This window comes from Sceloporus occidentalis, unplaced genomic scaffold, assembly GCF_023333645.1.
Source record: "Sceloporus occidentalis isolate IW3139 unplaced genomic scaffold, rSceOcc1.0.p SCAF_39, whole genome shotgun sequence".
In the NCBI taxonomy this organism is placed as follows: Eukaryota; Metazoa; Chordata; class Lepidosauria; order Squamata; family Phrynosomatidae; genus Sceloporus; species Sceloporus occidentalis.
This window is the reverse complement of record NW_028317019.1, coordinates 815,619-1,103,976: the sequence shown is the minus strand read 5'-3', so window position 1 is coordinate 1,103,976 and position 288,358 is coordinate 815,619. Positions and strand designations below refer to the sequence as shown.

The 288,358-nt window shown below is 44.0% G+C and overlaps 4 protein-coding genes across 6 annotated transcripts; 2 read left to right on the top strand and 2 right to left on the bottom strand.

Moving 5' to 3' along the window:
• Positions 1–55,398: 55,398 nt before the first annotated feature.
• On the bottom strand, positions 55,399–277,959 carry LOC149290379 (uncharacterized). 3 transcript variants are annotated; one of them, XM_089489211.1, is made up of 4 exons: positions 277,482–277,959; positions 61,203–61,369; positions 58,348–58,468; positions 55,399–56,654 (listed from the first exon to the last, which is right to left on the bottom strand). In XM_089489211.1, the coding sequence occupies exons 2-4, from the start codon at positions 61,272–61,274 to the stop codon at positions 55,753–55,755; spliced, it is 1,095 nt and encodes a 364-aa protein (XP_089345337.1). In that variant the 5' UTR covers positions 61,275–61,369; positions 277,482–277,959; the 3' UTR covers positions 55,399–55,752. The 3 variants fall into 3 exon arrangements, with proteins under 3 accessions (XP_089345337.1, XP_089345338.1, XP_089345336.1); XM_089489212.1 differs by lacking the exon at positions 277,482–277,959 and adding an exon at positions 61,663–61,847; XM_089489210.1 differs by lacking the exon at positions 277,482–277,959 and having other exon boundaries at positions 61,203–61,648.
• On the bottom strand, positions 77,406–176,844 carry LOC149290382 (putative zinc finger protein 75C). The gene is made up of 5 exons (XM_089489317.1): positions 176,813–176,844; positions 93,483–93,651; positions 91,148–91,268; positions 86,639–86,730; positions 77,406–77,438 (listed from the first exon to the last, which is right to left on the bottom strand). Exons 2-5 carry the CDS (start codon positions 93,555–93,557, stop codon positions 77,406–77,408), a joined length of 321 nt encoding a protein of 106 aa, XP_089345443.1. The 5' UTR covers positions 93,558–93,651; positions 176,813–176,844.
• Positions 179,406–187,643, top strand: LOC149290381 (uncharacterized). Its single transcript, XM_089489316.1, has 3 exons — positions 179,406–179,414; positions 185,616–185,736; positions 186,385–187,643. The coding sequence occupies exons 1-3, from the start codon at positions 179,406–179,408 to the stop codon at positions 187,284–187,286; spliced, it is 1,032 nt and encodes a 343-aa protein (XP_089345442.1). The 3' UTR covers positions 187,287–187,643.
• LOC149290380 (uncharacterized) lies at positions 223,508–224,674 on the top strand. Its single transcript, XM_089489213.1, has one exon. The coding sequence runs from the start codon at positions 223,566–223,568 to the stop codon at positions 224,616–224,618; it is 1,053 nt and encodes a 350-aa protein (XP_089345339.1). The 5' UTR covers positions 223,508–223,565; the 3' UTR covers positions 224,619–224,674.
• Positions 277,960–288,358: the final 10,399 nt, after the last annotated feature.

Below are 288,358 nucleotides of genomic sequence, written 5' to 3'. Positions count from 1 at the left end.
AGCAGAAGTGAAGCTACATTCCACAGCAGACCAATTCGGAGTGGAATCGGAGTGAGCTTGGAAGCGATTTCTGTGCATTCGCTTGTCACCGATTTCGCCAAAATGAGGGGTCATTTTGGAATCACTGCGGAAGCCCCACGGAAGGAGCCCCCATAGAAAGGAATTGTGTGTGATAACACAAAACGTTATCGCCTGAATTCACATCGTTGGACCTGCAGTGACTTCGAATCTGAGCTGCGAAGAGCTGCAAAAACCTCCGTGTGATAAACACAGTCTTTGAGATTTCACAAAGTTCTGTGGTTTTGGGAACAAGAAGCTAATTACCATAATTGTTGTTAATAATAATAATAATAATAATAATAATATCCCCTTTTTCTCTCATTAAGGGACACAACTGGAATTACAAGTTTAAGACAATAAACTCTCTTTCCCTGGAGTTTGCACCCATTGCTCCGTCTCCCGGTCTCCTCCGCTGGGAGGAGGGAGAGCGTGGAATTCTGGGAAAGGCTGGCGGTTGGCTTGGAGCCTGAATAGGGTTCTAGAAGACTGGTGGCTTTGGCTGTTGGCTGCTTAGGAAGAAGAAGGGCTCCTTCTGGGTTTCCTTGGCAGGGAAGGGAACTTGGGGGCCTCGAGATGGCGATGGGGGACCCCCAAATTTGGTTCCTCTGTGAGAAGGATGGCTGAGGGAGAAGAGCCCCCATTTTGGAGCCAAGGATGGGGGTCTGGAGGGTCTTCTGTAGGGAGGCAGCTTTGGGGGCTGGAAGCAAGGAAGCCCCCCTCCTCCTCCCCTCTTCTCCGGCTGCCAGGCCTCCTCTCCTCTCTTGGGAGTCTCTGTGGGGCCATGAGATTTTGGAGAGGGATCCAAGAGAATCAAAGGGAGGCTGGGACCAAATAACCTCAGAATATGATCAAGATTGCAAGGTTATTTCTGAGGAAGGAGAGGCAAACTAGGAGAGGCTGCAGCTGTTTGCTTTTGCCTGAGCCTCTGAAGGGCCCCTCTTCTCCTTTCTCCTTGGCTGTCTTCATGGAGGGCAGACTCCTTTTGCCCTTTGGACACAGTTTGCAGCAATGGCAGTGAGCTCAAGAGAAGGGGAGAAATGGCAGGAGAAGAAGGAAACTGTGGCATTTGAAGAGCAGCTGAAAAGGTGGGGGGCAGAGGATGAACCAGGGGAGGGGTCCTGCCTAACTGGGAGAGTTGGAGGGTATGCAGAAGGACCTGGGCCTGGAAATGGAGGAGGAGAAGGGGGGCTTATAAAATGACCTCCATGGATGAGTAAGCTGCCCAAGTCCATGACATACAATGGCCCAGTGAAACAATGTCCATGTTGTAGGAGTCAGTGTGGCCTAGTGGTTTGAGCATAGTGGAACTATGACTCTGGAGATCAGGGTTTGAATCCCACCTCCAACATAGAAACTCACTGGGTGACTGGGCAAGTCACACTCTCTCAGCCTTAGGAGAAGGCAATGGGAAACATTAAATATAGACATATAATATTGCAGTTGCTATGGTTGTTGTTATTGGGTTGTTGTTATTATTGCTGTCTATCTATACATTATGATTTTATGTAGATTTTTGGAAGAAAAAAAATCAAAAATAGACCCATTAATATCAATCAGACACATGAGTCCTACCCAGCCCTCCTCCTATTGACATTTTTGGGAGTGATGAAGGCTGGGGCCAACCCTATGACTCCAATCTTAGCCCCATTTTCTAGAAATTAAGGGGATGTACAGGCCGCCCCTTTTAGCGTCAGATCAGGGCCACAGCAAACACACTGCTTTTTGCAGCTCCTTTTTGCACTATGATAAGGCTACACCGTGGCCTTTCTGTGGGGCAAAAAGGAGCTCCTTTCTGCACTGCAAAAAAAGTGCCATATCCGCCAACGGTGTGGCTTTTCTGCACTGCTTTGGCACTGCGTCATCTGGATGTAGCACCAGAGGAATGCCGTGGTGCGATGTGGTGCAGTGTGCAGCGTCACACCGGCATGTGGGAAGAATCAGGGAGTGCGCTGTGCAGACGCCATCTTCACCCTCATGCCGGCTAACGATGCTGGTCTCTACGCCCCAAAATGCCCAGTGAACTGTCTTAGTCTTTCAGCATTCACAAGATTCTCTCTGTGCGGGTTTGGAGGTGAGACTCCCTCTCTTTCTTGCCAAGATAGAGACTTGTTCAGGGAAGGCTTGCCATGGCCTTCCCCTGAGGCTGAGAGAGTGTGACTCTCCCAAAGTCACCCAGTTGATTTCCATGGTCCCATTTCTCTCCCCCCCCCCATAATTCCTTCCTCCTTCCCACACTTTGCCCTATTCTTCCCTATCCACCCACCTTTGCCTCCCTTCCCATCACTTGTTGTTGTGTGCCTTCAAGTCCTTTCTGCCCCCTGGCCACCCTCTTATGGGGTTTTCTTGGCAAGGTTTGTTCAGAGGAGGCTCACCATGGCCTTCCTCTGAGGCTGAGAGAGTGTGATGCCCCACCCAATGGATTTCCATGGCTGAGCTGGGATTTGAACCCAGAGTCATAGTCTAATCAATGCTCAAACAACGTCCACACTGGCTCCAACAATTCACTTTAAAAGCTTGGTCTTTTCCCCAGATGTCTTCACCGCAAAGGAAGGCCCCACAAAATGGAAGACATTCAAGAAAAAGGGAGGACAGGACTCAAGAAAAGCTCCAAACACCCCTAGAAATGTTAATGCATGCTTCTTAGTCATGCTCAAAATGAAGGATGCTTTAGAATACCTCCTGGACAGAAGGTTGGAATGGAGGACATGTCCTGGAAGAGGAGGAGGTCTGTCCTGCCCTGAGGTCAACCTTCCATGGGGTTTTCTTGGCAATATGAGTTCAGAGAAGGTTTGCCAGGGCCTTCCTTTGAGGCTGAGAGAGTGTGGCTTGCCACTCTTGGTGGCTGTGCCTACTATGTGTCTTTTCTTTCTCAACCTGGAGCCATTCCCATCCTTTTTTCATAGGCTGCATCTACACTGCAGAAGTAATGCAATTTGACACCGCTTTAACTGCTCTGGCACCATGCTATGGAATCCTGGGATTTAAATTTTTGGAGGAGAATTCGCCTTCTCAGTCAGAGAGCAGTGGAGCCACAACAAACTACAAATCCCAGGGCTCCATAGCATGGAACCCGCAGGATGACCAGATGTCCTCTTTTTCTGGGGTATACCTTACATTTCAGTCTTCTGTCCAGGAGGAATTCCAAAAATGTCCTCCCTTTTGAGCATCACTAAGAAGCATGAATTTATATTTATATGAGGGGTTTCAGCTTTTACTGGTCATGTCCTCCATTTTACTTGAAAGCCCTACATTTTGCAGTGCCTTGTCCTCCTTTGCGGTTAGTACAACTGGTCACCATGGAAGCCAAAGGAAGCTAAAGTGGTGTCAAACTGCAGCCCTGGTCCTCTCACCTGGTGACCCTACTGGTTTTCTTTCTTGTAACACTCTTTTCTGCCCCTTGGGTGAAGATGTTTAGTTTTCAGGGGTCATACATGGACCACTACTACCCCATAAATTCATGGGATGGGACCCAGATTTTCCCACATCATTAGAATGAATAATGCTTCCAGATTGCAAAAGGAATATGTGTGCATTAGTCGCCATTCCAAATATCACAGCAGTCAATTAACTTGTAAAAACCTAATTGGCTTTTTGACTAATTCTCAGTACTGTGATGAGAGATTGGAACCTACGTTTTATGTCATGTTTAGCTTTAACAAATGAAACAGAGGAAATCAGGGAGTGAAAATAATTATGAGGAGCGACAGGGGTGCCAAAATATTTCTCGCCTAGCGCCGCAAAATACCTAGAGCCGGCCCTGGGAACAACTGTCCCCAAGCATCTCCATCTGGAATCTGCTTGAGAGCTAGGACTAGAACCACCACAATGCATTGCCCCCTATCCTCAGTTTCCTCAGACCCTTCTGGATGCCATGGTCGATGGTATCAAAAGTCGCTGAGAGATCTAAAAGCACCAGCAGGGTCACACTTTCCCTGTTGATATTCAAGTGGAGATCATCTACTAAGGCGACCATAACAGTTTCGACTCTGTATCCCATCCTGAAGCCAATTTGAAATGGTCTAGATACTCTGCTTCATCCAAGACCACTTGGAGTTGAAGAGCAACTGCCCTCTTAAGCACCTTGTTTAGAAATGGAAGATGGGAGACCGATCTGTAATTGTTCATGTCCAAGGGATCTAGGCAGGGCTTTTCCATAAATGGCTGTACCACTGCTTCTTTTAAGCAAGATGGACAATAGCCCTCCTTAAGAGAAGCATATCTCAGGTGAGTCCTAAGTGCATCTCCAGCCATGAAGGGCAAGCGTCCAGAGGGCAAGTTCTCTTCTTCACACTTCCAAGGAGCTTGTTCGTGTCCTCGATATTCACAGGTTCAAATTCACCCAGCATGGACACCTCACCTATAGCCTCTGCAATAATGCCAGTGTCCAATTTGGCTCTTATCTGAGAGATGTTCTCTGTGAAATAGTAATTTAAATTGTCACAGTGAGCTGTGGAAGGCTCTAATAATGAGTTCTGGGGGGAAGGTGCCTGAGTCAGGTCCCAGATGTCCCCCCCCCCGACTTCAGCACTCCCTTTATGCTTTTCTTTCCTTGGCACTTTCACTCCATTCCTTCCTTCTTCTCCCTTAATATACATCCCTTCAAGGGAGTCCAAGGCCCTTTCAGCATGTTTCCAGAAACGGGGGGGGGGGGGGGGATACGTTCTGGGGCTGAGGGTCTCTCCGCTGGTCCTCCTCCACAGGCTTGTTTTGAAGGGAAAGGTATGTATGTTGGGGAGTGCCTAATCTGGAACCTGTGGGCCTTTAAGCCTAGTTCCCAGGTTGCTGGGGGGTGTCAGTCACCCCAGAAGGGGCTTTGGGATCCCTCCATCTCCCTCCTCTTGGCTTTGGCCTAGATTTGGGTCTTCTCTCCCCCCAGACAGAGCCCCATCTCCCCAGAGACAACTCCACCCCCCCGCCCCCCACCCCTGAATAATGTTGTTTCCAATGCTATTGAAGTACCTGGGCCCCAAGGCCATGCCTTTCTCCAAAGATCCCCCTGCCCTCTTTTCTCATAATAACCCCCCCCCCCAAGTACCTGGGCCCCAAGGAATCCCATAAGGAGGGGGCAGTGTTTTGTCCCAAGAGCAACGCTATGGACTTTGGGTGTAGTAAGGCCTCTGGCTCTCAGAAACACAGCCAGAACAAAAGGCTTGTCCACAAATTTCTTAAGTTTTCAAAGGCTTTACTGGTTATAAACACAAAAACATGAAACTGATCTCCTTTTTCTCAGTAGTCCTTCCTAAATACCTTGCTCTCTCTTTTTGGTGGACTCTTATCTTTCTTCTTCTGAGGACAATCTTTCTTCTTTTGTGGACTTATCTTTTTGTCAAAGGAAAATACTCTTTCCAGGTATGACTTGGCTGAAATCTTACTACACACTGAAACTAACTAGACAGCATAAGACCCTGGGATTTCCCAAAATCCTTGTCTTTCTTAAAGCTGTAGATTTCTGTTTCCCCTCCTAAACTGATACATAGAAAGCCTAATATAATCTCAACTAAATATATGTCTCAAGAGCATCAAAGATGCTCTGGAGGCATGACAATAATAATAATGTCTCTTGTCCACAAAACCACAGAGCCTTGTGAAAACTGAAAGACTAACAGAGATCCAAAACACACTATCCAGTTTGGGACTGTTTAACTGCTCTGGCTCAATGCTAGGGAGTTCTGGGATCTGTAGTTTTGTGAGACATTTAGCTTTCTCTGTCAAAGAGCTCTGGGGCCACAATAAACAACAATTCCCAGGATTCTCTAGTATTGAACAAAGGCAGTTAAAGCAATCTCAAAGTGGGTTATTTCCGCCGTGTGACTGGGACCTCTGTTAGTCTTTGAGCTTCCACAAGGCTTTGAGACCACTTTAGCTGCCCTGGCTCAGTTCTAGGGCATTCTGGGAAATGTTGTTTTGTGAGAAAGAGCTCTGGTGCCACAATAAACTACAATTCCCATGCATCTGAGGAAGTACGCTTAAGTCTAGGAAAGCTCAAACTGCCAACTTTTCTTTCAGTGAGTCTCAAAGGTGCTACAAGATCTATCTCTCTATTATCATCACAATTATTATTATTATCATTATTAAATCCAAATGCAGCTGAAGAAATGGATTTAAATTGGCAACACTGATATACTGTAGACTCTTTCTCTGGGGCTGTGATCTGGAACCTCAAACCAGGGAATCCTGGGAATTGTAGTTTGTTGTGACATATATATATATGTGTGTGTGTGTGTGTGTGTGTGTGTGTGTTTGACTGTATATATATATATGTGTGTGTGTGTGTGTGTGTATGTAATATATGTATATATTATGTGTGTGTATATGTGTGTGCGCATATATATAGATATAGATATATATAGAGATATAGATATATAGATATAGATATACCTTGAAGTCTGAAGAATAGCCAAGAAAATCCGACAAGAAAGAGGGCACGGTAGGGCCTGAGGAAGAGGAGGGAGGAGAAGAAGGCTTAGAGGAAGGGCCTGAGGAGGAGGAGGAGGAGGAAGAAGTCTTAGAGGAAGGGCTTGAGGAGGAGGAGGAGGAGGAAGAAGACGAAGTCTTAGAAGAAGGGCTTGAAGAGGAGGAGGAGGAAGAAGTCTTAGAGGAAGGGCCTGAGGAGGAAGAGGAGGAGGAGGAAGAAGGCTTAGAGGAAGGGCTTGAAGAGGAGGAGGAGGAAGAAGTCTTAGAGGAAGGGCCTAAGGAGGAGGAGGAGGAGGAGGAGGAGGAGGAGGAGGAGGAGGAGGAAGTCTTAGAGGAAGGGCCTGAGGAGGAAGAGGAGGAGGAGGAGGAAGAAGGCTTAGAGGAAGGGCCTGAGGAGGAGGAGGAAGAGGAAGAAGTCTTAGAGGAAGGGCCTGAGGAGGAGGAGGAGGAGGAAGTCTTAGACGAAGGGCCTGAGGGAGAGGAGGAGGAGGAGGAGGAGGAGGAGGAGGAGGAGGAGGAGGAAGAAGTCTTAGAGGAAGGGCTTGAAGAGGAGGAGGAGGAAGAAGTCTTAGAGGAAGGGCCTAAGGAGGAGGAGGAGGAGGAGGAGTAAGTCTTAGAGGAAGGGCCTGAGGAGGAAGAGGAGGAGGAGGAAGAAGGCTTAGAGGAAGGGCCTGAGGAGGAGGAGGAGGAGGAAGTCTTAGAAGAAGGGCCTGAGGAAGAGGAGGAGGAGGAAGAAGTCTTAGAGGAAGGGCTTGAAGAGGAGGAGGAGGAAGAAGTCTTAGAGGAAGGGCCTAAGGAGGAGGAGGAGGAGGAGGAGGAGGAGAGGAGGAGGAGGAGGAGGAGGAGGAGGAGGAAGTCTTAGAGGAAGGGCCTGAGGAGGAAGAGGAGGAGGAGGAAGAAGGCTTAGAGGAAGGGCCTGAGGAGGAGGAGTAAGAGGAAGACGTCTTAGAGGAAGGGCCTGATGAGGAGGAGGAGGAGGAAGTCTTAGACGAAGGGCCTGAGGGAGAGGAGGAGGAGGAGGAGGAGGAGGAGGAGGAAGAAGTCTTGGAGGAAGGGCTTGAAGAGGAGGAGGAGGAAGAAGTCGTAGAGGAAGGGCCTAAGGAGGAGGAGGAGGAGGAGGAGGAAGTCTTAGAGGAAGGGCCTCAGGAGGAAGAGGAGGAGGAGGAAGAAGTCTTAGAGGAAGGGCCTGAGGAGGAGGAGGAGGAGGAAGTCTTAGAAGAAGGGCCTGAGGAAGAGGAGGAGGAGGAAGAAGTCTTAGAGGAAGGGCTTGAAGAGGAGGAGGAGGAAGAAGTCTTAGAGGAAGGGCCTAAGGAGGAGGAGGAGGAGGAGGAGGAGGAGAGGAGGAGGAGGAGGAGGAGGAGGAGGAAGTCTTAGAGGAAGGGCCTGAGGAGGAAGAGGAGGAGGAGGAAGAAGGCTTAGAGGAAGGGCCTGAGGAGGAGGAGGAAGAGGAAGACGTCTTAGAGGAAGGGCCTGATGAGGAGGAGGAGGAGGAAGTCTTAGACGAAGGGCCTGAGGGAGAGGAGGAGGAGGAGGAGGAGGAGGAAGAAGTCTTGGAGGAAGGGCTTGAAGAGGAGGAGGAGGAAGAAGTCGTAGAGGAAGGGCCTAAGGAGGAGGAGGAGGAGGAGGAGGAGGAGGAAGTCTTAGAGGAAGGGCCTGAGGAGGAAGAGGAGGAGGAGGAAGAAGTCTTAGAGGAAGGGCCTAAGGAGGAGGAGGAGGAGGAGGAAGTCTTAGAGGAAGGGCCTGAGCAGGAAGAGGAGGAGGAGGAAGAAGGCTTAGAGGAAGGGCCTGAGGAGGAGGAGGAAGAGGAAGAAGTCTTAGAGGAAGGGCCTGAGGAGGAGGAGGAGGAGGAGGAAGTCTTAGAGGAAGGGCCTGAGGAAGAGGAGGAGGAAGAGGAAGAAGTCTTAGAGGAAGGGCCTGAGGAGGAGGAGGAGGAGGAGGAAGTCTTAGAGGAAGGGCCTGAGCAGGAAGAGGAGGAGGAGGAAGAAGGCTTAGAGGAAGGGCCTGAGGAGGAGGAGGAAGAGGAAGAAGTCTTAGAGGAAGGGCCTGAGGAGGAGGAGGAAGAGGAAGAAGTCTTAGAGAAAGGGCCTAAGGAGGAGGAGGAGGAGGAGGAAGTCTTAGAGGAAGGGCCTGAGCAGGAAGAGGAGGAGGAGGAAGAAGGCTTAGAGGAAGGGCCTGAGGAGGAGGAGGAAGAGGAAGAAGTCTTAGAGGAAGGGCCTGAGGAGGAGGAGGAGGAGGAGGAAGTCTTAGAGGAAGGGCCTGAGGAAGAGGAGGAGGAAGAGGAAGAAGTCTTAGAGGAAGGGCCTGAGGAGGAGGAGGAGGAGGAGGAAGTCTTAGAGGAAGGGCCTGAGCAGGAAGAGGAGGAGGAGGAAGAAGGCTTAGAGGAAGGGCCTGAGGAGGAGGAGGAAGAGGAAGAAGTCTTAGAGGAAGGGCCTGAGGAGGAGGAGGAGGAGGAGGAAGTCTTAGAGGAAGGGCCTGAGGAAGAGGAGGAGGAAGAGGAAGAAGTCTTAGAGGAAGGGCCTGAGGAGGAGGAGGAGGAGGAGGAGGAAGTCTTAGAGGAAGGGCCTGAGGAAGAGGAGGAGGAGGAGGAAGAAGTCTTAGAGGAAGGGCCTGAGCAGGAAGAGGAGGAGGAGGAAGAAGGCTTAGAGGAAGGGCCTGAGGAGGAGGAGGAAGAGGAAGAAGTCTTAGAGAAAGGGCCTGAGGAGGAGGAGGAGGAGGAGGAGGAAGTCTTAGAGGAAGGGCCTGAGGAGGAGGAGGAGGAGGAGGAAGAAGTCTTAGAGGAAGGGCCTCAGGAAGAGAAGGAGGAGGAGGAAGGTTGAAAGGAAGAAGGAGAAGAAGAAACAACTCCTGGGCAGAATACTTTTTGGTTGTTGCTTATTATTATTATTATTATTATTAAATTTAATTTATTTGTTTATAAAGACTTATTTATAAGGATAATCAGGGAGTTTCTATAGCATCACATTAGGAAAACATTTAGATGTTGTTAAGGCCTGGAAATGCTGTTTGGGGTCCCTTCCAACTTTCCAGCCCTTTCAGCCTCCATTTTCGGTTCGCTGAAGCCCTCAAACTGCCAAGTGATCAGGCAGAGGTGGCCATTTTGTGTCCTGGGGGCCATTTTGTGTCCTGGGGGCCATTTTGTGTCCTGGGGGCCATTTTGTGTTCTGGGGGCCATTTTCTGTGCTATTTGTGATAGTGGGGAATAATGTTCCGGAACCTTCTCTGAGCCTCAGTTGAACAGAGGCCTCTCTTTCTCTCCTGAGGCTCCAGAGTCAGAAGGAGGCCAGGCTCCTTGGGCCAAAAGGAAAGAAGTGTGTTCCTTTGTGTGTCTTTTGTGTCTCTTTTCTGAGAGGGTTTTCTTATTACAAAGCTTTGCTCCTTCTGGGGAACATGGGTTTTAAAACGGATCAGAAATGGGGAGCATAGTTTTAATACAAGCCTTATTATTATTATTATTATTATTATTATTATTCACAAACATTGGGCTTTGGCTTCTAAGAGGAGGCTAGTCCCCCAAACAAGGCCAAAAGTGGCTCCTTTGGGAGGTTTTAAAAGTCTCCCCAGTTTCCTTAATAATAGATTTTCAGGCAAGAAGGAAGCTGACATACCAGAATAACTCATATTACCAAGAATGATGTATACAATCATACAAACAAACAAGAACAACAAAAATAAGGTTTGGAGACTAAAAGAAATTACTTATTTTTTTTTAAAGGAAAACCATTATTAGGAGGGTAAAAGCAAGAATTGGGTGCTTCTACCCTTTACAACCAACTCAGGCTGTATCTGCACTGCAGAAATAATCCAGTTCTGAAGTGAGTTAACTCTTCTGTTTCCATCCTATGGAATCCTGGGATTTGAAGTTTGTTGTGGAATGACAGCTCTCTGGCAGAGAAAGCTAAGTGTCCAAAGGTAAAATCCCAGGATTCCATAGCACTGAGTGGTTAAAGCGGTGTCAAAGTGTCATATTTTTATAGTGTGGATGTAGCCTTCTTGGAAAAGGGGCTGATGATGGAGAAAAGCACTAAGGAACTCTGGAGGTTTCAGCAGATGATTTATTTATTTATGATGCACTCATTTCACATCTAGCTATGGGGACATAACCAGGGCCCTCTCCAATTCCCCACCACTCTAAGAAGGCATGGAATATCTGTTGTGAAGGGGAGCTGCAGTGAATCTATGCTAGGTCCAGGGGGCTTTGTTTGGTGCAGAGGGAGGAAGGGGAGGCCCACCTCTGCATCGGCCCAAAGGAGGCATATGTCACCTGCGTATGTCACCAGCAAGATGCTGTTCTCTGTGTCTTTGAGTGCTGCAGGGTTTCTTGCCAAGCCAATCCTAACCCTGGTCCCTTTTCTCAGGAGCGTCATCTCAGACTCCTTGTACACGTCTTTGGGGCCTGTCTTTCTGGAAGTGACCCAAGTGCAGGACCACTAGGACCTCTGCCCACCTGATGGCCAACACAGAGGCCAACCAGAAGGAGTTGGGCTCCAAGAGAAGGAGGCTGCCGAGGTACAACAACTCTTTGGTGAGTCACTATCCTATTAGCTTCATCTGTGTCTCTGCTGTCCCAGTTTATGAAAGGAAGCAAATAAAATACTGCCCGAGTTTGGCAGAGACAGTCCTGGTTAATCTTCTGTCACCCCATTATTTTGGGGGCTTTTAAAATGTCCTGGGTTCTTTTTCCTCCTCCCACTTTCCTTCTTCTTCAGCTCACTTCAATTTCTGCATAAGGAGTGCAAAGGGGTTTGCACCACATCAACTCAAAAGTGGGGAGAGAAGAGGAAAGAAGGAGGGTATGGCCCTTCCCAGGAGGCTGAAGCAAAAGCAAACTGCTGTGCACTTCCTAGCATGTGTGATCTTCCTCATAAACAACTTTGGCCATCTTGACCACCTTTTGGTGTTGCTTGTCCACCTGTGTCTTGCTTTTCCAATCTGTGAAACGTTGGGGGCTATGGGAGAACATCTCTGGATATAAATACGGGGTGGGCCCAGTGGCCCTCAAGCCCACAGTGCTCCCCAGAACAGTTATTAAAATGATGCTTGCCTCTCAAATGTGGCAAAAAATATCTAAATGCACCACAATTCTTTGGTGGCTAAATATACTGTATGTGTTGGGATAGTCAGTATCCTAATCCATCATCAGTATCCCAAACATGTTCTCAATTATATTGTGTATTATAGTGTATATTATATATTATATTGAAAAGCTTCGAGACAAACTGGATTTCAAAGGCAGTAACTTTTTTCTGGCTGACAGAATTTAAAGTTTATTTCCTGGACTGAATTCTAAAGTGATCAAATAATATTTGGATGAACCATGTGCTTTCCTCCCCTTTTGCTTAGTCACTCTGTGGATGAGGGCTATTTTCTGTTGCAGGTGACCTTTGCGGATGTGGCAGTATATTTCACTGAGGACGAATGGAAAATGTTGTCGAAGAAACAGAGACTTATGTACAATCATATAATGATGGAGAATTATGAGAACGTGGCCTCTGTGGGTAAGGAACCGGAATCCACTAGCATTATAGAATCATAGAGTTGGAATAGACCACAAGGGTCATCCTGTTCAACCCCCTTCTGCCATGCAGAAATACACATTCCAAGCACCATCCAGCCTCTGTTTAAAGACTCCAGAGAAGAGGACTCCACCAAACTCTAAGGGAGTATATTCCACTGTCAAAGAGCTCTTACTGTCCCAAAGTTCCCCCTAATGTTTAGGTGAAATCTCTTTTTCTGTGACTTGCATCCATTGTGGTGTCTCTTTTTCTCTGTAGCAGCAGAAAGCAAGCTTGTTCCATCCTCAATACGACCCTTTCCAATATTTAAACATGGATATCATATCCACTCTTAACTTTCTTTTCTCCATGGTAAACATACCCAGCTCTCTAAGCTGCTCCTCATAAGGCTTGATGGTTTCCAGATCCTTCACCATTTTGGTTGCCTTCCTCTGGGCATGTTCCAACTTGTCAACATCCTTTTTGAATTGTGGAGGCCAGAACTGGACACAGGATTATTCCAAGTGAGGCCTGACCAAAGCTGAATAGAGTGGCACTATTATTTCCCTTGATCTAGAAACTATACTCATATTGATGTAGCCTTTTTAGCCACCACATCACATTGTTGGCCTATGTTGAACTTGTGGTCTACTAGGAGTCCTAGATCCCTTTCAAGCGTAGTTTCATTGTGATAGAAACATCCTGTAGAATATTTGAAGTTGTAGGTCAGTGAGGCACTATTGCTCTCCACTTTATAAGGATTCTTAATACCGCATTGTAAACTGCCAATTGTCAGAACCAACTTCTGTGGTTCATCCAGAATGGTATTGGTGTTTAGGGGGGATTGTTAGTAGTTTAAATGCTAGTAGTTTTAAGTAGTTGGTAAGTATAATGGGGCCTAGAACGGCTTGGGGAAAGGAAGCAGTTGTGGAGGCTCTTAACTGACTGGTTTTCCTTAAGTTCTTTACAAGTGGGTAAGCCTGCCAGAAGAGATCCGTCTTAAGTGCTTTCTTGAAAGCATCCAAGGTGGTGATAAGACAGATCTCGTTCAGCAAGTTGTTCCATAACTTGGGGGCCATGGCTGTGTACGCTCTGTGAGAAGTTGTTAAAGGTAATAACCAAAACTTAGTATTGTGCCCGGAAGCTAATTGGCAGCCAATGTAGGGATACTGGTGTTATATGGTCTGACCTAGATGTTCTGGTGACCAATCTGGCTGCCACGTTTTGAACTAACTGAAGCTTCCGAACTTGGAACAAAGGTAGCCCCATGTAGAGCACTGAACCTAAGAACTGAACTCGAAATCAGGCCCTTGTTTTCATACATATTAAGGGTTCCATTTAGCAATTATGAGCAATGTCTATGAAGAGAGGAAAGGGTGACACAAAAGTTCCTTTTTCTCTAATGTCTCTTTTCCAACCTGAATTTGCTTAGCTCCGTGGTTGATTCCAGAGGCCCTTTGTCACTCGAATTGCTGGAGTCTGGGGAGGACAAACCCAAATGTTATGCTTTTAGGGGAATTTCATACTTAGCTCAAAGGAGAGATTGAGGCAACAGTGACCTCAGGATTCATCCCAACTATACCAGGCCTGAAAGAACACAGAAGTCCAGAGGCATTTCAAATAGGTTTTTGTGTTTTATTTAGGGGAAAAGCAAAATATATGCATACACACACATATACACATATAAGTGTTCACGCACACACATAAGAACTGGGTAACAAAGGTGGGAGTGGTAAATAGTGTAAAGCTTTGCTAATGGTAATACATTACCTAGATGGATCTTGATCCCAATTGCTGAGGGTCCAGGAAGGGGAGAGAAGTCAGTAACTCCAATGGCAACTGGGGCTGGCGAGTGTAGTGAGGTGTTTAGCAATGTACACCAATGGACTGTCTGTCTGCAACTGGACTTACGCTGAAGAACAGCCAGTTAGGGCTGATATTTATACTGAAATTGTTGCTTGGGGGCAGAAACAGAGCATTCGAAGAGGTTTAAAATGTTTTAGAATGATTCCTGGGTGGGGAAAGTACTGTCTGAAACTGAAATGAATGTAATGGGTGCTTGGTAGAAATACTTCAACCAAAAAAGATTGTCACACCCGCTCTTAGGTCCTTCATGGCTCTGAATTCTGGTCCCATTCACAAGCCAATGTATAGCACAGTCTGAAGGCAACACTCCCAGAGCTCAATAATAACAGAGTACAGAAGCAAATCTCCAGATATAGGTATTGGCAATGCACTAACCACTTTCCACACTTAAAAATAACTCAGAGACACAGTTGATTTCCTCCAAGTCCTTGGAGGTTCTTTATCTTGAGTTGCAATAGAAAACAAATATTTACCAGTTTTACTCTCTGACTTCCATCAACTTCACAATCTCTTGTGCACACAACTGCAACCCACATCAATCCGCATGTGAGCTGTATACTGTATTGGTTGTGAGTCATCTCCTGGTGCCACACAGCATGAAGCATCCTCTGCAGTTAGCTTGCATCATGCCATGTGCTCTGACTCAACACTCTATGGCAGTCTCACAGGAAATGATGCCACTTTTCAATTAAATAGTTTTACATATATTTAATGGTATATATTTCAACTGCCTGACTATCTGCTTCTACTGATTTCCTCATGGCAGTTCCCCTTCAATCTCTTCTTTGGTAGTTCCTATGTGTAAGGATACAATCATTATATGGATTTGGGGCATCCAGAACAGCGTCATGCTCAGGTCACTCTCACCAACTTTATTAAGTTAATCTCAAATAGGGAGGGGTGAACGTGGGGCTAAATCTTGGGACAAGACTTTCCTCTCTTAACGCTGAGATTCAGTCTTGTCTGTCATTGTCCTCCTTTACAGAAGAATTTGTCAGTCACGAGAGAATCCACACAAGAAAGAAGTCACATAAATGCCAGCATTGTGGGAAATATTTTGCTTACAAGTCAGTCCTTGTCAAGCATCTGAGAGTCCACACTGGAGAGAAGCCATACAGATGCCAGCATTGTGGGAAATGTTTTCCTCGGAGGTCACACCTAGTGAGACATCAGAGAGTCCACACAGGAGAGAAGCCATACAAATGCCAACGTTGTGGGAAATGTTTTTCTTCAAAGTCAGACCTAGTGAGACATCAGAGAGTCCACACAGGAGAGAAGACATACAAATGCCAGCGTTGTGGGAAATGTTTTTCTTTGAAGTCACACCTAGTGAGACATCAGAGAGTCCACACAGGAGAGAAGCCACACAAATGCCAGCATTGTGAGAAATGTTTCTCTCAGAAGTCAGACCTAGTGATACATAAAAGAGTCCACACAGGAGAGAAGCCATACAAATGTCAGCATTGTGGGAAATGTTTTTCTTCAATGTCATACCTAGTGAAACATCAGAGAGTCCACACCGGAGAGAAGCCATACAAATGCCAGCATTGTGAGAAATGTTTCTCTCAGAAGTCAGACCTAGTGACACATCAGAGAGTCCACACAGGAGAGAAGCCATACAAATGCCAGCGTTGTGGGAAATGTTTTTCTTCAACGTCAAACCTAGTGAAACATCAGAGAGTCTACACAGGAGAGAAGCCACACAAATCCCAGAATTGAACTAACATTATATTTGTAAAGAAGCATTACAAAGAATATATTTTTAATCCTGTGGTGATAAGGAAAGGCCCTTGTGATTTTGTGTGTTAGGTTTCTGTGTCCATATGTCTGTTTATGTTTTTCAGTTATATTTTGTTAAGTTGAGGTTTTAATTCTATTAGTATAGATTATTGCTTTAGTTCATAAACTTGACTGGGGATTATGGGTGGTGGAATAGGTTAGCTAGACAGAGGGGTGGGATTTGTTGCAGCTGATTAGAATAGTTTTGGAATGATAGCTTTTGTAATTTGTGGGATGTTGGCTGAAGAAAGTTGGGGGCAGGTATTAACAGAAAGGGCTAGTTTCTGCGAATGACAAAGGGGCCTTGTTACCTGTGGGGCATAGACTGTGGGAATTGGAGGTGGGGGCTAGGTTTGGAAGAGGGTGATGTTTTAGGTTTTGGGGTTTTAATGTATTGTTTAGCTTTGGGAGGGCAGTTCTGATTTAAATGCTGAATTTCTGATTATGTGTTCTGAATAAAGTTCTTTGCTGTTTCAACACATTGGACTCTTTGATGCACAGAAGTTCTGAATTTGCCCAAAACTGACCCTTTCTTCTCTCTTCAGTCCTCAGCTCCATTCCCAGCCATAAAACAGAGGCAAACACACACACACACACACACTCAAAAAGACAGAGCTATATGTACAAAGCAGAGCCTTCCCAGGCTTTCCCTCCTGAGTCCAGCTCCGCAGCTTGGGCTCCATTCCGGAAGGAGGAAAAAAAGGTAATAGTCGTTCCCTTCTTCCAAAGGCCTACAGTGGAATAAACAGCAGCAGCAGCAAGGGCCTTACAATCCCTGCACATACTCAGGAGCGGCCTTTGGGGCATCTGCGCATACACACTCTCAGCCCCTTAAGCTGCTGCCCTCGCAGCCTGCTGTGAGGGAGGGAAGTGGGGAGAGCCCTTGGTCATTTGGAGGAACCTCCCAGTTCGGGGACCATGCTGAAAGGGCCTTGGGCCCCCTTGAAGGGATCTACGTTAAAAGAGAAGAAGGAAGGAATAAAGGAGTGAACGTGTCAAGGGAAGAGAAGCATAAAGGGACTGCTGAAGCTTTCTGGGATCTGACCCAGGCACCTTCCCCTCAGAATCCACAGCTCACTATGATGGTTTAAATGACTATTTCACAGATAATATCTCTCAGATAAGAGCCAAATTGGACGTCAGCATTATTGCATAGGCTGTAAGTGAGGCGTCCAGTGACTGTGAGTAAGATCATAGTGGATCAAATTGAATCTGAGTACTGAGGACGTGGACAAGCTCCTTGGAAGTGTGAAGAGGAGAACTTGCCCTCTCGACCCTTTGCCCTTCATATATCGCCTGAGATATATCATAGATGCATCTCTTAGGAAGGTCTATTTTCCATCATGCTTAAAGGAAGCGGTGTTACGGCCGTTTATGGAAAAACGCTCCCTAGATCCTTTGGAGATGAACAATTACAGACCGGTCTCCCGTCTTCCATTTCTAACCAACATAATTTTGAGGGCAGTTGCTCTTCATCTCCAAGCGGTCTTGGATGAAACAGATTATCTGGACCCATTTCAAACTGGCCTCAGGATGGGATACGGAGTCGAAACTGTTATGGTTGCCTTAATAAATGATCTTTGCTTCAAGGGGGGATGTAACTTACCAAACTTTAAGCTGTATTATTATGCAGCTTGTCTCAAATGGTTAGAAGAATGGTTCAAATTAGAAAACAAGAATTTATTGAATATAGAAAAAGCTAACCTGAATCTTGGTATACATGCATATATGTGGTATACAAAACCATAAGATAATAATGCTTTTAACCATCATGTTATAAGAAGATCATTGCTTAAAGTATGGTATAAAATGAGTCATCAATTTTGGGTGTCATTGCAAGAAGCCTATTACAATAGAACAAAGGACAAAGATCCTCCATGGCTAAGATATGGAGATTTAATAAACAAAACACCAAAAGGAAAATACAATATGAAATCTATGGAAGAACTTAATGAAAAGGGAAACATGAAGGATTGGTTTTTATACAACAAATTAAACAATCGTTTTAAGGCAGACAATAAAGCTCCTGGGTTAACGAGGATAAATAGATAAAATTATGATGACAAAAAAGGTAAACACATATCCAAATATTATAAACTATTAAAAGAAAGCGATCTAGAAGATTAAATTATTAAACACAGCATGGTAAGATGGGCACGTGATATAAATAGAACTATAACTATAGAGGAATGGGAAAAATCATGGAAAGGAACAAATAAATTCACTCTGTGCCAAAACTATAAAGAAAATTACATCAAAATGTTATACAGGTGGTATCTGACCCCCCAAAATCCACCAGATATACAAAACTGGAAATGCTAAGTGCTGGAAATGCGGAGAACCTGAGGGAAGCTTCTTTCATATTGGTGGACATGCACTAAAGCTAAAGGATTCTGGCAAAGGATTCATGGAAGCATCCAAAACATTCTGGATATAAATATTCCCTTTGAACCACATTTATTTTTACTAAACATGACACACAACATAAAGTCAGTAAAATACAATATAATTGTTTTATATATGGTCTCATGTGCAAGGATCTTATTTGCTCAAGTTTGGAAATCTGCAATTAATCCTTCTATCGAAGATTGGTTGATTAAGATATATGAAGCTAGAAATATGGATATAGTATCTGCCTTACTAAGAGGGAAATCAAAAGGATATTTAGAAATGGAATGGAGTTGTCTTAAAACATTTGAAGAAAAGGGCGATAACATTCCGTTAAATTAATAGTTAATTAATTAATTAATTAATTAATAGTTAATATTTGGTCGATATTTGGTAATTTAAATGCTATCATGGGAATATCTCAGTGTAATAAAACATTTTGAAAATAAGAAAAGGAAGACCCACATCATTGTTGTGGGGAGCGCCACACACCGAGTTGTATAGCCACATTCTGTGCTGCTTCTGGCCTTGCTGCAGGTGAGCGATTGACAGTTTGAGGGTGGCGACATGCTCCAATGCTGCAATGGTAAAAGGAAGTGTTTAGACTTTGCTTGTTGTTTCTTGCTCCCTTCACCCTTAAATGTAGGGGCCATTCAGACTACATTTTACTCTGGTTCCCAAACCGGTTTAAAAGTTGGAAGTTCACACTCGCTTCGATTTTAACACAACTCGATCAGGGGCTTGCGCAAGAGATCCAGGGCAAATCCCCCTTAGCGCGGCTTTTCTGAAAGCAGACTATTGACCCTTTCTTTTTGGAAACAACCGGCTCTTCCCTGCTGCCGGCAAATATGAACTCAGCCCCGGTCATGATCAGATCAAGTTCAGGGGGTAGATTGCCCCGATTGAGGTCAAGGGTAGTAGGAACTTGTTTCCGGGGAGATTCCATATGGGGGCAGCCGGATCTGCCCAGTTCTATCCAGGGCAAATGAGGGAGTGGGAATGGGGCCTTTGTGAAGGTGGGGGAACTTCCCTTCCTGGTGCTGGCCCTCCTGGTGAGATATGCATTGGGCAAGGAGTCCCTCTCCTCATCGCCTGCAGCCTCTGGTTCCGCTGGAGGCAGGGCCTCTTCTCCAGCATCACCTGGAACACGGAACCAGAACAATGGACAACAACAGATGAAGAAATATGGGGGTACATATGAATGCACATGGATGCACCTGTGTGTGTGTGTGTGTGTGTGTATAACTTCAAGTGAATTCTTAAACAGGATAGCACTTTCATGCACAACCCACCCTCTTCCATGCTCTAAAGAGTTGTATTACACACTGGGACAGTGTGGTGTAGTGGTTTGAGAGTTCAAATCCTCTGGGTGACCTTGGGCAAGTGGCTCTCTCTGCCTCAGAGGATGGCAATGGCAGAAACTTGCCAAGGTTCACCTTAGGGTAGCCCAAAGTTAAAACAACTTGAAGGCCAGGGTGACCAGGCCTCCTCCTTTCACAGGACAGGTCCTACATTCCAACCTTCTTCTGTCCAGGAGGAATTTCAAAACATCCTCCATTTATAGCATGACTAAGAAGCACGAATTGACACATATATGAACGTTTTGAGCTTCTATTTGGTAATGCCCTTACATTTTTTCTTGAATGTCTTGCATTTTGCAGCACCTTGTCCTGTGAGGACATCTGGTCACCCTGCCTTTGGGTTGCCATAAGTAGCAGTATCTTGAAGACAAACAACAAGAAGACAAAAGTGAATCTGCATAGCCATAAATGAAACCAGGGAGGGTCAGTCCGGAACAAGGGGGAAATACCAGGTCCTTGGAAGTGATAACATGCACTTTATCTCAACTGCTGAAAGTAAGTGGTGAATGAGCACATGAAGGGCAGGGTGACCAGATGTCATAAAAGGAGGACAGGGCACCTCAGTATGGAGGACAGGACCAAATAAAAGCTCCTATAAATATAATTCAAAGACATAGCCATAATAGTCTGGATGTATACACCTCCCACGTTCTGGTCAACATCCGCATGTATATGTAATTACAATTGTGTATATGTTTACTTCCAGTCATAAGAGCATAACTGCCCTGAGATTACTGGAATTGGAATGTTTATACTCTGTGATGTTTTTATGATATGTATTTTACACTTGATCGCCTCCTGAGGACACTCTGAGGGCTGCCATTGGCTGGAATCCCAGTCCCTCCCACCATCCCTGGCCCTGATTGGCTGGAATCCCAGTCCCTCCCACCATCCCTGGCCCTGATTGGCTGGAATCCCAGTCCCTCCCACCATCCTAGCCCTGATTGGCTGGAATCCCAGTCCCCCCACCATCCCTGGCCCTGATTGTCTGGAATCCCAGTCCCTCCTACCATCCCTGGCCCTGATTGGCTGGAATCCCAGTCCCTCCCACCATCCCTAGCCCTGATTGTCTGGAATCCCAGTCCCCCCCACCATCCCTGGCTCTGATTGGCTGGAATCCCAGTCCCTCCCTCCATCCCTGGCTCTGATTGGCTGGAATCCCAGTCCCTCCCTCCATCCCTGGCTCTGATTGGCTGGAATCCCAGTCCCTCCCTCCATCCCTAGCCCTGATTGTCTGGAATCCCAGTCCCCCCCACCATCCCTGACTCTGATTGGCTGGAATCCCAGTCCCCCCCCCACCATCCCTGGCTCTGATTGGCTGGAATCCCAGTCCCCCCCCCACCATCCCTGGCTCTGATTGGCTGGAATCCCAGTCCCCCCCCCCCACCATCCCTGGCTCTGATTGGCTGGAATCCCAGTCCCCCCCCCCACCATCCCTGGCTCTGATTGGCTGGAATCCCAGTCCCCCCCCCCCACCATCCCTGGCTCTGATTGGCTGGAATCCCAGTTCCCCCCCCCCCACCATCCCTGGCTCTGATTGGCTGGAATCCCAGTCCCTGCCTCCTGTTCTGGCAGCCATTTTGTGCTGCTTGTGACTGTTGGGAATAACGTTCTGGAACCTTCTCTGAGCCTCAGTTGAACAGAGGCCTCTCTTTCTCTCCTGAGGCTCCAGAGTCAGAAGGAAGCCAGGCTCCTTGGGCTAAAAGGAAGGAAGTGTGTCTCTTTTCTGAGAGGGTTTTCTTATTTCAGAGCTCTTCTCCTTCTGGGGAACATGGGTCTTAAAAGGGGTCAGAAATGGGGAGCATAGTTTTAATACATGCATCATTATTATTATTCACAAACATTGGGCTTTGACTACTATCCCTGTTTTAATAACTGTTTCAATAACTGTCCAATACTTTAATGGCATTTTATTTTGGATGGGAGTGTTAGGAAGGGTTTGGGAGATCATGAAAGATGTTGTTATTTTATTGTATGGATATTTTTTATTGTAAGCTGCTAAAAGGTGGCCATTCTTGTGTAGTAATTGTCTTGTGATTAACTCCCACAACAACCTTGTAAGGAAGGCTTCATAGGCTCCTAGGGCTGGAAGGGAGCCCCAAGGGCCAAACAGTCAGCCCCATTCTGCCCTCCAAGTCCTCCGAAGAGATGGCCATCCAGACTCCTCCAATGCTCTTGGAGGCAGCGGATCCCATAGATTTGCTCAGAGGTCATGGGGGCCCACAGTCCCATGGGAACCGGTCCTTACCCCCCACTTTGGGAAAGGAGACCCCCTCAGCCCCCTGGACTCACTCCTGCCACTCATTCCTAGAATGGCTGGGACTCAGAGGAGTTTCCTAGGCATTGTCACCTTCTACCCTCCATGGCCATTGGCACTGACCTTTCCCCATTTCCTTCCCTCCCTCAGCCCTGTGGACCTCCTCCTCCTTCGCACTCAGAGCAACCCTTCTCTACGGCTGAGGAGACGGCCTCTGACCCTGGAAGCTCCGGCCATAAAGGACTGCAGAAGAGCCTTTTCTGGGGCTGCAGGAATCAGGGTCTTTGTATTGAAGGTAGGCCTTTATTCCTGGAGCTGAAAGAGGACCTTTCTTTAAATGTTTCAGTCCAGGATTGTGTGGAAGGGCTGTAGATGAGAGACTGAGCCCATGCTTTGCAGGCAGAAAGCCCCAAATTCATTCTCTGGCAGCATTGTCTTCCCAGAAGGTGGAAGTGAGATTTCCAGACCCCAGACACACAGTGCGCCAGTGAGTCCTTTGTGTGGGGACTGTGTGTGTATGTGTTGTTTACTACAGCTTTGTGAAGTTTTTATAAAATGAATTTACATAGCTCTTCACTTCCAAAAAATGAGCATAATCCAGGCTGCAGTCTTCACTCATAAACCTATACATTTATAGATTTTTGTTGTATAAGTGCAACATATTCAGCAGTGTGCATCTTTTTAAAAAATATACAAGGAAAAGTGAAGAAATTGTGATTTTGACAATAGATCCATTCAGAAACAATGCATACAAATGTACATGCCTCAATTTCTGTGTGGCTTTAGCAAGCAGAGGAAGGAGGTACATACCTCATGCTCCTGCTATGACTGACACACACAAACACACAAATCTTGTAATTGCACATTTGTAAACTGCTTTGATCTTTTTGGAAAGGTGGTATATACATAAATTTATTATTACTATTATATTATAAACACAGCAGTTAAGCTCAGAGATTTGTCTCATTTGGGAAAATGAAATGATTATTTTCACTAGTGTCTAAATGGGGAAGGGGGCGTAATGAGGGGAGGCCATTGATCAGATCATGGAAGAAATACAGGTCTTATCCAGCCCAGGGGCCAGAGTTTCTCCACCCGAAATATAAATCATAGAATCAAAGAATGATAGAGTTGGAAGAGACCTGAAGGGCCATCCAGTCCAACCCCATTCTACCATGCAGGAACTCTCAATCAAAGCATCCCTCACACATGGTTCCATCCAGCCTCTGCTTAAAGACCTCAAAGGAAGGAGACTCCACTGCACTCCAAGGAGGGAGTTTGTTCCACTGTTGAACAGCCCTTACTGTCAGGAAGTTCCTCCTAATGTTGAGCTGGAATCTCTTTTCCTGTAGATTGCATCCATTGTTCTGTGCCCTGTTCTCTGGAGCAGCAGAAAACAACCTTGCTCCCTCCTCAATATGACATCCCTTCAAATATTTAAACAGAGCTATCATATCACCTGTTAACTTTCTCTTCTCCAGGCTAAACATCCCCAGCTCTCTAAGTCATTCCTCATAGGTCATGGTTTCCAAATCCTGCACCACTTTAGTTTCCCTCCTTTGGACACACTCCAGTTTCTCAACATCCTTTTTGAATTGTGGTGCCCAGAACTGGACAAAATGTTCCAGGTAGGACCTGACCAGAGCAGAATAGAGTGGCACTATTACTTGATCTAGACATTATACTTCTATTGATGCAGCCCAAAATCGCTTGTTTGCCAGAATGACAAGGGGAAACTTGTCAAAGGCCTTATGGAAATCAAGATATACTGTATCCACAGCATTCCTTTCATCTACCAAGATCATCTATGGAGATTAAATTTGTTTGGCATGACTTGTTTTTCTGAAACCCATGTTGACTTTTTGTGATTATGGCATTGCTTTCTAGATGTTCACAAACTCTCTTTTTAATGATCTGCTATAGAAGCTTTCCATAAAGAAGGTCCTCCTTCTTCTTCTCCTCCTCTGCATTTAAGAGAAATCAAATTCTCATCAGTGATGATGACGCAGCATGGAAAAATTAACATTCTTGCATTTAAAGGCTTTTTAAAAAATATTTTGTATTGAAACTAAAGTCCATACATTGAATTTTATACAATACATAATTATGTATATATATTTTCTACATTCTATTGCAACTTATCTGAATATAAAGTCTGAGGCGCCCTGAATCCTGTTGGTTAACCCTAGAATAGACCCACTGAACCCATAATTGACTGGTGAGTCAATCTATAGGTAAATCCAAGAGACTGAGTGATTCTACTCTGATCAGGACTAAGTATAAGATAGGATACAGGCTAAGATTTAGTCCTGCATGTGGCTAGAACAGGACATTCCCAGGCCAAGATGGCCAGGCAACAGTGTGGAAAATAGGCACTCTCCACATGGGCAGAGACACTCTCAGAATTGTGACTTCTCTGCATGCAGAAGGCTGCCATGGGAATTGGGTGTTCCCTTCCCATCAGCTCAATCCTCTGGTGCCCCTCCCCCGATCCTGGGAGGAGGGCTGGATCCCATGGAAGGGCGGGCAACCAGAAAAGAGATAGCTCTTTTCCTGCCCTGCCTGACCGGGGGCCTCACTGGGGGGTGGAGGGCAACTGTTTTGGCCACTGGGAGAATGAGGAGCCACCAGGCCAGATAGCCCGATCCAGCAGTACCCTCTATCCTCCAGTGTTGCTCCATGTGGAATCAGGTTACAACTGCCCATTCACTGAACCAGGTACTACCATAGAGTTATGGAAGCCATCTCGCATGGCCATTCAATGCCTGGTGAGAGTGTTGGGTGCGAGGTATTGGAGAGGAATCCAGCTGTGTTTTTGTAGCCAGAAGCAAAATGAAGACATCTTCCTCTGTGGTCCACTGGGGAGGTCAGGAGGTTTCAGCAAATGATGCAATCATTTCACTTATAGCTACTGGGACATAGCCAGGGTCCTCTCCAATTTCCCATGCCCTAATCCCCCATCACTCTAATAAGGCATGGAGTATCTGTTGTGTAGGGGAGCTGCAGTGAATCTATGCTAGATCCAGGGGGCTTTGTTTGGTGCAGAGGGAGGAAGGGGATACCCACCTCTACATCAGCCCAAAGGAGGCATATGTCAACTGTGTATGTCACCAGCAGGATGCTGTTCTCTGTGTCTTGGAGTGCTGCAGGGCTTCTTGCCAAGCCAAGCCAATCCTAACCCTGTTCCCTTTTCTCAGGACCTACATCTTGGCCTCCTTGTACAAGGCTTTGTGGCCTGTCTTTCTGGAAGTGACCCAAGTGCAGGACCACCAGGACCCCTGCCCACCTGATGGCCAACACAGAGTCCAGGTGGAGAGAGAGAAAGAGGCTGCCTAGGTGCAAGATCTCTTGGGTGAGTCATTATTTCATTAGCTTCATCTGTGTCACTACTGGGCCAATTTATGAAAAGAAGCAAATAAAATATTATTATTAACCTTTATAAAGCACTGTAAATTTACACAGCGCTGTACATACAGTCTTTTAGTTAAACGGTTCCCTGCCCTCAGGCTTACAATCTAAGAAGACACGACACAAAAGGAGAAGGGAGTGGTGGAGAGGAATGGGATCAGGTCCAGCAGTTCTTCTCCACCTCCAAGGCCTGGACCAAGGCAGATGGACTGGAGGAAGGGCTTGGCTTCTTAATGTATGGTTAAAAGGAGGCTTCCTGGGTCAGAGAGGGGCTAGCAACTGGGAATGCTTCTCTAAATACTGTACGAGTTTGGCAGAGACAGTCCTGGTTAATATTTGTCACCCCATTATTTCGAGAGCTTTTCAAATGTCCTGGTTTCTCTCTCCTCCTCCCACTTTCCCCCTTCTTCAGCTCACTTCCATTTCAGCATAATGAGGGCCAAGCAATTTGCACCCCATCAAGTCAAACGTGGGGAGAGGAGAAGAAAGAAGGAGACAGGGTCTTGTCCTTGATAGGAGTCTGAGGCAAAGGCAAACTGCTGTGCCCTTCCCCACTTGTGTGATCTTCCTCATAAACAACTTTGACCATCTTCACCACTTTCTGGTGTTGCTTGTCCACATGTGTCTTGTTCTTCCCAGCTGTGAAATGTTGGGGGATATGGAAGAATGTCTCTGGATATAAATTGGGGGTGTCCCCATGGCCTTCAAGCCCACAGTGCTCCCCAAAACTGCTTTTTAAAAAAGACATTTGCCTCTGAAATTTGGCAACAAATGGCTAAATGCACTATACTTTGGAGGCTAAATGTACTATACGTGTCGGGATAGTCAGTATCCTAATCCATCCTCAATATCCCAGCCATGGCCTAAATTATATTGTTTATTATATTGAAAGAATTTGAGACAAACTGGATCTCAAAGGCAGTACTTTTTTCTTGCTAACAGAATTTAAAGTTTATTTGCTGGACTAAATTCTGAGGTGATCAAATAATTTTTGAGATGCATCATGTGCCCCCCCCCCCGCCCTTTTATTAATCATTACCTTGATGAGGGCTATTTTATATTGCAGGTGACCTTTGCGGATGTGGCAGTATATTTCACTGAGGGTGAATGGAAACTATTGACGAAGAAGCAGAGACTTATGTACAAGGATGTGATGATGGAGAATTACGAGAATGTGGCCTCTGTGGGTAAGGAAGCTGAATTCATATGAAGACTTAGGGCCCTTTCATTCTACATTATCATGGCACTATGATTCCACTTTAGAAATATAGAATCATAGAATTGGAATCACAAGGACCATCTGGTTTAACCCCATGCCATGCAGGAATACACACTGTTTAAAGCCTTCAAAGACCTTTAAAGACTTTCAAGAAGGAGTACTTTAGAGATTAATAATGATGATGATAATGATGATGATGATGATGATGAGACGCCACCATGCTCAGAGGGAGTATATTCCACTGTTGTATAGCTCTTAGTGGCAAGATGTTACTCCTAATGTTTAGGTGAAACCTCTTTTCCTGTGGCTTGTGTCCATTGTTCTGTGTCCTTTGCTCTAGAGCAGCAGAAAGCAAGCTTGCTCCATCCTCAGTATCTCTTCAAATATTTGAACAAGGCTATCATACCCACTCTGAACCTTCTCTTCTCCAGGCTAAACATTCCCAGCTCCCTAAACCACTCCTCATGGGGCTTGATGGTTTCCAGATCCTTCACCATTTTCATTGCTCTCCTTTGGATACACTCCAGCTTCTCAACATCCTTTTTGAATTATGGTGACCAGAAGTGGACACAGTATTCCAAGTGAGGGCCTGACCAAAGCAGAATAGAGTTGCACTATTACTTCCCTGAATCTATAACATAGAATCAAAGAGTTGAACAGAAGTAGAAGGGCCATCCAGTCCAACCCCCTGCCATAACACTATACTCGTACTGATGTAGCCTAGGATCACATTGGCCTTTTTAGCTGCTGACCCTCACCAAATTGGAGTCCAGATCCCCAACCCCCCCCCCCCCCCCGGTGCTTTGCCTTTCTTAATGAATTATTTGTATAGTTATTATCCTCACTTTCTCAACAAATGGGCCTGAAAGTGTCCCTTTTATGCATCAGGCACTTTGGGTATGTCTCTGTGATAGAGAGATGGAGAGAATGTGAAAAACAGAAAGGCAGGGAAGAGATGTTGTAGGTGAAATGCTGAAACAGTGCAGATGGGCAAGAGGGAAGCTTGGAGTGCGGAGGAAGCAAGGGAAGGGGATCAGGCATCTGGGAGCCAGGAGGGGAAGGCAGGAGCAAAGCCAGGATCGCCTAGCTCTGTGCGGATAGAAGGGACCCCTGGGAAGGGCCAGGAGAGGGGCCTTGAGGATTGGGAGGCAGCTACGAATCTGACAGAGTGAATTTCTGAGAACCAGCTGAAATCTTTGTTTTCAGACATATTTAGGGGTTCCATTTAGCAATTATGTGTAATATCTATGAAGGGAGGAAAGGGGGACACATGCCGAGAAGCACACAGAACTCCAAAAGCATTTCAAATAGGTTTTTGTGTTTTATTTAGGGGAAATCAAAATACAGACACACACGTAAGTATTCACACACATGCACAAGAACAAGAACAGGTTGGAATGGTAAAGAGATGCAAGACTTTCATAATGGTAATGCCTTACCTAGGCGGATCTTGATTCCAATTGCTGAGGGTTCGAAATGGGAAGAGAAGTCAGGACATCCTGTGACAAGTGGGTTTGGCGAGTGCATTGAGGTGCTTAGCCATGTAAACTGACAGACTGTCTGCAATTGGACTGACATCAAAGAACAGCCAGTCGGGGCAGATATTTATACTGGAATTGTTGCTTGGGGGCATAAACTGAGTGTTCAAAAAGGTTTTACTCACTTTAGAATGTTTCCTGGGGGGAAGAATGGTCAGAAACCAAATTGAATGCAATGGGTGCTTGGTGCAAATATCTCAGACAAAAAGGATTAGCACATAGCTCTTGGATCCTTCTTGGCTCTGAATTCCGCACAATCTGCAAGTGATGCTCCCAGATGCCGCTCAACAATAACATAGCAGAGTATGGAAGCAAATACCCAAATATAGATATTGGCAATGCACCGACCACTTTTCACACTTAAAAATAAGTCACAAACACAGTTGATTTCATCTAAATCCTTGGAGGTTCTCTATTTTGAATTGCAAATTAATACAAATATTTGCAAGCTCTCCTCTCCAACTTCCATCAAATTCACCATCTCTTGTACACACGCCTCCAATCCAATCCACACCAGTCCGCATGTGAGCTATATACTGTCTTGGTTGTGAGTCATCTCCTGGAGTCAAACATCACGAAGTGACCTCTGCAGTTAGCTTGCATCATACCTTGGGCTCTGACTCGGCACTGTCTGGCAGTCTCACAGGATATGATGCCGCCTGTCAATCAAAGTATATTTGCACATGTTTCATGGAATATTTTTTCAACAGTCCTTTGACTATCTGCTTCCACTGATTCCCTCAAGGCAGTCCCCATCCAGTCTCTTCTTTGCTAGCTGCTATGAGTAAGGATATAATCATTCCATGGATTTAGGGGCATAAGCAACAAGTTCATGCTTGGGTTACTCACAGCAACTTTATTAATTTAATCTCAAATAGGGAGGGTTCAAAAGGGGCTAAATCTTGGGGTAACACACTCCTCTCTTAAGTCGGATTTTCAGTCTTATGTGTCATTGTCCTTCTTTACAGAAGAACATTTGAGTCATGAGAGAGCCCACACAGGAAAAAAGTCATATAAATGCCAGCATTGTGGGAAATGTTTTGCCTACAAGTCAGTCCTTGTCATGCATCAAAGAGTCCACACAGGAGAGAAGCCATACAAATGCCAGCATTGTGGGAAATGTTTTTCTCGGAAGTCAGACCTAGTGACACATCAGAGAGTCCATACAGGAGAGAAGCCATACAAATGCCAGCGTTGTGGGAAATGTTTTTCTCAGCAGCCACACCTAGTGATACATCAAAGAGTCCACACAGGAGAGAAGCCATACAAATGCCAGCATTGTGGGAAATGTTTTTCTCGGAAGTCAGACCTAGTGACACATCAGAGAGTCCATACAGGAGAGAAGCCATACAAATGCCAGCGTTGTGGGAAATGTTTTTCTCAGCAGCCACACCTAGTGATACATCAAAGAGTCCACACAGGAGAGAAGCCATACAAATGCCAGCATTGTGGGAAATGTTTTTCTCGGAAGTCAGACCTAGTGACACATCAGAGAGTCCATACAGGAGAGAAGCCATACAAATGCCAGCGTTGTGGGAAATGTTTTTCTCAGCAGCCACACCTAGTGACACATCAGAGAGTCCATACAGGAGAGAAGCCATACAAATGCCAGCATTGTGGGAAATGTTTTTCTCGCAAGTCAGACCTAGTGACACATCAGAGAGTCCACACAGGAGAGAAGCCATACAAGTGCAAGCATTGTGGGAAACGTTTCTCTCAGAAGTCAGACCTAGTGAGACATCAGAGAATCCACACGGGAGAGAAGCCATACAAATGCCAGCATTGTGGGAAATGTTATTCTCGGAGGTCAAACCTAGTGACACATTGGAGAGACCACACAGGAGAGAAGCCATACAATTGCCAGCATTGTGGGAAATGTTTTTCTGACAAGTCAGCCCAAGTGAAACATCAAAGAAGCCACACAGGAGAGAAGTCACACAAATCCCAACAATGATATAACAAGAAGTCAGGAAGGAATACAAAAATATATATTTTCAGTTCAGTGATGATAAGAAATGACCCTTGTGATTTTTTGTGTTTGTCTGTCCATATGTCTGTTTTAAAGTTATATTTTATTAAGTTTAGGTTTTAATTGCTATTAGTATAGATAATTCCTTTGGGTTATAAATTTGGCTGGGGATAGGGGGTCGTGGTATAGGTTAGGTAGATGGGGGGCTGGGGTTTATTACAGCTGGCTAGAATAGTTATGGGAAGGATAGCTTTTGGAATGTGTGGGATATTGGCTGTAGAAAGTTGGGGTCTGGTAGTGCTAGAAAGAGGGCTAGTTTCTGGGAATTTTAAAGGGGGGGCTGGTTAACTGTGGGGCATAGACTGTGGGAACTGGAGGTGGGGTAAGAATAGTAAAGGGTGGAGTTTTGGTTTTGGTGTTTTAATGTATTGTTTGCTTTGGAGTGGGCAGTTCTGGCTTAAATACTGAATTTATGACTATGTGTTTTCAGTAAAGTTCTTTGTTGTTTCAACACACTGGACTCTTTGATGCATAGAAGTTCTGAATTTGCACAAAACTGATACTTTCTTCTTTCCTCAGTCCTCAGCTCCATTTGCAGCCGTAAGAAGCAAACACACAACACGCACACACACTCTTATATATATCCACACAGACAGACAGAGCTATATTCACAATGCAGAGCCTCCTTCCCTGCCTTTCCCTCCTGAGTCCAGCTCCTTACCTTGGGCTCCATTCCAGCCTCATCCAATTCTCATCAAAGGAAGGAAGGAAGGAAGGAAGGAAGGAAGGAAGGAAGGAAGGAAGGGGAGGTCACTGAATCCCCTCACACTCCTTCCCTTCCTGCAAAGGCAGCCAGCAGAATAATCAGCAGCAAGGCCCTACAGATTCCTGTGGATGCTCAGGGGGGCCTTTGGGGGCATGTGCGCATGCGCAGTCTCCGCATCTGAAGCCATTGCTGCCCTCACACTCTGAGGGAGGAAAGTGGGGGAGAGCCTCTTTCATTCGGACAAATGGCTAGAGAGTCTTCGGGGGGCTATAAGAAGGAAGGCAGCCCCATCTCCTCCCCCCAAACAAAGCTGGGGGAAAATATTTTTGTGCCAAATAAAGAGCATCACAGAGGATAGCATTGGAAATAACATTTTTTCAGTGGGGGGCTTCCCCTGGGGGGAGGGGGCTTTGTCTGAGGAGAGGAAAAACCTCCAATTTAGGCCACAGCCAAGAGGTCACAAACGGAGGGAACCCAAATCCCCTCCTGGGGAGAAGGACAACCCTCCTGGCAACCTGAGAACTAGACTTAGAGGCCTATAGGATCCAGAGTAGACACATGCACCCACATACATACCTTCACAACAACCCTGTGGAGGAGGCCCAGCAGAGAGACCAACCGCCCCAGAAATATCCCCCCTCCCCCAGTTCTGGGTACAGGTACCTTCCCCCAGGAACCCATTACTAGAGCCTTCCACAGCTCTCTGTGATGTTTTAAATTACCATTTTGCAGATAAAATCTCTCAGATAAGAGCTGACTTGGATGTCAACATTATTACAGAGGCTAAAGGTAAGGTGTCCAGTGACTCCATAAATAAGATCTTACTGGATCAATTTGAATCTGATTACCAAGGATGTGGACACGTTCCTTAGAAGTGCGAAGAAGACAACTTCCCCTCTGGACCCTTGCCCTTCATGGCTGGTCATCCATGGAGGAAATGCACTTAGGACTCACCTGAGATATATCATAGATACATCTCTTAGGGAGGGCTATTTTCCATCTTGCTGAAAAGAAGTGGTGGTACGCCCGCCCTAGATCCCTTGGACATGAACCATTGCAGATTGGTCTTACATCTTCCATTTCTAAGAAAGATGATTGAGAGGGCAGTTGCTCTTCAACTCCTAGTGGTCTTAGATGAAACAGATTATCTAGACCCATTTCAAACTAACCCGCTTTGATCTACTAAGGAAAAGTGGGATATAAATAAACAGTTTATTATTATTATTAAACTGGCTTCAGGATGGGATATGGAGACGAGACTGCCTTAGTAGATTATCTTTGTTTGAGCATCGACATGTGAAGTGTGACCCTGTTGATGCTTTTGGATCTCTCAGTGGCTTTCAATACCATTGACCATTGCATCCTTCTGGATCGCCTGAGGAAATTGGGGATCAGAGGCAATGCATTGAAGTGGTTCTGGTGCTATCTCTCAAGCAGATTCCAGATGGTGATGCTTGGGGACAGTTGTTCCTTTAAATAGGAGTTTAAATCTGGCGTTCCTCAGGCGTCATCCTGTCTCCAATGCTGTTTAACATCTACATGAAACTGGAGAGATCATCCGGAGGCATGGAGTGGGATGCTATCAGTACACTCATGACACCCAACTATACCTTTTCATCCCCCAAACCTCAGCGTCAACTAAGGAAGGAATCTCCCCTCTGAATAAATGTCTTGGGGCAGTAATGTGCTGGATGAGGAAAAACAGATTGAAACTGAATCCAGATAAGACGGAGGTGCTTGTTGTTGGAGGTCCTAACCCAGGTATGGAGATTTGTCAACTAGTCCTGTATGGGATCAAACTTCCCTTAAAGTCCTGTGTTCACAGTTTGGGGGTGCTCCTCGATCTGTCGCTCCAGATGTCAGATCAGATAGATGCGATGGCCAGGAGTGCCTATTATTAGCTTTGGTAGATACGACAACTGTGTCCTTCCTGGAACCTGAAGGCCGGAAAACTATGATACACTTGCTGGTAACTTCACGTCTTGACTTCTGCAATGCGGTCTACAAAGGGCTACCCTTGCACCAAGTCCGAAAACTTCAATACGGCAGGCAGAGTAGTCACTGGAAGATCTAGAGGTGATCATATTAAACCTATACTAAAGTCTCTTCACTGGCTGCCTATTACTTTCTGGGCACAGTACAAGGTGTTGGTTATAACCTTTAAAGCCCTTCAGGGCTTGGGTGTAGCTTTCTTACAGGATCTCCTTCTCCCATAAAATCTGCCCACACATTGAAGTCCTCTAGTAAAAACTTACTACAGCCAGCAAAAACTAGGCTGGCTGCATTTACCCAGAGGATCTTCTCTTCTGTTGCTCCCAGTTTATGGAATAGCCGGCCGGAAGAGATCCAATATTTCACAAGTCTTGAAAGGTTTAAAAAAGCAGTCAAGATGTATCTCTTCCGGCAGGCCTTTCCAGATTAACATTCCAGCAATCTCCAATTAATTTAATTAATCCTATTGATTTAGTCCAACAATTGCTCTAACTGCCTCTGCCCTATTTTTAATAATTGTTTTAATAATAATAACAAAGTACTTTTTTGACGGTATTTGAAACCTGAAAAAATACATGAAACATCTAAGAATAGTTTGGATAGGTGCTGGTTGTGCGGAAATGGAAAAGGCACATTTTTCCATCTCTGTTGGTCCTGTGTAAAAATGAAAGAATACTGGCATAAAGTACAGTGTATAATATTTAAAATGTTGCAAGTGAATCTAAAATTTGCTTGAGAAGTATTTTTATTAAATATTATCGAAAATGGAGTGGAAAAATTGCATGGTAGAGTATTGTTTTATCTTTTATCAACAGCAAGGATGACCCTAGCAAAAGAATGAAGACAAAGGAAAGATCCCGAAGGAGAAGAACGGCTGTTAAGACTATTTGATGCATTGGAAGCAGATAAACTCACCAAACTGGGATAAAGTGATGGATATATCAAAAAAGGATGGAAGACTGAAGGGAATACAATGGATAAAACATCCCAACTTTAAAGGAAGTTACATCAATGTTATTTAATTAAGTGATATTAATTTTAAACTATTATGGGTAAAGGCACCTCTTTTTATCAAAAAACTAAAACCAAAAAGGTGGATTAGTTAAAGAGGGGGGGGGAAAGGGGGAAAAATAAATTCTCTGACAACTAAACAAGTGATCAAGAGAAGTATGAAATGTAGAAAAGAAAAGAAAGACACAGCAAGAGAACATAAACTTGGGAAGTCTTTTGTTTGTTTGTTGTGGGATCTCAGGTTGGATATAGTATGAGTTTGGATTAAATTTAGTATGTTTTACAAGTTATGTTGCTTGTGATTATTTGTATTTGTCAAGTCTTTTAATTGTATCTGTGTTATTGTTGTTGGTCCTATATGGTATTTTCTTTAGTAATAAAGTTAAAAAACATACAGTATCCTGAAATCTAGAAAGCATATCCAGGAGAAGGTGTTTTTGGCCACACTGCAAACAATAACCTCCAAAATCCACAAAACTGTGATACCTTTCTCCTTTTAGCTGTTTAACACTTTTTCCCAATGAAGAAGCTAGTTGAGCTTCAAAAGTTTTTTCCTCCATCTTTTTTGTGCATTTTGGTTGGCCACTAAAGGTATCCTTGTTCTGTGGATTGTGGCTGTTATTGTGGTTTGCTGTATGGTCCGGCCAGCGTGGCAACCTCTGGATATGATCCCTAGAGTAGGAATCCCTCTTTGTCTCATGGCTCTTTGGGGCTTTTCTCCCTCCCTCCCTCTCTGCCCCATAGAAGTCAAGGGGGACTCACCTTTGTGAAGGTCTCTTCCAAGGGGCTAGGATTCAGACAGAGTTTTAATTTGCATTACAGAAATCATGCATTTCAACACTGCTTTAACTGCCATGGGTCAATTCTATGGAGATCTGGGATCTGTAGTTTTGTGAGCTCTGTAGCCTCTCTCGGGAGCTCTAGTGTGAAAACAGACTACAAATCCCAGAATCCCATAGCATTGAGAAATGGCAGTTAAAGCGATGTCAAAGTGCATGAATTCTGCTGTGCAGATTCAACCATAAGCCATGTTATTCAGGAATATCAGTATTTTAAGGGATCTTGTAGCACCTTTGAGACTGTGTGAAAAAAGTTGTAGCATACGCTTTTGTAGACTTGCGTCTGGAGTTTTGTGGAAGAGAGTCATGGCAACCCTAGTAGCCAGAACCTTCTTTTGTCCTCCATTTTGGGAGAGGAGAGAGGGAGGCCGAATGGAGAGCTCCCTGGAAAGAAGCTGTGTCTCTCCAGGCTGAGAGGCCAGAGACCTAGGAGCAGGGCCTCTGCGGTTGGGGAGGAGTCGCTGTCTGAAGCATTGGACCTTCTGGGACCTTCCTTTTGTGCCCATGGAATACAACTGCTTCTTCCCACCAAGAACGCAAAGTAGTCCTCTCCGAAATCCCTTTCTGGGAGCATTGGTGAACTGCCCTGGGCCCTACTACGTTGCAAGAAATAAAAATACACATTTGAAATGATGCAAAACAGCTCATGCTTAAATAATACATGCCTTAAAAGTGACACCAGATTCTCCCCATCCCACCCTGGGCTTCCCTTTCAGGTTACAATGTGGTGGGCAAAGCATGACCCACGGCTCCATGCATCAGGGACTTCTCTGTAACCCACAGCGGTCAAAAATGTCTGGGGTCTTTTCGTGATCTTGGGATGCGAGGGGCACTTCCGCCATGTTTTGTGGGACCCCTGGGTAAATTTAACACCATAAGATGAGGTGTCCTCTGCTTGCTTCCCAGAAGCATGGCGAAAACGTCCCTCATGTTGATGTTGATGCTTATTTTAACCAATTCTATTTTATATTATTGCCTATTGTTTTATACATATTTTGTAGATTGGCAGGTTTTATTTTTATTGACTTAACCATTTGTATGTACAGCACTGTGTACATTTACAGCGCTATAGAAATAAATGATGATGATTATGATGATGATGATGATAAAGTTGCACTCTCTCAGCCTCAGAGGATGGCCATGGGAAACCCACTCTGAAGGAACCTGCCAAGAAAACCCCTTCAGAGACTCCCATAAGGTCACCATAAGACCTGGAAACAACTGGGAGGCAGACACCAAGAACAACATTGGGAAATAGGTGCAAGCCTTGCCTTGGGTAAGTGTAATGACTGGGCTCCAGTCAATGGAGGTCTTCTTCAGGCAGAAAAGGGAGGTTTATGCAAACGCAGAGTGACATCACTGCTACGGAAGGCTCTCTTGACCAATCAGAGAGCAAGATGAAGGTTCTTCTGGAAGCTTCCGTGAGAAGGAGATATAAGGCCTGAGAGACCAAGAGACAGTTGGGGGAATTGTGTCGGTTGGAGATCGAGAGAGAGAGAGTTAAAGAGCGGATCTTGGAAGTTAGTCTCAGAATTGGAGGTTTAGGTCTATTTTTTATTTTAATAGCTTGTATGAATTGAATATTATATACTTACAAATATTGTACCTGCAAGATTCTTAATATCTTGTATGACTTACATTTTAGTTATATGTTGTTATTTATAGTAAAGATATCCTTGGAGTATCTACTACTCAGGCAGAGGCAGCCATTTTGTTTTCTGGCAGCCATTTTGTGTTCTGGTGGTCATTTTGTGTTTTGGCGGCCATTTTGTGTTCTGGCGGCCATTTTGTGCTGCTTGTGACTGTGGGGAATAATGTTCCGGAACCTTCTCTGAGGCTTCAGTTGAACAGAGGCTTCTCTTTCTCTCCTGAGGCTCCAGAGTCAGAAGGAGGCCAGGCTCCTTGGGCCAAAAGGAAGGAAGTGTGTCTCTTTGTGTGTCTTTTGTGTCTCTTTTCTGAGAGGGTTTTCTTACACAGCTCTGCTCCTTCTGGGGAACATGGGTTTTAAAAGGGACCAGAAATGGGAGGATAGTTTTAATACAAGCCTTATTCTTCTTCTTCACAAACATTGGGCTTTGGCTTCTAAGAGGAGGCTAGTCCCCCAAAAAAGTCCAAAAGGAGCTCCTTTGGGAGGTTTTAAAAGTCTCCCCAGTTTTCTCATTAATAGATTTTGAGGGAAGAAGGAAGGAGGCAGACCAGAACATCTCATATTATTACCAAATAAACATAGAAACAAACAAGAACAACAAAAATAAGGTTTAGACAGAAAAGCAAACTACTTATTTCTTTTAAAGGAAACCCATTATTAGGAAGGTAAAAGCAAGACTTGGGTGCTTCTGCCCTTTTACAACCGACTTAGGCTGTATCTGCACCGCAGAAATAATCCAGTTCGAAACCGCTTTGACTCTCCAGGCTCCATCCTGTGGAATCCTGGGATTTGTCGTTTGTTGTGGCACCAGAGCTCTCTGGCAGAGAAGGCTAAGTGTCCTAAAATCCCAGGATTCCATAGCACTGAGGGTTAAAGACAAACCTATTACTGGCATTTACCATCCGCTGCTTCCAAACTACCAGACTAACTTTTATTTCTATCTCATTCATTTTTAATTATCTGTTAATAAGTAAAAAGTAAATATATATTGTTCTACTTATCCTTATGAATCATTTATTTTCTCTTTCAGTCCTCATTTAAATTGTAAAACAGTTGATACAAAATCGCTCCAATTAGATTAAACTAAACATCATTGGGTTTTTAACCTCCCAACATACTTCTGTTTTACAGCTGTTATATTTCATTGAATAAATTAAAACACTTCAACTTAAATTAGTTCTGTCTCTAAAGTATCATTTTCCCTCCATGCTTCTGGAGATAGTCAATTATAATATTCCAGTCTCCTTTATATAAATTTGACGGTTAATTTCTAATTCCTCTTGAGAGTTTGTCCATTTCCATCATGTCCAGAAGCTTAAATATCCAATCTTCTTTTGAAGGTATTTCTTTAGTTTTCCATCTCTGAGCAAACACTATTCTTGCAGATGACAACGTATAAAATAATATTTTACCATGTTTTTTTCCTATGGATTGTTCTATTATATTAAGCAAAAAGTTTCAGCTGAGAATTTAAAAGATATAGTTACAACTTAATTTCAAAATAAATCAGCTTCCAAAACTGTATAGTTTTCCCACAAGTCCAAAACATTTGATAGATTGAGCCCTGCTCCTTTTCGCATTTCCAACACAAATTACTGCAATTCTTATACATCTTGCTTTTTCTCTCTTGTCTTAAATATAATGGAAATCTTTGATAATAACTCTCTTTGACAGTTTTGAGGCCATCTGATGATATTTTCTTTAATAACTTCCTCTTCTGTATAGATTTTTTAAAGAATACAATTATAAAGTCTTGCTAACAAAGCATCTTTATTCAACATTATTTCCTGTTCTAGATCAGAGTCTGATTTGCAAATACCGTAATGTTTTTTATCCATTAGGAAGAGCTCTCTAATTGTTTGTAAAAGAACCATGAAAGATCATTAGGATCTTCTCGTGTCTTTATTCTATAACCAATTCTATCTATTTGGATTAATTCTTTATAAGAGACCCAATTTGCGTCCTTTTTTGAATCTCTGGTCTCTTTTTTCAGGAACTTCATCTCGGCCCCTTGGACACAGGTTTTGGGCACCTTTTGCTGGAAGTGTCTCAAGTGCAAGACCACCAGGACCCCTGCCCACCTGATGGCCGACACAGAGGCCAAGCGGAGGGAGTTGGGCTCCCAGAGAAAGAGGATGCAGAGATGCAAGAACTCTTTGGTGAGTCGAGGTTCTTGACTATTAGTTTCATCTGTGTCACTGCTGGACCAGTTCATGAAAGCAAGCGGAGAACATACGCTCCCAATTTAGCAGAGACAGTCCTGGTTAATCCTCTGTCAACCCACTTTTTCAGGGGTTTTTAAAAATGTCTCACTTGCTCTCTCATCTTCCCACTTTCCCCCTTCTCAGTTCACTTCAGTTCCTGAGTGCCATTCAGTTTGAACCCCATCAACTCAAAAGTGGGGAGGGAAGAGGAATGAAGGAGGCAGGATATTGCCCTTTGCTTTTGCTTCAGCCTCCTGACTTGCCCTTCCTAGCTTTTGTGATCTTCCTCATAAACAACTTTGGCCATTATTATTATTATTATTATTATTATTATTATTATTATTGTTGTTATTATTATTATTATTAGCCATTATATATAAAGCGCTGTAAATTTACACAGCGCTGTACATACAATCATTTTAATTAGACGGTTCCCTGCCCTCAGGCTTACAATCTAAAAGACACAACAGAAAAGGAGAAAGGAGTGGTGGGGGGGAAGGGGATGAGGTCCAGCAGTTCTTCTCTACCTCCGCGGCCTGGACCAAGGCAGATGGACTGGACGGAGGATATGGCTTCTTGGAGCTAGCCTGCCTCTCCCTCCCTCAAGATGGTGGCTGAAGGGAGGGCTTGTCTTCTTCCAGGCAGACCTGTTGGAGCTAGCCTGCCTCTCTCTCCCTCAAGATGGTGGCTGAAGGGAGGGCTAGTCTTCTTTGAGGTAGGCCTGGTGGAGCTAGCTTGCCTCTCTCTCCCTCAAGATGGTGGATGAACGGAGGGCTTGTCTTCTTCCAGGCAGGCCTGGTGGAGCTAGTCTGCCTTTCTCTTCCTCAAGATGGTGGCTGAAGGGAAGGCCATCCTCACCACCATTTTGTGTTGCTTGTCCACATGTTTCTTGCTTTTCCTGTCTGTGAAATGTTGGGGGAAATGGGAGAAGGCCTCTGGATCTAAATTGGGGGTGGGTCCATTGGCCCTCAATTCCAGAGTACTCCCCAGAACTATTTTGTAAAAAAGACATTGCTAAATGCACCATAATTCTTTTGTGGCTAAAAGTACTGTATGTGTTGGGATACTCATTATCCTAATCCATCCTCAATACCCCAGCCATGGCCTAAATTATATTGTTTATTATATTGTCTACGATATTGGAAAAATTCGAGACAAACTGTTTCTCAAAGGCAGTAGCTTTTTTCTTGCTGACAGAATTTAAAGTTTATTTCCTGGACTGAATTGTGAAGTGATGAAATAATATTGGATGCACCATGAGCTTTCCTCCCCTTTTGCTTAGGCACTCTCTGGATGAGGGCTATTTTCTGTTGCAGGTGACCTTTGCGGATGTGGCAGTATATTTCACCGAGGATGAATGGAAACTGTTGACGAAGAAACAGAGAGTCATGTACAGTTATGTGATGATGGAGAATTATGAGAATGTGGCCTCTGTGGGTAAGGAACCGGGATCCATTGTCTTTTCTATGAAGACTAAGGTCCCTTTTTTGCTTAATTATCATGGTACTATGATTCCACTAGAATTATAGAATCATAGAGTTGAAATAGACCACAAGGGCCATCCAGTTCAACCCCCTTCTGCCATGCAGGAATATACATTCCAAGCACCATCCAGCCTCTGTTTAAAGACCTCCAAAGAAGAGGACTCCACCAAACTCTAAGGGAGTATATTCCACTGTCAAAGAGCTCTTACTGTCCCAAAGTTCCTCCTAATGTTTAGGTGGAACCTCTTTCCCTGTGGCTTGCATCCATTGTGGTGTCTCCTTTTTTCTGTAGCAGCAGAAAGAATGCTTGCTCCATCATCAATACTCTTTCCGATATTTAAACATGGATATCATATCCACCCTTAACCTTCTTTTCTCCAGGAAAAATTCCCAGCTTCCTAAGCCATTCCTCATAGAGCTTGATGGTTTCCAAATCCTTCACCACTTTGGTTGCCCTCCTCTGGGCATGTTCCAATTGTCAACATCCTATTTGAATTGTGGGGCCCAGAACAGGACACAGGATTATTCCAAGTGAGGCCTAATCAAAGCAGAATAGAGTGGCACTATTACTTCCCTTGATCTAGATACTTGTATTGATGCAGCCTAGAATCACATTGACCTTTTTAGCTGCCGCATCACACTGTTGGCCCATGTTGAACTAGTGGTCTACTAGGAGTCCTAGATCCCTTTCAAGCGTAGTTTAATTGTGATAGCAACATCCTGTAGAATATTTGAATTTGTAGTATAGTGAGGCACTATTGGAGAGACACTAAAGGAGAGGGGCCTTGGGGATTGGGAGGCAGCCATGAACCTGACAGATTTTAAGAACTGGTTTGAGAGAATATCTGAAAATCGGCTCAAATCTTTGTTTTCAGACATATTTAGGGGTTCCATTTAGCAATTATGAATAATATCTATGAAGGAAGGGGGACACAAAACCTGCTTTTTCTCTAATGTTTCTTTTCCTACCTGAGCTTGCTTAGCTCCATGGTTTATTCCAGAGGCCCTTTGTTACCCAAAATGCTGGAGTCTGGGGAGGACACTCCCAAGTGCTATGCTTTTAGAGGAATGTGGTACTTAGCTGAAAGCAGAAATATAGTTTGGTTGGAGGAAGAGCGATCTTGGGATTCAGCCCAACTATACCAGGCCTGGAAGCACAGAGAACTCCAAAGGCACTTGAAATAAGTTTTTATGTTTTATTTAGGGGAAAGGCAATATACACACATATACAGATATAGGTGTTCACACACACACACAAGAACTAGAACAAGAACCGGTGGCAGCGGAGCACTTAAAGCCAGCTAGCTTGGCCTCCTCCTTCGTCCCGCCCCCTTTTTTCCTCCAAGGACTGTGCGGTTGGGGCTGCTGCTACGGCCGGGCGGCTCTCTGGGCTCGGGTGTCTGCTTGCGCATCTGCGCACCGTCCCAGAGATGCCGCCTACGGACATTAACATCTCAACTGCGCAACTGCGCACTTGTGTAACATCTTAGAGGCAGATGGGTTGGGTTCCTGCTAGCTGTACAGTTGTAGTGATTGATTGTTTGTATCCTTCTCTGCTACTGTGTTGTGTATTGAGGGGGGGGGGAGAGTTGGATATGGGATGTAAGTGTATGCATGTATCAGCTAGTATAATGGTTTTTTTCTTTTTTCTTATCTTTGTTAATTGTATTTTAACTGTACTATTGTAATATTGGATTTTGTATTACTGCTATGCTTGTATTGAACTTGTTATTTGCTTTGTTCTGTTGTATATCCATATGTCTGCTGTAAACCGCTTTGATCGTAGGAAAAGCGGTATACAAATAAAACATATTATTATTATTAGTAGTAGTAACAAAGGTGGGAGTGGTGAATAGTGTGAGGCTTTGCTAATGGTAAAACTTTACCTAGATGGATCTTAATTCCAATTGCAAAATGGGGAGAGAAGTCAGTAATTCCCATGGCAAGTGGGGCTGGCTAGTGTAGAGAGTTGTTTAGCAATGTAATTACAGACTGTCTCTCTGTAATTGGACTGACGTCAAAGAACAGACAGTCTGGGCAGATATTTATAATGTGATTGTTTCTTGGAGTCAGAAACCGAGTGTTCAAAAAGGTTTAAGTCGTTTTTGAATGTTTCCTGGGGGAATGGTTTGAAACCAAATTGAATGCAATGGGTGCTTGGTGGAAATGTCTCAGACAAAAGGGATTAGCACACTGGCTTTTGGTTCTTCTTTGCTCTGAATTCCTATTGCGTTCACAAGCCAATATACAGCACAATCTGAGGGTGACACTCCTAGATGCAGCTCAAGAATAACATAGCAGAGTATGAAAGCAAATATCCAGATATAGATATTGGCAATACACTGGCCACTTTTCACTTAAAAATAAATCAGAAACACAATTGGTTTCATTTAAATCCTTGGAGGTTCTCTATCTTGAGTTGCAAAATAATACAAATATTTGCAAGCTCTCCTCTCCGACTTCCATCAACTTCACCATCTCTTGCTCACACAACTCCAATACAACCCACACCAATCCACATGTGAGCTGCATACTATATTGGTTGTGTGTCATCTCCTGGAGCCAAACAGCATGAAGGGACCTCTGCAGTTAGCTTGCATCATGCCTTGGGCTCTGACTCAGGACTCTATGGCTGTTTCACAGGATATGATCCCACCTGTCAATCAAAGTATTTTTGCACATGTTTAATGGAATATGTTTTTCAACAGTCCTTTGACTATCTGCTTCCACTGATTCCCTCATCAAAGTTCCCTCAATCTCTTCTTTGGTAGCTCCTATGAGTAAGGATACAATCATTATATGGATTTGGGGGCATACAGAACAGGGTCATCCTCTGGTCACTCACACCAACTTTATTAATCTAATCTGAAATAGGGAGAGGTGAACGTGGGGCTAAATCAGGGGGTAACATCTTCTTCTCTTAACGCTGAGATTGTCTTATCTGTCATTTTCCTTGTTTACAGAATTATTTGTCAGTCATGAGAGAATCCACACAAGAAAGAAGTCACATAAATGTCAACATTGTGGGAAAAATTTTGCTTACAAGTCAATCCAAGTTGCACATCAGAGAATCCACACAGGAGAGAAGCCACACAAATGCCAGCATTGCGGGAAATGTTTTTCTTTTAAGTCGAACCTAGTGACACATCAGAGAGTCCACACCGGACAGAAGCCATACAAATGCCAGCATTGTAGGAATGTTTTTTCTTTGAAGGGACACTTAGTAAAACACCAGAGAGTCCACACAGGAGTGAAGCCATACAAATGCCAGCATTGTGCAAAATGTTTTTCTTGGAAATCAGACCTAGTGATGCATCAGAGAGTCCACACAGGAGAGAAGCCATACAAATGCCAGCATTGTGGGAAATGTTTTTCTTGGAAGGCACACCTAGTGATACATCAGAGATCTCACACAGGAGCAAAGCCATACAAATGCCAGCATTGTGGGAAATGTTGTTCTTCAAAGTCATACCTAGTGATACATCAGAGAGTCCACACAGGAGAGAAGCCATACAAATGCCAGCATTGTGGGAAATGTTTTTCTTTGAAGGTAAACTTATTGATACATCAGAGAGTCCACACAGGAGAGAAGCCATACAAATGCCAGCAGTGTGGAAAATGCTTTTCTTGGAGGTCAGGCCTATTCAACCACCAGAGAGGCTACACAGGAGAGGAGCCACACAAATCCAAGCAGTGAAAGAACCTTATTTTTGTAAAGAAGGAATACAACAATCTTTTTTCAATCCAGCGGTGCTAAAAAGCCCTTATGATTTTATTTGTACGTTTTTTATGTCCGTATGTCTGTTTGTGTTATATTTTGTTAAATTTAGGTTTTAATTGCTACTAGAATAGATAAATGCTTTGGCTATAAATTTGGCTGGTTATTATGGGTCATGGTATAGGTTAGTTAGATGGGGGGCTGGGATTTGTTGCAGCTAGCTATAACAGCAATGATAGCATTTGGAATTTGTGGGATTTTAGCTAAAGAAAGTTGGGGGCCAGTAGTAACAGAAAGGGATCTAGTTTCTTCGAATGTTTGGGGCAGGGAGAGATTGTGCATGTGAGAAAGATGGCAAAGTGGGGCTGGTTAATAGTGGGGGATAGATGGTGGGGATTGTAGGTGGGGGCTAGGCTTGGTAGAAGGTGGAGTTTTAGGTTTTGGGGTTTCAATATATTCTTTGGAGGGCAGTTGTGGCTTCAGCACTCAATTTCTGACTGTGTTTTCAATAAAGTTCTTTCCTATTTCAATACACTGAACACTTGGATGCTCAGAAGTTGTGAAATTGCACAAAACTGACACTTTCTTCTGTCCTCAGTCGTCAGCTCCATTCTCAACCAGAAGAACAGCAGAGGTAAACACATACACACACACACACACATACCTACAGTTTACACAGAGAGACTATTTCCAAAGCAGAACCTAAACCATTGCTGCCCTCACAGTCTGTTCTGAGGGAGGGAGGGAAGTAGGGAGAGCCTTCGTTCTTTCAGAGGGTTTTCTGGGGGGCCCTTGGGCGGTTATAAGAAGGATTATTATTATTATTATTATTATTATTATGTTATAATGATTTGATAAATAGGCAAGGCAATATGATTAAATGAAAAAGTTAGAAGAAATAAGAGAAGAAGGTAAACAATGTAATTGGCTTATTTTCAGGCAAATAAGAGAGAGGTTTTTGTTGCATATGAAAACATATGTAATAGAAATAATTAGTACAGAAATACTAGGAAATGTGCTTTCTATCAAGAAAGGTCCACTTGTGAGATTGTATACAATCCTGTTAAAACATGAGATGGAATCTGAAGTGGTTAAAGAAAACATGGTTCAATGGCCAAGAAATCTAGGACACAATATTGAGATGGAAGAATGGGAGTTAAGTTGGAAAAGGAGGATAAAATACACAGCTTCCCAAGCCCTAAGGGAAAACTACTACAAAGTATTTTCCCATGGTATCTGAAACCTGAAAAAATACATAAAATATCTAAGGCTTGTTCTGATGGGTGCTGGATCTGTGGAAATGAAAAGGGCACATCTTTCTTTTTCTTTTTTTTCTTTTTTTTTCTTTTGAAAATAAAAAATACATACAATGAAAAAAAAATAGTTTACTTCTTGTCTTCTTGACAAAAGCAATCTTAGTACACTAACAAATCTTTGTTAACTCCACAAAAATCCTCCCAGAGCAAGAGGACTGGAAGCCATTCATTTTCTAGTTTACTTACAGACTTATTATTGATAAGGTAGGTTAATTTATCATTTTCCCATAAATCTTGTAATTTAAAGAACCATTCTTCTATTGAAGGTGCGTCTTCTTTTTTCCAATTTCTAGCTATTACTAGTCTTGCTGCTGTAATAATGTATAGAATTAGTCTCCAATGTTTTTTCCCCTTAACTGACTTTATGTTAGCTATTATATTCAACAGGTATAGTTCAGGAGACATTTCATGATCTGAATCTAGAATTATTTGAAGATCGTAGTGGATTTTCTCCCAGAAACCTTTTACTTTAACACAGGACCACCAGATATGATATAAGGTACCCACTTCTTTATTACATCGCCAGCATTTTTCATCTACCGACTTGTAGATTTTTTTCAGTTTGTGGGGCGTTAGATACCACCTGTTGTAGATTTTCATGAAGTTTTCTTTAAGGTCTTGGGATGCAGTGAATTTATTTGTCATGTTCCACGCCTTTTGCCAGTTTCCGTATAATATTGGGTGGCCTATATCCTGTGCCCACTTGATCATGCTTTCTTTAATTGTTTCTTTTTCCATTATTCTTTCCATCAGGATTTTATAGATTTTGGATATTTTTTTTCCTGTCAGGTTTCCACCATAACTCATCAAGCTTATTCAGATCTTTTTCCAAACCGGGGTTTTTTATATCTTCTTTAAATCTGGATTACATCTGATTATATGTAAACCAATCTAGGTGAATCTCAATCCGTTTAAGTTCTTCCGTTGATTTCAAAATGACTACTCCGTCTTTTTCTATCTTTGTTAAGTCTTTATAAGTTAACCACTTCTTATCCTTCTTATTAATATCAAAAAAACCCTCTTTGATTGAGTTCCATAATGGGATTTTATTATAAAAAATAGGTTTAATTTTTTGCCATGTTGCATTAAGAGCACTCCTCACTAGATGATCGTTAAAGTTTTTACTATTTGCTTTATCGTAGATAATATGTGAATGCCAACTTTGTTTTAAATCGAAACCCTCAAATTCTAATATGTCATTATTGTTTAGTTTAATCCAATCTTGTATCCAGGTAAGATTCGAAGCTCATGAGTAGATTTTCAAGTCGGGCATGGCATATCCTCCTCTTTCTTTACAATCCTTCAATACCTCCCACCTAATTCTCGCTTTTTTCCCTTTCCATATAAATTTCTTTAATATTTTAGTCCAGTCATTCCATGTTTTTTCTTTTATTTTAAGTGGTAAGTTCATTAAAAGGAATAGGATTTTCGGGAGAATTGCCATTTTTATGGTTGAAATTCTACGTAGAATTGAAAGATTTAATTTGCTCCAATTTGTTAGGTCAATTTGGATTTCTTTCCATCTCTTCTTATAGTTCATCTCGAAAAGATCTTTATTATCTTTGGAAAGCCAAATTCCTAAATATTTAATTTTGTTTGTGGATTTACAGCTACTTGTTTTTGTAAGAATTTCCTCTTCTCGTTTTGTCATATTTTTCATGAGAAGCCATGTTTTTTCCTTATTTAATTTGAAGCCTGCATGTTGCCCAAACTGTTTAATTTCAGACATTAGGGGTTCTAAATTCGTTACTGGGTCCTCTATTATGGCCACTAGGTCGTCAGCAAACGCCAAAATCTTTCTCTCTCTGCCTTTTATTTTATTTCCACTTATTTTTTTATTATCTCTTATTGCATTTAATAACACTTCAATTGTAAGTACAAAAAGAAGTGGAGATAGGGGACAGCCCTGTCTCGTGCGAAAAGGGCACATTTTTCCATCTCTGCTGGTCCTGTGTCAAAGTGAAAGAATACTGGAATATAGTACACTGTATAATAAGACTAGTAGAATGGGACAAAGTGATGGACTAGATCAAAATGATGGAAGATTTAAAGGGATTCATAGAACCATAGAGTTGGAAGAGACCCCAAAGGCCATCCAGTCCAACCCCATTCTGCCATGCAGGAACTCTCAATCAAAGCATCACTGGCAGATGGCCATCCAGCCTCTGCTTAAAGACCTCCAAGGAAGGAGACTCCACTATACTCCAAGGAGGGAGTTTGTTCCACTGTTGAACAGCCCTTACTGTCAGGAAGTTCCTCCTAATGTTGAGCTGGAAGCACATATTAAAACTTATTATTTTAACCCACCATAAATCCCACCTATTTTAACTCTAAACCTAAACCTATAACCCTTATGGCATGAATCCCTAAATGAATAAATGCATGAATAAAGGGATTCATGACATATTGTGACTTCAGGCTGGTGCTCTTTACCTGAATGAGACTGGCCCATTGCGACCTCAGGCTGATGCTCCTTGCCTGCAGCAATGAGATGGGACCCTTGTGAATTTAGGCTAATGCTGCTTACCTGAAGGTTTGAGACATGATCATTGCAACCTGAGGCTACTTCTTCTTGCCTGAAACATTGAGACTGGCCCATTTTGACTTCAGACTGATGCTCTTTGCCTGAATAATTGAGATGGTAGTACTGTGACTTCAGAGGGGTACTCTTTATGTGAAGGATTTAAACTGTCCCATTGCAACCTCAGGCTGATGCTCCTTGCTTGAAGGATTCAGACTGGCCCAATTTGAACTCAGGCTCATTATGACTTCACGCTGATGCTCCTTGCCTGAAAGACTGAGACTGGCCCATTGCAACCTCAGTCTGATGCTCCTTGCCTGAAAGATTGAGACAGGAGAATTGTCACTTCAGACTGGTGCTGTATACCTGAAGCATTGGGACTGGCCCATTGTGTGTCAGAAACAGTGTATAAGGGTTCTGTCATAAACAGTAAAAATATTAGGGTTTGGTTATTAAAGTAGGAGTTATAGTTGTAGTTCATAGCAGGTAGTGTAGAGTGATGGGTTATAGAAAGCATGTAGTGGGAAATGTTAGAAAGACAGATGGAGTGGCTTTTAGATGCTGCCATTTTTAGGGAAGGTGATCGAGAGGGCGGTTGCAATCCAGCTTCAGGGGGTCTTGGATGAAACGGATTATCTGGACCCATTTCAAACTGGCTTTCGGGCAGGTCATGGGGTTGAGACGGCCATGGTCGCCATGGTCGATGATCTCCGTCTGGGCATCGACAGGGGAAGCGTGTCCCTGTTGGTGCTCTTCGACATCTCAGCGGCTTTCGATACCATAGACCATGGTATCCTTCTGGGACGCCTGGCAGAGGTGGGGATCGGGGGCACTGCGCTCCAGTGGTTCCGGTCCTACCTCTCTGGGAGGTCCCAGATGGTGCAGCTGGGAGACGTGTGCTCCGATGAGAGGCCCCTTAAAACTGGGGTCCCTCAAGGGGCCATTCTGTCTCCCATGCTATTTAACATTTACATGAAACCGCTGGGAGAGATCATCCGGAGACATGGGGCGCGGGGTTATCAGTACGCTGATGACACCCAGATTATTTTCTCTATGTCTCCGACTGATGCAGTGACCGAGGATGGCGTCTCTCCTCTCGTGGCCTGTTTGGAGTCAGTAATGGGCTGGATGAGGGAAAACCGACTAAAGCTGAATCCAGAGAAAACGGAGGTACTCGTGATAGGTTCCCCTGGTCCAGGAATGGCGGTGGTTCCACCTGTCCTGAACGGGGTCACGCTCCCTGTGAAGGACTCCGTGCGCAGTCTGGGGGTGCTTCTTGACTCGTCCCTTCACCTGACTGCTCAGGTGAATGCGACGGTCAAGAGCACCTGTCATCAGCTTCGGCTGCTTCGCCAGCTGCGCCCATACCTGACCCAGAGGGACCTTGAAACTGTGGTACATGCCCTGGTAACCTCGAGATTGGATTTCTGCAATGGACTCTACATGGGACAGCCCTTGTACCTAACCCGGAAGCTTCAACTGGTGCAGAACATGGCTGCAAGGCTGGTCACTGGCACGTCCAGGGCCAGCCATATAACACCGGTTCTAAAAAACCTCCATTGGCTGCCCATTTGCTTCCGGGCGCAATACAAGGTGCTGGTAATGACCTATAAAGTCCTAAATGGCTTGGGCCCAGGTTACCTGAAGGACCGCCTCTCCCCATACATTCCGCCTCGCACCCTCAGAACATCTGGGCAGCAACTCCTTAGGGTTCCCGGGGCGAGGCTATCCTCCACTTCTAGGAGGTCCTTTTCCATCGCCGCCCCGGCCCTTTGGAACACGCTGCCCTTAGAGCTCCGCTCAGTCACCTCCCTGGCCCAATTCAAGCGGGAGTTGAAGACCCACCTGTTTGGCATCGCATTCCCCGACTAGCCCTTATAAGCCCCCCCCCGCCATACGACCGCACAGACAATGGGTACCTAACCTAGGGGCATTTGTTATTTGTTATTGTTTTTTATCTGCGTTGATTGTATTTTAACACTGTATATTTGATATTTTTATGTAATTTTTATCTCTTGTTAACCGCCCTGATCTTTGGAAGGGCGGTATATAAATAAACCATTTATTATTTATTATTTATTTAGATGAAGGAGGGCGTTTGGAGAGAGGGCTGGGGTTGCAGCTGGAGACTGGTTATCAAGGAGGAGTGAAGCTGGCTTGGGAACACTGCTCTTCAAGGTGAGGCTGTCTGGGAGAAGGGAAGGGAGAGTATACACAACCTTGGTATCTATGCAACCTCCGCTTGTGTTGCTTTAGCTTGGGAATTGGGGGCTGGCTTAGGGAGGGGTTGAGCAAGTTCCTTTGGGCTTCAGACTTTGCAAAAAGGTGTTAATGGATGTTTCTGCCTGGATTCATCAATAAAGCTTCTTTTGTTTCAAATGAGCTTGATTTTTTGAGCACAGGACTGACTCCAGATCTCACAGTTTGCAAAGTCTTGCAGTTTTACCTCCAATGGAGACCCAGGTACAAGAAGAGTTCATGGAGAACCCAGTGGTTCTGGAGATCCTGGTGGTGGAGGAGCAGGTGCCTTCTTCAGAGGAACTAGGGCCAAGCCCAAGACTGGGAAACCTCCTGAAGCTCTCACCATCCAGGCCACCACTGGAGGATTTGGGTTTCCGGCCCCAGACTGGGGAAAGGAAGGCCTTCGGGGGGCAGAGTGACAGCCTGGGACCTGGCAGTGGGGGAGTCACTTGATAGCCGCCCCAGCACAGAAGAACCCCAGGTAGACGTTTATCGAATGGAGGAAGACATAAAGGAATTGAAGGACCTTATGAAGTGTATGGTATCCAATTTAAAGATGAGGAGGAGGAAGATGTCAGAGGCGAACCGAGGGCAGCTGATGCTCCTTGCCTGAAGCATTGGGACTCTCCCTTTGTGATCTCAGGCTGACTTTCATAGATGAGAAAGCTGGGCCAAGTCCATGACATACAATGGCCCAGTGAAACAATGTCCATGTTGTAGGAGCCAATGTTGCCTAGTGGTTTGAGCATAGTGGAACTATGACTTTGGAGATCAGGGTTTGAATCTCAGCTCCAACATCTGTCTATCTATACATTATGATTTTATGTAGATTATTCTTAGAAAAAAAAAATAAAAAATAGACCCATTAAAATCAATCAGACACATGAGTCTTACCCAGCCCTCCTCCTATTGACATCTTTAGGAGTAAAGAACTTGGGGCTAACCCTAGGACTCCAATCCTAGCCCCATTTTCTGTAAATTAAGGGGATGTACAGGCCGCCCCTTTTAGCGCCAGATTAGGGCCACAGCAAACACACTGCTTTTTGCAGCTCCTTTTTGCACTATGATAAGGCTACACCGTTGCCCTGATCTGGCCTTTCCATGGTGCAAAAAGGAGCTCCTTTCTGTGCCGGGGAAAAAGTGCCATATCCGCCAACAGTGTGGCTTTTCTGCACTCCTTTGGCACTGCGTCATCTGGATGTAGTGCTAGAGGAAAGCCGTGATGTCACCTGCTATGTGGTGCAGTGTGCAGCGTCACACCTGCATGAAGGAAGAGTCAGGGAGTGCACTGTGAAGACGCCATCTTCGCCCTCATGCCGGCTAAGGATGCTGGTCTCTACGCCTCGAAAGGCCCAGTGAACTGTCTTAGTCTTCCAGCATTGACAAGATTCTCTCTCTGAGGGTTTGGAGGTGAGACTGATAATAGTAATAATAATAATATCAATAATTAATATCCTGCTTTCCAACGGATTTATTTTGAATTTTAGGGAAGGTTTAGGTTTGATTTGCCCTTAGCACTGTTGAATTGTATTTTCGGTTGTCTGTGAAATGTGCATAAATGTGTGCACATAAAATCACTTTGTATTTTCTGCAGGTGTAGAAAGAACCAAGATGCTTCCAAAGGAAGGGAGAGAAGAGAAACAACCCTCAATTCCTCCTTTGTGGAAGAAACTGGAGGAAAGGAGACCTCCGGAAAGGTTAGTGTCCAGACCTCCTTTTTTGTGGTGGAGCCATTGGGAATTTGACTGACTAGGGGGCAATGGGGCTGTTATTTACAATCCTCTGTCTTTCAGCGAAGGCTATTTTCTATTGCAGATTACCTTTTGAGATGTGGCAGTGTTCTTCACAGAGGAGGAATGGCCACTCTTGAGTCCAAAGAAGAAATTTCTGTACTAAGAGGTGATGATGGAAACCTATGAAAATGTGTCCTCTGTGGGTAAGGACCCATTGCCCTTCCTATAGAATGGGGGCAAGTGCTCTAGAACACTACATTGCATGCAACACTGGCTCCAATTTAATTTTTATAGCAACATCCTGTGAAATCATGGAATTTGTAGTTTGTAGTTTCTAGTACTGCCCACATTACACCGGTTCCTAAATCCCTCCACTGGCTGCCCATTAGTGTCTGGGAAAGATACAAGGTGTTGGTTGTAACCTTTAAAGCCCAAATGGCTTGGGTCCAGACTACTTGCAGGAGTGCCTTCTTCCACACAATCCTCCCTGCACTGGAAAAAATCTCCTAAAGCCTAAGAAGACTAGATTGGCTGCAACAACCCAGAGGACCTTTTCTTCTATAGTTTACACATTTTGTATTTTATTACTCTTTCTTGTAACCTGCCTTTATTACTTCAAGAAAAGGTGGGATTTAAAGAAATTATTATTATTATTATTATTATTATTACATTCACCCAGAGTTAGAGGGCATAAGAGTGGAGTGGAGCCATCACTGTTGTATATAATGGTGCAGAAATGCATCAGTCAAGAAGGAGATGACATTGTAGATTCTTTTCTGTGTATTAACTGAACTTTGGATAGAGTAGAAGAATGTAAATTGAGTAACAAGATAGAAGTGTAGTAGTAAAGTAAATATGAAATAGAGAAAGAAAGGAAAGTTATGATACATGGTAAAGTATAGAATAAATTAGAAGTGAGGAAGCTGAAATAACATCTTCTTTCCTATTCTTCCAGAAGTGAGAAAGAAAGGGAGAAAGAAGATAGAGGTGGTAAAAAGAGAGTTAGGTATGTAGCTGAAGGTATGTGTAAGTGTAGAAGGGAGAGGATAGAGTTGGGTAGAGTGGAATGATGAGAAAGAGAGTGGTACAGTTGTGAAGGAGAGAGAGAAAGGAGGAGAGAGGCGGAAAGAATGAGAAAGAAGGTAGTAGGAAGGTAGGATGGCATGCGGTTTAAAGAATAGAGGAGGTAGGAAGGAGAAAAATGTGGATGGAAGAAGTAGATGGTAATAATAAGAACAAAAATAAGAACAAGTGTGATGTATGTTTGAATTGTAATTTTATTGATTGTATGGTTGTTTATTCTGAAAATAAAAAGAATTTGAACATTATTTACACTTTGACCTCAGTATCTGCTGAGGTTTGGTTTCAGGACCCCACTTAGTAACCAAATCCGTGGATGTTCAAGTCCTATTACAAACAATGGGGTTGTAGTATGATGTGCCTTACATAAAATGGCAAAATCAAGGTTGGCTTTTGGGGATATATTGAGATGCAGAATCTGTGGATACTGAGAGCTGACTGTGAAATGTTAAAAAGCAGTTGAAATCATCCTATTAGGAGAAATGTAACCCATGTAATTGGACTCATGGAGAAGTGGTCAGATGGAAACAAGGAGAATGTGTTTCTTTGGTTGGTTTCCCTGGAAACAATTGGGAATCTTGGCCAAGGTTGGAGTTGAGTCAGTTGAGGCTGAGAGAAGGAGGAGAGACCTCAGGACAAGAGCATTTCTCTGGGTTAGTTTGCCTGTTTCCTATTTTATGTCAGTGTTTTGAGTACTGTCTTTCTTACAGAGGAACCTACTCCTGCTTTGTGAAGGCATCACAGGTTGGACTGGTTGATCTCACCTGAAAGCATCCTTCTTATTCATTCATTCCTATTGTACGTTCTTTGAACTGTATGGTTGTGTTATTTATTACATTTCATCCCACCTTTCTCCCATGGGTGGGTCTCAAGGTGGCTTACGATACAAAATGTAGAATGAACAAAAGCATTTCTTAAAAAAGAACAGATGCTAGTAAAATAAGGATACTGCTCTTCCTTTGGTTGGAAGTTCGTTCTCCAAGATCTGCAAGGGATAATCTTCAAATGTTAACCGGGAGGAAAAGAGGACATTGGAGGACAATGGCTTGGAGTTATATCACATAGACAGTAGTGAATGGAGACTTCCATGTTAGTGGGTTGGTGAATCTGCTCAGTCTTTTAGTCTGAGCTCTCTCTGGTGCTGACTCTATTTTGGAAATGGGCTCCAGCCCCATGGATGAAAACCTGGGGGAAATTCAATGCCCCAATAATATGGAAGACCCAGTCTGTCAAAGTTTACATGAAATGTGTGAAATGTGGTTTTTGTGTTGCTGTTGTCTGTCCTGAATTTCCCATCTCCACTAAATGACCCCAAGATCAAGCAAGAAGAGAGAAGGAGAACACTGTGTCTCCTTCCACTTTCTCAACTCCATTTAGAAATGTATGAACCTCTTCCATGGCCATGTTTAGTCACAGATTTGCTCCTTAAAAAACACAAGGCTTGTAATCTTTCACAGAAGACATATTATTTGGGAGGCAGTTCAAGAAAAATCCTACCAGGAAGGTGCCCTCAATTTCTTTTCCTGAACATATAGTCTGGTGGGCTTTTTCATCCACAGTTTTATGGTGGAGGTGGCCTATGACAAACCTCCTTTGAACACAGACAAATGAAGAACTGCCTTCAACTTGACCACTAGCGAACCTGTTAAACGTTCACATGATGAAGAGAGTTCTGCCTGATATATCCTATGATGATTCTCCTGAGTTTCACTTAATTTGCTCAGGTAGAATTGTATTTATTTGTTAGACTGTTCTTATACAGTTCCCCAGACAAAAGGAGAAAGGTCCCTCCACAAAATTTTCTGGCCTTAAGATGAATGAGAAAGGCATCATGAGAAATGAAGAAGAGGCGGCGATTGTGAAACAGACAATTCTTTCTGACCCAGAGGAAGGGAGCCAAGTGAGTCTGGGACACTTTTATGCAATAGGTTCTTGGCCTTAGGAGAAAAGCTGCAATATGGAAAAGGGGCACCAGCTCATCTTTCTACTCTTTGTTCAAATGAACAGGTTTTCTCTGACCTACGGAGTCAAAGCAGCCCATTTGGATGTTGAATGCGGATTGGAGGATGACTCACATTTGCCGCTGGGATCTTACTGGCATGGCTACAGGAACATGGATCTCATAGAATCAGAGGACGACCTGGAGCTAACTGACAAGGTACAGAAGAAGCCTCATGCACTTTCCATGGTGCTTTAGAGTTGGGCAGCATGTTCGCATCTGGCTGTCTTGCAAGGAGAGTCACAGAGGTCAGGGCAGGGGAACAGTAAATCCACCGCAAACTTTTTACTGAACGCTGTTCCCCCCAATAAATTCAATGCCTTGCATAGTCAAGATTAAAACCAACATGGATTCACTGTCCCACTAAGATGAAAGCCACTAAGGGGGTTGGATACAATGGGACACAGACCTTTGTCTTTAGTGAGAGCCATGCAATGAATTTTACGAGGCAAGTCAGGTCAGATCTAGGATTCCAAGTAGACAACAAATTGAACATGAGTCGACAGTGTGATACGGCAGCTAAAAAGGCCTTGCTTATTTATCAAATAATTCCTGATGCTGCTGTTTATTCCACTGTCGGCTTTTGAGGGAAGGGAATGAGCCAGGGGTTCAGCAGCCCCTCCTTCCTTCCTTCCTTCCTTCCTTCCTTCCTTCCTTCCTTCCTTCCTTCGAAGAGATTTTGAAGAGGCCGCAATGGAGCCCAGGAAAGGCAGGAAAGAAAGGTTCTGCTTTGGAAATAGTCTTTCTGTGTATACTGTAGGTATATAGATATATATAGATGTATGTGTGTTTGCCTCCTCTGTTCTTATGGTTGGGAATGGAGCTGACGACCGAGGACAGAAGAAAGGGTCAGTTTTGTGCAAATTCACAAGTCCAGTGTGTTGAAATAGCAAAGAACTTTATTGAAAACACATAGTCAGAAATTCACTTTTTAAGCCAGAAGTGCCCTCCCCAAGCCAAAGAATATATTGAAAACCCTAAACCTAAAACTCAACCTTCTACCAAACCTAGCCCCCACCTACAATTCCCACCATCTATCCTCCACTATTTACCAGCCCCACTTTGCCATCCTTCTCACACACACAATCTCTCCCTGCCCCAGACATTCGAAGAAGCTTGCTCCCTTTGTGTTACTACCGGTCCCCAACTTTTGTCGGCCAACATCCCACAAATTTTGAATGCTATCATTGGTATTCTAGTTAGCTGCAACAAATCCCAGCACCCCATCTAACTAACCTAAACCACGACCCACAATCCCCTGCCAATTTTATAACCCAAAGCAATTATCTTTACTAGTAGCAATTAAAAACTAAAGTTAACAAAACATAACTTTAAAACATACACAGGCGTATGGACAGAAAACTTGTAGATATAAATCATAAGGGCCTTTTAGCACCGCTGGATTGAAGAAATATTTTTGTATTTCTTATTTACAAAAATAATGTTTGTTCACTGCTTGGGTTTGTGTGGCTTCTCTCCTGTGTGGCTTCTCTGGTGACTGAATAGGCCTGACCTCCAAGAAAAACATTTCCCACAATGCTGGCATTTGAATGGCTTCTCTCCTGTGTGGACTCTCTGATGTATCACTAGGTTTGACTTCCCAGAAAAACATTTCCCACAATGCTGGCATTTGCATGGCTTCTCTCCTGTGTGGATTCTCTGGTGTCTCACTAGGTTCGACATAAAAGAAAAACATTTCCCACAATGCTGGCATTTGTATGTCTTCTCTCCTGTATGGACTCTCTGATGTATCACTAGGTGTGCCTTCCGAGAAAAACCTTTCCCACAATGCTGGCATTTGTATGGCTTCTCTCCTGTGTGGATTCTCTGGTGTCTCACTAGGTTCGACATAAAAGAAAAACATTTCCCACAATGCTGGCATTTGTATGTCTTCTCTCCTGTATGGACTCTCTGATGTATCACTAGGTGTGCCTTCCGAGAAAAACCTTTCCCACAATGCTGGCATTTGTATGGCTTCTCTCCTGTGTGGATTCTCTTGTGTATCACTTGGTGTGACTGCCAAGAAAAACATTTCCCACAATGCTGGCATTTGTATGGCTTCTCTCCTGTGTGGATTCTCTGGTGTGTCAGTAGGTTCGACTTAAAAGAAAAACATTTCCCACAATGCTGGCATTTGTATGTCTTCTCTCCTGTATGGACTCTCTGATGTATCACTAGGTGTGCCTTCCGAGAAAAACCTTTCCCACAATGCTGGCATTTGTATGGCTTCTCTCCTGTGTGGATTCTCTGGTGTGTCAGTAGGTTCGACTTAAAAGAAAAACAGTTCCCACAATGCTGGCATTTGTATGGCTTTTCTGGTGTGTGGACTCTCCCATGACTGACAAGTTCTTCTGTAAAGAAGGATAATGACAGATAATACTGAATATCAGAGTTAACAGAGGAAAGTGTTAGCCCAAGATTTAGCCCTATGTTCACTCCTCCCTAATTGATATTAAAGTAAGTTGGAGTCACATTCCAATAACTCATTGGCAAAGGCAGAGTAAGGGGGCTGGGACCTGGACTCCAATTTTGGTGAGGGTCAAGTGCCAGGGAGCAGCCTTAAAACAGCCTTAAAACATATATAAGACAGGCATAGACTACTGATGGGGTTTGGAGGAGATCTCAGGGGCAACCCCACATTGTATTGCCTAGGGGCAATGAAATAATATTTTGCCCTTCAACATCCCACAGAATCCATTTGGGGAAGTGGAGGCAATTTTGCCACTACTGGGCCCTCTCTGAGCCATTGCAGGCCCAAGGAGGTCTTTCCCCCAGGAAGACTCTACAGAGCAATAAAAGGATGGAAGAGGGGTCAAAAAAGGTAGGAAACTTGCTCAGGGATGTGCTGAATACCATTTGGGTGAGAAAAGCATTAATCTCCATGCTTCCTTCCCACAAAATCCTAGAATTGGCAGTTTAGGATGGAGTTTTTAGAATCCTTAGAAACTGGAGAGCAATAGTGCCTCACTGAAATACAGATTCAGATATTCTACAGGATGTTGCTATCACAATTAAACTAGGCTTGAAAGGGATCTAGGACTCCGAGTAGACCGCAAGTTGAACATGGGCCAACAGTGTGATGCGGCAGCTAAAAAGGCCCATGTGATTCTAGGCTGCATCAATACAGTGGAACCTCGCCATAGGCGGGCGTGCCATACACGGCCTTGAGCATATGTGCTCAAGCCACAGCGCGCGCGCAGGGTGGCAGGGCGGCGCGTCCCATTCAGTTGAATGGGTGCGCATGCCCGTTGCGCCCCGCGCACCTCCGCGCCGCCGTGCACGAGCCCCATTGTTTACAATGGGGCTCGAGCATAGGCGGAAATTGCCATACGCGGCGGGATCCGGAACGGATCCCCCGCGTATGGCGAGGTTCCACTGTACAAGAATAGTTTCTAGATCAAGGGAAGTAATAGTGCCACTCTGTTCTGCTTTGGTCAGACCTCACTTGGAATAATCCTGTGTCCAGTTCTAGGCCCCAAAATTCAAAAAGGATGTTGACAAATTGGAGCATGTCCAAAGGAGGGCAACCAAAGTGGTGAAGGGTCTAGAAAACATCAGGCTCTATTAGGAGCAGCTTAGAGAGCTGGTTATGTTTAGCCTGGAGAAAAGAAGATAAAGAGTGGATATGATATCTATGTTTAAATAGTTGAAAGGGTGTCATGTTGTGCAAGGAGCAGCCTGGTTTTTTTTCAGCTACAGAGAAAAAGACACCACAGTGGATGCAAACCACAGGGAAAGAGCTTCCACCTAAACATTAGCAGGAACTTTGTGATAGTAAGAGCTCTTTGACAGTGGAATATACTCCCTTAGAGTTTGATGGAGTCCTCTTCTTTGGAGGTCTTTAAAGAGAGGCTGGATGGCCATCTCTTGGGGGTGATTTGAATGTGTATTCCTGCATGGCAGAAGGGGTTTGAACTGGATGGCCCTTGTGGTCTATTCCAACTCTATGACTCTATAATTCTAGTGGAACCATAGAAACATAATAATATAGGATAAAAGGACCCTCAGTCTTTATAGAAAGAGCAATGGATTCAGGTTCCTTACCTACAGAAGCCACATTCTCATAATTGTCCATCATTACATAACTGTACAAAAGTTTCTGTTTCTTTGTCAACAAATTCCATTCCTCCTCAGTGAAATATACTGCCACATCTGCAAAAGTCACCTGAAATAGAAAATAGCCCTCAGAGTGACTAAGGAAAAGGGGAGGAAAGCACATGGTGCATCGAAATATTATTTCATCACTTCAGAATTAAGTCCTGGAAATAAACTTTTAATTCTGTTAGCAAGAAAAAAGCTACTGCCTTTTTTTCCATTTTATGATTTTATATATATATATACATATATATATATATATTACAAAGCTTGCATTTTTACAACAAGATAAATAAAAACATATATCAACAAGCTATAAATCTGTTATATATTAGGCTTTTACCTGATAACTCTCCACAAGAAACTGTATAATTTTATCTTTTAATACAAAATCTTATTCCCTTATCTCTAGGTATGAATAAAAAGGTTTTGTTTCTTGTAGCTCTCCTTAGTGAGCAGCCACTAAATAAAGTCTTATAGCTTCCCTATCCTTTCCCTTTTAACCATATTTTTCTTGTTTATTAATGCTGTTAATCTGTCTAGATCAGGGGTAGGCAACCTGCGGCCCACGGGCCGGATGCGGCCCAGCAAGGCCTTGGGACCAGCCCCAGCCCGGTCCTGCCTCCGATTGCCGCTGGAGCCTTTGGCCTCTCGCGTGAGGGTGTGGGGCCTTTGGCCTATCAGGAGGAGGCGGGCAAGGGGGGGCAATTGTCTATAGAAGCCTCAGAAGCATGCATTTATATTAACATTTTTTTTAAAAATCAGCAATTTTTTTGCATGACCTCAATATTTTTTTTAAAAAAGTGTCCTCCATTTGAAAAATTTGTCCTACATTTGTCCCGGTTTATTTATTTATTTAATTTTTTAAAAATTATTTAATTATTTATTTTTTGGCTCCGGCCCCCCAGTTGTCTGAGGGACAGCAACCTGTCCTCCAGCTCAAAAAGGTTGCCTACCCCTGGTCTAGATCTTTCAATTCCTGTTTTTCGTTTTGCTAAGTCTCTATTTGTGGGATTATTATAGGTAATTTCCAGTTCTTTGCTATTATCCTTCTGGCAGCCGATATTAAGTATAATAATATTTCCCAATATTTCCTTTCTTCCTCTGGGTCTATTAATGAAGTCTTGTTTAACAGATATATTTCTGGTCTGAACTCAAAATCATTTTTTAATATTAACTTTATTTCCAAATGAATCTTCACCCAAAATGACTTTATATATGTGCATTGCCACCACATATGCAAATATGTACCCATTTCTTTTTGGCATCTCCAACACCAGTTATCCTTTAATTTATAATTGAGTTTGATACCATCTATTTACAACTTTCAAATAATTTTCTTTTATTTTTTGTGCTACAGTAATTAATTTGTTTTTATTCTAGCTTCTTCCCATTTTTCCAAGTCTAAATTTATCCCAATTCTTGTGCCCATTTTGTCATAGAATCTTTAATTTCCACTTTTCAAGGGATCTTTTCAGTAAGATGTTATATATTTTACATAATATATTTTTTCATCTTCTTTGATTAATATTCATTATATTCTTTCTCAAAACCAAATAAACTCTTATCCTTTGTAAATCTGGCTTGGTAGACCTATTGTGACAAGGTCTATCATGCACATGATGAATTGGGCACAAGGCCATGAAGGTTCATGTTGCCAATCTCTTCCATTTAGTTGGTTTCAAGGTGCTACAAGATTCCTTTGCATACCGTTCGGCATGCTTTGATTGTGAATTCCTGCATGGCAGGAGGTTGGACTTGATGGCCCTTGTGGTCTCTTCCAACTCTGCGATTCTATGATTCCTTCTTTAAGTTGAATATAATTCAACCAATTCATATGGCCTATTTTAGTTATGGTTTCTTCCTTTAATCTTAATATAATCTTCATTATCATGAGTTAATATGTCTCTGTACCTTATCCATTTCTGATCTTTTCCCCATTGGCCTAAAAAAGCATCCTGTGGGGAAACCCAAAGTGGAAGTCCAATGTAAAACATTTGTTCACAATTAGCCAGTTTTCCTCAATAGATGTTCATTAAAGACTTTGTCATGTTTGTTCCCATCATACCAGACGTATGCAAAAAAGCTATTGCCTTTGAGATCCAGTTTGACTCGAATATTTTCAATATAATATACAATATAATAAATAAATATTATTTAGGGCATGGCTGGGATACTGAGGATGGATTCGGATACTGACTATCCCAACACATATAGTCTATTTAGCCACAAAATAATTATGGTGCATTTAGCCACTTCTTGCCAAATTTCAGAGGCAAATGTCATTTTTAAAAAACAGTTCTGGGGAGGACTCTGGACTTGAGGGCCACTGGGCCCACCCCCAATTTAGATTCAGAGATGGTCTCCCATATCCCCAACATTTCACAGACAGGAAAAGCAATGCACATGTGGACAAGCAACACCAGAAAGTGATGAGGATGGCCAAAGTTGTTTATGAGGAAGATCACACAAGCTAGGAAGGGCACAGCAATTTGCTTTTGGCTCAGCGTCATAGCAAGGGGAGACACTTGCTACTTCTCTCCTCTCCTCTCACCCCTTTTAGTTGATGGGGTGCAAACTCCTTGGAAGTCATTTTGCAGCAACTGAAATGAGTTGAGGAGAAGGGGGAAAGTGGGAGGAGGAGAGAGAAACAGGGACATTTTTGAAAGCCCCTGAAAAAGTGGGGTGACAGAGGATTAACCAGGAGTTTTACTGCCAAACTGGGACAATATGTTCTCCACTTGCTTTCATGAGCTGCCCCAGCAGTGACACAAATGAAACTAATAGTCAGGATGGCAACTCACCAAAGAGTTGTATTTCGACAGCCTTTTTCTCTTGGAGCCCAACTCCCTCTGCTTGGCCTCCGTGTTGGCCATTAGGTGGGAAGGGGGGATCCTGGTGGCCCTGCACTTGGGTCTCTTCCAGAAAAATATGCCCCAAAGCTGTGTAGAAGGAGAACGAGATGAAGTTCCTGAGAAAAGAGACTAGAGTTAGGCTTGGTTTGTCAAGAAATCCTACATCACTGAAAGACACAGAGAACAGCATGCTACTAGTGAGATACGCAGGTGACATATGCATCCTTTGAGCCAATGCAGAGGTGGATATCTCTTTCCTCCCTCTGCACCAAACAAAGCCCCATGGACCTAGCATGGATTCACTGCAGCTCCCCTACACAACAGATACTCCATGCTAAAACGCTTTTGACGTTGCTATGTTGCGCAGCACGTGAGGCAACATGTTAACGTATGGCACCAGATACTCCACCTTGACTGTTGTCAGTAGCTTGTGAGCTGAAGAAACACCTGTCGCTTTCTCACTGAGCAAAGAGACACTGTAATCTTCTCTCAGATGAGGCTTTTATTCCTATAAGAAGTTCCACTGTGTACAACACTATATACATTGACACCCTCCACCATCCACACCAGTAACAACCCACTCTGAGGCACACACTGTCTGACTGTTCCTCAGTGACAGTTGAGAATGACAGTTGACAGTTGCATCAACATTCCAGTGATGCACTGTTTAAATGCTGACACATCTAACTGCCACTAGAGCTGTCAATGACTTCCACAACAGCTCCATCTAGTGGCCACATGCATGTCATTTCCTCAGACCTGTTCACCATGGTCCTGACACTCCATGCCTTGTGAGAGTGGAGGGGGGTCAGGGGATGGGGAATTGGAGAGGACCCTGGCTATGTCCCTGTAGCCAGATGTGAAATGAGCGCATCATCTGCTGAAACCTCCTGACCTCCCCAGTGGCCCTCAGAGGAGAATGCCTTCCTTTGGCTTCTGGCTAGAGAAACACAGCTGGATGCTTCTCCAATGCCTCGCACCCAACACTCTCATCAGGCATGGAATGACCGTGGAGCATGGCTTCCACAATTCCCTTGTTTCATTTTGTATTCCTTCTAATTTCACATCTATTTTAAACCTCTCCCTCATTTGACGATAAAGATACCAGTGACAATCTAGGCCAGATTCTTTAGGTTCTTCTTGTCTTTTGATCTCTAGTTTTCCTTGCGATTCTTTCAGTACATCCTTGTATCTTAACCAGTTAGTTTTCTGGATACTGTTCCTCCCGAAAAGAGCCTCATGCGGCAAACACCATAAAGGTATTTTTGGACATATTCTACACTTGTTTTTCCCCAGATCTTCAATAGAGCTTTTCTTACGAAATGATTTGTGCTTTCTTTATGACCTTTCTCTTTACCGTAAATTAGGTATCCATGCCACCCAAATCTTAAATGTTTACCCTCCAGACATAACAATTGTTCATTCTCTAACAAAACCCATTCTCTAATCCAAACTAAACAACAAGCAGCATAATAAAGTTTTCAGTTTGGTAAACCCAGCCCTCCTCTACTTTTGTCATCACAAATTATTTTCGTTTTTATCCTGGCTCTTTTTTTATTCCAAATAAATTTTGAGATTTCCTTTTGCCATAGATTCAAGGGTTTTTCATTCTGGATGATGGGTATCGCTTGGAACAGAAACAGTATTTCAGGAAGGAAACACATTTGGATCAGTGATATTGTTCCTAATAGCGATAAGTGTAATTTCCCTCATTTTTCTAGGTCTTTTCTGATTTCCTTCCATGTGTCTCATAGTTATTCTGAAATGGATATGAGTTTTTATTTGTTAAATTTATTGCTAGATATTTAACTTTCTTTCCCACTTTAAATCCACTGATTTATTCCAGGATTTGTTCTTCCTTTTCCCCATATTTTTTGTTATTAATGTTGTTTTGTCTCTGTTTCCTTTTAGTCCTGAAACATATTCCAATTCCACTATTACATCCATCAATTGTCTTGTGCTCTTTTCTGGGTTCTCCAGGAATACAAATGTCGTCTGAGAAGACTCTCATTTTAAACTCAGTTGTTTTTAATTTTTATCCCATTGATCTTATTTTTTAATCTTATCCTATTATTCAGTGCTTCAAGGATCAGAATGAACAAAAGGGGTGAAAGTGGGAAAGCTTGCCTTGTACCTTTAGAAACCTTAAATTCCTCTGTTTTTTACAGTTAACAATTAGTTTGGCTCTTTGATCTTTATACATTGCCTTTATCCATCTATAATAAGAAGCTCCTATTTCCATTTTTCAAGTGTCACAAATAACATATCCCATCCTATGTTATTGAAGGCCTTTTCTAAAAAGATAAGTGTTTTTTTTCGTTGTCCCTTTGAAAATATTCAATTATATTTCAGATGTTTTGAATGTTATCTCTGACTTGTCCTTATGAATCCAGTGTTTAAGAACTTTTTTGAGTCTATGGGCCAAAATCATAGAAAATAATTTATAATCCATATCTAATAAGGAAATTAGCCTATAGCTCTTTACCTCAGTTGCATCTCTATCTTGTTTTAACAGCAAAGTTATATTAGCTTGTTTCCATGTTTCAGGATAATGGTTTTCTTTGATGGCATTTTCTTTGATGGCATTTACAGGAAGAAATACCTTTAAACCCTTTCATCTTTTTGCTCAATCTGACATGTAAACTGAAAAAGGAAGTAGCTAAAAGATTTCCCAGACTAATTTTGTACATCACAGTATTGTAAAAACATCCAAATTCCTAAAATAGAGGAATGGATAATTAAACTAAGAGAAGCAAAGGGATTGGACATTTTAACCGCAATCATGAGGGATAAATCAGTTGAGAAAACTAAAGAGGACTGGTCATGCTTTGATTTATTTTGTAATACTAATTATTAATGTACAATCCCAGATATCATATGGAAAGTCTACATGAACATTAGAGGTTTAACACGTATCGATACCTTGTAGGAATTTAAGTAAATTAAATAAAAGGGTCATCTTAGCTTAACTGGGAAGTAACTTAATAGTACATTTGTGACAGTTTTGTATATCAGGATGTTATTTATTGCATGTTGTATGTCTATGTTATAGGTATTTGTACTTTTTTGTTGTTGTAGCTGTATTTGTTATGGAAATGTCTTGGTACGTTTTTTTAATTTTTGTTTGTAAAAGATTGTTTATAAATAAATTACAAAAGAAAAAAGTGGTTTCCAACCAGATTATTTCTGCAGTGCAGATACAGCCTCAGTCGGTTATAAAGGATAGAAGAACCCAATTCATACTTTTATCCTGTTAAAAATGGTTTTGCTTTTTTAAATAAAAGCAGTTTGCTTTTCTGTCTAATCCTTATTTTTCTTGTTCTTGTTTGTTTGTATCTTTGTTTGTTTCATTCTTGGTAATATGAGTTATTCTGGTCTGTCTCCTTCCTTCTTCCCTGAAAATCTCTTAATAAGAAAACTGGGGAGACTTTTAAAACCTCCCAAAGGAGCCACTTTTGGCCTTTTTGGGGGGACTAGCCTCCTCTTAGAAGCCAAAGCCCAATGTTTGTGAAGAAGAATAAGAATAAGGCTTAAATTAAAACTCTCCTCCCCATTTCTGATCCCTTTTAAAACCCATGTTCCCCAGAAGGAGCTGAGCTGTGTAATAAGAAAACACTCTCAGAAAAGACACACAAAGAGACACACTTCCTTCCTTTTGGCCCAAGGAGCCTGGCCTCCTTCTCTCTCTGGAGCCTCAGGAGAGAAAGAGAGGCCTCTGTTCAAATGAAGCCTCAGAGAAAGTTCCGGAACATTATTCCCCACAATCACAAGCAGCACAAAATGGCCGCCAGAACACAAAATGGCCGCCTCTGTCTCAGCACTTGGCAGTTGGCAGTTTGAGGCCTTCAGGGAACCCAAAATGGAGGATGAAAGGGCCCCAAAGTCGGAAGGGATCCCAAACAGCATTTTCAAACCTTAACAACAGCTAAAATTTTTCCTGATGCTATAATATAGAGACTCACTGAGATACTCTTTATAAATACGTATTTACATGTCTTTATAAATAAATAAAATTGAATAATACTAATTCTACTACTAATAATTGTAATAATAAGTTACAACCAGGAGAGTTCTCCCTGTGGCTTCTCCCCCAGAGGCCTCTGCGTATGCTCAGGAGCCCCTTCTTCTTCCTCTGCAGAATCCTCCAGAGGCCTCTCTGCTCCTCCTCCTCCTCAGGTCCTTCTTCTAAGCCTTCCTCCTTTACCTCAGGCCCTTCCTGTAAGGCCTTCCTCTTCCTCCACCTCCTCCTCAGGCCCTTCCTCCAAGCCTTCCTCCTCCTCCTCCTCCTCCTCCTCAGGCCCTTCCTCCAAGCCTTCCTCCTCCTCCTCCTCCTCAGGCCCTTCCTCCAAGCCTTCCTCCTCCTCCTCCTCCTCCTCCTCCTCCTCCTCCTCCTCCTCAGGCCCTTCCTCCTCCTCCTCCTCCTCCTCCTCAGGCCCTTCCTCCAAGCCTTCCTCCTCCTCCTCCTCCCCTTCCTCCTCCTCCTCCTCCTCAGGACCTTCCTCTAAACCTTCCTCCTCCTTTTCCTCCCAGACTTTGGGGGAGTGTTGTGTGCCTTCAATTCCTTTCTGGGGATCCTAAGGCAACACTGTCACAGGAGTCTCTTTGTAAGTTTTGTCAAAGTGGGTTTGCCATTGCCATCCTTTGAGGCTGAGAGAGTGTGCCTTGGGGGCTGGGGGTGTGCTGCGTGCCTTGAACTCGTGTCTAATGACCCTATTCCCAGGGTTTTTCCATCTTTTTTTGCAAACAGCAAAGCAGATCTTGCTTGCCTGAACTTTGCATGTTCAAGAGCAGTGTTGGGCAAATGCTAAGAGCTGCCTTGTGAGGTTAGGAAGGGGGTCCTGGAAAACAGTCCTCTTCCTCTGGACCCACAGACTCAGAAAGACATGGGCCCCCATTCAATGGGACCCCTTTCTTTGAGGCTGCTCTAGGTCCAGGAGGGTCTCTCAGGAGAGATTGGGAAAGTCAGACTTTGAGGAGTTCTGGTCCTTAAAGGTTAATATCTCCAGGCTTTGCTGAGAGGGCAATATTTGGGATTTGGGCAGATCCAGGCTGCAGGGCTCTCTCAGATCTGGTTCAAAAACACTGCAGAAATTATGATGATGGTAATGATGATGATGATGATGATGATGAATCTTCCCTTCAAACCCACAGAGCCTTGTGGATGCTCAAATAGTAACAGAGGTCATAAACACATTGCAGAAATAATCCAGTTTGCAGAAATAAACCACATTAACTGCCCTAGTTCAGTGCTTGGGAATCATGGGAATTTTAGTTTATCATGGCATCTGAGCTGTCTGACAGAGAAGACTAAATATCTCACAAAACTACACTTCCCAGAATTCCCTAGCATTCAGCCAGACAAATAAAGCAGCCCTGAACTTGGACCATTGTTAGCGGTTGGCTTGGAGCCTGAATAGGGTTCTAGAAGGCTGGTGGGTTTGGTTGTTGGCTGCTTAGGAAGAAGGGCTCCTTCTGGGTTTCCTTCGCAGGAAAGGAAAGGTGGGTGCCTCAAGATGCTGATGGGAGACCCCTAAATTTGGTTCCTTTGTGAGAATGCTGACTGAGGGAAAAGAGAAGGGTAATGGATTTGGTCCCCAGGGAGGCCCCAGGGCAGGCAGGGCAGGCCACACAACATTCGCTAACTCCCAAGTCAAATCCTGGTTTCCCTTCTTTTGTCCAGGACCTAAACCTGGACCAGAAAGGATCAGGCTTTATTTGCTTTCTTCTCCTGTAACAGGTGTTTTTCCTTGCCCTTTTTACACGTGGCAGTAAAGATACGATACAGCAGGGCCTGGCATTGAGCTTCCAGTTTTCATGCATGATCTTCAGACAGGAGATGAGGCTGCCTCTTCTCCATTTTGGAGGGAGCCCAATTCCAGGAAAGAGGAAAGGTAAGAGGTGATGTGAGAGCAGTAGCTTAATATAATTTGCAAGGCTTAGTTCATTGGTTTCTTCAACTAGAAAAATGTCAGGGGTCTATGGATTGGTTTAGTTTCTTGCTTTCTCTCAGTTGTGGTGGTACAAGGGCTCACTACTATACTCTGCATTCACCATCTGGCTAGAAAGAAGGAGGCTAAATTAAATGCTTTTTATCCTTAGTTTTTTGTGGATTTTTGGGGCTATGTGGCCACGTTCTAGAAGAGTTTCTTCCTGACATTTTGTCAGTATCTGTGGCTGGAATCTCTGAAGATGCCAGACACAGATGCTGGCGAAACATCAGAAAAAACTCTTCTAGAACGTGACCATATAGCCCGAAAAACCCACAAAAAGCTATGAAATCCGGCCATGAAAGCCTTCGACTTCACGTTTTTTATCCTGTCTCTCCAAGCAAGTGAGAAAGAATATTTCTCTCATTTCCTCTTGATCTGAGAACAGACCTTTAAAAATTTCTCTCTTCATTTCTACACAGGAAAGTATCTTGAGTAGATTTGAATGACAAATTGTGAGCGACTGTGGTTTGTAATTTATGCATTGGGCTGAATGAGATCGCTAGAGGCCCACAAACCTCAGGACCTGGCACAATCCTCAATTCACAATCCTACAAGAGAGATGGCGGGACACCAGAAAGGATGCAACCAAAGTCCTATACATATTACCCAACTGTAGCAGTTTGGTGCCATGTTAACAGCTGTGGATCCATCCTACAGAAAACTGGGAATGGGCTGCTTAGAATTGGCTGCTTGGTAGAAGAGCCCCAGTGCAATCATTCATGAAAGTTGCTATATAATTCTAAGTACCTGAAAGATGAAATCCCAGGATTCTGTTGGACAGAGTCCTAGAAGTTTCATGGTATCAAAGTGCTAGGTATGGGCAATGGAGATACAACCCAGGTGCCAAAAATGACCCCTAGCAATTCTGGACAGACTCATTCAGTCTCTGACTCTATTGGTGGAGGGTTATTTACACCAAGAAACCCATGGATCCTCAAGTGATCTCCAGTTTATTTATTTTATTTATATACATCCATCCTTTCTCCCAATATAGGGAGTCAGGGTGGCTAACAATAAACTTAATGCAGTACAAATTCAAAACAATGCAAAGGGATTAAAATCATAACTATATATTTTTTAAAATTACACCTTGAAAATAGTAAATTGTATCAAAAACCATATACAAACCTTGAACTCTGAATCGCACAGCCGTTCAAACCTTATCTCTTGTTTTGCTTAGGATCCAACCCTTGAGGCATCAGCATTTCCAGAAAGGAGAGAAAGTGGAAGTGCGAAATACTTTTTGTTTGGAGGAAGTGTCTATCCAGGTTCTGTCCTGTAAAACTATTAGAGCTTCTTTGATGCTGTCTTTGGCGTGTTACAGACCGCCGGATTGCAGCGGTCTGCTGCCGCCGCCGCTTCACCGTCCGGGAGCTGCAGCCTTTAAACGGTGCGGCTCCCGGACGCTGCCGAGAAGGAGTGCGGAAATTGCGCTCCTTCTCAGGCCCTGGAAGAGGCACCGCAAAGCGCAAGGGGCGCATTTGCGGCATCATTTCCGGGGTGAAACGTGCGGACGCCACACGTCCAGCACGTAAAGATGGCAGCGCCCGTGTATATAGGGCGCCGCCATCTTTACGCCCCCGTCACGTGCTAGGGGTGAGGTCGGTATGGACGCTAGGTCCTCGGCCAACCCCTAGCACGTGATGGGGGCGTATTAAAGGCCCATCTATAACGCCTATGATTCAGAACATATGATTTTAAGGCATTTTGCACTTCTATCTCCATCCAATAAACCTTTGAATTCTTTGAAGCATTCTGTTTTTCTTGCTGCCCATCCCAAGAGTATGAAACATAGCACCAGTCATGGAGATTCAGTCTTTTTCATTATGGGGATACGGAGCGAGGGTCACAGGATCCCCACTCCTGGCGTAAGACCTGGCCCAATTCATTGTAGATGTTTGACATACTTAATGTTAGAGCCAGACTGAGAGGTTTTGGGAGTCCCTGTCCCTCCAACATTAACTTTCCCAAGAGCAGTCTAGGTCTCCCTTCCAAAGACCAGAAGTGGATGGAGAAGGAGTCCTTGGGAAGCAGAGGAGAGCTTGGCTGGACCCCCAAGGACTCTCCCTTGAAGGTTTCCGTCTCTCTAGGAAATGGAGGAGCCTGGGAGGGAGACTGAGGACTAGAGCATGCTGGGAAAAGCTTCAGGGGGAGCTTATGAGAGCTAATGTGGGATTTTGCTTTCTCCTCCCAATTACTTTCCTATTTTCTTCTAACAGGCTTGAAGACAACACAAGGTAAGTTCAATGGTGGAAAAGATTACCAAAGCCATCTTCCCTATACGTTCGTTCCATGCTCACCTCCATGGCACCTTAGGAGTAAGCAAGTCTCCACTGAGGGCAGCACAGTCAAAAGACAAAATCCAAAATGGGGAGTAGTCTTTGAGATCCTGATGGTCCTCTGAGAGGAAAATGCCAGCCCCTGAAAACAATCCTGGACAGCTTTTGGTCCAAGCGGCTCTCAGCCCCTGACAGACTGTCCCTTCCCTGAGTCTTGCTTCCTGGAGGCTCAGAGGAGATTCTGGGGGCCTGAGCACCTCCTCTTCTTAGGGACCCTGACCCCCAAGTTCAGCTGACAAATGGTAATTCGCCCATGAGGAACCCCCCCATTCCCCGCTCTGTCCTGGCACATGCCTTAGGAAACCTCTTCCATGGAAATTTGGGTGCTCCTAATCTTAGTGGAAATGGAAACCTCTGGAATCCTCCTATTTTCCCAGCCGGGAAACAAGGTATAGTTGTGAATCTCTTCTGATGAAAAGAGGGTTTTTCTTGTTGTTGTTGTAATAACAGGGCTCCAGTCAATTGAGATCTTCTTCAGGCAGTAAAGGGAGGTTTATGCAAATGCAGAGTGACATCACTGCTACGGAAGGCTCAGTTGACCAATCAGAGAGCAAGATAAAGGTTCTTCTGGAAGCTTCCGTCAGCAGGAGATATAAGACCTGAGAGACCAAGAGACAGTTGGGGGAATTGTGTCGGTTGGAGATCGAGAGAGAGAGAGTTAAAGAGCGGATCTTGGAAGTTAGTCTCAGAATTGGATGTTTAGGTTTATTTATTTGTTTTAATCCCTTGTATGAAATATCTTGCATGACTTATAATTTAGTTATATTTGTTATTTATAATACATATCTCCTTGGAGTATCTACTACTCGACTCTCCTTTTACACGTGTTTTTGCTCGGTTGATGCTTGGGAAGATCAGTAAAGAAGTAGAAATAAGGTTCCTTAACCGGTCCCAGTGTAGGTTAAGGGAAGTCCTTTTATAATTCACTGGGTGGTGGCAGCGTGATTTAAGGAATTTAAGGGTCTGCTGGGCTAAGAGCCATAACAGGGCTGTGGTTTGGCTGCTTGGACCCCAGGAGATCATCACAATCTCTGATCCCACGCATTGTGCAGGTCATACTCTCGATGTGGTCTTCTGTACGGAACAGGCACATCCGTGGGTGGAGGTAGTCCATATCTCCGCATTGCCATGGACCATGGATCGTTTCCTGGTCAAGGTTGGGCTGAAGGTCACTATTCCCTCCGTTGGGGGCAGAGGACCTATTAAAATGGTCCCACATAGAAGCTAGTAGAGCAATGGCTGTGAGATCTATTGGAGCAATCCTTAGATCCTACAACCAGGCAGGGGGTCATCTGGTCGCACCAGCTCTAAACATATTTCAGAGTAACGTTATAGCTCAGATCCTATATGGTGCTCTGTGTGGGGATGGGATGATTCCCAATTGGTGAAACTGGAGGCCATCCAGAATACATTTTCCAAGAAATTGCTTCTACTTTCACCTGGCACACCTGCAGCTTTGGTTCGGTCTGAGGTCGGCATCCCTTCCATCAGAGCTCATATTCATTTTGCTTTATTTAACTACTGGAGATCTGTAATAGGTTAAGGTTTTTCCTAAGTTGTGTTTCCAACATTTACCAAGATGCAAAGTCTGGAGTTTAAGATACAATAGGTTGCTTGAATCATATCCTGCTCTATCTGAAAATCCTTCTACCTGGAATTCAAGAGAGAAGCTTCGTGAATACATTTTTAACCATGATGTGTATCTGGATAGACTGGCTATTAACAATTCGACATTTTCCAAATGGTTTAGATTATATAAATTGGACCATCAGAGGGCTGTTTACCTAAGGAAGCTTACATTCCCAAAGCTTAGGCAGGCTTTTACAGCTCTTTGTTTCCAAACAATGCCTTCAGCCATGATTGATGGTAGATATTCACACACACCTACGGATTCCCGTTTATGTATTTGTGGAGCTCCACAAATCGAGGGCTTGCCTCATTATCTGCTTTTTTGCTCACTATATACTGATCCAAGAACTAAATTTATGGGATCTATTCTGTTCAATTTAAAGTCTAATACCACTTCTGAAAATATTTTTTTCTCCTGTCTGATATTGATTCTCAGGTAACTTATAACGTTTCACTGTTTGCCTCAACAGCAATCAAAATTTGGGCAAGGGTAATTGTTTTGTCCCAAGAGCAATACTATGGACTTTGGGTGTAGTAAGGCCTCTGGCTCTTAGGAACACAGCCAGAACAAAAGACTTGTCCACAAATTTCTAAAGTTTCAAAAGCTTTACTGGTTACAAACACAAATAACACAAAACTGATTTCTTCTTTCTCAATAGTCCTTCCTAAATCCCTTGCTCTCTCGGTGGATTCTATCTTTCTTCTTCTGAGGACTATCTTTCTTCCTTTGTGGACTTATCTTTTTGTCAAAGGAAAATACTCTCTCCAGGTCTGACTTGGCTGAAATCTTACTACACACTGCAACTTAGCTAGAGGGAGACAGCATAAGACCCTGGGATTTCACACAATCCTGGTCTTTCTTAAAGCTGTAGATCTTTATTTTCCCTCCTAAACTAATACATAGAAAACCTATTATAATCTTAACTAAATATATGTCTCAAGAGTATCAAAGATGTTCTGGAGGCATGACACTCCCCACCAAAACTCTTAATGAGTTTTCTATATAACTTTATATTAACTTTAAGTACTAACACTGGTATACTTTATATTCGAATAAACACATATTAAAGTATAAGTCTCTAAATAACATTGTCATTGCAAAGAAAGACCAAGTCTGATATTGGTCTATCAAATGTCTTTCTGCCTGTTTCTTTGGCTATTCTAACTTTAACTTTGCGAACTTTTCCATCGTCGCTTGGGATTGCTCTCGATGACTCCGAGTGGCCAGCTATTCCTTGGAACTTCTTTTTCTTTTAGCAGTACAACGTCTCCAGTTTTTAAATTGGGCTGGGTGTCCAACCATTTTGTCCGCTTTTGTAAGAGTGATAGGTATTCTTGACGCCATCTTTTCCAGAAAGCATTGGCTAGTACTTGACTCTGCTTCCAATGATTCTTATAAACCCCTTGGAGATCTGATACTCCTGCGGGATCTGTCCATTCTGCAGTTTTGAATGTAAGCAGTGTGGCTGGTGACAGTACAAATGGATTTTCTGCGTCTGTAGACACTGGCACAAGTGGGCGGCTGTTGATGATGGAAGATCTAAATGAATTTAAGTCTCCGGGACCAGATGAACTCCATCCAAGGGTATTAAAAGAACTGGCAAAAGTAATATCGGAGCCATTGGCAATCATATTTGAAAACTCCTGGAGAACAGGAGAGATCCCAGCAGACTGGAGGAGGGCAAACGTTGTCCCCATCTTCAAAAAGGGGAAAAAAGAGGATCCCAACAATTATCGTCCAGTTAGTCTGACATCAGTTCTAGGAAAGATTCTGGAGCAGATCATTAAACAGAGAGTCTGTGAACATCTAGAAGGCAATGCCATAATCACAAAAAGTCAACATGGGTTTCAGAGAAACAAGTCATGCCAGACAAACCTAATCTCTTTCTTTGACAAAATTACCAGCTTGGTAGATGAAGGGAATGCTGTGGATATAGTATATCTTGATTTCAGTAAGGCCTTTGACAAGGTTTCCCATGACATTCTTGCAAACAAGCTTGTAAAATGTGGGCTAGACAAAGTAACTATTAAATGGATCTGTAATTGGTTGACCGGCCAAACCCAAAGGGTGCTCAACAATGGCTCCTTTTCATCCTGGAGAGAAGTGACCAGTGGGGTCCCACAGGGCTCTGTCCTGGGCCCAGTGCTATTCAACATCTTTATCAATGACCTGGATGACAGAATTGGGAGCATACTTATCAAATTTGCAGATGACACCAAATTAGGGGGAATAGCTAATACCCCTGAGGACAGGATCAAGATTCAAAATGACCTGAATAGAAAGCTGGGCCAAAGCTAACAAAATGAAATTCAACACAGAGAAATGTAAGGTATTGCACTTAGGGCGGAAAAATAAAATGCACAGATATAGGATGGGTGACACCTGGCTGAATGAAACTACGTGTGAAAGGGATCTAGGAGTCCAAGTAGACCACAAGTTGAACATGAGTGAACAGTGTGATGCGGCAGCTAAAAAGGCCAATGCTATTTTAGGCTGCATCAATAGAAGTATAGTGTCTAGATCAAGAGAAGTAATAGTGCCACTGTATTCTGCTTTGGTCAGGCCCCACCTAGAATATTGTGTCCAGTTCTGGGCACCACAATTCAGAAAGGACATTGAGAAACTGGAGCGTGTCCAAAGGAGGGCGACGAAAATGGTGAAGGGTCTGGAAACCATGCCCTATGAGGAACGACTTGGGGAGCTGGGGATGTTTAGCCTGGAGAAAAGAAGGTTAAGAGGTGATATGATAGCCCTGTTTAAATATTTGAAAGGATGTCATATTGAAGAGGGAGCAAGCTTGTTTTCTGCTGCTCCAGAGAACAGGACCCGGAACAATGGATGCAAGCTACAGGAAAAGAGATTCCACCTGAACATTAGGAGGAACTTCCTGACAGTAAGGGCTGTTCGACAGTGGAATGCACTCCCTCGGAGGGTGATAGAGTCTCCTTCCTTGGAGGTCTTTAAACAGAGGCTGGATGGCCATCTGTCAGGGATGCTTTGATTTGGATTTCCTGCATGGCAGGGGGTTGGACTGGATGGCCCTAGTGGTCTCTTCCAACTCTACAATTCTATGATTCTATGATTCTATACTTCTGCCATAAGTTTGACCAATACTTCATGTGTTAGGTAGCTCACCTTTGACAGCAATGAGTTTAAAATTCTTCTAGAAATGCCTATCATACGCTCCCATGCTCCACCCATATGAGAAGCATGTGGAGGATTGAATAACCATACACACTTTTCTTTTTTCAGAAATTCTTGTAAATCTGGATCAGTAACAGTCTTTGCTGGCCATTTCAATTCTTTACAAGCACCTTGAAAATTAGTTCCACGGTCTGAACGGATGATTTTAGCTGGACCTCTTAAAGCAAAAAACCTTCGTAGAGCATTAATGAAAGATGACGTGTCCATAGATTCAATTAATTCAATATGAACTGCTCTAATGGATAGGCATGTAAATATTACTGCCCACCTCTTACTGTTAATTGCTCCACCTCTGGTTTTATGAGTAGAAATTGTCCATGGACCAAAAACATCTATGCCTATGTTAGTGAATGGCGGCCCCATATTTAACCTATCCTGAGGCAAGTCAGCCATTTTCTGATGACTGCACTTTCCTCTCTGTTTTTTGCAAGTCACACAATGCCGTATAACTTTGTTGACTAACCTTTTTAAACCGACTATCCAGAAACCGGCTTCTCGCACTGCTCCTTCTCTGAAATGTCTGCCTTGATGTTGTTTTCTTTCGTGATAATGCTGAACAAGTAGAATTGACACATGATGCTTAGCAGGAAGTATGATGGGATACTTCTCAGGATTTTCTATTTCAGCTTTAGACAGTCAGCCCTCTACTCTGAGTAAACTGTTGTCTTTAAAGGTAAGACTTAAAGATCGTATAGAACTGGTTTTAGGCATTGGTCTTCCTTGTTTTGCGTAAGTTATTTCTTCCTGGTAGTTTTCGGCTTGTACAGTCTGGAAAACTATTAACCCTGCCTTCTCTCTGTCTTCAACAGATGTAGCTTCCTTATCACAAAAACGTAGGAAATGAATAAGTCTTGCTAGACCTGTGATCAGACGGGTCCATGATGAAAATCTAGAGAATCGATGCGAACCCAGTGTCTTATCCTTAGGGATGTTTGATGCCAAGACTGTTATAGAGGGTCTAACTTCTTTATCTGCTTCTGGATCTTGCAACTCATAAGTTTCTGTTGTGGAACTTATATAGTCTGGGTCTAGCAAAAATGAAGGACCGTGTAGCCAGGTTGAATCTTTAAGTTTGCCTGCTGGAATGGCTCTGGATCCCTGGTCAGCAGGATTGAGGTCTGTGGGTATATATCTCCACTGTTCAGGGTTAGAATATTTTCTTATACGTTCTACCCTGTTGCTGACATATATGTGGAACCGGCGATGCTCATTGTGGATGTAGCCTAAAACTACTTTGCTGTCTGTATGGAAAATAGTTTGATGAATTTCTAAATCAAGTTTCCTTTGAATTAGTTCGTAGATTTGGACTGATAAGACAGCTGCGCAAAGCTCTAGTCGAGGTATAGTATGTCCTTTGGTTGGTGCTAATTTTGATTTTCCTAATAGGAAACCCAGGTGGATTTCTCTGTCTTCAGTTATTCTCAAATAGGCCACTGCAGCTATGGCTTTAGTGGATGCATCAGAGAAAATATGTAGCTCTTGTAAAAGATCTAAAAGGTCCCACAACTTCTTGCTGTCTCTCATTGTGAGCTGAGGGAAGTCCTTTAATCTACATAAAAGAGAGGTCTCAATCTGAGCTGCACTTCCATATCTCTGGTCCAATCTGTCCCATGCAGCTTGTAAGGCTGTCGAAGGGTCTGCTATGTGATTATAAAATCTTCGCAATGGTCTTAGCAGAAAGATCTTTAAAAATCCTACAAAATATCACAAACGGAGACCAAATGGGCTTCCTCCCAAAAAGGCACCTTAGAAACAACACAAGGAATTTAATAGTTATTATAGACTTCTATGAGAAGAAAACAGATAAAAAAGCAGCTATGATTTTTCTTGAGGCTGAAAAGGCATTCAATGAAGTTAATTGGAACTTCATGCTGGAAACCTTAAGAAAAATGGTTCTAGGAGATAACTTTATCATCTGGATAGATGCAGTCTATAGAAAACAAGTAGCGAGACTTATTATTAATAGAGGGAAAACGAAGGCGTTACCTGTAATGAGAGATACCTCTCTCACCTTTGTTATTTATAGCCACTTTAGAGACTCTGAGTCCTAGCATTAAAGAAGATAAGAAGACCAAAGGCCTGGAAATAAAACAGGAAGAGCACAAACTTAAACTATACGCGGACGACGTGGTGATATACTTATCTGACCCAATAGAAAGTGTTAATCCCCTGCTTTATAAATTAAAGGAATATGGACAGCATTCAGGTTTCTGGATTAACAGGGATAAGACGAACATTTTACCAATGAATTTAACAAAAGAAGGATCAGGAAAATCTACAAGAGGTGACTGGCTTTAAAGTAGAAAAAAGGTCAAATATCTAGGTGTTGAGTTCACCTCTAAAAACCGAGACCTCTTTAAAAACAACTATAAGAAAATACGGGTTGATATCAAATAAGGTCTCCATAGATGGGCTAAACTCAACCTGTCCCTCTTGGGTAGGATCGCGGCAGTTAAAATAAATGTACTGCCTAAATTACTATGTTCATTTCAGACTATACCTATCCTTCTTAATGACAAACCATTTTTAGAACGGCAGAAGGACCTGCAGAAATCCATTTGGGCAGGAAAAGACCTAGAATCAGATTTAAATCTCTAATAGATGATAACACGCAAAGAGGAGGTTTGGGTTTGCCATCGTTACAAATCTACAATGGCTTAGGGAATGGATTACTCTAAAAACAGAAAACCTTTACAATTAGAAGGAATGGATGATTGCTTTGGTTGGCATGCATATATGTTTTACAACGAGGTGAAAGCCAACAAAGAATTTCTAAACCATTTTGTCAGAAGAACATTGTTTAGGGTCTGGCAGAAATGTAAAAACCATATTAATAGGAAGATCCCATTATGGGTCTTTACCAATGAGGCGTTTTATCAAAGAGAAGAGGTTACGAAAGGAAGATGGGTAACGTATAAGGAATTACTAAGAGAAGAGGAATGAGGTGACCTTATTATGAAATCCCCTGAACGATGGGTATCACAAGGTCTCAGGTACCAGCGGCATATTTATAGACAACCTTCTGAAAAGTTAAGATTAGAGAAGAAGACAGAAGGCCTATCTGGGTTAGAATCAGAAACAGAATCAGAAAAGATATTACTGGGAAATGGAGATAAGATTATTTCCAAGTTATATAAAGAACTACTTAAATTAGACACAAAATCAGAGACTGTTAAAGACTGTATGGCAAAATGGGCGAAGGACTGCGGGGAAAACATTTTACTAGAGGAATGGGAGGGAAATTGGCCAAAAAGGCTCAAACATACGTTCCCTATGGATCTGAAGGAACAATATTTTAAGATGCCGTTCAGGTGGTACCTGACCCCCATCAGAACAGCCCATATGTATAAGGACACAAGCGACAGACGCTGGAAATGTGGGGAAGGAAGAGGGTCCATGAGACACATCTGGTGGAAATGCTGGAAGGCCACACAATTCTGGGGGAAATACAGGCAACTATGTCAGAGATCCTTCAAATAAAGATCCTAAAACATCCTAAGATATTCCTACTTGGAATACTTAGTAAAGAAATGGAAAATGAATTTGGAAGGATTTTGTTTTATTGGATCTCTGCTGCCAGACTGGTATACGCGAGAAGATGGAAAGAGTAGAGATACCAGGTATTTCAGATTGGGAAGAGGAACTCTACGATTTAATGGAGAATGATAAACTTACTTGTCTGATCAGATCTGGTTCACTAGATAAATTCAGGGAGGATTGGTATCCGGTGCAGGCTTATTTGGAAAAACAAACTTGTGAAAGGAACTAGAGAAAATACTACGCAGTTACTGGTCAAGCGAGTAAATAGACGAGGGACAAGATTACAGAGATAACTGATAAGCGTTAAAGTTATCTGCGTAGATATAAGAGGATACTGTTGAAAGCATTAGGCGTTTATTTATTTTTTAAATTTTGTTTTATTTTTTTTATACTTAAGAATACTTATGATCTCAAAATAATGAAGAGGGCAGGACAACGGCTAGAATGCCGCTGGCAGAAATATTGACTAATACCTGATAAAATGCAGCTAAGAAGTCCTTCTGCTCTGCATCTATTGCGTCTGCAAAGTCATGTCCAGCAGAGCTATTCAGGGTGGAAAGGGACTTGACTCAATGCCCCTCTTTATTAGAACTCTTTACTGGAACCTACAAAATCCTGCTGTGATGCTTTTAATAATCTCTCAGATAAGAGCCGATTTGGATGATGGCCTTATGACAGAGGCGACAGGAGAGGTATCCAGAGCCTCCGCCTATACTGTTCTTCTCTATCAATTTGAGTCAGTTAGTACAGAGGATGTGGAGAAGCTCCTTCGGAGTATGAAAAAGACGACTTGCTCTCTCGATCCTTGCCCATCTTGGCTGGCCGTCCAGGGGAAGATACCATCAAGATGCTGCTAAAAACATAACTAATGCATCTTTCAGGGAAGGCTGTTTTCCATCTTGCTTCAAAGAGGCGGTGGTTAAACCACTTCTAAAAAAGCCTCCCCTTGACCCCCTGGACAGAAACAATTACAGGCCAGTTTGGCTCTTACCATTCTTAGGCAAGGTAATCAAGAGGGCAGTTGCCATTCAACTTAAAGCAGTCTTGGAAGTAGGGATGTAAAGAATATTCTCCAAAATTCGAAAATTAGTAGAAATATGTCTAATTCGAAAATTTCAAAAGCATTTTATAGAGAAGAAATTCTGATCACTTCTCGATCATGAGTAAGAATTTTGATTCTTAATCATTTCCAAATGAAGAGAAGAGGAGAAACTTTCAGCTGCCAAATTCGACCTACAGGATTTGGGTATTTTGCGTAAGAAAAGCTACCATTCATCCTGGGTTTTACCAGAGGCTATTTCCTTTCTTAGGGTGATTCTTACCCCATCTTTGCTCACTCACAGCTTTACTTTGAAAAACAAAAGAGAACAAAAGGGGAGGCATTTTGTGTGTTGGTGGTAGATAAGACATTCTGCCCTTTATGCCATGCTCTTTTTGGATGCATCACACACTCTTATTCGTGGATCTTTTGAACTCCCTTTGCCAAATGCAAAATATAAAATATATAAAATGCAAAATAAAAGTAGGTTTGCCTTAGCATCACCTTGAGAGAGCTGGAGAGAGGTTTGTCATGCCTTGCCTCTGAGGCTGAGAGAATGTGCACTCTCCTTGCCAATTATTATTATTATTATTATTATTATTATTGCATGACCTTAGCATCACCATGGGAGAAGTGCAGAGTTAGTCATGCCCTGCCTCTGAGGCTGAGAGAGTGTGACCATCACAAAAGAGAAGAAGGGGCAGGGTGGGGTGCAATGGCAGGAATTCTGCCATGATGGATAAAACCTTGCATTCGAAGGGATTCCAAGAGGTCATCCAACCCCCCCCCCCTTCTACCATGAAGGAATACCTAGGTGTTGGAGTTGAAGCTGAGAGCATGTGACTTGCCCAAGGTCAGCCAGTGAATTTCTATGGTGAACTGGGAGGCTAGAGTCCTGATCCCAGCTCAGCCATGTAAATCCACAGGGTGACATTGGGTAAGTCACACTCTCTCATTCATGGATATTCTGCACTCTTCTTGCCTATTATTATTATTATTATTATTATTGCATGACCTTAGCATCACCATGGGAGAGGTGCAGAGTTGGAGTTGAAGCTGAGAGCATGTGACTTGCCCAAGGTCAGCCAGTGAATTTCTATGGTGAACTGGGAGAATGAAGATCTACTGAACTTTTCCCCTTCCCCACTGCCATTCCCTTCTCCTTTTGTCTCTTGTCTCTTTAGATTGGAAGCCTGAGGGCAGGGAAATGTCTAACAATTTGTAAGCTGCTCTGATAGCCCTTTGGCTGAAGAGCTGGGCATAAATTATTATTATTATTATTATTATTATTATTATTATTATTATTATTAGAGTGCTAATCACAGCTCAGCCAGGTAAATGCAGAGGTTTCCCTGGGTAAGTCATATTGTCTCAGCCTCAGGGACATTCTGAACCATCCTTGCCCAAAAGCAAACCAATCATAGAATGAATGAATGAATAAATAAATAAATAAATAAATAAATAAAATGTAACTTTATTATTTAAAGAGTCTTTCTTAAAATGAAACAAAACCAAAGGCCAGAACCATCAGCATTCATTCATGAAGGAGACAAAAGGAGAAGGGAATGGCAGTGGGGAAGGGGAAAAGTTCAGTAGATCTTCATTCTCCCAGTTCACCATAGAAATTCACTGGCTGACCTTGGGCAAGTCACTTGCTCTCAGCTTCAACTCCAACTCCTAGTTCCCCTCAACTCTACCATTTCTTGTTGGGGCTTCAATCACAGTTTATTTATTGAGACTGGGCTTTTTCCCCCCTTTTGTGTGTGTGCCTTCAGGTTTTTTTAAGCATAGGAATGTTCTTTAAACATCCGCCAAACTTCCTTTTGACATGGCAATTGAGTTTGAAATGCAAAGTAATTAGCGTAATTATTCGAGTTGTCTTTTATTGTCATTCGAGAAATCTGTGAAAAATATTTCGCTAGCTGCTGGAAGGGAGAGAAGAAATCACCTTTTGAAAGGGGGTTTTGTGGAAAGAATATTTTTAAAAGAAATTCTCTTCAAGTTCTCAATGAACGAGAAAAAAAACATGGGTTTCTCCAATCCCTACTTGGAAGAAACAGATTTTCTAGATCCATTTCAAACTGGATTTAAGGCAGGTTGTGGAATTGAGACAGCCATGGTCGCCTTAGTCGATGATCTCCATCTGGGCATCAAAAGCTCTTTGAAAAGCGGAAGTGGGACCTGCTGCTGCTCTTGGACCTCTCAGCGGTCTTCAATACCATTGACCACGGTATCCTTCTGGAACGCCTGGGAGAGTTGGGAATTGGGGGCACTGCTTTCCAGTGGCTCTAGACCTACATCTGTCACTTCAGGACAGCTGTTTCTCCAAGAAGGAGCTCAAGTTAAGCATCCCTGAAGGCGCGATTCTGTCCCCAATGCTATTCAACATTTACATGAAGCTGTTAGGTGAGATCATCCGGAGACATGGGGCGGGGAGCAGGGAGACCTTGAAACAGTTGCACATGCGCTGGTCACCTCTCGGCTAGACTTCTGTAACGCACTCTACATGGGGCTACCCTTGTGCCAAGTTTGGAAACTTCAGTTGGTACAGAATATGGCAGACAGGTTGGTTACGGCCACTTCTAGAACTGCCCACGTTAGACCGGTTCTTAAATCTCTCCATTGGCTGCCCATCAATTTCCGGGCAAGATACAAGGTGTTGGTTCAATCTGGAACAACCTGCCGGATGAGATCCGTCCTATTAACACCTTGGAAGTCTTTAAGAAGGCTATTAAGATGGATCTCTTTCCAGACTAGATTAGATCTATTCACTTGCCTCTCCCTCCCCATGACCCTTACCTTTGCCATCGTTAGTGTGATGGAAATTGTTATCTATCGTTCCTGCCCTCCCCTCTCACCTTCAGAAAATGACCCATTTCTTGCCTGAAAAACCTTTTTTATTGTATTGTGTTTGGAATGTTTTAAATTTTATTGCAGTTTAATAGCTTTTTAATGTTTTTATAACTATGAGGAGTTTTGGGAGTTGGGGTTTGTAATAGTATTTCTTAAATTGTATGTTATTTTATTACTGTAATATGCTTTGATCCATTTGAGAAAAGGCAGAATATAAATTATTATTATTATTATTATTATTATTATTATTATTACATCCCTTCAAGGGGGTCCAAGACCATTTCAGTATGCTCCCAGAACCAGGATGGGGGGACAATATTTCTGTGGCTGTGGTTCTCTCTGTTGGTCCTCCTCTGCAGGGTTGTTGTGAAGGAAAAGGTAAGTATGTGAGGGAGGTTGCCCAATCCAGATCCTGTGGGCCTCTAAGCCTAGTTCCCAGGTTTCCAGGGGATTACCAGAGTTTTGAGGTCCTTCCGTCTCCCTCCGCTTGGCTTTGGCCTAGATTTTGGCCCTTCCCTCCCCCTAGGACTCCAGAGGACCCCCCCCCCCCCCGAAAAATGTTGTTTCCAATCCTATTGAACCCTATCCTGTGTGATACTTTCTATTTGGCACAATACTCTTCTCCAAATGAGGCATCAGAAGGGAGGGTCTCTTCTCTGACCCACTATCCAGGAGGGAAGGGGCTCCTCCAAGCCCTTTTTACCTTTGGATTTTGCTGGTCAATGACCGAATAAACTTTATTACATTACATTACCTTTGGATCCCCCTCCCCTCCATGGCCATGCCTCTCTCCAAGGGTCCCCCCTGCCCTCTCTTCTCATAATAACCCCCCAAGTTCCTGGGACCCAAGGAATCCCCCGAGGAGGAGGCAGGGAAGGAAAGAGGGACAGGAGGCCTGGCAGGACCTCTGCCTTACTTTGGGGGGAGAAGAGGGGCTTCCTTTCTTTCTATAAGCCCCCAAAGGCCCCCCAGAAGACTCTCCAGCCATTCCTCTGAATGAACCAGGGCTCTCCCCACTTCCCTCCTTCCCCCAGAACATACTATGATGCCAGCAATGGCTTCGGGGGCTGAGAGTGTGCATACATAGATGCCCCCAAAGACCTCTCCTCAGCATGCGCAGGGATTGCCTGGGCCTAGATGCTGCTGCTGCTGATACTGCTGTTTATTCTGCTGGAAGCCTTTGCAGGAAAGGAAGGTATGTGCCGGGGGTTCAGCAGCCTCACCTTCCTTCCCTCATTTCTTCCTTTAAGGAAACCCCAATGGAGCCCAAGATGAAGAGCTGGACTCAGGAGGGAAAGGCAGGAAAGGAAGGCTCTAGTTTAGAAATAAAGCTCTCTCTGTGTATCCTGTATATTTGTCTGTGTGTGTGTGTGTGTGTGTGTGTGTGTGTGTGTGTTTGCCTCTGCTGTTCTTATGGCTGAGGACTGAGGAGAGAAGAAAGGGTCAGTTTTGGGCAAATTCAGAACTTCTGTGCATGAAAGAGTCCAGTGTGTTGAAACAGCAAAGAACTTTATTGAGAACACATAGAAATTCAGTGTTTAAGCCAGAACTGCTCACTCCAATCCAAACAATATATTAAAACCCCCAAACCTTAAATATCACCCTCCTCCAAATATAGCCCCACCTCCAATTCCCACAGTCTATGCTCCACAGGTAACAAGGCCCCTTTGCCATTACCACAAACTAACCCTTTCTGTTAATACCTGCCCCCAACTTTCGTCAGCCAACACCCCACAATTTCCAAAACCTACCATTCCCAAAACTATTCTAACCAGCTGCAACAAATCCCAGTCTCCCATCTACCTAACTTATACCATGACCCACAATCCACAGCCAAATTTACAACACAAAGTAATTATCTACATATACTATCAGCAGTGAAAACCTAAACTTAACAAAATACAACCTTAAAACATAAACAGTCATATGGACAGACAAACTGTATAAGCAAAATCACAAGGGCCTTTTCTTAGCACCACTGGATTGAAAATATAATTTTTGTATTCCTTATTGACAAAAATAATATTAGTTCAGTACTGGGATTTGTGTGGCTTCTCTCCTGTGTGGACTGCATTATATGTCAATAGATATGACTTCGTAGAAAAGCATTTCCCACAATGCTGGCATTTGTATGGCTTCTCTCCTTTTTTCTCTCAAATGTCTTGTTTTTACCCTCCTAATAATGGTTTTCCTTTAAAAAAATAAGTCTTTTGTTTTAGTCTCTAATCATTATTTTTGTTGTTCTTGTTTGTTTCTATGTTTGTTTGTTTGTTTCATTCTTAGTAAAATGATTTATTCTGGTCTGTCTCCTTCCTTCTTGCATAAAAATCTATTAATAAGGAAACTGGGGAGACTTTTAAAACCTCCCAAAGGAGCCACTTTTGGCCTTTTTTGGGGGACTAGCCTCCTCTTAGAAGCCAAAGCCCCATGTTTGTGAAGAATAATAATAACACTTATATTAAAAGTATCCTCCCCATTTCTGATCCCTTTTAAAACCCATGTTCCCCAGAAGGAGCAGAGCTGTGTAATAAGAAAACCCTCTCAGAAAAGAGACACAAAAGACACACTTCCTTCCTTTTGGCCCAAGGAGCCTGGCCTCCTTCTCTCTCTGGAGCCTCAGAAGAGAAAGAGAAGCCTCTGTTCAACTGAGGCCTCAGAGAAGGTTCTGGAACATTATTCCCCACAGTCACAAGAAGCACAAAATGGCTGCCAGAACTCAAAATTGCCAAGGATGGTGAGAGGGACAGGGATGCCAGCGAATCAGGGCCAGGGATGGTGGGAGCAACAGGTATTCCAGCCAATCAGGGCCTGATTTATACACACACACACACACGTGTGCGCACACGTTCAGACAGGTATCTATGGGTATGTAGAGATGTATCTATGGGTATTGTATGCAAGATTTATAGACTTTAAACATTCCCTTTATGTGTGTGTGTCGTGTGTGTGTGTGTGTGTAGGCTCTTAAAAGTAAAAGTCTGAGTACACTTAGATAGAGATGCCTCCACACACACATATATATACACATATATCCATATATGTATATGCGCAAACACACATGCCACATCCATCTGTTGTTGTCCATTGTTCTGGTCCGTTGTTCCAGGTGATGCTGGAGAAGAGGCCCTGCCTCCAACGGAACCAGAGGCTGCATGAGATGACCCAGCCCCCATATTTTAAACCAAACCTTGCGGTTAGCAGTGGCCCAGAACTCCAAAGTCTGTCTCTTATAGTGGAATTGTATTGGGTTAACAAAGGAAGTGTGTCCCCACTGCTTGCTTAGTTCCCTTTCCGCTTTCAGGAATCAGTGCAGAAGCTCCATAAGGTGAAATGAGAGATCACACACCTGTCACCAATCTAGGTGTTCTTCTTTACATCCAGAGTGGTGAGTAAATACAGATTTGGACTATAAAACTTTTAATCAGACACATAAGAGACCAGATCTGGGTTCAAACACTTTGTATGTAACATTTATTCTAACATTAGGGACATTCATTCTAATATATTACATATCAAGAGGCCTCAAATCATGCACACATTCATACAATGCTTATGCACACAAATCTTCCCAGAGGTTGGTCAGTTTCCTGAAGGAGCAATGGGTGCCAGTTCCAGCTGATTTTGGCACACTAGCACCATGGTTTTGAATATTCCTTTATGCTTTTCAATATGTGCATCATTTTTCCTGATGAGTGACTTCTTGTTCCCATTCCGTTCTTCTTCTGGTGCTCTTTACATCAAGTTGTGTTATACACAGTCCATTCTTCTTTTAGTACATTCGTTTTCATGTCTTTGCATTACGGTGTCTTTATCTTTTGCACATTCCTTTTCGACTCAGCAGTTTGAGCTTTTCTTGCTTCTCTGTGCCAGATCCTTCATCTCATACTTCATCTTCTAATTCTGTCACAATAACACATAACACACCTACCCACCTTGCTATGTCTTCCTGTATGGCAGGGGCTTGGACTAGATGGCGCTTGTGGTGCCTTACAGAGCCAGAATCCTATAAAATCATGCTTTGTCATCCTGTGTGTCGGGGGTTGGACTACATGGGTCCTGTGGTCCATTCTTATTCTAGAATTCTATAAAACAACAACAACAACAACAACAACAAACAAAAATCAATAATTTTATGAACAGAAAACCCTTACAAACCAAATCAGAAGGGCTTTTATCACCAATGCATTGAAAATATTTTTCTTGTAATACTTCTTAACAAAAACAGCGTTAGTTCACTGCTGGCATTTATGTGGTTTCTCTCCTGCATGGACTCTCTGATGTATCATTATGTATGACTTCGAAGAGAAACATTTCCCACAATGCTGACATTTGTATGGCTTCTCTCCTGTGTGGACTCTCTGATGTGTCACTAGGTCTGACTTCTGAGAGAAACATTTCCCACAATGCTGGCATTTGTATGGCTTCTCTCCTGTGTGGATTCTCAAATGTGTCACTACGTTTGACTTCAGAGAAAAACATTTCCCACAATGCTGGCATTTGTATGGCTTCTCTCCTGTGTGGACTCTCTGATGTTTCACTAGGTTGGACTTCTGAGAGAAACCTTTCCCACAATGCTGGCATTTGTATGGCTTCTCTCCTGTGTGGACACTCCGATGTCTCAGTAGGTGTGGCTTCCAAGAAAAACCTTTCCCACAATGCTGGCATTTGTATGGCTTCTCTCCTGTGTGGACTCTCTGATGTGTCACTAGGTATGACTTCAAAGAAAAACCTTTCCCACAATGCTGACATTTGTATGGCTTCTCTCCTGTGTGGCCTCTCTGATGTCTCACTAGGTTTGACTTTGAAGGAAAACATTTCCCACAGTGCTGGCATTGATGTGGCCTCTCACATGTTTGGACTCTCTCAAGACTGACATGTTCTTCTGAAAAAAAAAAGAAGAATGACAGACAAGACTGACTCTCCAAATTAAGAGAGGAATGTGTTACCCCCAGATTTAGCCGCCTGTTAACCCTTCCCTATTTGATATAAAATTAGTAAAGTTGGAGTGGGTGACCTGAGCATGACTCTGCTGCAGATGCCCTGAATTTAGCATTTTTGCACGTATGGATCCCTACTCATAGGAGGTAGCAAAGAAGAGATTGTAGGAGAACCTGCCTTGAGAAAATGAGTGGATTTAGCTGCATGATCCATTTATGTCTGTAGAGGTTGAAGGGATTATGGCTAAGGAATGGGACTGAAAGGAAATAGTCAGAAAAAGGCTCTGAGAATCAGTGTGCTAATCCCTTTTGTCTGAGGTACTTGCACCAATAATAATGATGATGATGATGATTTCTTTATAGCCTGCCCAATCACAAGGAATCCGGGCGGGTTACAACAATAAAAATAAAGAGAATAAAATAGAATACAAAAATAAATACAATACAGTAAAATAAAACAGAGCGACGTGAGTTACAGTAAAATTCACAGTTAGGCCTGATGGAAATTGGGCCTGTCTTTTTCACTCCCTCCTAGGTCTGATGATGACAGTTGGGGCGGAGGGAGGGCTTTTCTTTTTGAGGCCAGAATATAATTTCAATTAAATTTAATTTAATTCTTCTCATTAATTTAAGAGAAGAAGTGATGGACAGAGTGAAGGAAGTCACAGTAAATGGGGAGAGGTTAAACCAAGCCCTCATTGCATTAAATTTGGTTTCAGACCGTTCTTTCCTCACTCAGGAAACATTCTAAAGCAATTTAAACCTTTCGTACCCTCAGTTTCTGCCACTAAGCAACAATTACAGCATAAATATCTGCTCCTAGTGGCTGTTCTTCAGCCTCAGTCCAGTTGCAGGCAGACACTCTGCTCCCTATTGCATGGGGTAAGAAAGCCAGGGTACCTTTCCCAAACAGAATTTTAATTCGGGCTATGTCCGGGTCCAATCTTATGTAAATCACTGCTGAATCTATTGGCCAAATCCATCCCAGATGTAGCCTGGGTCCGAGGCATGCTCAGCCATCCCCCTCTTTTTTAAGCGGAAGCTTCCAACATTAATAACATGGCTTCTGAAATGCTGCGGGGATTTGGGCTGAATCCAGGATGGATTTGGATGGTGGATTCAGCGGAGATTTACATATGATAGGACCCAGATACAGCCCGAATCAGAATTCAATTCAGAAAAGTTAAGCTGGCTTTTTTATTCCATGCGATAGGATCCTCTGTCGGTTTACATGGCTAAGCACCTCAATACACTCTCCAACCCCACTTGCCATTGGAGCTATTTATTGACTTCTCTCCCCATTCCGGATTCTCAGCAACTGGGATTGAGATCCATCCAGGCAACATATTACCATTAGCAAAGTCTTACATTTATTCACCACTCCCACCTTTGTTACCTAATTCTCTGTGTGCATGTGTGTGCATTTTGCCTTTCAAATGCCTCTGGAGTTCTGTGTGATTGCAGACCTGCTATAGCTTTGCTGGATCCTGAGGTCACTGTTGCCCCAATCAAACTATATCTCCCCTTTGAGCTAAGTATCTAATTCCCCTAAAAGCATAGCACTTGCAGGTGTCCTGCCTGGACTCCAGCATTTCAGGTAAAAAAGGGCCTAAGCAAGCTCAGGTAGGAAAAAGAAACATTAGACAAAAAGGAATTTTTGTGTTGCCCTTTCCTCTCTTCATAGACATTGTTCATAATTGCTAAATGGAAGCCCTTAATATGTCTCAAAACCAGGGCCTGAGCCGGTTCTCACCAGTTCAGTTCTTAAAATCTGTCAGGTTGGTGGCTGCCTCCCAATCCTCAAGGCCCCTCTCTTGACCCTTCTCAGAGGTCTCTTCCTGTCCACACAGAGCTAGGCGATCCTGGCTTTGCTCCTGCCTTCCTCTCCTGGCTCCCAGTGGCCTGGTCCCCTTCCCTTTCTCCCTCTGCTCTCCAACGTTCCCTCTTGCCCATCCGCACTGCTTTACCATTTCTCCTTCAGCATCTCTTTCCTGCCTTTCTGTTTTTCCCATTCCCTCCATCTCTCTATCACACACACCCACAGCATGTGATGCACAAAAGGGACACTCTGAGTCCCATTTGTTCAGAAAGGCAGGATAATCAATATACAAATAAGTCATTGGGAAAGGAAGAGCAAGGGGGCTGGGACCTGGACTCCAATTTTGGTGAGGGTCAAGTGCCAGCCTTAAGGCATCTATAAGACAGGGATGGGCTAATGTTGAGGATGGGGGGGGGGGTCACACTGGCCCACAGGGGATCTCAGGAGCAACCTAACATTGTATTGTCTGGGGGTGAAATGAAATACTATTTTGCTCCTCAATATCCCACAGCATCCTTTTGGGGGAAAAGAGGCCATTTTGCCACTATTGGGCCCTCTCTGAGCTATTGTAGGGTCAAGGGAGGCCTTTTCCCCAAGAAGACTCTCCTGAGCCTGAAAAGCCTGGAAGAAGGGCCAAAAAAGGCAGGAGACTTAGGCCCTTTCCAGAAGGGCACCCTAGTAGGTACTGTGTGTGTACTAGGGTTGACGGGGAGCATCTCTTTCAGATGCCCCCAACTCTAGTATGTACACAGTAGGTACAAAATGTTGGCACCCATTCTACATGCAGATGGTGGTGCCCCTTAGGATGTCACGATCGCGCTGCCTCCAAACAGAGTGGCATGGACGTGACGTCCTGGCGTCACCAAAGGGCGCTTGTGGAGCCTTTTCCGCGGCGCAGGAAGGAACTCCGTTTCGGAGCTCCTTCCTTCATTTGTGTCACTGGCACAGCCTTTAGAAAGCTGCGCCAGCGATAGAAAAGAGAAAGGGGCTGAGGGCCCCCTTTCTCCTTTCACCGCCACTGTTGGGGTGTCCTTGGGGTTTGAAGCCCCAAGGACACCCTTTCCAGGCTGCGGCCTGGAAAAGCAGCGGATTGGGGCCTCAGGGCTGCCGCTGTGGCAGCTGAGGCCCCGATCTGTTGATGAAAGAGGCGGGTACAGGCCACCCCAAAGGGGCGGTTTTTAAACAGCCCTACTCAGGGATGTGCTGAGGAGCATTTGGGGGTGAAAAGCATTTATCTCCATAATTCCTTCCCACAGAATCCTAGAATTGGCAGTTTAGAATGGGATATTTAGAATCCTTAGAAAGTGGAGAGCAATAGTGCCTCACCAAACTACAAATTCCAAGATTCCAAAGGATGTTGTTATGACAATTAAACTACGTGTGAAAGCAGTTTAGGACTCATAGTAGACCACAAGTTGAACATGAGGCAGCTAAAAAGGTCAATATGATCCTAGGCTTTACCAATAAAAGTATAGTGTCTAGATCAAGAGAAGTAATAGTGCCACTCTATTCTGCTTTGGTCAGGCCTCACTTGAAATAACATTGTGTCTAGTTCTTGGCACCACAATTCAAAAAGGATGTTGAGAATCTGGAGAGTATCCAAAGGAGGGCAACCAAAAAGGTGAAAGAACTGAAAAGCATAAAGCCCTATGGGAAGTGGCTTAGGAGCTGGTTATGTTTATCCAGGAGAAGAGAAGGTTAAGAGCGGATATAATAGCCCTGTTCAATTATTTGAAGAGATGTCACCTTGATGGATCAAGCTTCCTTTCTCCTATTCCAGAGAAAAGGAGAGGAAAAGTGGATGCAAGCCACTGGGAAAGAGATGCCACCTAAATATTAGGAGGAACTTCCTGACAGTAAGGGCTGTTCAAGAGTGCAATATACTCCCTCAGAGCGTGGTGGAGTATCATTATTGTTATTATTGGCCTGGTACAATGGGTGCATTGTGGCATGCCGGCGGTGATTTTAGGGTTCGGGAGCGCACAGTAAACGCACACTCCCAAAGCCTAATACTTATGGGCAGCACAATCTTGATGCAGTGCCATCCATACGGTGCACGCATCCATGATGTGTCTTGTGTGACATGCCCAAACAGCACTGCGCATAAGACATATCACCGTGACACCCCAGGGTGCAAATGGCGCCTTGGTGGCATCACAGGAAGGAGCTCCATTTCTGAGCTCCTTTTGGCTGCAGATCGTTCTTGCGGCCATGAGGTTGCTGCGGCAATGATCCGGAGGAGAAAGGGACTGCCTGTGGCCACCCCTTTCTTCTAATCTGTACTGAGCCATTGTTATTATTATTAAGATTTATTTCTAAAGCGTTCCTTCTTTGGAGATCTTTAAACAAAGGCTGGATGACTATCTGTTGTGGGTGCTTTGAATGTGTATTCCTGCATGGCCAGGGGTTTAACTGGATGGCCCTTGTTGCCTATTCCAACTCTATGATTCCATAATTCTAAAGTAGAAACATAGCACCATGACAATGTAGTATGAAAGGACCCTCAGTCTTCACAGGAAGGGCAGTGGAGTCAAGTTCCTTACCCACAGAGGCCACATTCTCATAATTCGCCATCATAACATCGCTGTACAGAAGTCTCTGCTTCTTTGTCAAGAGTTTCCATTCATCCTCGGTGAAATATATCGCCACATCCGCAAAAGTCACCTGCAATAGAAAATAGCCCTGATCCAGAGAGTGACTAATAAAAGGGAAGGAAAGCACATGGTGCATCCCAAATATTATTTCGTTACTTCAGAATTTATCCCAGGAAACAAACTTTAAATAATGTTAGCAAGCAAAAAGCTACTGCCTTTGAAATCCAGTTTGTCTCGAATCCTTTGTGAGGCTACAAGCCCCTCTGTTTGGAAGAGAAAACTGAATTTCTTAGGCAGGCTCCATGCTTTTACACAGGAAAACTTGTAGGTGTTGATAAGGTAAAACATGCCAATGCTGTCCCAATTTAAAAGATATTTTAAAACCTTTGTTGGAGGTAGCAACCTCCAATAGTACAGGTCCCATCCATTGGCCTTCTCTTTATCATTCTCCCGTGAAGCCTAAAATGTGGTATATTCACATCCATATAACATATCTGATATCCTAGTTTTGTGGATTTGGGATGATACTGCTATATGGCCAACATGGCTCCCGCTGGATATGTCAATTGTGTGTGTGTTTGTGTAGGATAAAATCTGAGAAGCAAAGCTCTGAGTTTCTGACATTCTCTGGGTGTCAATAGGAAGGTCTTTTCACATCATCCTGTTTCCCATCCATTTCCTCCTGGGTTCACCCCACTCCATTTTCTTCCAGAGCCCCCCTGCTCTCTCTCCCCTCCAAGGGACTGACCGGGTCTGTGGCCTTCAAGTATGGCCTCCTTTGGAGGAAATGGTGAGCTAACAGGGAGGGCTGAAGGACAAACTCTGCCAGAGCTGGAGAACCATGGTGGCTGCATTACTGGCTCTGGTCGAAGGTGGGGCAGCCCTTGAGGAGGGTGAGGAATGCCTGGAAAAGACACCCCAGCCCCACCATCACCAGAGGTTAGAAGTCAGGTGCTCTGCCTTCCCTGAGGCCATCTCAGTAGCAAGAGCCCCACAGAGTGAGAGTCCAAAAGGACAGGGGGCTACCTGGGTCTTGGACATTTCCTATCCCTTCTTGTTCCTCTCAGGAATGGTCTTGTGCAGTTGCTTGCATGGCCAGAGGAATGTAGCCCATAGCAATGTGTTGTGGCTGGGAAGACCCGTTTCCGTCCCACTGACCACTGGGGCTGAGCTCTGAGGGGGTGAGAGGAGAGGGTCAGAGGGCTGTTGCCAGAGGAAGGGGCACAGACCAGGTTCAATGCTGCAATATCTTTCACACAGTTGGTCTCAAGGGTGCTGCAAAATCCCTCTGCAAACAATCACTACATCTTATAAGTATAACCCCCCCCCCAATCATATTTGACTCACTATTATTTAGTCTGAACCATCAAATGATTTTCATTACCATGATAAGGGCCTGAATCATACTGTTAGTTTTAGCGCAAGAAGACCTATTGATCCCATAGGATTTACAACCATGTGTGGAATAAACGGAGTTTCACAAGTATTGTGATTTCACATAAGCAAAACTGTCTCTGGTCCTCACCAGAATAGACCCACTGAATCAGCTGAATTTACCTATCTGTTGAAGAATCGTTTAGTAGTTGATTGAATGGGTCTATTCTAGCTCGATATACACAATATATAATATATAAACCAAAGATAAGATGTAAACAAAATAATTTAGGCTATGGCTGGGATATTGAGGATAGATTAAGATATTGACTATAACAAAACATATACTACATTTAGCCACCAAAGAATTATAGTGCATTTATCCATTTCAGTGGCAAATGTCATATTTAAAAAACAGTTCTGGAGAACGCTGTGGGCTTGAGGGCCACAGCTTAGATCCAGAGATGTTCCCCCATATCCCCCAACATTTCACAGATGGAAAAAGAAAGACACACGTGGACAAACAACACCAGAAGGTGGTCAAGATGGCCAAAGATGTTTATGAGGAAGATCACAAAAGCGGGGAAGGGCACAGCAGTTTGCTTTTGCCTCAGACTCCTAGCAAGGACTCCCTGCCCCCTTCTTTCCTCTTCTCTCCCCACTTTTGAGTTGATGGGGTTCAAAATCCTTGGTACTCATTTTGTAGGAACTGAAGTGAGCTGAGGACAAAGGGGAAAGTGGGAGGAGGAGAACAAAACCGGGACATTTTTGAAAGCCCCTGAAAAAGTGGGGTGACAGAGGATTTACCAGGACTGTCTCTGCCAAATTGGGAGAATATGTTCTCCACTTGCTTTCATGAACTGGCCCAGCAGTGAAACACATGAGACTAATAACCAGGATGGGGACTCACCAAAGAGTTGTTGTACCTCTGTGGCCCCTTTCTGTTGGAGCGCAACTCCCTCCGCTTGGCCTCTGTGTCGGCCATCAGGTGCGCAGGGGGTTCCTAGTAGTCCTGCACTTGGGTCACTTCCAGAAAGAGAGGCCCCACAGCCGTGTACAAGGAAGCCGAGATGAAGTTCCTGAGAAAAGGGACCAGGGTTAGGATCCGCTTGGCAAGAAGCCTTGCAGCACTCAAAGACACAGAGAACAGCATCCTGCTGGTGACATACACAGGTGACATATGCCTCCTTTGGGTCGATGCAGAGGTGGGCATCCCAGTGTTCCCCAGTGCTTTTCCCCAGCATCAGCCCCTTTCCCAAGAAGGTTGCATCCGCACTATAGAAATAAGGCACATTGACACTGCTTTAACCGCTATGGAATATTGGGATTTTACCTTTGGACACTTAGCCTTCTCTGCCAGAGAGCTCTCATGCCACAACAAACTACAAATCCCAGGATTCGATAGGATGGAGCCAGGAGAGTTAACACACTTTAGAACTAGATTATTTCTGCAGTGCAGATACAACCTGAGTCGGTTTTAAAAGGGCAGAAGCACCCATGTCTTGTTTTTACCCTCCTAATAATAGTTTTCCTTTTTTAAAAAAAGTAGTTTGTATTTCAGTCTAATCCATATTCTTCTTGTTGTTGTTTGTATGTTTGTTTGTTTCATTCTTGGCAATATGAGTTATTCTGGTCTGCCTCCTTCCTTCTTGCCTGAAAATCTATTAATAAGGAAACTGGGGAGACTTTTAAAACCTCCCAGAGGAGCCACTTTTGGCCTTTTTTGGGGGACTAGCCTCCTCTTAGGAGCCAAAGACCGATGTTTGTGAAGAAGAAGAATAAGGCTTGTATTAAAACTATCCTCCCATTTCTGATCCTTTTTAAAACCCATGTTCCCCAGAAGGAGCAGAGCTGTGTAATAAGAAAACCATCTCAGAAAAGAGACACACTTCCTTCCTTTTGGCCCAAGGAGCCTGGCCTCCTTCTGACTCTGGAGCCTCAGGAGAGAAAGAGAAGCCTCTGTTCAACTGAAGCCTCAGAGAAGGTTCCAGAACATTATTCCCCACAGTCCCAAGCAGCACAAAATGGCCACCTCCACCTCAGCGCTTGGCAGTTGGAGGCCTCAGCACAGCAGTGAAGCCAACCCTTCCTCCTTGTCTGTCTCTTCTGCGCGCAGAGCTAAATAGAGAGACAGAAGCTCCTCCCCTTCTTTAATCTGGCCAATGGGAGCAGAGGAGCTGGGAGGCCCCGCCCCCCCTCACAGGCTCCTCCTGCAGTTAATATGGAACAAGGCAGGAGAGACTGAGGGACCCTGGAGCCCCAGCCACACGGACACTGGCCAAAGGCACAGATTCCCAGAGCCTAAGACCCATGAAATGCAGGGCAGGACCCCTCCTCCTTCTGGGCATGTGGATGCTGGGAGATCCAATCAAGCAAATACACTGTAAATCCCATTGGAAAGATAAAAGGTTACTACTGCCTTTCAGATCCAGTTTGCCCCAAATTCTTTATGGGTCCAGAAACCCCTTTGTTAGGAAGCAACCCCAAATATCTCAGGAAGGCCCTATATCTCCCAAGGCCCCTTCCCTCCAGGACCTCCTTCCCTCAGTCTCTCTCTCCCCTGAAGGCCTCAAATGTCAACTGCCAAGCACTCAGGCAGAGACAGCCTTTTTGTGTTCTGTCAGCCATTTTGTGTTCTGGCAGCCATTTTGTTTTCCGGTGGCACATTTTGTGTTTTGGAAGCCATTTTGTGTTCCAGTGGCCATTTTGTTTTCTGGCAGCCATTTTGTTTTCCGGTGGCCATTTTTTGTTCTGGAGGCCATTTTGTGTTCCAATGGCCATTTTGTGTTCTGTTTGTGAGTGTGGAGAATGTTCCAGAACCTTCTCTGAAGCCTCAGTTGAACAGAGGTACACTGTTGCCAATTTTGTGACTTTCACACGGAAATTGGGATTTTTGAGTGCTTTCCGTGTGATTTCTGTGCCTGGCTCTATTCCGTGGAGATTCAGGGACTTTTGCACATTTCAGCTCCAGCCCTGAAAAAAAACAACCCAATTTCTGGGACAAACCCCCAAAATTGGCACCAGTGGCCCTGACTCTGAGAGCGAGGCTACAGAGCAACCAGTCCTGTTGGGAGTCACATGGAGAGTTTTCAGGCAATCAGAGAGAGGAGAGTGGTCGTCCGCCCCCCCCCCCCCCGCCCTCAGGAAAAGCTCAGCCAGGGCAGACGTGCGGGAGACAAGGCTCTTATATATACACACAACACACACACACATATATACACATACATGTCACAACAAACTACAATTCCCAGGATCCCCTGGTTTGACAAGGGAATTGCCTCCACGCTTACAGATCACAGCCCCAGAGAAAGAGTCTACAGTACATCAGTGTTGCCATTTTAAGTCCACTTCTTCAGCTGCATTTGGATTTAATAATGATAATAATAATGGTGATGATGATGATACAGAGATAGATCTTGTAGCACCTTGTAGACGCACGAAAGAAAAGTTGCCAGCATGAGCTTTCCTAGACTTAAGCGTACTTCCTCATATGCATGGGAATTGTAGTTTATTGTGGCACCAGAGCTCTTTCTCAGAAAACTACAATTCCCAGGGTTCCCTAGCACTGAGCCAGGGCAGTTAAAGCAGTCTCAAACTGGATTATTTATGCAGTATGGATTGGATCTTGAGCATTTATAATAACAAAGGTCCAAAACACACTGCAGAAATAATCCAGTTTGAGACCGCTTTAACTGCCTTGGCTCTGTGCTAGGGAATCCTGGGAATTGTAGTTTGTTGTGGCACCAGACCTCTTTCTGATAGAGAAGGCTCAATGTCCCACAAAACTACAATTCCCAGGGCTCCCTAGCACTGAGCCAGGGCAGCTAAAGGGGTGTCAAACTGGATTATTTATGCAGTGTGGTTGCAGCCGAACACGTTTCTATTTGGCACAAAGCTTCCTGGACCCCCTTCATGTCAAAATAAATAGCTTAAAGGTATTAGAAGGACTGAAAGATTCTTTGTTTGGTCCAATGGTAATTTTGAGAGTTGAAATAAGTTACAATTATTTTTATTCAATTAGGGTTACGTTTATTTGCAAAAGATCCGCCATATTAATAAATATATAAATACATCCTATTATGATTATGATTATTATTATTAACATTACGGGAACGTTACAGGGATTTTGACTGAATATTCCGTGTAATATTTGGGGGGGGGGGGGGGGAATTCCCTGCATTTTGGTAAAACTGTTAAGGAAAATGCAACATGGGATATACAGTGAAAGAAATAAAACATGTATGTGAGAGTCAGGGTGACTCAGCAGAAGCAATTAGAAGCCACACAGGTGTAAAACATAATGTAATTAACAAGTCCTAAATGCCAAGGACAGAAATGCAAAGTGGATAATTGAACACACCTGAGAATTGTTAAGTGGTCAAGGCTGAGATGATGAAATTATTAATTCTGGGTAGAAACAAGAGAACCAATGAGAGTGGATGTACACGCCCACTGGGTGGATACTGGCAAGAGTGGGTGGTATTATCCAAGGACTATAATAATGACTATGAATCCCAATGTATTTTGTGGGTAGTAGTGGATAGTAGTGAGGAGTTGTATTGGATAGTTTTGGAGCTGTATATAGTAGGATAAAGTAGATCTTTTATATAAGACTACTGAGTTGTCTGGTGTCTTGAGTGAAGATACAAGAGCCAGCTGGATCCTGAAGAAGTGGGAAGACTTCTGTGGAAGCAAGAGTGAGAAGGCTTGGAGAGTTTGTCAGGGTCTTCAGCCTATTCTCTGTAACTCTGCTGCTTTAGAGCAAAGCTTTAACCACTGGCCAAAACTGGTCAGCGCCGGTGCGTAACTAGGTGGTGAGTTCGAGCCAGAGGTGAAGAGCTACAACTCCCATCATCCCTGACAGGAACACTTAGCCTTCTCTGTCAGAGAGCTCTGATGCCACAACAAACTACAAATCCCAGGATTCCATAGGATTGAAACAGAAGAGTTAACACACTTTAGAACTGGATTATTTGTGCAGTGCAGATACAGCCTGAGTTGGTTGTAAAAGGGCAGAAGCACCAAAGTCATGTATTTATCTTCCTAATAATGGTTTTCCTTTAAAAAAATAAGCAATCTGCTTATCTGTCTAATCCTTATTTTTGTTGTTCTTGTTTGTTTCTATGTTTATTTGGTCATATGAAATCGTCTAGTCGGTCAGCTTCCTTCTTGCCTGAAAATCTCTTAATAAGAAAACTGAGGAGACTTTTAAAACCTCCCAAAGGAGCTACTTTTGGCTTTTTTGGGGGGACAAGCCTCCTCTTAGAAGCCAAAGCCCGATGTTTGCGAATAATAACAAGGCTTCTATTAAAAGTATCCATTCCATTTCTAATCCCTTTTAAAACCCATATTCCCCAGTAGAAGCCGAGCTGTGTAAGAAAACCTTCTCAGAAAAGACACACAAAAGACACACAAAGGGACACACGTCCTTCCTTTTGGCCCAAGGAGCCTGGCCTCCTTCTCCTCAGGGAGAGAAAGAGGAGCCTCTCAGTTCAACTGAAGAGGCCTCAAAGAAGGTTCTGGAACATTATTCCCACAGTCACAAGCAGCACAAAATGGCCGCTAGAACACAAAATGGCCGCCTCTGCCTCAGCGCTTGGCAGTTGGAGGCCTTCAGGGAACCTATAATGGAGGATGAAAGGGCACCAAAGTCGGAAGGGACCAGAGATTCAAAAAAGGACGCAAATTGGATCGCTTATAAAGAATCAATGCAAGTAGATAGAACTGGTTATAGAAAAAAGACACGAGAAGATCCTAATGATCAGGGTAATGATCTTTCTGGGGTGCCTGGCAGAGGTGGGAATCGGGGGCACTGCGCTCCAGTGGTTCCGCTCCTACCTCTCCGGGAGGTCCCAGATGGTGCAGCTGGGAGACGTGTGCTCCGACGAGAGGCCCCTTAGAACTGGGGTCCCTCAAGGGGCCATTCTGTCTCCCATGCTATTTAACATTTACATGAAACCGCTGGGAGAGATCATCCGGAGACATGGGGCGCGGGGTTATCAGTACGCTGATGACACCCAAATCATTTTCTCTATGTCTCCGACTGATGCAGTGACTGGGGATGGCGTCTCTCCTCTCGTGGCCTGTCTGGAGTCAGTAATGGGCTGGATGAGGGAAAACCGACTCAAGCTGAATCCAGAGAAAACGGAGGTACTAGTGATAGGTTCTCCTGGCCCAGGAATGGCGGTGATTCCACCTGTCCTGAACGGGGTCACGCTCCCTGTGAAGGACTCCGTGCGCAGTCTGGGGGTGCTCTTTGATTCGTCGCTTCACCTGTCTGCTCAGGTGAATGCGACGGTCAAGAGCACCTGTCATCAGCTTCGGCTGATTCGCCAGCTGCGCCCATACCTGGCCCAGAGGGACCTAGAAACGGTTGTACATGCTCTGGTAACTTCAAGATTGCATTTCTGCAACGTACTCTATATGGGGCAACCCTTATATCAAACTCGGAAGCTGCAAATGGTGCAGAACACGGCAGCCCGGCTGGTCACTGGTGCTCCCAGGACCAGCCATATAACACCGGTTCTAAAAGATCTCCACTGGCTGCCCATTCGCTTCCGAGCTCAATATAAGGTGTTGGTAATTACCTATAAAGCCCTAAATGGCTTGGGCCCAGGATACCTAAAGGACCGCCTCTCCCCGTACATTCCGCCTCGCACCCTCAGAACGTCTGGGCAGCAGCTGCTGAAGGTGCCTGGGGCTAGGTTGGCCTCCACCACTCGGAGGACATTCTCCATAGCTGCCCCAGCCCTTTGGAACGCGCTGCCCACAGAGCTCCGCTCGTCTACTACCCTGGCCCAATTTAGGAAGGATCTTAAAACCTTCCTATTCCAACAGGCATTCCCCGAATGAATATCCTGTGGGCCTCCCTCCTCTTCCGTGGCCAAGAGGTTGGGCTATGGGGTTTTTTGCTTGTTTAATTTTATTATGTAATTGTGTATTTTTGTGTATTTTATTGTATATTTTTTATATTGTTGTAAGCCGCCCTGATCGTAGGAAGGGCGGCATATAAATAAAAATTTTATTTTATTATTATTATTTCATGGTTCTTTTACAGACAAAAAAAAACTCTTCCTAATGGATAAAAACAATCCGGTATTGGCAAATCAGACTCTGATCTAGAACAGGAAATAATGTTGAATAAAGATGCCTTGTTAGCAAGACTTTATAATTGTATTCTTAAAATCTGTGCATAAGAGGAAGTAATTAAAGAAAATGTGATCATATGGTCTCAAAACTTTGGTTTTGCAATTGAATTAGACCAGTGGGAGTACACTTGGAAACAAAGATTGAACTATACTTGCAGCCAAAACATCAAAGAGAGTTATTATAAAACATTTTGATGGTATTTAACACCAGAGAGAATAAGCAAGAAGTGTAAGAATTGAAGTAATTCATGTTAGAAATGTGAAAAGGAGCAGGGTTCAATCTATCAAATGTGGTGGACTTTGGGAAAGAGATACAGTTTTGGAAGTTGATTTATTTTGAAATTAAGAAAGTAACTATATCTTTTAAATTCTCACCTGAATATTTTTGCCTAATATAATAGAACAATCCATAGAAAAAAACATGGTAAAATATTATTTTATATCTTGTCATCTGCAAGAATAGTGTTTGCTCAGAGATGGAAAACTAAAGAAATACCTTCAAAAGAAGATTGGATATTTAAGCTTCTGGACATGATGGAAATGGACAAACTCTCAAGAGGAATTAGAAATGAACTGTCAAATTTATATAAAGAAGACTCAAATAATATAATTGAATATCTCCAGAAGCATGGAGGGAAAATGATACTTTAGAGACAGGACTAATTTAAGTTGAAGTGTTTTAATTTATTCAAAGAAATATAACAGCCGTAAAACAGAAGTATGTTGGGAGAATAAAAACCCAATGATGTTTAGTTTAATCTAATTGGAGCGATTTTGTGTCAACTGTTTTACAATTTAAATGAGGACTGAAAGAGAAAATAAATGATTCGTAAGGATAAGTATAAGAATATATATTTGCTTTTTACTTATTAACAGATAATTAAAAAATGAATGAGACAGAAATAAAAGTTAGTCTGGTAGTTTGGAAGCAGTGGATGGTAAATGCAAGTAATAGGTTTGTCTTTAACCGCTCAGTGCTATGGACTCCTGGGATTTTGCCTTTGGACACTTAGCCTTCTCTGCCAGAGAGCTCTTGTGCCACAATGAACTACAAATCCCAGGATTCCACAGGATGGAGCCAGGAGAGTTAAAGCGGTTTCTAACTGGATTATTTCTGTAGTGCAGATACAGCCTGAGTTGGTTGTAAAAGGGCAGAAGAACCCAAGTATTGTTTTTATCTTCCTAATATGGGTTTCCTTTAAAAAATAAGCAGTTTGCTTTTCTGTCTAATCCTTATTTTTGTTGTTCTGGTTTGTTTCTATGTTTATTTGGTAATAATATGAGATGATCTGGTCTGCCTCCTTCCTTCTTCCATGAAAATATCTTAATAAGGAAACTGGGGAGACTTTTAAAACCTCCCAAAGGAGCTACTTTTGGGCTAGTTTTGGAGGCAAGCCTCCTCTTAGAAGCCAAAGCCCGATGTTTAGGAATTATAACAAGGCTTATAGTAAAACTATCCTTCCCATTTCTAATCCCTTTTAAAACCCATGTTCCCCAGTAGAAGCAGAGCTGTGTAAGAAAACCTTCTCAGAAAAGACACACAAAGGGACACACTTCCTTCCTTTTGGCCCAAGGAACCTGGTCTCCTTTTCCTCAGGGAGAGAAAGAGGAGCCTCTCGGTTCAACTGAACAGGCCTCAGAGAAGGTTCTGGAACATTATTCCCCACAGTCACAAGCAGCAGAAAATGGCCGCCAGAACACAAAATGGCTGCCTCTGCCTCATTGTTTGTCAGTTGGAGGCCTTCAGGGAACCCTAAATGGAGAAGGAAAGGGTTCAAAAGTCAGAAGGGACCCCAAACATGATTTCCAAACCTCAACAACACCTAAAAATTATCCTGATGCTTCTATTGAAAGTAGACACCTGACCCCCTCCCTCATTACAATCAATAGTGAAAAATATTGATGTTTTCTCCCATTCAAACCACTCCCTTCAACTTCTAGGCAGCACAGAATCAAAATAAAATGAGCAGAGCAATATCTATGGGACTGACAGGAGTAGATTGGGTCCCTACTACAGCCCTACTACAGAGTCCTGACCGTTGAGGAACAACCTTGAGCAACTGGGGAACTGAGAGAGATACGGTTCCAGCTGCAAGACTGATGGAGACTGCAGTTCCCAGGATGAGATGCATCTCTTTTGGTACAATTGATGTACAAGAGCTGATTGAAGGGAAATAAATTGAAGGCTCTGTTGTTGACTGTTAAAATATACACTAAATGAAGTCATGGGAATATTAAGAATGTACATGCAAATATCTAGTCATCTATAACGTCACCTTGCAAGCTTATAACTGTTGGGATCCTATGGATCAAGTTGCTCTTTCTTTGGTCCCAGGCAGACTGCCTTGTCCTGAGTCCTGGGGAATGCCAAGGCTCCCCTGGAGCAGGAGAGTGGGGCTCCATAGGGGTCTGAGGGATGCTCTGTTGGAGGATGCTGGGAATTGCAGTCCAACAATAATCTCTGCAGGGCCTTGCTTTGCCTACTCCTCCTGAGCCAAACCGAAAGAGGAAATCTTGCTGAAGGACTTTGTGTTTTCGAAAGGTGTTTTCAGGGGGAAGCAGAGAAGGCAGATCATATGCAGGGAGGTCCTTGAGGGCAGGCGGAGCAGATGTCCTCCTTTCCCAGGACATGTCCTACATTTCAGCCTTCTGTCCAGGAGGAGTTCCAAAAGGTCATCCATTTTGAGCATGACTAAGAAGCATGAATGTACATTTCTCTCTGTGTTTTTAGGTTTTACTTGGTCATGCCCTCCATTTTCCTTGAACGTCTTCCACTTTGCAGTACCTTGTCCTCCTTTGTGGGGAGGACATCTGTTCACCCTCCTTGAGGGTCTCTCCCCCGATAGAGCCATGGGTCCAGAGGGACGGCCAGTCGTGACTCTCCAGGGCTAGTTTAGGGTCAGGAGAAGGAGGAAGAGGCCGTGAAGACAAAACCTCAGAGTTCCTCCATGCAAAGCAGCTGCTCCAACCACTGAGCTATACTCCCTTCCCAATGGGTGCAGGAGTACAAAGCGGCTGCTGGCATCTTGTCTTCTGAATCCCCCCTGAATTGGTCTCCTCTCCTGAGGCACAGCCGCACTCCTGCCCCACCACAGTCTTACGGAGAGGGCCCAGTTCAAGGGGGAGAGGAGTGTGTCTGTTCATACCTTTTGTGAGAGTTAAAAGTGTTAAAGAAAGCTTTTCCTCTGCTTTGGTTTTCTGAAGAAACACCAAATGTAAAGCCTTTCCCACCTTGGCAGGGGATGGGGCCAGGTCAGTGGGGTCCCTACGGTTGGTGTCCCCCGGTTTGGTCACTCCTGGTGTCACCCCCATTGACCCCCTCCTCCTCCCATTTCACACCAAACAGGATCCTTAGTAATGCTTTATTTTCACTAATGTTACTTGCAAATCATAATTCCCATATTCCACTGAAGTCCAGTCATCTGAGTCCCAGCCATACTGACTCCTCGTAGTAAATAGTCCAGGGGCTGAGGGGGTCTCCTTCCCCAAAGTGGGGGGTAAGGACCGGTTCCCATGGGACTGTGGGCCCTCATGACCTCTGAGAAAATCTATGGGCTACGCTGCCTCCAAGAGCATTGGAGGTGTCTCTGGCTGGATGGCCATCCCTTTGGAGGACTTGGAGGGCAGAATGGGGCTGAATGGATGGCCCTTGGGGCTCCCTTCCAGCTCTAGGAGCCTATGGAGCCTACCTTACAAGGTTGTTTTGGGAGTTAATCACAAGACAATTACTACACAAGAATGGCCACCTTTTAGCAGCTTACAATAAAAATATCCATACAATACAATAAAAACATCTTTCATTATCTCCCAAACCCTTCCTAACACTCCCATCCAGAATAAAATGCCATTAAAGTGTTGGACAGTTATTAAAACAATTATTAAAAACAGGAGCCAAAGCCCAATGTTTGTGAAGAAGAAGAATAAGGCTTGTATTAAAACTCTCCTCCCCATTTCCGATCCCTTTAAAACCCATGTTCCCCAGAAGGAGAAGAGCTGTGTAATAAGAAAACCCTCTCAGAAAACATACACACAAAAGACACACAAAGGGACACACTTCCTTCCTTTTGGCCAAAGGACCCTATCCTCCTTCTGACTCTGGAGCCTCAGGAGAGAAAGAGAAGCCTCTGTTCAACTGAGGACTCAGAGAAGGTTCTGCAACATTATTCCCCACAGTCACAACCAGCACACAAAATGGCTGGTAGAACACAAAATGGCCGACTCTGTCTCAACGCTTGGCAGATGGCAGTTTGAGGCCTTCAGGATGGTGGGAGGGACTGGGATTCCAGCCAATGGCAGCCCTGAGGAGGCAATCATGTGTAAAATACACATCATAAAAACATCACAAAGTATAAACATTCAAATTACAGTAATTGCAGGGCAGTTATGCTGTTATGATCGGAAGTAAACATATACACAATTATAATTATATACACATGCTGATGTTGACCAGAACCTGGGGGATATATACATGCACATATTTCTCCATGCATTTGCTTATGTTTAAATTGTATGCAAGTAGAAGAGTATATATAAATGTGTTTATATATATATATATATATATATATATACACATATATATATATATGATCCAACATGTGCTGGCATATCTCTCTGTCTCTCTCTCTCTGTCTCTGTCTGTCTGTCTGTCTGTCTGTCTCTCTCTCTCTCTCTCTCTCTCTCTATATATATATATATATATATATTTATATATTTAAATACGTTTGCGTACCCATGCAGACGTTCAGACAGATATCTATGGGTATGTATAGATGTATCTATGGGCATTGTATGCAAGATCTATAGACTTGAAACATTCCATATACACACACACACATATATATAGGCTCATAAAGGTATGAATGCACTTAGATAGAGATGCCTCCACACACACACACACACACACACACACGTACAGATGTATATGCAGAAACACACATGCACACATCCATCTGTTGCTGTCCATTGTTCTGGTTAATTGTTCCAGGTGATGCTGGAGAAGAGGCCCTGCCTCCAGCGGAACCAGAGGCTGCAGGCGATGAGGAGAGGGACTCCTTGCCCAATGCATGGCTCACCTGGATGGCCAGCACCAGGAAGGTCACAAAGGCCCCATTCCCACTCCCTCATTTGCCCTGGATAGAACTGGGCAGATCCAGGTGCCCCATATCGAATCTCCCCGGAAACAAGTTCCTACTACCCTTTACCTCAATCGGGGTAATGTACCCCCTGAACTTGATCCGATCATGACTGGGGCTGAGTTCATATTTGCTGGCAGCAGGGAAGAGCCAGTTGTTTTCAAAAGGAAAGGGTCAATAGTCCGCTTCCAGAAAACCACACGAAGGGGATTTGCCCTGGATCTCTTGCGCAAGCCCCTGATCGAGTTGTGTTAAAATCGCTGCGAGTGTGAACTTCGAACTTTTAAACCGGTTTGGGAACCAGGGTAAAATGTAGTCTGAATGCCCCCTACATTTAAGGGTGAAGGGAGCAAGAAACAACAAGCAAAGTCTAAACACTTCCTTTTACCATTGCAGCGTTGGAGTGTGTCGCCACCCTCGAACTACCAATCGCTCCACTGCAGCAAGACCAGGAGCAACACAGAAGGTGACTATAACAACTCGGTGTGTGGCGCTCCCCACAACAATGATGTGGGTCTTCCTTTTTTATTTTCAAAAATGTTTATTACACTGAGACATTCCCATGATAGCGTTTAAATTACCAAATATCGACCAAATATTAACTGTTAATTTAACGGACTGTTATCACCCTTTTCTTCAAATGTTTTAAGACAACTCCATTCCATTTCTAAATATTATTTTGGTTTCCCTCTTAGTAAGGCAGATACTATATCCATATTTCTAGCTTCATATATCTTAATCAACCAATCTTAGATAGAAGGATTAATTGCAGATTTCCAAACTTGAGCAAATAAGATCCTTCCACATGAGACCATATATAAAACAATTATATTGTATTTTACTCACTTTATGTTGTGTGTCATGTTTAGTAAAAATAAATTTGGTTCAAAGAGAATATTTATATCCAGAATGTTTTGGATGCTTCCATGAATCCTTTGCCAGAATCCTTGAGCTTTAATGCATGTCCACCAATATGAAAGAAGCTTCCCTTGGGTTCCCCGCATTTCCAGCACTTAGTATTGCCAGCTTTGTATATCTGGTGGGTTTTGGGGGGTTTAGATACCACCTGTATAACATTTTGATGTAATTTCCTTTATAGTTTTGGCACAGAGTGAATTTATTTGTCCCTTTCCATGATTTTCCCCATTCCTCTATAGTCATAGTTTTATTTATATCACGTACCCATCTTACCATGCTGTGTTTAATAATTTCATCTTCTAGATCTCTTTCGTTTAATAGTTTATAATATTTAGATATGTGTTTATCTTTTTTGTCCATCATAATTTTATCTATTTCATTGTTATCCATCGTTAACCCAGGAGCTTTATTGTCTGCCTTAAAACAATTGTTTAATTGGTTGTATAAAAACCAGTCCTTCATGTTTCCTCTTTCATTAAGTTCTTCCATAGATTTCATATTGTATTTTCCTTCTGGTGTTTTGTTTATTAAATCTCCATATCTTAGCCATGGAGTATCTTTGTCCTTTGTTCTATTGTAATAGGCTTCTTGCAATGACACCCAAAATAGATGTCTCATTTTATACCATACTTTAAGCAATGATCTTCTTATAACATGACGGTTAAAAGTATTATTATCTTTTGGTTTTGTATACCACATATATGCATGTATACCAAGATTCAGGTTAGCTTTTTCTATATTCAATAAAGTCTTGTTTTCTAATTTGAACCATTCTTCTAACCATTTGAGACAAGCTGCATAATAATACAGCTTAAAGTTTGGTAAGTTACATCCCCCCTTGAAGCAAAGATCATTTATTAAGGCAACCATAACAGTTTCGACTCCGTATCCCATCCTGAAGCCAGTTTCAAATGGGTCCAGATAATCTGTCTCATCCAAGACCACTTGGAGATGAAGAGCAACTATCCTCAAAATTATGTTGGTTAGAAATTGAAGACAGGAGACCGGTCTGTAATTGTTCATGTCCAAGGGATCTAGGGAGGGCTTTTCCATAAACGGCCGTAACACTGCTTCTTTTAAACATGATGGAAAATAGCCCTAACTAAGAGATGCATCTATGATATATTTCAGGTGATATAAAAAGGGCAAGGGTTGGGAGGGCAAGTTCTCCTCTTCACACTTACAAGGAGCTTGTCCTTGTAAGTACTCAGATTCAAACTGATACAGTATGATCTTACTCATGGACACCTCACTTATAGCCTCCGCAATAATGCTGACATCCAATTTGGCTCTTATCTGAGACACATTATCTGTGAAATAGTCATTTAAAGCATCATAGTTAGCTGTGGAAGGCTCTACTAATGGGTTCCAGGAGGAAGGTGCCTGAAACAGGTCCCAAATCCCCACCCCCACCCCGGACTTCAGCAGTCCCTTTATGCTTCTCTTCCCTTGGCACTTTCATTCCTTTCAGATGCCCCAAAGACCCCTTGTCAGCATGCGCAGGGATTGTAAGGCCTTTGCTGCTGCTGCTGCTGTTTATTCCATTGTCGGCCTTTGGAAGAAGGGAAGGACTACAGCCTTTTTTCCTTCCTTCTGGAATGGAGCCCAAGCTGCGGAGCTGGAGTCAGGGGGGAAAGGCTGGGAAGGCTCTGCTTTGTACATATAGCTCTGTCTCTCTGAGTATATATGTGTGTTTGCCTCTGTTTTTATGTCTGGGAATGGAGCTGAGGGCTGAGGAGAGAAGAGGGAGCCATCAGGCAGACCCAGCAACATCTTGGACTGCCTGAAGGAAGAGGCCCCTCCCTCCTCAACTGTCATCTCGGCCTCAGAGGGAGAGATCAGGCAGACCCAGCAACATCTTGGACTGCCTGAAGGAAGAGGCCCCTCCCTCCTCAACTGTCATCTCGGCCTCAGAGGGAGAGATCAGGCAGACCCAGCAACATCTTGGACTGCCTGAAGGAAGAGGCCCCTCCCTCCTCAACTGTCATCTCGGCCTCAGAGGGAGAGATCAGGCAGACCCAGCAACATCTTGGACTGCCTGAAGGAAGAGGCCCCTCCCTCCTCAACTGTCATCTCGGCCTCAGAGGGAGCCATCAGGCAGACCAGCAACATCTTGGACTGCCTGAAGGATGAGACTTCTCCCTCTTCAACTGTCATCTCGGCCTCAGAGGGAGAGATCAGGCAGACCCAGCAACATCATGGACTGCCTGAAGGAAGAGGCCCCTCCCTCCTCAACTGTCATCTCGGCCTCAGAGGGAGAGATCAGGCAGACCCAGCAACATCGAGGTCTGCCTGAAGGAAGAGGCCCCTCCCTCCTCAACTGTCATCTCGGCCTCAGAGGGAGCCATCAGGCAGACCAGCAACATCTTGGACTGCCTGAAGGATGAGACTTCTCCCTCCTCAACTGTCATCTCGGCCTCAGAGGGAGAGATCAGGCAGACCCAGCAACATCATGGACTGCCTGAAGGAAGAGGCCCCTCCCTCCTCAACTGTCATCTCGGCCTCAGAGGGAGAGATCAGGCAGACCCAGCAACATCGAGGTCTGCCTGAAGGAAGAGGCCCCTCCCTCCTCAACTGTCATCTCGGCCTCAGAGGGAGCCATCAGGCAGACCAGCAACATCTTGGACTGCCTGAAGGATGAGACTTCTCCCTCCTTTAACTGTGTTTTTTATTGTATTATGATTTTACTGTACACCGCTATGATCATCGCGGAATAGCGGTATATAAATAAAACATATTATTATTATTATTATTAAGAAAGGGTACATTTTGTGCAAATGCAGAATTTCTGTACACCAATGAGTCCAGTGTGTTGAAACAACAAAAACTTTATTTCAAACACATAATCAGAAATTCAGTCTTTAAGTCAGAGCTGCCCTCCCCAAACCAAACATTAAAACCCCCAAACCTAAAACATCACACTCGTCCAAACCTGGCCCCCACCTCCAATTCCCACAGTCTATGCCCCACAGGTAACAAAGCCCCCTTTGCCATTCCCACAAACTAGCCCTTTCTGTTAATACCTGTCCCCAACTTTCTTCAGCCAACATCGAACAAATTCCAAATGCTATCATTCCCATAACTATTCTAACCAGCTGCAGCCAATCCCACCCCTCTGTTTAACTAACCTATTCCACCACCATGATCCCCACTCAAATTTATAAACAAAAGCAATAAGCTATAATAAAGGCAAATAAAACCTCAAAATAACAAAATATAATTGAAAAACATAAACAGGCATATGGACACACAAACCTAACACACGAAATCACAAGGGCTTTTTCTTATCACCACAAGATTTAAAATATATTATTTGTTTTGCTTCTTGATAAATATAATGTTAGTTCATTTCTGGAATTTGTGTGGCTTCTCTCCTGTGTGGACTCTCTGATGTGCCAATAGGTATGATTTTGAAGAAAAACATTTCCCACAATGCTGGCATTTGTATGGCTTCTCTCCTGTGTGGACTCTCTGATGTGCCAATAGGTATGATTTTGAAGAAAAACATTTCCCACAATGCTGGCATTTGTATGGCTTCTCTCCTGTGTGGATTCTCTGATGTGCCAAAAGGTGTGACTTCCAAGAAAAACATTTCCCACAATGCTGGCATTTGTATGGCTTCTCTCCTGTGTGGATTCTCTGATGTGCCAATAGGTATGACTTTGAAGAAAAACATTTCCCACAATGCTGGCATTTGTATGGATTCTCTCCTGTGTGGACTCTCTGATGTGTCACTAGGTTTGACTTCGAAGAAAAACATTTCCCACAATCCTGGCATTTGTGTGGGTTCTCTCCTGTGTGGACTCTCTGATGTGCCAATAGGTATGACTTGGAAGAAAAACATTTCCAACAACGCTGGCATTTGTATGGCTTCTCTCCTGTGTGGACTCTCTCATGTGCCAATAGGTGTGACTTCTGAGAAAAACCTTTCCCACAATGCTGGCATTTGTATGGCTTCTCTCCTGTGTGGACTCTCTGATGTGCCAATAGGTGTGACTTCTGAGAAAAACCTTTCCCACAATGCTGGCATTTGTATGGCTTCTCTCCTGTGTGGACTCTCTGATGTCTCACTAAGAGTGACTTCGTAGAAAAACATTTTCCACAATGCTGGCATTTGTATGGATTCTCTCTTGTGTGGACTCTCTGATGCCTGAAAAATTCTTCTGTAAAGGAGGACAATGACAGACAAGACTGAATCTCAGTGTTAAGAGAGGAAAGGGTTACCCCAAGATTTAGCCCCACGTTCATCCCTCCCTATTTGAGGTTAAATTAATAATGTTGGTGTGAGTGACCTGAGCATGACACTGTTCTGGATGCCCCAAATCCATATAATGACTGTATCCTTACTCAGAGCTACCAAAGAAGAAATTGAAGGGGAACTGTCATGAGGAAATCAGTAGAAGCAGATAGTCAGGCATTTGAAAAATATTCCAATATATATATGTAAAAATACTTTGATTGAAAAGTGGCATCATTTCCTGTGAGACTGCCATAGAGTGTTGAGTCAAAGCACATGGCATGATGCAAGCTAACTGCAGAGGATGCTTCATGATGTGTGGCACCAGGAGATGCCTCACAACCAATACAGTATACAGCTCACATGTGGATTGATGTGGGTTGGAGTTGTGTGTACAAGAGATTGTGAAGTATAGGAAGGGCAATGAATTCAGCTTCCTTACCCACATAGGTCACATTTTCGTAATTCTCGATCATCACATAATTGTACATAAGTCTCTGCTTCTTTGTCAATAGTTTCCATTCATCCTCAGTGAAATATACTGCCACATCTGCAAAGGTCACCTGCAACAGAAAATAGCCCTCATTCAGAGAATGACTAAAAAAAAAAAAAAGGGGGGGGGGGCAAATGATGCAACCCAAAAATTATTTGATCACCTAAGAATTTAGTCCAGGAAATAAACTTTAAATTCTGTCAGCAAGAAAAAAGCTACTGCCTTTGAAATCCAGTTTGTCTCAAATTCTTTCAATATAATATACAATATATTAATCAATATAATTTAGGCCATGGCTGGGATATTGATGATGGATTAGGATACTGACTGTCCCAACACATACAGTACATTTAGCCACCAAAGATTATAGTGGATTTAGCAATTTGTTGCCAAATTTCAGAGGCAAATGTAATTTTTAAAAAGCAGTTCTGGGGAGCAATGTGGGCTTGAGGGCCATGGGGCCACCCCCACTTTATATCCAGTGATATTCTCCCATGTCACCCAATGTTTCACAGCTGGTAAAAACAAGACACATGTGGACAAGGAAAACCAGAAAGTGGTGAAGATGGTCAAAGTTGTTTATGAGGAAGATCCCACACGCGGGAAAGGGCACAGCAGTTTGCTTTTGCCTCAGACTCCTTGCAAAGGAAAGTCCCTGCCCCTTTCTGTCTTCTCCTCTCCCGACCTTTGAGTGGATGGGATGCAAACTCCTTTGCACACTTTATGCAGAAATTGAAGTGACTGAAGAAGGGGGAAAGTAGGAGGAGGAGAGAGAAACCAGAACATTTGAAAAGCCCCTGAAAAAGTGGGGTGTCAGAGGATTAACCAGGACTGTCTCTGCCAAACTCCAACAGTATTTTATTTGCTTCTTTTCATAAATTGGCCCAGCAGTGACCCAGATGAAGCTATTAGGATAGTGACTCACCAAAGAGTTGTTGTTCCTGGGCAGCCTCTTTCCGTTGGAGCCCAACTCCCTCTGGTTGGCCTCTGTGTCGGCCATCAGGTGGGCAGGGGTCCTGGTGGTCTTGCACTTGGGTCACTTCCTGCAAGAGAGGCCCCAAAGCTGTGTCCAAGGGGGCCGAGATGAGGTTCCTGAGAAAAGAGACCAGAGATTCAAAAAAGGACACAAATTGGATCTCCTATAAAGAATCAATGCAAACAGATAGAACTGGTTATAGAATAAAGACACGAGAAGATCCTAATGATCTTCTCGTGTCTTGATCTTTCATGGTTCTTTGCCAGACAATTAAGAAAGCTATTCCTAATGGATAAAAAACAATACGGTATTTGCAAATCAGACTCTGATCTAGAACAGGAAATAATTCCTTTAAAAGAAATAAACAGTTTGCTTTTCTGTCTAATTCTTATTTTTGTTCTTCTTGTTTGTTTGTATGTTTGTTTGTTTCATTCTTGGTAATATGAGTTATTCTGATCTGCCTCCTTCCTTCTTGCCTGAAAATCTCTTAATAAGAAAAGTGAGAAGACTTTTAAAACCTCCCAAAGGAGCTCCTTTTGGCCTTTTTTTTTTTTTTTTTTGGGGGGGGGGGGGCAAGCCTCCTCTTAGGAGCCAAAGCCAGATGTTTGTGAAGAAGAAGAATAAGGCTTGTATGAAAACCATGCTCCCCATTTCTGTATAAGAAAACCCTCTCAGGAAAGAGACACAAAAGACACACCAAGAAACAGACTGACTCCCTTTTGGCCCAAGGAGCCTGGCCTCCTTCTGGCTCTGAAGTCTCAGGGAGAGAAAGAGGAGTCTCTCAGTTCAACTGAGGAGGCCTCAGAGAAGGTTCTGGAAGATTAGTCCCCACAGTCAGAAGAAGCACAAAATGGTTGCCGGAAGACAAAATGGCCGCCAGAAAACAAAATGGCTGCCGGAACAGAAACTGAATGCCTCTGCCTCAGAATGAACGTGGGGGGGGGGGGTTTGGCATTAATGATGATTAAGGTCTGGTGGCAGCTCCATCCTCTCCCCCTCAGGCCTGATAATATCATCATCACCACCACCAGCACCATTGCTACAGCATGAGAGCCACCATTAAAAGCATTGAAATCCCCTTTGGGGAGTCCCACTCTCCCACCTTCAGAGAGATTGGCTCATGCCTAGAAGGACTGCTGGGCCTCCTTCCTCCCAACCTTAATGGCAGTGGACAAAGAGAAGCACCAGCAGTAGACACAAGCCAGGCCCAGCCAGACCTCAGGACAGCAGTGAAGCCTAGTGGTTCCAGGCCTTGTCCCTCTGCTGTCACTTCACTCACCTCACTCCTTCCTCCCTCTCTGTCTGTCTCTTTCTCTCTCTTACACTCTGCTTCTCTCTCCTTCCTTCCTTCCTTCCTTCCTTCCTTCCTTCCTCCCTCCCTCCCTCCCTCCCTCCCTCTCTGTCTGTCTCTTTCTCTCTCTTACACTCTGCTCCTCTCTCCTTCCTTCCTTCCTTCCTTCCTTCCTTCCTTCCTTCCTTCCTCCCTCTCTGTCTGTCTCTTTCTCTCTCTTACACTCTGCTCCTCTCTCCTTCCTTCCTTCCTTCCTTCCTTCCTTCCTTCCTTCCTTCCTTCCTTCCTTCCTCCCTCCCTCTCTGTCTGTCTCTTTCTCTCTCTTACACTCTGCTCCTTCCTTCCTTCCTTCCTTCCTTCCTTCCTTCCTTCCTTCCTCCTTCTCTGTCTGTCTCTTTCTCTCTCTTACACTCTGCTCCTCTCTCCTTCCTTCCTTCCTTCCTTCCTTCCTTCCTTCCTTCCTTCCTCTCTGTCTGTCTCTTTCTCTCTCTTACACTCTGCTCCTCTCTCCTTCCTTCCTTCCTTCCTCCCTCTCTGTCTGTCTCTTTCTCTCTCTTACACTCTGCTCCTCTCTCCTCCTTCCTTCTTCCCTCCCTCCCTCCCTCTCTCTCTGCCTGTCTCTTTCTCCCTCTGACACTCTGCTTCTCTCCTCAGTCACTCTTCCGCGCACAGAGCTAAATAGAGAAGCAGAAGCTCCTCCTCTTCTTGAAGCTGGCCAATGGGGGCAGAGCAGCTGGAAAACCCCGCCCACTGCCCCAGACTCACATTTTGTGTTCTGGCGTCCATTTTGTGTTCTGGCAGCCATTTTGTGTGCTGCTTGTGACTGTGGGGAATGTTCCAGAACCTTCTCTCTGAAGCCTCAGTTGAACTGACCATTGGCTTCTCTTTCTCTTCCTGAGGCTTTAGAGTGATAAGGAGACCCAGCTCCTTGGGCCAAAAGGAAGGAAGTGTGTTTCTTCGTGTGTTTTTTCAGATTTCAATCCTATCTATACATATTATCAGACATAACTCCAGAGAATGTTAGCCTTTTGGATGCCAGAAGGTTCCTCTCCTTCTTCAGAGCAAGAAGCAACACCTCAGCTGCCTTCTCAAGATAAAGCAAAAAGGCTTCCAAAAGAACTGAAGCCTTGGGCAAGTCACACTCTCTCAGCCTCAGAGGATGGCCATGGGAAACCCACTCTGAAGAAACCTGCCAAGAAAACCCCTTCAGAGACTCCCATAAAGTCACCATAAGACCTGGAAACAACTGGAAGGCACACACACACTAGTCACAATATTGGGAAATAGGTGCAAGTCTTGCCCTGGGCAAGTCACACTCTCTCAGCCTCAGAGCACAGTAATGACAAGAATTGCTCAGCCAAGGGTGCCCACAGCCTTTCACACTGCAGCAGCCATGGAGCACTTGATGATGGAAAGGTCAACAGTGCCCCAGCCACCGGCCACTGCCTTCTTGGCAGAGGCAACGGTTGGGCAGAGGCTCAAGCCCATGGTGGCTCCCTTGATCCCAGCCATTAAGCCCTGAAGTTGATGGGAAGGTTAGGATTCATTTCTTCCCTGGAGAAGTCACACTCTCTCAGCCTCAGAGGAGGGCAGGGACAGACCTCCTCCCCGGCCTAAATCTTGAAAGTTAAGAATTGATCCAAGGACAAGATGGGCAGGAGACATCTGCCCCTTTTCTGGAGGGACTATTTCGGATCTAGGATCCATTTTAAGGCCACCAGGCTCAAACGTAAACACTGATCTCAGTCAGAGTCTTTGGTGAGGAGATAAGTTTGATCCTGCTATAAATCTGTAGATATAAGGATCCAGTAGTACCAGCGGATCCACATATGCACACGTTCAGAACAAGACTGCACCTGTCTATTCACAAGCAAGACTCACTGAGGTCAGGACAAGCATGTTGTTGTTGTTGTTGCTGTTGTTGCAGTGTGCCTTGGCAGGAATTCTTCAGAGTGGTTTTGCCATCATATCCATCCACTGACGGCTGAGAGAGTGTGGCTTATTGCCCCATTTCATCCAGTGGGTTTATACAGCCAAGCCTGTACTCAAACCCTGGGCTCCAGAGTCACCCAGGACATGATTTGGTTTCCTGGAAATACAGTGCTCAGAGGAAGCCTTTTGGTGCTGGACTAGGACTCTGGAGACCAGAGTTCAGATCTCGTTTGCTCAGCTTCAGAGGGTGGCAAAGGCAAAAAACCAAGGAGTCTTTAACAACGTGTTTTCCAGAACTATATCTCTCAACATCCTCCCTCCTTCTAAGGATCTCTTTTTGCTGCCCTCCCTGCCAGGATCTCCCCCAACTCTAGAATTCTGTGTATTCCTGCATGGCAGAAGGGGGATGGACTGGATGGCCCTTGGAGGTCTGGGATTCTGTGTATTCCTGCATGGAAGAAGGAGGCTGGACTGGATGGCCCTTCGTGGTCTAGGATTTTGGGTATTCCTGCATAGCACAAGGGGACTAGACTGGAGGGCCCTTGGGGGTCTAGGACTCTGTGTATTCCTGCATGGCAGAAGGAGGCTGGACTGGATGGTCCTTGGGGGTCTAGGACTCTGTGTATTCCTGCATGGCAGAAGGAGGCTGGACTGGATGGTCCTTGGGGGTCTAGGACTCTGTGTATTCCTGCATGGCAGAAGGAGGCTGGACTGGATGGCTCTTGGGGGATCATTTCCAAATCTAGGGCTCTCAGATTTTCTTCTCTTCCCATTTTATGGAGGTCAAATGACTATGCTTCAAACTCAGTTGGCACTAATTAAAGCAGTGTGTCCTAACCCCATTTAGGACTTTCGGTCCTCGCCTTCCCCATTTCAGCCTCTCTAGACCAAAAGAACTCTGCAGAACCTAAAAGCCTCCATCTTTTTCTAGTCTCAGAAGTGGTTAATAAGGGAGGTCCTTTGCAGTCCAGGCCTCTGGTCACCCTCTTTGGGGTCCCTTCTGACTTTGCATCCCTTTCATCTTGCATTAGGGATTCCCTAAAGGCCTCCACCTGCCAAGTGCTGAGCCAGAGGCAGCCATTTTGTGTTCTGGCGGCCATTTTCTGCTGCTTGTGACTGTGGGGAATAATATTCCAGAACCTTCTCTGAAGCCTCAGTTGAACAGAGGCTCCTCTTTCTCTCCTGAGGCTCCAGAGAGAGTAGGAGGCCAGGCTCCTTGGGCCAAAAGGGAGTCAGTGTGTTTCTTGGTGTGTCTTTTGTGTCTCTTTCCAGAGAGGGGTTTCTTATACAGAAATGGGGAGGATGGTTTTAATAGAAGCCTTGTTATTCTTCACAAATATTGGGCTTTGGCTTCTAAGAGGAGGCCAAAAAGAGCTCCTTTGGGAGATTTTAAAAATCTCCTCCCTTTTCTTATTAAGAGATTTGCAGGCAAGAAGGAAGGAGGCAGACCAGACCATCTCATATTTCCAAGAATGAAACAAACAAACAAACAAACAAACAAACAAGAATAACAAAAAAAAGGATTAGACAGAAAAACAAACTGCTTATCTTTTAAAAAGTAAAACCATATTAAAGGGTAAAAATCAGGCTTTGGTGCTTCTACACTTTTACAACTGACTCTGGCTGTATCTGTACTGAAGAAATAATTCAGTTTGAAATCGCTTTAGCTTTCCTGGCTCCATCCAGTGGAATCCTGGGATTTGTAGTTTGTTGCAACACTAGAGCTCTCTGGCAGAGAAGGCTAAGTGTCACAAAGGGGGAAAAACTGGATTCCATAGCAATGAGAGGTTAAGCCTTGTCAAAAGTGCCTTATTTCTGCAGGACCTCCTTTCGATTCTTCCCCTCAGTCTCTCTCTCTTCCCTGAAGGCCTCAAACTGCCAACTGCCAAGCGCTGAGGAAGAGGCGGCCATTTTGTGTTCTGGAAGCCATTTTGTGCTGCTTGTGACTCTGGGGAACAATGTTCTGGAACCTTCTCTGAGGCCTCAGTTGAACAGAAGCCTCTCTTTCTCTCCTGAGGCTTTAGAGAGAGAAGGAGGCCAGGCTCCTTGGGCCAAAAGGAAGGAACTGTGTCTCTTTGTGTGTCTTTTCAGATAGCATTTTCTTATACACCTCTCCTCCTACAGGGAAACATGGGTTTTAAAAGGGATCAGAAATGGGGAGGATATTTTTAATACAAGCCTTATTATTATCCTTCATAAACATTGGGCTTTGGCTTCTAAGAGGAAGCTTGTCCCCCCAAAAAGGCCAAAAGTAGCTCCTTTGGGAGGTTTTACAAGTCTCCTCAGTTTTCTTATTAAGAGATTGTTACTCATGAAGGAAGTTGACAAACCAGACCATCTCATATTACCAAGAATGAAACAAACAAACATCAACAAAAATAAGGATTAGACAGAAAAACAAAGTGCTTAGTTTTTGAAAGTAAAACCATTATTAACAGGGGAAAAAGCAGACCTGGGTGCTTCGACCCTTTTACATCCAGCTCAGGCTGTATCTGCACTGCAGAAATATTCCAATTCGAAACTGTGTTAACTCTCCTGGCTCCATCCTGAGGAATCCTGGGATTTGTAGTTTCTTGCAGCACCAGAGATCCAGAGCCACCGCAAGGCAAGGCTCTCCAGGTCTCTCTTGGCCCTCCTTTGCTTGCGAATACAATGGGCCCCTGATATACGTTCCGCCCCCCCCCCCACGTATACCAAAATCTGCGTATGCTCAAGTCCATGCGCGCCGACATTGGGAACAAAAGTCCCTCTCCTCTCCTCCCCAACTTTTCCCCTCCTCGCCACCACCACTGGCACAAAAGGTGTGTTGGAGGCCAAGATAAATGAACAGGGATTGCAATCTTATCATACATATCATCAGACATAACTCCAGAGAATGTTAGCCTTTTGGATGCCATAATGTTCCTCTCATTCTTCAGAGCAAGAAGCAACACCTCAGCTGCCTTCTAGAAGATAAAGCAAAAAGGCTTCCAAAAGGACTGAAGCCTTGGGCAAGTCACACTCTCTCAGCCTCAGAGGATGGCCATGGGAAACCCACTCTGAAGGAACCTGCCAAGAAAACCCCTTCAGAGACTCCCATAAGGTCACCATAAGACCTGGAAACAACTGGGAGGCAGACCCCAAGAACAACATTGGGAAATAGGGGCAAGCCTTGCCTTGGGAAAGTGTAAGGACTGGGCTCCATTCAATGGAGGTCTTCTTCAGGCAGTAAAGGGAGGTTTATGCAAACGCAGAGTGACATCACTGCTACGGAAGGCTCTCTTGACCAATCAGAGAGCAAGATTAAGGTTCTTCTGGAAGCTTCCGTGAGAAGGAGATATAAGGCCTGAGAGACCAAGAGACAGTTGGGGGAATTGTGTCGGTTGGAGATCGAGAGAGAGAGTTAAAGAGTGGATCTTGGAAGTTAGTCTCAGAATTGGACGCTTAGGTTTATTTAATAGCGTATATGAATATTATATACTTACGAATATTGTACCTGCAAGATTCTTAATATCTTATAGTAAATATCTCCTTGGAGTATCTCCTACTCGACGCTCCTTTTACACGTGTTTTGGCTCAGTTGATGCTTAGGAAGATCAGTAAAGAAGGAGAAATAAGGCTCCTTAACTGGTCCCAGTGTAGGTTAAGGGAAACCCTTTTATAATTCACTGGATGATGGCAGCGGGATTTCAGGAATTTCAGGGTCTGCTGGGCTAAGAGCCATAATGTCTAAATGTCTAATTAACAATTTATGAGACACTCTGATAGCCTTTTGGCTGAAGAGAGGGATATAAAATTATTATTATTATTATTATTATTATTATTATTATTATTATTATTACAGGGCCGCAGTTTGGCTGCTTGGACCACCGGAGATCATCAAAGTGAGTCAGTTGGAAAAGCCCATCTCACTCCAGAAAATAAAGGTACTTGAGGAGTTTGTACTCTACGTCTTTCTGTAATAATAGCTACAAAACTGATAATAGCATTTGCGACATTTAGGATTTTAAAAACAAATATGGTGGATTTAAATGCTGCTTTAAAACCTCTTTCCATCTGCCAGCTTTGCCCTGGTTTTGGGGGGAAATCAGAAAGTGTTGGGAGGGAGGGACTGCCAACAGAATTAGGAGATGCATGCAGGCTATGGACAGTTTGCAGCCAAGAAAGGTCCAAAACACACGGCAGCAATAGTCCAGTTTGAGAGCGCTTTCACTGCCCTGGCCCAGTGCTAGGGAATCCTGGGAAAGGGAGTTTACTGTGGCACCAGAGCTCTCTGACAGAGAAGGCTTGATGTCTCACAAAATGACATTTCCCAGAATTCCTTAGCACTGAGCCAGGGCAGTTAAAGCGGTCTCAGATTGGATTATTGCTGCAGTGTGTTTCGGACTTAGTTGACCCTTGGCAAGTCACACACTCTCAGCCTCAGAGGATGGCAATGGCAACCCCTCTCTGAAGATACCTGCCAACAAAACCCCATGATAAGGTTGCCTTAGGGTTGCCATAAGTTGGACACGACTTGAAGACATACATGAAGAACAGAAAAAAGTCTGTACAGTACTTATTTCTCAGGTTGTACATGGGAATGGGAGGCAGTGTGGTGCAATGGTTTGAGTGTTGGGTTGCAACTCTGGAGGCCAGGGTCCAGTGCCTTACTCCTCCATGAAACCAGCTGGGCCCCTTGGGCAAGAAGCCACACTCTCTCAGCCTCAGGGAAGGCAATGCCAAACGTCCTCTGAACAACTCTTGCCAAGGAAACCCCAGGAGAGGTTCCCCAGAAGTCAGCAATGACTTGTAGCCACACCACAAAAAACTACAAAGCCTCAAGAAAGAGACAGCATGGTTCAGTGGCTGGATGAGTGGACTATGACCCTGGAGACCAGGGTTCGAATGCCCTCTTGGCCACAGAAACCCACTGAGTAACCTTAGGCAAGTCACACTCTCTCAGCCTCAGAGGGAGGCAGTTGCAAAACCACTTCTGGACAAATCTTGCCAAGAAAAGCCTGAGAAGGGCTTCCCTTACGGTCGCCATACGTCAGAAACAACTTGGAGGAACACAGTGACAACAAAAGCAGTAACACCACTAACACAAGGCAGCTAGGGAGAAAAGAAGGAAGGAAGAAGGAAAGTAACAAAGAAAGAAAGAAAGAAAGAAAGAAAGAAGATAAGAAGATATGGGAGTTGTAGTCCTCGGTTCAGAGGGATTGGAGGGGCCTTACTGCACGGCAGGACCAGTGTTGCTAACAATCCTCAAAAATATTTCCTGGCATGTTTTACCAAAATCCATGGAATCCCCCCCCCCCCCGCCCCCAAATATTACACGGAATATTCAGTCAAAATCCCTGTAACGTTCCCGTAATGTTAATAATAATAATCGTAATAATAAATGGATGTACTTATATATTTATTAATATGGTGGATCTTTTGCAAATAAACATAACCCTAATTGAATAAAAATAATTGTAACTTATTTCAACTCTCAAAATTACCATTGGACCAAACAAAGAATCTTTCAGTCCTTCTAATACCTTTAAGATATTTATTTTGACATGAAGGGGGTCCAGGAAGCTTTGTGCCAAATAGAAACGTTTTGTGAGACATTGAGCCTTCTCTATCAGAAAGAGCTCTGGTGCCACAGCAAACTACAATTCCCAGGATTCCCTAGCACGGAGCCAGGGCAGTTAAAGCGGTCTCAAACTGGATTATTTCTGCAGTGTGTTTTGGACCTTTGTTATTATAAATGCTCAAGATCCAATCCATACTGCAGAAATAATCCCGGTTGAGACTGCTTTAACTGCCCTGGCTCAGTGCTAGGGAACCCTGGGAATTGTAGTTTTCTGAGAAAGAGCTCTGGTGCCACAATAAACTACAATTCCCATGCATCTGAGGAAGCACGCTTAAGTCTAGGAAAGCTCATGCTGGCAACTTTTCTTTCGTGTGTCTCAAAGGTGCTACAAGATCTATCTCTGTATCATCATCACCTTTATTATTATCATTATTAAATCCAAATGCAGCAGAAGAAGTGGACTTAAATTGGCAACACTGATGTACTGTAGACTCTTTCTCTGGGGCTGTGATCTCTAAGTGTGGAGGCAATTCCCTTGTCAAACCAGGGGATCCTGGGAATTGTAGTTTGTTGTGATATGTATGTGTATATATATATATGTGTGTGTGTGTGTGTGTGTGTGTGTGTGTGTGTGTGTGTGTGTATAAGAGCCTTGTCTCCTGCACGTCTGCCGTGGCTGAGCTTTTCCTGAGGGCGGGGGGCGGGGGGGGCGGACGACCACTCTCCTTTCTCTGATTGCCTGAAAACTCTCAGTGTGACTCCCAACAGGACTGGTTGCTCTGTAGCCTCGCTCTCAGAGTCAGGGCCACTGGTGCCAATTTCGGGGGTTTGTCCCGGAAATTGGGTTGTTTTTTTTCAGGGCTGGAGCTGAAATGTGCAAAAGTGCCTGAATCTCCGTGGAATAGAACCAGGCAGGAAATCACACGGAAAGCACTCAAAAATCCCAATTTCCGTGTGAAAGTCACAAAATTGGCAACAGTGTACCTCTGTTCAACTGAGGCTTCAGAGAAGGTTTTGGAACATTCTCCACACTCACAAACAGCACACAAAATGGCCATTGGAACACAAAATGGCCTCCCAAACACAAAATGGCCACCGGAAAACAAAATGGCTGACAGAACACAAAATGGCTGACAGAACACAAAAAGGCTGTCTCTGCCTGAGTGCTTGGCAGTTGGCATTTGAGGCCTTCAGGGGAGAGAGAGACTGAGGGAAGGAGGTCCTGGAGGGAAGGGGCCTTGGGAGATATAGGGCCTTCCTGAGATATTTGGGGTTGCTTCGTAACAAAGGGGTTTCTGGACCCATAAAGGATTTGGGGCAAACTGGTTCTGAAAGGCAGTAGCAGCCTTTTCTCTTGCCAATGGGATTTACAGTGTATTTGCTTGACTGGATCTCCCAGCATCCACAGGGCCAGAAAGAGGAGGGGTCCTGCCCTGCATTTCATGGGTCTTAGGCTCTGGGAACGTGTGCCTTTGGCCAGCGTCCGTGTGGCTGGGGCTCCAGAGTCCCTCCTGCCTTGTTCCATATTAACTGCAGGAGGAGCCTGTGAGGGTGGGGCAGGGGGCGGGGCCTTCCAGCTCCTCTGCCCCCATTGGCCAGACTGAAGAAGGGGAGGAGCTTCTGCCTCTCTATTTAGCTCTCTGCGCGGAAGAGTGAGTGAGGAGTAGAGAGTGAGAAGGGGTTAGAGAGAGAGAGAGAGAGAGAGAGAGAGAGAGAGAGAGAGAGAGAGAGAGAGAGACAAGGAGGAAGGAGAGGGACAAGGCTTGGAAGCAGTAGGCTTCACTGCTGTGCTGAGGCCTCCAACTGCCAAGCGCTGAGGTGGAGGTGGCCATTCTGTGTCCCAGCAGCCATTTTGTGTTCTGGTGGCCATTTTGTGCTGCTTGTGACTGTGGGGAATATTGTTCCAGAACCTTCTCTGGTTCCTCAGTTGAACAGAGGCTTCTCTTTCTCTCCTGAGGCTCCAGAGTCAGAAGGAGGCCAGGCTCCTTGGGCCAAAAGGAAGGAAGTGTGTCTCTTTGTGGGTCTTTTGTGTATATTTCCTGAGAGGGTTTTCTTATCACACAGCTCTGCTCACCTGCGTATGTCACCAGCAGGATTCTGTTCTCTGTCTCTTTGAGTGCTGCAGAGTTTCTTTCCAAGCCAATCCTAATCCTGGTCCCTTTTCTCAGGAACCTCATCTCGGACTCCTTGTACTCGGCTTTGGGCCTCTGTTGCTGGAAGTGACCCAAGAGTAGGGCAACCAGGACCCCTGCCCACCTGATGGCCGACACAGAGGCCAAGCGGAGGGGGTTGGGCTCCAAGAGAAGGAGGCTGCGGAGGTACAACAGCTCTTTGGTGAGTCCCCATCCTGGTTATTAGTCTCATGTGTTTCACTGCTGGGCCAGCTGATGAAAGCAAGTGGAGAACATACTCTCCCAATTTGGCAGAGACAGTCCTGGTAAATCCTCTGTCACCCCACTTTTTCTGGGGCTTTCAAAAATGTCTTGTTTTGTTCTCCTCCTCCCACTTTCCCCTTTGTCCTCAGCTCACTTCAGTTCCTACAAAATGAGTGCCAAGGATTTTGAACCCCATCAAGTCAAAAGTGGGGAGAGAAGAGGAAAGAAGGGGGCAGGGAGTCCTTGCTAGGAGTCTGAGGCAAAAGCAAACTGCTGTGCCCTTCCCTGCTTTTGTGACCTTCCTCATAAACATCTTTGGCCATCTTGACCACCTTCTGGTGTTGTTTGTCCACATGTGTCTTTCTTTTCCCATCTGTGAAATGTTGGGGGATATGGGGGAACATCTCTGGATCTGAACTGTGGCCCTCAAGCCCACAGCGTTCTCCAGAACTGTTTTTTAAATATGACATTTGCCACTGAAATTTGGCAACAAATGGATAAATGCACTATAATTCTTTGGTGGCTAAATGTAGCATATGTTTTGGGATAGTCAATATCTTAATCTATCCTCAATATCCCAGCCATAGCCTAAGTTATTTTGTTTACATCTTATCTTTGGTTTATATATGATATATTATGTATATCGAGCTAGAATAGACCCTTTCAATCAACTACTAAACGATTCTTCAAGAGAGAGGTAAATTCAGCTGATTCAGTGGGTCTACTCTGGTGAGGACCAGAGGCAGTTTTGCTTATGTGAAATCACAATACTTGTGAAACTCAGCTTATTCCACACATGGTTGTAAATCCTATGGGATCAATAGGTCTTCTTGGGCTGAGACTAATAGTATGATTCAGGCCCTTATCATGGTAATGAAAATCATTTGATGGTTCAGACTAAATAATAGTGAATCAAATATGATTGGGTGGGTTATACTTATAAGATGTAGTGATTGTTTGCAGAGGGATTTTGCAGCACCCTTGAGACCAACTGTGTGAAAGATATTGCAGCACTGAACCTGGTCTGTGCCCCTTCCTCTGGCAACAGCCCTCTGACCCTCTCCTCTCACCCCCTCAGAGCTCAGCTGCAGTGGTAAGTGGGACGGAAATGGGTCTTCCCAGCCACAACACATTGCTATGGGCTCCATTCCTCTGGCCATGCAAGCAACTGCACAAGACCATTCCTGAGAGGAACAAGAAGGGATAGGAAATGTCCAAGACCCAGGTAGCCCCCTGTCCTTTTGGACTCTCAGTCTGTGGGGCTCTTGCTACTGAGATGGTTCAGGGAAGGCAGAGCACCTGACTTCTAACCTCAATGTGTCTGGTGATGGTGGGGCTGGGGTGTCTTTTCCAGGCATTCCTCGCCCTCCTCAAGGGCTGCCCCACCTTCGACCAGAGCCAGTAATGCAGCTGCCATGGTTCTCCAGCTCTGGCAGAGTTTGTCCTCCAGCCCTCCCTGTTAGCTCACCATTTCCTCCAAAGGAGGCCATACTTGAAGGCCACAGACTCAGTCAGTCCCTTGGAGGGGAGAGAGAGCTGGGGGGCTCTGGAAGAAAATGGAGTGGGGTGAACCCAGGAGGAAATGGATGGGAAACAGGATGATGTGAAAAGACCTTCCTATTGACACCCAGAGAATGTCAGAAACTCAGAGCTTTGCTTCCCAGATTTTATCCTACACAAACATACACACACACACACACACACACACAATTGACATATCCAGGGGGAGCCATGTTGGCCATATAGCAGTATCATCCCAAATCCATGATATCTGATATGTTATATGCATGCGAATATACCACATGTTAGGCTTCACGGGAGAATGATAAAGAGAAGGCCAATGGATGGGACCTGTACTATTGGAGGTTGCTACCTCCAACAAAAGTTTTAAAATATCTTTTAAATTGGGACAGCATTGGCATGTTTTACCTTATCAACACCTACAAGTTTTCCAGTGCAAAAGCAAGGAGGCTGCCTGAGAAATTCAGTTTTCGCTTCCAAACAGAGGGGCTTGTAGCCTCACAAAGGATTCAAGACAAACTGGATTTCAAAGGCAGTAGCTTTTTGCTTGCTAACATTATTTAAAGTTTGTTTCCTGGGCTGAATTCTGAAGTAATGAAATAATATTTGGGATGCACCATGTGCTTTCCTTCCCTTTTATTAGTCACTCTCTGGATCAGGGCTATTTTCTATTGCAGGTGACTTTTGCGGATGTGGCGATATATTTCACCGAGGATGAATGGAAACTCTTGACAAAGAAGCAGAGACTTCTGTACAGCGATGTTATGATGGCGAATTATGAGAATGTGGCCTCTGTGGGTAAGGAACTTGACTCCACTGCCCTTCCTGTGAAGACTGAAGGTCCTTTCATACTACATTGTCATGGTGCTATGTTTCCACTTTAGAATTATGGAATCATAGGGTTGGAATAGACAACAAGGGCCATCCAGTTAAACCCCTGGCCATGCAGGAATACACATTCAAAGCACCCCCAACAGATAGTCATCCAGCCTTTGTTTAAAGATCTCCAAAGAAGGAACGCTGTAGAAATAAATCTTAATAATAATAACAATGGCTCAGTACAGATTGGAAGAAAGGGGTGGCCACAGGCTGTCCCTTTCTCCTCCGGATCATTGCCGCAGCAACCTCATGGCCGCAAGAACGATCTGCAGCCAAAAGGAGCTCAGAAATGGAACTCCTTCCTGTGATGCCACCAAGGCGCCATTTGCACCTTGGAACGTCACGGTGATATGTCTTATGCGCCGTACTGTTTGGACGCGTCACACAAGACACGTCATGGATGCATGCGCCGTATGGATGGCGCTGCGTCAAGATTGTGCTGCCCATAAGTATTAGGCTTTGAGAGCGTGCAGTTACTGCGTGCTCCCAAACCCTAAAATCACCGCCGGCATGCCACAAAGTGCCCATTTCTACCAGGCCAATAATAACAATAATGATACTCCACCACGCTCTGAGGAAGTATATTGCACTCTCGAACAGCCCTTACTGTCAGCAAGTTCCTCCTAATCTTTAGGTGGCATCTCTTTTCCTGTGGCTTGCATCCACTGTTCCTCTCCTTTTCTCTGGAATAGGAGAAAGCAAACTTGATCCATCAATGTGACATCTCTTCAAATATTTGAACAGGGCTATTATATCCACTCTTAACCTTCTCTTCTCCTGGATAAACATAGCCAGCTCCTAAGCCACTTCTCATAGGGCTTGATGGTTTTCCGTTCCTTCACCTTTTTGGTTTCCCTCCTTTGGATACTCTCCAGATTCTCCAAATCCTTTTTGAATTGTGGTGCCAAGAACTAGACACAGGGTTATTTCAAGTGAGGCCTGACCAAAGCAGAATAGAGTGGCACTATTACTTCTCTTCATCTAGACACTATACTTTTATTGATAAAGCCTAGGATCATATTGACCTTTTTAGCTGCCTCATGTTCAACTTGTGGTCTACTATGAGTCCTAAACCGCTTTCACACGTAGTTTAATTGTCATAACAATATCTTGTGGAATCTTGGAATTTGTAGTTTGGTGAGGCACTATTGCTCTCCGCTTTCTAAGGATTCTAAATATCCCATTCTAAACTGCCAATTCTAGGATTCTGTGGGAAGGAACTATGGAGATAAACGCTTTTCACCCCCCCAAATGCTCCTCAGCACATCCCCTTTGGGGTGGCCTGTATCTGCCCCTTTCATCAACGGATTGGGGCCTCAGCTGCCACAGCGGCAGCCCTGAGGCCCCAATCCACCGCTTTTCCAAGCCGCGGCCTGGAAAGGGTGTCCCAAGGACACCCCACCAGCAGCAGGGAAAAGAGAAAGAGACCGCTTGGCCCCTTTCTCTTTTGTATAGCTGACGCAGCTGTCTAAAGGCTGCGCCAGTGACACAAATGAAGGAAGGAGCTCCAAAACGGAGTTCCTTCCTGTGCCGCGGAAAGAACGTCACAAACGTCCTTTTGCGACGCCAGGACGTCATGTCCATGCCGCTCCTTTTGGAGGCAGCGCGATTGTGACGTGCTATGGGTGCCACCATAGCATGTAGAATGGGCGTCACCATTTTGAACGTACTGTGTACGTACTGGGGTTGGGGGGTGTCTGAAAGAGATGCCCCCGGGCAACCCTAGTACGTACACAGTACGTACTAGGTTGCCCTTCTGGAAATGGCCTAAGTCTCCTGGCTTTTTTGGCCCTTCTTCCAGGCTTTTCAGGCTCAGGAGAGTCTTCTTGGGGAAAAGGCCTCCCTTGACCCTACAGTGGCTCAGAGAGCGCAGTAGTGGCAAAACGGCCTCTGTTTTCCCAAAAGGATGCTGTGGGATATTGAGGAGCAAAATAGTATTTCATTTCACCCCCAGACAATACAATGTTAGGTTGCTCCTGAGATCCCCTGTGGGCCAATGTGACCCCCCCAATCCCCAATGGTAGGCCATCCCTGTCTTATAGATGCCTTAAGGCTGGCACTTGACCCTCACCAAAATTGGAGTCCAGGTCCCAGCCCCCTTGCTCTTCCTTTCCCAATGACTTATTTGTATATTGATTATCCTGCCTTTCTCAACAAATGGGACTCAGAATGTCCCTTTTGTGCATCACATGCTGTGGATGTGTGTCTGTGATAGAGAGATGGAGGGAATGGGAAAAACAGAAAGGCAGGAAAGAGATGCTGAAGGTGAAAGCTGAAGCAGTGCGGATAGGCAAGAAGGAAGGTTGGAGAGTGGAGGGAGAAAGGGAAGGGGATCAGGCCTCTGGGAGCCAGAAGGGGAAGGCAGGAGCAAAACCAGGATCGCCTAGCTCTGTGTGGTCAGGAAGGGACGTCTGAGAAGGGTCAAGAGAGGGGCATTGGGGATTGGGAGGCAGCCTCCAACCTGACAGATTTTAAGAACTGAACTGGTGAGAACCGGCTCAGGCTCTGGTTTTCAGACATATTAAGGGTTTCCATTTAGCAATTATTAGGCCCCTTTTTACCTGAAATGCTGGAGTCCGGGGAGGACACCTACAAGTGCTATGCTTTTAGGGGAATTAGATACTTAGCTCAAAGGGGAGACATAGTTTGATTGGGGCAACAGTGACCTCAGGATCCAGCAAAGCTATAGCAGGTCTGCAATCACACAGAACTCCAGAGGCATTTGAAATAGATATTTATGTTTTATTTTAGGGGAAGGCAAAATGCACACACATGCATACAGAGAATTAGGTAACAAAGGTGGGAGTGGTGAATAAATGTAAGACTTTGCTAATGGTAATAAGTTGCCTGGATGGATCTCAATCCCGGTTGCTGAGAATCCGGAATGGGGAGAGAAGTCAGTAGCTCCCATGGCAAGTCGGGTTGGAGAGTGTATTGAGGTGCTTAGCCATGTAAACCGACAGAGGACCCTGTCGCATGGGATAAAAAAACCCAGCTTAACTTTTCTGAATTGAATTCTGATTCGGGCTGTATCTGGGTCCTATCATATGTAAATCTCCGCTGAATCCACCAGCCAAATCCATCCTGGATTCAGCCCGAATCACCACAGCATTTCAGAAGCCATGTTATTAATGTTGGAAGCTTCCGCTTAAAAAAGAGGGGGATGGCTGAGCATGCCTCGGACCCAGGCTACATCTGGGATGGATTTGGCCAATAGATTCATTAGTGATTTACATATGATTGGACCCGGACATAGCCCAAATTAAAATTCTGTTTGGGAAAGGTAACCTGGCTTTCTTACCCCATTCAATAGGGAGCAGAGTGTCTGCCTGCAACTGGACTGAGGCTGAAGAACAGCCACTAGGAGCAGATATTTATGCTGTAATTGTTGCTTAGTGGCAGAAACTTGGAGGGTACGAAAGGTTTAAATTGCTTTAGAATGTTTCCTGGGTGAGGAAAGAATGGTCTGAAACCAAATTTAATGCAATGAGGGCTTGGTTTAACCTCTCCCCATTTACTGTGACTTACTTCACTCTGTCCACCAATTCTTCTCTTAACTTAATGAGAAGAATTAAATTTAATTTAATTGAAATTATAATCTGGCCTCCAAAAGAAGAGCCCTCCCTCCACCCCAACTGTCATCACCAGACCTGGGAGGGAGTGAAAAAGACAGGCCCAATTTCCATCAGGCCTAACTCTGAATTTTACTGTAACTCACGTCGCTCTGTTTTATTTTACTGAATTTTATTTATTTTTGTATTTTATTTTATTCTCTTTATTTTTATTGTTGTAACCCACCCGGATTCCTTGTGATTGGGCAGGCTATAAATAAATCGTCGTCATCATCATCATCATCATCATCATCATCATCATTATTGGTGCAAGTACCTCAGATAAAAGGGATTAGCACACCGATTCTCAGAACCTTTTTCTGACTATTTCCTTCCAGTCTCATTCCTTAACCATAATCCCTTCACCCTCTACAGACATAAATGGGTCATGCAGCTAAATCCATTCATTTTCTCAAGGCAGGTTCTCCTACAATCTCTTCTTTGCTACCTCCTATGAGGAGGGATCCTTACCTGCAAAAATGCTAAATTCAGGGCATCTGCAGCAGAGTCATGCTCAGGTCACCCACTCCAACTTTATTAATTTTACATCAAATAGGGAAGGGTTAACAGGTGGCTAAATCTTGGGGTAACACATTCCTCTCTTAATTCGTAGTCAGTCTTATCTGTCATTGTTCTTTTTTTTTTTTTTTTCAGAAGAACATGTCAGTCTTGAGAGAGTCCATATATGTGAGAGGCCACATAAATGCCAGCACTGTGGGAAATGTTTTCCTTCAAAGTCAAACCTTGTGAGACATCAGAGAGTCCACACAGGAGAGAAGCCATACAAATGCCAGCATTGTGGGAAATGTTTTAATCTGAAGTCAAGCCTCCTGATACATCTGAGAATCCACACAGGAGAGAAGCAGTTCAAATGCCAGCATTGTGGGAAATGTTTTTATCTGAAGTCAAACCTCCTGATACATCTGAGAATCCACACAAGAGAGAAGCCATACAATTGCCAGCATTGTGGGAAAGGTTTCTCTCAGACGTCAAGCCTCCTGATACATCAGAGAGTCCACACAGGAGAGAAGCCATACAAATGCCAGCATTGTGGGAAATGTTTTTCTTTGAAGTCAAACGTAGTGACACATTTGAGAATCCACACAGGAGAGAAGCCATACAAATGCCAGGATTGTGGGAAAAGTTTCTTTCAAAAGGCACACCTAGTGAAACATCAGAGAGTCCACACAGGAGAGAAGCCATACAAATGCCAGCATTGTGGGAAATGTTTTTCTCTGAAGTCAAACGTAGTGACACATTTGAGAATCCACACAGGAGAGAAGCCATACAAATGCCAGCATTGTGGGAAATGTTTCTCTCAGAAGTCAGACCTAGTGACACATCAGAGAGTCCACACAGGAGAGAAGCCATACAAATGTCAGCATTGTGGGAAATGTTTCTCTTCGAAGTCATACATAATGATACATCAGAGAGTCCATGCAGGAGAGAAACCACATAAATGCCAACAGTGAACTAACACTGTTTTTCTTAAGAAGTATTACAAGAAAAATATTTTCAGTGCCTTGGTGATAAGAGAAAGCCCTTGTGATTTTGTTTGTAAGGGTTTTCTGTTCATAAAGTTATTGATTTTTGTATGCTGTTGTGTTGTTGTTGTTTTTATAGATTTCTAGAATAAGAATGGACCACAAGACCCATGTAGTCCAACCCCCGACACACAGGATGACAAAGCATGGATTTATAGGATTCTGGCTCTGTAAGGCACCACAAGCGCCATCTAGTCCAAGCCCCTGCCATACAGGAAGACATAGCATGGTGGGTAGGTGTGTTATGTGTTATTGTGACAGAATTAGAAGATGAAGTATGAGATGAAGGATCTGGCACAGAGAAGCAAGAAAAGCTCAAACCGCTGAGTCGAAAAGGAATGTGCGAAAGATAAAGACACCGTAATGCAAGGACATGAAAACGAATGTACTAAAAGAAGAATGGACTGTGTATAACACAACTTGATGTAAAGAGCACCAGAAGAAGAACGGAATGGGAACAAGAAGTCACTCATCAGGAAAAATGATGCACATATAAAAAGCATAAAGGAATATTCAAAACCATGGTGCTAGTGTGCCAAAATCAGCTGGAACTGGCACCCATTGCTCCTTCAGGAAACTGACCAACCTCTGGGAAGATTTGTGTGCATAAGCATTGTATGAATGTGTGCATAATTTGAGGCCTCTTGATATGTAATATATTAGAATGAATGTCCCTAATGTTAGAATAAATGTTACATACAAAGTGTTTGAACCCAGATCTGGTCTCTTATGTGTCTGATTAAAGGTTTTATAGTCCAATTCTGTATTTACTCACCACTCTAGATGTAAAGAAGAACACCTAGATTGGTGACAGGTGTGTGATCTCTCATTTCACCTTCTGGAGCTTCTGCACTGATTCCTGAAAGCGGAAAGAGAACTAACCAAGCAGTGGGGACACACTTCCTTTGTTAACCCAATACAATTCCACTATAAGAGACAGGCTTTGGAGTTCTGGGCCACTGCTAACCGCAAGGTTTGGTTTAAAATATGGGGGCTGGGTCATCGCCTGCAGCCTCTGGTTCCGTTGGAGGCAGGGCCTCTTCTCCAGCATCACCTGGAACAACGGACCAGAACAATGGACAACAACAGATGGATGTGGCATGTGTGTTTGCGCATATACATATATGGATATATGTGTATATATATGTGTGTGTGGAGCCATCTCTATCTAAGTGTACTCAGACTTTTACTTTTAAGAGCCTACACACACACACACACAAGACACACACACATAAAGGGAATGTTTAAAGTCTATAAATCTTGCATACAATACCCATAGATACATCTCTACATACCCATAGATACCTGTCTGAACGTGTGCGCACACGTGTGTGTGTGTGTGTGTGTGTGTATAAATCAGGCCCTGATTGGCTGGAATACCTGTTGCTCCCACCATCCCTGGCCCTGATTCGCTGGCATCCCTGTCCCTCTCACCATCCTTGGCAATTTTGAGTTCTGGCAGCCATTTTGTGCTTCTTGTGACTGTGGGGAATAATGTTCCAGAACCTTCTCTGAGGCCTCAGTTGAACAGAGGCTTCTCATTCTCTTCTGAGGCTCCAGAGAGAGAAGGAGGCCAGGCTCCTTGGGCCAAAAGGAAGGAAGTGTGTCTTTTGTGTCTCTTTTCTGAGAGGGTTTCCTTATTACACAGCTCTGCTCCTTCTGGGGAACATGGGTTTTAAAGGGATCGGAAATGGGGAGGATAGTTTTCATACAAGCCTTATTACTATTCTTCACAAACATCGGTCTTTGGCTTCTAAGAGGAGGCTAGTCCCCCAAAAAGGCCAAAAGTGGCTCCTTTGGGAGGTTTTAAAAGTCTCCCCAGTTTCCTTATTAATAGATTTTCAGGAAAGAAGGAAGGAGACAGAGCAGAATAACTCATATTACCAAGAATGCAATAAACAAACATACAAACAAACAAGAAGAACAAAAATAAGAATTAGACAGAAAAGCAAACTGTTTATTTCTTTTTCTGTTCTAGATCAGAGTCTGATTTGCAAATACCGTATTGTTTTTTATCCATTAGGAAGAGCTTTCTTAATTGTCTGGCAAAGAACCATGAAAGATCAAGACACAAGACGATCATTAGGATCTTCTCGTGTCTTTATTCTATAACCAGTTCTATCTGTTTGCATTGATTCTTTATAGGAGATCCAATTATGTCCTTTTTTGAATCTCTGGTCTCTTTTCTCAGGAACCTCATCTCGTCCCCCTTGGACACAGCTTTGGGGCCTCTCTTGCTGGAAGTGACCCAAGTACAGGACCAGGAAGAAATGAGGAAAGGAAGGGGAGGCTGCTGAACCCCTGGCGCATACCTTCCTTTCCTGCAAAGGCCTCCAGCAGAATAAGCAGCAGCAGCTAGGCCCTGGCAATCCCTGCGAATGCTGAGTAGGGGCCTTTGGGGGCATCTATGTATCTACAGTCTCAGCCCCTGAAGCCATTGCTGCCCTCACAGTCTGTTCTTAGGGAGGGAGGGAAGTGGGGAGAGCCCTTGTTCATTCAGAGGAATGGTTAGAGGGTCTTCTGGGGGGCCCTTGGGGGGTTATAAGAAGGAAGGAAACCCGTCTTCTTCTCCCAAAGAAAGGCAGGGGGCCTGCCAGGTCTTCTCTCCCTCTTTCGTTCCCTGCCCCCTACTAGGAGGATTCCTTGGGTCCCAGGTACTTGGGGAGTTATTATGAGAATAGACGCTGTGGGGACCATTGGAGAGAGGCATGGCCATGGAGGGGAGGGGTTTTTGGACTTCATCTCCCAGAAGCCTCAGCCAATCACCGCACACATGCAAATTTTCTTCCTACCTCAGTAGTCTACAGTCAATCTGAATAGACTTACAGAGCCTTACAAAGGCTCCTCCTTCCTCTTTGTCCCTCAGCCAATCACCATCCACATGCAAATTTCCTTCCTACCTCATAATGCCCTCCCTGACAGCTTGGCCAATGATCTGAGATTCTGGGAGCTGAAGTCCAAAACATCTGGAGGGCTGGACTTTGAGGACCCCTGCTTTAAATGCTAAGACCTGACTTGGATGCCAGCATTGTTGCAGAGGCCATGGGTCAGGTGTCCAGTGACTCTTCGAAAGAGATCATACTGGATCAATTTGAATCTGTGAGTACTAAGGAGGTGGTCACGCTCCCTGGAAATGAGAAGAAGACAACTTTCCCTCTGGATGCTTGCCCTTCATGGCTGGTCCTCCAAGGAGGAGATGCACTTAGGACTCACCTGAGATATATCATAGATACATCTCTTAGGGAGGGCTATTTTCCATCTTGCTTAAAAGAAGCGGTGTTACAGCTGTTTATGGAAAAGCCCTCCCTAGATCCCTTGGAGATGAATAATTACAGACCGGTCTCCCATCTTCTATTTCTAAACAACATGATTGAGAGGGCAGTTGCTCTTCAACTCCAAGCGGTCTTGGATGAAATGGATTATCTGGACCCATTTCAAACTGGCTTCAGGGTGGGATACAGAGTCGGAACTGTTATGGCCACCTTAGTAGATGATCTTTGCTTGAGCATCGACATGTGAAGTGTGACCCTGTTGATGCTTTTGGATCTCACAGAGGCCTTCGATACCATCGACCATGGCATCCTTATGGAAAGCCTGAGGGAATTGGGGATCAAGGGCAATGGGTTGCAGTGGTTCTGGTCCTCTCTCTCAGGCAGATTCCAGATGGAGATGCTTGGAGACAGTTGCTCCTCTAAAAGGGAGCTTAAATCTGGTGTTCCTTGGGGAGTCGTCCTGTCACTAATGCTGTTTTTTCTTAAACCTTAAAAACCAACTTCAAAAATTCAAGGTCAGATGGGATGTAAAAGGGCAACATTACATAAAAACAGGGATGGACTCAGAAGACAGAGATACCTTCTTTGCACCAGTTCAGTCCTCGAAAGGGAATCCTATTACAAAGGAAGGCCCACTTCTGCTCCAATGTGGTTGAGATCAGATATAAGTGGGGCCATTGTTCTTCAAAAGGCAGAGGAAGATTCCCCCCTGCAAAACCTTCTAGATTGATCAGTGAGCTTTTCCATAAACCAAAAATCCCAAAATCGAGACCACCAATCAGTCATATTGACCTTTCCAGTTTTCCCAGCCCTGGCAATTTCAATCCTGGCCAATGCCAACAAAAATGCAACAATATCTTTATTGTGTAATGTCTTGTTTTCATTAATAAACATTGAAAGCAATAAAAGTTCTGGAGAAGGGACAGTCTTTTGATCACTGATTTCTGAAACTAAGTTAACAACTGAATGCCAAAATGCAAATACAGTTGGACAATCGGACCACGTGCGCAGGAAGGTACCTCTAGTATTACATCCTCTCCAACAGCATCAGATGGGGCTCTTAGTAAGGCCTGCAAGTTGTCATGGTGTCAGGTACCATCTATGCACAACTTTAAGGATGCTTTCTTTTAATGCTGTTTAACATCTACATGAAACCGCTGCGAGAGATCATCCAGAGGCATGGGACGGGGTGCTATCACTATCCTCATGACACCAAGATATATCTCAGCGTCAACTAAGGAAGGCATCTCCCCTCTGAATGAATGTCTTGGGGCAGTAATGGGCTGGATGAGGAAAAACAGACTGAAACTGAATCCAGATAAAACGGAGGTGCTGATTGTTGAGGGTCCTAATCCAGGTATGGAGGTTTGTCAACCAGTCCTGAAAGCAGTTGCACTTCCCCTAAAGGACTATGTTTGGGGGTGCTCCTGAATCTGTCACTCCAGATGTCAGCTCAGATAGATGCGACAGCAAGGAGTGCCTGTTATCAGCTTTGGTTGATATGCCAACTGCATCTCTTCCTGGAACCTGAGGACATGAAAACTATGATGCATGCGCTGATAACCTCATGCCTTGACTTCCGCAATGAGCTCTACATAGGGCTATCCTTGCACTTAGTACGGAAACTTCAACAAATCCAAAATATGGCAGCCAGAGTGGTCACTGGAATATCTAGAGGTGTCCATATCACACCTATAATGGCTGCTCATTAATTTCCTGGGACGGTACAAGGTCTTGGTTATAACCTTTAAAGCCCTCCATGCCTTGGGTCCATCTTACTTACGGGATCGCCTTCTCCCATACAATCTACCCCACACTTTGAGGTCCTCTAGTGAAAACTTACTGCAGCCAGCAATAACAAGGCTCTCTGCAGTTACACAAAGGACCTTCTCCCAAGTTATGGAACAGTCTCCAGAAGAGATCCGATATATCACCAGTCTTTAAGGCTTTAAAAAGCTCATCAAGACATATCTCTTTCCAGATTAGCATTCCAGCAATCTCTTATTAATTGAATTGTTCAGCAACTGCTCTAACTGCTTCTGCCCTATTTTAAATAATTGTTTTAATAATTGTTTAAGAATTTAATTGTATTTTATTGTGGATGGGAGGAATTGGGAGGGTTTGGGACACAACAATGACAAGTTGTTATTGTGTTTTACCAGTGTTTTTAGAAGCCTTTAGAAGCCTTTGAGGCACCCTTGTCACGTGTGAGGGTTGCCTGGTAGGCGGAGTGCCCACACAGCTGGCAACCCTTGCAAGTGACGAGGGCACCGCAGCTGCAGCACACCCACAATACGTGGCGCATAATGGTGACATTGCAGATGTGCCACCTCCAAACAGGGAGGCGCAACTGCAATGTACCCTCGCCATCGCTGGCGCTTCGGGGCGACAGAAGTGCAGCGCAAAAAGGAGCCATTTCCATGCGCTCCTTTTTTGTTCCGTAACAGCACTGCTCAATATGTTTGTTGCGGCACTTCTGCGGAGAAATGAGTAGGGCCAGGGACGCGCCTCTTTCTGGCAGCCTGTACCCTGCCTTAGTATGTTTCACAAGTTTTGTTGCTTGTGAATATTTGTATTTTGTCAGGTCTCTTAATTGTATCTGTGTTGTTGTTGTTGGTCCTATATGTTTTTTTTTTCCTTTTAGCACCAAAGTTAAAAAAATGTAGTATCCTAGAATCTAGAAAGCATATCCAGGAGAAGGTGTTTTGGTCACACTGTAAACAATAACATCCAAAATGCACAAAACAGTGGTGCCTTTCTCCTGTTTGATTTTTAACACTTTTGATCATAGAATTGTAGAGTTGGAAGAGACCGCAGGGGCCATCCAGTTCAACGCCATTCTGCCATGCAGGAACTTTCAATCAAAGCATCCCTGACAGATGGCCATCCAACCTCTGTTTAAAGACCTCCAAGGAGGAAGACTCCACCAAAATCTCTGAGGGAGTTTGTTCCACTGTCGAACAGCCCTTTCTGTCAGGAAGTACCTCCTAATGTTGAGGTGGAATCTCTTTTCCTTTGCATTCATCCATTGCTCCGGGTTCTAGTCTCTGGAGCAGCAGAAAACAAGCTTGCTCTCTCCTCAATATGACATCCCTTCAAGTATTTAAACAGGGCTATCATATCACCTCTTAACTTTCTCTTCCCCAGGCTAAACATCCCCAGCTCCCTAAGGCGTTCCTCATAGGGTTTCATGGTTTCCAGACCCTTCACCATTTTAGTTGCCCTCCTGATAAAAATCTGATAAAGAAGACCCTCTATTTTTTCATGATGATGAAGATTATGAGGATGATAGCCCTCTGTATCTAGATTTCTTTACCCATGGACTGAACCATCCAAAGCTTGAAAACATAGAAACACAATGTAAATTCCAAGAGCAACTCTTGTTTTTGCCATTTTATATAATAGACATTGCTTTTGTTGTTGTTATTATTGCATGTCTCCAAGTCGTTTTGAATGTATAGTGACTCTAAGGCAGACCTATCACAGGGTTTCCTTGGCAAATGTCTTCAGAATAATTTTCCCATTGCCTTTTCATGAGGCTGAGAGAGTGTGACTTGCCCAAAGTCCCCCAATGGGCTTCCATGGCAGAGCTGGGATTCCAAATCTGAACTACAGAGTCATAGTTCAGCTATGCTCAAACCAGTATGCCACACTGGCTCCTATGGACACCATTTCACTGGGCCATTTCATTTCATGGACTTGGCCCAGCTTTCTCATCCACGGAGGTCATTTTGCAAGCCCCCTTCTCCATTTCCAGCCCAGCTCCTTTTGCATGTCCACCAACTCTCCCAGTTTGGCAGGGACCCTCCCCCTGATTCATCCACTGCCCTCCCACATTTTCAGCTGCTCTTCAAAGGCCACAGTTTCCTCCTCCTCTTCCAATTTCTCCCCTTCTCTTGAGCTCACTGCCATTGCTGCAAACTGAGTCCAAAGGGCAAAAGGAGTCTGCCCTCCATGAAGACAGCCAAGGAGAAAGGAGAAGAGGGGCCCTTCCCGGAGGCTCAGGCAAAAACAAAAGGCTGTAGCCTCTCCTAGTTTGCCTCTCCTTCCTCAGAAAGAACCTTGCAATCTTGATCATACTCTGAGGTTCCATGGTCACAGCGTCCCTTTGATTCTCTGAGATTCCCCCTCCCCAAAAAAATCTCATGGCCCCACAGAGTCTCCCAAGAGAGGAGAGGACTAGACACACAAAGAGACACACTTCCTTCCTTTTGGCCCAAGGAGCCAGGCCTCCTTCTCTCTCTGGAGCCTCAGGGAGAGAAAGAGAAGCCTCTGTTCAACTGAGGCCTCAGAGAAGGTTCTGGAACATTCTCCATACTCATAAACAGCACAAAATGGCCCTCCAGAACACAAAATGGCCCCCAGAACACAAAATGGCTGCCTCTGCCTGAGCTCTTGGCAGTTGGCAGTTTGAGGCCTTCAGAGGAGAGAGAGAGACTGAGAGGAAGAGTGGAAGGGGGTCCTGGAGGGAGGGGGCCTTGGGAGATATTGTCAGAACCTGTTATTGAGATCAGTTATAATGCTGTATATATTCAGTTCATGTATAATCACTTCATGTATGTTTTGAGATATCTGATCTATATTGTTCTGTTAGCTGAGATGTTGGGGGGTGGGGAGTGGAGAGTATATGGGTAGAATATTAAAGTTGGTGTTAGTTTCTAAGTGGGGCCCTATTAACTGCTTTGGAGTGTTGTTTTAGACAACTAGCTGGCAATGTTGCAAATGTCTTGAGTGAGGCTGGGTTGTGATGGGGACCTGGCTAAGTGTGTCTGGGGTGGGGAACTAGCAGGGGGGAGAAAGGAGGGGCGCTTTTGTATGTACAACGCTGTGTAAATTTACAGCGCTTTATAAATAAAGGTTAATCATAATAATAATAATAATTTTAAAAGTGTACATTTTTCTCTGAAGCCTCAGACTCTGCAAAAAAGTGTTACAGATCACTACTGCAATGCTCTCACAATAGACTTTCTACTTTTGGTATAAGTTTGGATGTGGGCCATTGATCAGAGGATTCCAACCCTCACAGATATAGAGCCTTCCTGAGATATTCGGTGTTCACTTCCTAACAAAGAGGTTTTTGGCCTCATAAAGGATTTGGGTCAAAAGAGGAGGGGTCTCTAATAGGAGGGCCACTGAGACGACGATTGTCCCCCAAACTACGCCAAAAGTAGCTCCTTTGGGAGGTTTTAAAATCAAGTGAATGTACATGAACTGAAAAGATATAACCTTACAACTGATCTTAATAACAGGTTCTGACACCTAGTGAGACATCAGAGAGCAGTAGTAGCCTTTCCTCTTGCCAATGGGATTTACAGTGTATATCCTAGACTGGATCTCCCATCATCCACATGGCCAGAGAGAGGAGGGTCCTGCCCTGCATAGGGCTGCCATCTCATGGGTCTTAGGCTCTGGGAATGTGTGCCTTTGGCCAGTGTCCGAGTGGCTGGGGCTCCAGGGTCCCTGAGTCTCTCCTGCCTTGTTCCATATTAACTACAGGAGGAGCCTGTGAGGATGGGGCAGGGGGAGGGGTCTTCCAACTCCTTTGCCCTCATTGGCCAGAATGAAGAAGGGGAGGAACTTCTGCCTCTCTATTTAGCTCTGCGTAAGGAAGAGCGAGTGAGGAGCAGAGAGTGAGAAGGGGGGGGAGAGAGACAAGGAGGAAGGAGAGAGAGAGAGAGAGGAAGGAAGGAAGGAAGGAAGGAAGGAAGGAAGGAAGGAAGAAAGAAAGAAAGAAAGAAAGAGAGATAGACAGAAACAAGGAAGGAAGGAGTGAGAGAGAGAGAGGGGGAGAGAGACGAGTGGAGAGGGATCAGAGGGACAAGGCCTGGAAGCCTTGGAAGAAGGAAGGAGCTTCTGCCTCTCTATTTAGCTCTGCGCACGGAAGAGTCAGCGAAGAGCAGACAGAGAAAAGGAGGGAGGAGTGGAGCAGAAGCAGAAGGCCTGGAAGCGGTAGGCTTCACTGCTGTGCTGAGGCCTCCAACTGCCAAACACTGAGGCGGAGGTGGCCATTTTGTGTTCTGGTGGCCATTTTGTATTCTGGCAGCCATTTTGTGTTCTGGTGGCCATTTTGTATTCTGGCAGCCATTTTGTCTCCCGGCGGCCATTTTGTGCTGCTTGTGACTGTTGGGAATAATGTTCTGGAACCTTCTCTGAGCCTCAGTTGAACAGAGGCCTCTCTTTCTCTCCTGAGACTCCAGAGAGAGAAGGAGGCCAGGCTCCTTGGGCCAAAAGGAAGGAAGTGTGTCTCTTTGTGTGTCTTTTGTGTCTCTTTTCTGAGAGGGTTTTCTTATTACACAGCTCTGCTCCTTCTGGGGAACATGGGTTTTAAAAGGGATCAGAAATGGGAAGGAGAGTTTTAATACAAGCCTTATTATTATTATTCACAAACATTGGGCTTTGGCTTCTAAGAGGAGGCTTCTCCCCTAAAAAGGCCAAAAGTAGCTCCTTTGGGAGGTTTTAAAAGTCTCCCCAGTTTTCTTATTAATAGATTTTCAGGGAAGAAGGAAGGTGGCAGACCAAATCATCTCCTGTTACCAATAATGATACATACAAACATACAAACAAACAACAAGAAAAAGAATAAGAATTATACAGACAAACAAACTTCTTATATTTTAAAAAAGCAAAACCATTTTAAACAGGATAAAAATTCGATTTGGGTGATTCTATCATTTCCCAATCGACTCAGGCTGTATCTGCACTACAGAAATAATCCAGTTCAAAACCGCTTTAACTCTCCTGCTTCCATCCTATGGAATCCTGGGATTTGTAGTTTGTTGTGGCATGAGAGCTCTCTGGCAGAGAAGGCTAAGTGTCCCAAAGGTACAATCCCAGGATTCCATAGCACTGAGTGGTTAAAGCAGTGTCAAAGTGCCTTATTTCTATAGTGCGGATGCAGCCTTCTTGGGAAAGGGGCTGATGATGGGGAAAAGAGGAGGAATGCAGAAGGAAAGGAGGACGGACGGACGGACGGACGGACGGACGGACAAAGAGCCACCTGCAGCTGGACTGGCCTCTCTGAACGGTCAAGACCTGAGCTGGGTTGTGGATGATGGGCACTCTTAATATTAATATCTTTCACTATTGATTGAAGTTAAGGAGGGGATCAGGTTCCTCCTTTCAATAGCTTCAGGAAAATGTTTAGGTGTTGTTAAGGTTTGGAAATCCTGTTTAGGGACATTTTTTGTTCTCACAGCCATCGGGTGCCATCATGAAAATGTTTCTGTGTTGTTTAGGTTCAGAAATCCTGTTTGGGGTCCCTTCCGACTTTGGGGCCTTTTCATCCTCCATTTTGGGTTCCCTGAAGGCCTCAAACTGCCAACTGCCAAGCACTGAGACTCAGGAGGCCATTTTGGGTGCAGGCAGCCATTTTGTGCTGCTGGTGACTGTGGGAAATAATGTTCCAGAACCTTCTCTGAGGCCTCAGTTAAACAGAGGCCTCTCTTTCTCTCCTGAAGCTCCAGAGAGAGAAGGAAGCCAGGCTCCTTGGGCCAAAAGGAAGGCAGTGTGTCCCTTTGTGCCTCTGGCCCTCCATTTTGGAAGGAAGGAAGGAAGGAAGGAAGGAAGGAAGGAAGGAAGGAAGGAAGGGGTCTGAGGAAGGGGAGGCAGGGACTCAGGGCCAGTGGGGAGGCTGGGCTTTGGGGGCTGGGAGAGAGAGGTGGGGAAAGAGACCCTCCCTTTGGGCCCTAGCTGGGGAGGGTCCACCAGTCCTTGCCTCCCCCTTTGGGAAAGGAGACCCCCTCAGCCCCCTGGACTCACTCCTGCCACTCATTCCTAGAATGGCTGGGACTCAGAGGAGTTTCCTAGGCATTGTCACCTTCTGCCCTCCATGGCCATTGGCACTGACCTTTTCCCCATTGCCTTCCCTCCCTCAGCCCTTGGACCTCCTCCTCCTTCGCACTCAGAGCAACCCTTCTCTACGGCTGAGGAGACGGCCTCTGACCCGGGGAAGCTCCGGCCATAAAGGACTGCAGAAGAGCCCTTTCTGGGGCTGCAGGAATCAGGGTCTTTGTACTGAAGGTAGGTCTCTATTCCTGGAGCTGAAAGAGGACATTTGTTTAAATGTTTCAGTCCAGAATGGTATGGAAAGGTTGCAGCTGAGAGACTGAGCCCATGATTTGCAGGCATTAAGTCCCAGATTCAGTCTCTGGCAGCACTGTCTTCCCAGAAGATGGAAGTGAGATTTCCAGACCCAGACACACAGTAAGTCCTTTGTGTGGGGACTGTGTGTGTACGTGTTGTTTACTAGAGCTTTGTGAGATATTTGTTTCATGGAATTTACATATGATTTCACTTCTTAAAAATGACCACAGTCCAGGGTGCAATGTTCCATCAAAGACCTATACATTTATAGACTTTTGTTTTTTCAAATGCACCACATTCAGCATTGTGCAGACTTTTTAAAAACATGCAAGGTAAAGTGAAGTGAATGTGATTTTGACAATAGGTTCATTCAGAAACAGTGCACACAAATGTACATGCATCAATTTCTGCGTTCCTTCAGGAAACAAAGAGAGGTGATGCACACCTCATGCTCCATTTCTGACCAAAATATAAACACAGCAGTTAAGGTCAGATAAATGGTCTCATTTGAAAAAAATAAAATAATTATTTTCACCAGTGTGTAAATGAGGAGGGGCCATGATGAGAGGAGGCCATGGATCAGATCCTTAAGGTAATGTAGGTCTTATCCAGCCCAGGAGCTAGAGCTTCTCCACCTGGGACATAAAGCAGGTCCTCCTCCTCTTCCTCTGTGTGAATGAGAAGTCAAATTCTCATCAGTGATGATGACACAGCCTGAAAAATTTGCATTCCTGCATTTAAAAATCTGAAGAGTCCTGAATCCTGTTGGTTAACCCTTGAGTGTAGACTCACTCAACCCATAAGTGACTGCTGATGTCCACATATAGATAAATCCAACCGATTCAGTGATTCTACTCTGATCAGGACTAAGCATAGGATACAGACTAGGATTTAGGCCAGCATGTGCCTGGAACAGGATATTCCCAAGCCAAGATGGCCAGGTAACATTTGGAAAGTGGGCACTCTCCACATGGGAAGAGACACTCTCCGAATTGTGACTTTTCTGCATGCAGAAGGCTGCCATGGGAATTGGGTGCTCCCTTCCCATCAGCTCAATCCTCTGATGCCCCCTGATCCTGGGAGGAGGGCTGGTTACCATGGAAGGGAAGAAACTTGAGAAGAGAGAGCTCCTTTCCTGCCCTGCCTGGCCAGCGGCTTCACTGGTCGATAGAGTGCATCTGGTGTGGCCACTGGGAGAATGAGGGTCCACCATGGTGGGAGAGTTGGGTGCGAGGTATTAGAGAAGCATCCAGCTGTGTTTCGGTAGCCAGAAGGGAAACATATGTGACCTGCATATGTCACCAGCTGATCTCTGTGACTTTGAGTGCTGCAGGGTTTCTTGCCAAACCAAGCCTAACCCTGGTCTCTTTTCTCAGGAACTTCATCTTGGCCCCCTTGTACACTGCTTTGGGGTATCTTTTGCTGGACGTGATCCAAGTGCAAGGCCACCAAGACCTCTCTACCAAATGGCCGACACAGGGGCCAAGCAGAGGGAGTTGGGCTCCAAGAGAAAGAGGTTGCTGAGGTACAACAACTCTTTTGTAAGTTGCCATCCTGACTATTAATTTCTTTTTTTTAAGTTTTTATTGAAAATATTAAAAATTACAAATGACAAAAAGACATATGACAATCCAATTACATTATGAAGCAAACCCTTTTATCTATTAGACTTATGTAGATTTCTTTAAGTAAACTTCCTGGTTCTCCAGATCTCTCCAAAAATAAAAACCATTTTATTTTAACTGAACTCTTATCTCTTTACTAACTATTTACCAATGGCTTCTTAATACTTCTGAATAAAGGCTTGTATACCTGTTATCACGTTACTTTTCTATACTTTTTTTCATTCCACCTTATACCATATACTATGTTATCAATATCACCATTGTGTTGTTTATTTATTTTTCTTCATATATTTACCTTCATATGTTCTATATTTCATATTTTCCAATATCATTTCAACTCTTTTGGCATATTCTACAATACTCATCCCAAACATTCCACGCTTTGTAGAAATTATCTAATGATTTATTATTTACAAAGTAAGTCAATTTATTCATTTCGAAAAAATCTTAACATTTTCAATCCCCATTCTTCAATTGTAGGACATTCTTCTTTTTTCCATTGTTTTGCAAACACTGACCTTGCTGCTATTATAGCATAGAGAAGAATTTTCTGACTATTAGTTTCATTTGTGTCCCTGCTGGGCCACCTCATGAAAGCAAGGGAAGAACATACTGTCCCAGTGTGGCAGAGAGAGTCCTGGTTAATCCTCTGTCACCTCATTTTTTCAGGGGCTTTGAAAATGTCCTAGTTCTCTCTCCTCCTCGCACTTTCTCCCTTCAGTTCAGTTGCTGCAAAATGTGTTCCAAGTTCAAAAGATGTGTGCAGCTCAACAACTCAAAAGAGGAGAAGGGAGGAGAGAAGGGGCAGGGTCTTGCCCTTGCCAGGATTTGGGGGCCAAGTCAAACTGCTGTACCCTTCCTCACTTTTGTGATCTTCATCATTAACAACTTTGGCCATCTTGACCCCCTTTTGGTGTTGCTTATCCAGATGTGTCTTTCTTTCCCCATCTGTGAAATGCTGAGGGATATGGAAGAATATATCTGGAGCTAAATTGAGGGTGGGCCCAGTGGCCCTCGAGGCCAGAGTACTCCCCAGAACAGTTTTTTGAAAATGGAATTTGCCTCTGAAATTAGGTGAGATATGGCTAAATGCACTATAATTCATTGGTGACTAAATGTACTATACATGTCTGGATAGTCAGTATCTTAATCAATCAATAATATCCCAGAAATGGCCTAAATTATATTCTTTATTATATTGTATATTATATTGAAAGGGTTCAAGACAATCTGGATCTCAGAGGCTTTAGCTTTTTGCTTGCTTGCAAACTTTAAAGTTTATTTGCTGGACTGAATTCTGAAGTGTTGAAATAATATTTGCAATGCACCATGTGCTCCCCCCCCCCTTTTATTGGTCATTCTCTGGATGAGGGCTATTTTCTATTTCAGGTGACCTTTGCGGATGTGGCGATATATTTCACCGAGGAGGAATGGAAACTGTTGACAAAGAAGCAGAAACTTATGTACAGTTTTGTGATGATGGAGAATTATGAAAATGTGGCCTCTGTGGGTAAGGAAGCTGAATCCATTGCCCTTCCTGTGGAGACTGAGGGTCCTTTCATAATTCAATGTCAGAACGCTATATTTCCACTTTAGAATTATTGAATCAAAGAGTTGAAACAGACTGCAAGGACCATCCGGTTCAATCCTCTGCCATGCAGGAATAGGCATTCAAAGCATCTCTGAGAGATGGCCATCCCGTCTCTGTCAAAAAACCTGCAAAGAAAGAGCACCAAACTCTGAGGGAATATGGCGCAGTACAGACCGTCAACAAGCGGCGTACCAGCACCGGTATTAGGGTTGGGAAGAGCGCATCATGTACATGCTCCCTAACCTTAATACATACCAGCAGCGCCATAATGCCAGCGCCCTGTGTACATGGGCACTGCTATTATGATGTCACGCACGCACCATGTCTAAACCTGAAAGAGCTCCTTCTGGGCACGCACCTCGTTCTCACAGCCACCAAACGGCTGCGAGAATGATGGCAGGGAGAGAGGCCCCTTTCTGCCATAGCTCTGGCTCCCATGGTGTCCAGGGGCATGAAACCCCAAGGACATCCATTTCCAGGCCACAGGGAAGCAGCATTTTGCCGCTTCTCCATGGCCTGGAATTGTGGTGGATTGGGGCCTCTTGGCTGCCAGTATCGCTGCCCTGGCTCAAATCCTCCATGGAAAGGGGCAGCTGCAGACCACCCCTTTTCCATGGTCAGTACTGGGCCTATATTCCACTGCTGAAGAGCTCTTACTGTCAGGAAGATCCTCCTAAAGTTTAAGTGGAATCTCTTGTCCCTGTGGCTTGCATCCATTGTTCCATGTTCTTTTTCTGGAATAGCAGAAAGGAAGCCTGCTCCATCTTGAATATGACATCTCTACAAACATTTCAATAGGGCTGTCATGTCCCCTCTTAACCTTCTCTTCTCTAAGCTGAACATACCCAGCTCCCTAAGTCGTTCCTCAGAGAGCATGGTTTTCAGACCATTCACCATTTTGGTTTTCCTTCTCTGGACATGCTCCAGCTTCTCAGCATTTGTTTGAATTGTGGTGCCCAGAACTGGACACAGGATTATTGCAAGTGAGCCCTACCAAAACAGAATAGAGTGGCATTATTATTTTCCTTGATCTTGACACTGTACTCCTATTGATACAGCCTAGGATCACATTGGCCTTTTCAGCTGCTGCATCACACTGTTGACACATGCCCACCTTGTGCTCTACTACCATTCCTAGTTCCCTTTCACACATTATTTAATTGTCAAAACATATTCCTGTGGAATCTTGGAATTTTTAGTTTTAGTGAGGCACTATTGTTCTCCACTTTGTAAGGATATCCAACCCTAAACTGCTAATTCTGGAATTTTGTGGGAAGGAGCCATGGATATTAATGCTTTTTGCCCCTAAATGGTCCTCAGCCCATTCCTGAACAAGTTTCCTGGCTTTTGTTTCCACTTTTCCAGGCTCTGGAGAGGCTTTGTGGGAAAAAGGCCTCCCTTGGCCCTGCAATGGCCCAGAGAGGGCCCAGCAGTGCCAAATGGGCTCCACTTCCCCAAAGGGATGCTGTGGGATATTGAGGGGCAAAATATTATGCCATATTTTTAGGCAACACAATGTGGGGTTGCCTCAAGATCCTATGGCGGCCAATGTGACTCTCCCCAATCCCCAACAGTAGTCCATCCCTGTCTTGGAGTTGTCTTAAAGCTGTTTTAAGGCTCTCCTTGAACCTCACCAAAATTGGAATCCAGGTCCCAGCCCCTTTATTCTGCTTTTCCTAATGCATTATTTGTAAATTGATTGTCCTGCCTTTCTCAAGAAATGAGTCTCAAAGTGTCCCTTTTGTGCATCACACTCTGTGGGTGTGTGTCTGTGAAAGAGAGATGGAGGCAATGTGAAAAACAGAAAAGCAGGAAAGAGATGGTGAAGGTGAAATGCTGAAGCAGTGCAGATGGGCAAGAGTGAAGGCTGGAGAGCAGAGAGAGAAAGGGAAGGGGATCAGGCCTCTGGGAGCCAGGAGGGGAAGGCAGGAGCAAAGCCAGGATCGCCTAGCTCTGTGCGGAGAGGAAGGGATCTCTAGGAAGGGCCAGGAGAGGGGCCTTGGGGGTTGGGAGGCAGCCACCAACTCGACAGATTTTAAGACCTGAACTGGTGAGAACTGGTTCAGGCCCTTGTTTTCTAACATATTTAGCAATTATGAGCAATGTCTATGAAGAGAGAAAAGAGGGACACAAAAAATTTCCTTTTTCTCTAATGTTTCTTTTCCAACGTGAGCTTGCTTGGCTCCATGGTTGATTCCAGAAGTGCTTTGTTACCTGAAATGCTGGAGTCTGGGGAGGACACCCGCAAGTGCTATGCTTTTAGGGGAATTTCATGCTTAGCTCAAAGGAGAGATTGGGGCAACCGTGATCTCGGGATTCATCCCAACTATATCAGGCCCCAAAGCACACAGAACTCCAAAGGCATTTCAAATAGGTTTCTGTGTTTTATTTAAGGGGAAAGCAAAACACACACACACATACAAGTGTTCATGAACATACACAAGAACTAGGTAACAAAGGTGGTCGTGGTGAATAATGCAAGGCTTTGCTAATGGTAATACATTACCTAGATGGAACTTGATTGCAATTGCTGAGGGTCCAGAATGGGGAGAGAAGTCAGTAACTCCCATGACAAGTGAGCCTGGCGAGTGTAGTGAGGTGTTTAGCAATGTAAACCAATGGAGTGTCTCTCTGCAACTGGACTGATGCTGAAGACTAGTCAGTTGGGGCTGATATTTATACTGAAATTGTTGCTTGGGGGCAGAAACAAAACATTCGAAAAGGTTTAAATTGCTTTAGAATGTTTCCTGGGTGGGGAAAGAATTGTCTGAAACTGAATTAAATGCAGTGGGTCCTTGGTGGAAATTCTTCAGCCAAAAAGGATCATCACACTGGCTCTCAGGTCCTTCTTGGCTCTGAATTTGGGTCCCATTCACAAGCCAATGTATAGCACAATCTGAAGGCGACACTCCCAGAGATCAACAATAACATAGCAGACAACAGAAGAAAATCTCCAGATATAGGTATTGGCAGTGCACTGACTATTTGCCACACTTAAAAAGAACTCATAGACACAGTTGATTTCCTCCAAGTCCTTGGAGGTTGTTTATCTTGAGTTGGAATAGAAAACAAATATGTACCAGCTCTCCTCACCGACTTCCATCAACTTCATAATCTCTTCTACACCCAACTCCAACCCACATCAGTCCGCATGTGAGCTGTATACTGTATTGGTTGTGAGGCATCTCCTTGTGTCACACAGCATGAAGCGTCTTCTGCAGTTAGCTTGCATCATGCCTTAGGGTCTGGATCAGGACTCTATGGCCGTCTCACAAGATACGATGCCACTTTTCAATCAAAATATTTTTACATATATTTAATGGAATTTTTTCAACTGCCTGATTTTCTGCTTCCACTGATTTCCTTATGGCAGTTTCCCTACAATCTCTTCTTTGCAAGCTCCTATAAGTAAGGATACAACCATTATATGGATTTGGGGGCATCCAGAACAGGGTCATGTCGGGTCACTCACACCAACTTTATTAATTTAACCTGAAATAGGGAGGGGTGAATGTAGGGCTAAATCTTGGAGTAACACCTTCCTCTCTTAACGCTGAGATTCAGTCTTCTCTGTCATTGTTCTCCTTTACAGAAGAACTTGTCAGTCGTGAGCGAATCCACACAACAAAGAAGTCATATAAATGCCATCACTGTGGGAAAAATTTTGCTTACAAGTCAGTCCTAGTCATGCATGGGAGAGTCCACACAGGAGAGAAGCCATACAAATGCCAGCATTGTGGGAAATGTTTCTCTCAGAAGTCAAACATAGTGACACATCAGAGAGTCCACACAGGAGAGAAGCCATACAAATGCCAGCATTGTGGGAAATGTTTTTCTCGGCAGTCACACCTAGTGACACATCAGAGAGTCCACACAGGAGAGAAGCCATACAAATGCCAGCATTGCGGGAAATGTTTTTCTTGGAAGTCAGTCCTAGTGATGCATCGGAGGGTCCACACAGGAGAGAAGCCACACAAATGCCAGCATTGTGGGAAATGTTTCTCTCAGAAGTCAGACCTAGCGAAACATCAGAGAGTCCACACAGGAGAGAAGCCATACAAATGCCAGCATTGTGGGAAATGTTTTTCTTGGAAGTCACAACTAGTGACACACAGGAGAAAAGCCACACAAATCCCAGAAGTGAACTAACATTATTTTTGTCAAGAATTGTGATGTTTTGTGTTAGGTGTGTCTGTCCGTATGTCTGTTTATGTTTTTAAATTTTATTTTGTTAGGTTTAGGTTCTAATTGCTATTAGTATATATCATTGCTTTAGTTTATAAGATTGACTGGGGATTATTGGTCGTGGTATAGGTTAGCTGAATAGAGGGGTGGGATTTGTTGCAGCTGGCTAGTATAGTTATGGCAATGATAGCTTTTGGAATTTGTGGGATGTTGGTTGATGAAAGTTAGAGGCCAGTATTAACAGAAAGGGCTAGTCTATGGGAATGGCAAAAGGGGCCTTGTTACCTGTGGGGCATAGACTGTGGGTATTGGAGGTGGGGGCTAGGTTTGGAAGAGGGTGGAGTTTTAGGTTTTGGGGTTTAAATGTATTCTTTGGCTTGAGGTGGGCAGTTCTGACTTAAATGCTGAATTTCTGACTATGCGTTCTTAATAAAGTTCTTTGTTGTTTCAACACACTGTACTCATTGATGCACAGAAGTTCTGCATTTGCACAAAATCGACACTTTCTTCTTTCTTCAGGCCTTAGATCCTTTCCTAGCCACAAAAACAGAGGCAAACACACATAAATTTATACACACACACACAGAGAGAGAGAGAGAAAGAGCTATATGTACAAAGCAGAGCCTTCCCAGCCTTTCCCTCCTGAGTCCAGCTCTGTAGCTCGGGCTCCTTTCCGGAAGGAAGAAAGGAAGGAAGGGAGGGCGTACTCTTTCCCTTCTTCCAAAGGCCGACAGTGGAAAAAGCATCAGCAGCAAGGGCCTTTCGAACCCTGCGCATGCTGAGGAGGGGCCTTTGGGGCATCTATGCATGCACAGTCTGAGCCCCTGAAGCCATTACTACCCTCACAGTCTGTTCAGAGGGAGGGAGTGAAGTGGGGATAGCCCTCGTCCATTCAGAGGAATGGCTGGAGGGTCTTCTGGGGGAGAGTTGGGGTGTTGTAAGAAGGAAGGAAGCCCCTCTTCTTCCCCCAAAGAAAGGCAGGGGGCCTATCAGGCCTCCTGTTCTTCTTTCCTTCCCAGCTCCTCCTTGGGGGTTTCCTTGGGACCCAGGTACTTTTGGAAGGGGGTATAAATAATAAATAAATAAATAAATCTTTTATTTGTATCCCACTTTTCTGTGACAAGACAATCAAAGCGGCTCACAACACATTAAAATCCACATTTACAAAATTATGTCCCAAATTCCCCCCCTTAAAACAGGATTAAACATGTTAAAATATCTATTAAAAACACAATAAAACATACAGCGAGGACAAAGCAGTGGGCTAATACATGATGTGGGGGGCAGTCATTCTGTGGCCGGCACTTTTATTCAGGAAAGGCCTGCCGGAAGAGATCCGTCTTGACAGCTTCTTTAACGTTGTCTAAGCTGGCAATTTGACGGATCTCGTCTTACAGACCGTTCCATAGTTTGGGAGTAATTGCAGAGAAGGCCCTGGTTTTTAAAGGCTGCAATAGATTCCTCCCAGAGGACCTGAGGGTGCGGGGCAGATTATGTGGGGGCAGGCGATCCCTCAAATAGGTTGGACCCAAGCCATGCAGGGCTTTAAAGGTTATAATAATAATAAGTTAATAATAAGTTTTATTTCTATACTGCTATTCCAAAATTAGATCACAGCGGTGTACAAAACATTCAATATGCAATACAAGATAAAAATGCAATGATCAATACTCAATTCATACAAAGGCTAATAAAACAATACAAAATACACATTCCATATTAAAACTGATAAAACACAATCACGCCAGCTGAAATATTTGAAGTTATCACACAATTATAGGGAAGGATCACGTTAACATGGGACTTCGGGGAAAGCTTGATGAAATAGAAAAGTTTTCAATCTCTTTTTAAAGAGATCTAAAGTGGAGGTGGCACGGAGATCCTCTGGAAGGGTGTTCTAGATCCCAGGTGCTGAGATGGAAAAAGCTCTCTGTGAGGTTGACTTATATCTGGAGGAAGGAATTTTCAGCAGATCCTTACCAGATGACCTGAGAGTGCGGGGCGGATTATATGGGGAGAGGCGGTCCTCCAAGTACCCCGGGCCCAAGCCATTTAGGGCTTTATAGGTCATAACCAACACCTTGTATTGTGTCCGGAAGCGAAAAGCCAGCCAATGAAGGTCTTTCAGAATCGGTGTTATGTGGTTGGCCCTGGAACATCCAGAGACCAACCTGGCTGCCATATTTTGAACTATTTGAAGCTTCCGAGTTTGGTACAAGGGTTGCCCCATTTAGAGCGCATTGCAGAAATCCAATCGAGAGGTTACCAGAGCATGTACCACAGTTTCAAGGTCCCCCCGGTCGAGGTAGGGTCGCAGCTGGCGTATCAGTCGAAGCTGATAACAGGTGCCCCTGACCGTTGCATCCACCTGAGAAGTCAAGTGGAGCGACGAATCCAGGAGCACTCCCAGACTGCGGACTGTGTCCTTCAGGGGAAGCGTGACCCCATTCAGGACAAGTGGAAAATTACCTCACCCCGACCAGGAGAGCCTATCACAAGTACTTCCATTTTTTCTGGATTCAGACTGAGTTTGTTTTCCCTCATCCAGCCCATTACCAACTCCAGACAAGCATTTAGAGGAGAGATGCCATCCCTAGTCACTGCATCAGTCGGAGACACAGAGAAACATATTTGGGTGTCATCAGCATACTGATAACACCGCGCCCCGTGTCTCTGGATGATCTCACCCAGCGGTTTCATGTAGATGTTAAATAGCATGGGGGACAGAATGTCTCCCTGAGGGACACCAGATGTAAGTGCCCTCCTGTTGGAGCACACGTCCCCCAGCTGCACCATCTGGAATATACCCGAGAGGTAGGAACGGAACCACTGGAGTGCAGTGCCTCCGATTCCCAACTCCCCCAAGCGTTCCAGAAAGATACCATGGTCGATGGTATCGAAAGCCGCTGAGATGTCCAAAAGCACTAACAGGGACACGCTTCCCCTGTCCATGCCCAGACAGAGATCATCGACTAAGGCAACCATGGCCATCTCAACTCCATAGCCCGCCCGGAAGCCGGTTTGAAATGGGTCTAGAAAATCTGTTTCTTCCAAGATCCCATGAAGCTGGAGAGCAACCGCTCTCTCGATCACCTTCCCCAGGAAAGGCAGCAGTGATACCGGTCGATAGTTATTCCGTGATAGGGGGTCCAGGGAGGGCTTTTTTAGCAATGGTTTTACTATTGCTGTCTTTAGACTTGATGGAAATTGTCCCTCCCTGAAGAATGAATTAATTATACAGCGGAGCATGGAAGTAACTGCCGTTCCTCCTTGAGCTGCCAACTATGAAGGACAGGGATCGAGAGAGCAAGTCGTCTTCCTTACGCTTTGAAGAATCTTGTCCACTTCCTCGATACTCACAAACTCAAAGTGATCCAGTTTAATAGAGTCCACAGAGTCTCTGGATACCTCTCTTATAGGTTCTGGCAAAATACTGGCGTCCAGATCAGCCCTCAGCTGAGAGATTTTATCCGCGAAGAAGTTGTTAAATTCATCACAGCAGGCTATCGATGGTTCTAAAATAGGGTTCAGGGGAGGGGGCAGTTGAGTCAGCCTTGTAGTTGAGTAACCAACACCTTGTACTGTGCCTGGAAACGAATAGGCAGCCAGTGTAGAGATTTTAGGATGGGTGTTATTCGGTCACTCCTATTTTTTCCGGCGACCAGCCTGGCTGCCATATTTTGCACTAGTTGAAGTTTCCAGACTAGGCACAAGGGTAGCCCCATGTAGAGTGCATTACAGAAATCAAGTTGTGAAGTTACCAGTGAATGTACAACAGTTTCTAGGTCCTTTACTTCCAGGAAAGGGTGCATAACTTGGAGAGAGGTATGGCCACGGAGGGGAGGGGGATCCAAAGGTAAAAAGGGCTTTGAGGAGCCCCCTTCCTCCTGGAAAGTGAGGCAGAGGAGAGACCCTCCCTTTTGATGCCTCTTTTGGGGGAGATTTTTGTGCCAAATAAAGAGCATCACACAGCATAGGCTTCAATAGCATTAGAAACAACATGGGGGGTATCTCTGGGGGAGGGGGTATGTCTGGGGGGGAGAAGAGACGTAGAGGCCAAATCCAAGAGAAGGGAGATGGGGGAAACAACTGACACCCCCCTGGCAACCTGGGAACTTGGCTTGAAGGCCCACAGGATTAGGCACCCCCACACATACATACCTTTCCCTTCACAACAACCTTGCGGAGAAGGACCAGTAGAGAGACCCTCAGCCCCAGAAAGAATGTCCCCCTAGGGGGCCTTGGACCCCCCTCAAAGATATCTAGGTTAAAGGAAGAGAATGAAGGAATGAAGGAGTGAAAGTGCCAAGGGAAGAGAAGCATAGAGGGACGGTTAAAGGGGGGAGGGAATCTGGGACATGACTCAGGCATCTTCCCCCAGGAACTCAATATTAGAGCCTTCCACCCCTCACTGTGATGCTTTAAATGACCATTTCACAGATAACATCTCTCAGATAAGAGCTGAATTGGACGCTGGCGTTATTGGAGAGGCTATAGATGAGGTGTCCAGTGACTCACTGAATATGCTGTTTAAATTACACATGTATCTTAAGAGGCCAGAAACTGCACCAAAGCTACCCTCCAGTCCTTAGGACTGGAGCATGGCTTTGGTGTGGCTTCTAGTATCTTAGGACGCATGCAGCATTTAAACAGCATACCTCCAAAGTGATCCAAAGCAGCTTTATTTTGGCCTGTCTGTTCAGGCCCTTAGGGAGGGCTATTTTCCATCTTGCTTAAAAGAAGCGGAGGCACGGCCACTTCTGAAAAAGCCCTCCCTAGATCCCTTGGACATGAACAATTACAGACCGGTCTCCCATCTTTCATTTCTAAACAAGGTGGTTGAGAGGGCAGTTGCTCTTCAACTCCAAGTGGTCTTGGATGAAACAGATTGTCTAGACCCATTTCAAAATGGCTTCAGGACCGGATATGGAGTCGAGACTGCTATGGTCACCTTAGTAGATGATCTCTGCTTGAATACTGACGGGGAAGTGTGACTGCTGGTGTCTTGTTTTTACCCTCCTAATAATGGTTTTTCTTTTAAAAATAAGTAGTTTGTTTTAGTCTCTAATCCTTATTTTGGTTGTTCTTGTTTGTTTGTATGTTTGTTTGTTTCATTCCTGGTAATATGAGTTATTCTGGCCTGTCTCCTTCCTTCTTGCCTGAAACTCTATTAATAAGGAAACTGGGGAGACTTTAAAGCTTCCCAAAGGAGCTCCTTTTGGCCTTTTTTGGGGGAGAAGACTCCACTTAGAAGCCAAAGCCCAATGTTTGTGAAGAATAAGAATAAGGCTTGCATTAAAACTATCCTCCCAATTTCTGATCCCTTTTAAAACCCACATTCCCCAGAAGGAGCAGAGCTTTGTAATAAGAAAACCCTCTCAGAAAGACACACAAAGAGACACATTTCCTTCCTTTCGGCCCAAGGAGCCTGGCCTCCTTCTCTCTCTGGAGCCTCAGGAGAGAAAGAGAAGCCTCTGTTCAACTGAGGCTCAGAGAAGGTTCTGGAACATTATTCCGACACAGTCACAAGCAGCACAAAATGGCCTCCTCCCCCTCCCCCTCCTTTTCCTCCTCTTCCTCCTCCTCCCGCTCCTCCTCCCCCCTCCTCCTCCTCTTCTCCCTCCTCTTCCTCCTCTTCCCCCTGCCCCTCCTCCTCTTCCTCCTCGCACCGTCCTCTTCCTCCTCCTCCTCCTCCTCCAAAACAGGAGCTCGTCCCTTGCTTTGGCCAGCCAGCCAGCCATTGGCCAGCTGGCCAAAGAGGACGGGCTCCTCGGCGCGCGCCACCCAGGCCTCAGCAGGGGCCAGCGGCAGTGTGCACGCCTGATGTGTGTCCCTGCTGCGTGCGCGCTGCCGCTGGCCCCTGCTGAGGCCCGAGCAGCATGCGCCGAGGAGCCCATCCTCTTTGTCCAGCTGGCCAATGGCTGGCTGGCCAAAGCAAGGGACGAGCTCCTGTTTTGGAGCCCCGCGCGGGCGGGCAGGCGGACAAGCCCTGACGCTGGAGGCGCGGTGGCAGCGGTGCTGCTGCCGCCAAGGAAGAGGAGGAAAGCGGAGCCGGAGGAGGAGGTGGGTTGGCGCTGCCCACACGAAGTGGAGGAGGAGGTGGATTGGCGCCACAGCCAGTTGCATTAGCAGCAGCAGCAATGGCCGCAGGAGCGGGCACCAAACCGGGAACAAGGCATTGGTGGGGGCCAAACCGGACCGGGACCAGGAGGGGCCCCCAAAAAGCAGAATTGTCCTGGGGGACACTGGGATATGGCATCCCTACAGGCAGGGGACCCAGGGCCAGTGGGGAGGCTGGGCTTTGGGGTCTGGGAGAGAGAGGTGGGAAGGAGACCCTCCCTTTGGGCCCTAGCTGGGGAGAGGCCACCAGTCCTTGCCTCTCCCTTTGGGAAAGGAGATCCCCTCAGCCCACTGGACTCACTCCTGCCACTCATTCTTAGAATGGCTGTGACTCAAAGGAGTTTCCTAGGCATTGTCACCTTCTGCCCTCCATGGCCATTGGCACTGACCTTTTCCCATTGCCTTTCCTCCCTCAGCCCTGTGGACCTCCTCCTCCTTCGCACTCAGAGCAACCCTTCTCTACGGCTGAGGAGACGGCCTCTGACCAGGGGAAACTCTGGCCATAAAGGACCGAAGGAGAAGCAGGAATCAGGGTCTTTGTACTGAAGGTAGGCCTTTATTCCTGGAGTTGAAAGAGGATCTTTGTTTAAATGTTTCAGTCCAGGATTGTGTGGAAGGGTTGCAGCTGAGAGACTGAACCCATGCTTTGCAGGCATAAAGCCCCAAATTCAGTCTGTGGCAGCATTGTCTTCCCAGAAGGTGGAAGTGAGATTTCCAGACTCCAGACACACAGTGCACCAGTGAGTCCTTTGTATGGGGACTATGTGTACGTGTTGTTTACTAGAGCTTTGTGAGGTATTTTTTCTCTGGGTTTATAAAATGAATTTACATAGGTCTTCACTTCCCAAAAATGAGCATAATCCAGGCTACAATCTTCACTCATAAACCTATACATTTATAGATTTGTGTTGTATAAGTGCAACATATTCAGCAGTGTGCATCTTTTTAAAAAATATACAAGGAAAAGTGAAGAAATGGTGATTTTGACAATAGATCCGTTCAGAAACAATGCACACAAATGTACATGCCTCAGTTTCTGTGTGGCTTTAGCAAGCAAAGGAAGGAGGTGCATACCTCATTCTCCTGCTATGACTGACACACAGAAACACACAAATCTTGTAATTGTACATTTGTAAACTGCTTTGATCTTTTTGGAAAGGTGGTATATACATAAATTTATTATTATTATTATTATTGTTATTATTATTATTATTATTATTAACACAGCAGTTAAGCTCAGAGATTTGTCTCATTTGTAAAAATGAAATGATTATTATCAGGCCATTGAAGAAATACAGTTCTTATCCAGCCCAGGGTCCAGAGTTTTTCCACCTGGCATACAAATAATAGAATCAAAGAATCATAGAGTTGGAAGAGACCCCAAGGGCCGTCCAGTCCAAGCCCATTCTGCCATGTAGGAAATATCAATCAAAGCATCCCTGACAGATGGCCACCCAGCCTCTGCTTAAAGACCTCAAAGGAAGGAGACTCCACTGCACTTCAAGGAAGAAGTGTGTTCCACTCTCGAACAGACCTTACTGTCAGGAAGTTCCTCCTAATGTTGAGGTGGAATTTCTTTCCTGTAGCTTGCATCCATTGTTTTGGGTTCTGTTCTCTGTAGCAGCAGAAAACAAGCTTGCTCCCTCCTCAATATGACATCCCTTCAAAAATTTAAACAGAGCTATCATATCACCTGTTAACTTTCTCTTCTCCAGGCTAAACATCCCCAGCTCCCTAAGTCATTCCTCATTGGGCATGGTTTCCAAATCCTTCACCACTTTAGTTGCCCTCCTTTGGACACACTCCAGTTTCTCAACATCCTTTTTGAATTGTGGTGCCCAGAACTGGACAAAATGTTCCAGGTGGGACCTGACCAGAGCAGAATAGAGTGGCACTATTACTTCCCTTGATCTAGACATTATACTTCTATTGATGCAGCCCAAAATCGCTTCTTTGCAAGAATGACATGGGGAACCTTACTGAAATCAAGATGTACTATATCCATAGCATTCCCTTTATCTACTAAGGCCTTACTGAAATCAAGATATACTATATCCATAGCATTCCCTTCATCTACCAGGATCATCTACCGAGATTAGATTTGTCAGGCATGACTTCTTTCTCTGAAACTAATATTGACTGTTTGTGATTATGGCATTGCTTTCTAGATGTTCATAGACTCTCTGTTTAATGAGCTGCTCTTTAATCTTTCCAGAAAGAAGGTCCTCCTTCTCCTCCTCCTCCTCCTCTTCCTCTTCCTCTGCATGAAAGAGAAATCAAATTCTCATCAGTGATGATGACGCAGCATAGAAAAATTAACATTCCTGTCTTTAAAGTCTTTTTTAAAAATAACTTTTATTGAAACTAAAGTACATACAATGAATTTTATAGAATGCATAATTATGTACATATATTTTCTACATTCTGTTGCAACTTATCAGAATTTAAAGTCTGAGGAGGCCTGAATCCTGTTGGTTAACCCTAGAATGGACCCACTGAACCCATAATTTTGACTGGTGAGTCAATCTATAGGTAAATCCAAGAGACTGAGTGATTCTACTCTGATCAGGACTAAGTATAGGATTGGACACAGGCTAAGATTTAGTCCTACTTGTGGCCAGAACAGGACATTCCCAAGCCAAGATGGCCAGGCAACAGTGTGGAAAATAGGCACTCTCCACATGGGCAGAGACACTCTCAGAATTGTGACTTCTCTGCATGCAGAAGGCTGCCATGGGAATTGGTTGTTCCCTTCCTATCAGCTCAATCCTCTGGTGCCCCCCTCCCCTGATCCTGGGAGGAGGGCTGGATCCCATGAAAGGGGGGCAACCAGAGAAGAGAGAGCTCCTTTCCTGCCCTGCTTGACCAGGAGCATCCTTGGGGGATGGAGGGCAACTGCTTTGGCCAATGGGAGAATGGGAGGCCACTAGGCCAGAAAGCCTGACCCAGCAGAACTCTCTATGCTCCAGTGTTGCTCCATGTGGAATCGGGCTAGGAAGCAAATGCCCACCTCTGCATTGGCCCAACGGAGGCATATATCATCTGCGTTTGTCACCAGCAGGATGCTATTCTCTTTCTCTTTGAGTGCTGCAGGGTTTCTTGCCAAGCCAATCCTAACCCTGGGCCCTTTTCTCAGGACCTTCAACTCGGCCTCCTTGTACACAGCTTTGGGGCCTGTCTTTCTGGAAGTGACCCAAGTGCAGGACCACCAGGACCCCTGCCCATCTGATGGCCAATACAGAGGCCAACCGGAGGGAGTTGGGCTCCAAGAGAAGGAGGCTGCCGAGGTACAACAACTCTTTGGTGAGTCACTATTCTATTATCTTCATCTGGGTCACTGCTGGGCCAATTTATGAAAGGAAGCAAATAAAGTACTGTCCGAGTTTGGCAGAGACAGTCCTGATTAATCCTCTGTCATCCCAATATTTTGAGGGCTTTTAAAATGTCCTGGTTTCTCTCTCCTCCTCCCACTTTCTCAATTCTTCCACTCATTTCAATTTCTGCATAATGATTGCCAAGGAGTTTGCAGCCCATCAACTCAAAAGTGGGGGTTGGAGAAGAAAGAAGGGGGCAGAGACTTGCCCTTGCTAGGAGTCTGAGGCAGAAACAAACTATTGTGCCCTTTCCCACTTCTGTGATCTTCTTCATAAACAACATTGTCCATCTTCACCACTTTCTGCTGTTGCTTGTCCACATATGTCTTGTTTTTTCCATCTGTGAAATGTTGGGGTATATGGGAGAATGTCTCTGGATCTAAATTGGGGGTGGTTCCATGACCCTCAAGCCCACAGTGCTCCCCAGAACTGCTTTTTAAAAATGACATTCGCCTCTGAAATTTGGCAACAAATGGCTAAATGCACTATAATCTTTGGAGGCTACATGTACTATACGTGTCGGGATAGTCAGTATTCTAATCTATCAATATCCCAGCCATGGCCTAAATTATATTGTATATTACATTGAAAGAATTCGAGACAAACTGGACCTCAAAGGCAGTAGCTTTTTTCTAAACTTCTAACAGAATTTAAAGTTTATTTCCTGGACAAAATTCTGAGGTGATCAAATAATTTTTGGGATGCATCATGTGCTTCTCCCTCCCCTTTTATTCGTCATTCTCTGGATGAGGGCTATTTTCTATTGCAGGTGACCTTGGCGGATGTGGCAGTACATTTCACTGAAGATGAATGGAAACTGCTGACGAAGAAGCAGAGACTTATGTACAAAGATGTGATGATGGAGAATTGCGAGAATGTGGCCTCTATTGGTAAGGAAGCTGAATTCATTGCCCTTACTATGAAGACTGAGGGCCCTTTCATTCTACATTATCATGGCACTATGATTCCACTTTAGAATTATAGAATCAAAGACTTCCTTATTGCTCTCCTTTGGATAAACTCCAGCTTCTCAACATCCTTTTTGAATTGTGGTCACCAGAAATGAACACAGTATTCCAAGTGAGGGTCTCACCAAAGTAGAACAGAATTGCACTATTACTTCCCTTAATCTATAACACAGAATCAAAGAGTTGAAAGAAACTAGAAAGGCCATCCAGTCCAACCCCCTGCCATAACACTATACCCATATTTATGTAGCCTAGAATCACATTGGCCTTTTTAGCTACTGCATCAAACTGTTGACCCAGGTTCAAGTTGTGGTCTACCAGGACTCCTAGATCCCTTTCACACATAGTTTGCCATAGCATCTTTCTGTGAAATCTTGGAATTTGTAGTTTAGTGAGTAATTATTGCTCTCCACTTTCTAAGGATTCTAAATATCCTATCCGAAACTGTCAATTATAGGATTTTGTGGGAAGGAACAATGGAGATAAATGCTTTTTGACTCCAAATGCTCCTCAGCCCATCCCTGACCAAGTTTCCTGGCTTTTTTGGCCCCTCTTCAAACCTTTTGAGACTCTGGAGAGACTTCTTGGATAAAATCCCTCTGTTGGCCCTGCAATGGCTTAGAGAACAATGGCAATGTTCTCTAATGTTTCTTTTCGTACCTGAGCTTGCTTAGTTCCATGGTTGATTCAAGAGGCCCTTTGTTACCCAGAATGCTGGAGTCTGGGGAGGACACCCGCAAGTGCTATGCTTTTAGGGGAATTTGTTACTTAGCTGAAAGGAGATATAAAGTTTGGTTGGGGCAAGAGCAACCTTGGGATTCAGTTCAGCTATACCAGGCCTGGAAGCACACAGAACTCCAAAGGCATTTGAAATAGGTTTTTTATTTTTTTATTCAGGGGAAAAGCATAATACACACACACACACACACACACACACACACACACACACACACAGTCACACACACGTAAGTGTTCACACAAACACACAAGAACTACATAACAGGTGGGAGTGGTCAAGAGATGTAAGACTTTCATAATGGTAATACTTTACCTAGGTGGATCTTGATTCCAATTGCTGAGGGTTCGAAATGGGAAGAGAAGTCAGGAGCTCATGCGACAAATGGGGTTGGCGACTGCATTGAGGTGCTTAGCCATGTAAACCAACTGTCTGTCTGTCTGTAATTGGACTGAAGTCAAAGAACAGCCAGTCAGGGCAGATATTTATGCTGTAATTGTTGCTTGGGGGCAGAAACCGAGTGTCCAAAAGGGTTTAAATCACTTTAGAATGTGTCCTGGGGGGGAAGAATGGTCTGAAACCAAATTGAATGTAATGGGTGCTTGGAGCAAATAAATCAGACAAAAAGGATTAGCACACTGGCTCTCAGTCCTTCTTGGCTCTGAATTCCTATCGTGTTCACAAGCCAATATACAGCACAATCTGAGGGTGACACTCCCAGATGCAGCTCATGTCAGGGATGATGGGAGTTGTAGCTCTTCACCTCTGGCTCTAACTCACCACCTTGTTATGCAGCAGAGCTGACCAGCTTTGTTCAGTGGTTAATGCTTTTCTTCAAAGCAGCAGAGTTTCAGAGAATAGGCTGAAGACCCTGACAAACTCTCCAAGCCTTCTCACTCTTCTTCCTCAGATGTCTCCAAACTTCTCCAGGATTCTGCTGGCTCTTGTATCTTCACTCAAGACACCAGACAACTCAGTAGTCTTATATAAAAGATCTACTTTATTCTACTATATACAAATACTATATGCCCTACAAAATCACAATCTCCAACACTCCACAATATCTCCAAAACACTCCAACTACCCAACAAAAAACATTGGCAAACATTGCAATTATTATAGCCATTGTTAATCACCACCCACTAGTCAGTTTCCACCCAGTGGGCGTGTACATTCATTTTGATTGGTTCACATAGTTCAACCCACACTTAAGACCAACCCAAGTATTTCATCATTTTACCTTGTACACTTAATGAATCTCAGGTGTTTCCAATTGTACATTCTATAATTCTGTCCTTGACTTTCAAGACTTCTAAATTACATTAGCTTTTTCACATGTGTAGCTTCTTAATTGCTCTTGCTTAGTCATTGTGACTTTCACATACATATTTTATTTCTATTACTGTATGTCCCATGTTGCATTTTCCTTAACAGCTCAATAATAACATAGCAGAGTACAGAAGCAAATACCAGATCTAGATATTGGCAATGCACTGACCACTTTTCACACTTAAAATAAGTCACAAACACAGTTGATTTCATTGAAATCCTTGGAGGTTCTCTATCTTGAGTTAAAAAATAATACAAATGTTTGCAAGCTCTCCCCTCTGACTTCCTTCAACTTCACCATCTCTTGTACACACAACTCCAATCCAATCCACACCAATCTGCATGTGAGCTGTATACTCTATTAGTTGTGAGTCATATCCTGGTGCCACACAGCATGAAGTTACCTCTGCAGTTATCTTGCATCATGCCTTGGGCTCTGACTCAGCACTCTATGGCAGTCTCACAGGATATGATGCCACCGGTCAATCAAAGTATTTTTGCACATGTTTCATGGAATATTGTTTCAACAGTTCTTTGACTATCTGTTTCCGCTGATTCCCTCACGGCAGTCCCCATCCAGTCGCTTCTTTGCTAGCTCCTATGAGTAAGGATACCATCGTTCCATGGACTTAGGGGCATAAGCAGCAGGGTCATGCTTGGGTTACTCACAGCAAATGTATTAATTTAATCACAAATAAGGAGGGGTTAATGATGGTTAAATCATGGGGTAACACCCTCCTCTCTTAACTCTGATTTTCAGTCTTATCTGTCATTGTTCTTCATTACAGAAGAACATTTGAGTCATCAGAGAGTCCACACAGCAAAGAAGTCACATAAATGCCAGCATTGTGGGAAATGCTTTTCTTGGAAGTCATACCTAGTGATACATCAGAGAATCCATACAGGAGAGAAGCCATACAAATGCCAGCATTGTGGGAAATGCTTTTCTTCGAAGTCATACCTAGTGATACATCAGAGAATCCACACAAGAGCAAAGCCATACAAATGCCAAAATTGTGGGAAATGTTTTCCTTCAAAGTCATACCTAGTGATACATCAGAGAGTCCACACTGGAGAGAAACCATACAAATGCCAGCATTGTGGGAAGTGTTATGCCTACTAATCAGTCCTTGTCATGCATCAGAGAATCCACACAGGAGCAAAGCCATACAAATGCCAGCATTGTGGGAAATGTTTTTTGTTGAAGTCAAACCTAGTGAGACACCACAGAGTCCACAAAGGAGAGAAGCCATGCAAATGCCAGCATTGTGGGAAACATTTTTCTTGGAAGTCAGACCCATTGAACCACAGAAAGTTCACACTGGAGAGAATCCGTACAAATGCCAGCATTATGGGAAATGTTTTTCTTCGAAATCCTACCTGGTGATACATCAGAGAGTCCACACTGGAGAGAATCCATACAAATGCCAGCATTGTGGGAAATGTTTTTCATCAAAATCAAACCTAGTGAGACATCAGAGAGTCCACGCTGGAGAGAAGCCATACAAATGCCAGCATTGTGGGGAAGTTATGCCTACAAATCAGTCCTTGTCATGCATCAGAGAATCCACACAGGAGAGAAGCCATACAAATGCCAGCACTGTGGAAAATATTTTTCTCAGAGGCCAAACCTAGTGAGACATCAGAGAGTCCACACTGGAGAGAAGCCACACAAATCCCAGAAGTGAAATGACATTACTTTTCTCAAGAAGGAATACAAAGAATATATTTTCAATCCACGGGTGATAAGAAAAGGCCCTTGTGATTTTGTGTGTTAGGTTTGTCTGTTGATATGTCTGTTTAAGTTATAAAGTTATATTTTGTTAATTTTTGGTTTTAATTGCTATTAGTGTATATATTTGGCAAGGAGAGTTCAAAATATCCATGAATAAGAGTGTGTGATGCATCCAAAAAGAGCATCGCATAAAGGGCAGAATGTCTTATCTAGCACCAACACACAAAATGCCTTCCCTTTTGTTCTCTTTTGTTTTTCAAAGTAAAGCTGTGAGTGAGCAAAGATTGGGGGGGGGGGGATCACCCTAACAAAGGAAATAGCCCCTGGTAAAACCCAGGATGAATGGTACCTTTTCTTACGCAAAATACCCAAATCCTGTAGGTCGAATTTGTCAGCTGAAAGTTTCTTCTCTTCTCTTCATTTGGAAATGATTAAAAATCAAAATTCTTACTCATGATCGAGAAGTGATCAGAATTTCTTCTCTATAAAATGCTTTCAAAATTTTCGAATTAGACATATTTCTACTAATTTTCGAATTTTGGAGAATATTCGTTACATCCCTAACCTCAGCCTCCACCTCAGACTCAGAGGACAGGCCTGGCTCCTGGCAGCAGGGCATGGCATGCCCTCAGCTGGAGCGCCACCTTCATTTCAAACCCCAAAGGGGGAAAGTTCCCAGAGACCTTCCCTGCAGAGTCTTGTAGGGCCAATTGGCTGTGAGGTTTGAGGTGCTTCTGGTGAGATGCAGTTGTAGGGCAACACATTTGGAAGGCACCCATTTGGGGAAGAGGAAGAGAGAGGGAGGTGCGGCGGAGAACAGGAGCCGGAATCACCTCTTCCTCTGGATAGAACTGGATTGTAGCTCCCAGCAGCGTCTAGAAAACATGGCCAATGGTGAGGGAGAGTGGGAGTTGCAGTCCATCAACATCTGAAAATCTACCTGATTCTATCCCTGTTGGAAAGGTTGGGTTGCTTTTAAGGAGTTTGTGGGGGGTGGCTTGCCCCCAAATTTGTTGGACAATCAGCTCAGGACTGGCATCTCTGCCAATATGATGTTCCTGCCACCCTCACGCTTGACCTTGCCTGAGCCAGAGAAGAGCTGCCACACTCAGAGGCATTCCTAGTATATTTGTGCAAATCATCAATCATCCCTCTCTTCTACAGCCTTTTTGGGTCCAGCGGAGCTGCTGGACAAGCAGAAGAGGGTGAGGCTCTCTTTCTCTTGCCAGACCCATAACTTCAGCACCCCTTTTCACCAGGGTATCAGGTGACACCCCCGCACCCACCTGGCAATGCCCATGGCCATCTTTCTGTGCTGGGCCAGTCAGGCCCTGATCCATCTCCCTTCCTGATCTCTCACACCAACTTATAGCTGGTGCCCTGACTGAGGTTCTCTGGACAGTGCTAGAGGAAATGCTTGCCTTTGCGTGGAATGGGAATCTCTGGCTTCAATAATCTTATTCAAGAAGAATATGCGAAGATTCCGAGGAAGTCAGTGAGCATGTGAAATAAAAGTACTGTCAGTCCTCGGTATATGCTGGGGTTTGGTTCCAGGGCCCACGGTGGATGCCAAAACCCATGCATGCTCAAGTTACAGTGGACCCTTGTTATACGCTGGGGTTTGGTTCCAAGATCCCCTGTGTATTACAAAATCTGTGTATGCTCAAGTGCCATTCAATACAGTGACATAGCAAAATGGTGTCCCTTATAAAAAATGGAAAATCAAGGTCTGATATTTGAAATTTACACCTTTTCTTAACATTTTCAAACTGTGTGTGCTTGAATCTGTGTATAAAATAATCAGTGTATAAGAAGGGCCGACTGTACCTTAAATACAAGGGCATACTAAAATAGTGTCCCTTAAATAAAATAAAATTAAATTAAGAGTTACTTTTTGGAACTGATAAATTTTGAAACTATTTTCAAGGTCTGGATGCTTGAATCCATGGACAAACATCCGTGGAAATTAGCTGGGAAACAAAGCAGTCCCAGATTGCAAGCAGCCCTTTAGAAATTGCCTTTGGCATCCCAGGGAGCCTCCACAGCTGGTCCAGAAACAGTCTAATTTTATGTTATCTAAACAGAAAGGCAGACTACTCCATCTTCTGGGATTAAGCTGGAGCCATGTCTAGCCAGCAAGAAAGGTCTGAAAGAGAAACAGCATGGTGCCATGAACTGAGGGCTGGACTTGGACCGGGAGACCAGGATTCGAATCCTCACTCAGCCTTAGAAATCCAGGGGTGAGCTTGCATATATTACACTCTCTCAGCCTCAAAGGAAGGCTCTTCTGAATAAATATGGACATAAAAGAGACCCCTACAACTAAGTATTATACATTGGTTTGAGTATTGGCCTAGTACTCTGAGAAACCAAAGTTTAAATCCCCACTCGGCCATAGAAACTCACTGGCTGCCCTTGGACAAGTTACACTTTCTCAGTCTCAGAAGAAGGCAATGGTATCAAGGTTTTTACCAGAGGACCTCAATGTGTGGGGCGGATTGTATGGGAGAAGGCGATCCCATAAGTAAGGTTATAACCAAGACCTTGTACTGTGCCCTGAAATTAATAGGCAGCCAATTAAGAGATTTTAATATAGGTGTGATATGGTCACCTCTAGATCTTCCAGTGACCACTCTGACAGCCATATTTTGGATTAGATGAATTTTCCAGACTTGGTACAAGGGTAGCTTAGGTAGAGCGCATTACAGAAGTCAAGACGTGAGGTTACAAGAGCATGCATGATAGTTTTCGGGTCTACAGGTTCCAGGAAGGGGCGCAGTTGGCATATCAACCAATGCTGATAACAGGCACTCCTGGCCATCGCATCTATCTGAACTCACATCTGGAGCAACGGATTTAGGAGCACCCCCAAACTGCAAACACAGTCCTTTAGGGGAAGTGTGACCCCACCCAGGACTGGATGACAAACCTCCATACCTGGATTAGGATCTCCATCAAGTACCTCGGTCTTATCTGGATTCAGTTTTAATCTGTTTCTCCTCATCCAGTACATTACTGCCCCAAGACATTCATTCAAAGGGGAGATGCCTTCCTTAGTTGATGCAAAGGTCTGGGGCATAAAGAGATATAGTTTGGTGTCATCAGCGTACTGATAGCACTCCACTCCATGTCTCCAGATGATCTCTCCCAGCGGTTTCATGTAGATGTTAAACAGCATTAGTGACAGGATGATGCCCTGAACAACGCCAAATTCAAACTCCCTTTTAAAGGAACAACTGTCCCCAAGCATCTCTGGAATCTGTTTGAGAGATAGGACCGGACCCATTGCAATGCATTGCCCCCGATCCCCAATTCCCTCAGGCTTTCCAGAACGATACCATGGTCGGTGGTATTGAAAGCCACTGAGAGATCCAAAAGCTTCAACAGGATCACACTTCATCTGTCGGTGTTCAAGCAAAGATCATCTACTAAGGCAACTATAGCATTCTCGGCTCCGTATCCCATCTTGAAGCCAGTTTGAAATGGGTCTAGATAATCTGATTCTTCCAAGAATGCTTGAAGAGCAACTTCCTTCTCAATCACCTTGCTTAGAAATGGAAGATGGATCTGTAATTGTTCGTGTCCAAGGGATCTAGGGAGGGCTTTTTCAGAAGACGCTGAACCATCGCTTCTTTTAAGCAAGATGAAAAATAGCCCTCCCTAAGAGATGCATCTATGATACATCTCAGGTGAGTCCTAAGTGCATCTCCTCCTTGGAGGACTAGCCATGAAGGGCAAGGGTTGAGAGGGCAAGTTGTCTTCTTCACACTTCCCAGGAGCTTGTCCACGTCCTCAGTACTCACAGATTCAAACTGATCCAGTATGATCTTATTCACTGAGTTACTGGACACCTCACCTATAGCCTCTACAATAATGTTGGCCACTGGAAGAAGGGAAGGAGTACGCCCTTTCTTCCTTCCTTCCATCTTTCCTTCCGAAATGGAACCCAAACTGCGGAGCTGTACTCAGCAGAGAAAGGCTGGGAAGACTCTGCTTTGCACATATAGTTCTTTCTCTCTCTCTCTCTCTCTCTCTCTCTCTCTCTCTCTCTCTCTGTGTGTGTGTGTGTGTGTGTGTGTGTTTGCCTCTGCTGTTCTTATGGCTGGGAATGGAGCTGAGGGCTGAGGAGAGAAGAAAGTGTCAATTTTGTGCAAATGCAGAACTTCTGTGCATCAAAGAGTCCAGTGTGTTGAAATAGCAAAGAACTTTATTGAGAACACATAGAAGGAATTCAGTGGTTAAGCCAGAACTGCCCACTCCAAGCCAAATTATACATTAAAACCCCAAAACCTAAAACACCACCCTCTTCCCAACCTAGCCCCCACCTCCAATTCCTACAGTCTATGCCCCACAGGTAACAAGACCCCCTTTGCCACCCCAGAAACTAACCCCCTTCCTGTTAATATCATTCCCATAACTATTCGAGCCAGCTGCAACAAATCCCACCCCTCTATTTCGCTAACCTATACCACAATCTCCAGTCAAATTTATAAACTATGATCTAGACTAACAGCAATGAAAACCTAAACTTAACAAAATATAACTTTAAAACATAAACAGACTTATCCACAGACAAACCAAAGACATATGGATAGACAACCCTTACAAACAAAACCATAAGGGCCTTTTCACTGCTGGATTGAAAATGTATTTTCTATATTAATTCTTGAAAAAATAATGTTAGTTCACTTCTGGGATTTGTGTGGCTTCTCTCCTGTGTGGCCTCTCTGATGTCTCACTAGGTATGACTTTGATGAAAAACATTTCCCACAATGCTGGCATTTATATGGCTTCTCTCCTGTGTGGACTCTCTGATGTATCACTAGATATGACTTCAAAGAAAAACATTTCCCACAATGCTGGCATTTATATGGCTTCTCTCCTGTGTGGACTCTCTGATGTGTCACTAGGTTTGACTTCTGAGCAAAACACTGTCCACAATGCTGGCATTTGTAGGGCTTCTCTCCAGTGTGGATTCTCTGGTGTCTCAGTAGGTGTGATTTCAGAGAAAAACATTTCACAGAATGCTGGCATTTGTGTGGCTTCTCTCCAGTGTGGACTCTCTGATGTGTCACTAGGTTTGACTTGAAAGAAAAACATTTCCCACAATGCTGGCATTTGTATGGCTTTGCTCCTGTGTGAGATCTCTGATGTATCATAAGGTATGACTTCCAAGAAAAACATTTCCCACAATGTTGGCATTTGTATGGCTTTGCTCCTGTGTAAGATCTCTGATGTATCACTAGGTATGACTTTGATGAAAAACGTTTCCCACAATGCTGGCATTTGTATGGCTTCTCTCCAGTGTGGACTCTCTGATGTGTCACTAGGTTTGACTTCTGAGCAAAACACTGTCCACAATGCTGGCATTTGTAGGGCTTTGCTCCTGTGTGGCCTCTCTGATGTGTCACTAGGTATGACTTCCAAGAAAAACATTTCCCACAATGCTGGCATTTGTATGGCTTCTCTCCTGTGTGGATTCTCTGGTGGGTCATGAGGCTTGACTGCTGAGAAAAACATTTCCTACAATGCTGGCATTTGTATGGCTTCTCTCCTGTGTGGACTCTCTGATGCTTGACAAGGACTGACTTGTAGGCAAATTTTTTCCCACAATGGTCACATTTATGTGACTTCTTTCCTGTGTGGACTCTCTTATGACTGACAAGTTCTTCTGTAAACAAGGACAATGACAGACAAGACTGAATCTCAGTGTTAAGAGAGGAAGGTGTTACTCGAAGATTTAGCCCTACGTTCACCCCTCCCTATTTCAGGTTAAATTAATAAAAGTTGGTGTGAGTGACCTGAGCATGACACTGTTCTGGATGCCCCCAAGTCCATATAATGATTGTATCCTTACTCCTAGGAGCTAGCAAAGAAGAGATTGTAGGGGAACTGCCATGAGGAAATCAGTGGAAGCAGATAATCAGGCATTTGAAAAATATTCCAATAAATATATGTAAAAATACTTTGATTAAAAAGTGGCATCATTTCCTATGAGACTGCCATAGAGTGTTGAGTCAGAGCACATGGCATGATGCAAGCTAACTGCAGAGGATGCTTCATGCTGTGTGGCACCAGGAGATGACTCACAACCAATACAGTATACAGCTAAAAAGCCAATGTCATTCTAGGTTGCATCAATACGAGTAAAGTTTCTAGATCAAGGGATGTAATAGTGCTACTCTATTCTGCTTTAGTCAGAATAATCCTGTGTCCAGTTCAGGGCTCCACAATTTAAAAAGGATGTTGTCAAGTTGGAACATGCCCAGAGGAAGGCAGCCAAAGTGGTGAAGGATCTTGAAACCATCAAGCCCTTTGAGGAGCAACAGTAAGAGCTCTTTGACAGTGCAACTCCCTTAGTTTCGTGGAGTCTTCTTCCTTGGATGTGTTTAAACAGAGGCTGGATGGTGTTTGGAAATGATTCTATAATTCTAGTGGAATCATAACACCAGGATAATTAAGCATAAAAGGGACCTCAGTCTTCATAGAAAGGACAATGGATTCAGGTTCCTTACCCACAGAAGCCACATTCTCATAATTCTCCATCATTACACAATTGTACATAAGTCTCTGCTTCTTCGTCAACAGATTCCATTCATCATCAGTGAAATATACTGCCACATCCGCAAAAGTCACCTGCAACAGAAAATAGCCTTCATCCAGACAGTGCCTAAGCAAAAGGGGAGGAAAGCACATGGTTCATCCAAGTATTATTTCATCACTTCAGAATTCAGTGCAGGAAATAAACTTTAAATTATGTTAGCAAGCAAAAACCTGCTGCCTTTAAATCTAGTTTGTCTCGAATCCTTTCAATATAATATACTTAGGGAGCTGGATATGTTTAGCCTGGAGAAGGCAAGGTTAAGAGGTGATATGATAGCCCTGTTTAAATATATGAAGGGATGTCATATTGAGGAGGGAGCAAGCTTGTTTTCTGCTGCTCCAGAAAACAGGATCCGGAACAATGGATGCAAGCTCCAGGAAAAGAGATTCCACCTGAACATTAGGAGGAACGTCCTGACAGTAAGGGCTGTTTGACAGTGGAACACACTCCTTCCTCAGAATGCAGTGGCGTCTCCTTCCTTGGAGGTCTTTAAGATGAGGCTGGATGGCCATCTGTCAGGGATGATTTGATTGAGAGTTCCTGCATGGCAGAATGGGGTTGGACTGGATGGCCCTTGGGGTCTCTTCCAACTCTATGATTCTATTATTCTAATATCATAAACAATATAATTTAGGCCATTGCTGGGATATTGAAGATGTATTAGGATACTCACTATCCCAACACATACAGAACATTTAGCCACCAAAGAATTATAGTGCAATTAGAAATTTCTTGCCACATTTCAGAGGCAAACTGGGATTGAGGGCCACTGGGGCTACTCCATATTTAGATCCAGAGATGTTCCCCCATATCCCCCAGCATTGCACAGATGGGAAAAGCAAGACACATGTGGACAAGCAATCCAGAAGGCGGTGAGGATGGCCAAAGTTGTTTATGAGGAAGGTCACAAATGGGGCAGGGCACAGCAGTTTGCTGTAGCTTCAGCCTCCTGGGAAGGGCAATATCCTGCCTCCTTCTTTCCTCTCTTCTCCCCACTTTTGAATTGATGGGGTGCAAACTGAATGGCACTCAGGAATTGAAGTGAGCTGAGAAGGGGGAAAATGGGAGGATGCGACAGCAACTGGGACATTTTTAAAAGCCACTGAAAAAGTGGGGTGACAGAGGGTTAAGCAGGACTGTCTCTGCCATATTGGGAGAATATGTTCTCCGCTTGCTTTCATGAACTGGCCCAGCAGTGGCACAGATGAAAATTAAAAGTCAAGAACTTCAACTCACCAAAGAATTCTTGTACCTCCGCAGCCTCTTTCTTTTGGAGCCCAACTCCCTCCGCTTGGCCTCTGTGTTGGACATCATGTGGGCAGGGGGTCTTGGTGGTCTTGCACTTGGTCACTTCCAGCAAGAGAGGCCCCAAAGCTGTGTAGAAGGAAGCAGAGATGAAGGTCCTGAGTAAAGGGACCAGGGTTAGGATTGACGGCAAGAAACCTTACAAAGACACAGAGAACAGCATCCTGCTGGTGACATAGGCAGGTGACATATGCCTCCTTTGGGCTGATGCAGAGGTGGGCATCTCCTTGCTCCGTCTGCACCAAACAAAGCCCCCTGGACCTAGGATAGATTCACTGCAGCTCCCCTACACAACAGATACTCCATGCCTTCTTAGTGTGGTGGAGGATTAGAGGATGGATGTGAAATGAGGGCATCACAAATAAACAAACAAATAAATAACCTGCTGAAACCTCGAGAGTTCCCCAGTGCTTTTCCCCATCATCAGCCCCTTTCCCAAGAAGGCTGCATCTGCACTATAGAAATAAGTCACTTTGAAACTGCTTTAACCACTCAGTGCGATGGAATCCTGGGATTCTACCTTTGGGACACTTAACCTTCTCTGCCAGAGAGCTCTGATGCCACAACAAACTAAAATTCCCAGGATTCCCCAGGACAGAGCCAGGAGAGTTAAAGTGGTTTCGAACCGGATTATTTCTGTAGAGCAGATACAGCCTAAATCGGTTGTAAAAGGATAGAAGCACCCAAGTCTTGTTTTTACTCTCCAAATAATGGTTTTCCTTTTAAAAAATAAGTAGTTTGTTTTAGTCTGTAATCCTTATTTTTGTTGTTCTTGTTTGTTTCTATTTTTATTTGGTCATTTGAGATGGCTTCCTTCTTGAGTGAAAATCTCTTAATAAGAAACTGAGGAGACTTTTAAAACCTCCCAAAGGAGCCACTTTTGGCCTTTTTGGGGGGACAAGCCTCCTCTTAGAAGCCAAAGTCTAATGTTTGTGAAGAAGAAGAAGAAGGCTTGTATTAAAACTATCCTCCCCATTTCTGGTCCCTTTTAAAACCCATGTTCCCCAGAAGGAGCAGAGCTGTGTAAGAAAACCCTCTCAGAAAAGAGACACAAAAGACACACAAAGAGACACACTTCCTTCCTTTTGGCCCAAGGAGCCTGGCCTCCTTCTGACTCTGGAGCCTCAGGAGAGAAAGAGAAGCCTCTGTTCAACTGAGGCCTCAGAGAAGGTTCCGGAACATTATTCCCAACAGTCACAAGCAGCACAAAATGGCCGCCGGGAGACAAAATGGCCACCTATGTCTGAACACTTGGCAGATGGCAGTTTGAGGCCTTCAGGGAACCCAAAATGGTGGTTGAAAGGGCCCCAAAGTCAGAAGGGACCCCAAATAGGATTTCCAAATCTTAACAACAGCTAAAATCTTTGCTGATACTATAATACAGAGACTCACTGAGATACTAGAACATGGCCACATAGCCTGAAAAACCCACAAAAAACCATCACTGAGATACTGTTTATAAATATTTTATGTCTTTATAAATGAATAAAATTTAATAATAACAATAATAATAAGAAGAAGAAGAAGAAGAAGAAGAAGGTACAACCAGGAGCTAGTTCTCCCTGTGGCTTTCCCCCAGGAGCCCCCTTCTCCTTCTTCCCCTGAAGAATCCTCAGAGGCCTCTCTGCTCCTCCTCCTCCTCAGGCCCTTCCTCTATGCTTTCCTACTCCTCCTAGGACTGTAATCCTGGCCCCACTTTCTGGGAGTTAAGTCCCAGTGAATTCTGGTTCAAAACACACTGCAGGGATGATGATGATGATGATGATGATGAGTCTCTTCCTTCAAAAGCACAAAGCCTTGTGGAAGCTCAAAGGCTAACAGAGGTCCAAATCACACACCAGAAATAACCCTCTTTCAGACAGCTTTAACTGCCTTTGCTCAGTGCTAGGGAATCCTGGGGATTGTAGCTTATTCTGGCACCTCAGCTCTCTGACAGAGAAGTCTAAATGTCTCACAAAACTGCAGTTCCCAGAATTCCCTAGCATTGAGCCAGGGCAGTTAAAGCAGTCTCAAACTGGACTATTTATGCAGTGCATTTTGGATCTCTGTTGGTCTTTACGTTTTCACAAGGTTCTGTGGTTTTGGGAACAAGAAACTAATTATCATAATTGTTGTTGATGATGGTGATGGTAATAATAATAATAATAATAATACTATCCCATTCCCCCTCATAAAGGAACACAACTGAAATTACAAGTTTAAGAACATTGAATTATAACATACAAAAGTATACATTAAAATTGAAGTAAAAAGAATTCAACTAATTCAGCTCCCCCTCTGGAAAGTGGGAGAGACCTGGAAGGGACTTGAAATGGGAAGAGAGGAAAAGGGGGGAAGATGCTGAGGGGGGGTCTCTCATGTCCTGGAGTTTGCACCCATTGCTCCGTCTCCCGGTCTCCTCCACTGGGAGGAGGGGAGCCTGTGGAATTCTGGGAAAGGCTGGCAGTTGGCTTGGAGCCTGAATAGGGTTCTAGAAGGCTGGTGGCTTTGACTGTTGGCTGCTTAGGAAGAAGGGTTCATCTGGATTTCCCTGGCAGTGAAGGAAAGATGGGTGCCTCAATGAGGAGCTCCCAAATTTGGTTCCTATGTGATAATGATAAATGAGAGTGAAAGGCCCCCAGATTGGAGTCAATGATGGAGGGGCTGGAGGGTCTTCTGTAGGGAGGCAGCCTTGGGGGCTGGAAGCAAAGAAGCCTCCTCCTCCCTCTGAAAAAGGCTGCCAGGCCTCCTCTCCTCTCTTGGGAGTTTCTGTGGGGCCATGATATTTTGGAAGGGAATCCCAAAGGGAGTCTGTGACCAAGGAACCTCAGGGTATGATCAAGATTGCAAGGTTCTTCCTGAGGAAGGAGAAGCAAACTAGGAAAGGCTGCAGCTGTTTGCTTTTGCCTGAGCTTCTGGGAAGGGCCCCTCTTCTCCTTTCTCCTCAACTGTCTTCTTGGAGGGCAGACTGCCTTTACGCTTTGGACTCAGTTTGCAGCAATGGCAATGAGCTGTAGAGAAGGGAGAAATGGCAGGAGGAGAAAGAGGAAACCAGCTGAGAAGGTGGGAGGGCAGAGGATGAATCAGGGGGAATGTCCCTTCCAAACTGGGAGAGTTGGAGGGCATGCAGAAGGAGCTGGGCCTGGAAATGGAGGAGGAGAAGGGGGCTTGCAAAATGACCTCCATGGATGAGAAAGTTGGGCCTAGTCCATGAAATGTAATGGCCCAGTGAAATGGTGTCCATAATATAGGAGCCAGTGTGGCATATTGGTTTGAGCATAGCTGAACTATGTCTCTGGAGATCTGGTTTGGAATCCCAGCTCCGCCATGGAAAACCATTGGGTGACCTTAGGCAAGTCACACTCTCTCAGCCTCAGGGAAAGGCAATAGGAAAGCTATTCTGAAGATATTTGCCAAGGAAACCCTGTGATAGGTCTGCCTTAGGGTCACCATAAATTCAAAACCACTTGGAGACACACAACAATAACAACAACAAAAGCAACATCTATTATATAAAATGGCAAAACCAAGAATTGCTCTTGGAATTTACATTATTTTTCTATATTTTCAAGCCTTGAATGGTTCAGTCCACAAGTAAAGAAATCTGTAGATACAGAGGGCTATCGTCATCATCATCATCATCATCATCATGAAAAAGTAGAGGGTCTTATTTATCAAATTTGTACCAGGAGGGCGACTAAAATGATGAAGCGTCTGGAAACCAAGACCTTTGGCTTAACAAGGCTACAGGCCTCTTCCCCCACAAAAAACTCTAATGCACCCCTGAAAGGAGATTCTCTCTCTCACTTCTTCTTTTTGTGGAGAGCCCCTTCTCCCCCGCAATGTCCCTCTCTCTTCTCCTCACAACCACAATCACAACAACAACCCTGTGAGGTTGTTCTGCCAGGCAACAGAGACCAGTCCCTCCATGGTCTCCTTCTGGGTCAGAGGAAGGGGATGGAGGGAAGGCCTTGGCAGCCATTGCTTTGTGTGTGTGTGGGGGGGGGGGAGGCAATTGCCTTCATGCCATAGACCAATACCTCCCCCAAAAGAGAGTATTCATTGAGGCCTTTCCTCCTTCCCCCCATGGCCACCTTTCCCTCCTCCTTCTAGGCCTGCCCCCCACATTCACCTTTCCTCTCCTGGCAATGGGAAATGGGGGCTCTAAGACTTTTCCTGTCCCCCTTTGAGAAGCAGCTCCAACACAACAGATACTCCATGCCTTCTTAGAGTGGTGGGGGATTAGGGGATGGGGAATTGGAGAGGACCCTGGTTATGTCCCTATAGCTGGATGTGAAATGAGTGCATCATAAATGAATAAATAAACAAATAATCTGCAGAAACCTCCAGACGTCCCCAGTGCTTTTCCTCATCATTTCCCAAGAAGGTGTCCTCCACACAACAGAAATAAGGCACTTTGACACCGCTTTAACCGCTCAGTGCTATGGAATCCGGGGATTTTTCCTTTGGACACATAGCCTTCTCTGCCAGAGAGCTCTCATGCCACAATAAACTACAAATCCCAGGATTCTATAGGATGGAGTCAGAAGACTTAACACACTTTAGAACTGGATTATTTCTGTAGTGCAGATACAGCCTGATTCAGTTGTAAAAGGATAGAAGCACCAAAGTTGATTTTTATCCTGTTAAAAATGGTTTTGCTTTTTAAAAATATAAACAGTTTGTTTTTCTGTCTAATCCTTATTCTTGTTGTTCTTGTTTGTGTGTTTGTATGTTTATTTGTTTCATTCTTGGTAATCTGAGTTATTCTGGTCTGCCTCCTTCCTTCTTCCCTGAAAATCTCTTAATAAGGAAACTGGGGAGACTTTTAAAACCTCCCAAAGGAGCCACTTTTGGCCTTTTGGGGGACTAGCCTCCTCTTAGAAGCCAAAGCCCAATGGTTGTGAAGAATAAGAATAAGACTTGTATTAAGACTATCCTCCCCATTTCTGATCCCTTTTAAAACCCATGTTCCCCAGAAAGAGCAGAGCTGTGTAAGAAAACCCTCTCAGAAAAGACACACAAAGAGACACACTTCCTTCCTTTTGGCCCAAGGAGCCTGGCCTCCTTCTGACTCTGGAGCCTCAGGAGAGAAAGAGAGGCCTCTGTTCAACTGAGGAACCAGAGAAGGTTCTGGAACATTATTCCCCACAGTCACAAGAACCACAAAATGGCTGCCAGAACACAAAATGTGAGTCTGGGGCAGGGGGCGGGGTCTTCCAGCTGCTCTGCCCCCATTGGCCAGCCTCAAAAAGAGGCGGAGCTTCTGCTTCTTTTTTTAGCTCTGTGCCAGAACACAAAATGGCCACTGGAACACAAAATGGCTGCCAGAACACAAAATGGAATTCTGGGAAATGTAGTTTTGTGAGACATTGAGCCTTCTCTGTCAGAGAGCTCTGGTGCCACAATAAACTCCATTTCCCAGGATTCCCTAGCACTGGGCCAGGGCAGTTAAAGCGCTCTCAAAATGGACTATTGCTGCCGTGTGTTTTGGACCTTTCTTGGCCGCAAACTGTCCATAGCCTGCAATGCATCTCCTAATTCTGTTGGCAGTCCCTCCCTCCCAACACTTTCTCATTTCCCCCAAAACCAGCACAAAGCGGCAGATGGAAAGAGGTTTCAAAGCAGCATTTAAATCTGCAATATTTGTTTATAAAAGACTAAATGTCCCAAATGCTATTATCAGTTTTGTAGCTATTATTACAGAAAGACGTAGAGTGCAAACTCCTCAAGTACCTTTATTTTCTGGAGTGAGATGGGCTTTTCCAACTGACTCACTTTGATGATCTCCGGTGGTCCAAGCAGCCAAACTGCAGTTCTGTAATAATAATAATAATAATAATAATAATAATAATAATAATAATATTTTATACCCCTCTCTTCAGCCAAAAAGCTATCAGAGTGTCTTACAAATTGTTCATTAGACATTTAGACATTATGGCTCTTAGCCCAACAGACCCTTAAATTCCTTAAATCACGCTGCCATCATCCAGTGAATTATTTTTTAAATTTTTTAAAAAAATATTTTATTATTAAAACATATATACAAACAAACACATATCAGTCTTCATATACAAACACACACACACACACACACACATACACCTACTTATGCATTTCTATCTTACATATTCATCTTTCATCCTTTATTAATATATTCTACCAAAAATATTCTAAAGAGGGGACACTTTTCTCTTGCCTCAGCTCTTCCTCTAACCTTTATCTCTCTACTTTAATCCTTTCCAAATCTCTCTCTCTCTCTCTCTCTCCACACCTCCCAGTAAATTATAAAAGGGTTTCCCTTAACCTACACTGGGACCAGATAAGGAACCTTATTTCTCCTTCTTTACTGATCTTCCCAAGCATCAACCGATCCAAGACACGTGTAAATGGAGCATCGAGTAGTAGATACTCCAAGGAGATATTTACTATAAATGACAAAATATAACTGAAATATAAGTCCTACAAGATATTAAGAGTCTTGCAGGTACAATATTTGTAAGTATATAATATTCAATTCATACAAGCTATTAAAAAATAAATAAACCCAAGCGTCCAATTCTGAGACTAACTTCCAAGATCCGCTCTTTAACTCTCTCTCTCTCTCGATCTCCAACCGACACAATTCCCCCAACTGTCTCTTGGTCTCTCAGGCCTTATATCTCCTTCTCACGGAAGCTTCCAGAAGAACCTTTATCTTGCTCTCTGATTGGTCAAGAGAGCCTTCCGTAGCAGTGATGTCATTCTGCATTTGCATAAACCTCCCTTTTCTGCCTGAAGAAGACCTCCATTGACTGGAGCCCAGTCATTGCACTTTCCCAAGGCATGGCTTGCACCTATTTCCAATGTTGTTCTTGGGGTCTGCCTTCCAGTTGTTTCCAGGTCTTATGGTGACCTTATGGGAGTCTCTGAAGGGGTTTTCTTGGCAGGTTCCTTCAGAGTGGGTTTCCCATGGCCATCCTCTGAGGCTGAGAGAGTGCGACTTGCCCAAGGCTTCAGTTGTTTAGGAAGCCTTTCTGCTTTATCTTCTAGAAGGCAGATGAAGTGTTGCTTCTTGCTCTGAAGAATGAGAGGAACATTATGGCATCCAAAAGGCTAACATTCTCTGGAGTTATGTCTGATAATATGAATATATAGGATTGAAATACCTGTTCATATATTAAAAGAATTATAGTGCACCCCATATCATAGAATCTCATAGATATGAACCTTAATAGCAGTTAACCAAATTAAACAGTATATAAAACAAAAACATGAAACAAGGTAGACAAGGCAACTGTTACATGGATTTGTCATTGGTTGACTGGCCAAACCCAAAGGATATTCAACAGTGGCTCCTTTTCATCCTGGAGAGAAGTGACCAGTGGAGTGTCCAGTAGGGTTCTGTCCAGGGTCCAGTGCTATTCAACATCTTTATCAATGACTTGGATGACAGAATTGGGGGCATACTTATCAAATATGCAGATGAAACCAAATTTGGAGGAGTACCTAATACCCCAGAGGACAGGATCAAAATGACCTGAATAGATTAGAAAGCTGGGCCAAAGCAAACAAAATGAAATTTGACACGGAAAAATGTAACGTACTACATTAAGGATGGAAAAATGAAATGCACAGATATAGGATGGGGGAGACCTGGGTGAATGAAACTATGTGTGAAATGGATCTAGGAGTCTAAGTAGATCACAAGTTGAACATGAGTCAATAGTGTGATGCAGCAGCTAACAAGGCAAATGCAGTTTTAGCCTGCATCAATAGAAGTATAGTGTCTAGATGAAGGGAAGTAATAGTCCCACTCTATTCTACTCTGGTCAGGCCCCACCTGGAATATTGTGTCCAGTTCTGGGCCCCACAATTCAAAAAAGGATGTTGAGAAACTGGAGTGTGTCAAAAGGAGGGCGAATAAAAGAGTGAAGGGTCTGGAAACCATATCCTATGAGGAACGACTTAGGGAACTGTGGATGTTTAGCCTGGAGAAGTGAAGGTTAAGAGGTGATATGACAGCCCTGTTTAAATATTTGAAGGGATGCCATATTGTGCAGTAAGTAAGCTTGTTTTCTGCTGCTCCAGAGAACAAGAACTGGAGGAATGGATGCCAGCTCCAGGAAAAGAGATTCCACCTCAACATTAGGAGGGACATTGGGACAGACTCCTTCCTCAGAGTGTATTGGAGTCTCCTTCCTTGGAGGTTTTTAAATAGGGGCTGGATGGACATCTCTCACTATGCTTTGATTGAGAGTTCCTCCAAAACAGCGGGGACTTGATGGCTCCAGTGGTCTCTTCCAACTCTACGATTCTCTGATTCTGAGATTACAATGGGAGAGTCGCAATGCTTAAGGTAAGGAGCAGCAACCTGAAGAAGTCACAATAGTGCCATCTGAATACTTCAGGCAAGAAGCATCAGTCCGAGATCACAATGGGACACTTTCAATGCTTCAGGTATGGAGGAACAGTCTGAAGTGACCATAGTCCCATCTAAATCCTTCAGGAAAGGAGGATAAGCCTGAGATCACAATAGGCCAGTGTCAGTTATTCAGGTAAGATGCATGAGCCTGAAGTCACAATGGGCCAGTCTCAGTCCTTCAGGCAAGGAACATCAGACTGAGGTCACAATGGGACACTATCAGTGCTTCAGGTAAGGAGCATCAGACTGAGGTCATGATGGGCCAGTCTCAAAATGGCCGCTGGACCACAAAATGTCTGCCAGAACACAAAATGGCCACCTCAACCTTAGCGCTTCACAGTTGGCAGTTTGAGGCCTTCAGGAAACCCATAATGGAGGATGTAAGGTCCATAAAGTCAGAAGTGACCCCAAACAGGATTTCCCAATCTTAACAATACCTAAAGGTTTTCCTGATGCTCTAATATAGAGACTCCTGAGATAGTCAGTATTCGCAAGCAAAGGAGGGCCAAGAGAACCCTTGTCTTGGGTGGCTCTGGATCTCTGGTGCCCAACAAACTACAAATCCCAGGATTCCACAGGATGGAGCCAGGAGAGTTAACACAGTTTCAGACTGAAATATTTCTGCAGTGCAGATACAGCCTGAGCTGGTTGTAAAAGGGTCGAAGCACCCGTCTGGTTTTTACCTTCTTAATAATGGTTTTACTTTCAAAAACTAAGCACTTTGTTTTTCGGTCTAATCCTTATTTTTGTTGTTGTTTGTTTGTTTCTATATTTGTTTGTTTCATTCTTGGTAATATGAGATGGTCTGGTTTGTCAACTTCCTTCATGCACAAAAATCTCTTAATAAGAAAACTGAAGACGCTTTTAAAACCTCCCAAAGGAACCACTTTTGGCTTCTGACTCTGGAGCCTCAGGAGAGAAAGAGAAGCCTCTGTTCAACTGAGGCCTCAGAGAAGGTTCTGGAACATTATTCCCAACAGTCACAAGCAGCACAAAATGGCTGCCAGAAAACAAAATGTGAGTCTGGGGCAGGGGTGGGGTCTTCCAGGTGCTCTGCCCCCATTGGCCAGCCTCAAGAAGAGGAGGAGCTTCTGCTTCTCTATTTAGCTCTGCACGCTAAATAGAGAAGACAGAGAGGAGAGAGAAGCAGAGTTTTAGGGGGAGAAGGAGACAGACAAAGAGACAGGAAGGAAGGAGAGAGAGGGGGGAGTGGAGTGAAGAAACAGCAGAGAGACAAGGGCTGGAACCACTAGGCTTCACTGCTGCCCTGAGGTCTGGCTGGGCCTGGCTTGGGTCTACTGCCTTTCTTTGGCCACTGCCATTAAGGAGGGGAGGAAGGAGGCCCAGCAGTCCTTCTAGGCAAGGCCCACTCTCTCTGAAGGGGATTTCAATGCTTTTAATGGTGGCTCTCATGCTGTAGCAAAGATGATGATGATGATATGAGGCCTGGGGGGGGAGGGATGGAGCTGCCACCAGACCTTAATCATCATTAGTGCCACCATCACTGGGCATTCTTGTTCTGCACCACTGTAATGGCCAGTACTATGGAACTCTGGGAATGTTATTTTGGTTTGACATTTTAGGTGTTGTTAAGGTTTGGAAATCCTGTTTGGGGCCCCTTCTCACTTTGGGGCCCTTCCATCCTCCATTTTCGGTTCCCTGAAGGCTCAAACTGCCAAGCGCTGAGACAGAGGCAGCCATTTTGTGTTCTGGCGGCCATTTTGTGCTGCTTGTGACTGTAGGGAATAATGTTCTGGAACCTTCTCTGAGCCTCAGTTGAACAGAGGCTTCTCTTTCTCTCCTGAGGCTCCAGAGTCAGAAGGAGGCCAGGCTCCTTGGGCCAAAAGGAAGGAAGTGTGTCTCTTTGTGTGTCTTTTGTGTGTATGTTTCCTGAGAGGGTGTTCTGATTACACAGCTCTGCTCTTTCTGGGGAACATGGGTTTCAAAAGGGATCAGAAATGGGGAGGATAGTTTTAATACAAGACTTATTCTGATTTTTCACAAACATTTGGCTTTGGCTTCTAAGAGGATTCTTGTCCCCCAAAAAAGTATAGTTCAATCTTTTTTCCAAGTGTATTCTCAGTGGTCTAATTCAATTGCAAAACCAAAGTTTTGAGATCATCTGATCATATTTTCTTTAATAAGTTCCTCTTCTGTATAGATTTTTTAAGAATACAATTATAAAGTCTTGCTAATAAGGCATCTTTATTCAACATTATTTCCTGTTCTAGATCAGAGTCTGATTTGCAAATACAGTATTGTTTTTTATCCATTAGGAAGAGCTCTCTTAATTGTCTGTAAAAGAACCATGAAAGATCATAACCCTGATCATTAGGATCTTCTCATGTCTTTATTCTATAACCAGTTCTATCTATTTGCATTGATTCTTTATAGGAGATCCAATTTGCATCCTTTTTTGCATCTCTGGTCTCTTTTCGCAGGAACTTTATCTTGGCCCCTTTGGACACAGCTTTGGGGCACCTTTTGCTGTAAGTGACCCAAGTGCAAGACCACAGGACCCCTGCCCACCTGATGGCCGACACAGAGGCCAAGCGGAGGGAGATGGGCTCCAACAGACAGAGGATGCAGAGATACAAGAACTCTTTGGTGAGTTGAGGTTCTTGACTATTAGTTTCATCTGTGTCACTGCTGGGCCAGCTCTTGAAAGCAGGCAGAGAACATACTCTCCCAATTTAGCAGAGACAGTCCTGGTTAATCCTCTGTCACCCCATTTTTTCAGGGGCTTTTAAAAATGTCTCGGTTGCTCTCTCCTCCTCCCACTTTCCCCCTTCTCAGCTCACTTCAGTTCCTGAGTACCATTCGGTATGCCCCCCATCAACTCAAAAGTGGGGAGAGTAGAGGAAAGAAGGAGACAGGAAATGGCTCTTTCCAGGAGGCTGAAGCAAAAGCAAACTGCTGTGTCTTTCCTAGCTTGTGTGAGCTTCCTCATAAACAACTTTGGCCATCTTGACCACCTTTTGGTGTTGCTTGTCCACATGTGTCTTGTTTTTCCCATCAATGAAATGTTGGGGGCTATGGGAGAATGTCTCTGGATATAAATTGGGGGTGGGCTCCGTGGCCCTCAAGCCCAGAGTGCTCCCCAGAAATGTTTTTTAATAATGGCATTTGGTTCTAAAATTTGGCAAGAAATGGCTAAATGCACCATAATTCTTTTGTGGCTAAATGTACTGTATGCGTTGGGATAGTCAGTATCCTAATCCATCATCAATATCCCAGCCATGGCCTAAATTATATTGTTTTTTTGTGTGTAATTTATCTTTATTAATTATTTCATTTTCACTTCTAACACGTATTTCCCAAACAGTTCTAAAAACAAGTTCAATTACAGTCACAATTTCCAACATACAATACTCTCTTATCTTCTTTTCTTCTTCTTCACTTCCCAATCTGCTGTCTTTTGTGTGTTATTTACCGTAGTCTTTCTGCTTCTTGCTAATATTACATACATTCCGTCTATTAATCAACAAATATTTTTCTATGTCCTCTCCCATGTTACTCCTTATTAACTTATAACAGTTTTTTCTCAGGAAGAGGGGAACAAATGAGGGAATGTATGCCCACATGTATATCTCCAAATTATATTTAACAAAAAAGAGTCCTCTCTAACTTTGATTTCCTTGAATATATTCTTTCCCCTGGTTCCTATCTATATTGCCCCTCTCCTCCTTTTCCTACTATATTCTTTATTAATGTTAAACCAGGTCTTTATTGATACCCCATCTCTTTTCCCAATACAGTCAGCCCTTCTTATACACTGATTTGTTATACATGGATTCAAGCATACACGGTTTGAAAATGTTCAAAAAAAGTATAAATTTCAAATATCAAACCTTGATTTTCCATTTTTTATAAGGGACACTATTTTGCTATGTCATTATATTTAATGGTACTTGAGCATACACTGATTTTCTTATACACGGGGGATCTTGGAACCAAACCCCAGCGTATAACAAGGTTCCACTGTATTTCATAATTTTCTTCCAACCCTTTTCTATATTATCTCCTTTCTTATCCCCAAACAGATAGGAGAGTTTATCTGTCTCTTTGATCTCACTGATTTTTAATAACCAGTCATCTATCTGTAAATCTTTTTCTGATTTCCACTTTTGGGCTATCATCGTCCTTGCCAATGTAATCAAGTATAACATTATTCGTAAAAGTTTTTTCTCATCCTCACTTTTCAAGAAGTATGTCATATTTAACAGGTACAATTCTGTTTTTTTCTTAAATTTGATACCATATATTTGTTGAATTATTTTGTGTATTTCATCCCAAAACTTTCTCACTTTTTCACACTTCCACCACATGTGGATCATCGTACTCTTTTCTTTATGGCAATTCCAACATTTATCCGTTTCCCCTTCACAGAGCTTTTTTATTCTAACCGGAGTATAATACCACCTATTACTAATTTTTAGGAAATTTTCTTTTAAGTCTTGGGATCTGTTAAAAGCATTTGTCCTTTTCCAGGCTTTTTCCCATGCCTCCAATGGAATTTCATGTCCCACGTCCTTTGCCCAATCGAGCATATATTGTTTTATTGGTTCGTTTTCCAATTCTCTCTCTCTAAATAGTTTATAATATTTACCTATTTTCTTTTCTTCCGTTTTCATTGTCAGTTCATCTAATTCCATTAATTTTATCTCAATTCACACTGTCCTAATATCCTAATTGAACATCCTTTTTATTTGGTAATAACTATACCAATTTATTTCATTGTTTTCACTGATCATTTCTTCTCTGGATTCATAGTAATTTCTTGTTTTCCTTTTCCTTTTATTAAATCTATATATCTGCGCCAATATTTCCCAGAGTCCCATCTATTAGCAAACGCCTCTTGCGTTGACACCCAAACAGGTATTTTGAAATAGAAAATTGCTTTTATTTTCCTCCAAGTCTCCAACAAGGCTCTGCGAATCGGGTTATTATGAAAGTCTCTGTTAACAGTAATTTTGTTATACCATAGGTATGCATGCCACCCGAATCTCAGATCTGGACCTTCCAAAGTTAATGTTTGTGTATTATTTAGCCTAATCCAATCCTCTAACCAGAACATATTACATGCCCATCTATATAGCTTTATATCTGTCATGGCACATCCTCCTCTCTCTTTTGTTTCTTTTAAAGTGTCCATCTAATTCTGGCTTTTCCCCCTTTCTAAATAATTTTTTAAAATTCCTTGTTCCATTGCTCCATAATCTTTGCTGATATGCTAATTGGTAAATTAATAAAAAGAAATAAAATCTTGGGTAAAATTTTTATGGCAGCTATTCTGCCGAGGATCGGTAAGTTTAACTTTGACCATCTGCACATTTCTTCACTAACCTTTTCCCACCTTGTCTTTTAGTTGTTGTCAGATACGTTCATGTTATTATTGGACAGCCAGATTCCTAGATATTTAACTTTATAGGCCACATCACATCCTGTTTTTTGTTTCTTCCTGTTTGCTCATATTTTTTTATTTTATCACTGATTTTCCTTTATTAATCTTAAATCTTGTAAGTTTACCAAACCATTTTAAATCACCCATAACATCTTCTATATTATTTAGCGGATTCTACAATATTACAACTAAATCGTCTGCGTAGGCTCTAACTTTCACTTCCTCTTTCTTTATTTTTATTCCCTCAATCCTTGGATTATTTCTAATTTTGTTCATTAAGAATTCTAATACAGTTATAAATAATAACGGCGATAGCAGGCATCCTTGCCTTGTCCCCTTTTGTATACCAAATTCTTTCGTTAATTCTCCGTTAATTTTTAAACAGGCTGTCTGATTTTTATAGATTTCTTTCCCATTATTAACAAAAGCTTCTCCCATATTCATTTGTTTTAATAATTCAAACATAAAATTCCAGCTAATGCTGTCAAAAGCTTTTCCGTGTTGACAAATAAAGCAGCCTAAATTATATTGTTTATAATATTGCATATTATATTGAAAATATTTGAGACAAACTGGATCTCAAAGGCAGTAGCTTTTTTCTTGCTGACAGAATTTAAAGTTTATTTCCTGGACTGAATTCTAAAGTGATCAAATAGTATTTCTGATGCACCATGTGCTTTCCTCCCCTTTTGCTTAGTCACTCTCTGGATGAGGGCTATTTTCTATTGCAGGTGACCTTTGCGGATGTGGCTGTATATTTCACTGAGGACGAATGGAAACTGTTGACAAAGAAGCAGAAACTTATGTATAATCATATAATGATGGAGAATTATGAGAACGTGGCCTCTGTGGGTAAGGAACCGGAATTCACTAGCACTATAGAATCATAGAGTTGGAATAGATCACAAGAGCCATCCAGTTCAACCCACTTCTGCCATACAGGAATACACATTCCAAGCACCATCCAGCCTTTGTTTAAAGACCTCCAAAGAAGAGGACTCCACCAAACTCTAAGGGAATATATTCCACTGTACACCCAAATCCAACCCACATCAATCCGCATGCAAGCTTTATACTGTACTGGTTGTGAGTCATCTCCTGGTGCCACACAGCATGAAGCATCCTCTGCAGTTAGCTTGCATCATGCCATGTGCTCTGACTCAACACTCTATGGCAGTCTCACAGGAAATGATGCCACTTTTCATTTAAAATAGTTTTAGATATATTTAATGGAATATTTTTCAATGGCCTGACTATCTGCTTCTACTGATTTCCTCATGGCAGTTCCCCTTCAATCTCTCCTTTAGTATCTCCTATAACAATACAGTCATTATATGGATTTGGGGGCATCCAGAACAGAATCATGCTCAGGTCACTCACACCAATTTTATTAATTTAATATCAAATAGGAAGGGGTGAACGTGGGGCTAAACCTTGGGGTAACACTTTCCTCTCTTATCACTGAGATTCAGTCTTGTCTGTCATTGTCCTCTTTTACAGAAGAATTTGTTAGTCACAAGAGAGTCCACACAAGAAAGAAGTCACATAAATGCCAGCATTGTGGGAAATGTTTTTCTTCAAAGTCACACCTAGTGAGACATCAGAGAATCCACACAGGAGAGAAGCCATGCAAATGCCAGCATTGTGGGAAATGTTTTTCTTCAAAGTCATACCTATTTACACATCAGAGAGTCCACACAGGAGAGAAGCCATACAAATGCCAGCATTGTGGGAAATGTTTTTCTTCAAAGTCATACCTATTTACACATCAGAGAGTCCACACAGGAGAGAAGCCACATAAATGCCAGCATTGTGGGAAATGTTTTTCTCAGAAGTCAGTCCTAGTGAGACATCAGAGAGTCCACACAGGAGAGAAGCCATACAAATGCCAGCATTGTGAGAAATGTTTTTCTCAGAAGTCACACCTATTTACACATCAGAGAGTCCACACAGGAGAGAAGCCATACAAATGCCAGCATTGTGGGAAAGGTTTTTCTTCAAAGTCAGACCTAGTAAAACATCAGAGAGTCCACACAGGAGAGAAGCCATACAAATGCCAGCATTGTGGGAAAGGTTTGTCTTTGAAGTCTTACCTAGTGACACATCAGAGAGTCCACACAGGAGAGAAGCCATACAAATGCCAGCATTGTGGGAAAGGTTTTCCTCAGAAGTCAAACCTAGTGACACATCAAAGAGTCCACACAGGAGAGAAGCCATACAAATGCCAGCATTGTGGGAAGTGTTTTTCTTTGAAGTCAAACCTAGTGATACATCAGAGAGTCCACACAGGAGAGAAGCCATACAAATGCCAGCATTGTGGGAAAGGTTTTTCACTGAAGTCATACCTAGAGAGACATCAGAGCATTCACACAGGAGAGAAGCCAAACAAATGCCAGCATTGAACTAATATTTTTTTCAAGAAGGATTGCAGAAAATTTATTTTCAGTCCAGTGGTGAAAATGGCAGTTACGATTTGGATTGTAATGTTTGTCTGTCCGTATGTCTGTGGTTTATCTGTGCATATGTCTGTTTATCTTTTAAAGTTACATTTTGTTAAGTTTAGGTTTTAATTGTCTTTACATTCTGCCCTTGGCTTAGGTGGGAGATCCGTTCCGGAACACCCCCCCCCCCCCCCAGATAAGCAAAATACCGCACATGCAGCCCTATTCAAGTGAATGGGGCTTGTGCATCTGGTGGTGCCATGGCGCCCATGCGCCATGGGCCCGCACCTCCATCATCCGAATGAGACGTCCCGCCACTTGTGCTCCCATGTGGCTTTCACCATATACTGAATGCCGCATATGAAGCAGGTGCACTGTAATATAGATAACTGTTTTGGATTATAAACTTGGCTGGGGATTATGATTTGTGGTATAGCTTACCTAGATGGGGGGGGGGGGGGGGCTGGGATGTTTTACAGCTGGCTAGAATAGTTATGGGAATGATTAAGAGAAAGGAGTTAGTTTCTGAGAATGGCAAAGGGGGCCTGGTTAACTGTGGGGTATAGTCTCTGGGAATGGGAGGTGGGGGCTAGGTTTGGAAGAGGGTGGGATTTTAGGTTTTGGGGTTTCAATGTTTTCTTTGGCTTGGGGAGGGCGATTCTGGCTTAAATGCTGGATTTCTGATTATGTGTTCTCAATAAAATTATTTGTTGTTTCAACACATTGGACTCTTTGATGCACAGAAGTTCTGAATTTGGACAAAACACACTTTCTTCTCTTCTCAGTCCTCAACTCAGTTCCCAGCCATAAGAAGAACAGAGGCAAACACATCCTCCAAGTCTCCTCAAAGGAAGAAAGTGTATGAAAGTGTATGAGAAAAGGGGGCAGGGGGCCCTTGAGGAGAGGCATGGCCATGGGGGGAGGGGGCAGGGTCATTCAGATGAAAAGGGGGCTTTGAGGAGCCCCTCTCTCCTGGAAAGTAGGGCAGAGGACAGACCCTCCTCCCTTCCTCTTCATTTGGGAGGAGATGAGGGCTGGCAAGCCCCTTTCTTTGGTCTTCCAATGGGGCACCCTCTTCATCTCTGGGGGGCTGGGATGGGGTTCAGAAGAGGGGAGGCTCCCAGTCAAAATACTTTTGTGACAAACAAAAAGCATCAGACAGCATAGGTTTCAATAGCATTGGAAACAACAGTTTTCTGGGGGGAAGGGGTTTTCTCTGGGGGAAGGGGACTCTGTCTGTGGGGCAGAGAAGAGCCCAGATTTAGGCCAAAGCCAAGAGCTGGCAGACGGAGGGAGCTCAAATCCCCTTATGGGGAGAGGGACACCCCCCTGGCAACTAGGCTTAGAGGCCTACAGGATCTGGATTACACCCCCCCACACACACACACACACATCCTTTACTTACCCTTCACAACAACCCTGCAGAGGAGGGCCAGCAGAGAGATCAATGGTCCTCCTCCTGGGAACATACAGAAAGGGCATGAAAGCCATTGTTAGTTCTTTGCCTGAAAGATCCCTTCCTTGAAGGGATGGAGGTTAAAGGAAGGAAAGTGCCAAGGAAAGAGAAGGCATAAAGGGGGCATCTAGATAGGAATCCCTCGGTAGCCATTTGGGGGAAAGGGGCTCTGCCTCTGGACAGAGAGACGGAGAATGTGCTCATTTGGGAAAACGTTAGGGTGCCTATATTGGGCCACCATCCCCTCTGCCTGGAGCCTTCTTCTGCAAGCCCCATAGACAGGGAAGATCTAGATCATGCCCTCCCCAGGAAAGGAAGGCCCCACCCTTTGCAGCCCCATAGACGGAGGGGAGATGATATTATAAGCGCCAATATTATAATGAAGATTACTATGTATTGTAGGAAAGAAATGGCAATATCTGGGGAAATATATACAAAGGATTTACATTGAAAAGGGGAGGGATTAATAAAAATGGCAAGAATAAGAAGGGATCCCAAATCCTGAGAGCAGCCCCCAAGCAGCCCTCTCCTGCCTCCCCCCCAAATGCACCTGAGAGGTCCGTGGGACAGCAACCAGGGCCTCCCCAGAAGATCCCAAAACCAGGACAGGTTTCCTGCAGGAGAAAACAGGAAGACTGGCTGCAAAATACGTACCTGGCACATTTTTTGAAGGAGGAAGAACTAGAGTATCTCAGATGACAGCCTGCTCCATTGTGACTGAGGAAGACCTTTTGTCTTGAAAGGTCCTCCATCAATTCCCAAAGACAGGGATAATGCCACTTATTTAGTTTCAGTTCATCTATTTTAGCAGGTCACCTGGAGCAGAGATATTGGAGGCAGTTTGTGTCTTGTAATTGTTCCTTTTGTTGTTTTGTTGTAGTCCATTCTTATCGATGTGTATGTCATTGTACTGAAGCCTTTGTGTACCTGTACTCACAATTGCCCTTGTGTATATTATTTTTTGTAGATATTATTCTGTATTACCTAGATTAGTAGGTTATTCATAGTAATAAACTGAAGTTAGCTCCTACATTATCATTTTTTAGATGTTATTCTGCATGATATCAGTATGTTATTCAGACTAGGTAAATTGAAGCTGATTTGTGTATTATAATTGCTCTTTGTACATAGACCTTTTCTTCTCATTACATAGCATTACCTTGTCATTACTTGTTTCATCTTCACTTGGGGACCAATAAACCTATTTGGACCTAGTCCTCCCCAACTTGGTTTGGTTTCCCCCCAATAACACCCTCCCCCCAAAAAGGAAAGGAGACCCTAAAAGGGAGGTGTGTGTTTCTGATCTCTCTTTCCTTCCTTCGTTCTTCATTAATTTATAATTAATTCTTAAAATGTCATTGAAAACTGGTCTCTTTCAGCAGCAGGCCTGTCCTGGCAGTTTTCTAAAACTGTAAACTTTGATCAGTTTAAAAGGTGGATGGTTTAATACATCTGTGTCTCCTTTTTCTTTTCAATGGATGGATGTTTGAACTGAAGTTGTCTTCTTAACTGATATTGTGTATTGTTTGGTCTGTCATTGTTCCCTGTCTCCATCCATGGAGAGATGCAGATAAGAAATAATAATAATAATAACAATAATAATTCTTTCTTTCTTTCTGAAAAGCTCTCCTTTGGCCCTGAAAGAAGATCCCAGGTAAAGATGGGGCAGGAAGGAAGGAAGGAAGGAAGGAAGGAAGGAAGACAAGTTCCCATAAAATCAATACAAGCAACCTCCTCTTTTTCTGTTGGAGCACTAGTATGTTTTTCCTTTTTGCCCCATTGAAAAGGCGTCTCTGGTTTCCACTGGTTTCCAGTATTGAATGTTCTTCTCCATGGACAAATCCTTGAACATTTTCAAAGGCATTAAACCCCTGTCATCTCTCTTCTTGTGTTGGAATAGCATTGGGCTGGGAGGGAGGCAGAGATGGGGGAGCTTTGCAGTCAAATGTGGGGGAATATGTTTGTGCATCAGGACACCTCCCTCCCACAGCAAAACAGGGAGGGAATAGGAGACCCTTTGTTTTATTCACCCAAATCCTCCTCCTCCTCAAAAAAGCCCCCCCTCCAAGCCCCCCACATGCCACCACTTTCTGCAGCCTTCAACCCACACTTTTGCTGCCCCCAACATGGTGACTTCAGGGAATTTACTGTCAGGAAGTTCTTTCTCATTTTGAGCTGGAAGCTTTTTTCCTGGAGTTTGCATCCATTGCTCCATTTTGCTGTTCTCTGGAGGAACAGAAAACAAACTTGCTCCCTCCTCAATATGACGTTCAAATATGTTCAACAGGGCTTTCATATCCCCTCTTAACTGTCTCTCTCATCCAGGCTAAACATACCCAGCTCCCTAAGTCTCTTCTCATAGGGTTTTATGGTTTCAAGACCCTTCACCATTTTGGTTGCCCTCATCTGAACACACTCCAGCTTCTCAACATCCTTTCCGAATTGTAGTGCCCAGAACTGGACACAGGATTATGCCAGGTGAGGCCTGACCAAACCAGTGTCCTATATCTGTGCATGGCATTTTTTCTCCCAAAGTGCAGTGCCTTACATTTCTCACTCTGAAATTGATTTTGTTCATTTTGGCCCAGCTTTCTAATCTATTCAGGTTACTATGGATATTGATCCTCTCCTCTGGGGTATTAGCTACTCCTCCTAATTTGGCTTCATCTGTCAATTTGAGAAGCAGGCTCTCTGTTCCTTCATCCAAGTCCTTGATAAAGATGTTGAAAAGCTCTGGGCCCAGGACAGAAACCGGTGTCACCTCTGTGGCACAGAACAGCCCATAGATGTAGAATGCCTTAGTATTTAATAATAAGGAGCAATGTGCCAGCATGGTGGAATGGACTCTGGGAGACCTGGGTTCGAGTCCTCACTTTGCCATAGAAACTTATTGGCTAGCCTTGGGCAAGTCACACTCTCTCAGCCTCAGAGGAAGACAAGAGCAAACCCGCTCTGAACAAATCTTGTCAAGAAAACCGTGTGATAGGTTCACCTTAGGGTTGCCATACGTTGGCAACACCGAGAAGGCACACAACAACAACAACAAAATGACAAACAAATACCTCTTGTTCTTGGAAGAGATTTCCAACGATGCCTTGCTTTCCAGCTGGGAAAAAGAGAAAAATTCCAGAGGTTCCCATTTCCACTAAGATTAGGAGCTCCCTAATTTCCATGGAACAGGTTTCCTAAGGCATGTGCCAGGACAGAGGGTGGGGGGGGGGAGGTGGGTTCATCGTGGGCAAATTACCGTTTGTCAGCTGAACTTGGGGCTCAGGGTCCCTAAGAAGAGGAGGTGCCCAGGACCCCCAGAATCCCCTCTGAGCCTCCAGGAGAGCAAGACTCAGGGAAGGGCCAGTCTGCGAGGGGCTGAGAGCCGCTTGGACAAAACCTTGAGGGCACCTTATTTATTTATTTATGGTATTTATACCCTGTCCTTCAGCCCTAAAAGCTATCAGAGAAGCTTACAATTATTATTTTTAATTAGACTCTTCCCTGCCTTCAGGCTTACAATCTAAAAGACACAACACAAAAGGAGAAGGGAATGGTGGAGGGAAACGAGATGAGGTCCAGTGGTTCTTCTCTCCCTCTGAGGCCTGGACCAAGGCAGATGGACTGGAGGGAGGACTCTTCTTCTTCAGTCTAGCCCTGATGGAGCTGGGCCTGCCTGGTCAACTCCCTCTCACACTGGAGGATGGCAGTTATGGATGGAGGATTCTCTTCCTTCAGGTTAGCCGTGATGGAGCTGGGCCTGCCAGGTCAACTCCCTCGCAGGCTGGAGGATGGCAGCTATGGAGGGATGACTCTCTTCTTCCAGGGTAGCCCTGATGGAGCTGGCCAGGATTGGTTTCAGGGTCTGGCAGGAAGAGAAAGGGACAGACCTCTCAGCCGCTTGAGGTTATTGGCTGTGTTTGCAGAGTACTCCAACAGGAATGTGGATTTCAACAGGTCCTGTGAAATGGTTCCTTTGGTCTGATGCCCAGAGAATTACACCACAAGGATTCTACTTTAACTGATATGACAACACTGTAGGGAATCCCGCAGGCTTTGAACATTTGGAAGGGATACTTGGAGTTTTCTGCAAGAACGTTCTAGTGCCAACTACACTACAAATCCTAGGATCCCGAAAGATGTAGTCTGAACAGATAAAGCGGAATCAAAGGGTTCTTTCAAACTACACTGTTACAGCACTATTTCATTTTTGAGTTTTAATGCCTACATGCTATGAAATGGTGGGATGTGTAGTTTGGGAGGCACTAGGTCTCTCTGGCTTGGATTTCTAAATGCCTCTCTCTATGCTGCAAATCCCGCATGGATTGGGGTTAGCTCATCCCCACATGAAAGAGCCAGCCTTTGGGGACTGGAAAGTACAGAATGGCCTCTTTGGTCTGTCTCCTTTCCCATCCTAAGATGGGTTTCTGAGGACAAACCAGTCTTTATTTTTTGCCTCTGAAGAACATCATAAGCCGATTCTCCTCCTTCTGCCATAAGCTCACCTTGCGCTAGCCCTACTAAGCAGCCAAATAAGCCAAGGTTCTAGAAAAAGTCCAGCGAGCCCTGTCACTGTTCTCTTTGCAGCCCAGCTTTCCTTCCTTTCTGGGTCCTGTGCTGCTGGATTGACCCAAGCTTTCTTTTAGAGCTGTAGCTTTTGGTATAAAGTTATCAAAGGGGAGTTTAAGACGCTTCAGTTGATTCCCAGTTTTTTGTCTAAAAGTTCATACACTGAGATAACAGTATGGGTTGTTGAAAGGCATTCTTTGGTCACAAAGTCTGGGGGCATGGTTGCTGTTCAATATGTTGTTTCTTCTCAGCAATGAGTAAATCCTCAAGGACAGGCTCCTCTGCCCCATTTGGCTCCAAGGATGGAAATTCCCCTGCGATGGCTCCAGGCAAAGAGACGGCGCTGTTGCCGGACGCTCTAGCTTTCCTTAAGCCGCGCGTCTTGTCTCTCCACTTACGGTACGCCGCTTCCAGCTTCGTTTGCAAGGCGTTTCTGAGCGTCCAGGAGACTAGGAGCGGTTTGGACACAGTTTAGAAGCGGTTTAGTCGTCGTTAGGCAGAAACCCTTGAAGTGTTTGTGCAATGACTGGGCTCCAATCAATGGAGGTCTTCTTCAGGCAGTAAAGGGAGGTTTATGCAAATGCAGAATGACATCACTGCTATGGAAGGCTCTCTTGACCAATCAGAGAGCAAGATAAAGGATCTTCTGGAAGCTTCCGTGAGAAGGAGATATAAGGCCTGAGAGACCAAGAGACAGTTGGGGGAATTGTGTCGGTTGGAGAGCGAGAGAGAGAGTTAAAGAGCGGATCTTGGAAGTTACTCTCAGAATTGGACGCTTAGGTCTATTTTATAATAGCTTGTATGAATTGAATATTATATACTTACAAATATTGTACCTGCAAGACTCTTAATATCTTGTATGACTTATATTTCAGTTATATTTTGCTATTTATAATAAATACCTCCTTGGAGTATCTACTACTTGACGCTCCTTTTACACGCGTTTTGGCTTGGTTGATGCTTGGGAAGATCAGTAAAGAAGGAGAAATAAGGTTCCTTAACCGGTCCCAGTGTAGGTTAAGGGAAACCCTTTTATAATTCACTGGATGATGGCAGCGGGATTTAAGGAATTTAAGCGTTTGCTGGACTAAAAGCCATGATGTCTAAATGTCTAATTAACAATTTGTAAGCCACTCTGATAGCCTTTTGGCTGAATAGAAAGGTATAAAATTATTATTATTATTATTATTATTATTATTATTATTATTACAGGGCCGCAGTTTGGCTGCTTGGACCACCGGAGATCATCACAGTGAGTCAGTTGGAAAAGCCCATCTCACTCCAGAAAATAAAGGTACTTGAGGAGTTTGCATTCTATGTCTTTCTGTAATAATAGCTACAAAACTGATCATAGCATTTGGGACATTTAGTTTTTTAAAAACAAATATGGCAGATTCAAATGCTGCTTTAAAACCTCTTTCCATCTGCCAGCTTTGTGCTGGTTTTGGGGGGAAATGAGAAAGTGTTGGGAGGGAGGGACTGCCAACAGAATTAGGAGATGCATTGCAGGCTATGGACAATTTGAGGTCAAGTAAGGTCCAAAACACACGGCAGCAATAGTCCAGTTTGAGAGCGCTTTAACTGTCCTGGCCCAGTGCTAGGGAATCCTGGGAATTGGAGTTTATTGTGGCACCAGAGCCCTCTGACAGAGAAGACTCAATGTCCCACAAAACTACATCTCCCACAATACCCTAGCACTGAGCCAGGGCAGTTAAAGCAATCTCAGATTGGATTATTGCTGCAGTGTGTTTTGGACTTAGGTGACCCTTGGCAAGTCACACTCTCTCAGCCTCAGAGGATGGCAATGGCATCCCCTCTCTGAATAAACCTGCTAAGGAAACCCCATGATAAGTTTGCCTTAGGGTTGCCATAAATTGGATTAGACTTGAAGACACACATGAAGAACAGAAAAAAGTCTGCTATTATTTCTCAGGTTGTACATGGGAATGGGAGGCAGTGTGGTACAGTGGTTTGAGTGTTGGGTTACAACTCTGGAGTCCAGGCTCCAGTGCCCCACTCCTCCATGAAACCAGCTGGGTCCCTTGGGCAAGAAGTCACACTCTCTCAGCCTCAGAGAAAGGCAATGGCAAACCTCCTCTGAACAACTCTTGCCAAGAAAACCCCAGGGAAGGCTCCCCAGAAGTCGGCAATGACTTAGAGCCACTTCACAAAAAACTACAAAGCCTCAAGAAAGAGCCAGTGTGATTTAGTGGCTGGACCATTAGACTATGACCCTGGAGCCCAGGGTCCGAATGCCCTCTTGGCCACGGAAATCCACTGAGTGACCTTAGGCAAGAAGTCACACTCTCTCAGCCTCAGAGGGAGGCACTTACTAAACCACTTCTGGACAAATTTTGCCAAGAAAAGCCTTCAATGGACTTCCCTTAGGGTCACCATAAGTCAGAAACAACTTAGAAGCACACAACGACAACAAGAGCAGTAACAGCACTCACACAAGGCAGCTTGGGAGAAAAGAAGGAAGGAAGGAAGAAGGAAAGTAACAAAAAAAGAAAGAAAGAAAGAAGACTTGGGAGTTGTAGTCCTCGGTTGAGAGGGATTGGAGTGGCCTTACTGCAGGGCAGGACCAGTGTTGGTAAGAAGCCTTGAACTTATTTCCTGGCATGTTTTACCAAAATCCATGGAATCCACCCCATATTACACGGAATATTCAGTCAAAATCCCTTGAAAGTTCCCGTAATGTTAATAATAATAATAATAATAATAATAATAATAATAATAGGATTTATTTATATTTTTATTAATATGGTGGATCTTTAGCAAATAAATGTAAACCTAATTGAATAAAAATAATTGTAACTTATTTCAACTCTCAAAATTACCATTGGACCAAACAAAGAATCTTTCAGTCCTTCTAATACATTTAAGATACTTATTTGGACATGAAGGGGGGACAGGAAGATTTATGCAAAATAGAAACGTGTTCAGCTGCAACCACACTGCAGAAATAATCCAGTTTGACACCCCTTTAATTGCCCAGGCTCGGTGCTATGGAATCCTGGAAATTCTAGTTCTGTGAGACATTGAACCTTCTCTCTCAGCAAACTCTGGTATGATAACAAACTACAATTACTGGGACTTCATAGCACTGGGCCATGGCAGTTAAAACGGTATGAAACTGGATTGTCTCTGGAGTGAAGATGCAGCCTGAGTTGGTTCCAAGACACACTGCAGAAATAATCCAGTTCAAGACCACTTTAGCTGCCCTGGCTCAGTGCTAGGGAACCCTGGGAATTGTAGTTTTGTGAGAGAGAGCTCTGGTGCCACAATAAACTACTATTCCCATACATCTGAGGAAGTACGCTTAAGTCTAGGAAAGCTCATGCTGCCAACTTTTCTTTTAGTGAGTCTCAAAGGTGCTACACGATCTATCTATCTATCTATCTATCTATCTATCTATCTATCTATCATTATCATCATCACCATTATTATTATCATTATTAAATTCAAATGCAGCTGAAAAAGTGGACTTAAATTGGCAATGCTGATATACTGTAGAGACTCTTTCTCTGGGGCTGTGATCTGGAAGCATGGAGGCAATTCCCTTGTCAAATCAGGGAATCCTGGGAATTGTAGTTTGTTGTGACACGTATGTATATATACAGTATATGTATGTGTATATATGTCTGTGTGTGTGTGTGTGTGTGTATATAAATATATATATAATGTGTGTATATGTGTCTGTATGTCTGTGTGTGTGTGTATCTGTGTGTGTTTATGCATGTTCAACTGAGGACTCAGAGAAGGTTCTAGAACATACTCCATAGTCACAAACAGCACACAAAATGGCTGCCAGAACACAAAATGGCCGCCAGTGTGGCTGGGGCTCCAGGGTCCCTCAGTCCCTCCTGCCTTGTTCCATATTAACTGCAGGAGGAGCCTGTGAGGGTGGGGCAGGGGGCAGGGCCTTCCAGCTCCTCTGCTCCCATTGGCCAGATTAAAGAAGGGGAGGAGCTTCTGCCTCTCTATTTAGCTCTGCACGCGGAAGAGTGAGTGAGAAGCAGTGTTGCCAATTTCGCGACTTTCACACGAAAACGGTGACTTTTCAGAGCTTTTGGTGTGATTTCCGTGCCCTCCTCTATTTCAGTGCATTTTCGGCGACTTTCAGCTCCAGCCTGAAAGCTGCCTGCAGCATGCAACCAACCCTTTGGATTGTAACAGTTTCAGCCAATCAGAAAGAGGGCTGAAGAAAAAACACACTCTCTCTCTCTCTCTCTCCAACGACTCCCTTTGAGAGCCAGAAGTTCAGAACGGAGCAAAGAGCAAACCAACCAACTCTGGAATCACACTAACAGTTTTTTCAGCCAATCAGAGAGAGAGGAGGACAGTGATTGATTGCCCCCCCCCCCTCAGGCATTCAGGCTCCGCTCCAGGCAAAGCGGCTGCTGGAGAGAGAGAGAGGCAGGCATTGGGCAAGCAACCAACCCAGGCACAAAGTGTTGCCCAGGACAGAGGAGTGAGGGATTTGGCTGGCTTAATCCCAATTGCCTTGAATTTCCAAGTAAGCCATAAGTTTTAAGGCACACAATCACAAAGGCAATAGTTGATAATGGTATCATGGGTTGATGTTGGGACTACTGTGTGTGCCTGAGAGTGACATTTGAATTTCTGAATTCCTGAGCTTGGGCAGAGTGCCCCAAGCCTACCTCTCAGGGTTGTTGTTGTACTGTGAGGAGGACCATTTGGGTCGATGGGAGGAAAATCTAGTAGGGAAAAAGTAGAAGAATGGAGGAGAAAAAGAGGTGGAAAGGTGCTTCTGAGCATGGGCAGAGCACCTGGGTAGAATAATCAGGGATGTGTTTATCTCCATCTTCCCTCCCTTCCATGGGCTGCCCTACTAGTTAGTTGTGTGATGTGAATGTGATGATGTCCCTGAGACTGTGTGTGTGTGTTAGTGATTAAATATGCCTCTGAGCATGGGCAGAGCACCTGGTAAGTTGGCATCCCTGCTCTGTCTTCCAAGAAGTTTGTTTTGTGGCTCTCTTTTTCGTTCTCTTTTCCATTGCCATCCATACTGCAGAAATAATCCAGTTTGGCACTGCTTCTAACTGCAAGGCTCCCTGCGATGATGGGATTCTGGGCACAACAAACCACCAAGCCCAGAATTTCATGCATGGAGCCCTGGCTGCCGGTAAAAGCAGTGTCTCATGTCACAACAAACTACAATTCCCAGGATTCCCTGGTTGAACAAGGGAATTGCCTGCACACTTCCATATCACAGCCCCAGAGAATGAGTCTACAGGATTCAGTGTTGCCAATTTAAGTCCAGTTCTTAAGCTGCATTTGGATTTGATAATGATAATAATGATAATAATAATAATGGTGATGATGATAGAGAGATCTTGTAGCACCTTTGAGACTCACTGAAAGAAAAGTTGGCAGCATGAGCTTTCCTAGACTTAAGCGTATTTCCTCAGATGCATGGGAATTGTAGTTCATTGTGGCACCAGAGCTCTTTCTCACAAAACTACAATTCCCAGGGTTCTCTAGCACTGAGCCAGGGCAGTTAAAGCAGTCTTAAACTGGTTTATTTCTTCTGTGTGTCTTGGACCCAACTCAGGCTGCATCTTCACTCCAGACTCCAGAGACAATCCAGTTTCATACTGTTTTTACTGCCATGGCCCAGTGCTATGAAATCCTGGGAATTGTAGTTTGTTGTCACACCAGAGTTTGCTGAGAGAGAAGGTTAAATGTCTCAGAAAACTAGAATTCCCAGGATTCCCTAGCACTGAGCCATGGCAATTAAAAGGGTGTCAAACTGGATTTATTTCTGCAGTGCGGTTGCATCCGAACACATTTCTATTTGGCACAAAGCTTCCTGAACCCCCTTCATGTCAAAATAAATATCTTAAAAAGACTGAAAGATTCTTTGTTTGGTTCAATGGTGATTTTGAGAGCTGAAATAAGTTACAATTATTTTTATTCAATTATGTTTACGTTTATTTGCAAAACATCCGCCATTTTAACATTATGGGAATTTTCTGGGAATTGTGACTGAAAATTCAGTGTGATGTGAGGGGATTCAGCGGGTTTTGGACAAGCATTTCCGGGAATTATCTCCGAGGCTTGTTGGCAACACTGGTGAGAAGGGGACAGAGAGAGCGAAGGAAGGAAGGACAGACAGAGAGAGACAAGGAGGCAGGAAGGAGGCAGAGAGAGAGGGGAGAGGGAGAAGAGGGACAAGGCCTGGAAGTTGTGGGTTTCACTACTGCACTGAGGCCTCCAAGTGCTGAGGCAGAGGCAGCCATTTTGTGTTCTGGCGGCCATTTTGTGCTGCTTGTGACTGAGGGGAATAACATTCCAGAACCTTCTCTGAGGCCTCAGTTGAACAGAGGCTTCTCTTTCTCTCCTGAGGCTCCAGACTCAGAAGGAGGCCTGGCTCCTTGGGCCAAAAGGAAGGAAGTGTGTCTCTTTGTGTGTCTTTTGTGTCTCTTTTCTGAGAGGGTTTTCTTATTACACAGCTCTGCTCCTTCTGGGGAACATGAGTTTTAAAAGGGATCAGAAATGGAGATGATAGTTTTAATACAAGCCTTATTCTTCTTCTTCACAAACATTGGGCTTTGGCTCCTAAGAGGAGGCTAGTCCCCCAAACAAGGCCAAAAGTGGCTCCTTTGGGAGGTTTTAAAAGTCTCCCCAGTTTCCTTATTAATAGATTATTAGGCAAGAAGGAAGGAGACACAACAGAATAACTCATATTACCAAGAATGAAACATAAAACAAACAACAAAAATAAGGATTATAGACTAAAACAAACTACTTAATTTTTTAAAGGAAAACCATTATTAGGAGGATAAAAACAAGACATGGGTGCTTCTATCCTTTTACAATCGACTCAGGATGTATCTGCACTGCAGAAATAATCCAGTTTGAAACTCCTGGCTCCATTCTATGGAATCCTGGGATTTGTAGTTTGTTGTGGCATGAGAACTCTCTGGCAGAGAAGGCTAAGGGTCCTAAAGGTAAAATCCCAGGATTCCATAGCACTGAGCAGTTAAAGCGGTCTCAAAGTGCCTTATTTCCATAGTGTGCATGCAGCCTTCTTCTGAAAGGGGCTGATGCTGGGGCAAAGCACTGGGGACCTCTGCAGGTTTCAGCAGATGGTTTATTTATTTATGATGCACTGATTTCACATCTATCTATGGGGACATAACCAGGGGCCTCTCTAATTCCCCATCCCCTAATCCCCCCCCCCCCCACTCTAATAAGGCATGGAGTATCTGTTGAGTAGGGGAGCTGAAGTAAATCTATGTCCAGGGAGCTTTGTTTGGTGCAGAGGGAGGAAGGGGATGCCCACTTCTGCATTGGGCCAAACGAGGCATTTGTCACCTGCGTATGTCACCAGCAGGATGCTGTTCTTTGTGTCTTTGAGTGCTGCAGGGTTTCTTGCCAAGTCAATCCTAATCCTGGTCCCTTTTCTCAGGACCTTCATCTTGGCCTCCTTGGACACGGCTTTGGGCCTCTCTTGCTGGGCGTGACCAAGTGCAGGGACACCAGGACCCCCTGCCCACCTGATGGCCGAAACAGAGGCCAAGTGGAGGGAGTCGGGCTCCAACAGAAAGAGGCTCCTGAGGTACAACAGCTCTTTGGTAAGCTGCCATCCTTACTATTAGTTTCATCTATGTCTGGTCCGGCTCATGAAAGCAAGCGGAGAACATACTGTCCCAGTTTGGCAGAAAGAGTCCTGGGTAATCCTCTGTCACCTCATTTTTTCAGGGGCTTAGAAAATGTCCTATTTCTCTCTCTTCCTCCCACATTCCCCATTCTCCTCAGGTCAGTTCAGTTGCTGAAAATTTTGTTCCAAGTTCAAAAGAGTGTTCATCCCTTCCACTCAAAAGAGGGGAGAAGGGAGGAGAGGAGGAAGCAGGGTCTTGCCCTTGCCAGGAGACGGAGGCAAAAGCAAACTGCGGTACCCTTCCTCGCTTGTGTGATCTTTATCATACAACTTTGTCCATCTTGACCACCTTCTGGTGTTGCTTAGCCACATGTGTCTTGCTTTCCCCATCTGTGAAATGCTGGGGGATATGGGAGAATATGTCTAGGCCTAAACTGAGGGTGGGCCCAGTGGCCCTCAAACCCAGAGCACTCCCCAGAACTGTTTTTAACAATGAAATATACCTCTGAAATTAGGTGAGATATGGCTAAATGCACTATAATTCATTGGTGACTAAATGTACTATACATGTTGAGATAGTCAGTATCTTAATCAATCAATAATATTGCAGAAATGGCCTAATTTATATTGTTTATCATATTTTATATTATATTGAAAGAATTTAGACAAACTGGATCTCAAAGACTGTAGCTTTTTCTTGCTTGCAGAATTTAAAGTTTATTTCCTGGACTGATTTCTGCAGTGTTGAAATAATATTTGCAATGCACCGTGTGCTTTCATCCCCTTTTGTTTAGTCATTTTCTGGATGAGGGCTATTTTCTGTTGCAGGTGACCTTTGCGGATGTGGCAATATATTTCACTGAGGATGAATGGAAACTGTTGACGAAGAAGCAGAGACTGATGTACAGTTCTGTTATGATGGAGAATTATGAGAATGTGGCCTCTGTGGGTAAGGAACCTGAATACATTGCCCTTCCTGTACTGAGGGCCCTTTCATAATTCACTGTCAGAGCGCTATGATTCCACTTTAGAATTATAGAATCAAATAGTTGAATTAGACCACAAGGACCATCCGGTTCAATCTTCTGCCATGCAGGAACAGACATTCAAAGCATCCCCAAGAGATGGCTATCCAGCCTCTGTTTAAAAACCTCCAAAGAAAGAGACTCCACCAAACTCTGAGGGTGTATATTCCACTGTTGAAGAGCTTTTACTCTCAGGAAGTTCCTCCTAAAGTTTAAGTGGAATCTCTTGTCCCTGTGGCTTGCACCCATTGTTCCATGTCCTTTTCTCTGGAGTAGCAGAAAGCAAGCCTGCTCCATCCAGAATATGACATCTCTTCAAATATTTGAACAGGGCTGCCATATCCACTCTTAACCTTCTCTAAGCTAAAAATACCCAGCTCCTTAAGTCATTCCTGCGAGAGCATGGTTTCCAGACCGTTCTCCATTTTGGTTTACCTCCTCTGGACATGCTCCAGCTTCTCAACATCTGTTTGAATTGTTGTCCCAGAACTGGACACAGGATTATTGCAAGAGAGCCCTAACCAAAAAGAATAGAGTGGCACTATTACTTCCCTTGATCTTGACACTATACTCCTATTGATACAGCCTAGGATCATATTGGCCTTTTTAGCTGCTGCATAACACTGTTGACATATGTTCAACTTGTGCTCTACTACCATTCCTAGTTCCCTTTCACACGTAATTTAATTGTCATAACAACTTCCTGTGGAATCATGAAATTTCTAGTTTTAGTGAGGCACTATTGTTCTCCACTTTGTAAGGTTTCTAAATATCCAATCCTAAACTGCCAATTCTGGAATGTTGTGGGACGCAAGTGCTATGCTTTTAGGGGATTTTGGTACTTGGCTCAATAGAGTGAAATAGTTTTACTGGGGCAATAATGACCTCTGGACTCAGCCAATCTATAGCAGTTCCTGAATCAAACAAATCTTCAGTGGGATTTGAAATATGTTTTTGTGTTTTATTTAGGGGGAAAGCAAAACACACAGAAACATACATATAAGTGTTCACGCACACACGCAAGAACTAGGTAACAAAGGTGGGAGTGGTGAATAGATGTAAGGCTTTGATAATGGTGATATGTTATCTATCCAGATCTTTATTCCAACTGTTGAGGATTTGAAATAAGGAGAGATCAGTAGTTCCCATGACAATTGGGGTTGGTGAGTGCATTGAGGTGTTTAGCCATGAAAACAAACAGAGCGTCTATCTGTAACTGGACTGACACCGAAGAACAGAAGTCGGGGCTGATATTTATACTGAAATTGGTTTCTGCTTGGGAGCAGAAACTGTGGGTTCAGAAAGGTTTATATCACTTTAGAATATTTCCTTTGTGGGGGAAGAATGGTGTGAAACAAACTGAATGCAATCGGTGTTTGATGCAAATACCTCAGACAAAAAGGATTAGCTCACCGGCTCTCAGATTCTTGTTGGCTCTGAATTTTGATCGCGTTCACAAGCCAATGTACGCTACAATCTGAGGGTGATGCACCCAGATACAGCTCAAAATATCATAGCAGAGTATGGAAGCAAATATCCAGATATAGGCATTGGCAATGCAATGACCACTTTTCACACTTAAAAATAAGTCACAAACACAGTCGATTTAATTGAAATCCTTGGAGGTTCTCTATCTTGAGTTGCAAAATAATACAAATATTTGCAACCTCTCCTCCAACTTCCATCAACTTTACTATCCCTTGTACACACAACTCTAATGCAATCCACACCAATCCGCATGTGAGCTGCATACTGTATTGGTTGTGAGTCATCTCTTGGTGCCACATAGCATGAAACATCCTCTGCAGTTAGCTTGCATATGCCATGTGCTCTGACTCAGCAGTCTATGGCCGTCTCACAGGATATGATGCCACCTGTCAATCAAAGTATTTTTGCACATGTTTAATTAAATATTTTTTTTCAACAGTCCTTTGACTATCTTCTTCTACTGATTCCCTCAAGGCAGTTCCCATACGGTCTCCTCTTTGCTAGCTCCTATGAGTAAGAATGCAACCGTTCAATGGATTTATGGTCATAAGCAGCAGGGTCATGATTAGGTTACTCACAGCAACTTTATTAATTTAATCTCTAAGAAGGAGGGATTAATGAGGGCTAAATCATGTGGTAACACCTCCTTTGTTAAGTCTGATTTTCAGTCTCATCTGTAATTGTCCTTCTTTACAGAAAAACATTTGAGTCATGAGAGAGTCCACACAGGAAAGAGGTCACAAAAATGCCAGCATTGTGGGAAATGTTTTCCTTTCCAGTCAGTCCTTGTCATACATCAGAGAGTCCACACTGGGCAGAAGCCTTACAAATGCCAGCGTTGTGTGAAATGTTTTTCTCGGAAGTCAATCCTAATGATACATCAGGGAGTCCACACAGGAGAGAAGCCATACAAATGCCAGCATTGTGGGAAATGTTTTTCTCGGAGGTCAAACCTACTGACACATCAGGGAGTCCACACAGGAGAGAAGCCATACAAATGCCAGCATTGTGGGAAAGGTTTTTCTCAGAAGTCAGACCTAGTGAAACATGAGAGAGTCCACACAGGAGTGAAGCCATACAAATGCCAGCATTGTGGGAAATGTTTTTCTCGGAGGTCAAACCTACTGACACATCAGGGAGTCCACACAGGAGAGAAGCCATACAAATGCCAGCATTGTGGGAAAGGTTTTTCTCAGAAGTCAGACCTAGTGAAACATGAGAGAGTCCACACAGGAGAGAAGCCATACAAATGCCAGCATTGTGGGAAATGTTTTTCTCGGAGGTCAAACCTACTGACACATCAGGGAGTCCACACAGGAGAGAAGCCATACAAATGCCAGCATTGTGGGAAATGTTTTTCTTGGAGGTCAGTCCTAGTGAAACATCAGAGAGTCCACACAGGAGAGAAGCCATACAAATGCCAGCATTGTGGGAAATGTTTTTCTCGGAGGTCAAACCTACTGACACATCAGGGAGTCCACACAGGAGAGACGCCATACAAATACCAGCATTGTGGGAAATGTTTTTCTTGGAGGTCAGTCCTAGTGAAACATCAGAGAGTCCACACCGGAGAGAAGCCATACAAATGCCACCATTGTGGGAAATGTTTTCCTCAGAAGTCAATTCTAATGATACATCAGAGAGTCCACACAGGAGAGAAGCCATACAAATGCCAGCATTGTGGGAAATGCTTTTCTTCAAAGTCACACCTAGTGGCACATCAGAGAGTCCACAGAGGAGAGAAGCCACACAAATCCTAACATTATATTTGTCAATAACGAATACAAAAAATACAGAATACAGAAAAGGCCCTTGTGATCTTATTTGTAAAATTTCTCTGTCAATATTTCTGTATGTTTTCAAGTTGGATTTTGTTAAGTTTAGGTTTTAATTGCCAATAGTATAGATAATTGCTTTGGGTTGTCAATTTGGCTGGGGATTGTGGGTTGTGGTATAGGTTAGGTAGATGGGAGGTTGGGATTTGTTGCACCTGGTTAGAATAGTTATGGGAATTATAACTTTTGCAATGTGTGGGATTTTGTCTTAAGAAAGTTGGAGGCAGGTATTAACAGAAAGGGCTAGTTTCTGGGAATGGCAAAAGGGGGCCTTGTTACCTGTGAGGCGGAGACTGTGGGAATTGAAAGTGGGGGCTAGGTTTGGCAGAGGGTGATGTTTTAGGTTTTAGGGGTTTTAATATATTGTTTGTATTGGAGTGGTCAGTTCTGGCTTAAACACTGAATTTCTATGTCTTCTCAATAAAGTTCTTTACTGTTTCAACACACTGGACTTTGATGCACATAATTTCTGAATTTGCCCAAAACTGACCCTTTCTACTCTCCTCAGTTCTCAACTCCATTCCCAGCCATAAGAACATCACAGACACACAGACACAAACATACAGGATACACAGAGAGAGCTATATTTCCAAAGCAGAGCCTTCCTTTCCTGCCTTTCCCTCCTGAGTAGGGTTGCCATAAGGCAGGACCTCCAAGCCGGGACAAATGTAGAGCCACATTTTCAAATGTAGGACACGTTTTTATAAAAAATGGAGGACACATGAAAAAATTGATAATTTTTTTAAAATGTTAATATAAATGCATGCTTCTTAGGCATGCTCAAAATGGAGGACATTTTGGCATTATTCCTAGACAGAAGGCTGAAATGTACGTCTCTTTCTGGCCAAACACCCCCCCCCCTGCCCAATTCTACATTTCCCACTCCCAAGCAGGCATAGCATTTGCAAGATCACAGGCAGCCCCTTGTGCCACTGCAACCTACATTTCCATTTGCAAGATCACAGGCAGCCCCTTGTGCCACTGCAACCTACATTTCCATTTGCAAGATCACAGGCAGCCCCTTGTGCCACTGCAAACGACATTTCCATTTGCAAGATCACAGGCAGCCCCTTGTGCCACTGCAAACGATATTTCCATTTGCAAGATCACAGGCAGCCCCTTGTGCCACTGCAAACTACATTTCCATTTGCAAGATCACAGGCAGCCCCTTGTGCCACTGCAAACTACATTGAATCATAGAGTTGGAAGAGACCACAAGGGCCATCCAGTCCATCCCCCTGCCATGCAGGAATCCAGATCGAAGCATCCCACTCCCAAGCCTTCTTAGCAATTTCCCCCCCTTCCTCCTTTTCCTTGCCCCCTCCAACCCCCCCAAACCCCTCGCCCCCTCTTTTTCCCAGGTATGTCTCAACTTAGGAGGGATTTATGGGACAGATCCAAAGCCTTTTTTCTTTTCTAATGGGGGCAAAGCCTTGAGAAGCCCTGGACCCCTGAGAAGAAGAGGAGGGGGGCTTAGAGAGAGGAAGAAAGAGAAAAAGAAGATGCGGAGGGGAAGAAAGGAAGAAAAAGGAGAGGAGGAAGAGGAGGGGAAGAGGAGGAGAAAAAAACGGAATAACAAGAAGAAGAGAAGGAGGGGAAAGAGAAAGAGAAAGAGGGGAAGGACTAAAAGAAGCTTGCCTGAGTGCAAAGCCCTCCCTGCTTGGACATTGGAGCATGTCAAATAAGGAAGCAGAGGGCTGGCCAATAGAGGCAGGGCAGAGCAGCAGACCCCGCCCTGCTCGTTTCAGTCGTCCTGCTGCTTGCTCCAAACATGCTGCACTGCACAGCACTCTATAGAAGGCAGGCAGCAGCCCTGGGAGCTCAGAGTCGGGCATCCACCCGGGGGCGGGGGCGGGACGGGACCGGGCACGCCCCCCAGGGGGTGGGAAAGTCCCGCCCACCACCGTGAAATGGCAACCCTACTCCTGAGTCCAGCTCTGCACCTTGGCCTCTATCGTGGTCTCCTCAAAGGAAGAAAGGAGAGAAGGAAGGAGAGGCCACTGAACCCCGGCACATACCTTCCTTTCCCACAAAGGCCTCCAGCGGAATAAGCAGCAGCATCTAGGCCCTGGCAATCCCTGCGCATGCTGAGGAGGGGCCTTTGGGACTATATGCGCCTGCACAGTCTCAGCCCCAGAAGCCATTTCTGCCCTCACATTCTGTTCTGAGGGAGGGAGGGAATTGGGGAGATCCCTTGTTCATTGAGAGGAATGGCTGGAGGGGAGAAGCCCCTCTTCTCCCCCCAAAGAAAGGCTGGGGTCCTGCAAGGCCTCCTCTCCCTCTTTCCTTCCCTGCCCCCTCCTTGGGGGATTCCTTGGGTCCCGGGTACTTGGGGAGTTATTATGAGAAATGAAGGCCGGGGGGACCCTTGGAAAGAGGCATGGCCATGGAGGGGAGGGGGATCCAAAGGTAAAAAGGTCTTTGAGTGGCCCCCTCTCTCATGGAAAGTGGGGCTGAGGAGAGACCCTCTCTTCTGATGCCTCATTTGGGGAAGAGTTTTGTGCCAAATAGAAAGCATCGCACAGGATAGGATTCAAAGGCATTTTTCTGGGGGGGGGGGGGGGAGTTTTTTCTGGAGTCCTGGGGGAGGAAGCTCTGGGGGGAGGGAGAAAAGCCAAAATCCTCTTGGCCAAAGCCAAGAGGAGGGAGACGGAGGGACCTCAAAACTCTGGCAATCCCCTGTCAACCTGGGAACTAGGCTTAGAGTCCCACAGGATCCAGATTGGGCATCCTCCCTCACATACTTATCTTTTCCTTCACAACAACCCTGCAGAGGAGGACCAACAGAGAGACCCACAGCCCCAGAAACATCCCCCCCCCAGTTCTGGGAGCATACTGAAAGGGCTTTTGACCCCCTTGAAGAGATGTTATTATTATTATTATTATTATTATTCTTTTTCCTCAAAGGAATCAAAGAGGATTACAGTACTAAAATAACATACAATTTAAGAAATACAATTAAAATGCCAAAACCCCAACTCTTCTCCCAATTATAAAAACATTAATCAACCCTTAAAAATCCTATTAAACAGCAAGAAAATTTAAAACTTTCATAACCCAATACAGTAAAAAAGTTTTTTCGGGCAAGAAATGGGTCGTTTTCTGAAGGAGAGGTGGGAGGGCAGGAACGATATACATCAATAGCAATTTCCATCACACTAACGATGGCAAGGGTAAGGGTCGGGGGGAGGGGGAGGCAAGTCAATAGATCTCATCTAGTCTGGAAAGAGGTCCGTCTTAATAGCCTTCCTAAAGGCTTCCAAGGTGTTAATAGGACGGATCTCATCTGGAGGTCGTTCCAGAGTGAACCAACACCTTGTATCTTGTCCAGAAACTAATGGGCAGCCAGTGAAGGGATTTAAGAACCGGTGTAATGTAGTCAGTTCTAGAAGTGTCCGTAACCAACCTGGCTGCCATATTCTGTACAAATTGAAGTTTCCAAACTTGGCACAAGGATAGCCCCATGTAGAGTGCGTTAACAGAAGTCGATCCAAGAGGTGAGCAGCGCATGTACTACTGTTTCAAGGTCTCCCTGCTCTCCGCCCCATGTCTCCGAATGATCTCACCTAACAGCTTCATGTAAATGTTGAATAGCATTGGGGACAGAATTGCACCTTGAGGGACGCCCAACTTGAGCTCTCTCTTGGTCGAACAACTGTCCCTAAGTGACAGCATCTGGAACCTCGACAAAATGTAATACTCCAATTCCCAACTCTCCCATATGTTCCAGAAGGATACTGTGGTCAATGGTATTGAAGGCCGCTGAGAGGTCGAAGAGCACCAGCAGGGTCCCACTTCCCCTTTTCAAAGAGCTGTCGATGCTCAAACCGAGATCGCCGACTAAGGCGACCATGGACGTCTCAACTCTGTAACCCGTTCTAAATCCAGTTTGAAATGGATGTAGAAAAATCCATTTCTTCCAAGACTGCTTGGAGTTGAATGGTGACTGCCCTCTCCATTACCTTGCCTAAGAATATTAAGATCCAAACTGGACTGTAATTGTTTCTGTCCAGAGGGTCAAGGGGAAGGCTTTTTTAGAAGTGGTTTAACCACCGCCTCTTTGAGGCAAGATGGAAGAGAGCCTTCCCTCAAAGATGCATTAGTTATGTTTTTAGCAGCCTCTTGATGGTATCTTTCCCCTGGATGGCCAGCCTATATGGGCAAGGATCGAGAGAGAGCAAGTCTTCCTTTTCATACTCCCAAGGAGCTTGGCCACATCCTCTGTACTAACTGACTCAAATTCATCCAGAAGAAGAGTATAGGCAAAAGCTCTGGATACCTCTCCGGTTGCCTCTGTTGTAAGTCCAGCATCCAAAGTGGCTCTTATCTGAGAGATTTTGTCTGCCAAGTAGTGATTAAAAACATCACAGCAGGCTTTTGTAGGTTCTAATAAAGAGTTCAGGGTTCTGGAAGGTATATATTAAATAGGACAGTGTTGAAAAATATGTAGTTTGGCAAATGGGTGATATAACCCAAGAAAAGGGTTTAGTTCACAGAGACTGGAAGAATCTTAAAGTAAAAGTTGAAAGAATAGATGTGTATATGCAGAACATGTTCACGTCTATAAACTTCGCTCTCAAACATACTGGTGGCGACCAGATGACAGACAAGCGTCGCTGGGACCCCAAAAGCCATCAACCAACTGGAAAAGGAGATTCAACAGAGGGAAAAAGACCAAAGATTGTGATGAACTATCTAGAGAACCGGATGATTTTGATAAGGGACACTTTACGGTCTACAGAAGAAGATGTAAAGATTGCTCAGCGCGCTCAAGGAATGTGGTCCAGTGAAACAGGAGGAAGCAAAGACTTTTTACTAGATGAGGTGTTAAGTCCACAGCCGGTAAAAAGAAACACGTGGTCAGTTACAAGGACTGATCCAGAGAAGACTCCTAAAAAGGACAAGGATATAATTGAGTTGATAGACTGGAAAACCAATATATTGTAGTTTGCCATTAGTATAATGGAAGATGAAGTGTTTTCAAAACCATACTGGGAACGGGGCAAAGTAGTTGGAGATAATGCTCCATCAGCCTTTAATCCAATAAGAGAAAAGGGTTAAAGATTAAATATGTTTGATAAAAACATTTAAATGGAACATATAAAGATCTAAAGTTGGGGAAAATGTTATTTAAGTGTTATTAAAATATCAAAACCCAACAAGTGATAAGGGATATGGATATAATATGCTAAACTTACAAGAAAATGATGGTAAGTTGTTATAACAGGTAGAACTGATATTAGACATATGTTTAAAAGGGGAAGATACAGGAAAATACCAAAGATATTTAAGTTGGAAATGGTTATTGATAAAACAACTATATGAAATATATCACATGTGTCACCTGATGTGTGTATAATGTTATATATAATGGGTAAGTATAATTGATAACTGGGAGTTCCTTGGACCATAGAACCGTTTGGTTCTGTGTCTCAATGAACCTATTAAAGGGGGAGGCGTGTCACGGACTGACTTACAAACCAGCCAATCAGAAGCCAGAGACTCTAAGCCAATCAGGTGCTGGCTGAGGAGTTTGAAGATTCCGCTTGGCAGTTGGGTGGAGTCAGTTAGGGTTTGCAATCCTGAGGGATGAAGCGGGAGTTCAGTGGGAGATAGTTATAGAGAGGATGGGAACGGCAGAGTCCAAGAGAGGACTGGGTTCCCATAGTTCCTGAGGGATGGTTACTTAAGGAACTGCTTTGTCCAGAGAGGGACAGGATTAGTTCTGGAGAGTCTAGAAGAGAGACTCAGGGGAACCAGACTCAGGAAGAGGGCTTTGGCTTACATCATTTCTTCAGTGATAGTAATAGCCTGTGTGGCGGAGTTATTATTCTTATTATTGAGTTAAAACCAGCCCTGTATATATGTAACAAAAGAAGACATAGTAACAACTCCATCTCAAAGATATCTTTGCCTATTCTGTTTTAAAAATAAACTGATATTCTTCTTTAACCAGCCGCTTGGTCTGTGTTTTAAAATCCATCCACACGACTGTCCTTCAAACACCCAAAGAAGTGTCAGGTCAAAATAGAGGAGAGGATTGTGAATCGTTACATCATCTATTAGAGATTTAAATCTGGATCTAGGTCTTTTTCTGTCCAGATGATTTTTGCAGGTCCTTCTGCCGTTCTAAAAATGGTTTGTCATTAAGAAGGATAGTATAGTCTGAAATGAAAATAGTAATTTAGGCGGTACGTTCATTTTAACTGCCCTGATCCTTCCCAAGAGGGACAGGTTGAGTTTAGCCCATCTATTGAGACCTTGTTTGATATCACCCCATATTTTCTCGTAGTTGTTTTTAAAGAGCTCTCGGTTTTTAGAGGTGAACTCAACACCTAGATATTTGACCTTTTTCCTACTTTAGAGCCAGTCACTTCTTGTAGATTTTCCTGATCGTTCTTTTGTTAAATTCATTGGTAAAATGTTTGTCTTATCCCTGTTAATCCAGAAACCTGAGTGCTGTCCCTATTCCTTTAATTTATAAAGTAGGGGATTAACACTTTCTATTGGGTCAGATAAGTATATCACCACGTCGTCCGCGTATAGTTTAAGATTGTACTCTTCCTGTTTTATTTCCAGGCCTTTGGTCTTCTTATCTTCTTTAATGCTAGGACTCAGAGTCTCTAAAGTGGCCATAAATAACAAAGGTGAGAGGGGTATCTCTCATTACAGCTTTTCCCCCATCAATAATAAGCCTCGCTGTTTGTTTTCTATAGATTGCATCTATCCAGCTGATAAAGTTATCTCCTAGAACCATTTTTCTTAAGGTTTCCAGCATGAAGGTCCAATTAATTTCATCAAACGCCTTTTTGGCCTCAAGAAAAATCATAGCTGCTTTTCATCTATTTTCTTCCCATAGAAGTCTATAATATGTAGTAAATTTCTCCTGTTGTTTCTAAGGTGCCTTTTTGGGAGGAAGCCCATTTGGTCTTCGTTTATGATATTTTGTAGGGTTTTTAAAAATCTTTCTGCTAAAACCATTGCAAAGATTTTATAATCGTTGTTAAGGAGAGAAATGGGTCTGAAATGTCTCACTTCCAGCACCTCCTTTACTTTCTTTAAGAATCAGTACAATATCATCTATCTTCCAAGAGTCAGACGTTCTTCTTTGTGAGAGTCTATTCGTGATTTCTACTAGGGGTTTAATTAGCTCTTTCTGTAAGCTCTTGTAATATACTGCACTTAGGCTTTCTGGCCCTGGCGCTTTGGACGTCTTGATTTTACTGGGCAGTCTCTTCTGTTTTGCGACCCAAGAGCTTGCTCTAAACATCTTGTCCACCTCAAGGAGAAAAGGTTCATTATCTAGGTCCATAAATTCAGCCAAGGCCGGTATTATCCTTTTACATTACACAAGAGCAGAGAAACGTTCTGTGGATGGTTTGGTATGCTCTCCAGCTCTTTTGGGATAGCAGGGTGAATGGAAGGGGAGAGAGATATATGTCAGGGTCCTAATTTGAAAAAGGAACAGCTTGTATTGAAGAAGATACATGCAATAGAAGTGACTTTTTTCAGGGATGAAAGAAAGTATAAACATATCACTTTTATAACCATATCAATGAATCCCACCCCATTAACCAATAAAGCTAATCGATTGGATAGCCCTTTCCCATGCAGTGTCCTCCCATCTGGGATTCTGGCAGCTTTTCTAAAAACAATTAAGCTCTCATGTGTCTTATCTCAACCAATGCACCTGAGGCCTTAGACCACAGAACTCAGTGACACAACAGTTTTAATTAATGTTATAGCTTAACACACACACACACACACACACAATATGAAACCCCATCAATCCCAATCTAATATGATACCATATGAAAATATAAGCATAAACCCATGACAACATAATACAGTATAACAATACCAATAACTCTCTATGTTCCCCCTCCTTTTACAGACAGTGTTTTAAGCCTTTGTTAGAAGGATGATTCCCACAGATTCCAATCCTAGCAAACAATCACATTCTTTAGACATGACCTCCCTACCTCTTTCTAGTATCTTCTATTAAAGCACATATTAAAACATATTATTTTAACCCACCATAAATCCCATCTACTTTAACTCTAATTTAGACCTAAACATATAACCTTTATGGCATGAATCCCTAAATGAATAAATGCACGAATAAAGGGATTCATGACATATTGTGACTTCAGGCTGGTGCTCCTTACCTGCAGCAATGAGATGGGACCATTGTGAATTTAGGCTAATGCTGCTTACCTGAAGGTTTGAGACATGGCTGGTTCTTTTTGCCTGAAACATTGAGACTGGCCCATTTTGACTTCAGGCTGATGCTCTTTGCCAGAATAATTGAGATGGTACTACTGTGACTTCAGAGGGGTGCTCTTTATGTGAAGGATTTAGACTGGCCCATTGCAACCTCAGGCTCATTATGACTTCATGCTGATGCTCCTTGCCTGAAAGACTGAGACTGGCCCATTGTGACTTTATGCTGATGTTACTTGCCTGAAAGATTGATACAGGAGAATTGTCACTTCAGACTGGTGCTGTGTACCTGAAGGATTGAGACTGGCCCATTGCGTGTCAGAACTAGTGTATAAGAGTTCTGTCAAAAATATTAGGGTATGGTTATTAAAGTAGGCGTTATAGTTGTCGTTCATAGGAGGTAGTGTAGAGTGATGGGTTATAGAAAGCACGTAATGGAAAATGATAAAAGGACAGATGGAGTGGCTTTTAGATGAAGGAGGGCGTTTGGAAAGAGGGATGGGGTTGCAGCTGTAGACTGGTTTTCAAGGAGGAGTGAAGCTGGCTTGGGAACACCGCTCTTCAAGGTGAGGCTGTCTGGGAGTAGAGAAGGGGAAGTATAGACAACCTTGGTATCTATGCAACCTCCGCTTGTGTTGCTGTAGCTTGGGAATTGGGGGCTTGCTTAGGGAGGGGTTGAGTGGGTTAAGAAGGGAGCAAGTTCCTTTGGACTTCAGACTTTGCAAAAAGGTGTTAATGGATGTTTCTGCCTGGATTCATCAATAAAGCTTCTTTTGTTTGAAATGAGTTTGATTTGTTGAGCACAGGACTGACTCTAGAGCTCAGATTGCAACTTCAGGCTGATGCTCCTTGCCTGAGAGACTGAGACTGTCCCATTGTGACCTCAGTCTGCTCCTCTTTACCTGAAGGATTGAGACAGGACTATTGTGATCTCACCCTGAGGTTCCTTGCCTGAAAGACTGAGATGGGACTATTATGACTTCTGGCTCGTGCTCTTTACCTGAAGGATTAAGACTGGCCCACTGTGACTTCAGTCTGATGCTGCTTGCCTGAAAGATGGAGATGGGACTATTTTGACTCAAGAGATGTGCTTCTTACCTACAGGAATGAAATGGAACTATTGTCATTTCAGACTGGTGCTCCATCCCTGGAGGATTGATACTGGCTCATTACGACCTCAGGCTTATGCTTTTTGCCTGAAGGATTGAGTCTCCCTCATGGTGACTACAGGCTGATGTTCCTTTCCTGAAGCATTGAGATTGTCCCACTGTGATCCCATCCTGAAATGCCTTTCCTGAAAGATTGTGACGAGAATATTGTGACTTCAGACTCATGCTCCTTTCCTGAAGGACTGAGACTGTCCCATTGTGATCTCAGAATCATAGAATCATAGAATCCTAGAGTTGGAAGAGACCTCAAGGGCCATCCAGTCCAACCCCCTTCTGCCATGCAGGAAATCTCAGTCAAAGCATCCCCGACAGATGGCCTTCCAGACTCTGTTTGAAGGCCTCCAAAGAAGGGGACTCCATCATTCTCCATTGAGGGAGTGTGTTCCACTGTCAGGAAGTTCCTCCAAATGTTGAGCTGGAATCTCTTTTAATGGAGCTTACATCCATTACTCCGGGTTCTAGTCTCTGGAGCAATAGAAAACAAGCTAGCCCCCTCCTCAATATGACATTCCTTCAAGTATTTAAACAGGGCTATCACATCACCTCTTAACCTTCACTTCTCCAGGCTAAACATCCCCAGCTCCCTCAGTCATTCCTCATAGGAAATGGTTTCCAGAGCCTTCACCATTTTAGTCGTCCTCCTTTGGACACGCTCCAGTTTCTCAATGTCCTTTTGAATTGTGGTACCCAGAACTGGACACAGTATTCCAGGTGGGGCCTGACTAGAGCAGAATAGAGTGGCACTATAACTTCCCTTGATCTAGACACTATACTTCTATTGACGCAGCATAAAATTGCATTGGCCTTTTTAGCTGCTGCATCACACTGTTAACTCATATTCAACTTGTGTTCTACTTCGACTCCTAGATCCCTTTCACACATAGTTTCATTCAGCCAGGTGTCACCCATCTTATATCTGTGCATTTCATTTTTCCGCACTTAATATAGTACCTTACATTTCTCCTTGTCGAATTTCATTTTGTTAGCTTTGGCCCAGCTTTCTAGTCTATTCAGGTTCTTTTGAATTTTGATCCTGTCCTCTGGAGTATTAGGTATTCCTCCTAATTTGGTTTCAGATGCAAATTTGATAAGTATGCCCCCAATTCTGTCATCCAAGTCATTGATAAAGATTTTGAATAGCACTGGGCCCTGCACAGAACCCCACTGGACACCCCACTGGTCACTTCTCTCCAGGATGAAAAGGAACCACTGTTGAATATCCTTTGGGTTTGGCCAGTCAACCAATTACAAATCTATGTAACAGTTGCCTTGTCCAGCTTGTTTCATGGTTTTGTTTTATATACTGTTTAATTTGGTTAACTGCTATTAAGGGGCATAGCTATGAGATTCTATGATATGAAACCTTTTAATAAATGAACAGGTAACGCAATCCTATATATTCATATTATCAGACATAACTCCAGAGAATGTTAGCCTTTTGGATGCCAGAAGGTTCCTCTCCTTCTTCAGTGCAAGAAGCAACACTTCAGCTGCCTTCTAGAAGATAAAGCAGAAAGGCTTCCAAAAGAACTAAAGCCTTGGGCAAGTCACACTCTCTCAGCCTCAGAGGATGGCCATGGGAAACCCACTCTGAAGGAACCTGCCAAGAAAACCCCTTCAGAGACTCCCATAAGGTCTCCATAAGACCTGGAAACAACTGGGAGGCAGACACCAAGAAGAACATTGGGAAATAGGTGCAAGCCTTGCCTTGGGAAAGTGTAATGACTGGGCTCCAGTCAATGGAGGTCTTCTTCAGGCAGTAAAGGGAGGTTTATGCAAATGCAGAATGACATCACTGCTACGGAAGGCTCTCTTGACCAATCAGAGAGCAAGATAAATGTTCTTCTGGAAGCTTCCGTGAGAAGGAGATATAAGGCCTGAGAGACCAAGAGACAGTTGGGGGAATTGTGTCGGTTGGAGATCGAGAGAGAGAGAGTTAAAGAGCGGATCTTGGAAGTTAGTCTCAGAATTGGAGGTTTAGGTTCATTTATTTGTTTAATAGCTTGTATGAATTGAATATTATATACTTACAAATATTGTACCTGAAAGATTCTTAATATTTTGTGTGACTTACATTTTAGTTATATTTCATTATTTATAGTAAATATCTCCTTGGAGTATCTACTACTCGATGCTCCTTTTACACGTGTCTTGGATCAGTTGATGTTTGGGAATATCAGTAAACGAGTAGAAATAAGGTTCCTTAACCGATCCCAGTGTAGGTTAATGGAAACCCTTTTATAATTCACTGGATGGAGGCAGTGTGATTTAAGGAAGTTAAGGGTCTCCTGGGCTAAGAGCCATAATGTCTAAATGTCTAATTAACAATTTGTAAGCCACTCTGATAGCCTTTTGGCTGAAGAGAGGGGTATAAAACTGTTGTTGTTGTTGTTGTTGTTGTTGTTGTTGTTGTTATTATTATTATTACAGGGCCGCAGTTTGGCTGCTTGGACCACCGGAGATCATCACAGTGAGTCAGTTGGAAAAGCCCATCTCACTCCAGAAAATAAAGGCACTTGCGGAGTTTGCACTCTACGTCTTTCTGTAATAATAGCTACAAAACTGATGATAGCATTTGGGACATTTAGTCTTTTAAAAACAAATATGGCAGATTTAAATGCTGCTTTAAAACCTCTTTCCATCTGCCAGCTTTGTGTTGGTTTTGGGGGGAAATGAGAAAGTGTTGGGAGGGAGGGACTGCCAACAGAATTAGGAGATGCATTGCAGGCTATGGACAATTTGAGGTCAAGTAAGGTCCAAAGCACACGGCAGCAATAGTCCAATCTGAGAGCGCTTTAACTGCCCTGGCCCAGTGCTAGGGAATCCTGGGAAATGGAGTTTATTGTGGCACCAGAGCTCTCTGACGGAGAAGGCTCAATGTCTCACATAACTGCATTTCCCAGAATTCCCTAGCACTGAGCCAGGGTAGTTAAAGCAGTCTCAGATTGGATTACTGCTGCAGTTTGTTTTGGACTTAATGACCCTTTGCAAGTCACACTCTCTCAGCCTCAGAGGATGGCAATGGCAACCCCTCTCTGAAGAAACCTGCCAAGAAAACCCCATGGTAAGGTTGCCTTAGGGTTGCCATAAGTTGGAATTGAATTGAAGACACACATGAAGAACAGATAAAAGTCTGCAATTATTTCTCAGGTTGTACATGGGAACGGGAGGCAGTGTGGTGCAGTGGTTTGAGTGTTGGGTTACAACTCTGGAAGCCATGGTCCAGTGCCCCAATCCTCCATGAAACCAGCTGGGTCCCTTGGAGAAGAAGTCACACTCTCTCAGCCTCAGGGAAGGCAATGGCAAACCTCCTCTGAACAACTCTTGCCAAGGAAACCCCAGGAGAGGCTCCCCAAGAAAAGCCTGCAAAGGGCTTTCTTTAGGGTTGCCATAAGTCAGAAACAAAGCATTGAAAGCACACAATGACAAAAGAGAAGTAACACCACTAACACAAGGCAGCTAGGGAGAAAGAAAGAAAGAAAGAAAGAAAGAAAGAAAGAAAGAAAGAAAGAAAGAAGACGTGGGAGTTGTAGTCCTTGTTTCTGAGGGACTGGAGGGGCCTTACTGCAGGGCAGGACCCCTCCTCTTTCTGGCCATGTGGATGCTGGGATACCAAGTCCAGGAAATACACTGTGAATCCCATTGGCAAGAGAAAATGCTACTACTGCCTTTCAGATCCAGTTTGCCCCAAATCCTTCATGAGGCCAGAAACCACTTTGTTAGGAAGCGAACACCGAATATCTCAGGAAGCTCTCTATTTCCCAAGACCCCATCCCTCCAGGGCCTCCTTCCACTCTTCCCTCAGCCTCTCTCTCTCTCCCCTGAAGGCCTCAAACTGCCAACTGCCAAGCACTGAGGCAGAGGCAGCCATTTTGTGTTCTGGCAGCGCTTTTGTGTTCCGGTGGCCATTTTGTTCTGCTTGTGACTGTGGGGAATAATGTTCTGGAACCTTCTCTGAGGCCTCAGTTGAACAGAGGCTTCTCTTTCTCTCCTGAGGCTCCAGAGTCAGAAGGAGGCCAGGCTCCTTGGGCCAAAAGGAAGGAAGTGTGTCCCTTTGTGCCTCTGACTCTCCATTTTGGGGGGGAGGAAGGAAAGAAGGAAGGGGCCTGTGGTGTCTGAGAAAGGGGAGGCAGGGACTCAGGGCCAGTGGGGATGCTGTGCTTTGGGGGCTGGGAGAGAGAGGTGGGGAAAGAGACCCTCCCTTTGGGCCCTAGATGGGGAGGGTCCACCAGTCCTTGCCTCCCCCTTTGGGAAAGGAGACCCCCTCAGCCCCCTGGACTCACTCCTGCCACTCATTTCTAGAATGGGTGGGACTCAGAGGAGTTTCCTAGGCATTGTCACCTTCTGCCCTCCATGGCCATTGGCACTGACCTTTTCCCATTGCCTTCCCTCCCTCAGCCCTTGGACTTCCTCCTCCTTCGCACTCAGAGCAACCCTTCTCTACGGCTGAGGAGACGGCCTCTGACCCTGGGAAGCTCCGGCCATAAAGGACTGCAGGAGAGGCCTTTCTGGGGCTGCAGGCATCAGGGTCTTTGTACTGAAGATAGGCCTTTATTCCTGGAGCTGAAAGAGGACCTTTGTTTAAATGTTTCAGTCCAGGATTGTGTGGAAGGGTTGCGGCTGAGAGAGTGAGGCCATGCTTTGCAGGAATAAAGTCCCAAATGCAGTCTCTAGCAGGACTGTCTTCCTAGAAGGTGGAAATGAGATTTCCAGACCCAGACACACAGTGCGCCAGTGAGTCCTTTGTGTGGGGACTGCGTGTGTATGTGGTGTTTGCTAGAGTTTTATGAGGTATTCGTTTCACTGGGTTTATAAAATGAGTTTACATACTTCTTCACTTCCCCCAAATGAGCATAATCCACGGTTCAATGTTCAGTCATAAGCCTATACATTTATAGATTTTTGTTGTATAAGTGCAACATATTCAGCAGTGTGCATCTTTTTAAAAAATATACAAGGAAAAGTGAAGAAATTGTCATTTTGACAATAGATCCATTCAGAAACAATGCACCCAAATGTACATACCTCAATTTCTATGTGGCTTTAGCAAGCATACTCCTGCTATGACTGACATAACAAAAACAGTAGTTAAGTTTAGAGAAATAGCATCATCTACAAAAATGAAATAATTATTTTGACCAGTGTCTAAATTGGGAGGGGGCCATCAGATCTCTAAGGTAATGTAGCTCTTATGCAGCCCAGGAGCTACAGCTTCTCCACCTGGGACATAAAGGAGGTCCTCCCGCTCCTCCTCTTTGTGAAAGAGAAGTCATGATGACACAGTGACTTTGAGTGCTGCAGGGTTTCTAGCCAAACCAAGCCTAACCCTTGTCTCTTTTCTCAGGAACTTCATCTTGGACACCTTGTACACGGCTTTGGAGTGTCTTTTGTTGGAAGTGACCGAAGTGCAGGGCCACCAGGATCCCCCTTCCCACATGATGGCCAACACGAAGGCCAAGCAGAGGGAGCTGGGCTCCAACAGAAAGAGGCTTCAGAGGTACAACAGCTCTTTGGTAAGTTGCCATCCTGACTGTTGGTTTCATCTGTGTCTGGGTCGGCTCATGAAAGCAAGCAGAGAACATACTGTCAAAGTTTGGCAGAGAGAGTCCTGGTTAATCCTCTATTACCTCATTTTTTGAGGGGGCTTTGAAAATGTCCTATTTCACTCTCCTCCTCCCACTTTCCCCCTTCTCCTCAGGTCAGTTCAGTTGCTGCAAAATGTGTTCCAAGTTCAAAAGAGTGTGCAGCCCATCAACTCAAAATAGGGGAAAGGGGAGGAGGGAAGGGGGCAGGATCTTTCCCTTGCCAGGAGTCGGAGCAAAAACAAACTTCTGTACCCTTCCTCACTTGTGTGATCATTATAATTAACAACTTTGGCCATCTGGACCACCTTCTGATGTTGCTTGTCCACATGAGTCTTTCTTTCCCAATCTGTGAAATGCTGGGGGATATGGAAGAATATCTCTGGACTTAAATTGAGGGTGGGCCCAGTGGCCCTCAAGCCCAGAGTACTCCCCAGAACTGTTCTTTAAAAAGGAAATTTGCCTTTGAAATTAGGTGAGACATGGCTAAATGATTCATTGGTGACTAAATGTACTATACATGTTGACATAGTCAGTATCTTAATCAATCAATAATATTGCAGAAATGGCCTAATTTATATTGTTTATCATATTATATATTATATTGAAAGAATTTAAGACAAACTGGATCTCAAAGGCTGTAGCTTTTTCTTGCTTGCAGAATTTAAAGTTTATTTCCTGGACTGATTTCTGCAGTGTTGAAATAATATTTGCAATGCACCATGTGCTTTCCTCCCCTTTTGTTTAGTCATTTTCTGGATGAGGGCTATTTTCTGTTGCAGGTGACCTTTGCGGATGTGGCAATATATTTCACTGAGGACGAATGGAAACTGTTGACGAAGAAGCAGAGACTGATGTACAGTTCTGTTATGATGGAGAATTATGAGAATGTGGCCTCTGTGGGTAAGGAACCTGAATACATTGCCCTTCCTGTGAAGACTGAGGGCCCTTTCATAATTCACTGTCAGAGCGCTATGATTCCACTTTAGAATTATAGAATAAAATAGTTGAAATAGACCACAAGGACCATCCGGTTCAATCTTCTGCCATGCAGGAACAGACATTCAAAGCATCTCCAAGAGATGGCTATCCAGCCTCTGTTTAAAAACTACCAAAGAAAGAGACTCCACCAAAATCTGAGGGTGTATATTCCACTGCTGAAGAGCTTTTACTCTCAGGAAGTTCCTCCTAAAGTTTAAGTGGAATCTCTTGTCCCTGTGGCTTGCATCCATTGTTCCATGTCCTTTTCTCTGGAGTAGCAGAAAGCAAGCCTGCTCCATCCAGAATATGACATCTCTTCAAATATTTGAACAGGGCTGTCATATCCACTCTTAACCTTCACTTCTCTAAGCTAAAAATACCCAGCTCCTTAAGTCATTCCTGCGAGAGCATGGTTTCCAGACCGTTCTCCATTTTGGTTTCCCTCCTCTGGACATGCTCCAGCTTCTCAACATCTGTTTGAATTGTGGTGCCCAGAACTGGACACAGGATTATTGCAAGAGAGCCCTAACCAAAACAGAATAGAGTGGCACTATTACTTCCCTTGATCTTGACACTATACTCCCATTGATACAGCCTAGGATCATATTGGCCTTTTTAGCTGCTGCATAACACTGTTGACATATGTTCAACTTGTGCTCTACTACCATTCCTAGTTCCCTTTCACACGTAATTTAATTGTCATAACAACTTCCTGTGGAATCATGAAATTTCTAGTTTTAGTGAGGCACTATTGTTCTCCACTTTGTAAGGTTTCTAAATATCCAATCCTAAACTGCCAATTCTGGAATGTTGTGGGACGCAAGTGCTATGCTTTTAGGGGATTTTGGTACTTGGCTCAATAGAGTGAAATAGTTTTACTGGGGCAATAATGACCTCTGGACTCAGCCAATCTATAGCAGTTCCTGAATCAAAGAAATCTTCAGTGGGATTTGAAATAGGTTTTTGTGTTTTATTTAGGGGGAAAGCAAAACACACAGACGCATACATATAAGTGTTCACTCACACACGCAAGAACAAGGTAACAAAGGTGGGTGTGGTGAATAGATGTAAGGCTTTGATAATGATGATACGTTATCTATCCAGATCTTTATTCCAATTGTTGAGGATTTGAAATATGGAGAGATCAGTAGTTCCCATGACAATTGGGGTTGGTGAGTGCATTGAGGTTCTTAGCCATGAAAACAAACAGAGTGTCTATCTGTAACTGGACTGACACCGAAGAACAGCAAGTCGGGGCTGATATTTATACTGAAATTGGTTTCTGCTTGGGAGCAGAAACTGTGGGTTCAGAAAGGTTTATATCACTTTAGAATATTTCCTTTGTGGGGGAAGAATGGTGTGAAACAAACTGAATGCAATCGGTGTTTGATGCAAATACATCAGACAAAAGGGATTAGCTCACCGCCTCTCAGATTCTTGTTGGCTCTGAATTTTGATCGCGTTCACAAGCCAATGTACGCTACAATCTGAGGGTGATGCACCCAAATACAGCTCAAAAATATCATAGCAGAGTACGGACGCAAATATCCAGATATAGGCATTGGCAATGCAATGACGACTTTTCACACTTAAAAATAAGTCACAAACACAGTCGATTTCATCGAAATCCTTGGAGCTTCTCTATCTTGAGTTGCAAAATAATACAAATATTTGCAAGCTCTCCTCTCCGACTTCCATCAACTTCACCATCCCTTGTACACACAACTCCGATCGAATCCACTCCAATCCTCATGTGAGCTGTATACTGTATTGGTTGTGAGTCCTCTCCTGGTGACAAACAGCATGAAGCATCCTCTGCAGTTAGCTTGCATCATGCCTTGGGCTCTGACTCAGCATTCAGTGGCCGTCTCACAGGATATGATGCCACCTGTCAATCAAAGTATTTTTGCACATGTTTAATTGAATTTTTTTTTTCAACAGTCCTTTGACTATCTTCTTCTACTGATTCCCTCAAGGCAGTTCCCATATGGTCTCTTCTTTGCTAGCTCCTAGGAGTAAGAATGCAACTGTTCAATGGATTTAGGGGCATAAGCATCAGGGTCATGATTAGGTTACTCACAGCAACTTTATTAATTTAATCTCTAAGAAGGAGGGATTAATGAGGGCTAAATCATGCAGTAACACCCTCCTCTGTTAAGTCTGATTTTCAGTCTCATCTGTAATTGTCGTTCTTTACAGAAAAACATTTGAGTCATGAGAGAGTCCACACAGGAAAGAGGTCACATAAATGCCAGCATTGTGGGAAACATTTTGCTTACAAGTCAATCCTAGTCATGCATCAGAGAGTCCACACAGGAGAGAAGCCATACAAATGCCAGCATTGTGGGAAAGGTTTTTCTCAGAAGTCAATCCTAATGATACATCAGAGAATCCACACAGGAGAGAAGCCATACAAATGCCAGCGTTGTGGGAAATGTTTTTCTCGGAAGTCAATCCTAATGATACATCAGAGAGTCCACACAGGAGAGAAGCCATACAAATGCCAGCGTTGTGGGAAATGTTTTTCTTGCAAGTCACACGTAGTGTCACATCAGAGAGTCCACACAGGAGAGAAGCCATACAAATGCCAGCGTTGTGGGAAATGTTTTTCTTTGAATTCAGACCTAGTGAGACATCAGAGAGTCCACACAGGAGAGAAGCCATACAAATGCCAGCGTTGTGGGAAATGTTTTTCTCAGAAGTCAATCCTAATGATACATCAGAGAGTCCACACAGGAGAGAAGCCATACAAATGCCAGCGTTGTGGGAAATGTTTTTCTCAGAAGTCAATCCTAATGATACATCAGAGAATCCACACAGGAGAGAAGCCATACAAATGCCAGCATTGTGCGAAATGTTTTTCTCGGAGGTCAGTCCTAGTGAAACATCAGAGAGTCCACACAGGAGAGAAGCCATACAAATGCCACCATTGTGGGAAAGGTTTTTCTCAGAAGTCAGACCTAGTGAAACATCAGAGAGTCCACACAGGAGAGAAGCCATACAAATGCCAGCATTGTGTGAAATGTTTTTCTTCAAAGTCAGACCTAGTGAAACATCAGAGAGTCCACACAGGAGAGAAGCCATACAAATGCCAGCATTGTGTGAAATGTTTTTCTTCAAAGTCAGACCTAGTGAAACATCAGAGAGTCCACACAGGAGAGAAGCCATACAAATGCCAGCGTTGTGGGAAATGTTTTTCTTGGAAGTCTGACCTAGTGAAACATCAGAGAGTCCACACAGGAGAGAAGCCATACAAATGCCAGCATTGTGGGAAATGCTTTTCTTCAAAGTCACACCTAGTGAAACATCAGAGAGTCCACAGAGGAGAGAAGCCACACAAATCCTAACATTATATTTGTCAATAACGAATACAACAAATATATTTTCAATCCCGCAGTGCAAAGAAAAGGCCCTTGTGATCTTATTTATAAAAGTTGTCTGTCAATATGTCTCTATGTTTTCAAGTTGGATTTTGTTAAGTTTAGGTTTTAATTGCCAATACTATAGATAATTGCTTTGCGTTGTCAATTTGGCTGGGGATTGTGGGTTGTGGTATAGGTTAGGTAGATGGGGGGTTGGGATTTGTTGCAGCTGGTTAGAATAGTTATGGGAATTATAGCTTTTGCAATGTGTGGGATTTTGGCTTAAGAAAGTTGGAGGCCGGCATTAAGAGAAAGGGCTAGTTTTTGGGAATGGCAAAAGGGGGCCTAATTACCTGTGAGGCATAGACTGTGGGAATTGGAGGTGGGGGCTAGGTTTGGAAGATGGTCATGTTTTAGGTTTTAGGGGTTTTAATGTATTGTTTGGATTGGAGTGGTCAGTTCTGGCTTAAACACTGAATTTCTATGTGTTCTCAATAAAGTTCTTTACTGTTTCAACACACTGGACTTTGATGCACAGAATTTCTGAATTTGCCCAAAACTGACCCTTTCTTCTCTCCTCAGTTCTCATCTCCATTCCCAGCCATAAGAACAGCACAGACACACAGACACAAACATACAGGATACACAGAGAGAGCTATATTTCCAAAGCAGAGCCTTCCTTTCCTGCCTTTCCCTCCTGAGTCCAGCTCTGCACCTTGGCCTCCATTGCAGTCTCCTCAAAGGAAGAAAGGAGGGAAGGAAGGGGAGGCCACTGAACCCCGGCGCATACCTTCTTTCCCACAAAGGCCGCCAGCGAAATAAGCAGCAGCATCTAGGACCTGGCAATTCCTGTGCATGCTGAGGAGGGGCCTTTGGGACTATATGCGCCTGCACAGTCTCAGCCCCAGAAACCACTTCTGCCCTCACAGTCTGTTCTGAGGGAGGGAGAGAAGTGGGGAGAGCCCTTGTTCATTGAGAGGAATGGCTGGAGGGGAGAAGCCCCTCTTCTCCCCACAAAGAAAGGCAGGGGTCCTGCAAGGCCTCCTATCCCTCTTTCCTTCCCTGCCCCCTCCTTGGGGGATTCCTTGGGTCCTGGGTACTTGGGGAGTTATTATGAGAAATGAAGGCCGGTGGGACCCTTGGAGAGAGGCATGGCCATGGAGGGGAGGGGGATCCAAAAGGTCTTTGAGGAGCCCCCTCCCTTGTGGAAAGTGGGGCCGAGGAGAGACCCTCTCTTCTGATGCTTCATTTGGGGAAGAGTTTTGTGCCAAATAGAAAGCATCGCACAGGATAGGATTCAAGGGAATTTTTCTTTGGGGAGGGAGTTTTCTCTGGAGTCCTGGGGGAGGAGGCTCTGGGGGGGGGAGAGAAGAGCCAAAATCCTCTTGGCCAAAGCCAAGAGGAGGGAGACGGAGGGACCTCAAAACTCTGGCAATCCCCTGTCAACCTGGGAACTAGGCTTAGAGACCCACAGGATCCAGATTGGGCATCCTCCCTCACATAACTTATCTTTTCCTTCACAACAACCCTGCAGAGGAGAACCAACAGAGAGACCCACAGCCCCAGAAACATCCCCCCCCCCAGTTCTGGGAGCATACTGAAAGGGCTTTTGACCCCCTTGAAGAGAAGTTATTATTATTATTATTATTATTATTCTACTTTTTCCTCAATGGAATCAAAGAGGATTACAGTAATAAAATAACATACAATTTAAGAAATACAATTAAAATTCCAAACCCCCAACCCTTCTCCCAATTATAAAAACATTCATCAACCCTTAAAAATCCTATTAAACAGCAAGAAAATTTAAAACTTTCATAACACAATACAATAAAAAAAGCTTTTCGGGCAAGAAATGGGTCGTTTTCTGAAGGAGAGGTGGGAGGGCAGGAACGATATACATCAATAGCAATTTCCATCACACTAACGATGGCAAGGGTAAGGGTCGGGGGGAGGGGGAGGCAAGTCAATAGATCTCATCTAGTCTGGAAAGAGGTCCGTCTTAATAGCCTTCCTAAAGGCTTCCAAGGTGTTAATAGGACGGATCTCATCCGGAGGTCGTTCCAGAGTGAACCAACACCTTGTATCTTGTCCAGAAACTAATGGGCAGCCAGTGAAGGGATTTAAGAACCGGTGTAATGTAGTCAGTTCTAGAAGAGCCCGTAACCAACCTGGCTGCCATATTCTGTATCAATTGAAGTTTCTGAACTTGGCACAAGGATAGCTCCATGTAGAGTGCGTTAACAGAAGTTGAGCACATGTACTACTGTTTCAAGGTCTCCCTGCTCCCCGCCCCATGTCTCCAGAAGATCTCACATAACAGCTTCATGTAAATGTTGAATAGCATTGGGGACAGAATCACGCTTTGAGGGACGCCCGACTTGAGCTCCCTCTTGGACGAAGAACTGTCCCTAAGTCACAGGAATCTGCCTGAGATGTAGGACCTGAACCACTGGAAAGCAGTGCCCCAATTCCCAACTCTCCCATATGTTCCAGAAGGATACTGTGGTCAATGGTATTGAAGGCCGGTGAGAGGCCTTCAATAGCACCAGCAGGGTCACACTTCCTCTTTTCAAAGAGCTGTCGATGCTCAGACGGAGGTCATCGACTAATGTGACCATGGCTGTCTCAACTCTGTAACCCATCCTAAATCGAGTTTGAAATGGATGTAGAAAAATCCATTTCTTCCAAGACTGCTTGGAGTTGAATGGCGACTTCCCTCTCAATTGCCTTGCCTAAGAATATTAAGATCCAAACTAGCCTGTAATTGTTTCTGTCCAGAGGGTCAAGGGAAGGCTTTTTGTAGAAGTGGTTTAACCACCGCCTCTTTGAAGCAAGATGGAAGACAGCCTTCCCTGAAAGATGCATTAGTTATATGTTTAGCAGCATCTTGATGGTATCTCCCCCTGGACAGCCAGCCAAGACGCACAAGGATCAAGAGAGCAAGTCCTCTTTTCATACTCCCAAGGAGCTTCTCCACATCCTCTGTACTAACTGACTCAAATTGATCCAGAATAACAGTATGGGTGGAGGCTCTGGATACCTCTCCTGTCACTTCTGTGGTAAGGCCAGCATCCAAATCGGCTCTCATCTGAGAGATTTTGTCCGCGAAGTAGTTATTAAAAGCATCAGAGCAGGCTTTTGTAGGTTCTAATAAAGAGTTCAGGGTTCTGGAAGCTATATATTAAATGGGACAGTGTTGAAAAATATGTTGTTTGGCAAATGGGTGATATAACCCAAGAAAAAGGTTTAGTTCACAGAGACTGGAAGAATCTTAAAGTAAAAGTTGAAAGAATAGCTGTGTATATGCAGAACATGTTCACGTCTATAAACTTCGCTGTCAAACATACTGGTGGTGACCAGATGACAGACAAGTGTTGGTGGGACCCCAAAAGCCATTAACCAACTGGAAAAGGAGATTCAACAGAGGGAAAAAGACCAAAGATTGTGATGAACTATCTAGAGAACGGGATGATTTTGATAAGGGACACTTTATGGTCTACAGAAGAAGATGTAAAGATTGCTCAGCGCACTCAAGGAATGTGGTCCAGTGACACAGGAGGAAGCAAAGACTTTTTACTAGATGAGGTGTTAAGTCCACAGCCGGTAAAAAGAAACACATGGTCAGTTACAAGGACTGATCCAGAGAAGACTCCTAAAAAGGACAAGGATATAATTGAGTTGATAGACTAGAAAACCAATATATTGTTGTTTGCCATTAGTATAATGGAAGATGAAGTGTTTTCAAAACCATACTGGGAACGGGGCAAAGTAGTTGGAGAGGATGATCCATCAGTCTTTAATCCAATAAGAGAAAAGGGTTAAAAGATTAAATATGTTTGATAACAACATTTAAATGGAACATATAAAGATCTAAAGTTGGGGAAAAGGTTAAGTGTTATTAAAATATTAAAACCCAACAAGTGATAAGGGATATGGATATAATATGCTAAACTTATCAGAAAATGATGGTAAGTTGTTATAACAGGTAGAACTGATATTAGACATATGTTTAAAAGGGGAACATACAGGAAAATACCAAAGATATTTAAGTTGGAAATGGTTATTGATAAAACAAGTACATGAAGTATATCACATGTGTCACCTGATGTGTGTATAATGTTATATATAATGGGTAAGTATAATTGATAACTGGGAGTTCCTTGGACCATAGAACCGTTTGGTTCTGTGTCTCAATGAACCTATTAAAGGGGGGAGGCGTGTGATGGACTGACTTACAAACCAGCCAATCAGAAGCCAGAGACTCTAAGCCAATCAGGTGCTGGCTGAGGAGTTTGAAGCTTCCGCTTGGCAGTTGGGTGGAGTCAGTTAGGGTTTGCAATCCTGAGGGATGAAGCGGGAGTTCAGTGGGAGATAGTGATAGAGAGGATGGGAACAGTAGAGTCCAAGAGAGGACTGGGTTCCCATAGTTCCTGAGGGATGGTTACTTAAGGAACTGCTTTGTCCAGAGAGGGACAGGATTAGTTCTGGAGAGTCTAGAAGAGAGACTCAGTGGAACCACACTCAGGAAGAGGGCTTTGGCTTACATCATTTCTTGAGTGATAGTATAGCCTGTGTAGCGGAGTTATTATTATTATTATTACTATAGAGTTAAAACCAGCCCTGTATATATGTAACAAAAGAAGACATAGTAACAACTCCATCCCAAAGATACCTTTGCCTATTCTGTTTTAAAAATAAACTGATATTCTTCTTTAACCAGCCGCTTGGTCTGTGTTTTAAAATCCATCCACACGACTGTCCTTCAAACACCCAAAGAAGTGTCAGGTCAAAATAGAGGAGAGGATTGTGAATCGTTACATCATCTATTAGAGATTTAAATCTGGATCTAGGTCTTTTTCTGTCCAGATGATTTTTGCAGGTCCTTCTGCCGTTCTAAAAATGGTTTGTCATTAAGAAGGATAGTATAGTCTGAAATGAAAATAGTAATTTAGGCGGTACGTTCATTTTAACTGCCCTGATCCTTCCCAAGAGGGACAGGTTGAGTTTAGCCCATCTATTGGGATCTTGGTTGATATCACCCCATATTTTCTTGTGGTTGTTTTTAAAGAGGTCTCGGTTTTTAGAGGTGAACTCAACACCTAGATATCTGACCCTTTTTCCTACTTTAGAGCCAGTCACTTCTTGTAGATTTTCCTGATCGTTCTTTTGTTAAATTCATTGGTAAAATATTTGTCTTATCCCTGTTAATCCAGAAACCTGAATGCTGTCCCTATTCCTTTAATTTATAAAGTAGGGGATTAACACTTTCTATTGGGTCAGATAAGTATATCACCACGTCGTCCGCGTATAGTTTAAGATTGTACTCTTCCTGTTTTATTTCCAGGCCTTTGGTCTTCTTATCTTCTTTAATGCTAGGACTCAGAGTCTCTAAAGTGGCCATAAATAACAAAGGTGAGAGGGGTATCTCTCATTACAGCTTTTCCCCCATCAATAATAAGCCTCGCTGTTTGTTTTCTATAGATTGCATCTATCCAGCTGATAAAGTTATCTCCTAGAACCATTTTTCTTAAGGTTTCCAGCATGAAGGTCCAATTAATTTCATCAAACGCCTTTTTGGCCTCAAGAAAAATCATAGCTGCTTTTCATCTATTTTCTTCCCATAGAAGTCTATAATATGTAGTAAATTTCTCCTGTTGTTTCTAAGGTGCCTTTTTGGGAGGAAGCCCATTTGGTCTTCGTTTATGATATTTTGTAGGGTTTTTAAAAATCTTTCTGCTAAAACCATTGCAAAGATTTTATAATCGTTGTTAAGGAGAGAAATGGGTCTGAAATGTCTCACTTCCAGCACCTCCTTTACTTTCTTTAAGAATCAGTACAATATCATCTATCTTCCAAGAGTCAGACGTTCTTCTTTGTGAGAGTCTATTCGTGATTTCTACTAGGGGTTTAATTAGCTCTTTCTGTAAGCTCTTGTAATATACTGCACTTAGGCTTTCTGGCCCTGGCGCTTTGGACGTCTTGATTTTACTGGGCAGTCTCTTCTGTTTTGCGACCCAAGAGCTTGCTCTAAACATCTTGTCCACCTCAAGGAGAAAAGGTTCATTATCTAGGTCCATAAATTCAGCCAAGGCCGGTATTATCCTTTTATATAGATCTTCTTCTATTCGGGAAGACCTCTTATTCTAAGACATCTCTCCCTAAATCTTTGCTCTAATTTAATTCTTTCTGCTGTATCTTCAGTTTGTTCTTTTGTTAATCTCTCTATCTCTTTTCCCATTTTTTTATATTCTTCCTCCAGGAATGTCACTATTTCCCTGGTTTGTGTTAATTCTGATGTTATCTTTTCCAGAGAGTATTTATGTTAAGCAACGGGGTGGACATTAAACCAACAGAATCCCCAGACTTTCCCTAGTCTTTAAGCTGAAATAAATACATTCGATGTGGTCCATCTTACGGATAGGTATCCTGGCCAAAGCAAGATTGTCTTCATGGACCAAAGGGACGTCCCCTTACCTGCTCACTGACGGAGAACCCGGCTGGTCAGGCCCGATCCCAGGTAGCTGAGCTATCTTCACCCAGCCAGGTCTCCGTGAAACAATCCAGCTCAGCCTCTTCGTCCAGTAGGAGATCTTGGACTATCTGCGGTGTATTTTTGACTGACCTGGCATTACACAAGAGCAGGGAAAGGTTCTGTGGTTGGTTTGGTATGCTCTCCAGCTCTTTTGGGATAGCAGGGTGAATGGAAGGGGAGAGAGATATCTGTCAGGGTCCTAATTGCAGCCCATCTTGCAACACAAAAGGCAGTACTTTGCAAAAGGAACAGCTTTTATTGAAGAAGAAGATACATACAATAGAAGTGACTTTTTTGTCAGGAATGAAAGAACTTATAAACCTATCACTTTGCTAACCATATCAATTCACTCCACCCCATTAACCAATAAATTATTAATTGGATAGCCTTTTCCCACGCAGTGTCCTCCCATATAGGATTCTGGCAGCATTTCTAAAAACAATTAAGCTCTCATGTGCCTTGGACCATAGAACTCAGCCACACAACAGTTTAATTAACATTATGGCTTAACAATATGTGTGTGTGTGTGTGTGTGTGTGTGTGTGTGTCTATCTATCTATCTATCTATCTATCTATCTATCTATAGATATAGATATATAGATATATTATGAAACCTCAGCCATCCCAATCTAATACGATACCATATTTTATATATATATACACAACCTTGGTATCTATGCAACCTCCGCTTGTGTTGCTTTAGCTTGGGAATTGGGGGCTGGCTTAGGGAGGGGTTGAACAAGTTCCTTTGGACTTCAGACTTTGCAAGAAGGTGTTAATGGATGTTTCTGCCTGGATTCATCAATAAAGCTTCTTTTGTTTCAAATGGGTTTTATTTTTTGAGCAGAGGACTGACTCCAGATCTCACTGTTTGTAAAGTCTCACAGTTTTAACTCCAATGGAGACCCAAGAACAAGAAGAGTTGTTGGAGAACCCAGTGGTTCTGGAGAGCCCGGAGGTGGAGGAGCAGGTGCCTTCTTCAGAGGAACTAGGGCCAAGCCCAAGACTGGGAAACCTCCTGAAGCTCCCACCACCCAGGCCACCACTGGAGGATTTGGGTTTCTGGCCCCAGACTGGGGAAAGGAAGGCCATCGGGGGGCAGAGTGACAGCCTGGGACCTGGCAGTGGGGGAGTCGCTTGATAGCCGCCCCAGCACAGAAGAACCCCAGGTAGACGTTTATCGAATGGAGGAAGACATACAGGAATTAAAGGACCTTATGAAGTGGATGGTGTCGAAATTAAAGATATGGAGGAGGAAGATGTCAGAGGCGAACCGAGGGCAGCTGATGCTCCTTGCCTGAAGCATTGAGACTGTCCCATTGTGATCTTTGGTTTCCAAACTCTTCACCATTTTAGTCGCCCTCCTTTGGACATGCTCCAGTTTCTCAACGTCCTTTTTGAATTGTGGTGCCCACAATATTCCAGGTGACCAAAGCAGAATAGAGTGGCACTATTACATCCCTTGATCTAGATACTATACTTCTATTGATGCAGCCTAAAATCGCATTAGCCTTGTTAGCTGCCGCATCACACTGTTGATTCATGTTCAACTTGTCGTCTACCTGGGACTCCCAGATCACTTTCACACGTAGTTTCATTCATCCAGGTGTCTCCATCCTATATCTGTGCATTTCATTTTTCCGCCCTAAATGCAGTACCTTACATTTCTCCATCTTGAATTAAATTTTGTTAGCTTTGGCCCAGCTTTCTAGTCTATTCAGGTCATTTTGAATTTTGATCCTGTTCTCTGGGGTATTAGCTACACCTCCTAATTTGGTTTCATCTGCAAATTTGATAAGTATGCCCTCATTCCTGTCATCTAAGTCATTGATAAAGATGTTGAATAGCACTGGGCCCAGGACAGAAACCCACTGAACACTTCACTGGTCACTTCTCTCCAGGATGAAAAGGAGTCATTTTTGAGCACCCTTTCGATTCGGCCAGTCAACGAATTACAAATCCATGTAACAGTTTCCTTGTCTAGCTTGTTTCATGTTTTTCTTTTATATACTGTTTAATTTGGTTAACTGCTATTAGTGAATTGCCAAGAGTGGCCACCAGATGGCGGTACAGGATAGAAGTTGGAGAGAAGCCCAAGGAGGCTGCAATGCCCTGAGTCGCCACAAGAGGGTGGCACTGTATTAGGAATGTTCTTGATTGATAAAACCGAAGTCTATGGGGACTAATGTGATTTTCCCATTGGCTCCCATTCCTGAGGGGGCGTGGCCTCCTTCCCTTTACCTGGACTTTCCTCTGCTCCCATTGGCTGCTGTTCACCCCCCTTGATTGCCTTGAAAGCGAAAGGACCACCAGAAGGAAATGGGGGGACTTGCAGCGCTGCATCGTGGGAAATTTGCAACCGGGGGGTTTGCGGTGTTGAAACAGAGCAGAAGCGAAGCTACATTCCACACCAGACCAATTCGGAGTGGAATCGGAGTGAGCTTGGAATTGGTTCCTACTTCCATTAACCCTAAAGCTTTGTTATTAGGAATGTTTGAAGATAATCTGGATAAGAAACATGGGAAAACCTTAATGTATATGGTTTCTATCGCCAGGATCCTGTATGCAAAGAAATGGAGATCGAAAGAGCAAGCCAGTCTTGAAGGATAACTATTTTCACCAAATTCAGAATTATAGTAAAGGGTAAACCGTTCCAACAACAAAGTAAACCAATAGATTTCTTCCAGCATGCTTTCAGAGAGAGAAAAGTAATCATCTCTTTAACCTCTAACATAGTATCCCAAGATGTAGCTGATAATAGCATATAATTATATCACCCCATTTCTTCCTAATGTGGTCTAAGACTTTGCACCAGTCCTTAGGAACAGTCTCCCAGGAGCCTTCTTTAATCCTAAAGGAGACTTTATCCATTTGCATTATTTCATGTAAGTAAACAGACCATCTTCTAGAACTTATACTTCAAATGGACAACTGAACCGACAGAAGAGAAGTGGATTGCAAGAGAGGACTAAGCTTTATAAATCAATGCTGGCGGAAATCTTTTAATGTGGAAGATGAGAATGTTAGAAGTAGTTGATAGATTAGCAAGGTGTGTAGAAGATGTAGATTCAGAGGCAGATTCGTAAAGAGACGAGAGAAGAGTAAGTAAGTGAAGAAGGTAAGTGAAGAGTATGTATGAACGAGGAGGAAGAGACACGGAAAGTGTGATTAGTTGGATGAGTGAGATAAGAAAGCTAAAAGGAGCGAGGAGCTGATCTGAAGAAGGAATGAGATGGGAGAAGCCACAGAACTGACGGCTGAACCTCTGAGGATAAAAGGATACATACAAATATTGGTACATCATAGACCTTGTCAATGTAACTGTCGGTTGTTTTTTAGAAAGACGTATGTATGTATGTTTTATTTTAAACTCAATAAACTTTATTTAAAAGAAGAAGAAAGGAATCGCGTGTGATAACACAAAACGTTGTCGCCTGAATTAGCATCGTTGGACCCGCAGTGGCTTCGGATCTGAGCTGCAAAGATCTGCAAAAGCCTCTGTGTGATAAACACAGTCTTTGAGATTTCACAAGGCTCTGTGGTTTTGGGAACAAGACACTAATTATCATAATTGTTGTTAATGATGATGATGATGATAATATCCCATTCTCTCTCATAAAGGGACACAACTGAAATTACAAGTTTAAGACAATAAACTCTCTTTTCCTGGCGTTTGCACACACTGCTCCATCTCCCGGTCTCCTCCGCTGGGAGGAGAGAGAGCATGGAATTCTGGGAAAGGCTGGAGGTTGGCTTGGAGCCTGAATAGGGTTCTAGAAGGCTGGTGGCTTTGACCGTTGGCTGCTTAGGAAGAAGAAGGGCTCCTTCTGGGTTTCCTTGGCAGGAAAGGGAAGGTGGGGGCCTCGAGATGGCGATGGGGGACCCCCAAATTTGGTTCCTCTGTGAGAAGGATGGCTGAGGGGGAAGAGCCCCCATTTTGGAGCCAAGAATGGGGGTCTGGAAGGTCTTCTGTAGGGAGGCAGCTTGGGGGGCTGGAAGCAAGGAAGCCCCCCTCCTCCTCCCCTCTTCTCCGGCTGCCAGGCCTCCTCTCCTCTCTTGGGAGTCTCTGTGGGGCCCTGAGATTTTGGAGAGGGATCCAAGAGAATCAAAGGGAGGCTCTTAAATCCCTCCACTTGCAAGATACAAGGTGTTGGTTGTAACCTTAAAGCCCTACATGGCTTGGGTCCAGACTACTTGCAGGATTGCCTTCTTCCACACAATCCTCTCTGCACTGGAAAAAGTCTCCTAAAGCCTAAGAAGACTAGATTGGCTCCAACAACCCAGAGGACCTTTTCTTCTGCCACTCCTAGTCTTTGGAATGACCTGCTGGAAGAGATCCATCACATCACCACCTTAGAAGCCTTTTAAAAGGCTGTTAAGGCGGATCTCTTTCAGCAGGCCTTTCCAGATTAGACTTTCCACTGTCACTGACACTGTTATTGATACCGATACCCCGGCTACCCTGCATAGATAGAAGTTCTCCCCTCAGCCTCTCCACGCTAATGTTAGACCATTTTATCTTTCTCTTATCTGTATTGTCTTATCTTACTTAGAGCCCATAGAGACAGGCCAAAACAAAGCTCCTTTGTATCACTTTGGAGGTATGCTATTTAAATGATGCATGTGTCCTAAGAGGCCAGAAGCCATGCCAAAGCAATGCTACAGTCCTAAGGACTGGGGTACAGCTTTGGTGCAGCTTCTGGCCTCTTAAGATGCATGTGTCTCTGAACAGCATACCTCCAAAGTGACCCAAAGCAGCTTTATTTTGGCCTTTCTGTTCAGGCCCATAATTTACTTCTACAATTGGGACTGGGGTGCAGGAGGGAGGGTTAGGGTTTGGCTATTATTTTAAATGTATATTGTATTTTATTACTTTTTCTTGTAACCCACCTTCATTCCTTCGGGAAAAGGCGGGATCTAAATATATCATCATCATCATCATCATCATCATCATCATCATCATCATCCTATTCACCCAGAGTTAGAGGGCATAGGAGTGGAGTGGAGTCATCACTGTTTTATATAATGATGCAGAAATGCATCAGTCAGCAGCCTTCAAAGGAGATAGAAGGAGATGACATTGTAGATTCTTTTCTGTGTATTAAGTGAACTTTGGATAGAGTAGAAGAATGTAAATTGAGTAACAAGATAAAAGTGTAGTAGTAAAGTGAATATGAAAAAGAGAAAAAAGGAAAGTTATGATACATGGTAAAGTATAGAATAAATTAGAAGTGAGGAAGCTGAAATAAGGTCTTCTTTCCTATTCTTCTAGAAGTGAGAAAGAAAGAGAGAAAGAAGATAGATGTGGTAAAAAGAGAGTTATGTATGTAGTTGAAGGTATGTGTAAGTGTATAAGGTAGAGGTTACAGTTGGGTAGAGTGTAATGATGAGAAAGAGAGTGGTACAGTTATGAAGGAGAGAGAGAGAAAGGAGGAGAGAGATGGAAAATGAGACAAAAGTAGTAGGAAGGTAGGATGACTTGCGGTTTAAAGAATAGAGGAGGTAGGAAGGAGAAAGATGTAGATGGAAGAAGTAGATGGTAATGATAAGAACAAAAATAAGAAGAAGTGTGATGTATGTTTGAATTGTAATTTTATTGATTGTATGGTTGTTTATTCTGAAAATAAAAGGAATTTGAACATTATTTACAGTTTGACCTCAGTATCTGCTGAGGTTTGGTTTCAGGATCCCATGAAGTAACCAAAATCCCTGGATGTTCAAGTCCTATTACAAACAATGGGGTTGTAGTATGATGCGCCTTACATAAAATGGCAAAATCAAGGTTGGCTTTTTGGGGATATATTGAGATGCAGAATCTGTGGATACTGAAAGCTACCTGTGAAATGTTAAAAAGCAGTTGAAATCATCCCATTAAGAGAAATGCAACCCATGTCATTGGACTCATGGAGAAGTGGTCAGATGGAACCAAGGAGAATGTGTTTCTTTGGTTGGTTTCCCTGGAAAGAACTGAGAATCTTGGCCAAGGTGGGAGTTGAGTCAGTTGAGGCTGAGAGAAGGAGGAGAGACCTCAGGACAAGAGCATTTCTCTGGGTTAGTTTGCCTGTTTCCTATTTTATGTTAGTGTTTTGAGTACCGTCTTTCTTACAGTGGAACTTACTCCTGCTTTGTGAAGGCATCACAAGTTGGACTGGTTGATCTCACCTGAAAGCATCCTTCTTATTCATTCACTCCTATTGTACGTTCCTTGAACTGTATGGTTGTGTTATCTATTACATTTCATCCCACCTTTCTCCCATGGATTGGTCTCAAGGTGGCTTAGGATACAACATATAGAATGAACAAAAGTGTTGTTTAAAAAAGAACACATACTAGTAAAATAAGGATACTGCTCTTCCTTCGGTTGGAAGTTCGTTCTCCAAGGTCTGCAAGGGATAATCTACGAATGATAACTGGGAGGGAAAGAAGACATTGGAGAACAATGGCTTGGAGTTATATCACATAGACAGTAGTGAATGGAGACTTCCATGTTAGTGGGTTGGTGAATCTGCTCTGTCTTTTAGTCTGAGCTCTCTCTGGGGCTGACTCTATTTTGGAAATGGGCTCCAGCCCCATGGATGAAAACCTGGAGGAAATTCAATGCCCCAATAATATGGAAGTCACAGTCTGTCAAAGTTTACATGAACTGTGTGAAATGTGGTTTTTGTTTTGCTGTTGTCTGTCCTGAATTTCCCATCTCCACTAAATGACCCCAAGATCAAGCAAGAAGAGAGAAGGAGAAAACCGTGTCTCCTTCCACTTTCTCAACCCCATGCAGAAATGTATGGACCTCTTCCATGGCCATGCTTAGACACAGATTTGCTCCTTAAAAAACACAAGGCTTGTAATCTTTCACAGAAGACATATTATTTGGGAGGCAGTTCAAGAAAATCCTACCAGGAAGGTGCCCTCAATTTCTTTTCTAGGCATAGAGGCTGGTGGGCTTTTTCATCCACAGTTTTATGGTGGAGTTGGCCTATGACAAACCTCCTTTGAACACAGACCAATGAAGAACTGCCTTCAACTTGACCACTAGTGAACCTGTCAAAAGTTTACATCAGGGGTCAGCAACCCCCGGCCTGCGGGCCACATGCGGCCCGCCAAGGCCAGGGGACCGGACTGCGCCCGGTGCTGCCGCCGTGGCGGCAATCGGCGGCAGCACCAGGCCCTTGCGGGGGCGCCAGCCTCCTCCCTCTCGTGCGAGCCGCTGCTCGCGCGAGAAGCCAAAGGTGCCGCTCGCTCACGCGAGAGGCCAAAGGTCTCTCGCGCAAGCGGGTGGGGCCTTTCGGGGGGGCGCTGGCCTCTTCTCTCTCGCGCGAGCCGCTGCTCGCACGAGAGGCCAAAGGTGCCGCTCGCTCGCGCAAGAGGCCAAAGGTCTCGCGAGTGGGCGGGGCCTTTGGAGGGGCCACTGGCCTCTTCTCTCTTGCGCAAGCCACTGCTCGCGCGAGAGGCCAAAGTGCCGCTCGCTCGCACAAGAGGCCAAAGGTCTCGCACGCGAGCGGGTGGGGCCTTTGGGGGGGCCGCTGTCCTCTTCTCTCGCGCGCGAGCTGCCAAAGGTCTCGCGCACGAGCGGGCAGGACCTTTGGGGGGCTGCCGGCCTCCTCCCTGTCGCGCAAGCGGCCGCTCGCGCGAGAGGCCGAAGGCGCCGCTCGCTCGCGGGTGAGGCCAAAGGTCTATCACGCGAGCGGACGGGGCCTTTGGGGAGCCACTGGCCTCCTCCTTCCTGGACCTCTGCCTCCAGCAGGTGAGGGAAGGGAGGATAGGAAGGAAGGAAGGACAGAGAGTGGAAGGGAGAGAAAGAAAGGGAGAAAGATAGGGAAAGAAGAAGAGATGGAAGGAAGGAAGGAGAGTGGAAAGGAGGGAAGGAAAGAAAGAGGTGTGGAGGGAGAGATGGGGAAAAGGGAGAGTGAGAATGAGAAAGGAAGGGTGGGAGGAAAAGGAAGAGAGAGACGGATGGAAGGAAAGAAAGGAAGGAAGAGAGGTGGAGGGAGGGAGAGAAAGGGAAAGGAGAGAATGAGAAAGGGAGGGGGAAGGAAAAGGAAGAGAGAGATGGGTGGAAAGAAGGAAAGAGATGAAAAGAAGGAGAGAGAGTGGAAGGGATGGAAAGAAAAGAAAGAAAGAGCTGTGTGGAGGTAGAGATGAAGAGAAGAGAGCCAGGAAGAAAGAAGAAAGGAAGGGGAAATGAAGGCGAGAAGGATTGAAAGATGTGTGGAGGGAGAGATGGGGGAGGGAGGGATGAAGACAGACATGAGGGAAAGGGGGATGTGAAGGGAGACATAGGGAAGTTAGGAAGGAGAAAGAGAAGGGGAGATGGGAAGGAAGAAGGGATGGACCTCTGCCTCCAGCAGGAAGAGAAAGAAGGAAGGAAGGAAAGAGGTGTGTAGGGAGAGATGGGGAGAAGGGAAGGGAGCTAGGAAGACAGGAGGGAGGGAAGGAAGAAGGAAAGGGGAAGAGAATGGGAGAGGGAAATAAAGGAAGAGGTGGAATGGAGGGAAGGAAGAAAGAAAGGGGAAATAAAGGAAAGGGAGGAAGAAAGAGATGAATGGAAGGAAAGAAAGTAAGGGCAAAGGGGAGAGTGAGAGAGGGGGAAGAAAGGAAATGGAGGAAGAAAGGCATGAAAGGGTAGTAAGAAGGTGAAAGGGAAATAGAAAGGGAAGAATAAGGAAAAGGGAGGAAGAGAGAGACCGATGGAAAGAAAGAAAGGAAGGAAGAGAGGTGGAGGGAGGGAGAGAAAGGGAAAGGGGAAAATGAGAAAGGGAGGGGGAAGGAAAAGGAAGAGAAAGATGGGTGGAAAGAAGGAAAGAGATGAAAGGAAGGAGAGAGAGTGGAAGTGATGGAAAGAAAGAAAGAAAGAAAGAAAGAAAGAAAGAAAGAGCTGTGTGGAGGCAGAGATGAAGAGAAGAGAGCCAGGAAGAAAGAAGAAAGGAAGGGGGAAATGAAGGCGAGAAGGATTGAAAGATGTGTGGAAGGAGAGATGGGGGAGGGAGCGAGGAAGACAGACATGAGGGAAAGGGGGATGTGAAGGGAGACATAGGGAAGGAAGGAAGGAGAAAGAGAAGGGGAGATGGGAAGGAAGAAGGGATGGACCTCCGCCTCCAGCAGGAAGGGAAAGAAGGAAGGAAGGAAAGAGGTGTGGAGAGAGAGATGGGGGGAAGGGAAGGGAGCTAGGAACACAGGAGAGAAGGAAGAAGGAAAGAGGAAGAGAAAGGGAGAGGGAAATAAAGGAAGAGGTGGAATGGAGGGAAAGAAGAAAGGGGAAATAAAAGAAAGGGAGGAAGAAAGATGAATGGAAGGAAAGAAAGAAAGAGTAAAAGGGAGAATGAGAGAGGGGGAATAAAGGAAATGGAGGAAGAAAGGCATGGAAGGGTAGTAAGAAGGTGAAAGGGAAATAGAAAGGGAAGAATAAGGAAAAGGGAGGAAGAGAGAGACGGATGGAAGGAAAAAGAGTGGGAGTGAGGGAAGGAAGTGGGAGAATGAGAAAAGGAGATGGAAGAAGGAAAGGGGAGGAAGAAAAGAGAATGAATGTGAGATGGGGGGTGGCAGGTCTGGCAAAGAGGGCCAGGCCTCTAGTGCTGGTGCCCGCCGTTGGCTTTTTTGCGGGCCCCTGACAGGGCCTGGGGCCCGTCAGGGGCCCGGAAAGAGGGCGAGGCCTCCAGCGCTGGCCCCGCCCCTGGAGGGTGGAACCTCCACCCCCAGTGTGTGGCACCGCCCCCGGAGGGTGGAAGCTCCATCCCCCCGGCTTCGGCCCCCCAGTTGTCTGAGGGACAGAAACCCGGCCCCCGGCTCAAAAAGGTTGCCTACCCCTGGTTTACATGATGAAGAGAGTTCTGCCTGATAGATCCTATGATGCTTCTTCTGAGTTTCACTTAATTTGCTCAGGTAAAATTGTATTTATTTGTTAGACTGTTCTTAAAACAAAAATCTTCTCCAGACAAAGGACTTGGAAAGAAGAAGGGTCCCTCCACAAAATTGTTTGGCCTTAAGATGAATGACAAAGGCATCATGCAAAATGAAGAAGAGATGGCGATCCTGAACCAGACAATTCTTTCTGACCCAGAGGAAGAGATCCAAGTGAGTCTGGGACACTTTTATGCAATAGGTTCTTGGCCTTAGGAGAAAAGCCGCAATATGGAAAAGGGGCACCACCTCATCTTTCTACTCTTTGTTCAAATGAACAGGTTTTCTCTGACCTACGGAGTCAAAGCAGCCCATTTGGATGTTGAATGCGGATTGGAGGATGACTCACATTTGCCGCTGGGATCTTACTGGCATGGCTACAGAAACATGGCTCTCATAGAATCAGAGGACGACCTGGAACTAACTGACAAGGAACAGAAGAAGCCTATGCACTTTCCATGGGGTTTTAGAGTTGGGCAGCGGGTTCACATCTGGCTGTCTTGGAAAGAGAGTTAGTTATTCCTCCCCACTGAGAATTTATCCTTAAAGGAATGGAGGTCAGGCCAGGGGAGCATTAAATCCACCCCAAACTTTTTCCTGAACTCTCTTCCCCCCAATAAATTCAATGCCTTGGACAGTCAAGATTAAAACCAACATGGATTCACTGTCCCACTGAGATGGAAGCCACTAAGGAGGTTGGATAGAATGGGACACAAATCTTTGTCTCTAGTGAGAGCCATGCAATGAATTTTACGAGGCAAGTCAGGTCAGATCTAGGAGTCCAAGTTGACAACAAATAGAACATGAGTCGACAGTGCAATGCGGCAGCTAAAAAGGCCATTGCGGTTTTAGGCTGCATCAATAGAAGTATAGTTAGAAGTTAAGACGTGATATGATAGCCCTGTTTAAATACTTGAAGGGATGCCATATTGAGGAGGGAGCAAGCTTGTTTTCTGCTTCTCCAGATACTAGGACCCAGAACAATGGATACAAGCTACAGGAAAAGATATTCCAGCTCAACATTAGGAGGAACTTTCTGACAGTAAGCTCTGTCCGATAGTGGAAGACACTCCTTCCTCGGAGTGTAGTGGAGTCTCCTTCCTTGGAGGTCTTCAAACAGAGGCTGGATGACCATCTGTCAGGGATGCTTTGATTGAGAGTTCCTGCATGGCAGAATGGGGTTGGACTGGATCAGGGCCCTTGGGGTCTCTTCCAAGTCTATGATTCTCTGAATCCCCTTAAATCTTCTATCTTTTTGATATAGTCCATCACTTTGTCCAATTCTTCTACCAGTCTTGTTATACAATGTATTCCAGTAATCTTTCACTTTTACACAGGACCAGCAGAGATGGAAATATGTGCCCTTTTCATTTCCGCACATCCAGCACCCATCAGAACAAGTTTTAGATATTTAATAAAGATGTTCATGTTTAAAATACCATTGAAAAAATACTTTGTAGTAGTTTTCACTTAGGGCTTGGGAAGCTGTGTATTTTATCCTCCTTTTCCAGGTTAACTCCCATTCTTCCATATCAATATTGTGTCCTAGATTTCCTGGCCATTGAACCATGTTTTCTTTAACCACTTCAGATTCCATCTCATGTTTTAACAGGATTTTATACACTCTCCCCACAAGTGAACCTTTCCCGATAGAAAGCACATTTCCTAGTATTTCTGTATGTTTTCATATCCAACAAAAATCTCTCTCTTATTTGCCTGAAAATAAACCAATTACATTGTTTACCATCTTCTCTTATTTCTTCTAACTTTTTAATTTAATCATATTGCCTTGCTTATTTATCAGATCATTCCTGCTGCTGCTCTTTATTCCACTGTCGGCTTTTGAGGGAAGGAAAGGAGTTCGCCAGGGGTTCAGCAGCCCCCCTCCCTCCCTCCCTTCCTTCCTTCCTTCCTTCCTTCCTTCCTTCCTTCTTTTGAGGAGATTTTGAAGAGGCCGCAATGGAGCCCAGGAAAGGCAGGAAAGAAAGGTTCTGCTTTGGAAATAGTCTCTCTGTGTATACTGTAGGTATATAGATATATATAGATGTTTGCCTCTGCTGTTCTTATGGCTGGGAATGGAGCTGAGGACTGAGGACAGAAGAAAGGGTCAGTTTTGTGCAAATTCACAAGTCCAGTGTGTTGAAATAGCAAAGAACTTTATTGAAAACACATAGTCAGAAATTCAGTTTTTAAGCCAGAACTGCCCTCCCAAGCCAAAGAATATATTGAAATCCCCAAACCTAAAACTCCACCTTCTACCAAACCTAGCCCCCACCTACAATTCCCACCATCTATCCCTCACTATTAACCAGCCCCACTTTGCCATCCTTTTCACCCGCACGATTTCTCCCTGCCCCAGACATTCGAAGAAGCTAGTTCCCTTTGTGTTACTACCGGTCCCCAACTTTCTTTGGCTAAAATCCCACAAGTTCTGAATGCTATCATTGCTATTCTAGCTAGCTGCAACAAATCCCAGTCCCCATCTAACTAACCTAAACCACGACCCACAATCCCCTGCCAAACTTATAACCCAAAGCAATTATCTTTACTAGTAGCAATTAAAAACTAAACTTAACAAAACATAACTTTAAAACATAAACAGACATATGGACATAAAATTTGTACATATAAAATCATAAGGGCCTTTTAGCACCGCTGGATTGAAGAAATATTTTTGTATTCCTTCTTTACAAAAATAATGTTCGTTCACTGGTTGGATTTGTGTGGCTCCTCTCCTGTGTGGCTTCTCTGGTGACTGAATAGGCCTGACCTCCAAGAAAAGCATTTTCCACACTGCTGGCATTTGTATGGCTTCTCTCCTGAGTGGATTCTCTGGTGTGTCAGTAGGTTTGAGTGATGTGAAAAACAGTTCCCACAATGCTGGCATTTGTATGGCTTCTCTCCTGTGTGGATTCTCTGGTGTGTCACTAGGTTTGACTGCCGAGAAAAACAGTTCCCACAATACTGGCATTTGTATGGCTTCTCGCCTGTATGGATTCTCTGGTGTTCCACTAGGTTTGAGTGCTGTGAAAAACAGTTCCCACAATGCTGGCATTTGTATGGCTTCTCTCCCGTGTGGACTCTTTGGTGTTTCACTAAGTCTCCCTTCAAAGAAAAACATTTCCCACAATGCTGGCATTTGTATGGCTTCTCTCCTGTGTGGATTCTCTGATGTGTCACTAGGCTTAACCTCCAAGAAAAACATTTCCCACAGTGCTGGCATTTGTATGGCTTCTCTCCTGTGTGGATTCTCTGATGTCTCACTAAGTGTCCCTTCAAAGAAAAACATTTCCCACAATACTGGCATTTGTATGGCTTCTCTCCTGTGTGGACTCTCTGATGTGTCACTAATTTTGACTTTAAATAAAAACATTTCCCACAGTGCTGGCATTTGTATGGCTTCTCTCCGGTGTGGATTCTCTGATGTGTCACTAGTTTTGACTTTAAATAAAAACATTTCCCACAATGCTGGCATTTGCATGGCTTCTCTCCGGTGTGGATTCTCCGATGCATGACAAGGATCGACTTGTACGCAAAATGTTGCCCACAATTCTGGCAGTTGTATGGCTTCTCTGATGTGTGGACTCTCTTATGACTGACTAGTTCTTCTGTAAAGAAGGAAAATAATACTGAATATCAGAGTTAAGAGAGAAAGGTGTTAGCCCAAGATTTAGCCCTACATTCACGCTTCCCTAATTGATATTAAATTAGTAAAGTTGGAGTGGGTGATCTGAGCATGACCCTGTTGCAGATGCCTCAAATCCATGAAACGATTATATCCTTACTCACAGTAGCTGGCAAAGAAGAGATTGTGGGGGAACTACCTTGAGGTAATCAATAGAAGCAGATAGTCCTACAGACTGTTGAATAAAGATTCTTTTAAACATGTGTAAAATATTTTGATTGAAAAGTGGCATCATTTCCTGTGAGGCGGCCAGAGAGTGCTGTGTCTGAGCACATGGCATGATGCAAGCTAACTGCAGCGGATGCTTCATGCTGTGTGGCACCAGGAGATGAATGACAACCAATACAGTATACAGCTCACATGTGGATTGCTGTGGATAGGACTGGATTGGAGTTGTTTATAGAAGAGATGGTGAACATGATGGAAGTCTGAGAGGAGAGCTTGCAAATATTTTTATTATTTTGCAACTCAAGATAGAGAACCTCCAAAGATTCGGATGAAATCAACTGTGTCTGTGACTTATTTTTAATTGTGAAAAGTAGTCAGTGCATTGCTAATACCTGTATCTGGAAATTCGTTTCCATACTGTGCTATGTTATTGTTGAGCTGCATCTGGGAGCATCGTGTTCACAAGCGCTATACATTGGCTTGTGAATGGGACTGGAATTCAGAGCCAACAAGGACCTGAGGACCAGTATGCTAATCCCGTATGTCTAGGTATTTGCACCAATCACCCATTGCATTCAATTTGATTTTGGATCATATTTTCCCCACCCAGGAAACATTCTAAAGTGATTTAAACCTTATATGAGCCCTGGTGGCACAGTGGTTCAATGCCTGTACTGCAGCCATTCACTTGAAACCACAAGGTTGCGAGTTCAAGCAAAAGGGCCCAAGCTCGACTCAGGTTTGCATCCTTCCGAGGAGGGAGCTAAAATGAGTACCCAGACTGTTGGGGGCAAATTAGCTTACTAGCTAATTAGCTTACTTGCTGTTCACCGCTATGATCTTTGGAATAGTGGTATATAAATAAAACACATTATTATTATTATTATTATTATTATTATTATTATTATTATTATTGTCTGTGCATGCATGTACAGTGCACCTGTGTGAAACGCGGGCACTCCTTATGCAGATTTCAGCATACACTAAAAGCCACACTAGGAAAAGGGACAGCGTGTCCCATAAGGGTTAATCGTGCCACTGCGTGGAGCCCCATTCATTTAAATTGGCCCCAAGAATACACAGAATTCACCTAACGCCGGGGAGAGGGGGGTCCAGAAAGGGGATTACTCCCGAGGTCACTGTTGTTTCAATCTCTCCTTTGAACAAAGTATGAAATTCCCCTAAAAGCATAGCACTTGGGAGTGTCTTCCCCAGACTCCATCATTTCAGGTAACAAAGAGCCTCTGGAATCAACCATGGAGCTAAGCAAGCTCATGTTGGAAAAGAAACATGAGAGAAAAGGAATTTTTCTGTTGCCCTTTCCTCTCTTCAAAGACATTGCTCATAATTTCTAAATGGAACCCCTTAATATGTTTGAAAACAAGGACCTGAGCTGGTTCTCACTTTTTCACTTTCCCTCTGTCTCTCTATCACAGACACATACCCACAGAGTGTGATGCATAAAAGGGACACTTTGGGGCTCATTTGTTGAGAAAGGCAGGATAATCAATATATAAATAATTCATTGGCAAAGGCAGAGCAAGGGGGCTGGGACCTGGACTCCAATTTTGGTGAGGGTCAAGCACCAGGGAGCAGCCTTAAAACATTATAAGACAGGCATGGACTACTGATGGGGTTTGGAGGAGGAGAATGAAATAATATTTTGCCCCTCAACATCCCACAGCATCCTTTTGGGGAAGTGGAGGCCATTTTGCCACTGTTGGGCCCTCTCTGAGCCATTGCAGGCCCAAGGAAGGGCTTTCCCCCAAGAAGGCTCTCCAGAGCCTTAAAAGGATGGAAGAGGAGCCAAAAAGGTAGGAAACTTGCTCAGGGATGTACTGAGTACCATTTGGGTGTGAAAAGCATTAATCTCCATGGCTTCTTTCCACAAAATCCTAGAATTGGAAGTTTAGGATGGGGTATTTACAATCCTTAGAAACTGGAGAGCAATAGTGCCTCACTGAACTACAGATTCAAATATTCTACAGGATGTTGCTATCACAATTAAAATACGCTTGAAAGGGATCTAGGACTCCTAGTAGACCGGAAGTTGAACATGGGCCAACAGTGTGATGCGGCAGCTACAAAGGCCCATGCGATTCTAGGCTGCATCAATACAAGAATAGTTTGTACATCAAGGTGAGTAATAGTGCCACTCCATTCTGCTTTGGTCAGGCCTCACTTGGAATAATCCTGGGTCCAGTTCTGGGCCCCACAATTCAAAAAGGATGTTGACAAATTGGAGCATGTCCAAAGGAGGGCAACCAAAGTGGTGAAGGGTCTGGAAACCATCAAGCTTTATGAGGAACGGCTTAGAGAGCTGGTTATGTTTATCCTGGGGAAAAGAAGATAAAGAGTGGATATGATATCCATGTTTAAATATTTGAATGGGTGTCATGTTGCGCAAGGAGAAGGCTTGCCTTTTGTTGCTACAGAAAAAAGGAGACACCACAATGGATGCAAGCCACAGGGAGAGAGGTTCCACCTAAACATTAGGAGGAACTTTGTGATAGTAAGAGCTCTTTGACAGTGGAATATATTCCCTTCGAGTTTGGTGGAGTCCTCTTCTTTGGAGGTCTTTAAAGAGAGGCTGGATGGCCATCTCTTGGGGGTGATTTGAATGTGTATTCCTGCATGGCAGAAGGGGTTGAACTGGATGGCCCTTGTGGTCTATTCCAACTCTATGATTCTATCATTCTAGTGGAACCATAGCGACATGATAATATAGTATGAAAAGGCCCTCAGTCTTTATAGAAAGAGCCATGGATTCAGGTTACTTACCTACAGAAGCCACATTCTCGTAATTGTCCATCATTACATAATTGTACAACAGTTTCTGTTTCTTCGTCAACAGATTCCATTCATCCTCTGAGAAATATACTGCCACATCTGCAAAGGTCACCTGAAATAGAAAATAGCCTTCATTCAGAGAGTGTCTAAGCAAAAGGGGAGGAAAGCACATGGTGCATCCAAATATTAGTATTTCATCACTTCAGAATTCAGTCCAGGAAATAAACTTTTAATTCTGTTAGCAAGCAAATAGCTACTGCCTTTTTTATTTTATGAATATATATATATATCTTTTTTTACAAAGCTTGCATGTTTACAACAAGATAAATAAAAATGTATATCAACAAGCTACAAATCTGTTATATATTAGGCTTATACCTGATAACTCTCCACAAGAAACTGTATAATTTTATCTTTTAAAACAACATCTTATTCCCCTATCTCTAGGTATGAATAAAAAGGTTTTGTTTCTTGTACGTCTCTTTACTGAGCAGCCGCTAAATAAAGTCTTACAGCTTCCCAATCCTTTTCCCATTTAACCATATCCTTCTTGTTTATTAATTAATTAATCTTCACCCAAAATGACTTGATATGTGTGCATTGCCACCACATATGCAAATATGTACCTATTTCTTTTTGGCATCTCCAACACCGGTTAGCCTTTAATTTATAATTTTTTCTAGTCAGCATGATGTTTGATACCATCTATTTACAACTTTAAAATAATTTTATTTTATTGTTTGTGCTACAGTAATTTTTTTTGTTTTTAATCTAGCTTTTCCCCATTTTTCCAAGCCTAAATTGTATCCCAACTCTTTTGCCCATTTTATCATAGAATCTTTAATTTCCACTTTTTCAAGGGATCTTTTCAATAAGAAGTTATATATTTTACATATTTTTTCATCTTCTTTCATTAATATCCATTATATTCTTTCTCAAAACCAAATAAACTCTTATCCTGTATAAATCTGGCTTGGTAGACCTATTGTGACAAGGTCTATCATGCACATGATGAATTGGGCACAAGGGCATGAAGGTTCATGTTGCCAATCTCTTTCTTTTAGTTGGTTTCAAGGTGCTACAAGATTCCTTTGCATACTGTTGGGCATGCTTTGATTGTGAATTCCTGCATGGCAGGGGTTGGACTTGATGGCCCTTGTGGTCTCTTCCAACTTTATGATTCTTTGATTATATGATTCTTTCTTTAAGTTGAATATAATTCAACCAGTTCATATGGCCTATTTTAGTTATGATTTCTTCCTTTAATCTTAATATAACATTTCCTTCATTATCATGAGTTAATATGTCTCTATACCTAATCAATTTCTGATCTTTTCCCCATTGGCCTAAAAAAGCATCCTGTGGGGAAACCCAAAGTGGAAGTCCAATGTAAAACATTTTTTCACAGTTAGCCAGTTTTCCTCAATAGATGTTCATTAAAGATTTTGTCCTATTTGTGTCCATCATACCAGACGTATGCAAAAAAGCTATTGCCTTTGAGATCCAGTTTGACTCGAATATTTTCAATATAATATACAATATAATAAAAAAATATTATTTAGGCCATGGCTGGGATACTGAGGATGGATTCAGATACTGACTATCCCAACACATAAAGTCCATTTACCCACAAAAGAATTATGGTGTATTTAGCCATTTCTTGCCAAATTTCAGAGGCAAATGTCATTTGTAAAAAACAGTTCTGGGGAGCACTCTGGACTTGAAGGCCACTGGGCCCACCCCCAATTTAGATCCAGAGATGGTCTCCCATATCCCCCAACATTTCACAGACAGGAAAAGCAAGACACATGTGGACAAGCAACACTAGAAGGTGGTGAGGATGGCCAAAGTTGTTTATGAGGAAGATCACACAAGCTAGGAAGGGCACAGCAGTTTGCTTTTGCTTCAGTCTCCTGGGAAGAGCCATATCCTGTCTCCTTCTTTCCTCTCCTCTCCCCACTTTTGAGTTTATGGGCTGCAAACTCAATTGCACTCAAGAACTGAAGTGAGCTGAGAAGGGGAAAGTGGAAGGAGGAGAGAGAAACTGGGACATTTTTGAAAGCCCCTGAAAAAGTGAGGTAACAGAGGATTAACCAGGACTTTCTCTGCCAAATTGGGACAATATGCTCTCCACTTGCTTTCATGAGCTGGCCCAGCAGTGACACAAATGAAACTAATAGTCAGGATGGCAACTCACCAAAGAGTTGTTGTACTTCAACAGCCTCTTTCTCTTGGACCCCAACTCCCTCTGCTTGGCCTCTGTGTTGGCCATTAGGTGGGAAGGGGTCCTGGTGGCCCTGCACTTGGGTCTCTTCCAGCAAAATATACCCTAAAGCTGTGTACAAGGAAGCCGAGATGAAGTTCCTGAGAAAAGAGACTAGGGTTAGGCATGGTTTGTCAAGAAATCCTGCATCACTCAAAGACACAGAGAACAGCATGCTGCTGGTGAGATATGCAGGTGACATATGCCTCCTTTGGGCCAATGCAGAGATGGGCATCCCCTTCCTCCCTCTTCACCAAACAAAGCCCCCTGGACCTAGCATGGATTCACTGCAGTTCCCCTACACAACAGATACTCCATGTTAAAATGCTTTTGACGTTGCTATGTTGCACAGCATGTGAGGCAACATGTTAACATATGGTGCTAGATTCTCCACCTTGACTGTAGTCAGTAACTTGTGAGCTGAAGAAACACCTGTCGCTTTCTCAGTGAGCAAAGAGACACTGTAATCTTCTCTCAGATGAGGCTTTTATTCATATAAGAAGTTCCACTGTGTACAACACTATATACATCGACACCCTCCACCATCCACACCAGTAACAACCCACTCTGAGGCACACACTGTCTGACTGTTCCTCAGTGACAGTTGAGAATGACAGTTGACAGTTGCATCAACATTCCAGTGATGCACTGTTTAAATGCTGAGACATCTAACTGCCACTAGAGCTGTCAATGACTTCCACAACAGCTCCATCTAGTGGCCACATGCATGTCATTTCCTCAGACCTGTTCACCATGGTCCTGACACTCCATGCCTTGTGAGAGTGGAGGGGGGTCAGGGGATGGGGAATTGGAGAGGACCCTGGCTATGTCCCTGGAGCTAGATGTGAAAGGAGCGCATCATCTGCTGAAACCTCCTGACCTCCCCAGTGGCCCTCAGAGGAGAAGGCCTTCCTTTGGCTTCTGGCTAGAGAAACACAGCTGGATGCTTCTCCAATGCCTCGCACCCAACACTCTCATCAGGCATGGAATGACCGTGGAGCATGGCTTCCACAATTCCCTTGTTTCATTTTGTATTCCTTCTAATTTCACATCTATTTTAAACCTCTCCCTCATTTGACGATAAAGATACCAGGGACAATCTAGGCCAGATTCTTTAGGTTCTTCTTGTGTTTTGATCTCTAGTTTTCCTTGCAATTCTTTCAGTACATCCTTGTATCTTAACCATTTAGTTTTCTGGATACCTTTCCTCCCGAAAAGAGCCTCATGCGGCAAAAACCATAAAGGTATTTTTGGACATATTCTACACTTCTTTTCCCCCAGATCTTCAATAGAGCTATTCTTATGAAATGATTTGTGCTTTCTTTATGGACTTTCTCTTTACTGTAAATTAGGAATCCATGCCACCCAAATCTTAAATGTTCACCCTCCAGACATAACAATTATTCATTCTCTAACAAAACCCATTTTCTAATCCAAACTAAACAACAAGCAGCAAAATAAAGTTTTCAGTTTGGTAAACCCAGCCCTCCTCTACTTTTGTCATCACAAAGTATTTTCGTTTTTATCCTGGCTCTTTTTTAATTCCAAATTAATTTTGAGATTTCCTTTTGCCATAGATTCAAGGGTTTTTCATTCTGGATGATGGGTATCGCTTGGAACAGAAACAGTATTTCAGGAAGGAAACTCATTTGGATCAGTGATATTTTTCCTAATAGCGATAAGTGTAATTTCCCCCATTTTTCTAAGTCTTTTCTGATTTCCTTCCATGTGTCTCATAGTTATTCTGAAATAGATCTGAGTTTTTATTTGTTACATTTATTGCTAGATATTTAACTTTCTTTCCCACTTTAAATCCACTGATTTATTCCAGGATTTGTTCTTCCTTTCCCCCATATTTTTTGTTATTAATGTTGTTTTGTCTCTCTTTACTTTTAGTCCTGAAACATATTCCAATTCCACTATTACATCCAGCAATTGTCTTGTGCTCTTTTCTGGGTTCTCCAGGGAATACAAATGTCATCTGAGAAGACTCTCATTTTAAACTCAGTTGTTTTTAATTTTTATTCCATTGGTCTTATTTTCTAATCTTATCCTATTATTCAGTGCTTCAAGGATCAGAATGAACAAAAGGGGTGAAAGTGGGAAAGCTTGCCATTTACCTTTAGAAATCTTAAACTCTTCTGGTTTTTATAGTTAACAATTAGTCTTTGATCTTTATAAATTGCCTTTATCCATCTTAAATAAGAAGCTCCTATTTCCATTTTTCAAGTGCCACAAATAACATATCCCATCCTATGTTATTGAAGGCCTTTTCTAAAAAGATAAGTGTTTTTTCATTGTGCCTTTGAAAATATTCAATTGTATTTCAGATTTTGAATGTTATCTCTGACTTGTCCTTATGAATCCAGTGTTTAAGACCTTTTTTGAGTCTATGGGCCAAAATCATAGAAAATAATTTATAATCTATATCTAATAAGGAAATTAGCCCATAGCTGTTTACCTCAGTTGCATCTCTATCTTCTTTTAACAGCAAAGTTAAATTAGCTTGTTTCCATGTTTCAGGATAATGGTTTTCTTTGATGGCATTTTCTTTGATGGCATTTACAGGAAGAAATACCTTTAAACCCTTTGATCTTTTTGCTCAATATGACATGTAAACTGAAAAAGGAAGTAGCTAAAAGATTTTCCAGACTAATTTTGTAGATGGTCACTCACAGTATTGGAAAAGCATCCAAATTCCTAAAATAGCGGAGTGGATAATTAAACTAAGAGAAGCAAAGGGATTGGACATTTTAACCGCAATCATGAGGGATAAACCAGTTCAGAAAACTAAAGAGGACTGGTCATGCTTTGATTTATTTTGTAATACCAATGTTTAAATTAAGTCCCAGATTTCATATGGAAAGTCTACTTGAACATTAAAGGTTTAACACGTATCAATACCTTGTAGGAATTTAAGTAAATTAAATAAAAGGATCTTCTTAGCTTAACTTGGAAGTAACTTAATAGTACATTTCTGACAGTTTTGTATATCAGGATGTTATTTATTGCATGTTGTATGTGTATCATATAGGTATTTGTACTTTTTTGTTGTTGTAGCTGTATTTGTTATGCAAATGTCTTGGTATGTTTTTTTCATTTTTGTTTGTAAAGGATTGTTTATAAATAAATTACAAAAGAAAAAAAGTGGTTTCCAACCGGATTATTTCTGTAGTTCAGATACAGCCTCAGTCGGTTATAAAGGATAGAAGAACCCAATTCATACTTTTATCCTGTTAAAAATGGTTTTGCTTTTTTAAATAAAAGCAGTTTGCTTTTCTGTCTAATCCTTATTTTTCTTGTTCTTGTTTGCTTCTATGTTTGTTTGTTTCATTCTTGGTAAAATGAGTTATTCTGGTCTGTCTCCTTCCTTCTTCCCTGAAAATCTATTAATAAGGAAACTGGGGAGACTTTTAAAACCTCCTAAAGGAGCCACTTTTGGCCTTTTTTGGGGGGAAAGCCTCCCCTTAGAAGCCAAAGCCTGATGTTTGTGAAGAAGAAGAATAAGGCTTGTATTAAAACTATGCTCCCCATTTCTGATCCCTTTTAAAACCCTTGTTCCCCAGAAGGAGCAGAGCTTTGTAATAAGAAAACCCTCTCAGAAAAGACACACAAAACACACAAAAAGAAACACACTTCTTTCCCTTTTGGCCCAAGGAGCCTGGCCTCCTTCTGACTCTGGAGCCTCAGGAGAGAAAGAGAAGCCTCTGTTCAACTGAAGCCTCAGAGAAGGTTCTGGAACATTATTCCCCACAGTCACAAGAAGCACAAAATGGCCGCCAGAACACAAAATGGCTGCCTCTGCCTCAGTGCTTGGCATTTGGCAGTTTGAGGCCTCCAGGGACCCCAAAATGGAGGGTGAAAGGGCCCCAAAGTCGGAAGGGATCCCAAACAGGATTTCCAAACCTTAACAACACCTAAAATCTTTCCTGATGCAATAATATAGAGACTCACTGAGATGCTCTTTATAAATACGTCTTTCCATGTCTTTATAAATAAATAAAATAATACTAATGCTACTATTAATAATAGTAATAATAAGTTACAACCAGGAGATTTCTCCCTGTAGCTTCTCCCCCAGAGGCCTCTGCGTATGCTCAGGAGCCCCTTCTTCTTCTTCTCCTTCTTCTTCCTCTGCAGAATCCTCCAGAGGTCTCTCTGCTCCTCCTCCTCCTTTGGCTCTTCCTCTAAGCCTTTCTCCTCCCCCTGCTCCTCCTCAGGTCCTTCTTCTAAGCCTTCCTCCTCCTCTTCCTCAGGCCCTTCCTATAAGCCCTTCCTCTTCCTCTTCCTCCTCCTCCTCCTCCTCAGGCCCTTCCTCTAAGCCTTCCTCCTCCTCCTCCTCTTCCTCTAAGCCCTCCTCCTCCTCTTCCTCTAAGCCTTCCTCCTCCTCCTCCTCCTCTTCCTCTAAGCCTTCCTCCTCCTCCTCCTCTTCCTCTAAGCCTTCCTCCTCCTCCTCTTCCTCCTCCTCCTCAGGTCCTTCTTCTAAGCCTTCTTTCTCTTCCTCCTCCTCTTCCTCAGGCCCTTCCTGTAAGCCCTTCCTCTTCCTCCTCCTCCTCCTCCTCAGGTCCTTCTTCTAAGACTTCCTCCTCCTCTTCCTCAGGCCCTTCCTATAAGCCCTTCCTCTTCCTCCTCCTCAGGTCCTTCTTCTAAGCCTTCCTCCTCCTCTTCCTCAGGCCCTTCCTGTAAGCCCTTCCTCTTCCTCCTCCTCCTCCTCCTCCTCCTCCTCAGGTCCTTCTTCTAAGCCTTCCTCCTCCTCTTCCTCAGGCCCTTCCTGTAAGCCCTTCCTCTTCCTCCTCCTCCTCCTCCTCAGGTCCTTCTTCTAAGCCTTCCTCCTCCTCTTCCTCAGGCCCTTCCTGTAAGCCCTTCCTCTTCCTCCTCCTCCTCCTCCTCCTCAAGTCCTTCTTCTAAGCCTTCCTCCTCCTCTTCCTCAGGACCTTCCTGTAAGCCCTTCCTCTTCCTCCTCCTTCTCCTCCTCCTCAGGCCCTCTAAGCCTTCCTTCTTCTCCTCCTCTTCCTCTAAGCCTTCCTCCGCCTCCAGCCCTTCCTCTAAGCCTTCCTCTGCCTCCAGCCCTTCTTCTAAGCTTTCCTCCACCTTTTCCTCCCAGACTTTGGGGGTAGAATTGTGTGCCTTCAATTCCTTTCTGGGGATCCTAGGGCAACATTGTCACAGGAGTCTCTTTGTGGGTTTTGTTGAAGAGTGTTTACCATTGCCATCATCTGAGGCTGAGAGAGTGTGCCTTGGGGGCTTGGGGTGTGCTGCGTGCCTTGAACTCGTGTCTAGTGACCCTATTCCCAGGGTTTCCTTGCCTTCAGGTTTGCGTTCCACTTTGCCCTTTGTCTTCCTCTGAGGCTGAGAGAGTGTGACGTACCCAAGGTCACTCATATTATATAATGGGACTTTAGCACCCATGGATTTTGCTATCCGAACCAAATCCCAAAGGATACCAAGGGCCCATTGTTTTTCCATCTTTTTTTTTGCAAACAGCAAAGCAGATCTTGCTTGCCTGATCTTTGCATGTTCAAGAGCAGTGTTGGGCAAATGCTAAGAGATGCCTTGTGAGGTTAGGAAGAGGGTCCTGGAAAACAGTCCTCTTCCTCTGGACCCACAGACTCAGAAAGACACGGGCCCCCATTCAATGGGACCCCTTTCTTTGAGGCTGCTCTAGGTCCAGGAGGGTCTCTCAGGAGAGATTGGGAAAGTCAGCCTTTGAGGAATTCTGGTCCATAAAGGTTAATATCTCCAGGCTTTGCTGAGAGGGCAATATTTGGGATTTGGGCAGATCCAGGCTGCAGGGCTCTCTCATATCTGGTTCAAAAACACTGCAGAAATGATGATGATGATGAATCTTCCCTTCAAACCCACAGAGCCTTGTGAATGCTCAAATAGTAACAGAGGTCAAAAACACATTGTAGAAATAATCCAATTTGCAGAAATAAACCACTTTAACTGCCCTAGTTCAGTACTCGGGAATCCTGGGAATTTCAGTTTATTATGGCATCTGAGTTGTCTGACAGAGAAGACTAAAGATCTCACAAAACTACAGTTCCCAGAATTCCCTAGCATTCAGCCAGACAGTTAAAGCAGCCCTGAACTTGGACCATTGTTAGTGGTTGGCTTGGAGCCTGAATAGGGTTCTAGAAGGCTGGTGGCTTTGGTTGTTGGCTGCTTAGGAAGAAGGGCTCCTTCTGGGTTTCCTTGGCAGGAAAGGAAAGGAAAGGTGGGTTCCTCAAGATGCCGATGGGAGACCCCTAAATTTGGTTCCTTTGTAAGAATGCTGACTGAGGGGGAAGAGAAGGGTGATGGATTTGGTCCCCAGGGAGGCCCCAGGGCAGGCAGGGCAGGCCACACAACATTCGCTAACTCCCAAGTCAAATCCTGGTTTCCCTTCTTTTGCCCAGGACCTAAACCTGGACCAGAAAGGATCAGGTTTTATTTGCTTTCTTCTCCTGTAACAGGTGTTTTTCCTTGCCCTTTTTACACGTGGCAGTAAAGATACGATACATCAGGGCCTGACATTGAGCTTCCAGTTTTCATGCATGATCTTCAGACAGGAGATGAGGCTGCCTCTTCTCCATTTTGGAGGGAGCCCAATTCCAGGAAAGAGGAAAGGGCTCTGTGCAAACATCCAGATCAGATGTGAGAGCAGTAGCTTATTATAATTTGCGAGGCTTAGTTCATTGGTTTCTTCAACTAGAAAAATTGCAGAGGTCTATGGATTGGTTTAGTTTCTTGCTTTCTCTCAGTTGTGGTGGTACAAGGGCTGACTACTATACTCTGCATTCGCCATCTGGCTAGAAAGAAGGAGGCTAAATTAAATGCTTTTTATCTTTAGGTTTTTGTGGATTTTTTGGGCTATGTGGCCATGTTCTAGAAGAGTTTCTTCCTGACATTTCGTCAGCATCTGTGGCTGCCATCTCTGAAGATGCCAGACACAGATGCTGGCGAAACGTCAGAAGAAACTCTTCTAGAATGTGGCCACATAGCCCGAAAAACCCACAAAAAGCTATGGAAGCCAGCCATGAAAGCCTTCGACTTCACGCTTTTTATCCTGTCTCTCCAAGCAAGTGAGAAAGAATAATGCTCTCATTTCCCCTTGATCTGGGAGCAGACCTTTAAAAATTTCTCTCTTCATTTCTACACAGGAAAGTATATTGAGTTGATTTGAATGACAAACTGTGAGTGACTGTGGTTTGTAATTTATGCATTAGGCTGAATGAGATCGCTAGAGGCCCTGCCCCAGGTCCTAGGCTTTAGCTCACAAACCTCAGGACCTGAATTCACAACCCTATAAGAGAGATGGAGAGACACCAGAAAGGAGGCAACCAAAGTCCTATACATATTATCCAGTTGTACCAGTTTGGTGCCATGTTAGCGGATGTGGATCCACCCTTGAGAAACCTGGGAATGGGGTGCTTAGAACTGGATGCTTGGTAGAGAGTCCCAGTACAATCATTCATGAAAGTTGCTATATAATTCCAAGTACTTCATGAAATAAGAAATCCCAGGATTCTGTGGGAGAGTCCTGGAAGCTTCATGGTGTCAAAGTGCTAGGTTTGGGCAATGGAGATACAACCCAGGTGCCAAAAATGACCCATAGCAATTCTGGACAGACTTCTCCAGTCTCTGTCTCTGTTGGTGGAGGGCTATTTACACCAAGAAGCCCATGGATCTTCAAGGGATCTCCAGTTTATGTATTTTATTTATATACATCCATCCTTTCTCCCAATATAGGGACTCAGGGTGGCTAACAGCAAATTTAATACAGTAAAAATTCAAAACAATGCAAAGGCATTAAAATTATAAGTTGGACCTTGAAAATAGTAAATTGCATCAGAAACCACATACAAACCTTGACCTCTGAATTGCAGTTCAAACCGCATCTCTGTTTTGCTTAGGATCCAGCCCTTGAGGCATCAGCATTTCCAGAAAGGAGAGAAAGTGGAAGTGTGAAATACTTTTTGTTTGGAGGAAGTGTCTTTCCAGATTCTGTCCTGTAAAACTATCAGAGCCCCCTTTGATGCTGTCTTTGATTCAGATCATATGATTTTAAGGCATCTTACACTTCTATCTCCATCCAATAAACCTTTGAATTCTTTGAAGCATTCTGTTTTTCTGGCTGCCCATCATAAGAGTATGAAACTTAGCACCAGTCATGGAGATTCAGTCTTTTTCTTAATGGCATACAGAGCGAGAGCCCCAGGATCCCCACTCCTGACGCAAGACCTGGCCCAGTTCATTGCAGATATTTGACATACTTAATGTTAGAACCAGACTAGGAGGATTTGGGAGTCCCTGTATCTCCAAAAGTAACTTTCCCAAGAGCAATCCATGTCTCCCTTCCAAAGTCAGCAGTGGATGGAGAAGTAGGCCTTGGGGAAGCAGAGGAGAGCTTGGCTTGACCCCCAAGGACTCTCCCTTGAAGGTTTCCATCTCTCTAGGAAACAGAGGAGCCTGGGAGGGAGACTGAGGACTAGGGCATGCTGGGAAAAGCTTCAGGGGGAGCTTATGGGAGCAAATGTGGGACTTTGCTTTCTCCCCCGATTACTTTCCTGCTCTCTTTTGACAAGGTAAGCTCAATGGTGGAAAAGACTGCAAAAGCCATCTTCCCTGTACGTTCCATGCTCATCTCTATGGCACCTTAGGAGTAAGCAAGTCTCCACTGAGGGCAACACAGTCAAAAGACAAAATCCAAAATGGGAAAAAGGCAAGATTGCCAAAATATACAAAGAACTTATAAGTTATGAATTGGAAAGGGAAAATGTGACTGATAGTATGATAAAATGGGCACAGGAGATAGGACATACGATATCTATGGACAATTGGGAGAGAACATGGAGAAAAACAGCCAAATTTACGGTAGCACAAGATCTAAAGGAAAACTACTTGAAGGTCTCTAATAGATGGTACCTCACTCCAGTAAAAATTGCTAAAATGTATAACTTAGGTACGAATAAATGCTGGAAGTGCCAAAATGAGAAAGGATCATACTACCATATGTGGTGGAGTTGTTGGAAAATTAAAAAATTTTTGGGAAAAGGTTCACCATATTATACAAAAAATGTTAAAAATACAATTCTCTATGAGACCAGAAGTGTATTTATTGAATATGACCTCATTCTTAGGAGAAAACAATGAGGAAAAATATTGGAAAATCATGTTATACCTTATATCTGCTGCTAGAATACTAATTGCAAAAAGTTGGAAGAGTAAGGTGTTACCAAGTATAGAGGAATGGCTACATAAAGTTTTGGAATTAAAAAATATGGACATTTTGACATCAATAATAAAAAATAGGAATGAAGAAGTGGAAAACTGGAAAATTATAGAAGACTTCTTGAAAAAATATTGGCATTTAAATGATTAAGTAACATGACGAGTATAACACTAAATGAGGGGGAACTATTGAAGAGTAACTACGTGAAATTAATAAGATAAAGTATTTCTGTGAATTATGTAAATACTGTATATATATGTAAGGACGAGACTGTTTTTGTAATCTAAGAGTGTAATTGCGTGGAACACAGATAATAAGATGTAATAGATATGCAAAAAAAAAAAAAAAAAAAACCAAAATCCAAAATGGGGAGTGGTCTTTGAGATCCTGATGGTCCTCTGAGAGGAAAATGCCAGCCCCTGAAACCAATCCTGGCCAGCTTTTGGGAAAGGGCCCTCAAGGTTTGGTCCAAGCGGCTCTCAGCCCCTTGCAGACTGTCCCTTCCCTGAGCCTTGCTCTCCTGGAGGCTCAGAGGAGATTCTGGGGGGCCTGGGCACCTCCCCTTCTTAGGGACCCTGAGCCTCAAGTTCAGCTGACAAAGGGCCATTCACCCATGAGGAGCCCCCCGTTCCCCACTCTGTCCTGGCACATGCCTTAGGAAACCTCTTCCATGGGAATTTGGGAGCTCCTAATCTTAGTGGAAATGGAAACCTCTGGAATCCTCCTATTCTTCCCAGGCAGGAAATAAGGTATAGTTGTGAATCTCTTCCAAGGAAAAGAGGGGTTGTTGTTTTTGTTGTTGTTGTAATAACAGGGCTCCAGTCAATGGAGGTTTTCTTCAGGCAGTAAAGGGAGGTTTATGCAAATGCAGAATGACATCACTGCGGAAGGCTCTCTTGACCAATCAGAGACCAGGATAAAGGCCCTTCTGGAAGCTTCCATGAGAAGGAGATATAAGGCCTGAGAGACCAAGAGACAGTTGGGGGAATTGTGTCGGTTGGAGATCGAGAGAGAGAGAGTTAAAGAGCGGATCTTGGAAGTTAGTCTCAGAATTGGATGCTTAGGTCTATTTATTATTTTAATAGCTTTTATGAATTGAATATTATATACTTACAAATATTGTACCTGCAAGATTCTTAATATCTTGCATGACTTATATTTTAGTTATATTTTGTTATTTAGAGTATCTACTACTTGACACTCCTTTTACACGTGTCTTGCTTCGGTTGATAATTGTCAGAAACAAGTCTAACAAAGTCAAATTTCAGAACAGGATCTAAACTAAAAACTTTATTGAAGGAAAGAGATTGCATAAAAGGCACAGTTCATGGCGTTATAGTCAGATCTAACTAACAATAAAGATTTGACCATTTTATATCCCCAGTTAACATCCCACCCCACATCAAGACCTATTGGGTATTTTATTCCTGCTAAAAATATAACTGACAAGTTAATTACCTCATCATCCAAAATCTCCCCCCAAAATATGTTGTTTTGAGAACCACTGAATGGTCAGCAAGTTCCCAGCAAACCTCCCCAAAACAGTGAGATAATTCCCATCTGCTCCCACCATTTTGCAACCTTAAATAAAACCAAAGTACCAATAAACCCAGTCAAGCAATCTGGCCAAATAACATGTATTAAAATTAACTCCAACCAACCCTTTCCCCTTCTCAGCTTTCCCATCAGGGGTGGGGGGCGAGGAGGGGGCATGTGGGCGAGGGAGGCTTGGCTGCTTGCTATGGTTCCCATTCCTTTCCCTCCACATTATGTTCACTCCAGGAATCAATCCTTCCGCTATCCAGCTCCACAAACTCAATGAATTAACCTTCCCAACATCCAGTTCCACAAACTTCACTCAACCCCTTTTTCCAAATATATAACACCACTACCATTTTCTATAAACTATATAATAATAATAATATGTTTTATTTATATACCGCTATTCCAAAGATCATATAATTACATTCAGTTTTGATTCTTCCATATTTCTCCAACAACAAATATGGAAGAATCCAATCACACATCAACATTTATGGAAGAATCCAAATTTCACATCCTGGTTCTGACACCTGGTTCAACTGGTTCAAGTAATTGGTGTGAACCAGCTCAAGTCCTTGTTTTCCAGCATTTTAAGGAGTTCCATTTAGCAACTGTGACTAATATCTATGAAAGGAAGAAAAGAGGGACACTGAAACTACTTTATCTCTCATCTATTTTCCTAGATGACCTTTGCTTAGCTCTATAGTAGATCCCAGGCGTCCCTCCTCTCTTAATGCTGATATGACTCTTCTCTGGCTTTGCACTTCATTATAGAAGAACTTGAGACTCATCAGAGAATCGAAACTGAGGAGAAATCAAACAAATGCCAGCAGTGTGCAAAATGCTTTGCTTTTATACCTTTTGAGGTATCCACTAGAGAGAAAGTGTAGAAATGTGAGCAGTTCAAAGTACGTTTTTGAATGTTTTTAAGTTATTATTTGATAAGACTTAATTAAAAAAAATTAAATAGGAAATATTTTTTGGAGAGACAGCCTTCATACATTTTGTTGTACAGTTGTCACTCCCTTTTCACAGACTTAGTATCCGCAGCCTCACTCCTCACGGGAGGGACAGGCGACCATTAATAAAACGGCGTGCTCCTGCATGCACCTCCCCTCCCGGTGCCATGGGTGTGCAGCCCATTATTTTCTATGGGACTCGAATATGTGAGAGTCATCATTTTCACAAGGGGTCCAGAATGAATCCCCTGCGAATTGGGAGGGCTACTGTATTTTGTAAAACTCTATTATAATCTTCATTTATGCTACGTCTGCTACAAAGATCTTGGTCTGAAAGTATCTTGTCCTTACAGAAACATTCAATAAACCTCTGCCCTATTTTGAGCATCCTGTATTCTTCACTGAGAATCTGAAGGACAGTGTCAATTACGGAAGCATCAGTTTTAGCATAAATGAGGTGTTGCTAGAATTCAACTGGTTGTGACTATGAGAAAGGATGCTGAAGATGAATTCCTGTCTCCTATCTAGCCCTATATCGACACACACAACATGCACTGACTCCCGAGTCAAACTCTGATTTCCCTCCCTGTCCCCAGGATCTAAACCTGGGCTAGAAAGGATCAGGTTTTATTGGGGATCTTCTCCTGTAACCTGTGTTTTTCCTTGTCCTTTTTACATGGAGCAGTAGGAGGGCTGTACATCAGGGCTTGGCATTGAGCTTCCAGTTTTCAGGGAACATTTTCAGGAAGGTGACGATTGTGCCTCTTTTCCATTTTTGGGGCTCCAGTCAAGAGGAAAGGGCTCTGCACTAATATCCAGCTCATATGGAAGAGCAGTAGCTTATTAGAATTTGGAAGGTTTAATTCATTGGTTGCTTCAACTGGCAAAGATTGCATTGGTCTATGGATTGGCTTAGTTTTCTGCTTTTTCTCAGTTGTGGTGTTACAGGGGCTCACTACTCTGCATACATGTCTCTCTTCACTTCCATACAGAAAAGTATATGGAATATATTTGAATGACAAGATGTGAGCAACTCTAGTTGGTACTTTATGCATTCAACTGAATGCCATAACTAGAGGCCCTGCCCCAGGACCTAGGTTTTAGCTCACAAACCATGGAGCCTAAGACAATCCTGAATTCACAACCTTACTAGAGAGATGGAGGGACACCAGAAAGTTGGCAACCAAAGGCCTAGTCATACTTCCCAATCATAGCAGTTTGGTGCCATGTTAACAGCTGTGCTTCCATCCTATATAATCCTGGGGATTGTAGTTTGGTGAATGGGGTGCTTAGAATTGGCTGCTAAGTATAGAGCCCTAGTGCAGTTCTAGTGAAAACAAGGTTTGTGAGCTAACTTCTAGTGAGAGTTGTACCTCATGAAACAAGAAATCCCAAGATTGTGTTGGACCGAGACCTGGAAGTTTCATGTTATCAAAGTGCTATATTTGGCAAAAGAGATGTATCCTCAGGTGCCAAAATTGGCACATAGCAATTCTGGACAGACTCATCAAGTCTCTGAAGTCTCCGTCTCTGTTGGTGGAGGGTCTATCTCCACCAAGAAACTCTTAGATCTCCAAGGGATCTCCAGTTTATTTAGTTTAGTTATTTGGATCCAGCCTTTCTCCCAATATAGAGACTCAAGGTGGATAATAACAAATTTTAAACAGTAGAAATTCAAAACAACGCAAAGGCATTAAAATTATAACACTCTCTCTCTCTCTCTCTATATATATATATATATATTATAGACGGGATCGCTGCTTGAAAGCTATCCCGCCTTCAGTTCCCTCTGTTTCTCAGAATGGCTTGGAGAGCAGACCAAACATTCCACAGAACCTCACTCTGCTCCTCTGCAATGCCAGGTCGGTCAAAAACAAGACCCACATCATCCAGGACCTCCTCCTGGATGAGGATGCTGACCTGGCCTGCTTCACAGAGACCTGGCTGGGAGAGGATAGCGCAGTCACCTGGGCGCAGGCCCTCCCAGCCGGGTATTCTGTCAGTGAGCAGGTGAGGGGAAGTGGGTGGGGGGGCGGAGTGGCTCTGGTTCACAAGAACCACCTGGCCTTGACCAGGATACCTGTCCGGAACACAGTCCACTTCAAGTGTATGTATCTCAGCCTGAAGACCAGGGATAGTCTGGGGATTTTGCAAGTCTACCGACCACCCTGTTGTCTAGCAGACTCCCTGACTGAGCTGACGCAGCTGGTCTCTGAGCTACTGTTGGAGTCCCCCAGACTTCTAGTTTTGGGGGACTTCAACATTCCGCTCGAGACCAGCCTAACAGGTGCGGCTCGGGAGTTCATGGAGACCATGACAAACATGGGCCTATCCCAGCTGGTCATTGGGCCCACACATTGTGTAGGTCATACACTCGATGCGGTCTTTAGTACGGAACAGGAATATCCGTGGGCGGAGGTGGTAAGTACCTCCGCATTGTCATGGACGGATCATTTCCTGGTCAAGACGGCACTAAGAGCCAATATCTGCCCCACCGGGGGTGGTGGACCCATTCGAATGGTCCGCCCTCGAAGGCTAATGGAACCAATAGGATTCCAGAGAGCCTTAGAGGGTTTAATGGTTGGGAATGCCGGTGACCCTGTCGATGCTCTGGTTGATACCTGGAACACCGATCTTACCAGGGCTATCAACACGATCGCTCCCAAGCGTCCTTGCCAATCCGCTTCAAATCGTAGGCCATGGTATACACCAGAGCTTAGGAGAATGAAGCGGTTCGGACAACGACTAGAGCGTAGGTGGCGGAAGACTCGACTCCTATCTGACAGAACTCGCCATAGGAACTTTCTTTGTTCCTATCGGGAGGCAATTCGTGCAGCAAAGAGAGCTTTCTCCTCTGCACGTATTGCGTCTGCAGAGTCCCGTCCAGCAGAGCTGTTTAAGGTGGTGAGGGAAATGACGCAGGTACCTCCTGCGCCAAATCCCTTGCTTAACCCGACGATGGCCTGCTGTGACGCGTTTAACAACTTCTTCGCAGATAAAATCTCTCAGATAAGAGCCGACTTAGACGCCACTGTTGGAACAGAATCTATAGGCGAGGTGTCCAGTGACTCCGTCGATGAAGTTATTCTGGATCAGCTCCAATCAGTGAGTACCGAGGACGTGGACAAGCTGCTTGGCAAGGTGAGGAAAACAACCTGCCCTCTCGACCCTTGCCCATCATGGCTGGCCGTCCAGGGGGGGGATGCATTGAGGAGATTCCTCACGGATATCATCAATGCATCCTTTAGGGAAGGGCATGTTCCATCTTGTCTGAAGGAAGCGGCTGTTAAGCCGCTTCTGAAAAAACCTTCCCTGGACCCCCTGGATATGAATAACTACAGGCCTGTTTCTTTGCTGCCATTTTTGGGCAAGGTAATCGAGAGGGCGGTTGCTCTTCAGCTCCAAGCTGTCTTGGATGAAACCGATTATCTAGACCCATTTCAAACTGGCTTCAGGACAGGCTTTGGGGTTGAGACTGCCATGGTTGCCTTGACTGACGATCTGCGTCTGAGCATCGACAGGGGTAGTGTGACCCAGTTGGTGCTCTTAGACCTCTCAGCGGCTTTCGATACGATAGATCACAGCATCCTCCTGGACCGCTTGGGGGGATTAGGCATCGGAGGCACTGCATTGCAGTGGTTCCGGTCCTACCTCTCAGGCAGGTCCCAGAGGGTGCTGTTTGGGGACAGTAGCTCCAGAAAGAGGGAGCTCCTTTGTGGAGTCCCTCAGGGAGCTATTTTGTCCCCAATGTTGTTTAACATCTATATGAAGCCGCTGGGTGAGATCATACGGAGTTATGGTGCTGGGTGCTATCAGTATGCTGATGACACCCAAATCTATTTCTCCATGTCTCGTTCGTCGGTCTCGAATTCTAATGGCATCTCTTCTCTCAATGAATGTCTTCGGGCGGTAATGGGCTGGATGAGGAAAAACAGATTGAAGCTGAATCCGAACAAGACGGAGGTGCTCACGGTAGCGGCCCCGAAACCAAGAATTGGGTTGCAACCACCAGTCCTGGACGGGGTCACACTCTCCTCTAGTGACTGCGTTCGCAGTCTGGGGGTGCTCCTTGACTCGTCGCTCCTGATGATAGATTATCAGCTTCGGCTGATACGCCAGCTGCGCCCTTTTCTGGAAGTAAGGGATCTCGAGACAGTTGTGCACGCGCTGGTAACCTCACGCCTTGACTTCTGTAATGCGCTCTACATGGGGCTACCCCTGTGCCTGGTTCGGAAACTACAGCTGGTTCAAAACATGGCAGCCAGGCTTGTGTCAGGAACATCCAGAAGGGACCATATCACTCCGGTTTTGAGGTCCCTCCACTGGCTGCCTATTGGTTTCCGGGCCCAGTACAAGGTGTTGGTTATTACCTTTAAAGCCCTAAATGGCTTGGGTCCAAGCTATCTCAGAGACCGCCTCTTCCCATACAATCCTCCCCGCGCTCTCCGGTCCTCTGGGAGGAACTTGTTGCAGCCTCAAAAATCGAGGCTTGCGGCGACCTCCCGGAGGGCTTTCTCTGTTGTCGCCCCTAGGCTCTGGAACGGCCTGCCGGATGAGATCCGTCAATTAACATCTTTGGACAGCTTCAAAAAGGCTGTCAAGACGGATCTCTTCAGGCAGGCCTTCCCAGACTGAAATATCCCGGCCTCAGGATCTTAGGATTTCCCCCTCCTCAGTAATGTCTCCAAAGCCCCCTTTTCTTTAGAACTGAAGTTGCAGTGGTTTATTGGTTGGTATTATTTTGTTTAATTTAATTTATTGTTATTTTAACTAGTTATTGTGGTTTTAAATTAGATATGTTGTTTAATTACTTTTTAAGGGGGGAGGGAAATAAATTGTTTTTATGCTGTATGTTATTTTAATGCTGTAAACCGCCCGGATTGGTTCGCCACAGGGCGGTATATAAATAAAAATTTATTATTATTATTATTATTATTATTATTATTATATATTAAACCATTTAAAAAGTTGCACCTTGAAAATAATAGTTTATCAAAAATAAAATAGAAACCTTGACCTTTGAATTATACAGCAATTCAAACCTCATACCTTGTTTTGCTAAGAATCCAGCCCTCGAGGCATCAGCATATCCAGAAAGGAGAGAAAGTGGAAGTGTGAAATGCTTTTTGTTTGGAGGGAGATTCTATCTAGATTCTGTCATGTCAAACTATTAGAGACCTCTTTCATGCTGTCTTTGCTAGTTTTTAATAGTAGGTTTTTACCAGAGGACCTCAATGTGTGGGGCGGATTATATGGGAGAAGGCGATCCCGTAAGTAAGCTGGACCAAAGCCATGAAGGGCTTTACAGGTTAGACCTTGTACTTTGTCTGGAAATTAACAGGCAGCCAGTGAAGAGACCTTAGTATAGGTTTAATATGGTCACCTCTAGATATTGCAGTGACCACTCTATCTGCCATATTTTGAATTAGATGAAGTTTCCGGACTTGGTGCAAGGGCAGTCCTTTGTAGACTGCATTGCAAAAGTCAAGATGTGAGGTTACCAGCGCCTTCAGGTTCCAGGAAGGGACACAGCTGGCCTATCAACCGAAGCTGATAACAGGCACTCCTGGCCATTGCATCTATCTGAGCTGACATCTGGATGGACAGATTCGGGAGCACCCGCAATCTTGAAACACAATCCTTTAGGGGAAGTGTGATTCCATCCAGGACCGGTTGACAAACCTCCATACCCAGATTAGGACTTCCAACAGCAAGCACCTCTGTTTTACCTGGACTCAGTTTTAATCTGTTTTTCCTCATCCAGCACATTACTGCCCCAAGACATTCATTCAGAGGGGAGATGCCTTCTTTAGTTGACACTGAAACCTGGCGTATGAAGAGGTATAGTTAAGTATCTGATCAGTGTACTGATAATACCCCACTCCATGCCTCCAGATGATCTCTCCCAGTGGTTTCATGCAGATGTTAAACAGCATTGGTGACAGGATGCCGCCCTGAAGAAAGCCAGATTTAAACTCCCTTTTAGAGGAACAACTGTCCCCAAGCATCACCATCTGGAATCTGCTTGAGAGATAGGACTAGACCACCACAACGCATTGCCCCCTCTCCTCAATTTCCTCAGACCTTTCTGGATGCCATGGTAGATGGTATTGAAAGTCGCTGAGAGATCCAAAAGCACCAGCAGGATCACATTTTCCCTGTCGATATTCAAGAGGAGATCATCTACTAAGGTGAGCATAACAGTTTCGACTCTGTATCCCATCCTTAAGGCAGTTTGAAATGGGTCCAGATAATCTGTTTCATCCAAGACTGCTTGGAAATGAAGAGCAACTGCCCTCTCAATCACCTTGCTTAGAAATGGGAGATGGGAGACCGGTCTGTAATTGTTCATGTCCGAGGGATCTAGGGAGGGCTTTTCCATAAACGGCCGTAACACCGCTTCTTTTAAGCAAGATGGAAAATAGCCCTCCCTAAGAGAAGCATATCTCAGTTGAGTCCTAAATGCATCTCCTCTTTGGATGACCAGCCATGAAGGGCAAGGGTCAAGAGGGCAAATTGTCTTCTTTACACTTCCAAGGACCTTATCCACATCCTTGGTACTCACAGATTCAAAGTGACCCAGTATGATCTTATTCATGGAGTCACTGGACACATCACCTATAGCCTCTGCAATAATGCTGGCATCCAATTCGGCTGTTATCTGAGAGATGTTCTCTGTGAAATAGTAATTTAAATTGTCAAAGTGAGCTGTGGAAGGCTCTAATAATGAGTTCTGGGGGGTAGGTGCCTGAGTCAGGTCCCAGATGCCCCCCCCCCCCCCGACTTCAGCACTCCCTTTATGCTTTTCTTTCCTTGGCACTTTCACTCCATACCTTCCTTCTCCTCCTTCAACATACATCCCTTCAAAGGAGTCCAAGGCCCTTTCAGCATGTTCCCAGAACCGGAGGGGGGCATTCTTTCTGGGGCTGAGGGTCTCTCCGCTGGTCCTCCTCCACAGGCTTGTTTTGAAGGGAAAGGTATGTATGTTGGGGAGTGCCTAATCCGGATCCTGTGGGCCTTTAAGCCTAGTTCCCAGGTTGCCGGGGGGTGTCAGTGTCCCCAGAAGGGGCTTTGGGGTCCCTCTATCTCCCTCCTCTTGGCTTTGGCCTAGATTTTGGTCTTCTCTCCCCCCAGACAGAGCCCCATCTCCCCAGAGAAAACTCCATCCCTCCCGAATAATGTTGTTTCCAATGCTACTGAAGTACCTGGGTCCCAAGGCCATGCCTCTCTCCAAGGATCCCCCCTGTCCTCTTTTCTTATAATAACCGCCCAAGTACCTGGGCCCCAAGGAATCCCCCTAGGAGGGGGCAGGGAAGGGAGAGGAGGAAGAGGAGGACTGGCAGAACCCCTGACTTTCTTTGGGGGAGGAGATCAGGGTTTCCTTCCTTCTTACAACCCCCCCAACTCCCCCCCTCCAGAAGACCCTGCAGTTAAATCTTTGAAGGAATGAGGGATCTCCCCACTTCCCTCCTTCAGAGCAGGCTGTGAGGGCGGCAGGTTCAGGGGCTGAGACTGTGCATGCACATTTGCCTCCAAAGGCCCCTCCTGACCATGCGCAGGGACCACAAGGACCATGCTGCTGCTGCCGCTTACTCCACTGTCAGCTTTTGGAAGAAGGGAAGGAGCCCTGGTGAGGCAGTGTTTAAATGCCTATACTGCAAAACCATAAGGTTGTGAGTTCAGTACCTTCGAAAGGGTTCAAGCTTGACTCAGGCTTGCATCCTTCTGAGGTTGCTAAAATGAGTACCCGGATTTTTTTTTTTTGGGGGGGGGGGGGGCAATCAGCAAACATCCCAAACATTGCAAAAGCTATCATTCCCATAACTATTCTAGACAGCTGCAACAAACCCCAGCCCCCCATCTAGCTAACCTATACCACAACCCATAATCCTTAGCCAAGGTTATAACCCAAAGCAATGATCTATACTAATAGCAATTAAAACGTAAACTTAACAAAATATAACTTTAAAACATAAACAGACATATGGACAGACAAACCTTACAAACAAAATCATGAGGGCCTTTTCACTGCTGCATTGAAAATATATTTTCTTTTACAAAATTATTGAACATTCATTAAAAAGACATACAAGACAAAACATTAGTACACACTGAAACATATTTACACAATATACAAAGAATATATAAAAAGAAAAAAGCCAAGTTAGTTTCTGTATCTCTAAACTATGTATACTTCCTAGATGGTGTCTAAACTTCTTAAATTTTCATTTCTTCTAGTTTCCTATCTGTTATAATCTTTCAGCAAAGAAAAACAGAGCTAGACAAACAAAAACCCAATCTCCAATTTTACTTGGTTCTTGTTTCTACTCTTTAAGAGAGGAGGAGATTAATTCATCCTAATTTATATATGTTTTCATAGTTGATTTGAATTGAAAAATGAAGAAAAAAACCTTTTTTTCTGAAAATATATTTTCTGTATTCCTTCTTGACAAAAATAATATCAGTTCACTGCTGGGATTTTTTTCGCTTGTCTCATGTGTGGACTCTCTGATGTGTCACTAGGTCTGACTTCTGAGAAAAACCTTTCCCACAATGTTGGCATTTGTATGGCTTCTCTCCTGTGTGGACTCTCTGATGTGTCACTAGGTATGACTTCCGAGAAAAACCTTTCCCACAATGCTGGCATCTGTATGGCTTCTCTCCTGTGTGGACTCTCTGATGTCCCACTAGGTTTGACTTTGAAAAAAACATTTCCCACAATACTGGCATTTGTATGGCTTCTCTCCTGTGTGGACTCTCTGATGTGTCACTAGGACTGACTTCTGAGAAAAACATTTTCCACAATACTGGCATTTGTATCGCTTCTCTCCTGTGTGGACTCTCTGATGTCTCACTAAGAGTGACTTTGTAGAAAAACATTTTCCACAATGCTGGCATTTATGTGACTTCTCTCCTGTGTGGACTCTCTCTTGACTCACAAGTTCTTCTGTAAAGAAGGACAATGACAGATAAGTGAAAATCAGAGTTAAGAAAGGAGGGTGTTACCCCCAGATTTAGCCCCTATTTACCCTTCCATATTTGACAGTAAATTAATAAAGTTGGTGTGAGTGACCCGAGCCTGATCTTGTTCCAGATACCCTAAATCCATGGAACGATTGTATCCTTACTCATAGCAGCTAGCAAAGAAGAGACTGGATAGGGACTGCCTGGAGAGAATCAGTGGAAGCAGATAGTCAAAGGTCTTTTGAAAAAATATTCCTTTAAAAATGTGCAAAAATACTCTGATTGACAGTTGGCATCATTTCTTGTGAGGCTGCCATAGAGAACAGAGTCAGAGCCCAAGGCATGATGCAAACCAATTGCAGAGGTCACTTCATGCTGTTTGGCTCCAGGGGATGACTCACAGCCAATATAGTATACAGCTCACATGCGAATCGGTGTGGATTGCATTGGTGTGAACAAGAGATGGTGAAGTTGATGGAAGTTGGAGAGGAGAGCTTGCAAATATTTGCATTATTAGGAGCAGGTAACTGTTGAAGTTGCCAGATATTGTCTAACTGTGATTATTTGTCGCAGAAATTTTTTGAAACTGATGGAGAAACAACCATGAAATATCGTCCAGTTAGTCTGACATCAATACCAGGAAAGATTCTAGAGCAGATCATTAAACAGAGAGTCTGTGAACATCTAGAAAGCAATGCCATAATCACAAAAAGTCAACACGGGTTTCAGAGAAAGAAGTCATGCCAGACAAACCTGATCTCTTTTTTTGATAAAATTACCAGCTTGAAGATGAAGGGAATGCTGTGGATATAGTATATCTTGATTTCAGTAAGGCCTTTGACAAAGTTCCCCATGACATTCTTGCAAACAAGCTTGTGAAATGTGGGCTAGACAAGGCAACTGTCACATGGATTTGTATTTGGTTGACCGGCCGAACCGAAAGGGTGCTCAAAAATGGCTCCTTTTCATCCTGGAGAAAAGTGACCAGTGGGGTCCCAGAGGGCTCTGTCCTGGGCCCAGTTCTATTCAACATCTTTATCAATGACTTGGAGGACAGAATTGGGGGCATACTTATCAAATTTGCAGATGACACCAAATTAGGAGGAGTTTAAAAAGGATGTGGAGAAACTGGAGCATGTCCAAAGGAGAGCGATTAAAATGGTAAAGAGTTTGGAAGCCACGCCCTACGAGGAATGACTTAGGGAGCTGGGGATGTTTAGCCTAGAGAAGAGAGGGTTAAGAGGTGATATGATAGCCCTGTTTAAATATTTGAAGGGATGTTATGTTGAGGAGCGAGCAACCTTGTTTTCTGCTGCTCCAGAGACTAGGACCCAGAGCAATGGATGCAAGCTACAGCAAAAGAGATTCCACCTCACCATTACGAAGAACTTCCTGACAGTAAGGGCTATCCGACCATGGAACAAACTCCCTCGGAGTGTAGTGGAATCTCCCTCCTTTGAGGTCTTTAAGCAGAGGCTGGATGGCCATCTGTCGGGGATGCTTTGATTTGGATGTCCTGCATGGCAGGGGGTTGGACTGGATGGCTCTTGAGGTTTCTTCCAACTCTGTTATTCTATGATTGTATCTTGAAATAATTATGACATAGAGTCAGGCTACTGTTTTAAGTCTATATTTCTCCAAGTTATTTGGGACAATTTTCCCTGCAAGATTTAGGATTTCATTTTATGAATTGATGTTTACCCTTATTGCTAGAATGCAGTTTACTTATTGTGATGTTTTGTAATACTTGTTTTTAGTTTGTTTGTTTTTTTTAAGCTGGCCATGTGCTGTAATAAATTATTCATTTATTCATTTGTATTATTTTGTAACTCAAGATAAAGAACCTCCAAAGACTTGAATGAAATCTACTGCGTCTGTGACTTACTTTTAAGTGTGGAAAGTGGTCTGTGTATTGCCAATACTTATATCTAGATATTTGCTTCCATACTCTGCCATGTTATTGTTGACCTGCATCTGGGAGAGTCACTCTCAGATTGTAGTGTACATTGGATTGTGAACGCGATCGAAATTCAGAGCCAACAAGGACCTGAGAGGCATTGTGGTAATCCCTTTTGTCTGAGGTATTTGCATCAAACACCCACTGCATTCAATTCGTGTTCACGCCATTCTTTCCCCACCCAGGAAATATTCTAAAGAGATATAAACCTTTCCGAACCCTCAGTTTCTGCCCCAAGCACCAATTTCAGTATAAATATGAGGCCCAACTTGCTGTTCTTCAGTGTCAGTCCAGTTACAGACAGACACTCTGTTTGTTTTCTTGGCTAAGCACCTCAATGCACTCACCAATCCCAATTGTCGCAGGAACTACTGACCTCTCCCCATTCCAAATCCTCAACAATTGGAATAAAGCTCTGGATAGGTAATAGATACCGTTAACAAAGCCTTACATCTATTCACCACTCCCACCTTTGTTACCTAGATCTTGTGTGTGCGCATGAACACTTATATATATAGTATGTGTGTCTGTGTATTTTGCTTTCCCCTAAATAAAACACAAAAACCTATTTCAAATGCCTCTGAGGTACTGTTTGATTCAGGACCTGTTATAGCTGGGCTGGATCCAGAGGTCATTGTTGCCCCAGTAAAACTATCTTGTTCTATTGAGCTAAGTACCAAATTCCCCTAAAAGCATAGCATTTGCGGGTGTCCTCCCCAGACTCCAGCATTTTGGGAAACAAAGGGCCTCTTGAATCAATCATGGAGCTAAGCAAGCTCAGGATGGAAAAGAAACATTAGAGAAAAAGCAGGTTTTGTGTCCCCCTTTCTTCCCTTCATAGATATTACTCATAACTGATCATAGAATCATAGTATCGTAGAGTTGGAAGAGACCACAAAGGCCATTCAGTCCAACCCCCTGCCATGCAGGAACTCTCAATCAAAGCATCCCTGAAAGATGGCAATCCAGTCTCTGTTTAAAGACCTCCAAGGCGGGAGACTCCACTACACTCCGAGGAAATAATGTGTTCCACTATCAAACAGCCCTTACTGTCAGAAAGTTGCTTTAATTCTATAATTCTAAAGTGGAAACAAAGCACTCTGACAGTGAATGGTGAAAGGGCCCTCGGTCTTCACAGGAAGGGCAATGGATTCAGGTTCCTTACCCACAAAGGCCACATTTTCATAATTCTCCATCATCACAGAACTGTATGTAAGTTTCTGCTTCTTTGTCAACAGTTTCCATTCCTCCTCGGTGAAATATACTGCTACATCCGCAAAGGTCACCTGCAATAGAAAATAGCCTTATCCAGAGAGTAACTAAGCAAAAGGGGAGGAAAGCACATGGTGCATCGCAAATATTATTTCAACACTTCAGAAATCAGTCCAGGAAATAAACTTTAAATTCTGCAAGAAAGCAAAAAGCTACAGCCTTTGAGATCCAGTTTGTCTCTAATCCTTTCAATGTAATAAACAATATAATTTAGACCATTTCTGAGATATTATTGGTTGATTGGGATACTGATTACCCCAACATGTAAAGTACATTTAGTCACCAAGGAATTATAGTGAATTTAGCCATATCTCTCCTAATTTCAAAAACAGTTCTGGGGAGTACTCTGGGCTTGAGGGCCACTGGGCCCATCCCCAATTTAGGTTCAGAGAAATTCTTCCATATCCCTCAGCATTTCACAGATGGGGAAAGCAAGACATATGTGGACAAGCAACACCAGAAGGGGTTCAAGATGGCCAATGTTGTTAATGACGAAGATCGCACAAGCGAGGAAGGGCACAGTAGATTGCTTTTGCTTCCGACTCCTAGCAAGGGTAAGACCCTGCCCCTTTCTCTCCTCCCCTCTCCCTCTTTTGAGTTGATGGGCTGCACACGTCTTTTGAACTTGGAACACATTTTGCAGCAACTGAAGTGAACTGAAGAGAAGAGGGAAAGTGGGAACAGGAGAGAGAAATGGGTCATTTTCAAAGCCCCTGAAAAAATGCGGTGACAGAGGATTAAGCAGGACTCCCTCTGCCAAACTGGGACAGTTGTTCTCCGCTTGCTTTCATGAGCTGGCCCAGCAGTGACCCAGATGAAACTAATAGTCAGGATGGCAATTTACCAAAGAGTTGTTGCACCTCGGCAGCCTCTTCTTCTTGGAGCTCAACTCCCTCTGCTTGGCCTCTGTGTCAGCCATCAGGTAGGCAGGGGGTTCCTGGTGGGCCTGCACTTTGGTCACTTCCAGCAAAAGATACTGCAAAGCAGTGTACAAGGGGTCCAAGATGAAGTTCCTGAGAAAAGAGACCAGGGTTTGGCTTGGTTTGGAAAGAAACCCTATAGCACTCAAAGTCACAAAGATCGGCATCCTGCTGGTGATATACGCAGGTGACATATGCCTCCTTTGGCCCAATTGACAGGTGGGCATCACTTCCTCCCTCTGCACCAAACAAAGCCCCTTGGACCTAGCATAGACTCACAGCAGCTCCCCTACACAACAGTTACTCCATACCTTGTTAGATTTGCTGGGGATCAGGGGATGGGAAATTGGAAAAGGCCCTGGTTATGTCCCCATAGCTAGATGTGAAATGAGGGCATCACCTGCTGAAACCTGCAGAGGTCCCCAGTGGCCCTCACAGGAAAATGTCTTCATTTTGCTTCTGGCTATAGAAACACAGCTGGATGCATCTCCAATACCTTGCACCCAACACTCCCACCAGGCATGGAATGGTCATGCGGGATGGCTTCCACAACTCTATGGTAATACCTGGGTCATTGAATGGCCAGTTGCAGCCTGATTCCACCTGGAGCAACACTGGAGCATAGAAGGTTCTGCTGGGTCAGGCATGTTTGGCCTGGTGGCCCCTCATTCTCCCAGTGGCCAAACCAGTTGCCGTCCATCCCCCAGAGAGGCCCCCGGTCAGGCAGGGCAGGAAAGGAGCTCTCTCTTCTCTGGTTGCCCCCCTTCCATGGGATGCAGCCCTCCTCCCCAATTCCCATGGCAGCCTTCTGCATGCAGAGAAGTCACAATTCAGAGAGTGTCTTTGCCCATGTAGAGATTGCCTATTTTCGACACTATTGCCTGGCCATGTTGGCTTGGGAATGTCCTGTTCTAGCCACATAGATTCATAGAATCATAGAATCGTAGAGTCGGAAGAGACCCCAAGGGCCATCCAGTCTAACCCCATTGTGCCATGCAGGAACTCTCAATCAAAGCATCCCCGACAAATGGCCATCCAGCCTCTGCTTGAAGACCAAGGAAAGAGACTCGACTGCACTCCGAGGAAGGAGTCTGTTCCACTGTCGAACAGCCCTTACTGTCAGGAAGTTTCTCCTAATGTTGAGGTGGAATCTCTATTCCTGGAGCTTGCATCCATTGTTCCGGGTTCTAGTCTCTGGAGCAGCAGAAAACAAGCTTGCTCCCTCCTCAATATGACATCCCTTCAAAAATTTAAACAGATCTATCATATCACCTCTTAACCTTCTTTTCTCTAGGCTGAACATCTCCACCTCTCTAAGTCATTCCTCATAAGGCATGGTTTCCAGACCCTTCACCATTTTAGTCGCCCTCTATGATTCTATGATTTGTATCCCAGGTGGAGAAATTACAGCCCCTGGGCTGAATAAGACCTGTATTTCTTCAATGATCTGATCAATGGCTTCCCCTCATTATGCCCCCTTCCCCATTTAGACACTGGTGAAAATAATCATTTCATTTTTACAAATGAGACAAATCTCTGAGCTTAACTGCTGCGTTTATACTACTACTACTACAGTGGTACCCCGGGATACGAAAGCACCGCCTTACGAAATTCCCGGGATACGAAAAAATTCCAAAGAAAAAAACTGTTCCGGGTTACGGTTTTTTTTTCGGGTTACGAAAAAAATTTTTGGTGCTTTTCGGCGCGATTTCACATGAAATCGCGGCTTTCGCTATTAGCGCCTATGGGCTATTCGGCTAGCGAAAGTTTCCGGGTTACGAAAGCGGCAGCGGAACCAATTAATTTCGTAACCCGGGGTACCACTGTACTAATAAATTTATGTCTATACCACCTTTCCAAAAAAATCAAAGCGGTTTAAAAATTGACAATTACAAAATGTGTGTGTTTGTGTGTGTCAGTCGTAGCAGTTGCATGATGTATGCACCTCCTCCCTCTGCTTGCTAAAGCCACACAGAAATTGAGGTATGTACATTTGTGTGCATTGTTTCTGAATGGATCTATTGTCAGTATCACAATTTCTGCACTTTTCCTTGTATATTTTTAAAAAAGAAGCACACTGCTGAATATGTTGCACTTATACAACAAAAATCTATAAATGTACAGTGGATCCTTGTTATACGCTGGGGTTTGGTTCCAAGATCTCCCGTGTATAACAAAATCCGTGTATGCTCAAGTCCCATTAAGTATAATGACATAGCAAAATGGTGTCCCTAATAAAAAATGGAACATCAAGGTAAATTTATACTTTTTTGGAACATTTTAAAACCGTGTATGCTTGAATCCGTGTATAAAAAATCCGTGTATAAGAAGGGCCGACTGTATAGGTTTATGAGTGAAGATTGCATCCTGGATTATGCTCATTTTGGGGAAGTGAAGACATATGTAAATTCATTATATAAACCCAGTGAAACAAATACCTCACAAAGCCCTAGTAAACAACACGTACACACAGTCCCCACACAAAGGACTCACTGGTGCATTGTGTGTCTGGGGTCTGGAAATCTCACTTCAAACTTCTGGGAAGACAATGCTGCCACAGACTGAATTTGGGGCTTTATTCCTCCAAAGCAAGGTCTCACTCTCTCAGCTGCAACCCTTCCATACAATCCTGGACTGAAGCATTTAAACAAAGGTCCTCTTCCAGCTCCAGGAATAAAGTCCTACCTTCAGTACAAAGACCCTGATTCCTGCAGCCCCAGAAAGGCCTCTCCTGCAGTCCTTTATGGCTGGAGCTTCCCTGGGTCAGAGGCCGTCTCCTCAGCCGTAGAGAAGGGTTGCTCTGAGTGCGAAGGAGGAGGAGGTCCAAGGGCTGAGGGAGGGAAGGCAATGGGGAAAGGTCAGTCCAATGGCCATGGAGGGCAGAAGGTGACAATGCCTAGGAAACTCCTCTGAGTCCCAGCCATTCTAGGAATGAGTGGCAGGAGTGAGTCCAGGGGGCTGAGGGGGTCTCCTTTCCCAAAGGGGGAGGCAAGGACCGGTGGACCCTCACAGTCACAAGCAGCACAAAGTTTCTTCCAGAACACAAAATGGCTGCCTCTGCCTCAGCACCTGGCAGTTTGAGGCCTTCAGGGAACCCAAAATGGAGGATGAAAGGGCCCCAAAGTCGGAAGGGACTCCAAACAGGATCTCTGACCCTAAACAACACAGAAAGGTTTTCCTGATGGCATCCGATGGCTGTGAGAACACAAAAAGTCCCCAAACAGGATTTGCAAACCTTAACATCACCTAAACATTTTCCTGATGCTATTGAAAGGAGGAACCTGATCCCCTCCTTAATTACAATCAATAGTGAAAGATATTAATATTAATATCAAGAGTGCCCATCGTCCACAACCCAGCTCCGGTCTTGACCACTCAGGGAGGCCAGTCCAGCTGCAGGTGGCCCTCCGTCCGTCCATCCTCCTTTCCTTCTGCATTCCTCCTCTTTTCCCCAGCATCAGCCCCTTTCCCAAGAAGGCTTCATCCGCACTATAGAAATAAGGCAATTTGACACCATTTTAACCGCTCATTCCTATGGAATCCTGGGATTTTACCTTTGGAGCCTTAGCCTTCTCTGCCAGAGAGCTCTGATGCCACAACAAACTACAAATCCCAGGATTCCAGAGGATGGAAACAGGAGAGTTAACACACTTTAGAACTGGATTATTTCTATATTGCAGATAAAGCCTGGGTCGGATGTAAAAGTCTAATTATTATCCTGTTAAAAACGGTTTTGCTTTTTTAAAATATAAGCAGTTTGTTTTTCTGTCTAATCCTTATTCTTCTTCTTCTTGTTTGTTTCCTTCTTGGTCATATGAGTTATTCTGGTCTGTCTCCTTCCTTCTTGCCTAAAAATCTATTAATAAAGAAACTGGGGAGACTTTTAAAACCTCCCAAAGGAGCCATTTTTGGCCTTTTTTGGGGGACCAGCCTCCTCTTTGAAGCCAAAGCCCAATGTTTGTGAAGAAGAAGAATAAGGCTTGTATGAAAACTCTCCTCCTCATTTCTGATCCCTTTTAAAACCCATATTCCCCAGAAGGAGCAGAGCTGTGTAATAAGAAAACCCTCTCAGATAAGAGACACACTTCCTTCCTTTTGGCCCAAGGAGCCTGGCCTCCTTCTGACTCTGGAGCCTCAGGAGAGAAAGAGAGGCCTCTGTTCAACTGAAGCCTCAGAGAAGGTTCTGGAAGAATTTTCTCCACAGTCACAAGCAGCACAAAATGGCTGCCAGAAAACAAGGAGGCAGGGGCTGAGATTCTAGCCAATCAGGGCCAGGGATGGTGGGATGGACAGGAATTCCAGCCAATCAGAGCCAGAGACTGTGGGAGGGACAGGGAATCCAGCCAATCAGGGCCAAGGATTGTGGGTGGGACTGGGATTCCAGCCAATCAGGGCCAGGGATGGTGGGAAGGAGTGCAATTCCAGCCAATCAGGGCCAGGGATGGTGGGAAGGAGTGCGATTCCAGCCAATCAGGGCCAGGGATGCTGGGAGGGAGTGGGATTCCAGCCAATCAGGGCCAGGGATGGTGGGAGGGACTGGGATTCAAGCCAATCAGGGCCAGGGATGGTGGGAGGGACTGGGATTCCAGCCAATCAGGGCCAGGGATGGTGGGAGGGACTGGGATTCCAGCCAATCAGGGCCAGGAATGGTGGGAGGCTGCGGACTCCAGCCAATGGCAGCCCTCAGAGTGTCCTCAGGAGGCAATCATGTGTAAAATACATATCATAAAAACATTGCAAAGTATAGACATTCCAATTGCAGTACAGTGCTACCTTGGGTTACGAAATTAATTCGTTCCGCGGCGCCGTTCGTAACCCGATAAATTTCGCAACCCGAAAAGGCGCTGGAAAGCCGCTGGAAAGCCGCTAGCCGCGCTTCACTTTTAAATTTCGCGCCGAAAATTTTTTCGTAACCCGAAAAAATCTTCGTAACCCGGAACAGTTTTTTTAAATCTAACTTTTTCGTACCCCGGAAATTTCGTAACGCGGTGCATTCGTATCCCGGGGTACCACTGTAATCGCAGGGCAGTTATGCTGTTATGACCGGAAGTAAACATATATACAATTATAATTATATATACACACTGATGTTGACCAGAACCTGGGGGGTGTATACATGCGCATTCATATGTACTTACATATTTCTCTATGCATTTCCTTATGTTTAAATTGTATGCAAGTAGAAGAGTATATATAAATATATAAATCATATATATATGATCCAACATATATGTGTACATGTGCTTGCATATATAAATACATGTGCGTACACAGGTATCTATGGGTATGTATAGATGTATCTATGGGTATTGTATGCAAGATCTATAGACTTTAAACATTCCATGTCTGTGTGTGTGTAGGCTCTTAAAAGTATAAGTCTGAGTGCACTTAGATAGAGATGCCTCCATATTTATATATATATATATACACACACATACAGATGTATATGCACAAACACACATGCCACATCCATCTGTTGTTGTCCATTGTTCTGGTCCGTTGTTCCAGGTGATGCTGGAGAAGAGGCCCTGCCTCCAATGGATCCAGAGGCTGCAGGCGATGACCAACCCCCCATATTTTAACCCAAACCTCACGGCTGGCAGTGGATCATAACTCCAAGGCCTGTCTCTTATAGTGGAATCGTAATGGGTTAACAAAGGAAGTGTGTTCCCACTGCTTGGTTAGTTCTCTTTCCGCTTTCAGGGATCAGTGCAGAAGCTCCATAAGGTGAAATGAGAGATCACACACCTGTCACCAATCTAGGTGTTCTTCTTTACATCTAGAGTGGTGAGTAAATACAGAATAGGACTATAAAACTTTTAATCAGACACATAAGAGACCAGATCTGGGTTCAAACACTTTGTATGTAACATTTATTCTAACATTAGGGACATTCATTCTAATATATTACATGTCAAGAGGCCTCAAATCATGCGCACATTCATACAATGCTCATGCACACAAATCTTCCCAGAGGTCCATCAGTTTTCTGAAAGAGCGATGGGTGCCAGTTCCAGCTGATTTTGGCACACTATCACCATGGTTTTGAAGATTCCTTTATGCTTTTTATATGTGCATCATTTTTCCTGATGAGTGACTTCTTGTTCCCATTCCGTTCTTGTTCTGGTGCTCTTTACATCAAGTTGTGTTATACACAGTCCATTCTTCTTTTAGTACATTCGGTTTCATGTCCTTGCATTACGGTGTCTTTATCTTTTGCACATTCAGTTTGAGCTTTTCTTGCTTCTCTGTGCCAGATCCTTCATCTCATACTTCATCTTCTAATTCTGTCACATTCACACATAACACACCTACCCACCATGCTACGTCTTCCTGTATGGCAGGGGCTTGGACTAGATGGCGCTTGTGGTGCCTTACAAAGCCAGAATTATTCTAGAATTCTATAAAAAAAATAAAAACAACAACAACAACAACCCAACACAACACAACAACATACAAAAATCAATAACTTTATGAACAGACAACCCTTAAAAACAAAATCACAAGGGCTTTCTCTTATCACCAATGCATTGAAAATATTTTTCTTGTAATACTTCTTAACAAAAACAGTGTTAGTTCACTGCTGGCATTTATGTGGTTTCTCTCCTGCATGGACTCTCTGATGTATCACTAAGTTTGACTTCGAAGAGAAACATTTCCCACAATGCTGGCATTTGTATGGCTTTTCTCCTGTGTGGACTCTCTGATGTTTCACTAGGTCTGACTTCTGAGAGAAACCTTTCCCACAATGCTGGCATTTGTATGGCTTCTCTCCTGTGTGGACTCTCTTATGTGCCAATAGGTGTGACTTCCGAGAAAAACATTTCCCACAATGCTGGCATTTGTATGGCTTCTCTCCTGTGTGGACTCTCTGATGTATCACTAGGTTTGACTTTAAAGGAAAACCTTTCCCACAATGCTGGCATTTGTATGGCTTCTCTCCTGTGTGGACTCTCTGATGTGTCACTAGGTTGGGCTTCTGAGAAAAACCTTTCCTACAATGCTGGCATTTGAATGGCTTCTCTCCTGTGTGGACTCTCTGATGTGTCACTAGGTTTGACTTCTGAGAGAAACCTTTCCCACAATGCTGGCATTTGAATGGCTTCACTCCTGTGTGGAGTCTCAGATGTGTCACTAGGTTTGACTTTAAAGGAAAACCTTTCCCACAATGCTGGCATTTGTATGGCTTCTCTACTGTGTGGACTCTCTGATGTGTCACTAGGTTTGACTTTAAAGGAAAACCTTTCCCACAATGCTGGCATTTGTATGGCTTCTCTCCTGTGTGGATTCTCAGATGAATCAGGAGGCTTGATGTCTGAGAAAAACCTTTCCCACAACGCTGGCATTTGTATGGCTTCTCTCCTGTGTGGACTCTCTGATGTCTCACAAGGTCTGACTTTGAAGAAAAACATTTCCCACAGTGCTGGCATTTATGTGGCCTCTCACATGTATGGACTCTCTCAAGACTGACATGTTCTTCTGAAAAAAAAAAAAAGAACAATGACACACAAGACTGACTCTCTGAATCAAGAGAGGAATGTGTTACCCCAAGATTTAGCCACCTGTTAACCCTTCCCTATTTGATATAAAATTAATAAAGTTGGAATGGGTGCCCTGAATTTAGCATTTTTGCAGGTATGGATCCCTACTCATAGGAGGTAGCAAAGAAGAGATTGTAGGAGAACCTGCCTTGAGAAAATGAGTGGATTTAGCTGCATGATCCATTTATGTCTGTAGAGGTTGAAGGGATTATGGCTAAGGAATGGGACTGGAAGGAAATAGTCAGAAAAAGGCTCTGAGAATCAGTGTGCTAATCCCTTTTGTCTGAGGTACTTGCACCAATAACAATAATGATGCTGATGATTTATTTATAGCCTGCCCAATCACAAGGAATCCGGGTGGGTTACAACAATAAAAATAAAGAGAATAAAATAAAATACAAAAATAAATACAATACAGTAAAATAAAACAGAGCGATGTGAGTTGCAGTAAAATTCACAGTTAGGCCTGATGGAAATTGGGCCTGTCTTTTTCACTCCCTCCCAGGTCTGATGATGACAGTTGGGGTGGAGGGAGGGCTCTTCTTTTTGAGGCCAGAATATAATTTTAATTTAATTTAATTCTCCTCATTAATTTAAGAGAAGAAGTGATGGACAGAGTGAAGGAAGTCACAGTAAATGGGGAGAGCTTAAACCAAGCCCTCATTGCATTAAATTTGGTTTCAGACCATTCTTTCCTCACCCAGGAAACATTCTAAAGCAATTTAAACCTTTCGTACCCTCAGTTTCTGCCACTAAGCAACAATTACAGCATAAATATCTGCTCCTAGTGGCTGTTCTTCAGCCTCAGTCCAGTTGCAGGCAGACACTCTGCTCCCTATTGCATGGGGTAAGAAAGCCACGGTACCTTTCCCAAACAGAATTTTAATTTGGGCTATGTCCGGGTCCAGTCATATGTAAATCACTGCTGAATCTATTGGCCAAATCCATCCCAGATGTAGCCTGGGTCCGAGGCATGCTCAGCCATCCCCCTCTTTTTTAAGCGGAAGCTTCCAACACTAAAAAAATGGCCGCTGAAGTGCTGTGGGGATTCGGGCTGAATCCAGGATGGATTTGGCTGGTGGATTCAGTGGAGATTTACATATGATAGGACCCGGATGCAGCCCGAATCAGAATTCAGTTCAGAAAAGTTAAGCTGGCTTTTTTATCCCATGCGATAGGATCCTCTGTCGGTTTACATGGCTAAGCACCTCAATACACTCTCCAACCCCACTTGCCATGGGAGCTACTGACTTCTCTCCCCATTCCGGATTCTCAGCAACTGGGATTGAGATCCATCCAGGCAACATATTACCATTAGCAAAGTCTTACATTTATTCACCACTCCCACCTTTGTTACCTAATTCTCTCTGTGCATGTGTGTTCATTTTGCCTTTCAAATGCCTTTGGAGTTCTGTGTGATTGCAGACCTGCTATAGCTTTGCTGGATCCTGAGGTCACTGTTGCCTCAATCAAACTATATCTCCCCTTTGAGCTAAGTATCTAATTCCCCTAAAAGCATAGCACTTGCAGGTGTCTTCCCCAAACTCCAGCATTTCAGGTAAAAGACCCTAAGCAAGCTCAGGTAGGAAAAAGAAACATTAGAGAAAAAGGAATTTTTGTGTTGCCTTTCCTTTCTTCATAGACATTGTTCATAATTGCTAAATGGAAGCCCTTAATATGTCTGAAAACCAGGGCCTGAACCGGTTCTCACCAGTTCAGTTCTTAAAACCTGTCAGGTTGGTGGCTGCCTCCCAATCCCCAAGGCCCCTCTCTTGACCCTTCCCAGAGGTCCTTTCCTGTCCACATACCTCACCTTACTTCCCCTCACCTTCCCACTAGGGCCCTCCGTTCTGGTAGTCAAGCCTGCTGTCCCAGCCCAGGATTTCCTCTGCCCCATCTAGGATTCGCCCCTTCTCACTCGCTGCCCCTCACTCCTGGAACCTTCTTCCCCCGCGAGCAAGAGCCATCACTTCATTAACCAGCTTCAAAACGGAGCTGAAGACCATCCTGTTCAGAGAAGCGTTCCCAGGCATTGCATAATTGTCACTTGCTATTTGATGTTCTTTTCTTGTCTGTTTTATTGAATCATTTCCGGTATTGCTATGTATTTTATATGTATTATCTTAGTAGACAGGCCCCTTAGCCACCACCACTCCCTTCTCCTTCTGTGTCATGTCTTTTTAGATTGTAAGACAGAGGGCAGGGAACCGTCCAATTAAAAAGATTGTATGTACAGCGCTGTGTAAATTTACAGCGCTTTATAAATAAAGGTTAATAATAATAATAACAACAACAACAACAACACAGAGCTAGGCAATCCTGGCTTTGCTCCTGCTTTCCTTTCCTGGCTCCCAGAGACCTGATCCCCTTCCCTTTCTCCCTCCACTCTCCAACCTTCCCTCTTGCCTATCCGCACTGCTTCAGCTTTCACCTTCAGCATCTCTTTCCTGCCTTTCTGTTTTTCCCATTCCCTCCATCTCTCTATCACAGACACATATCCACAGCATGTGATGCACAAAAGGGACATTCTGAGTCCCATTTGTTGAGAAAGGCAGGATAATCAATATACAAATAAGTCATTGGGAAAGCAAGAGCAAGGGGGCTGGGACCTGGACTCCAATTTTGGTGAGGGTCAAGTGCCAGCCTTAAGGCATCTATAAGACAGGGATGGCCTAATGTTGGGGATGGGGGGGGTCACACTGGCCCACAGCGGATCTCAGGACAACCTAACATTGTATTGTCTGGGGGTGAAATGAAATACTATTTTCTCCTCAGTATCCCACAGCATCCCTTTGGGGAACCAGAGGCCATTTTGCCACTATTGGGCTCTCTCTGAGCCATTGTAGGGCCAAGGGAGGCCTTTTCCCCAAGAAGACTCTCCTGAGCCTGAAAAGCCTGGAAGAAGGGCCAAAAAAGCCAGGAAACTTAGGACCTTTCCAGAAGGGCACCCTAGTATGTACTGTGTACGTACTAGGGTTGCCCGGGGGCATCTTTTTCAGACGCCCCCAACCCTAGTACGCACACAGTACGTACAAAATGGTGGCGCCCATTCTACATGCAGATGGTGATGCCCATTAGGATGTCACGACTGCGCCGCATTCAAACGGAGCGGCATGGACGTGACGTCCTGGTGTCATGAAAGGGCGCTTGTGGCGCCCTTTCCACGGTGCAGGAAGGAACTCCATTTTGGAGCTCCTTCGTTCATTTGTGTCGCTGGTGCAGCCTTTAGAGAGCTGCGCCAGCGATACAAAAGAGAAAGGTGCAGAGTGGCCCCTTTCTCCTTTCCACGCCGCTGTTGGGGTGTCTTTGGGGCTTGAAGCCCCAAGGACACTTTTTCCAGGCCACGGCGTGGAAAAGCGGTGGATTGGGGCCTCAGGGCTGCCGCTGTGGCAGCTGAGGCCCCGATCCGTTGATGAAAGGGGCAGGTACAGGCCACCCCAAAGGGGCAGTCTGTAAACCGCCCTACTGAGGGATGTGCTGAGGAGCATTTGGGGGTGAAAAGCATTTATCTCCATAGTTCCTTCCCACAGAATCCTAGAATTGGCAGTTTAGAATGGGATATTTAGAATCCTTAGAAAGTGGAGAGCAATAGTGCCTCACCAAACTACAAATTCCAAGATTACACAGGATATTGTTATGACAATTAAACTACGTGTGAAAGTAGCTTAGGACTCATAGTAGACCACAAGTTGAACATGAGGCAGCTAAAAAGGTCAATATGATCCTAGGCTTTATCAATAAAAGTATAGTGTCTAGATCAAGAGAAGTAATAGTGCCACTCTATTCTGCTTTGGTCAGGCCTCACTTGAAATAACCCTGTGTCTAGTTCTTGGCACCACAATTCAAAAAGGATGTTGAGAATCTGGAGAGTATCCAAAGGAGGGCAACCAAAAAGGTGAAGGAACTGAAAACCATCAAGCCCTATGAGAAGTGGCTTAGGAGCTGGCTATATTTATCCAGGAGAAGAGAAGGTTAAGAGTGGATATAATAGCCCTGTTCAAATATTTGAAGAGATGTCACCTTGATGGATCAAGCTTGCTTTCTCCTATTCCAGAGAAAAGGAGAGGAACAGTGGATGCAAGCCACAGGAAAAGAGATGCCACCTAAAGATTAGGAGGAACTTGCTGACAGTAAGGCCTGTTCGAGAGTGCAATATACTTCCTCTGAACGTGGTGGAGTATCATTATTGTTATTATTGGCCTGGTACAAATGGGCACTTTGTGGCATGCCGGCGGTGATTTTAGGGTTTGGGAGCATGCAGTAACTGCACACTCCCAAAGCCTAATACTTATGGGCAGCACAATCTTGACGCAGCGCCATCCATACGGCGCATGCATCCATGACGTGTCTTGTGTGACGCGTCCAAACAGCACGGCGCATAAGACATATCACCGTGACGCTCCAAGGTGCAAATGGCGCCTTGGTGGCATCACAGGAAGGAGTTCCATTTCTGAGCTCCTTTTGGCTGCAGATCGTTCTTGCAGCCATGAGGTTGCTGCGGCAATGATCCGGAGGAGAAAGGGACAGCCTGTGGCCACCCCTTTCTTCTAATCTGTTATTGTTATTATTATTAAGATTTATTTCTAAAGCGTTCCTTCTTTGGAGATCTTTAAACAAAGGCTGGATGACTATCTGTTGGGGGTGCTTTGAATGTGTATTCCTGCATGGCCAGGGGTTTAACTGGATGGCCCTTGTTGCCTATTCCAACTCTATGATTCCATAATTCTAAAGTAGAAACATAACACCATAACAATGTAGTATGAAAGGACCTTCAGTCTTCACAGGAAGGGCAGTGGAGTCAAGTTCCTTACCCACAGAGGCCACATTCTCATAATTCGCCATCATAACATCACTGTACAGAAGTCTCTGCTTCTTTGTCAAGAGTTTCCATTCATCCTCGGTGAAATATATCGCCACATCCGCAAAAGTCACCTGCAATAGAAAATAGCCCTGATCCAGAGAGTGACTAATAAAAGGGAAGGGAAGCACATGGTGCATCCCAAATATTATTTCATTACTTCAGAATTTATCCCAGGAAACACTTTAAATAATGTTAGCAAGCAAAAAGCTACTGCCTTTGAAATCCAGTTTGTCTCGAATCCTTTGTGAGGCTACAAGCCCCTCTGTTTGGAAGAGAAAACTGAATTTCTCAGGCAGGCTCCATGCTTTTACACAGGAAAACTTGTAGGTGTTGATAAGGTAAAACATGCCAATGCTGTCCCAATTTAAAAGATATTTTAAAACCTTTGTTGGAGGTAGCAACCTCCAATAGTACAGGTCCCATCCATTGGCCTTCTCTTTATCATTCTCCCGTGAAGCCTAAAATGTGGTATATTCACATACATATAACATATCCGATATCCTAGTTTTGTGGATTTGGGATGCTACTGCTATATGGCCAACATGGCTCCCGCTGGATATGTCAATTGTGTGTGTGTTTGTGTAGGATAAAATCTGGGAAGCAAAGCTCTGAGTTTCTGACATTCTCTGGGTGTCAATAGGAAGGTCTTTTCACATCATCCTGTTTCCCATCCATTTCCTCCTGGGTTCACCCCACTCCATTTTCTTCCAGAGCCCCCCAGCTCTCTCTCCCCTCCAAGGGACTGACTGGGTCTGTGGCCTTCAAGTATGGCCTCCTTTGGAGGAAATGGTGAGCTAACAGGGAGGGCTGGAGGACAAACTCTGCCAGAGCTGGAGAACCATGGTGGCTGCATTACTGGCTCTGGTCGAAGGTGGGGCAGCCCTTGAGGAGGGCGAGGAATGCCTGGAAAAGACACCCCAGCCCCACCATCACCAGACACATTGAGGTTAGAAGTCAGGTGCTCTGCCTTCCCTGAGGCCATCTCAGTAGCAAGAGCCCCACAGAGTGAGAGTCCAAAAGGACAGCGGGCTACCTGGGTCTCGGACATTTCCTATCCCTTCTTGTTCCTCCCAGGAATGGTCTTGTGCAGTTGCTTGCATGGCCAGAGGAATGTAGCCCATAGCAATGTGTTGTGGCTGGGAAGACCCATTTCCATCCCA

Coding starts and splice junctions, on each gene's coding strand:
- LOC149290381 (XM_089489316.1), top strand. Junction 185,737..186,384: donor TGAGAACGTGGCCTCTGTGG/GTAAGGAACCGG, acceptor CCTCTTTTACAG/AAGAATTTGTTAGTCACAAG.
- LOC149290379 (XM_089489211.1), bottom strand. CDS start 61,274: ATGGCCAACACGGAGGCCAAGCAGAGGGAGTTGGGCTCCAAGAGAAAA. Junction 58,469..61,202: donor TGTCGAAATACAACTCTTTG/GTGAGTTGCCAT, acceptor TTTCTATTTCAG/GTGACTTTTGCAGATGTGGC. Junction 56,655..58,347: donor TGAGAATGTGGCTTCTGTAG/GTAAGGAACCTG, acceptor CCTTCTTTACAG/AAGAACTTGTCAGTCATGGG.
- LOC149290382 (XM_089489317.1), bottom strand. CDS start 93,557: ATGGCCGACACAGAGGCCAAGCGGAGGGAGTTGCGCTCCAACAGAAAG. Junction 86,731..91,147: donor TGAGAATGTGGCCTCTGTGG/GTAAGGAACTTG, acceptor TTTTTTTTTCAG/AAGAACATGTCAGTCTTGAG. Junction 77,439..86,638: donor TTCCTTCAAAGTCAAACCTA/GTGAGACATCAG, acceptor TTAACTTTTCAG/AAGGTTGTCTATAAATATGC.
- LOC149290380 (XM_089489213.1), top strand. CDS start 223,566: ATGCATCAGAGAGTCCACACAGGAGAGAAGCCATACAAATGCCAGCAT.